At 39.7% G+C, this 288,358-nt stretch overlaps 12 protein-coding genes across 26 annotated transcripts in view; 8 read left to right on the top strand and 4 right to left on the bottom strand.

The window, feature by feature from the left end:
- Positions 1-45,274, top strand: part of LOC109032760 (tubulin glycylase 3A) — an 83,340-nt gene extending 38,066 nt beyond the window's left edge. For 3 of the 6 annotated variants that reach the window (XM_072302993.1, XM_019045042.2, XM_019045041.2), the window contains 11 exons: positions 5,561-5,678; positions 17,725-17,951; positions 18,427-18,639; positions 19,796-19,987; positions 20,472-20,685; positions 21,745-21,835; positions 22,245-22,412; positions 23,272-23,525; positions 25,618-26,124; positions 40,167-40,360; positions 42,641-45,274. In XM_072302993.1, the coding sequence (XP_072159094.1) occupies positions 5,561-5,678; positions 17,725-17,951; positions 18,427-18,639; positions 19,796-19,987; positions 20,472-20,685; positions 21,745-21,835; positions 22,245-22,412; positions 23,272-23,525; positions 25,618-26,124; positions 40,167-40,360; positions 42,641-43,072 (2,610 nt within the window). In that variant the 3' untranslated portion in view covers positions 43,073-45,274. Of the gene's footprint in view, positions 1-5,560; positions 5,679-6,063; positions 6,183-12,277; positions 12,443-17,724; positions 17,952-18,426; positions 18,640-19,795; positions 19,988-20,471; positions 20,686-21,744; positions 21,836-22,244; positions 22,413-23,271; positions 23,526-25,617; positions 26,125-40,166; positions 40,361-42,640 lie in introns of those variants that run through there. The other 3 variants (XM_072302996.1, XM_072302995.1, XM_072302994.1) reach the window with 3 other exon arrangements.
- Positions 31,591-37,938, bottom strand: LOC140224973 (flap endonuclease 1-like). Its single transcript, XM_072302154.1, has 2 exons — positions 33,037-37,938; positions 31,591-31,796 (listed from the first exon to the last, which is right to left on the bottom strand). Exon 1 carries the CDS (start codon positions 34,315-34,317, stop codon positions 33,169-33,171), a length of 1,149 nt encoding a protein of 382 aa, XP_072158255.1. The 5' UTR covers positions 34,318-37,938; the 3' UTR covers positions 31,591-31,796; positions 33,037-33,168.
- A 111-nt stretch (positions 45,275-45,385) lies between the features above and the next one.
- Positions 45,386-62,942, top strand: LOC109032734 (peptide transporter family 1). Of its 4 annotated transcripts, XM_072302999.1 has the most exons (7): positions 45,386-46,293; positions 48,230-48,371; positions 48,727-48,810; positions 51,564-51,837; positions 52,650-52,732; positions 59,825-59,876; positions 60,890-62,942. In XM_072302999.1, the coding sequence occupies exons 4-5, from the start codon at positions 51,592-51,594 to the stop codon at positions 52,719-52,721; spliced, it is 318 nt and encodes a 105-aa protein (XP_072159100.1). In that variant the 5' UTR covers positions 45,386-46,293; positions 48,230-48,371; positions 48,727-48,810; positions 51,564-51,591; the 3' UTR covers positions 52,722-52,732; positions 59,825-59,876; positions 60,890-62,942. The 4 variants fall into 4 exon arrangements, with proteins under 4 accessions (XP_072159100.1, XP_072159102.1, XP_018900554.2 ...); XM_072303001.1 differs by lacking the exon at positions 48,230-48,371; XM_072303000.1 differs by lacking the exons at positions 45,386-46,293; positions 48,230-48,371 and adding an exon at positions 46,331-47,326.
- A 1,659-nt stretch (positions 62,943-64,601) lies between these two features.
- Positions 64,602-79,211, top strand: LOC140225167 (uncharacterized). Its single transcript, XM_072302998.1, has 3 exons — positions 64,602-65,178; positions 65,925-66,149; positions 77,136-79,211. The coding sequence occupies exons 2-3, from the start codon at positions 66,044-66,046 to the stop codon at positions 77,465-77,467; spliced, it is 438 nt and encodes a 145-aa protein (XP_072159099.1). The 5' UTR covers positions 64,602-65,178; positions 65,925-66,043; the 3' UTR covers positions 77,468-79,211.
- On the top strand, positions 69,803-72,591 carry LOC140225166 (uncharacterized). The gene is made up of 2 exons (XM_072302997.1): positions 69,803-70,855; positions 71,933-72,591. The coding sequence occupies exons 1-2, from the start codon at positions 70,344-70,346 to the stop codon at positions 72,015-72,017; spliced, it is 597 nt and encodes a 198-aa protein (XP_072159098.1). The 5' UTR covers positions 69,803-70,343; the 3' UTR covers positions 72,018-72,591.
- Positions 79,212-90,910: 11,699 nt separating the features above from the next.
- On the top strand, positions 90,911-102,632 carry LOC109032757 (WD repeat domain phosphoinositide-interacting protein 4). Of its 3 annotated transcripts, none has more exons than XM_072302935.1 (8): positions 90,911-91,038; positions 95,482-95,556; positions 96,722-96,914; positions 97,465-97,645; positions 99,054-99,262; positions 99,941-100,042; positions 101,046-101,164; positions 101,804-102,632. In XM_072302935.1, exons 2-8 carry the CDS (start codon positions 95,499-95,501, stop codon positions 101,923-101,925), a joined length of 984 nt encoding a protein of 327 aa, XP_072159036.1. In that variant the 5' UTR covers positions 90,911-91,038; positions 95,482-95,498; the 3' UTR covers positions 101,926-102,632. The 3 variants fall into 3 exon arrangements, with proteins under 3 accessions (XP_072159036.1, XP_018900579.1, XP_072159037.1); XM_019045034.2 differs by lacking the exon at positions 90,911-91,038 and adding an exon at positions 92,868-93,090; XM_072302936.1 differs by lacking the exon at positions 90,911-91,038 and adding an exon at positions 93,315-93,333.
- A 519-nt stretch (positions 102,633-103,151) lies between these two features.
- On the bottom strand, positions 103,152-111,041 carry MetRS-m (Methionyl-tRNA synthetase, mitochondrial). 2 transcript variants are annotated; one of them, XM_019045032.2, is made up of 7 exons: positions 110,771-111,041; positions 110,235-110,515; positions 109,089-109,320; positions 108,327-108,585; positions 105,635-105,846; positions 104,383-104,580; positions 103,152-103,533 (listed from the first exon to the last, which is right to left on the bottom strand). In XM_019045032.2, exons 1-7 carry the CDS (start codon positions 110,871-110,873, stop codon positions 103,172-103,174), a joined length of 1,647 nt encoding a protein of 548 aa, XP_018900577.2. In that variant the 5' UTR covers positions 110,874-111,041; the 3' UTR covers positions 103,152-103,171. The 2 variants fall into 2 exon arrangements, with proteins under 2 accessions (XP_018900577.2, XP_018900578.2); XM_019045033.2 differs by having other exon boundaries at positions 110,357-110,515; positions 110,771-111,040.
- Positions 111,042-111,319: 278 nt separating this feature from the next.
- Positions 111,320-123,799, top strand: LOC109032738 (cellular tumor antigen p53). 4 transcript variants are annotated; one of them, XM_019045012.2, is made up of 8 exons: positions 111,320-111,467; positions 112,325-112,408; positions 113,113-113,200; positions 118,631-118,786; positions 119,703-119,904; positions 120,955-121,201; positions 122,347-122,542; positions 123,348-123,799. In XM_019045012.2, exons 2-8 carry the CDS (start codon positions 112,329-112,331, stop codon positions 123,471-123,473), a joined length of 1,095 nt encoding a protein of 364 aa, XP_018900557.2. In that variant the 5' UTR covers positions 111,320-111,467; positions 112,325-112,328; the 3' UTR covers positions 123,474-123,799. The 4 variants fall into 4 exon arrangements, with proteins under 4 accessions (XP_018900557.2, XP_072159034.1, XP_018900558.2 ...); XM_072302933.1 differs by lacking the exons at positions 111,320-111,467; positions 112,325-112,408 and adding an exon at positions 113,586-113,771 and having other exon boundaries at positions 113,138-113,200; XM_019045013.2 differs by lacking the exons at positions 111,320-111,467; positions 112,325-112,408; positions 113,113-113,200 and adding an exon at positions 113,849-116,686.
- Positions 123,800-128,419: 4,620 nt separating this feature from the next.
- LOC109032739 (UBX domain-containing protein 1) lies at positions 128,420-138,830 on the bottom strand. The gene is made up of 8 exons (XM_072302087.1): positions 138,575-138,830; positions 137,219-137,269; positions 136,304-136,468; positions 135,279-135,530; positions 134,254-134,491; positions 132,785-132,965; positions 130,893-131,741; positions 128,420-130,399 (listed from the first exon to the last, which is right to left on the bottom strand). Exons 1-7 carry the CDS (start codon positions 138,625-138,627, stop codon positions 131,698-131,700), a joined length of 984 nt encoding a protein of 327 aa, XP_072158188.1. The 5' UTR covers positions 138,628-138,830; the 3' UTR covers positions 128,420-130,399; positions 130,893-131,697.
- A 9,959-nt stretch (positions 138,831-148,789) lies between these two features.
- On the top strand, positions 148,790-238,118 carry ex (FERM domain containing expanded). The gene is made up of 15 exons (XM_019045010.2): positions 148,790-149,425; positions 168,992-169,158; positions 173,544-173,643; positions 206,981-207,060; positions 224,079-224,158; positions 224,678-224,873; positions 225,660-225,896; positions 226,189-226,254; positions 226,749-226,926; positions 227,489-227,638; positions 228,063-228,194; positions 228,781-228,917; positions 229,639-229,903; positions 230,277-231,922; positions 232,957-238,118. Exons 2-15 carry the CDS (start codon positions 169,036-169,038, stop codon positions 233,773-233,775), a joined length of 4,209 nt encoding a protein of 1,402 aa, XP_018900555.2. The 5' UTR covers positions 148,790-149,425; positions 168,992-169,035; the 3' UTR covers positions 233,776-238,118.
- Positions 238,119-238,578: 460 nt separating this feature from the next.
- LOC109032736 (NF-kappa-B inhibitor cactus) lies at positions 238,579-277,342 on the bottom strand. Its single transcript, XM_019045011.2, has 6 exons — positions 276,232-277,342; positions 246,536-246,641; positions 243,588-243,837; positions 242,742-242,830; positions 241,433-241,669; positions 238,579-240,699 (listed from the first exon to the last, which is right to left on the bottom strand). Exons 1-6 carry the CDS (start codon positions 276,597-276,599, stop codon positions 240,616-240,618), a joined length of 1,134 nt encoding a protein of 377 aa, XP_018900556.2. The 5' UTR covers positions 276,600-277,342; the 3' UTR covers positions 238,579-240,615.
- A 4,422-nt stretch (positions 277,343-281,764) lies between these two features.
- On the top strand, positions 281,765-287,481 carry LOC109032743 (uncharacterized). The gene is made up of 3 exons (XM_019045019.2): positions 281,765-282,085; positions 282,928-283,110; positions 284,059-287,481. The coding sequence occupies exons 1-3, from the start codon at positions 281,957-281,959 to the stop codon at positions 285,505-285,507; spliced, it is 1,761 nt and encodes a 586-aa protein (XP_018900564.2). The 5' UTR covers positions 281,765-281,956; the 3' UTR covers positions 285,508-287,481.
- The last annotated feature ends 877 nt before the right edge of the window (positions 287,482-288,358 follow it).

The following is a 288,358-nucleotide window of genomic DNA, read 5'->3' as shown; positions in this document are numbered from 1 at the left end:
GGGATCCTTAATAGCTGTTTTTGAGCTCGCCCACTCGGGAGAGCTCTTTGCGATCGATTTCTTTTAGCATTGGTAGTGTCCGTGGCGACAAATGGATGGTTCTTGTTGCCGTCGGAGGAACGGCCAAAATCCCATTGATTTCAAGGTCTAAAAGTTGAATTTTCGCGGGTTACAGTTTTCCTCCGTCGAACATTTCCGTTCCCTCATTCAACTGAGGATTAATTGTTCCTCGTTTGCTACACTAGAGAGCAGCACTTTCCAGTGGCCGAGCATATCATAGCATGTTTCTATGGTTTTATAGCAAATAACCTAATTGTATGTTATCATCCTCTTGGCCGTCAGTTATGACTTACCGCTAGCGTACTCTGCTGGAGATCTCAGAATGCTGAGTTTCTCCCCACTCGTTCTTTTTAGCCAATGATCGTTCCCGTGAGGCTTTTTATCCAACTTCAACCAAATACTGTGTCTGCAGACTGTTGTTATTTCACTCAATAAAAAAAAAAAAAAAAAATCTTTTCAATGCAGTTTTTGTGTGCAGTTGTACTTGCAATTGTTATTATTTCTTAAAATAAAAAACATGGTGACCTCGACGTGATTTAATAATTTGTTCAATTAATTTTAAGGTACTAAGACTAAGATTGAGATTTGCGCATAATTAATGGATAATCCTTATTGGTACCATAGAAGGTTTGCTTGAGAGCTCGGTTGAGACTCGCATTGGGATCCTTTCAGAGTTTGTTTAAACCTCATATTAAGAATGCTTTAGGATTCGTTTGAGCCCCTCGCATTAAGAATGCTTGGGAGTTCGTTTGAGCCTCGCATTAAGAATGCTTAAGAGTTCGTTTGAGCCTCGCATTGAGTTTCTTTAGAGTTCGTTTTAACCTTAAAATACAGATGCATGAAGTGCTCTTTTGAGCTCCGTGCTATTTATAGTGCGCGAGGTGCTCCATTGAGCCACCGCATACCTACAAAGGCGAGATGTGCTCCATTGAGCCACTCGCATACAAAGGCTTGAAGTGGTCTTTCGAGCTCCACGCTAAAATTCAAGTGAATTCCTTTTCAACTCTTAGTGTATACCATAAGTATTGTGTAAGAATTATGGTAGAAACGTTCCTCCGAACCGTGCTCAATTATAGTTTCTTTGAACTCTGTGCCGATAAAAATTGAGAATTTCAGACTGCCAGCTTAACAAAGTATAACCTTTATTCAAGTTGGCGACTTGATTTAAAAAAAAAATTAAAATTAAATCATATGGTTTCATTGTAATGTGAAAAATTTGTCATATGAAATTACGTCATAACATTTTGCATCGGCATGTAACCTCTGATAATTGGGTAAAGATTCATTTAATACATATACAATTTCAGAAAAAATCATTAATAGTTGTTAATAGTTTCCCAAAGGCGAGCTCTCCAACACAGTAGTGTTGGAACCAGCAGCTTGTTTCACGTTACTTTCGGCGAATGGGACCGTAAGCATCTTACATAAATAATAATTTTACAGAACTTGACTCAAGAACATTACTTGAGGAGTGAGGAAGGGCGGCTTTACAGCCCCCTCACCACGAAGGTTGCCATATTTCTTTCGATTTCTGCTAACATCGTTTTTTGTTCATGTTAATTGTTTTCTCGCAATTGCATACTGGCACATATACGGAACATTCTGATAATGTTCATTTTTCTTCTCTTTTCCTCCAGCCAGTCAATAGATGTTTTCATTTTTATGAACTCTCTACTCTTTCAGTTATTCAACAAATATTCATATTTCAAAAAAAAGATCAATATATTGAAGAAATAAAAAAGAGATGTATATACTGTAGCTTCTTTTTATCGAGTCATCCTAGAATATTATTATAGGTACTTATCACCACATAAAAAAAAATTGAATGTGCAGGGAAAAAAAATTATGTCATCTTCCATTATTTCGTTTTGTTCCTCGATGTTTGGAGTGAAGTTTGAAACATATTTATTGAATAAATATTAAAATAGGAGGACAATTGTTTTTCATGCAAGTTCTGATCCCTTGAAGAACCTCTGAGAAGGACTATTGTCTCTTGAAGAAATTTCTTGTATTTCTTCTTTTTCAACCCACAACCAATTTTCACTTTCTCGCTACCCTAGGGTAGAGAAAGTATTGACATCCTCCAAGGGGGGAAAAAAAGTTGAAATTTTATTTGTATGGAGCTCATGAAAGAGTTCTAGGTATGTTGCAGACATTTTGCAAGAAACGGGGCGTGTGAAATATACAATGCGCAAAACATACACCTTAAACTTTATCGCACAGTATAACGCTGATCGAATCAGCTTCAAAGACTAACAGAAGGCTAATGTATCGTCCAAAAATATCAACAAGTAAGCCAAAATCAGTAATCAGTAGAAAAATTATCGAGATTGAAGGATATCGTGTGATGCACGATTTTATTGATGACAATAGAGCAAGATCGGATTCCCAGCAGGCGCGACTTCCTATCATTCAAATGGACCGTTTTCGCAGATTAGCGGATATTAGCGGCTAATTATTACATAATATCATTCCTGATAGTGTACAGGAGGCAACCCAACAAAGGATTTTGCGGACACTTGTGGACATTTTTTTATCGAGCTATTTTAATACTTTTTTGGGCGTTTTTTAAAAGCAAGCTTTGGAGGTGGTTTTGGTCCTCCTAAAAATATGCCAATGCACATTAATGATATACCAAAATGTTCCTTAAAGGGAGGAGAATAAGCATGTTTAATTGAAATTTTGATTTATCTGCCACAGAACTCATGCAAAAGCGAAATAAAACCTTGAGAATTAGACGGCAAATTTGATACCACCTGCAATGTGAGCTTTAGGCAACCCGCATGTCAAAGCGAAAGGGTTCAAAGATCCTAGAATCGTGGATACATTCATTTTGGAAGCTTAACTACTAGAAAACCAAGAAAAAATATTTAAAATCCGACTTTTTTTTTTTGGCCCATGACCGACCTCTACCATTGACTCGATCCACCGTGCGGCGCAGAGATACATCTATTCGTGCTTGATGGATGTCCATATTGCGTTCGCAAAATTGAAGGCGTCATGGGCCATGGCGCGAGGCGTGAACTCGCATTGTTCCGCTTCTGCCAATAAGGTGTCGCTCAAATTCGAGAGAATAGTTTAAAAACAAGGCCTAGGTACGTCTTGCTCACGTAGCCTTTGAAGCACAACCTTAAAAAAACAGACAAACGGAGCCAAAACAACATGGGAATAGAGCGAAGGATAGGACGTGCGTTGCTGACGGCGCAGATATACAAATATTCGTGCTTGATGGATGTCCGTATTGCGTCTACAAAATTGAAGGCGCTTTGGCGCGAGATATCTACTACAATCACTTAGCGTGCCCAACCAACCCATCTGGCACAGGGAAAGTTTCAGAGCTCTCTCAATTTTTTTTTTTTTTTTTTTTTTTTTTTTTTTTTTTTTTTTTTTCTAGATATCGTTCACTTAAAGTCCCAATTCAGTCTTCGCGGGTAAGTATATCAAAGCTTTTGGGGAGCACAGAGACTAAGCTATTCGCAAGATCTGCAGTTATTCCGCTGCATACTTTGACTGAACCAAACATAAATTATTGATATCGTCCACTTAAAAGTGGCTTCAGTATAAGTGCATAGGTAACGGATGCAGGTATTTTGTTCAGGGGATGTTCTTGGCATTCGTTTCTCTGTGTTTTTGTATTTTTGTATGATTTGCTTTGGCAAGATATTCGGGAAGTAAACAGAAATTGTGCATTTTAGAGCTTTAAATAGGATTAATAGGGGCACGGATTAGGAGAACGTATCTTCAAGTTTTGTGATCCAACTTTCAACATCAAACTACAAAAAAAAACTTCCGCCTTGAAAACCGTACGTATGGCTATATAGACTTACCGTTCGTTACATACTCATTGTCAGAGACCGGGAAATTCGGGTGAAGCACCCGTTGCTCCGGCCACCGAACCCGAAAGCTTTCGGTGTCTGAGCCCGGGACGGACAGTATGGCTACGTAGACGTAACTTTTTTCAGTACATCGTAATTACGGCATTTTTTATTGGGCATTTCTTGCATGGGACATTTAAAATGGGACCATTCCGCCTGACTCTCGTATTGCGTTGACAAATGGACTGCACTTTGCAATCGTAGACAGTAATATTTCTAGCTCATCCATGAAAACATTCATGTGCTTAGCCACCTAAGACTCGAATATTTAACAATTTTTTTAGTGCTTCAGTCCTTAAGCCACTTTAACTTCTCGCATTTTTACTTTCCACAACGTCAAAAATCGCAAAGAAATTAAATATCCCCGTTTGCAGTGTAAAATAAAACATTAAAGCTCGTCCATAAGTTATTCAATGGTATCAGTGAAGCGCTCTGACGACTCAAATCAGAACTTGAAATGGAGAGTCGATTTGCTACCAGGTTTCTACCACTTCTAAAATAAAAGGCAAGACGCCTCGTTTTCAGGACTTGGGAGGCTATGAAAACTAATGGTGCATATACGTTGTTCCTGAACTGAGCCAGACATTTTAGTTTTTAATTGATAACATAAAGTACATAGAGTCGTAATGAAAGAGGTAAGGTCGTTATGGAGAGCTGGCGCCACTTTCAAGCATTTTCCAGGTCCCAAATTTTGCGACTCCTATGTCACGCCGGGTCACTTTTTCGATACATAGTCGATTGTTTTCGATTCACGGGGACCCGGCCATCCAACGTAAACAAAGAAGGTAGGAATTACTATATATTCCGTACTGCCATTTTGGATCGAACATGTATCGAAAAAATGACCGAAGCTCGGCGCACAACGGGCTCGGAACTCGTCGACCGGAACATGGCGCCAGCTCTCCCATTTACACATAGAGTACATAGATTCGTAATGCAAGTGAGAGAGCTGGCGCCACTTTTAAGCATTTTCCAGGTCCCGAATTCCGAGACTCCGGGTCACTTTTTCGATACATGATCGATTGTTTGCGATACACGGGTACCCGGCCATCCGATGTAAACAAAGAAGATAGGAATCACCACGTATTCCACACCGCCATTTTGGATCGAACATGTATCGAAAAAGTGACCCGAAGTCGGCGCACACCGGGCTCGGAACTCGTCGAGCCAGTTCTCGGCCAGTTCATGGCGCCAGTTCTCCCATTTACATTACGACTCTATGTACTCTTTGCTCTATGTACTGTATGATTGATAACTGCAGTCTAAATAAAATATTATGCGCAAAAAGAGAGCGGAGGTGGAAACGCAGGGTTACCGGGTGCCTCCGACGATGGTATTGCGTGAGGAGGCGGAAGATGAACAAGATAAGGGATGATGCTCGCGAGGGGTGGGGAACGGGGGTGGAGACCCGCGAAACGGCAGGCGGCGTCGTTTTGCGACCTGTTGCACGGGCAGCTGAGCCCGGTGGAATGCAAATCGATGCGGCAGTGCGTTCTTTGGCGAATGTTTGATCGATATTAAAGCCAGTTAAAAGCCTAATTGTCTCCGCCGCCGCCGGGCGCCGCTCTCGGCCGGGCGCTAAGTCGCTCTAAGTCCTCGCTCATTCGGCTGTTGTTTGTTTCCAGTGGCACAAGACCTTCACTATCTTGGGACCCTTCTCCTCCGTCCGAGAGTCGCTCAAACTTCGCGGCTGGGTCGAGAAGTACGGTGATGGTCAGCTCAGACCTCAGCCTGCCGAGTCCTGTAAGTGCTTTTTTACTATTTTTTTCAAATTGAATCAGTGAGAACGGAAACACACCAACTCGGTAACTCAAAATTCTTCAATTTTCATTAAAGAGAGTCAGTTTTCCTAAAGGTAAGTGAATATAACGCATAGATTCTTTACCTTCGGAGTTGGAACAGCTGTTCCAACTTGGACCTTTAAAGTGTCCTTAAGTCTTTCGGCACCAAAAATATTATTCTTGCACTAACTTCTTCAACTACTGTGCAAGTCAGGGTGTGTCTTAATTATTTTCAGTTTTTCGAGTTTGTGTGTTTTTCGTTCTCACTGATTTAATTATTTTAGTCGTGGAATGAACCACTCAACAGATACATTTATTTTTGTCAATTTTTATTTTATTAGGAAAATGACGATGGAACATCGAGCAGAAAGCCAGTCAAATATATGTGTCGCAGGCAGGTGGTCAAATCAGGCATTTTATCAAATGTCTGGGCAGATAGTCAAATTTTGATAGTTCATGAAATTTTGTAAGTATGGCCGAAAGCTTGCAGGAAGGAGAAAATGACTCATCAAATCTACAAACTCTCCTTCTTTCTGTTCGAATGCTCCTCTTATATTTAAATGTAAACATCTTAAAAATTCTGTGTTTTATGACATACTGTAAATTTCAACATAAATCAACAGAAAGCAATTATGCCATTGAAAACCTTGCTTATACAATAATATTGGATTTTACACAAATTTCCTTTCCATTCTAAAGCATTTTATTCGTAAGTCGTCGAGAAAAATGCAGCACTTCGAGTATATTATCCATTGAACAGGAGACGGAAATTAGGTTAAAGGCAGATACTGGTAGGTTTAAGTGTACTACGAGTAGTAAGCAAAAATTTTGAATGGACACTATACAGGGTCAGAAATCAAACATTTTGATGTATGTTTTCGTAGTAAAATTACACATACAATAGAATACACATTCAAAATTATCAATTTTAACTTTAAGTGAGAAATCAGCGTTTTCCTTAATTCAAACTTCCCTCTACCGTAATGTTAAAATATCGTTCAAAAGAGCCAAAGTTTCAGCATTTACGTTAATCGAAATAAACACAGGACGTAAAAGTGTAGAGCAGAGCAAATATACAAAAACATTCATTTTTAATTCTTTTACTTTTTCAATCTATTTATTGAGGCTGTACCTGTCAATTTTAGGCAGCAATTTTACCTCTCCAAGAGAATTCCGAGGTAATAGGGAAATAATATACGCAGTTTTCAATCCAAGCATACTTTCTTGAACAATATGCCTCACCGTATGGTTCATTTTTTGTATGTGCTGTATTTCACAATACACCTTGTGCTCTTGGCTGTTCCAATTCCACAAAAGCGCGCATGTATTGCTTTGTAGAGTTTATTAATTAGTGCGGGTATAACATTTGAATTTTTTCGCGAAATTGTCTGCGCTTACTACGGATATTATTTTGGAGTAAAACTAAGGACGATTCGTCGTAATCGCACCAAAATTTTTGATTCCTCGAGGTCCCAAATTTAAAACTACCATCTCCGTTTTCTTTAATGTCACTATTCAATTGTTAATTTTATCTCGTAATTATAAATGGACGTAATATTTTGGATCAGCTAATAAAGATTCTTAAATTAGGTAGCTGATTATTTCAGTTCCTCATAAAATATTGATTTCCTCAATCGTTCACAGTTACTAAGAATACGCACAGTGTGTCCAACTCTAACCAAATGGTTGAAAGCCCAAAGCCTAACGAATGATTTTGAGTTCCTGAGGTTCCGAATTTCTTGTTCTCTGGTAATATCTTGTTTTCCAATGATTTGGCAAGTCCCTTGGACGTATTTCTGCCAAAATGTTAACGGAAATCGAAAAGGCTAGCGTGCATGAAGGCTATTTCAATTGTAATCATCCGTCGCATTTCTAAGGCGCAATGATACAACTATTTGAACTCTCCGGAATGCGTGAGGTATCGCGCCGCATTTGAAGGCGTTTTCAAAACAGTAGAGTTTCGATACCCGGATTATCGTTTTGAATAGTTCATATTCTTTTGATTTTATTTCATACCATTTGTTTTTTTTTTTTTTTCAATCATTCTATAAAAACTACTCATTTGCTGAATACACTTCTGGCTGGAGCGCATTTTAGCTATGCAAAAATGTAAAAGGAAACCGATAAAGCCAGCGTGTATAAGGCTATTTCGATTGTAATCTTCCGTCACATTCTTACGGCGCAATGATACAACTATTTGAACTCTCCGGAATGCGTGAGGTATCACGCCGCATTTGAAGGCGTTTTCAAAACAGCCAAGTTCCGATACCCGGATTATCGTTTTGCATAGTTCATATTATTTTGTTTCCATTTCTTATGACTTGTTTAATTATAATCCTCCTATAAAAATCACCCATTTGCTAAATACAATTCTAGCTGGAGCGCACTTCAGCTATGCATTCACCACTGCAAAAATGTCAAAGGAAATCGACAAACACAGCGTGCATAGGTGTGCTCTAAAAAACTGCCTAGGAAACAATGTTGAAGTGGGCGTGTTTCCCTTTGGAGAAATGGAAAAGCTGGATTTTACATCTGTTAAACGAAACCATGTGCCAACTGAAAGCTGTACTCTGGCTGTACTCATGAGCCATGGGCATGTGACAAGAGTACTTGTAAAAGGAGAGTATATTATGTCATCTATGTGCGAGTCGCTGATTGGTTCATCAGTTTTATGGTATCTTGGAATTCCAAAGTTGGCTCAATGTAAACAAACCCAACCCAGAGGAACACGTATTATCGGCTGAGAAATGACCGATGATCACACTCAAAGGTTAATTTTCGGGAAAAATACCCATCATAGTTCGATAATCCAGAAGTTGGATGTAACATTTCTATCACATCCAAAATCACGTCTAGACTTCTGTAGAACTTTGTCACCATCTTGTTTGTTTACAGTGGGCCATGGATTAGCATGAAATTATTTGATATTTCAAGAATCTAATGAAAGATTCCTTTTTAACCAACCAAAAACCGCCAGGATATCGAATTTCATGCAAATCCATCGGTGAAGAGCCGTAAAACTGATTTCCCGCCATTTTTCCGCCGCCATTTTGGAATTTGTCAAAATTTTAGATATCCAATGGAAGATTCGTTCTTCTAGTGCCGAAATACCCCCAGATACCAAGTTACATGCAAATCCAACGATATGCAGCCTAAATATCCACTTCCCGCTCGAGGCCGCCATTTTGACCGCCGCCATTTTGAAAAGGACTGACTTTTCTGGAAAACCAATGCCAGAATCGTTTTTCTTATCTCGAAAAACCCTAGGATTCCGAGTTTTACACCAATCCGTCAATAAACAACGGAGATGCCAAATTTCCGCCATTTTGAACTTTGACCGGCCGCCATTTTGTCAAAAATGAACATATTGACCTGCGGTTTGCGCCAAAAATTTTCTTTTTTTATTATCTTTCGAATGAGGTATCACAAAGGGGGGGTTGCCATTTGAAAAAAAAAAGTTAGCCCCCGCCCCCCTTAAGGGGGGCCGCCCCCCAAAATCTTGGGGGGACCAAAAAGTTGCTACTTTAGACCGAGGAACATTCCCAAAGTTTCAAACTTCTATCTCAATTTGGAAAAAAGTTACAGGGGTGGTCAGTGACTTTTGGATAACCCTGTGTAAGGGAACATGTATCAGAATGATTGATTTCTCACTTTATATGTATAGTGGTCCATTTTATCAGTCCTTGTCAAGATTTGTCAGCCTTTTAATGCAACTAATCGTGCTCAATGAATGTCCGTGTTGCATATACAAAATACTGAAGGCGTCGTGCCTTTTTTTCGCGATAACATTACTTGTCATCATCAATAAACACGAGGACATGTGCATGACAGCGCCTGGATGCAGCTATTCTTACTCAATGATTGTGCATGTTACATATGCAATTACTTAGGCCGTAGTGTCCCTTTTATTTTGGAATATTCAATCTTAGAATTAGGGCTGAAAACAAACCTTAGATTCGTCAAAAATTCCAACCTCTATAACTTAAATTGAAGCAAAATTCTGCAGTAAAGTAGTGAAACTAGAGGAATCAAGGAAGCCAGTCGCATTATTTTCATCGTAAAACTTCGAGAGTTATTTTGTCATAACGTGAGCTCAAAACTTGCCCGACACGCTCTGTCCTCAAGTTCCTTAAGATCGTTTAAAAGATAAGGACTTATAGATGACTTGAACCGGGAACACGCACTTGCTTTGCGACTCCTGCATTTAATTCGTGTATCGCGAAAATCCTCCAACATCATCGGTTAATTGATTTTTTCCTCTTCTTTTATTTTCATTACTTCTGGCGCGGAGAGAGGGAATGGTGTGCGAAGCAAAGGTAGATGAAGAGGAACATGGAGGAGGAGATGAAGAGAAATGAGGAGAAGATAAGAGCAAAAGGAACTTATTTTACTTTTTTCTTACTTTTTCTCCCTCTTCTCGTGTCTTCTCTCCTTCTTCGACTACCAATTTCTAATGGATTGTATTCGATACATCAAACATGTGAAATTGCATCGATATTGATTGGTTCAACACGTAAACGTAGCCTCAAGAGTCAATTGAGTAATCTGATGTAGCGGGTTTTTTTTTTTTTTTTTTTTTTTTTTTTTTTTTTTTTTTTTGTGATAGATTTTTGATACTTATGAGTTCAAGAAGGGCTATAAAGATCGAAATTACTAGGAATTTTCTCAATTTCAGTTTTTCCAACCTAACTCCTAAAATTTTAGTCAGGTTATGTTCTATTCTTTTGAACCAGACGATACACCGAACCACTGTCGAACATGATCTATGCGTAACGGGTCTAGGACACCCGTGTCGGCCACACTATGTTTAACGATAGGAAGAGACCGGGGGCATTTGATTCTCTCCCGAAGCCCATCGCCTGATTTCCCTAAATGATATAATTCACTAACAATATGATCGGTGTCATTATAAACTGTGATGGACAATTTTATCGCGATGTTCATCTGTTGCCCTTATAGCCAGTGCTTCTGTCCTTCGAGGAACTAACTACGAGGATAATACGATAGGCGACGGTAAAATATAATAGTCGTTTCACACGAAAACAGTTTCACCATGAGAGCAGGAGAGTCAGGAATGCAAAAGCGGGCGGCATTACTTTAGTCTTAAACTTTACTCGGGCCTTAGAACTTTCAAGTGGAGTACTTGGGTACCATTAAACAATTTATGACTTTTTAACGCGTTTGCATCATGCACTGAGAAAAAAATGGAGCACAAGGCCGAGTTACGAGAGCGGAGCAGATATATCGAAGTATACTCACGACCTTTTGATTTTTCTTCACTCTCATTAATTATTTTTATCCTTATTTCTAACACTGTTGAAAGTTAGGAAAAAATCGGTCATTTTATTTTCCCCCGATTTACGGCTCTATTTCTATAGTTAGAGTAAAGCCAGTAGCCAGTAAACATTTTATTCACGCGAATGTCTCCCACAGCGTCTAGGACACGTTTCTTTATTGCGTTGAATTGTTGACTTATCTAAATCTATATCGTGCATCGACCTCAATGATTATGTAACTTTTCCTGTTTGTGAATCTTCAATCCTCAATATCGTTTTTGTCAGTTGCGTTGATAACCGCCCCAGCGATGGGCGACGAATAAACCAGTTCGTAAGCAGATCGTAATTTGTCTCCTTTTTCCTCATATTCCAACATGGTAGCGTAGCGTGGTTTAAAAAGTTGAATAAGTTGAAGTGCTTCACGTGGAGATCTAAAAACTGCGTAATATGTGCGTAGCGTGGAAATGCATACAGCGCGAAATAAGTGCGTGACGCGAAAATGTACAAACTGTGAAATATGTGCTTATTTTGAACTTCTTTTTTTTAACTAACGTAATATGGCCAATAACGGCACAAAAATAAAAGTGCCCGTATTTAGTGGGAAGAATTTTTCAAAATGGAAATTTCGCATCACACTTTTACTGGAAATGAACAACTGCAACCAATGTATTGTACGTGATGAAAAACCGGATGGAATAACGGATCAAAACTGGGCCAGCATGAAAATTAAAGCTAAGAATATCATTGTATCAGCCATTGATAATCATCAGTTGGAGCATATTATGAATTTAACGGAGCCCAAAGATATGTTAGAGAAATTAGAACATACTTTTGTAGCAAAAGGCCAATCTAGAAGATTATTAACAAAACAAAAGTTAATTGAACTTAAACTCAAAGAAACTGATAAACCGGAGGAATTTTTCAATAAATTTGAAAAATTAATTAACAACTTAAGTGATACCGGTGAAACCATAAATGAAGAGGATAAACTACAGTATTTACTATTGGCTTTGCCAAAATCTCTCTTCTATATCAATGATCTTCTTGATTCAGTGGACGAGGATAATCGTAACACTGAATACGTTAAAACGAAAATCCAAGCTGCATTTCTGAGGAACGAGCAATGTTCAAGTGTTGATGAAGTGACTCATCAACTAAATTCTTTCTACATCCGAGGAAACAATCAGAGGGGAAGAGCAGGACCCTTCAAACAACACAGTGGCCAGGCAAATTCAAATTGGCAAAATTCAAACTGGAGAGGAAATTCAAACTGGAGAGGAAATTCAAACTGGAGAGGAAATTCAAACTGGAGAGGACGAAACGGAAGCAGGCCTAACAGAAGAGGCAGTAGATGGAGAGGAAATTTTCGCACAAGAGGCAACGGCAATCAAGGGAGAAGAGACTGGTATCAAAATCAAGGACCAAATGTCTACAATACAAACGCACAAAGGTATGAGTACACTAATGAAGATTTTCCTTTTCAGCAAAATCAAAATGTTAACCAGGATTGTAATTATCAACATTTTAGGAACAAGCACTCAAATCCTCTAATTCAAAATTTTGATAATGTAGAACCAAATTGCAGTCAAAACTATTACATGTGTATGTCTCCTATAGTTCAAAATCACACAGCCAGATTTCAAACGAATCAATTTTCGGATAAGATTAATGTGTCATTCTTATTGGACAGTGGCTGTTCACACCATATCATTAACGATGATACGCTATTCTCCGAATACACGTATCTCGAAACACCTACAAAAATAAGAGTTGGAGATGGACATCCACTGGAAACCAATAAAATCGGCAATATTTTGTTTCACACAACTGTCAATGGCAAAATCATTAAAAATAAGTTATGCAACGTATACTACGTCAAAGAAATGCAAGTTAATTTATTGAGTGCCTCGCAGGTTACGAACAGAAACAATAAAATCATTTTTCAGGGAAATATCGCTAAAATAGTAAGTAATGAAACTTTAATGATTGCATTCAAAGAAAACGAGTTATATACAGTACAAGGATATGTATTATCGAATGAAATACATGCAAATATAGCAAAAAAATCAACAATAAGTAATCTATCAAGCTTCGAAAAATGGCATAAAATTTTAGGTCACATTAATTTTAATGATTTATACTTAATGAGCAATTTAAATTTAGCCGATGGACTCCCGAAACTCCAGAAGACCTTCACGAGATGTGAAACTTGCATTAAAGCTAAAATGAATAATCTCAAGTACCGAGATTCAAGATCTAGAGCCAATGATATCCTGGAAATTGTGCATTCTGACTTAATAGGACCATTACCAGCAGGTGTAAGTAATGGCAAGTATATTGTTAGCTTTATTGATGATTTCTCAAAATTTGCTGTTTCATTTTGTATCCCTAGCAAAGATCAAGTAATAAATACCTTCATAGAATATACTAATTTTGTAGAAAATATAACCGGTAAATTCATCAAAGTTCTTCGCTGTGATAACGGAACAGAATATATTAATAAAAACTTCTCGAATTTTGTAAAAAGTAAGGGAATTTATTTACAACCTTGCCCACCGTATTGTCATCAATTAAACGGTGTGGCAGAGAGGTTTAATAGGACTATTATGGATAAAGTAAGATGTCTTTTGTTAGAAGCCAATTTATCAAATTACTTTTGGCCATATTGTGTTAAAACAGCAGTGTATTTACATAACAGGGCATTAGCTAATACGAAATTGTGTAAAACACCGTACGAAATTTTTATGAATAAAAGGCCAAATTTTTCAAATTTAAAGCCCTTTGGAACCAAAGTTTTTGTAAGAATTCCAGATGAAAAACGTCAGAACAAACTATGTAATAAAGCAGAATCAGGTCAATTAATAGGATATGCTGATATGGGATATGTTATAAAGATCTCTAAATCAAACAAAGTGATCGTTTCTAGAAACGTAATCTTCATAGAAGAACCTGAAAAATGTATTAAAGAGACCGAGCACTCTAGTGAAAATTTAACACTCAATGACCAGTACGCAACCTTTAATACCGAAAACCCTCTCATAAATGTTGGTGATAGTATTCACAATAATGATGAAATGTTACAGCAAGAACAATTTCACACGCCGGAACAAATAATTAATCCACCTGAACCTCCCAACCTCAGAAATAGACAGACTCTTACAGCTCCTCGTAGATTAATTGAGGATCCCATTTTTGCTAACACGTGTAGTGTTATAATCCCTGAAAATTTTGAACAAGCTCTTGCGAGTCCCGAAAAACTTAAATGGCAAGTAGCAATTAACGAGGAGTTGACAAATTTAAAGAAAAACAACACTTGGTCTATTGCGAAAAATCAGTCTCAAATTACTGATATTATTGAGACGAAATGGCTATTCAGAATCAAAACAGATGGAACTTACAAAGCGAGATTAGTTGCGAGAGGATTTCAACAAAGCTCCAATGATAACGAGCAGCTTTATTCCCCAGTTGCAAGATTGAGCACTGTTAAGCTACTATTATCTTTAGCAAATCAATTTAACTGGCACCTTCATCAGCTAGATTTCAAATCCGCATTTCTGAATAGTCAAGTAAAATCAAATGTATACATTAAACCCCCTAAGGGTTCAGAAATAAACCAAAATGTAATATTAAAACTAGAAAAGGCATTATATGGGCTCAGAGAATCGCCACGAGACTGGTACGACCATGTTAACACTTTTATGACTAATAATGCTTTCATAAGGTCAAATTACGACTGCTGTCTTTATTATTTAAAGGTAAATAAATCCAAGGTGCTTGTACTGTTCTTTGTTGATGACGTGTTAATTTTAAGTGAAAATTTAACAAGTGTCCAAAATGTTAAGAAATTACTGATGGATAATTTTGATATGACTGATTTAGGAGAGCCCGAAATCTATCTAGGATTACAAATTTTCAGGAACAAGCGGAATAAAACTCTTCCAATTAATCAGAGAAATTTCATTGAAAAGTCTGCCATTAAATTTAATGTCATAGATAGTAAGCCGGTCAGGACTCCTATGGAGGAAAATCTAAAAGTGATTCCTTCTGAATTACCAAATTTTTCTTTAAACTACAGAAATATCATCGGAACTCTCTTATATATTGCAAATGGCTCACGTCCAGATATCTCATTTTGTGTAAATTACTTGTCCCGCTTTCAAAATTGTTGTTCAGAGACTCATTTCAAATATGCGTTACGTGTCTTACGTTACGTGTATGATACTCGTCATTTAAGCCTCACATATAAATATAATCCGAAAGGAATTGTATTTTCAGCCTTTTCGGACTCCGACCATGGGTCAGATATCATTGATCGAAAATCAACAACCGGTTCACTCTTATGCATTAATGAAACGCCTATTTTATGGAAGTCAACCAAACAAAAAGTAGTCTCATTAGCCAGCACGCATGCTGAATTTTATGCCCTGTCTGAAACAGTTACAGAGGTTTTACCCCTTATGGGTCTTTTAAAAGAATTAAACATTGCTTTTCCGATCCCAGTCCAAATTATGGAAGACAACAAGGGCGCAAAAGACATAGCATTAATTGGACGGTTTACGAAACGATCAAAACATATCGATATCCGATTTCATTTTGTCACAGACTATGTAAATAAAAAGGAAATCGAAATCAAGAAAATAAGTGGTAAGGAAAACCCGGCGGACATTTTGACTAAACCACTGGGCAAATTTCAATTTGAAAAATTGAGAGAAAAGTTGTCATTATGTTGAATTCCTCAAATCAGGGAGGCACCTGGCCAGTGTCTCACTCATTTGTTGGAAAATTTGCAAGTCAAAATAAAAGTATATTTTCTCTTTTCTATTTACTTATTCGTGATTTGAGCAATTTTTTTTTTATATGGTTCAGAATCCACTTCCCCAATTATTATTTATGTTGCAGATCTGTAATATTATATGTGTAGGTATAAACCTGGCGCCAGGGAGGGTAGTGTAGATATAAGTAGTATATAAATATTATCGATTAATGTAGGATGTACTTGATATATTTTGTAATGAAATAATTATCTGATTTTTCAGTTCCTAAAAATCAGGGAGGCATGTTGACTTATCTAAATCTATATCGTGCATCGACCTCAATGATTATGTAACTTTTCCTGTTTGTGAATCTTCAATCCTCAATATCGTTTTTGTCAGTTGCGTTGATAACCGCCCCAGCGATGGGCGACGAATAAACCAGTTCGTAAGCAGATCGTAATTTGTCTCCTTTTTCCTCATATTCCAACATGAATAATAGTTTAGTATAATTTTTGGAATCTATGAGATTTTGACCGTCCTAGAACATGCCCTTGAAGTCAGCGACTCCATTTCAAACATTTCAAACCAGGGCCGGATTAAGGAGGTGGCCACATGGGCCGCGGCCCATGGCGACAAATTTAGGGAGCGGCAAATTTTGCAATTTTTTAAACGTAGCTATAAAGAAAAATCGGATTCAGAAAAAAAAAATTACGAACGAGAAAAGGTGAAAAATTCTCTTATTTCCTAAGAGTATATCTCTAACTTTGTCGTCCTTCTGTGATACAATAGACAGCCCCTTTAATTAGTCGAGTTAAGACTGGGACAGAAACCGAACACGGAATTTGGCCTGGAAGGGCGCGGCGCAGAGAGCAATGATGACGAGAACGTGAGATGAAAAGGAGAAACCCTCGGCGCGGCGGTCGGCATGTAACAAATAATAGCGCCTACAAGACTGCATGAATACCTCACGCATCGCGCCAAAAACAATGCGGTCGCTGCGGTCAGCAGCGGACAGCGTGAAACGCATAGTGCCTACAAGACTGCATGGATACTTCACGCATTGCGTCAAACACAGTGCGTGCAGCAGCGGTCGGCCCAAAACGCATAGCGCATGTAAGACTGTAGGAATACTTCACGCATTGCGCCAAACACAGTGCGGTCAGCGCGGGGCGGCGGCGGAAGTTAAAATTACTAAACCACATTCATGTTTGTTCTTTCGTTCGATGCATCGCCTGTCCAAAAAAAAAAAAAATTCTCTTGAAAACCCAGAGGGGTCATTGGCTGTAGCACCCCTACTTTGTCCGATTAAGCTCAAATTGGTCTTGAACGATGGAGAATCAACGCCTGTCTTTGCTCATCTCATTGTTCTCGTTTCTGACCCCTGAATTTCCCTCTCTTCCAGAGTGGTTGGCGGTATTTTGGGGCATCTAAAAGGCAGCACTCCCATTTTTTCCAATCACGCTCGAAAATCGGTCTTAAACGATGCAGAATCATTCGCTCACCTTTCGCAACTTTTCGTCTTTATTATATACCCCGATGTAGTCCGATGTACAGCGATGTACCTCAATGTACCCCGATGTACCTCGATGTACCCCGATGTGCCCCGATGTACCCCAATGCACCCTGATGTACCCCGATGTACAAATGGACAGCATTTAGCAAAAAGGAACCAGCGCAAATACAGTGTTGTTAAAATGTTGTTTTTTCACAATTACCTATCTAAAAAATTTCCCAAAATAGCAAATAATCTTTACATCCCACCAAAAAATCGATAATTTCAAAAAGAAATAACTGTGTAAATTTTAACACTGTACATATATTTATTATTTTTAAAAGAAAAAACGAATTTGTACGGTTTTGAAAACGCTGTAATCACGCTGACTCCTTTTTGTTAAATGCGATCCAAATATTGACAGAAGAAATCACCGGATTAATGTTGAACACGAGGACTGAGATGATGTTGTTGTGAATGATGCAGGCAAAACAGGGAGCGGAAGTGGGTCAAGTGGGAGCTCGTGTTCACCGGGCGGATCCCTGCATCCGAACCTAACCCCGGAGCAGAGGGAGGCATTGCTGGTCACTCGGCTTCTCAGGGACGCCTCGGTGGACTTACTATGGACCATGCACAACCACATCATCGACTGGAAGCAGCTCGATAAGTCCACCATCGTCAGCCGCTTCCCACGAGCATACTTCACAACGAAGGTAAATCCAAACCCGTTCTTCATACATACCTCACCTTAAGTGGATTACATTTTGCAATAAGGAACCACTATCTCTGGCCCATTTTAGAAACAACATACATGCCATTGGTTTCACTATTCAGATATATGAAGAAAAGGGAGGAATAGCTTGAGAATGTATCTTTTCCCGTTTATTCCTTCTCCTTCTTCGTCTTAGTCCTTTCTCTATTCCCCTTCTTCTTACTCTTCATATTTTTCTGCTTCCTTCTCTTGCTCTCCTCCCTTCTTTTCTTCTTCCTATGTCTTAAGTATCCATATCTCAAATATGTTAGGAATTTGAAGCAATCCCAACAACTTACCCATGTAAGGGCCGATAAGACCAAATCTGTCAAACTGGGGTTAATAGATCTGAGAAAAAAATGAATAAACATATCTTCGCAGAAAGAGTAGAGTCTCTGTTTGCAAGTTATGAATGTTGACATACTATGTTTTGGTAGGTTGGATTGTGTGATAACCTGCAGCAAATCCAATGGTTCTGCGAGAGTGGCGTGGCGAATATCCTCTTCCCGCGGTGCTACAACATCACGAGCACGGATGAGCTGAACGCTTTCATCCACGATTTCCGACTCACGGCCTGCCACAGCCTCCTCCGTTTCGTCGTTCAGTCCATCGACGACGAAAGGCCTGACTTCTTCACCGATGAAGGCAAAGTAAGTGGCCAATCTACATATGTATTCCTACTAGACCCCTATGAAGAATCTACATATGTAGAAAGCGTCTGAATGGATCTCATGCATGTGTCAGGAATTTGCGATCTACGAGGAGGGACCCCAAAAAACTGGGATTTTGCTTTAACTCGACAACGCTGGAAAATATTCGGGCTCTACCGCCAGGAGGTGACACTAGGAGCTATGAAGAGTCACTAGGCCTTTCAACGTTGTGACACATTTTCTTTCATTTCGGCGAGACTTGAACTAAGAAGTTGTTTAGTGAGTTCGTTGTTTTTTAAGATGGGTCAATTTCAGTAACAACACTTAGCGCTCAAGTTTTCCTCTCTTATTCGATGCTACGTGGCTTTCTCTGTTAAACTTTTGAAGTGCTGCTTCTGAAGGACAAGCCTCATCAAAAACTTCAATGCAAGTATGGTTTTTCGCTTTAGAAACGGTGCTCTACCTCCCGAAACCCCTGTGCGGCTCGAAACCACCATTGCTTTCGGCTAGTGCCGATGAAAACATGAATCACATAAAAACACTATTCAACCACGCAGGAGAATGCATTGCCTATCCACAAAATTGATGGAAAACTGATACGGCGTTAACGTGACGTCTTCCAATTTATGTTTTGAGTGTCCTTTAAGTGACCATGCCATTTCACAACGATACCACTGTTCAACCATGTAGGAGCTCGTGTTGCCTATGCACTGAAATTGAAGACAAACTGGCATGACGTTAATCCAGGGTGGCAAAACTCCATGAAAAATAAAATTTTGAAATTTCACGTGAAATATTGCATGAAATTTCAGAAATTTATGAAAGATATCGAAAAATATTGGATCCGTTTCATGTTTCGCAAAATGTAAAAATTGTGACTTTCTTCTATTTTTGTGTCTTTGAGTGCGGGTTGCATACCTACCCTAGCTCCTGAAAAATATGAAATATTTCCCAGCCTCGTGGAATTTCATGAAATATTTCACTGAAATTTCCAATGTTTCATTTCTCTCTTACGTTTCATGCGACCCTGCATTACTCGAATCTTTCCCGTTTCATAAAAAAAAAACTTTCTTTTATGTGTCACGATGACGTGTCCTCTTTAATAGTCCATTTGTGACGACTCCATCTATAATTGATGATAATTGTATGTGCCAAGGTACCATTGTGCGCGGTGGAGTTCGCTGCACGACGATGCGCGGAGCTGATTTGTGTGCGACAACATGAGGACATAGACCAGCGGGATCATGCCAAAGTTTGGGACCACCAATGGGACCAATTCCTCACTTGGTACTACCTTCTCGTTCATGACAACGTGCCTTTTGTTTCAGCAACTGTCAATCAAATCAATGTGAGTATTTTTCAGTCGTCGTCTAAAAAACTGTGACGTAAAGTTTCCACGAAACACGGACAAAACGACCCTAATACTGGACCCTAGAATGGCGCCACTTGGGTTTTTAATACTGCTGTACTGAGGAAGAACGCCTCATGAGCTTTTAGACGTTGCCAGATTTCCTTTAGTAAAAACCTAATCTAACTATACGTGACCTAAACCTCTCCTGTACACTAAATTTTCTAATTGTACTCATAAGGAAGATATTTTTCTGTTTGTTGACACCATGATCGTTGACACATTGCTCAGGACCCATTTTTGCGTTTTACTGCCTGAGCAAGACGTTAACAATCGTTGACTCCATGATCAGATTTTGGGTTTGTTGACACCATAATCGTTGACACCATGCAACGTTACCAAAATACACACAAGCATACAAATAAGAGATACATTTGAAGGGCGTGTTAATTGATAACGTATAATTCTTTGTTTTCATGTGCAGGCAATTTACACTTGTAGTAAACACACGGTTGAATCCATTCAGCCTTTCTGGCCGCAATGGCACCTGGACGGTGTCCACAATATTTGGATCGTGAAACCTGCCGCCAAATCCCGAGGACGAGGCATTCAAGTCACGCCAAAATTGGAGGACATACTTGCCAGAATTAGTAACATCAATTCTAAAGATCCCCGATATGTTGTTCAAAAATATATAGGTTTGTATTTGAAATATGTATTCCTATCATCACATTATACAGGATTATTCAAAAGTCACGCACCACTGGTCACTAGAAGGGTAGCCATTTGAAATTTTTGAGTGCCCCCCCCCCCCTTGGGGATCAAAAACTGGAAAGTACTTTAAAAAAGTTTCCCCCTCGATAGGAGGAAGTCATATTGCAAAGCCTTCCGCTAGTTGATATCATAATTAGAACTAAAGTTATGGCCAGTGGTGCGTGACTTTTGAATAACCCTGTATAATTCCGTAATCCCGATCCTTCGGGTCAAATTTCAGCGGGGACCGGCAGGCCGATACGGGCGCGGGTGGTACCGATTTGACCTCCCGGTCCCCCGATGGCCGAAAAATAGAGGGATCGCGCGGCGGGTCCCGCGCCGCTTGTTCTCTTTGAAAGATCGATTATCCCGTTCGTCCCGTCGGGAGATGAGCGATTTTTCATTATTTCCGGGCGCTTTTTTTCCCGATCCGCTGGTGATTTGACTGTCCGCGGCAATGAGTGCCCGAGTGCTTTTTGTACTTTGTTTAATGATAAATTCAATATAAAAAAGCGAGCATACAGAACTTTCCTAACTTTTCTTAGAGAAAATAATTTCTCGGGAGAAACGAGGCAACTTTGGAGTGCTCATACGGCGATATGGGCCTTTTAGAACCCATTGTTCGATGCCGCGATTATCCTAACGCAAATTCGAATGATCGCGCCAAACACGGTGCGATCGGCGTCGAACTCATATCAGCGCCTGCAAGGCTGCAGGAATACTACATGCGTTGCGCCCAATGGTGCGGTCCGGTCGGCGTCACACGCATGTTAGCGCCTACAAGACTACTTGAATACTTCTTGCATTGCACCAAAAGCAATGCGGAACTCGATCGTCGACCAAAGCATGGCGCCAGCTCTCCCATTTGCATTACGACTCTATGTACTCTCTGATTAATATCCAGTATTGACGAAACAATTGTTTCATTGTGTGAGTTTTGCTTCATCATGTAGCATTAAAGCACTTTATTTTATTTGACTCTTAATTTTCTTCCTTTCTTTCAGAAAAGCCACTTTTAATTTACAACACAAAATTTGATATTCGGCAGTGGTTTCTTGTAACAAATATTTATCCATTGACCATTTGGATGTACAAGTAAGTGCTTCATCTTATCATTTATTTCTCTAATTTTTAATCTCTCGGTGTTTTTTCTCGCATTCTGCTGATGGAAACTATAACCGCAAGAAAACGTATCAGAATAGCTTATTGCCTAAGATAAAGCAAAGAATGTTAGAATATGTATCATATAAGTGTCTTCCAGCAATGTGTGATAATTATTTAGCAGCGCTTATTGCTTAAATATCTCTGTTGATATGAATTATACGAAACATATTCATGAATTCGTAAGATCTGAGGTGTTATCAGTCTTGGACTTAAAATAAAGTTGGACTGATTTTGAAATTTAACAACCTTTATTTATTGTAAATTTTTCTCCTCCTTCAAACTTTTTTAATCATTCAAATCCATTATTTTTCATTAATTTGTTCTTAAATGAATGTTTCAGAGAGAGTTACCTGCGATTTTGTTCACAATCATTTTCCCTGAAAAATATGCACGAGTCGATACATTTAAGTAACAATGCAGTTCAATGCAAGTATAAAAATGGCGAAAGAGACAAAAATTTACCGGACGAGAATATGTGGGACTGCTACACATTCCAGACTTATTTAAGGTATTTTACTTGCTTTCACATACTTTATTTACCCCGTACTTCCTTCATAACACAAGTCCGGTAGAATTTCTACAGTGACGAATTTTTAGCCAAAGGTGCAAAGGTGGTAGAATGAAGTCAATTTCCAGGCTTCTTCCAGGTCCATTTCTCACGATATCTAAATTTTCGACACGTTTAATTTTCTCGTTAAAAAATTAAAAAAATAAAAATGAATGTAGTGATTAGTTTCAGAGATAACACATGCTGCAAATTAACGTCCCTTTGAATGTCCTGTTATATTAGTTTGATCTCTACTTATATCAATTTGCCTGAAACGAGTACGACCCTAATGGTATTAATAGCTTTTTTAATCGTATCAGTAGATATTTAAGTGATATCATTAGATCATTTCCAATAGATATTTTATATACCATACTGCAGTGCTAAGGAAAAACGCCGTATGAACCTCCAGGCGTTGTCAAATTTTCTTTCATAAAACAAGAATTCCCTGGTAATCTTATGAATATTTTTTTTCAATTTTTCAGAGAATTTTCCTCGTATGTTGTTCTAAAGTTCCAGAAAATTTCGAGGAAAAATATGCACAACCTTCCTCAAAAATAAACATTTTATAAAAGGAAATTTGGCAACTCTTTAATGTTCATACGGCGTTCTTCCTTAGCACGGCAGGATACACCTGTTCCCACTCGTTATTATCAGCACTCAGCAGGGTAGTGATTAAAAGTCGTTGGTGATTGCTACGAGTTGTTCGCCTAAATCTTGGTAACAAATGTTGGTAACCACCGCAAGTTCAGTGCAAATTATTTGGAGGAGAAATATTCTCCAAATAACCCCAGTGCTAAATTAAGTGTGATAATTGCAGGACGATAGGACAAGCAGGGCTGTGGGAGACTGTGATATACCCGGGAATGCGGGAAGGGATCGTCGGAACACTGCTTGCGTCGCAAGATCAGATGGATCAGCGGAAAAACTGCTTCGAACTTTTCGGAGCTGATTTTATGCTCGCTAACGATTTCTTCCCTTGGCTCATCGAAATCAACTCAAGTCCTTGCATGGCCGCCAGCACCAGCGTCACAGCACGGATGTGCGCGCAAGTCTTAGAGGATGTCGTCAAAGGTTAGATTTATTCATTGCATGTACTGCGTTTTAACAATACATATAATGCTTAATGTTGCAATTGCAACATTGGAGGAACTCATATTGCATAACCGATATCTTGCAGGGGTTTCAAATAATTGCTCAAAATTTCACACATTTCAGCCGTTCGACAGTCGAATTACATCTTAGTCGGGGAAAACCTGCTAGTGTATTCAACTCAATCTCTTCAACCACAATATTCTTTCTAGGGAAAACGCAGAAAATCGATAAAAGTCAGTAGATATAGTCTGCAGCGTTAAGAACACGATTAATGTATTTTATTGAGTATGACATATATGTTGTGTTCTTTCAAAACGAAAAAGATTAAAGGGACGAAGGAAAAGGCGAAAATAAGGGCGAATATATTACTGCTGAAAAATTGAACAATGCAAACTTTATTGCTTTGAGAAAAAATGGAATTATTTGTTGGAAAAAAATGAAAAAAAAATCCTTCCTCAAACAAGCATTTTCGGTCGGTAATCCAGGATAGAGCGAAAGTTCTAATAAAATATATGAAGATTACGCGAAAAAGGCACAAGCAGGATTGCACGAGAGAAGCACAAGGATCACGCGAATAGAAACCTTAACATCTGATACAGGAATGCGCCAGTTGAAAATAAAGTTAATTTAAGGTAGAAGTTTGGCAAAACAGGAAACAGTTGGAAAATAAACGCATTTTATATTAACGCTAGTATACGTTAGTTTGTTGACAAGTCATCGATGATAAATGAAGAGAACAGATTGAATAATAGTCGTGGGTATAAAGCATTTTCCTAACTTTTCTCGGAACAAAATATTTAAGCGGGAGAAACGAGGCAACGTTGGAATGTTTATACGGCGTCGAGACGCAACATGGGCCTTTTATGCTTTATTATTTGATGTCGTAATAATTCTAAAGCGAGTTCGAATAATCGCGCCAAACACAGTGCGGCCGCCGCGCCGTTACACGTATATATTAGCGCCTGCAAGACTGCATGAATACTTCTCGCATTGCGCCAAACGTAGTGCAGTCACCAGTCAGTCAGGCAGTCTGGCTGTTGGCGCGCGCCAACTGCCAGACCGCGCCGTGGACACGCATATTAGCGCCTAAAAGACTGTAGGAATGCTGTAAGACTGCATGTCATCATTCTTGACTTTCTGCTCCATTTTTTACCATAATTAAAGGGGAAATATGTATCCTCATTGCAACTATTCAGAAACTCGGATGATATATAATTTTTTTTTGGCCACATTAAAAGGAAATAGAACGAATGTAAATATCGTGTCAAAATTTTCAACCCTTTTATTTTATATCTTCTTCTTCTTCTTCTTATTTTATATCATTAAGGTAAATTCGCGGAAACTTTTCAGGAAAAACTGTGTGTAGCTTTTTAACATTTATTGAAAATAAAACATAAAAGTGGTGCATTACGTTGCAATTAGAGATAAATATACGCTTGCTTTCGGGTGCATCCGTCGGGTTTGGAATCCATTCGCATTCATCTCTTAAAAAACTTGAACATGGTTGTTCTACGATTGCAAGCAGCCACAGGCCCCTAGTTTACTTTTTAAATGTCTATGAAAGCTCTCTGGGCCATTCGTGCTGTGAGGGGTATCCATCGAAGAGAGACATGCCTGTAAATGCGAGGAGGGAATGAACAGTCTTCCGCGATGTAGTTATCTACCACAAATTATCAAGGTTGCCAGATTAACGCTTCCTCGTTGAATATTGAATATTTGCCCAAACATGTCAGTTTTTGGTACCGGAAAAATTTGCGCAATCCCAACCATCTCTAAAAAGGTAAAAAAGGGAGCATTTCCACAATCCTATCGCAGCCCTTTCAGCCTGTTTGCCTTCAGGAAAGCTTATGTCATCCTTGGCTTGACCCCTTCTCCTCTTAATTCTCCGACATTCACCATCATCCACCACTAGACCCTCCCCCCACCCCCTACTTGGGTGACGTAATTTATGGACGGCTTCTTAACAGTGCATTTACTTTTTTTTTTTTTTTTTTTTTTTTTTTTTTTTTTTTTTTTTTAACATTAGTGTGTTTAACTGATCGAATGTAACACTTACCTTTCTCTTTGACAGTGGTGATCGACCGGCGCGAAGACAAGTACGCCGACACAGGGATGTTCGAGCTGGCGTTCAAGCAACATACCTCGCCGACGCAGCCGTACATGGGTCAGAACCTGACCGTGCGCGGCGTCAAGATCCAGGACAGCCCGAAGGCCAAGCGGAAGAAGAGGGCGCCGCCCCCTCCGATCAACTGCCGCCCGCTACCCTCGCCACGGGTCATCGACTTCCTGGACGATCTCAAGACCCACCTCAAGGAGTCGCCGGCCAACTCCGCAGCCGCCACCGTCGACAGCGACGCCTCCAGCGAGGACGATCTCGACATCGTCTGCATCACGCCCCGGGCGGCGCCGGAGGCCAAGAGTCCGCCGATCAGGGTGGGGGTTCAGGTTCCCGAGGTCAGGAAGGAGCCTGAGGAACGGCCGATGTCTGAAGCCGATAAGAAGGACAGCAAGGATAATGGCAATAGTGGGGCCACTACCATCACAGAGGTTAAAGTGACGATCTCGCCTGAGACGGAAGGTAAGAACGAACAATACTGCCGTGCTAAGGAAGAACACACTGAGAAAAAAAGTTCGGTAAATCCGAACTAGTTTGGTTCATATGGAACCAAGATTTTGTTCGGTACACACGACCGAATTATTTGGTCTGCTCAGCCGAACTTTTCGGTCCACTGAACCGAACTGTAATTGTTCGGTTGCACAAACCGAACAATTCGGTTGAACAGACCGAATAATTCGGTTGTGTGTACCGAACAAAATCGTGGTTCCATATGATCCAAACTAGTTCGGATTTACCGAACTTTTTTTCTCAGTGCACCGTATGAGTCTTCAGACGTTGCCAAGTTTCCTCCGATAAAAACCGAATTTACTAGGAAAATTGCTAATATTATCTTCAAAAATTTTCAGACAATCGTTTACGGAAGTTAATCTGAAATATCTGAAATTTTCAAGGAAAAATATGCATGAGTTTTATCTAAATACATATGTTTTATCAAGGGAAATTTGGCAACTCTCGAATTTTCATACGGCGTTCTTCCTTAGCATAACAGAGAAGAGTACAAAAATGCCACACAAAGGAAAAACGCCGTACAAACCTGCACGCATCGTCAAATTTCCTTCGATTAACCACGGATTTCCGGGTAAACTTAAGAATATTTTTATTCCGATTTTTTCAAATAATTTCGTTCGCAATTTCACCTAAAGTACCTGCAAATTTCAAGGAAAAACATTCACAGCTTCTCTCAAAAATAAGGATTTATTCGAAGGAAATTTGGCAACTCTCAGATGCTTACATGGCGTGCTCCCATAGCGCGATAGAACAGAATCGCGATGTACTGGAGTGCCGATGAAGTTTTTTAGCCTCTCGTTCACTGAAAGTGTGAAGCGAGAGTGAACGAAATGACGCAGTTTTTAACACGGCGACTTAAGGGAGAAACGAGGACTGCGAGTGGTTTTCGACATTAATAAGTTCAATCGATAATTATTTTCGCGAATCTTGGCAAATCATGTTGATCGAAATCATAACAAATCGTACGAAATTCCCGGTTTTTATGAAATACATTTTAGACCTATATTTTCTGAGCGAAGGCCGGATATCTGAGCCCGCGCACACGGCATCGCGAGTCGCCGCATATTAGTCTCAGGACTCGGGAGTACTGCTTTTTTTTCGATCCGCTGGTGATTTGACTGCCCACAGCAATGAGTGCCCGAGTGCTTAAATTCTTACTTTGTTTAATGGTCAATTCAATCTAAAAAGCGGATGTATAGAGGTTCCCTAACTTTTTTCAGAGAAAATATTTTCTCGGGAGAAACGAGGCAACGTTGGAATGCTCATACGGCGTCAGAACACAACATGGGCCTTTTAAGCCCCATTGTTCGATGCCGCGATTATCCGAACGCGAATTTGAATAATCGCGCCAAACACGGTGCGGTCGGCGTCAAACTCATATCAGCGCCTGCAAGACTACTTGAATACTTCTCGCATTGCACCAAATGCAATGCGAGAGTTATTAGCGATAGAGGTGTCGTCAGCTAAGTTGACGGGTGTTTACTTTCGGTTTGCAGGCGTTTTCGCGTCCCTTCTATCCACATAAAAATATCCGACTCTCGCAGAAGTAAGAACACAAGCTTCGATAAGTTTTTTAATACTTTCAAACCTTGTAACACTTTAATTTGTAGCCACGCAAAAATCACAATCACATAAAAGTCGCGAATTATAACTGATAAGTAGTTCCTATGATAAGTAGGAAGTAAACGCTTGAAATCATACGTCAGACGAAGTTTGAAAGATTGTTTCATTATTTAGGTATCAGGTTTCATTACGTCTCTTACAGGGCAAACATGTTCACCAACGACTAATCGTAACAGTGGCGTGGCGTACTTTGCGATGTATCGATTGATCTGTAATTTAAACCTGTGGAAAAGGATCGATAAACATGGTGTTCGCAAAAAGCATCTTAAAAATCGATTCTTCAGCATAGATTGAAATGGGGAAATGTCGATAATCGAGCATCCACGCCTTGCCACTGCAATAGTTGTGAGAAAAACTGCCCGCGGACGCGAGAAATTTTCTAAAGCGTGTGACAAATTAGGTACGCATTTTCGCAAAGAAGAGTGGACAGAGGCGGATCCAGAAATTCGGCAACACCGGGATGCCTCCATTTAAACTTATGCTAAATAATCGATTCTTGTCGGAGCACCTGGCCCCTCTAAGAATCGATACATTTCCATAGGTTTAAATGGAAACAAGTTGGTTTTTGCAATCGCTAGCGATAGCAATATTCGTCATGGGAACTTTTGCTTCTGGGATATGAAAATTTTAGGGTACAGTTCGTTTGTAGTATCTTCAGAATTGAAGGGGCTATGTAATTTTGTGTCGACATCTCTTTTTTAACATTTTTAATTTTTTTTCTTTGCATACAAGAAAGCTGTTATTTACCAATTTATTTATTTTCGTTGGATTATGTATGGTTTTTGGAAGTTAACGCATTTAACTTTCAGTTTCGTTTTTTCGGCGTAAAGTATGATATTTTTACTCTACGCATATGCCCGAATACGCATCATAACGACGGTGAAACTACCAAACCACGTATCTCGTTTGCGGTGTTTAAAAATCTCCGCTCACATTTTATTTTTTTGGAGTGGACCAAATCAATATCATTCCTTGAAATTTTCACATAATTTTCTCCGCACGAAGAGGAAAAATCACGGAAATTTTCAAGACTGGACGTTAAGTAGCTTTTCATTTAAAAAATAACGTGGTTTGGTAGTTTCACCGTCGATAAGTGACCTATGTGCTTCCTGAGTTGCCATTTTTTTCATTCAAATAGATGTAACCGAAATGTTAGATGTGTACTACCTATACTACTTTCATGTTATTGCTTTATTTATTTATTTACTTTTTGCGTAGGTATAAATTGTTATTTTTTGCTGAATTTTGGAGAAAATATTGCTTTAAGAACGTGGAATGTAAATTAATTTTATTGAAAAAAGAAAATACCATCATGAATTTGGGCGAGCAGAGAAAATATACATCAATATTTGGGTCAACATCTTCCTGATTATATAAAGGATGAATATATTAGTATTTCTGTATCAAAAAACTTAGCTTTTGTCTTCAGAGATACGATGATTCTAGTCCCAGTCAATTTGTTTTATTGAAAAAACAAAAAAACAAAAAATAAATAATAAAAAAAAACAACTGAAATGTTAGACATACTATTTTCATGTCTTTTTATTTGTATCAATAGGTACTTTTTGCTTAACTTACGAACGTTGAATGCAAATTAACTTTATTGAAAAAAGAAAATAATGCCATTAATTTGGGGGAACATGTGGCTGATTATATGAAGAAGGTATATTCCAGTATTTTTGTTTAACATATTAACTCACGAGAAAATGTTCGTACATTTATCATCTACTATTAATTATTTTTTGATGATTAGTCTAAAACATTCAATACAACCATTAAAAAGTAGTTCCCCTCGTCGGGTATCGAACTCCTAATCGCCGGGTGCCCGCACCGAATCAAAAATACGAGGCGGTTTAGTCAACTAGGCTATAATGGATCCACGTGGGTGAGAGTAAAAATAGCATACAAAAGACTCGGGCAATGGGCGGGACTTATCACAAGAGACCTTGACTGCTTTTGGGATGATATGAAGCGCATTGCTGTTTTGCTGTAGGAGCCATGGTTCGCACTGTTTTAATGCGTCTCGAGGTTCATGCCAGCACGCATTCCGATCGCGGCAGTTGAGCTAAGGCAATATTTGCGTATCCATGAATTAAATCAATCAATCGAGCTCTGATTTTGACTTCTTTATCCGTAACGAGTCCTCCAGAACAATTTTCCACCTTGTACGATGGTTATTATTTCTTTACTTCTATTTTTCAAATTTGAGGTGGGATAATGGCGGCTTCTCAAGAACACCGAGGTAGGCGATCTTTTGCACCAACGAACAGAAAACTGATGGCGAAAAATAACCAATCAGAACCTCCCAAAAAAAAGAATTTGCCTAAAAACGGAACTTCGTGGTTCTGCGCAGATTTACCAGTCAGACACGACATCTCGAGGTGGAAAAAAACTCGCTGAAAGCGAATTTTAGCAATCAACACAACTTGACATAGAGACATGATTGGCTAAAAAATACAACGGTTTTTGATACATCGGAAAATCAACCAAAAATCGGAGACTGGGCGAAACGCTCAAGGTCGCAGAGGTATAGGGAATCCCATAGCGAAAGCAACGGAACGATTGTAATATCATGGGGAACTCCGTTCCCATGACAAAAAGACAATGTTGCCAATTTGGTAGATCCGCCAATGAGAGTGGAATTCAAAATATTTCGATATGTAAACCGTGATTTTCATGAGAACGTACCTGGGAAGACTAGTCACTAGCCTGTACCTCCTGCAAGAAACCTACTGCCACCGTGGTGCTGGTAACTATTACCCCCTTAGAAAAAATGCTCAAAATTACAGGTTTCACGCGTAAAAGGAGTTCCTTGATTTTACAACTTCCAAATCAACATGAGAAGTCAAGTTGATGAATTGATGCGTGATGAACAACTCTGTCACAGGTATCGAAATACCAGTAACTTGTTCTTTTCTTCAACTTATAAATTTTCAATGCATATTCAGTTCACTCATTAGGGATGGCTGGATTTCATACACTTTCCTCTTTTTCAGTCCTATCTCCCAGCCATCTCCTAAAATTACCCATTACTTTTATTACTCAACTTGCAGCTGATAGCTCCACTGATTATAGCCAGCCAATAGCGTTTAGACTTGTTGTCTCACCACCTGTGACGTCACCAAGTCTATAAAAGCTTGAGCTGGCCATTTCTCATGGTCCTTTACCATCTGACCCGTACATGTACGACGTGCCCTCTCTAGCCCTTCTGGCACAAGTGTGACTATTCTTTTGTAAATCTGTAATTCTAAATTCTTTCATTTAATACAACTTTCGGTCCTTTAAACATTTTCGTTCAATTCTTGCTCTCCCACAACTCCGTTAACTTTCCCGCCACGGTTAGGATTATTTTAGATGTTTCAGTCCGTCTAAAGCTCAACTTAATCCATAACCGCGACATGTTTTTTTTTTTTTTTTTTTTTTTTTTTTTTTTTTTTTTTTTTTTTTGATTGTGAATAATTTATGTATTGAAAATAAATATGTCATAATCATGAAATAACATAACAGGAATGAAACTGATAACCATATTAGTAAATGCATGTTTCTTCCCTGCTGCAGAGCATTGCAGAGGTATATATATGACAAAAATTACAAAATTTCCCTGGAGATTTTAGGCAGATTTTTCTCTATTTTCCTGAGGTACTTTCACCATAATACACGAGCCCTGATTTTGTAGGAAAGTACCTTTTACCGATAAAAAATGTTACTAATCACCTTAGACTCTAGTAGTTATTTAAAAAATGTGATAAAAAAAATTATAAATAGAAGGAAATGAGTGCAATATTGTTCTAAAAATTAAGTTTAAGAAAGGAACATTTTTGGATCAGAGCAGACTTTCGTCCGTAAGGACTCGATTTTCTGGCATAGAGACACTACATCAAAAATTTGATGAAACAACTTTAAATTACTATGATTAGTATGAGACACACACATGACCAATAAGCAGCTTCAAATTCGATCACCGGGCTAACCAGTTATTTAACAATCAAAAGAGAAAATACCTTATTTATTTATTTATTTATTTATTTATTTATTTATTAAAACTTTGTACATGGGAGCCCCATTATTAGGGCTATGGCACAGGTCAAGAAACACTATACAATAATTAAAAATATAAATTACAACTGTACATTAGTTGGAGGTTAGAACGTTATTCAACAGATGAGTTTAGAAACTCGTTCAAATTATAAAAAGCCTTGCTCAAAAGAAGATCGCGAAGTAAATTGAAAAACTTCCGGATATCACCGTCACGGAGTTGTTTTTTGATATTCCAGGGTAGAGCATTTATAATTTGGATAGCCGAAAATTTGCAATCTTGCTCAGATAGTTTCAATCGGACTTTTACGTTTTTGATATCTCTATGTCTGCTGTTGTAATTATGAGACGGTAGAAGATCAGAGGGAGATACCAATCCATTTGAGATTGCAAACTTTAGGCTATCCAAGATATAAAGGGAGGTCAGGGTGAACAATCTATGCTCTATGAAGATTGGGCGGCAGTGGGCATTCCAGGGCATATTAAACATAATTCACTCATAAATCACTCATAAAAAAATCTGAGAATAATAAACAACATTAGTAGATAAATTATTATAAATATATTTATTATATTAAACATTTTAAAACAAAACACAAATGGGAGAATCATCATTAATTCAACATCAAAGATAAGAAAAATAATTGATACAAAATAGAAGTGTAATGAAAAGGGGAGCCGCAAAGAAGTTATTAAATCTATTCCACACTCAAACGTAGAAAACTTGTTCCGTCTATTAACAAATTTATTAACAATTATTAAGTAAACTATGTTGATGAAGACTACAATTATGCAAGATACTAAAATATAAATAGCTGTTATAAACATTTATTTTATTTAATTTATATTCCTTTTAATTGGAAGTTAAAAATACTTTTATATACTAATAAAATTAAAAAATGTTTTAATTAACATTACCAGTTATATGCCTCACCAATAAACAGTTAGATGAAGACATAGCCAGATAATATCAACAAAATGTCAATATCAAATAGAGTATTCAAATCCGTTCAGATTTATTAATCTAAATTTTTTTTCAATCAGTTGAACTATCATTACGATTAAAAAGATCAGACCAATTATTACATGCAATCCGTGGAATCCAGTTAAAATAAAAAAAGAATTTCCAAATACCTTTATTACCTTATACCTTTATACCTATATACCTTTATACCTATATACCTACCTTATACCTTTACCTTATACCTTATTTCTAATCCGCTGAGAAACGAACTTCTGGTTACAAAGGATGAGAGAAAAGACACAAAACGGATAGGAATCCAAACTAATTGTTGCAGATGCATAAAATAGAATAAAACATAGTTAAAGTCGGCGCGATTACTTTGGTTTGCCTCGGTATGGTGTGCCTCCCTTTTTCGCGACTTTTTTGGCAGGGCCTTTTTTATTATCTTCGCTCTTTCTTTTCTGTGTGTTGTTTTCACTTGGGATAACTTTGAAGAATGAGTCCAGCCTTCCTTGCGTTGTAGTTGACCTAGCTTTTAATAATTTTTTTGCCCCACTTCGGACACGGTCTTCACTGAACGCTTTATCTCCGCATAAGTATTTAACTAGGCCTTCTTCATCAGGATCTGTCCATTTCAACTCAAGTGTAGTTGGGTCTGCAACTTCAGGATTCACGAAAAGTTGGCGGGCCTCCTTGTATAACCAGTTTTCAGGAACAGCGTATTTTTCGGTGTCAATGTTTTTGAGGATTGTTTCAATGTTGCGATGCTGTTTGATGAGATCAATGGCTCTTTTGGGACCAATTCCACGAACACTATCACAGTAATCACAACCAAGAAGAATGCATAGGTCAATGAACTCTTCTCGATTCAATTCAAGTCCATCAAGAACTTTTTGGAAGTGAAATTCTTGGACAGGCATTTTCCGTGCTTCACTGAATGTTAAATGCTTGAGAAGAACTGTTGAGCCAAAAGTTAGCGCATCCATATCCTCTGTTGCTGTAGCATATACTTTGCCATCCTTCACCAAGGCAGCACACTGGGCCTCTGCTTCACAGGGGGCAGTGATAAAAGGAATCCCCATCAACTTTAGTAGCTCCTTGCATTCTTGGTTGTGGGTTGATGTTACCTTCACAAGTCTTCGGTTGAACTTGTCAATCTGCTCCAAATCACCTGCATCTTCAGCTACTTTCAGAGCTTTTTCTGCTTCTTCTCTTCTTTCCTTCCTCTTGTCTAACTCTCCTGACTTCAGTGTTGGTGGTTTACCATCAAAAACGTAAACAGGTTTGATACCTGCTTCCACCAACCTGATTGTGCGGTAGAATGTTCCCATCAAATGACTGGTTGTTTCGCCATCAATAGACGTCAATTGTGCTCCTTCACTGCGCACTGCAATTAAAAATTGGTAAAGGCTCATTGAGGCATCAATTGCCACCTTCCGTCCAAAATGCATTTTAATTTCACTTTCTTTAACTGCACCCGGAGCGACATCCTGAATCAGTTTCGATAAACCCTGAATACCCATAGTGACTACGGGAATCGGAAACGGAAAATCACAAATTCACTGAGGTTCTTCTTATCCTGAAATATCTGGTCATTCAGTTTCAGAGGAATATATGACTAAAAATCAATTAAAACGAGTATTTCACAGATAATTCGCACTTCGCACACCACGAGGACAAAGCATAAGCGAAGTGATGTTGTTCTGTCTTTTTCAAGGAATAAAATGTAATATCGAACGAGACAAAACAAGATCAAAAATCAACAAGAGGGAGTAACTAGATGGAACATTGTTTCGACTAGGGGTTAAAGATTTGATACAATATTGAAAAGATTGTACATGAGAGATGTTAAGATTAACGATAGTAGACTTCACTTTTTGATTGAGATGAGGCTATAGAGCGAGCGCCTTTTTTAAAGATATTGACTATGGAAAGTCAAAAGGAGCCGTTTTAAATGCTGCGGTAGCAAGTTTTTACTGGCTGGAACCAGAAGGAACACTAGGAGAGAGAGAGGGAGGAATGTTTGAATCAAATCACGAAAAAATGCTCGGAAAAAAAGAAAAATTTTGACAAAAAAAGAAAATGTACTATTTCATGGTTGTAGACAAGAAAACCAACTGACAGTCTCAGAGAGTACCAATGCAAATCTAGTGCTAGAGGTGAGAAAGAGTCCGTCAGAAAGCAAACCGATCCACAAAATATGACAAAAAGAAAGCATGAGAGTACTGAAATTACAGGGGTTTAAAGAAAATTAAGTGAAAAAAAATTTATAAAAAGAATTTAAAAAGAATATTCGATAAATGCAGTCTACTGGAGCTCAGGGTGAGGAAACTTGGCACTACGAGATGCTTTTTCAAGTATCAGAAGAACTACCAAATAAAAAGCAAAAATCAAATAAAAAGATAGCAAAAATTACAGAAAAAGAAATTAAACGAGCAAAAAAAAATTCAAGAAAAGGCAGTAAAAAGATTTAAACATTGAAAAGAAATTGTCCACTAAATCGCAGCCAGCTTATCTAGAAGCATACACGTTGATTATAGAGGAACCTGCAAACCTTTCTAGAGGATTTTGCAGTGCAGGAATGTCCTTTCGAGAGGAATTATTCCAGGGGTGTACTAAACCTTTGGCCTAAGGAAAGTGCAGGGGTCGATGTGGAAATCGACGGTGTCGATAGGAATCGACTCTAGTGTCCTGAAAAACGTACGTTTTACAAGGTGACGTTTGCTACGTGTCACTTGACTCGAGATTTTGAGAGGAAGTCGGAGCGGAATCCAACTGAAGGGAAAACATCTCAAGTGAAGAATACTATGAGTCTAGGTAAACAATGCAGAGTTACCAAAAAAGAAAGGAAAGAAAGTGTGTTGGTAAGACTCAGGAGACTTTGGGAGTTAGATACCGTTGAGATTGAATGAAAATAGAGCGAAAAATCAAATATGAGGATAGAGAGGGTTGACTGTTGGGAATGGCAAGAAAAACAAGAGCAGGGTGGGCTCAATTGAAATTTCTTGACATAGACAAAAGACAACGGGAAAGTTATATCACAGTTGCGTATCTCGCGCTACGGAACTGAAATAAGACTTAAAATAAAGAAAAGAGAAAGAAATCAAAAACAAAGATGAATAAAGAGTAAATTGAAAGATAAGGGAGACAAAATGTAAATAGTAAATTCTCAAAGAACGGAAAGAAAAACTAAGGTAAAATATTTCTATGACAAATTTGTAATCCCTTTCCACTGTCCAGAGAAGTGTCAATCGCACTAGGCGTTAGAGACAGGTGAGGACGTGTAATCGCAAGAACAAATAAAATCACTCGAAATAATTACATCAGAAAATTTAAGAGAAAATACGGAAATAAATTTCGAAAAGTTAAAAAAAAAGAAAATAGGGTCAGGGAGTCTAACCAAGCACAAAACAATTTAGATAAAGCAGGTCAAATCAAGAAAATGAAGTACACGAAAAATTGCAAAGAAAATTAGAAAAATAAGAATGAAAAGTGCTGGACAAACCTTGAGCGGAGAACTCACAAGTGTCTTTGAAAACTGAAACTAAAATTAATACAAAAGAAAAGCAAGAAAAGGTGAAAATTTGATCGAAAAAAAAAGAAAAAAAAATAAAATTTACTAGATTGAATGAGAATCAGAAAACTATTGCAAAATTACGAAGGAAAAATTTACTTTGAAAAATTTAGAAAAATACTGATTGATGGATTGCAAAATTTCATAGTTACGAAAAACTAATGTTACACTCAAAAAGAAAAGGTAGAAAAGATAAAAATTTAGAAAATACTGTTTGTCGGCATGAAGTAACTAAGATTGAAATGACTAGGAATGCCGTGAAAAACAAAACAGTTACTAGAGTGAAAAATTGAAATTTTAAAAATTTACGACTAGAAAAGAGAAATGACCTGAAAAAAAGAATAATTAGACATGACAGTAAATAAAAATAAAAATTTAGGGTGGTGGGAGGGGGAGAAAGAAAATAAGTACACTTGACCAACCTTAATCACTACAGTAACACTTAAGCACTAAACACAATAATCCAGGTGGGCGGAAAGTCTTTTAAGCACAGTTCAGAAAATATCACAGAAAAGGCGAGAAGTCGAAGAAAAGAGGCAGAAACGGCTGGAGTCTTGAGACCAGAGAGAAGGATAGAGCCAGAGAGCACAGAGAGTCCAAGTCCGGATGGTGGTATACGTCTTTTTTTTCACTTTGCAATGCACGAGGGAAAGGGTAACCCCGTAAAAACTGCTCATCTGTCCCGGTTGGAACAGGAACTTCTCTTCTTTTCTGTTGAAAAGGAACTTCAAAAAAATTGCGGAGTGCCAAGTGTAAAACAGGTGGGTGGAAGTTACACTGGCAGTTGCACGTGAGTGGAAGATTGAACGTTTGAAACTGATCCGAACTAAGCTGGAAAGTTAGTTAGAGGGTGATCGGCACCATGTCGCGGTTATGGATTTAGTTGAGCTTTAGACGGACTGAAACATCTAAAATAATCCTAACCGTGGCGGAAAAGTTAACGGAGTTGTGGGAGAGCAAGAATTGAACGAAAATGTTTAAAGGACCGAAAGTTGTATTAAATGAAAGAATTTAGAATTACAGATTTACAAAAGAATAGTCACACTTGTGCCAGAAGGGCTAGAGAGGGCACGTCGTACATGTACGGGTCAGATGGTAAAGGACCATGAGAAATGGCCAGCTCAAGCTTTTATAGACTTGGTGACGTCACAGGTGGTGAGACAACAAGTCTAAACGCTATTGGCTGGCTATAATCAGTGGAGCTATCAGCTGCAAGTTGAGTAATAAAAGTAATGGGTAATTTTAGGAGATGGCTGGGAGATAGGACTGAAAAAGAGGAAAGTGTATGAAATCCAGCCATCCCTAATGAGTGAACTGAATATGCATTGAAAATTTATAAGTTGAAGAAAAGAACAAGTTACTGGTATTTCGATACCTGTGACAAACTCCCATTCAATGAAGCTTGAAATTTTGTTGCGTATATAATCAGTCAACGGATTCTGGAGAAAACTCATTTTACTAAGACCTCCTACTGTCGTCACGGAGCTACATCCCGGTTCATTAATGGATTACATGGAAGTTTCTAAAAAAAAAAAATTCCTCGAAATGGAAACACTTTTGGGAGCAAAAAATTCGACATTTCCCCATGCTTTTAGCGTCATTGTAGGTATTGATCTGGCCTTTGTAATCAATTATAATCACGGATGAGTCAGATTTTTTGCGGAAATTTGTGTTACCTGCAGCCTGATTGTTGAAATTTTTTGTTCGTCGCGACGAGCGATAAGACTTAGCCGACTCATCACTCTCCGCCTTTTAACCTATGTCACCTATGTCGTTCCGACAAACAAAAAATTTCAACAATCAGGCTGCAGAGAGCACTACCTTTAAACGCGATGCCAGATCGCACACAGTGAAATTTTGTCCCTCTTTGTCTTTGTATAATTACATCGCTCCAAAATGAAAACAGAATTATTTTCAGCATCTTTTTATCGTCCTCCGCTAAAAACAACATTATGGCATATTTTTCGATCTGAACGTGCGTCAAAAGGTAAAAACGCGCTAATGAAGTAACCGCGATCTTTGTAAAAAATGATTATGATTTTCTTACCAATTGGTAATCAGAAATATCAAGAAAGTACACTACATTTAAGCTATGATATCTAAGCCAGAATATTAAAATTAAAATGAATGCACCTTTTTTTACTTTCAGCATTTTAATTTTGAGAGAACAACTGGAAAATTTTGGGTTCAATCCACTAGTGGACATTGAGGCAGTGGCTATTCTTGAAAGTTGGCACCACTGTTTTCCTTCCATTTAAATGTATGTAAAACAATTGATTTTTGATGAGGCAGCTTGCCTCACACAGGATCGATATTTTTAATGGATTTCAATGGGGGAAACCAGTGTTGCCAACTCGCAAAATCGTCACTACTGTGACGTGGGCTCACGACGACGATAGGAGGTCTCATTAAAATTGAGTTGCGTTGCGAAATCTCATGGACTTGTCTTTAAGGTCATAATATGCCTAATCGTAAAATTTAAATAAAATGTACGTACCACTTATGTAAACAAATGCTCAAAATGGTTTTTATATAATGTTTACACAAAAAAGGGAAATTTTGTCACATAAAAAATATATAAGAAAACCAGTGGCGCAGGGTGTTTTGGGATACATCGATTGATCCGCCGTTTAAACCTGTAGGAAAGGATCGATGAACTGGATGTTCGCAACGAATTCCTTAATAATCGATTCTTTACCATGGCCTCAAAAGGGGGAATATCGATAATCAATCGTTCACGCCTCGCCCTTGAAGAAAACCTCTGCTACTAGGGAAGTTGGTGAGAATGGATCGTATTCGATAGCGGTTTGATGTATCGCTTGATTCAAAACAATTAGAACATAACTTCAAAGAAAAATTTTAGAATTTAAATTGAAAAAGCTGAAAATTAGAAAATTCCCAACAATTTCACTCTTCATTGCCATTTTGTACTCATAAGTATCAAAAATCCATCACAAAAAACCCGTTCTCCAAGATTACTCAATTGAATTTTGAGGCTACGTTTACATGTTGAACCAACCCGGTTGGTCCAACCGATATCGATACAATCTCACCTATTGAATGTATCGAATACGATATTTTGCTCGTGCCGGCGAGTAGAGATTTGGATCTGTGGCGAGGCGTGAAAAATCGATTATCGATAATTCCCCATTTGAAAATATGGTAAAGAATCGATGTTTACGGTATTCGTTGCGAAAACTCTGTTTATCGATCCTTTTTCATTGGTTTAAGTGGCAGAATAATCGAGATATCGCAAAGAACGCCACGCCCCTGACTAGGATTTACAGTGCTTGAATAATGTGCAGATCACTGAAAAAAAATTCTCGGCGTTTTTACCAAGGTCCGTTGGTACCTTTACCATCTCACTTTTTTTTACCAATTATTGGTAATTTTACCAAGACAGACTGGTAAGCTTACCTAAAAACGGGTATTTTTACTGTTTTTTTCAGGCAAGAATACCACTTTTATTGGTAATCAATTCCCGGTAACTTTGCCATTTTATCTCGGTAACTATACCATAGTCGATAAAAAATGTTGGCGTTTTTACTAAGGTCCAGAAAAATTACCGAGAAAGTTCAATAATTTTACCGAGATTTCTTGGTAAAATAACCAATTCCATAAATGGTAATTTTACCAAGAGAAAACTGGGATCAAATAGAACCCTGAATTCTTGGTAATTTTACCCTTTTCTTAGTAAATACACCGAGATTTTTTTTTTCAGTGGAGGGCCGATCGCTTTGTATTTGATAGTGTTATTCCATCTGTTTTATTTTTTTTATCTTTTATTTTTGTTTCAAGATGTCATCCGGAACGATAATGAAGTTGAAGAGAGTGTGGAGTCGCTGACAGAGTCAACGGGGGTCTCGCCTCGCTCCCCTCGTTCGCCACGAAACAAGAACAAAGTCTGGAACAGCAAGGACATCGCCGACCAGATCGAGATGCTCTCAAAGTGGAAGCAGAAGATGCGGGAGACCCGCGTCAATTGCGAAGAGGTCAGTTTCCTCCCTTAATTTCTACTGAAAACCAATTCCTATCAAACACTCCTGGCCACTATTTGAAAGGCTTGGAGGACAAGGCGCACAAGTGCAGTTTTTGAAAAATTGAGGAAATAACGATTTCAAGGAAAACTAGGGAACATTCCTGGCCACTATTTGAGGGGCTTGGAGGACAAGGCGCATAAGTGCGCAGTTTTTGAAAAATTTGAGGAAATAACGATTTCAAGGAAAACTAGTGAAAGCTAGGAAAACTAGGAAACATTCCTGGCCACTATTTGAAGGGCTTGGAGGACAAGGCGCATAAGTGCGCAGTTTTTGAAAAATTTGAGGAAGTAACGATTTCAAGGAAAACTAGGAAACTTAATGCATATTCTGTAAAAAATTTGCTCCCAAATTCCAATTTTTAAGCATCAAAAAGTCAGTATTGACTTTTTTCCGCCATAAGGATCAATATAATTTCGAAACTTCAAACACGTATTTCTTGAAATAGCAAAAACTGCACTTATGCGCCTTGTCCTCCAAAGCCCCTGATTTGAGGTTATCTGGTCAAATCTGCGGAGAGTATACGGAATCATAGAGGGTGGATTTAAAATAACTGACTTTTTTGCTTAAGGAAGCAAATTTATTCCGGGTTTGGCATTTTTAGTTGAATTCCTGGGCAAGTTTGATCGAATGAAATAAATTGGTACGACAGAATACCGTTTTATAATAGGGTAAAAATTATTTAATGTATGCCAGTATAGAGAATGATTCCCTCCGCAGATTAGCTGTTGCCAGATGGTGCTGAGAAATCAGATTTCTTCATTTAAACCCGTGTACAATATCTATTTTTTATTCTATAATCTGGCAACCTTGCCGCAACTATTACTAACTCATGATTACTCGAATGACTAGGAATGCTAAATAGGAATTTTAAAAACACGAAACTCATCCGGTCAGCACTGACATGAAGGATATTTCCACAATCCAAGGCGGATCACTGAAAATGACGAAAAAAATTCACATTGCATGCAACTTACGCACTTAGTGGGTGCCCTTGTTGCATACGCAAAAACTTTAGGCGTTTCGTATTAGCTGCTACAAGATTAGGACGTTTGTCGACGACGGCACCTTCATGCAACTATTCGTGCTCGATGGATGCCCGTGTTAGATATGCAAAAAAATGAAGGCGCTCTGACTTTCTTCGCTATAAATGAACACGGGACGGGGGAGAATTAAGTACAATAAGGCATGTTTGGTTATTGCATTTCACGCAAAACACGTTAAATATCGTATCTACTTCTAAAATCAAGATTTAAAAGCAAAATTTGCATTTGTACTTTACATTCGTGTCGGTAGATTTAAATTGTCCGCTTGCGAGAGAAACCAAAATCAACGGAAGCGAAATCTGAAATTTTCTTCCATGATTTCCAGACTTCTTCTGTGTGATTTGTTTTCCCCGTGAAATTTTTACTTTAATTCATACCTTGTCAAGAGGCCCATTTTTATGTGGCTAGGACCACTTCTGTTATGCGACTATAGAGTACATAGAGTCGTAATGTAAATGGGAGAGCTGGCGCCATGTTCTGCTCGACGAAATCTGAGCCCGGTGTGCGCCGAACTTCGGTCACTTTTTCGATACACGTTCGATCAAAAATGGCGATATGAGGAATACGTGGTAGTTCCTATCCTCTCTGTTTACATCGGCCGGGCACCCGTGTATCGCAAACAATCGATCATGTATCGAAAATGTGACCCAGCGTCACACAGGAGTCTCGGAATGGAGATTTTGCATGTGTAAGGAATTTGCGATTTGACTATTGATTCTTATGTAAAAGTTCTCGAGGAACACGATGGTGCCACTGGTTTACCCTGAAATCAACTCCCAAGCTCAAAAAACTCTCAAGTTGAGGCCAAAATGGAGGGGATATCCCACGCTATGCTGAGAGTCCACGTCTTAATGTATTTGCTCCCTATCTTCACATGGAGAGTTTGTCTTGATGTAGAGGTGGACTCTCAGGATAGCGTGGGATGTCCCCTCCATTTTGGCCTCAACTTGAGAGCGTTTTTTGAGCTTGGGAGTTGATTCCGATTCCGAAGAAAACCAGTGGCACCATCGCGTTTTTCGCGAACTTTTACAAAGTCATCAATAGTCAAATCGCAAATTTCTCACACATGCAACATCTCCATTCGGGACGTGGAAAATGCTTAAAAGTGGCGCCAGCTCTCCCACTTACATCACGACTCTATGTATCCTATGTACGAGGCAGAGCATAGCACCAACCCCTACTGTTCCAGGTGATAACGAACCTGCACCACATAACGAACCACTCGCCGCGGCACGGGCAGAGGCAGGAGCAGGACGCCGGGAGGGTGCAGACGCAAACTCGAGACACGGCGACAGAGAAGCCGGCCTCGCGGAAGAGACTCCTGGAAAAGCTCCCGACGGTGCGGCGGGGGACGGTGGCCCGGCGTCACGGACACCGGGAGTGCGCCAAACTCCCGGCGACGGCGCCGACCATGAAGAGCGGGCAGCGGAAGCACACGCTTCCGAGGATCGCCCGCAAGCGGCCCGAGCCCCAGTCGGAGAGCGACGACGTCAACAACAACCTCTACGCCGTCGGCATGAGCCTCAAGTCCCTGAAGATCGTCACCAAGGACCAGATCGTCCTTCCGCCCAGCTACGAGTTCGCCAACCACCTCACCGTCCCCGAGATACTCCAGAACTAAGCCGTGCGCCGTGCGCGCTCTATGATTTCTGGCTCATTTCAAAAACAGCGTATGGTCAATTTCAGGCCAAAGTATCACAAGCGCCTTGTATGCGCCCAATACGTTCCCTCGTCCAGGAAACGACGATTTGTTGGATATGCCCGCTCGACGATTACACAATTTCAGGAATCGGCCCGCAGGTCACTCGAGAACTTTATGAGCGCTAATGGAGATGTTGCATGTGTGAGGAATTTGTGATTTGACTGTTGATTCATATGTAAAAGTTCATAATTCATATGTAAAGTCAGAAACACAATGGCGCCACTGGTTTTCTCTGAAATCAACTCCCAAGCTCAAAAAAAGCTCTCAAGTTGAGGCCAAAATGGCGGGGATATTCCACCCTACCCTGAGAGTCCACCTCTACATCAAGACAAACTCTCCATGCAATGATAGGGAGCAAATACATTGACAGGGCTGCCACTTCATTTGGGGACTCTAAAACTGAAAACATGGCATCACTACTAATGTATTTGTTCCCTATCTTTGCGTGGAGAGTTTGATGTAGAGGTGGACTCTCAGGATAGCGTGAGATATCCCCTCCATTTTGGCCTCAACTTGAGAGCTTTTTTTGAGCTTGGGAGTTAATTTTAGAGAAAACCAGAGGCACCATCGTGTTTCTCGCGAACTGTTACATAAAAATCAACATTCAAATCGCAAATTCCTCACACATGCAACATCTCCATTCCGAACAGATGTGAAATAGCGTAGTGTGATTGGTCGGCTATGTCTTATCGCTGCTTTGTTGTGTCAATGTCGGGTGGGATTAACGACATGCCACTCGGAACTATAGAAGTGCGCCTTTATTGGCTTGTCGTCAATATTACCCGACAGAGGTACCACAAAGCAACGATAAGACATAGCCGATCAATCACACTATGTCATTTCACATTTGTCAGTTGAATTATAGAACGTCTCGTATCTGTAAGTTCGGAGTCGGGCGGACGAGGGCTAGCCTAGGATAAAATTTTGGAGAATCAAAATCGTTATCTCTAGGATCAACTCCCAAGCTCATAGAATGCTTTAAAGTTGAAGGTGTACCAATATTTTAAAAGAGAGTCTTCCTTTTAATTGAGTAAAAATTCTTCTTCTGGAGCCGCCAGGAAAGGTTGAATATATAGAGGCAATGTTGTCACACTGTGAGACCAAGTTCTCCAAGTTTTACGGTAGTGGACTCTAGCTCCCCCCCCCCCCTTTCATTGTCGTGACAGACCTGCTAGTATGTTACACCCCATTCTGCATGGAGCAGCACTCCCGTGACTGGGAGAGCTTTCTTGAGCTTAAAAGCTGATTAAATTAGAGAAGAAAAAAGTCACCACCTATCGAAGTTTCAAGTAGGAATAGATACATACATCGTATAATCCCACCGCATGCCAAAACCCCACCGTGTTTTGATTACTACGGCAGAGTTGGAGGAAGGGGGGGTGGGAGAGATCTCGGATCATCCCTCATCAGTGGCGTGGCGTGTTGTGCGATATATCGATTGATCTGCCATTCAACCCAATGGGAAAGGATCGATGAACAGTGTGTTCACACCGAACACCTTAAAAATCGATTCTTTACCGCAGATTCAATTGGGGAAATATCGATAATCGATCATTCATGCCACGTCATTGCTCCTCATTTTGCGTCAGAAATGATGAGAAGGTAGAGAAGGGAGGGAGAAAGTGTAGAACCCTAATTATTTGACAAGAAGTCTCGTTCATCCCCCCACGGGTGAATGGATATGCCCTTTGTTTTGATGCGGGAACAAAAATTACTCGCAATGACAATGGTAAACCCTCAATAATCTGAAACAAGCTGGCCCGCATCTGACTGAATCAGACTGTTTCTTGAGACAAACCACTTTGACGTCAGTTTCACATAACACTGCCATTGTTTTCGTATTAAGAAAATATGACGTTTGTGACATGCAGCATTTTTAAATAAGCAATTACCATATACAATGTATATTTAAATGAACTTAAAGATTTAAAAACTAAATGCTGCCAAATTTCAACAATTTTACCTATTTTTTTTTAAAATTTGTGAGCAATCAAAAGATAAGGCAAATATGGGACAAACGAGGACGATCATCAATTACCTTTACTGTCCCTTTATGCCTAAACATTGTAAAGTAAATGTAAAGATTTATCGATGTAAATTATATTATCGTTTAATACTGTTTATTGCGTTTCATTATTGTTCATTCCATAATCAGCCTTAGATGAAGGCGAAAACTACAGTGGTTAGCTTAAGAAACCAATGACAACGTCTTGGAAATTAAGAAAAAAAGGTCAACCATCTGAATATCAAACATCTTTTAGGAGCCATCTACTATTTTTTAGGAGCCTTAAATTTTTGCATACGGACCACGGCGATGCTGCGAACGGTGCGTATAGAGAGCGCTTCGTCGCTATACCGCTGCTTCCCGATTGCGAGTTCAATCTGCCAAATTTTTTAGGCGCCACGATGGCCCAGCCCCCTCAATTTTTAGGCGCCAAGACTCGATTTTTAGGCGCACTTGGCGCGTGGGACCTGGAAACTGGAAAGGTAGAACACTGGACTTCCGTCCATGGTCGGAAATTGCCGACGCACTCTTTTTTTTCAAAAGTTTTTCGAATATAATCGCGTTGATAACGATTTATTCCCTCCATATAGGTCAGTAGTTTATTCACGTGTCGGCTTTTGAAGCACTTTATCAATTTTAACAAACGCCTTTTTATCATCTTTTCGCCGCGTATCAACGAGTGTCTGCCCCCGACATTGATTTAGGAAGCATCTACGATCTTGTCAATCGTGTTCACCGGTTTGCAATAAGTTTTAAAGAGAAGAAGTGAATGAGCACTCAATCAATTTTGTGTCAAAACAAATCTTTTCTATGTTTATTTCATTAGATCTCTTACTCTTTACCCCTCGCTTCTAACTTGAGGAGAGCTTCCGTTATTTTTTAACTATTTTCTATCACTTTATCGCATTCTTGGACCCTCATCGATAGATCGTTTTCTGATTACTGCAGTATGCACAGTATCTTCCCACAGTATCTCCTCACAGTATCTTCCCATTTGCGGTTGACAGTCATCTATTCTAGTGATTAGTTTTTTATTTAAGTATGTTCATGTGCTGCTAACTTGGGAAGTTTTGATGACTGTGATTTTAACTTCAGTATGAACGTAGAATACGCGCAAGTGGAAACAAAATCTGAGGTATTGAAAATTATTTTCCGATCTATATTTCTCCCTATTTTTGTTTCGAAGTTTATTCGTAATAAATCATCAAGAATAATCTACTGTTCCTGAAGGTAAAAGTTACACGAGAAAATATAGTAGTTTTAATAGTTAGGTAGAAAGTTATAATAGTTTTAATAACGACATTTTATTCCATTTTTTTAAAATTGTATTTTTATTCGGAGTACAGTTCCAGATTTTGATTTTTCATTTGGAATTGTCATGAATCAAAATGGAGAATTCGAAGGTGTCTGAAATTGTGTGAATTTCATGTTTAAAATGGAGCTAATATGAGCACTGAGCACGAGAATACCTTTGATTTCTGTATGGAACAATTATTTGAGGAAAATTGATAAAATAACCTAATCTGCAAAAAAATCATGTCAACATCAACAGATGACATCATAGGGCCGCACATTTGTTCACTTTAAAAGTATTTTTCTACAATTTCTCCGTGTGGGTAAAAAATTATGGAAAATCACACTTGTTCACACACTTGTGCACATTTGTTCACTTTTAAAAGTATTTTTCTACAATTTCTCCATGTCGGTAAAGAATTATGAAAAATACTGCGAACTCAGCTCACTAAGCACTCTCAGATAACGCAATGATGAGAGTTTTTGTGTGCAAATTCTCCGTTACATATGTTATTTTATCAGAAAAGGGAGTAAGTATATCCTTGTTTTTGAAAAATCATAAAGTTTAGGCAATGCATGAGGCAAGTGCATACAGCAAAATTCAGTTTTTTATGCGTTTTAATGTGAATATTTCAAAATATCTTCAGTGAATAAGTTACATGCCCATCGCAAATATTACAATCCAGCAGAAAACCGCCGAATCCGCCATACGTAATTTTGTACTAAAGCCATCGTTAAACCTTATTTCAATATCAACTAACTTATTCTCTCTCCTTCGAATTTCGGCAGAAACAACTCCGTTATCCAAAGTCAGTAGGTATTTTTCATCATTGGGAATGAATTCTGTGAGAGATACTCAGCATACACAGTGGGAGGTAAGGAATCACTCATTCACATGTTTCACGAGGTACTCACAATCAGACAATGGGTCAGTTGCGCTGCTGCTGGTCACAGAATCGTGTTTTGATGCTAGACTCTTGCAGATCAGCTGAAAATAATGAGATCCGTCCAAACAGCAACTTTCTACGATCATCATTAACCGGAATATCGTGCTTTGAAAAATTCGGTTTATGACGTCATCCATCGCGGTTATACATCCCCTGCCTGATTTCTTTCAACTTGTATCCATCAACCCGTGATACACTCATTTGCACTGGTGGCTCAACGTAAAACTCGGATGAAAGCAAGGTGGAAGAAACCAAGGGTGTCATTGTCGCTGTGGATGACGTCATAAATCGAATTTATCGAAGCGCCGCCTACGGACAATTTACTACCGTGCTAGGGAAAAACGCTGTAAGAGCCTTCAGACGTTCCTAGATTTCCTTGAATAAAAAACTAGGATATTAAGGAAGCTCTGAATATTTTAACTAAGAATTTTCAGGAAATTTTGTTCGCAATTGGATCAAAAATATCTGAAAATTTCATGGAAGTATATATGAATAACTTTCCTCAAAAATACATGTTTTATCCGGGAAAATTTGGCAACTCTTGAATGTTCATACGACGTTTCTCCTCAACACACCGGAATACGTGAACCCATTTGCAGATATCGTCCACTTAGATCCGCCTCCAATGTCACCACATAGGCAACATACATGTCGGAGAGCGCGAATAGTTATCCATACGTAAACTGCACCTTTGTATCGATCCATTACACCCATTTTTCGACTTTAGCCATCAGTAAACATTTTTAGTTGTTAGCCGTCGTTTAATGCGGGTGTTGATTTGATTCATTTCGAGTTGAACGATTGATTTGGTGTCATTAAATTTGTTCACAGCAATTCTGGTCCTGTACCTTCGGGACGCTTTACAATACACAGAAGATGAGGCCAAGCTCATTTACCATGCTCTCCTCTTTTTTTGTTACTTTTTTCCGATTTTCGGTGCCATCTTGGCAGATTCTTACATCGGTAAATTCAAGTAAGCTATCTCAACTGATGTTCTTCCATTTAACTACATTTATAGCTAAAGAGGAAATAAATTGCAGCTCTCAGGATAAAAAACGGGATAATGTATAAGAAATGCTCCCCATTTATCCTAAATTTGATATTTTGAAAAAATCTGCAGCCTATCATTATTGGAATGTATAGATAAAGCAATAGATAAGGGGCGGGAGGGAAGATGGAGCGATCCTATTGGCTGAGATGAGTGCGGTTAATACAGAATATTTCGAGAAAAATGATGATTCATCTGTTTAATAAAGTGTAGCTTTTAAAAATCTATATTGTTTCTAGGAGGTTCATGGCTTTCATTAAATGAAAAAAATTGATTTCAGGACTCTCCTTTACGTGTCTGCAGTTCACGCAGTGGGTAACATAACAATTGCGTTGTCGGCGATTGGATGGCTTTTTAATCCTAGGTACGTAACCAATCAGATAATCCTCACGGGAAAAAAAGTGTGAGGGGTTATCCCCTAAAATTGTGGTAATACCCCAATTTGTTGGATGATATGGGCATTTCTAATTAATTTCGATAGTATCGCAACTCAAGTTGGGGTAGTACTGCGACATTTGGGTTAGTAACCTAATTTATTGGGGTACTACCACAATTAATCGGGGTATTACCACAATTAATTGGAAATGTCCATATCATCCAACAGTTGGGACTTAACCCCTACCTCTTTTTTTCCGTGCTAAAATTATCTCTTCGCATGGTTTCAGGACATTTTGTCAACGATTTTTTGTCCGCGCACCTTTTTTGTCCAGTAGTTTACGCCCACACGTGAAATAAGCAACAGTGACTTGATCCAATCGTTATATTTTAGTCGGTATGTAAAATTATATTGACAATATGGAAATGAGAAATTGAGAGTAGGATGTGTTGTTATGGTTGCTCATTTTCTAAATGAAATGTTTTCACTTTCTCCTCTTGAATCATCTTTTTAAACTGTCATTGGTGAATATTTGGTTTTACTTCTATCCTTAAAATATTCGATGTACAATATACCTTATATATGTATAGGTACTTTTTTTATTTTTTTAATTTTTTCTTTACGAAATTATTACTTCATTTTGAAAAAAATTATATTTTTAAAACGTGACAAATATTTGTAAAACCTTTTCTAAGCGACATTAATCTCAATGAGCCGCAGTTGTGCCGACAGAAACTGCAAAAATGAATAAGAGAGGGAAAAAAACTAGGAAGCACGCAATCTTTAGTTTTAACCCATTTGTACATCGATCTTTCAGAGTTAAATACGTCAAATTTTGAGCGTTTGGTTGCGCGTACACCTCGCTGCACTATAACAAAAGCACAAAATGTAAAAGAAAAAATTAAAGTGCTTCATTGGAAATCATTAAATTTGACACGTAACCACAAATATTTAAAAAACACACATTATATTATTATTCTCCTTTGATAAATTGATACATATTTTTTCCCATCAATTTAAATGAGAATAATCAATGCAGAGTGTGCAAACATTTCAAAATCATGAGTTAAAAAACGCTGACTATGCGAGTATAAATATTAAAGCCTAACAGAGCGGAGCGGCGTGCTGCCAGCGCGAGAGGCTCACTGGCGCCTACGAACCTAAGTGGACACTTCACGCATTGCACAATGCTTGAAGTATCCACTTAGGTTTGTAGGCGCCAATGCGCGTTTCGCGCTGGCCGCCCGCTCGCCGCGCCGTGCGGCAGCGCCTGAAGCAACTATTTCACAACAGAGGTGTTGCACAGTATTATACTAAATTGAACGTATTAAGAATGACAGGCATCTTTTAAAAGTACAGATCTTTCCTCGCAAAATAAATCAAGATACTTATCGTACACAGGAAAAATCTAAGAGCATTTAGCTGAGGCAAATATAGAGGTTTATCCGGTTCAGGTATAACAAGGTGGGGATTTCTTAAAAGGTAATTAAGTCCTATTACACCAGAGAGGTGTAGAGAGTGTTAGTGAATTTTGTCTCATGGAATTGACGCTCCCCCATTTTTACCAAAACTCTCAACTGTATATTATTCTCCGTTGGACCAAACAGACAAAACAAAAAAACAAGCAAACCCTCATTCTTCCAAAACATTATACATTTTCATCCAAAAACGTCGTGAGCAATTGTCGTTTGTATTTACATGTGGGCCAATTAACTTTGGGTCTCAACTGCACGTGGACCAAACCTCCCGTGCCGAAAAAACGAGTGGACGTAAATTACTGGAAAAAATAGGTGCGCGGACAAAAAATCGTTGATGAAATTTCCTTTACCCCCTCGCATTTTGTCTGCTCGATTCAAGAGTAATCTCTATTCCATGGCTAACACAATGATATTTTTGCTCAAGGGGAGCAAATGAGGGGGGCGAGGAACTTCGTCCCTCCGACGTAAGGGCGTATCTCTATTTCCACAAGAGCTCCGGAAAGAATGGAGATATATGGACCAGATAGCTCTCGTGGAAATGGAGATACGTCCTTACGTCAAAGGAACGACGATTTGTCAGATTGTGCAATAAAAAATGGATACCGTATGTACAGTAGACTCTGGATTATCCGGATTAATTGGTGCCGGGCCCGATCCGGATGAAAAAGAAATCCGGATAATAATAGTAAACACAAACACCTCCAACCAACACCACAGTATTCTTATTATGTATACATCATGTACATACCAACACGAATTTAAAAGGTTAACGCCAAACTGAACGACTCAATGGTGATTGTGAATGGTAGCCGACAACGATCAATTACAATACAACGATTAAAGCGCGCAATGCGTGAAGTATTCATGCAGTCTTGTAGCCGCTAATGTGCGTTTTAGGCTAAATAATCGACTGCACTACGTTTAGCGTAATGCGAGAAGTATTTATGCAATCTAGTAGGCGCTAATGCGTTCCACGCCGACCTCACTGTTTGGCGCAATGCGTGAAGCATTCCTTCAGCCTTGCAAGTGCCAATATGCCTTGCGACCGCTTCTCCGCGGATCCGCTCACTTATCGGAATGCGTACGTAGTTACATGGTTGCAAACTCGATCCGGATGATCCAGAGTCCGGATAATACGAAGCCGGATAATCCAGAGTCTACTGTATATGGGTTTGAACGGGGGGATTCTAATTTTTTAGCACCATGATCTGGCAACTGGATCACCCTGTATAGACGTCCTCTGACAATCTCCTCTTTTTACAGAGTACTGTGCCTGACCGGGTTGTTTCTGATGGCCGCCGGGGACGGTGGTATAAAGCCGTGCGTGGCTGCGTTCGGAGGCGATCAGTTCGTGCTGCCGCAGCAAGTGCGGGAACTCAAGCGATTTTTCTCGATTTTCTACTTCACCAATAATGTTGGCGGGGTTGTCGCCGCCTTCTCCAGTCCCATCTTGCGGCAGGACGTCAAATGCTTCGGCCTGTCGACCTGCTATCCAGTCGCATTCGGCATCCTGCTTGCCTCATGCTCGTCGCCCTTGGTAATGAAATCCTTCATGTTAGGTAAAAACTGATATCGATTGCCAAAAAGCGGAACTATTTATCTCTGTTTGCGGCGCTGCAGAGGGTAATATCTTGAAAACTGATTTGATTTGTCCTCTTTGTCAGCAGAATATCTCGTATTTTCATGATATAAAGTTGGCGTGTTCCTCTCCGAAAAAATAAAATAGGAATGGCAATTTTGAAACACCGCGTTGGAGGTCCGTGATCTCACCCTTTGGCCAGCGACATTGGCTGAAAGACGAAGAATGCATAAGTCCTGGCCATGTAAATTTATTTCAATTTATTTCACGGAAAAAAACGATATAGTGTGCTTAGCACTAACAATTTAGATAAAATGGAGCCAGCTAGTATGGCAGTAGTGCTGAGCCCTATACAACATTAGGGTCCTTCTCTACGAACTGTTGGTCTCAGCAGTACTGTCATATCAGTCGGCTCCATTTGATCTAAACAGTTTGTGCCCAGCACTATATCGTTCTTTCCGTGTTATATTTATTTCATCATATTTATTTTAACAACCTCATTCACCTTTTACAAAAGAAATAAACTTTAAAATACAGTAACATCTCTGTAACGAGAACTCAAAGGACCGAACGATTTCCTCGTTACTGAGAGATTCTCGTCACAACGATAGTCGTTACAGAGAGAAAGGACTGTATTCAAGTTTTGCTGAAGAGCCGAGAGACAATTTTCACGGAGCTCCAGACTGTAAAAGTGTGATAAAAAGTAAGCTTTTTGCGCAGAAGCTTTTTTTCAGCCTCAAGAGTTAATGGATGCAATCTGCTTTTTTCAGTCATATTCATTTGCGGGAAACCAATGTATAAAGTACGCAAACCTGAGGGAAATATCCTTGCAGACCCTTTGAAATGCATCTTCGTAAGTACAAATATTTCTCACTCATACACCTTCAGTTTTCGACGAGAAAAAATGCAATAAAAATGTGGCCCGAACTTTATGTGACAAGGAGGTAAAATAGTACTGGGCTCACACTATTTTTTTCGCGGAAAGCAAGGCCAAAAATTTCAATTAGAGTCAAACTTTTTTGAAGTCTAATGAGTATCAGTGATTGACGGATGGGGAAAAGTGTTCAATTTGGGTATTGACGCGTGTGATCTACTAATGAGATCTAAGAAGCTGCAAAAAGTTATAGATCTTTCGACGTAACTTCAGCTTAATATTCCCCATCCCATGCATGCATCTACATAGGCTGTCCCAAAACAACTGGCACTAAGTCTGTCATTCGGGAACTACAATAGATATCGACATGCGGTTTGCGGGAGGTGATAGTTCATACTCTTAGCTCTTAAACGAGCTTAAGTTGAGCTAATTTGGTTAAAAACTCAACGAGTTACATCGATTTTCCCGAGACGTGTAAGAAATACCCCTACGGAATTTTTCGGTAATTTTTCATTCCTTAACTTTGCCTCCGCAAGCTGTGAAATTGGTTCAGACGTTATGAATCAAGTTTCCACCTCTCTGGATGCAAGTTTCCACTTGTCAGTAAGTGTTTCCATCATAGCCGAGAAGTTTTTTTCTGTTTGCAAAGTCAGTTTAGCGAAATTGTCCGGCCTGATAACGCGTTTTTTTGTGTTTCGTCATGAGTTCACCCGCGGAGTTGAAGCAAGAGCAACGATACGCAATTCGATATTGCGTTCGTCGTGAATTATCTGCTTCTGAAACTGTGAATGAAATGACAGTGGCTTAGAAGTGTTTCAGAAGCAGATAATTCACGACGAACGCAATATCGAATTGCGTATCGTTGCTCTTGCTTCAACTCCGCGGGTGAACTCATGACGAAACACAAAAAAACGCGTTATCAGGCCGGACAATTTCACTAAACTGACTTTGCAAACAGAAAAAAACTTCTCGGCTGTGATGGAAACACTAACTGATAAGTGGAAACTTGCATCCAGAGAGGTGGAAACTTGATTCATAACGTCTGAACCAATTTCACAGCTTGCGGAGGCAAAGTTAAGGAATGAAAAATTACCGAAAAATTCCGTAGGGGTATTTCTTACACGTCTCGGGAAAATCGATGTAACTCGTTGAGTTTTTAACCAAATTAGCTCAACTTAAGCTCGTTTAAGAGCTAAGAGTATGAACTATCACCTCCCGCAAACCGCATGTCGATATCTATTGTAGTTCCCGAATGACAGACTTAGTGCCAGTTGTTTTGGGACAGCCTATGTATCAGCGGCGAGGCGTGAATGATCGAATATCGATATTCCCCCAATGGGCCTGTTGCAAACTTTTGCTAGAGCAGAATGAAGAGTTGTTTCCTATAGATAATGCCTCAAAAATCACGATGAGCGCATCGGCAAAGTCTGAAATGCACCCATAAATTCACAATCTGCGAGAGAAATGTATAATCGCCGAGTGATAGGCTCCTGAAAGTATGAAATCTTTGATGACTTCTGTGCTGTATGTAGCCAACGCATTAGGCAACCTGCTTGCTGTCATAATTTCAAATATGAGCTTCTTCCGTGAACTTTCGCAGGTAATTTCGTAGATTTTCATAAATTTTCAGTAGATTATCCTAAACTCGTCCTCGAGAAAAACTAAACAAGATAATTTTCCAAAATTCTATGTAATACGTACTTTTTAAAGAGTGCACTGCCAAGGAAACTTTTTCATACAGCCTTCAGATATAACACCCCCTATAGGTTAAGTAATCTATCACTACTATTCAAATAAATTCAACTAGGGGCTTATGGGGCTGCTTCGCAGCCCCTAATTTTTCCTGTACACTTTTCACTTTCACATGTTTTTTTTTTTTTTTTATTTATTTTCATTTAATTTTCTGTTTTGTCTTTGAATCGGGTCTAATTATTTTTTTGAGAGAATAAATATAACAAATGTTTTCAAAAATTGTAATTTTATTTAGTAAACTTTAAACTAAAATTTTGTTTTAATCTTCATACAAAATTATTTTTTAGGTTTTACATTTGTTTTCAAACTAATTTTAAAGAAGATCTTTTTTTATTTTTTAAATACTTTGCTTTTTTTCGATTAAATTGTTGATTCTTCTTTTGCCATTTCTGTCCTGCTTTTCTTCCTATATTTCCTACAACTTTGCTCTTCTTCTTTCCTCCTTTTATCTTTTCTTTTTTTGCTTCTTCTTTTTCTTCTTCAGTAGCTGTTCCTTCTGGTTCTTCTTCTTTTTCTGCTCCTGTTTTAACTTCATCTAATTTTTCCGCTTTTTCTTCTTCGTTTTTTCCATGTTCAGTCTGCTTTCTGGTTCCGGTAATAAACTTACCTATATATGGATCCTTGAACTTTAAAGCAATAAGGTCCATCACCCGGAATATCAATTCGATTTGCAGAGAAAGAGGCAAAAGCAACAGCACTATTATAATTTCTGATATGCTTTATGAAATTTTGAGAATATAAAAATAATGATTTCAAATCGGTATTTGTCCGAATACTCGGTAAAGAAATTAAGCCATTTTGGCAGCAGTTATTAAAATGACCATTGGACATTTCACCCTGAAAATGGCGAGCATCACAATGATGACAAATTATATTCATTGAACCGACTGAAAATTTGGTAACAAAATTTTCATCAAAGTTCTGATCATCAATTTTATACTTCCGAAATGAAGAAATGAAACTTTGATTTTCTATACTAATAACAGAGTTAAGTTCTTGCTTCACTAAACGAACATGCGAAGAATTCTGGAAAACGCGACCACGTTTTGGAGGACGACCGCCTCGGTCATTGAAAATTTCACTCATAACAACTGTTAAATTTAAAATTAAAATTAGTAAAAATTATTATTATTTTAACAAAATCATAACTGAAAAGTTCAATTTTTAAATTAAAAAAAAAATAAATCAGAAGAAAAAGGATGAAATGAAAATGGAAATTAATAATAAACATATTTATACACATTGAAAAGAAACAGCGTGAAAGAGAAAAAAAACTTGGAGGTTATTGACTTAATGAGGAAAAATTGGCAATAGGAAAAAGATGGAACCAATCATGAAAAACCGTAAAAAAAAAAAAAAAAAAAAAAAAAAAAAAACGCGGGAAAAGAAAAATGTAAGTTGATGGCAGTTGAGTGTTGGAAGTAACCTCACTTAATGATGATTGTTGAATGAAAACAGCTGATAAAAAGACAGCAAACAGTGAAGTAAGATGCGTAGCAACAAAACTTTTCCGAAAAACAAAAAACAAAAAACCCCCACTTCCCCTCATCCAATTTATGAGTTTTTAGGGATTTAAAAATCGGGGACGAACCCCAGAAAATAATTTATAGTTTTCCCGAAGCATTGAGAACAACACCTTTCAAATGAACCAACGCCCCTCGCAATTAGTACAGTGGTTGATTCACAATTTCATTCTATTTTTCAAATTAAATATTAAGATATGTACTAAGAATTTACAAGTTAGCACCACAATTGAAATAATTTTTTCCATGAAAATAACGTAATTCGGGTGGAAAATTATTATTTAGTAAATCTGATTTGAACAAATCACGCCAAGATAACGTTATATGTATCCTTAATATATCCACACATTTTCAACATTTATTAATTGTTTTACTTTAATAAATAACATATTAATTGAATCGGCTCGTGCGAAAACCGCTAATGTCCATTTTCTCTAATTTTGAGAGAACCGCAAAAAACTGTAGGAGCCTTCAAAATACGGACTTAAAAAATGTTCAGTAGTTAATTATTACAGGAGAAGATTGTAGAAAAGGATCCCTAACAGTTTCCAGCTCCTCCTCTGTCTGGGACGGAATAATTAGAAAGAAAAGACTCTGGACATTAGCGGTTTTCGCATGATTCGTGAAAATCTCCGAGTTTTGGAGCCGTTTGATACTTTCAAAATTCAATCTAAAGATATTAAAACGGTATATTATCATTCAAATAAAGTTGTAAAACTGAAATTCTTGACAATTGCGGCACTTAAAGCAAGTTTCATCACGAAACTACCAGCAATAAACTGGACATTAGCGGTTTTCGCATGATTCGTGCATGGTCGGTTCTAAATAATCGAAAACGCATATTTTTCAGTCTGCCTTTCGAGTAAATAAGGTTAGCCCCTACGTATTTTGAGGCGCTGAATCCGAATATGACCTCCGTTTTTTTCCATCACCCTCCAATTTTCCGGAAAAGCCGATTTTACTAGGAAAAATGACCATTTTTGGGCATTTTCAGTGTTTTTCCGACTGTTAGCCCCTACAGAATGTAGATAAATTTTTCGTAGCTACGAGATTCAACTATCCCGATGTCTTTTTAACTGATGAGTCCGGAAATGACCTTAATTTTTCCCGTTCACCTCTCAGTTTTCCGGGAAAGCAACCTTTTCCCGGGAAAATGAGCAAATCCAACGCATATTTGTCGTGAATGCATTTTATTTTTATACATTTTCCTGGACCCGTGGTAGTCTGTTACTTATGTATTTTGGGCTGCTAAATCCGAATATGACCTCGATTTTTTTCTATCACACTTCAGATTTCCGGTAAAGCCGAGTTTTCCGAGCCTAAAATTGTGTATTGTAAAAGCTATGCGGGATTGAAGTGTATTCAAAATTCATTGTATAAATGTCTCCAATATGTGATACATCGATTCCTTTGTATTTTGATCTGTTGAATTCAAATATGATCTCAGAGTTTTCCGATCACCCATTATTTTTCCGGAAAAGTCGATTTTCCTAGGAAAACGCTCTTTTCAGATATTTCTGCGATGATTTTTCTGCTCCAAGGACTTTCAGAAATTTTCCGAGATCCTCTTTTGGTCTCTCTTGCTGTATTAAGAGGCACTGAACTCGAATTTGACCTTCACTCATCTTTGACACCCCCTCCCGTTTTCTAGAAGGTCCGATTTTGCCGGGCCAAAAGCTTTTCCGGACTGTTCCCACTTTCAGGGAAATTCAAAACATTATTCGCATGTGTGATACATCGATTCTCATGTAATTTGAGCTAAAAACCCCGAATATGACCTTAGAAATTCATTATCACCCACCGGAGAATTTCTGAAAGACCGTCGAGCAGAAAAATCACCGCAAAAATATCTGAAAAGAGCGTTTTCCTAGGAAAATCGACTTTTCCGGAAAAATAATGGGTGATCGGAAAAATCTGAGATCATATTTGAATTCAACAGATCAAAATACAAAGGAATCGATGTATCACATATTGGAGACATTTATACAATGAATTTTGAATACACTTCAATCCCGCATAGCTTTTACAATACACAATTTTAGGCTCGGAAAACTCGGCTTTACCGGAAATCTGAAGTGTGATAGAAAAAAATCGAGGTCATATTCGGATTTAGCAGCCCAAAATACATAAGTAACAGACTACCACGGGTCCAGGAAAATGTATAAAAATAAAATGCATTCACGACAAATATGCGTTGGATTTGCTCATTTTCCCGGGAAAAGGTTGCTTTCCCGGAAAACTGAGAGGTGAACGGGAAAAATTAAGGTCATTTCCGGACTCATCAGTTAAAAAGACATCGGGATAGTTGAATCTCGTAGCTACGAAAAATTTATCTACATTCTGTAGGGGTACTACATTCTGTAAAAGCTATGCGGGATTGAAGTGTATTCAAAATTCATTGTATAAATGTCTCCAATATGTGATACATCGATTCCTTTGTATTTTGATCTGTTGAATTCAAATATGATCTCAGATTTTTCCGATCACCCATTATTTTTCCGGAAAAGTCGATTTTCCTAGGAAAACGCTCTTTTCAGATATTTTTGCGGTGATTTTTCTGCTCGACGGTCTTTCAGAAATTCTCCGGTGGGTGATAATGAATTTCTAAGGTCATATTCGGGGTTTTTAGCTCAAATTACATGAGAATCGATGTATCACACATGCGAATAATGTTTTGAATTTCCCTGAAAGTGGGAACAGTCCGGAAAAGCTTTTGGCCCGGCAAAATCGGACCTTCTAGAAAACGGGAGGGGGTGTCAAAGATGAGTGAAGGTCAAATTCGAGTTCAGTGCCTCTTAATACAGCAAGAGAGACCAAAAGAGGATCTCGGAAAATTTCTGAAAGTCCTTGGAGCAGAAAAATCATCGCAGAAATATCTGAAAAGAGCGTTTTCCTAGGAAAATCGACTTTTCCGGAAAAATAATGGGTGATCGGAAAACTCTGAGATCATATTTGAATTCAACAGATCAAAATACAAAGGAATCGATGTATCACATATTGGAGACATTTATACAATGAATTTTGAATACACTTCAATCCCGCATAGCTTTTACAATACACAATTTTAGGCTCGGAAAACTCGGCTTTACCGGAAATCTGAAGTGTGATAGAAAAAAATCGAGGTCATATTCGGATTTAGCAGCCCAAAATACATAAGTAACAGACTACCACGGGTCCAGGAAAATGTATAAAAATAAAATGCATTCACGACAAATATGCGTTGGATTTGCTCATTTTCCCGGGAAAAGGTTGCTTTCCCGGAAAACTGAGAGGTGAACGGGAAAAATTAAGGTCATTTCCGGACTCATCAGTTAAAAAGACATCGGGATAGTTGAATCTCGTAGCTACGAAAAATTTATCTACATTCTGTAGGGGCTAACAGTCGGAAAAAACACTGAAAATGCCCAAAAATGGTCATTTTTCCTAGTAAAATCGGCTTTTCCGGAAAATTGGAGGGTGATGGAAAAAAACGGAGGTCATATTCGGATTCAGCGCCTTAAAATGCATAAAGATCACCTAATGTCGTCCAGAAGACGTTTTTTATTTTGGATTGTTGTACAGTATAATGAGGCACATAACGAAAGATGGACATTAGCGGTTTTCGCATGATTCGGACCACGGCCCCCCCTGAAAAGGGCTTCAAATCTAAGGAACAAACACTTTTCACCACATTACTGAGTGTGTCTGACCTCCGAGAGTATTTTAATCCAAAAATCTCAAAATTGAAAAAAATGGACATTAGCGGTTTTCGCACGAGCCGATTCAATTGCAAAATAGATATTTATGCATTTTTCAGACCCAAAAGTTCTTATTCCTCGCCAGACTGATGGTTATGAATATCGTCATTACAGGGTGATCCAAAAGTCCCTTCCACCCCCTCTAACTTTTTACCTAATTGAGGTAAAGATTTGAAACTTGGGGGATGTTCCTAGGTCAAAGGGAGCTACTTTTTGGCCCCCCTAAAATTTTCAGGGGGGCCCCCCTTGGGGGGGCAATGGACCCCAACTTTTAATTTTCAAATGGGAAGACCCCCTTTGTGATAGCTCGTTCGAAAGAGCATAAAAGTTTTCGCGCGAAAGAGCATAAAGTTTTCGCGCAAACCCGAAGTCAATATCTCAAACCGTTCCAAAATGGCGGCCGGTTTAAGTTCAAAATGGCTAAAAATTCACACCGGTTATTTGTCGATGGATTTGCGCGAAAATCGGTATGTAGGGGTATTTTGACACGAGAAAAACTAATTGAACGTTAGATTTTCAAAAAACCGAAATTTCCAAAATGGCCGCCGGTTAAAGTTCAAAATGACCGAAAATTGTCACCTCGGTTTTTTGCTAATAGATTTGCCTAAAACTTGGAATTTGAGAATATTTTGGCATTAGATAAACACATTTGAACTTAGATTTCCAAAATAATCAATTTTTGGCCATTTTGAACTTTAACCGGCGGCCATTTTGGAAATTTCGGTTTTTTGAAAATCTAACGTTCAATTCGTTTTTCTCGTGTCAAAATACCCCTACATACCGATTTTCGCGCAAATCCATCGACAAATAACCGGTGTGAATTTTTAGCCATTTTGAACTTGAACCGGCCGCCATTTTGGAACAGTTTGAGATATTGACTTCGGGTTTGCGCGAAAACTTTTCTTTTTTTATGCTCTTTCGAACGAGCTATCACAAAGGGGGTCTTCCTATTTGAAAATTAAAAGTTGGGGTCCATTGCCCCCCCGAGGGGGGCCCCCCTGAAAATTTTAGGGGGGCCAAAAAGTAGCTCCCTTTGACCTAGGAACATCCCCCAAGTTTCAAATCTTTACCTCAATTAGGTAAAAAGTTAGAGGGGGTGGAAGGGACTTTTGGATCACCCTGTATAATTTATCTAGCGATACCCTACAAGTACAAAAAGTACAAATCCGTTGAAAAATTTGACGATTACGCATTGGTGGACAAGAGAAGAAGGAATCTTGATGGAGGATTGGAAACAATCGACTCAACATCTAAATGAAACAACTCAAAACGACCGACTGGAGGCATAATCTAGAGATTGAAAGTTCGACAGCGACAATTTCGACAATTACAGATGAAACTCGCATAAGGATTTGAGTGGCGAGAACGGTGGTTCAACCGTTGGGAGAGCAGGTGGTTCGTTAGGTCAAGGAAATCACTGGAAAATTCATGGCAATCTCCTAAATCAGTGGCGTGGCGAAAATTATCGATTATCGATACTTCCCCATTTGAAGCTATGGTAAAGAATCGATTATTAAGGCGTTCGCTGCGAACACCCTGTTTATCCTTTTCCATTGGTTTAAATAGCAGATTAATCGATATATCGCAGAGCACGCCACGCCACTGGCCTAAATTCGGACGCTGAATTGCGGGTCGAGATTTGTGACCAATTTTTCTTGGACTTGTGAAGAATCAGAACGGAGAATTGAGGGAAAAAATCCTAAAAATATATCTACAACTCGAAAATGCCAAACAATTTTTTGTCTTCTTGTTTTGAAACAGGGCTAAATAACTCTCTAACATTATTTTGCTAATTCTATTTTGAATACAGTAAAAGGTAATTAAAAAGAGGGAGAAAAAATGGTTGAAAAACCAATTTAGTCATGTGTGACTCTGCGCTGAAATTGCTTTTTCTTGTTCATAGATGTCTTCAATTTTTTTTCTGCTAGGATTTATGAGCGATTTTTGTGGCGATTAGGCGTTGTAAAGCGTCAGAGAGCGCTATAAAAGCGACTCATGTGTGCATGTATGTATGTATGTATGTAAGATTTATGATATGAATCAGTGTCACCATCATTGTCTAAAATCATCATTGTCTTGAATTATTAGCGTATAGTGAGACACTCTGAGAGCCTCACTCAGATTGATTTCGTTGTGATAAAAAATATAGTTCGTTATTTCGATCAAACTGTTTCGATAATATTTGTATATTCAACCTTTAACGCAATGTAACATTTTGACTAACGGTTTTTGCATTGTATTGTTCACCTAAAAACCTTGATTTTATTTACCTAAAGGATTCACGGTCGATTTTGTAAAGATGAGGATTTGCTCGGAATGCGTACTTAACTGACGACGCTCCGTTAAAGCATTGCCGCAAAATTATATTTCCCGCATATGACATCCTAAAAATATTGCCCACTTGGCGGGAACATACTCTACTTAACAAAAACATTGCTCACCCGTCTGGATTTAAACAAAAACCATTTGGACCACGTTTTACAATAAGGAACCACTATTTCTTGCTCATTTTAGAAACAAAATGCATGCCATTGGATTCCGTATGCAGAAAGGTGCTTTTATAAAAGAGCCTGAGATAGAGGCGATCGACCCAGCTGCAGCTAGTGCGCAGGGTGTCAAAACGCCTTCAATTTTTTGGACGCAATATACGGACATCCGTCGAGGTTGAATAGTTGCATCGATAAGGAGCTGTCGTCGACACGTCTTCGTGTTTATTGCCACGGACGAATACAAATGGTGTGACTGCGAAGAGAGTAAAAATGAGAAAATGCCTTCAGTTATGTACATATCGATGGCTAAAGTGAGAAACCGCGTACCTCGGATTGCGATGTTGCAGACTTCCTGTCGAGCATTATTTTCTCTTCAGACGACTAGTCAACGTAAAACATCCGCGACTTTTCCTCTCTAATAGCAAATAATTCGGTATAGATTTCAAGCCATTTTATTCGGCTCGTTTCACTCAGAAAAAATAAAATAGGAGCAGACATTTTGAAACACCGCAATGAGGATACGTGATTTTGCACTTTGGCCATTGGTATGCGATACGGACGATCTCTCTGTTTCTCTTGGGAAAATAAAATAGGAGCGGAAATTCTGAAAGAACCGCGATTACTCCACTTTTCCTCTCCTCTTCGTCAATCGCTTTGTCTCTCAGTTTTAATGGAGAAGTTGCATGTGAGAGGAATTTGCAATTTGACTGTTGATTCTTATGTAAAAGTTCGCGAGAAACACGATGGTGCCACTGGTTTTCTCTGAAATTAACTCCCAAGCTCAAAAAAAGCTCTCACGTTGAGATCAAAATGGAGGGGATATCCCACGCTATCCTGAGAGTCCATCTCATCATCAAGACAAACTCTCTACGCAAAGGGAGCAAATGCATTAGCAGGGTTGCCGTGTTTTCAGTTTTAGAGTTCCCAAATAAAGTGGCAGCCCTGTCAATATATTTACTCCCTATCTTTGCATGGAGAGTTTGTCTTGAAGTAGAGGTGGACTCTCAGGATAGCGTGGGATATTCCCTCCATTTTGGCCTCAACTTGAGAGATTTTGTTGAGCTTGGGAGTTGATTACAGAGAAGACCGGTGGCACCATCGTGTTTTTCGCAAACTTCTACATAAGAATCAACAGTCATATTGCAAATTCATCACACATGCAACATCTCCAGTATCAGCTTGCTGGCTACGTGTCTGCATGACGATTAGCCAACACCCTCATTCTCTCGTCTGGCTCCGTCTTATTTGCAACATTTTATTTCCTTCCCACCTCCGCGACATGAAGTACGTTAGTAGACGGGTTTTTTATTATTTTCCCAACGACATGACGTGCGTCAGCAGACAGGTACGCATTTGGATATTGAAGAGCACCTTCACCTTTCAACAGTGCATCATTGTACGTAGAGATCAATTATACACTTCATCCAAGAACGTTCGGTTGGGGCTAAAAGGGGAAAAAAAAGCAAATTGACTGTGAAACTTTTAAACTACGTATCTCGTATGCGGTGTTTAAAAGTCTACGAGCCGTCTTTACTTTTTTTGAAGAGAAAATATCAACATCATTCCTTGTGGTTTTAACAGAACTTTCTTCGCACAGGAGAGACAAATCACAGAAGTTTATAAGATTTGACGTTGATTAGTTTCCGATTGATAAAATAAAGCACTAAAGGAAGTCTGTAACGTTGCAGACTGAGATACGAGGATTGGAAGTTTCAACGCCAAAATCGAAAAAAATTAGGTTCTCGGCAGTTCGTTTTAAAATTGTATTCAGGCCGAACGGAGCATGGGGAAAAACGGTGGATTTTCCATTAAACGCGAGATGAATTCAATTATGACGTCAACGAATACCATTGATGTGGTGTGCTTTGGGATAAATCGAGTGATCTACCATTTGAACCTACGGAAAAGGATTGATAATAATCGATTTTTTACCATAGCTGCAAATGGGTAAATGTCGATAATCGATCATTCATGCCTTCGGAAGCTACTATGGCCCATTGGCCCATGCTGGCCACGATGAAAATTGCAGAGGTTTGCAGAAGATGGGTACATCCAATCAACCAATACAGATCAACTCCCTCCTAATCTCATCTTCATTCAAAATAATTACTGAATAAGAAATAATGTATAACACTCTAAACATTTACGTACAACATTAATTAAACATTTAAAGGAGCCTGAAGCACAGAGTCATTTGTTCCACCACAATGCAGAAGTCCGTCGCACTCAGCGCGTCCAGTATCGTTAGATCTTTCCTACACATCGATTACCTACTTTGTTTTTCGTTAAATTTTATCTCAATTCTTCTCTAGACTTTTGCATTATTCTTTTTTCACTGCAGGAACATACAAATCATTTCTTTTAATGAAGCATCAATGTTGTTGACTCTGGCCTATGATCTGTCAGTGACACTACAAATACTGGAGATACTCCTTCCATATTCAAAAATGTTGGACTGTAACTAGTCAAAAACTGTAGAGATGTATATATATAAACACGGAATGTTTTTCTTCCTCTTCTTATTTTTGGAAAAAGGAATTTTAGTGAGGAAATGAACAAGGTGGAATGGAGGGAGACAGGTCTTCCACTCAAAGGCCTGCGATCACAAACTATTATAAGATGGAGCAATAACATTCGAGGGATATTTAAAGGGGTAGAAGTTCAGGCCCTGCCAAATCGTGGATTGATGGAATAAGGCAGGAAATGAAGAGATGCGATCTGCCATAAGAGCTCTGGCAAGATCGCTGTTAGTGGCCGTTGGGTGTCGCAGAGTGCACAGAAGCGCTTTAAGAGCGACTTATTAGTAGTTAGAAGTACAGGAACGGATTGGTGCGAATGGTGCCGGTGTCGCCTTATGAACATATCTTCGGCACTTCGACTGGGTCAACAACGGATACAGCGGATCCTCAAACGGGTAAAAAAAGGTAAATGAAGGTTTTGGACCCTAAAAATGAAGTGTTCCTCACTTTTGTCGAAATCTGTAACTCGCCCAATTCATTACTCGCAGAGTGGGAGAGGGAATCACATTGGCCGATCCAGCATATTGGCAACATATTGTCTTTTCTCCATTTAAACCTATGGAAATGTCTCGATTCCCAGAGGAGCCAGGTGCTCCGACAAGAATCGATTGTTTAGCATAGGTTAAATGGAGGAAATCCGGTGTTGCCAAATTGCTGGATTCACCTCTGGAATCTATCGCCCTTATCAGCCTCTTTTACTCTTCCGATTTTGCAACCTAGTGTAATGTACGTGCTAAATTATCATTTTAGAGTAAAATCAAAGTAGAGGAAGGAGGGCAAGATACTTTTGTACAATTTCACAAGGTGAAATTTTTTACCCTTTACCTTTGCCCTCAAATCGGTTTTTTGGTTTTTCGCTGTAAATGCTCGATTACTGGGGAGATCACAAGCATGCTAACACGCACGCTTCATTCGGTAATCGTTGTTGCGAAAATGGGCATGATTTAGCGGAGCATATCGATGGTGAAACGACTAAGCCACGTACCTCGATTTACGATGTTACAAGTTTTCCAGAACATTTCACTTTTTCAAAGGATAGCTGATCATGCATTCATTGGAAATTATTTCGTGTAATTTTTCTTTGCTCTCTCAAGAATATTCTTCGGGAATCTGATGTGAAATTTCCATTGATCTCCTGTTGAAAAACGTAGATGGAGCGGAAATTTTGAAATCGTGGAAACCTCGAAAGTGAAATTCGTGTCGTCACAATGCCACCGTTTAAAGTCCATCGGGAGGAATTCAAAAACAATGAACAGCGCACTGCGATGCTATGTTACATATGCGTTTCTTCATAACTACTTGCTTACTGCATGTCATTTTGCCTACTGACGTCCAAACGGCAAGTGCTCTATCAGTTTTGAGTTCAATCTCTAACCGTGAGTACTTTTTTACGTAGCATATTTTTTATTGATGGTTTCAGTGCGCATGCAGTACTTTCCTTCCATGAACGCTATTTTTATCACCTGTCAGAACTTGATGGTACCTTTTCCCACCGAGAAGGCATTGACACATGTGTTTGCGTTTTGATCACACTTATCACAAAACCGCCTGCCTGACTTCAATCGCTGCTAAAACACAAATAACACATTTTAACAGAACTTTTTTCCTTCTTCTTTTATCGGTTCGAAGTGAGTTTGTTATCCCTACGAATCCCGCAGCTCAATGATAAAAATTATATAGTATCGTTGTTTCTATATTTTCCGTTGCATGTGTAAAATTAGAGTAATTTTACTGTACAATTTCGAATGTATACGTCATAAGACACCGATCATGATATGAGAAATCCTATTGTTTGTTTCAGGTAATTATTTTATCCTTAAGATTCTAAGCTCAACTTATGAGCGGGTGCTTTTAAAGGGAATATCTCCACCCTTCATGGGGTGAGTTCCCTCGCTCTCCCTGGCTTTCAAACAATACCACTTCCCTTTTTGCTTTTACATTCTTTGAATTTCTAAGGACCGCATTCATGGTTTTTTCACAGCTTCTTCCTTTCAAGAGGCCACATATCGATGGCCGAGATGCGGCACCACGTATCTAAATTGCAATGTTTCAAAATATCCGCTCCTATAGATCGTATTCGATACATCAAACAGGCGAGATTGTATCGATATCGATTGGTTCAAAACATAAACATAGCCTCAAAAGTCAATTTAGAAATCGGAGGGAACGGGTCTTTTGTAACAGATGTTTTATTTTTTTGAGTACCAAATGCCAATGCAAAGTGAAATTGTTGGAAATTTTCTCATTTTCAGCTTTTCCAACTTAAATCCCAATAGTTTGGTTTGAGGTTATTTTGTATTGTTTTGAACTAAACGATATCGCACGATTATCGAATACAGTCTATTTTATTTTCTCGCAGAGAGGGAGCCAACTTTATAGCATAGAATTAAGTAGAATATTTTGCTAACAGAGAGGAAAACTCGATAAAGTGTTCAAGAAATTACGTTGACTAGTGTTTTCGACGGAAAAATAAAGTATGACAGGAAGTCTGCGACGTCACAAACGGAGATACGTGGTTTCGCATTTTGGTCATCGGTACCTCTCGTTGCCGAGCAAAGGAAAAACGTCGTATGCACATCCGGCTGTCGCCAAATTTCCCTTGGTACGATATGTATTTTGAGGCAAGTTTTGAATATTTTCCTTTAAAATTTCCAGATTTTTTCGATAGAGTTGGGACTAATTTCTCGAAGAAATTCGGAGAAAAATATCAACGACAAATAAGATAAAAAGGCAGATATTTTGTGTTAATATGAGAAATATAACACAAATTAACCTAAACGCGCGGTTAATATTTTTGGTTAGTTGTTCTTTTCAGTTACATTGGCCTAGTATTTAGATTAAATTGATGAATTCTTTGGCTTGGAAATTTCTAACCTCAATAAAAATTAGACGCTGGTTGCCAGGATCGAACCTGCGCACAGTGCGGCAGCCTTATGGACGATGCGGACAAAATCGGTAACAGACATTTAATTTAAATAATGAAGAACTAGCACCAACTTAGAAAACCCTTTGGCACTATAAAAATGAACCACTTGAGGAATAAGAAAATGTTATATCTCGGGATTTTTCACGTATCTTTCGAGAAAAGTTCATTTGAAGTTGGCAACCTCGAATTAGTCTTCTGTTAACAATGTAAAAGCAACGTGAAACACCCAAATTTTAAATTCAAATCAAATATTTCTGATAGTCGCGAAAATTTGCATGATCCTTTTGGTAGCATTAAAGTTGGATATCTAAGGATTAAGAAAATGTCAACCCAGAGCATTCTGCGTTACGAGTGAGAAATCTTCATTTGAAATTGACGTCTTTTTCCCGTGTATTTCTAATGGATCAGTGATTCTCGACCCATTATTCGCCAACTTCCTACCCAAATTTGAAGAAGTTTGGAGCGAATAGTTTGGAAATGAACCATCATTGTGAGTCAAAAATATCTTTAAGAAGACAAACTCCAAAAAAAAAAAAAGAAAAAAAAAAATTAAGATGTCGAGTTGTAAATTTTTTTTTTTTTGTCCGCAGAGAGCCGCACTGTGCTACGGCCCGATTATTGAATCTACGTCGACACGACAAGACAAGACATAGTTCTATCTTGATTATACAATACATCGCATTTGATGTCTCGTTGCTCTGCTTTAAATTTTCAACTCGGTCTGCTGGTCCAGATTGGTGATAGTCCAATGCGCTAGCCTCATAAATCACAAACCTCTGCATGACAGAGAGAAACAAGAAAATTAGTTCAGCAGGACACTTACTTTATCCCTACACGTGTCAGAGTGACCGATGGTTCCGGTGGATTTAACCAAAATTTTGGTCCATTAATCAAGTCCCTTTTGCTGATCTGACCGAAAAAAAGTACCTCAAACACGGAAATCTTTAACTATGTAGTTACTCAGGAAATTAATAATTTATAAAAAAAATTGGCAACGTCTAAAGAAACATACGGCATTCTTCTCTGGTACGGTAGTATGTATAAGTCTTTAATATATTATGAAAAGAACAAGTTTGCGAACCGCGAGTAAAATCCAATAGTAAGTATAACGTGGAAAATAAATTTTTGCAGAGAATTTCGACGATTTGCTACTATGAGTAACACAAAAGTACCGGAGGAAAAATATTGAGTAGGTGCGCAGTGCACAGTGCGCATCTACTCTGATGATAGAAACTGATTGCGGTAGACGCACGAGTCGTTTAAATAAAAAATTTGAAATGCAGCTAACGTGCGTTACATTCATCAACTGAAAGTCTCAACACAGAGGGGAAAAAACTCATGCGAGCACAATTTACGAGGGAAATTTTTGAGAAAAATTTTTGCCCCCGATTTTTTCTCCAAATGGCGGAAAACGTGTTGCCAACTTGCAAAATAGCCACTGCCGAAGAGAGAAGCAATATGAAAACTGAGGGTTTGAGAAAATGGATCTAGTCTCGATTCGCGATTTCTTGCTCTCAAACTCTGCAATGTTCTCAGAGAGTTTCTTGCTGGAACTTTGAGTGTTTTTTATTCCAGATAATACAAAATGTCGCAATCAGTACTGCGGCAATCTTCCTGCTTTATTTTTTTATAGTCTCATTTTTGCTTAAGTCTCTAGGTCTTTTAAAAACACTTTACGTCTTGATTCTCTTTTTCTCTGACGGTTGATTATTGAAATTGATAGACGATGCAAAAGACAAAGCGATAGACAAAGAAGACAAAAGGGATACGGAGGGATCCTATTGGTTGAGATGGGTGGCTCCTATAGACTAAGGGATTAAATGATGGACTAACTATAGATTTGCTCGTGGGTTGTCCTTAGTAAGTCTATTACCTACCTTCTTTGTCTACATAGGAAAAACGAGTTCAGGGCTGGTACCTGCGCGGATAAGATCCCAGCCCTAACCGGGTAGGTAAAATTGCTTAACCTCATACTCCATAGGGGCAGGCCCGGCGCGGGTAGAGCCCAAACCTACCTGCTTCAGGGCTCAGCCCTACTTTGTATGGGCTGGACCCTGTCCAGGTAGGCCTGGGCCCTACCCGCGCAGGGCCTGTCCCTGTGGGGTATGAGGTGAAGCAATTCTAGGGCCCAGCCCTAATCTCATTTTTTCCGTGTATTGCAACCGCCCGCTTCCACTGAAAGGATCTCTCCATACCCATTCTGTCTCATTTGTCTACAGCTTTGTCTATCAATTTCAACAATCACCCCGCAGCTCCTTCGTGTATTTTCTGCGCTGATTCTAAAACCTCGGAACTTTATCCCTTTTATGTAGCGTCCTCCTCATGGTCGCCACTCTCGGAATAGCGCCAGACGTCAAGAACAACCCCGTTCTCAAAAGAGGAAGGACCTACAACCATGGGGGAATTGATCATTCCATGTCCGTCAAGAACGTGCCAAGCGGAGACACTCCGCACGACCGGCAGTCCAAGAAATCAGGCGCCCGTTCTCGCCGACGCAGAGCGGAGGATCCGGAGGAGGAATCCGGACCCCCGGATCTAAATGGATCCGGATCACCGGAATCAAATGCAAACTACCGAAGACTAGCATCGGGATACTCCGAGGTATCCAAAGTCGATAGCATGACAACTTACGCATCCGACGCCGATGAACCGACGGGATACAAATTTGTCACTCCTCGACGATCTCCAAGCTCTCCGGGCACACCGGGCGAAGAGGGCCCTCCGGAGCCAAATAAATCCCCACGACGTCCGAGAAAAGTGCCTCCGAAAAAAACTCTCGAAATGGTCGAAAATGAAAAGTACGATTGCAAATAAACTCAACCTTCCCGGCGGACCGCCTGCCGTGACCCAGCTGCAGAAAGCACCGACCCTGCCGAAGAGATCGCCTACGCTCAGAAGCACGAGCAGCGTCGTCTCAGAATCGTTCTTCCTCAAAAGGATTTTGACTAAAAACCCGTCACTCAGGGATCCCGCGAAGGAAGAACCGGAAACCCAGGTCGGAATGGAACCGGCGCCGTTGCCAGACCCGGTGGAGGTACCGGTTTTCGAGTGGTACGACCTGCAGACCATTAGGTACGACGGGGGCGACGTCCTCATCTGCCAACGGTGGGACTTCGAAGTCAGCAGGAGGATTTTCTTTCTTTTCGCCATAAATCGGTGAGTTATATAACCACAGGGTCTTCAAAAAGTCTGCTAACTTTTGAACGGTCGCACCTAGAAATACGAAATTACAGGGATATCTCTGGGGAAAAAAAACATTGGATCTAGAGTCCAGACTCTTGAGAACATTGACAAGAAAAAATATTCTTGATTCAATCAGATATAAGCTTAAATCAAAAGGAAATCCGCTCACATTAAGTGGTTTGGTTCTTGATTTAAGCTTAAATCTGATTGAATCAAGAGTATTTTTTCTTGTCGATGTTTTTAAGAGTCTGCTGGACTCTAGATCCAATGTGTTTTTTTTTCCCCCAGTGATTTCCGGGTAGATGGCTGTCGTGCTAGGCAAGAACACCGAAAATCCATCAAAATTTTCCCTCGTTTTTTGGAACTTAACACTTTATGAAATAATTTAGTTTTCGCGTTTCTGGGATAAGACCGCTCAAAGTTGGTCAAAGCTGGTTTTACGCAATCGGAAACCACTGATAGGACTGCAAGGCGTTCAATTAATCGTGCAGAGGGGCTCTCTTATGATCCATTTATTACAAGGAATAGTCAAACAGCTGAATTAGACAAATTTTTTAGCTCAGGCTTTCGGGTTGCGACGTTGCGACGTTGCCATTATTGAAAGTGAAAAAGCTTTAAAAATTCATAACTCTGCTGCATTTTATCCGAATTCGATGAACTATTTTTTAAAAATTTTACTCTTAAATAGAGGCCTCTAGTGGTGTTAAGATCAATGGGTGTACTCAGCACTGGGCGGCACTTGCGCGGTTTTGACGGTTCATAAGAAAATTCTTGCAAAGAACGTAGTCTCAGGAGCTACTTTACCACGTTAAGCGATCAAAATTAAATGCGTTTGGGCACTGTTGGCCGTTTTTTCACACACCTCTTTAAAAATCTGATACAACGCGTCAGAATGCTGAAAGCGATGACTTTTCAACGCTTTTTAGTTCTATATCTATCTTAGTTTAGGAGGTATTGAACATGTAAACTTACCCTCTAGACGAACCTCGTAATGTCATCCTTTCTACGCGCACGATTTTAACACAGAAATTTTTCTCCTTAAAATTCCAGGTATGAAGTGATATACGTTTACCGACCATCGACGTACCATTCACTAGCTCGAATCGAAGTAGATAGAACGCTGAATCTATATTAGGGGTCCGCGAAGCTTCGCATTGCTTCGCATTTTGCGAAGCGAAGCGAAGCTTCGCTTCGCTTCGCAAAACGGAGCGCGAGGTCGGGAAAAGCGAAGCGAAGCGAAAATTTCGCGGTAATTCAAATTTTCGCGCGCTTTCGCAATTGATGCCGAATGCCGATGATTGATGGATACCGTGAGCCGGTTCTTTGCGCATGCGCTTGCGGCCGTCCCGCATTATTTACGTTATTTAGCGCCGTCTCTCGTCTCCTAACCTCAATTCCATCATATTTTTCCTTATCACAAACGCGGAGTGCAGTTACTTTGTAATCCTATTTTTTATGGTTGTTCGGGTTGTTCCTGAAATCTCCCTCCGATCAGCCACCCGTTTTTGCAACAACCTTTTTCACACTCTGTTATTTACAACTTATTCTAAGTCCTTAGTGTGTTAGTTTGTTTTTCTTGGAGGAAATTTTTTTCTTTGTTCCTTCCAGAAGTTTTTTCCATCTGTTTTCAATATTTCAATTTTTATTAGCTCATTTTTCTTATTATCCTTAAGAAATTGTAGATTTATTTTCTTTCCTCTCAGACGTTCTGTGTTCTTTTATATAAGACTGCGTTCCTACCATGTCACTTAGTGAATGACACTCACTGACTTAAGTAAATCGTTTTTTCATAACATTTGTAACAAATGTTTATCTTATTTGTTCCTACGTCTTATGAGACTTTTTTACTTTGTGTTCTTGTTCTTGAATTGAATATAAATAATAAAATTTCTTAAGAAGTTTAAATCAATGGTTTTTAAATTATATTTACCACAATTTTTTAGGTATTTCTTTGTTTTACATTAAATTAGATAAAAAAAATTAAAAGGAAACTAAAAATAAAAAGTAAAAACAGTTTTTATTTTTTATCATTCCGTGATCATTAAAGCAAAACCGATGACAAATTTAAAAAAAAAAATCTTAGATCTGCTGGCATCTCAATAAAAATTCATTCTTAAAATTTAAGGGAAGAGGGGGCAAATTTAATGAATGTATTTTTCACGTATTTCCCAGTGTTCAATGAAATTTACCACTGCCGCACGCTGAGTCGCGGCTCGCTGGAGTAACCGCTACGAAATTCCGCGGGTTGCATCCAGCGTATTTGAAGGGGTTTTTTTGTCCGCTTCGCTTCGCATTGCTTCGCAAATTGCGAAGCGAAGCGAAGCTTCGCTTCGCTTCGCTTCGCCTTTGAAAATCGCCGCTTCGCGGACCCCTAATCTATATGAAGGATTGGAGCATTATATAGATACTTCAAATTGCAAAAATCTCGGAAATAAAGGTAAGGTCATATAATGCATATGTATAAAATTCGGACATCGGTTTGAAGGCTTGATTACATTGTAGCCGCGCGGTTGTACAAATCGATGGCTAAATGGACTACATTTCGCAATTTGGAACTATAAATTCTAGCCCGATTAAAAAAAAAAACGTATGTGCTATTAGTTTCCCTATGCATATAGGTGTTTTTCCAGATGAGCCAGAATTTATAGTTCCAAATTGCAAAATGCAGTCCAAATGTAACCACGTATCGCCGCCGTTAGCGATTCAAACTTAGGCTATATGACCAAATAATCTCGCAAAATGTCACACATCGTTCTAACGTTTGATTTTCGATCATTTTTTAAGAAGCATTACTTACATATATTTTAAAACAAGGAGCTTATGAGAAAATCAGTGTGCGAGACTTTTTACTTTATCGTTTTTTATTCAGGTTAGATTCTCTTTTGTCACTTTATCCTTCCCCACCCCCTCTCCCACTATTTCTCTGGGGAAACCTATAGATCGTATTCGATACATCAAACAGGTGAGATTGTATCGATATCAATTGGTCCAATATGTAAACATAATCTCACAAGTCAATTTAGAAACCTGATGTAACAGGTCGTTTGTGATCGACTTTTTATTCTTTCGAGTATCAAATAGCAATGAAAAGTGACATTGTTAGGAATTTTTTCATTTTCAGCTTTTCCATATTAAATCCTAAAATTTTTGTTTGAGGTTATGCTCTATTGTTTTGAGCCGAATCACTATCGAATACGATCTATATGCCAGTGACTAAGAGAAAAGACCCCACGATTGAAAATTTGCGCGATACGAAAAACGCATGATCATGGTTTATACATTTCTGCGACGTGCTTAGCGTGGTTTTTGTGCGCTTCTACCATCAGAACGTTCAACATTGAATCATCTCTTGCGCACAACGTACCCATTGTTCATTCCCCGCCGATGGCGTGTTTAAAAAGTACTTTTTTTTAGTTTTTTTTTCCAGACCTTGAAATTCTAGCAGGGTTTGCCCCTTGATTGAAGCTGGAGAGTAGCATAATCGATCCTATTCTGCCGTGCTAAGGAAAAAAGCCGAAAAAAATTTTCGGCTTTTTTCCAAATTTCCATACACAAATCACTAATTTTCAGGAAAATTTGTGGATATTTTTCTTCCGATTTCTAGGCAATTTTGTTTGTAATTTGATCGAAAGCGTCTGAAAATTTGAAGGAAACGTATACATAACTATCCTAAAAGATGAGCATTTTATCGGAGGAAATTTGGCAACCCTCGAATATTCATACGTTGTCCTTCCTTAGCGTGGTAGTGTTCTGTAGGTTTAAAATTACTACCTGCTCGACCCAAAATCAGGACTTTCTATAGAATATGTGCCACGAGGACATCGCAAACGCCAATAATCGCGATTGGTCGCACCCTTAAATTGCATTCTTTGGCAATGCTTGCACGTACGAAGGATAGTAAATAATTGATAGGATACAATTTTCACAAATATTTGAGTCACTTAAATGAGAAAATTCGGAGGCAGGCAAAGAGTGTAATGGAGATGTTGCATGTGTGAGGTATTTGCGAATTGACTGTTGATTCTTATGTGAAAGTTTGCGAGAGACACGATGGTGCCACTGGTTTTCTTTGAAATCAACTCCCAAGCTCAAAAAAAGCTCTCAAGTTGTGGCCAAAACAGAGGGGATATCCCACGCTATCCTGAGAATCCACGTCTACATCAAGACAAACTCTCCATGCAAAGATAGGGAGCAAATACATTAGCAGGGATGCCGTGTTTTCAGTCTTAGAGTCCCCAAATGAAGTGGCAGCCCTGTCAATGTATTTGCTCCCTATATTTACATGGAGAGTTTGTCTTGATGTAAAGGTGGACTTTCAGGATAGCGTGGGATATCCCTCCATTTTGGCCTCAACTTGAGAGCTCTTTTCAGCTTGGAAGTTATTTTCAGAGAAAACCCGTGGCACCATCGTGTTTCTCGCGAACTTTTACATAAGAATCAACAGTTAAATCGCAAATTCCTCACGCAACATCTCCACTGTCGATAAAGTCAGGCGGGTCTAGCAATTTGGCAACACCGGATTCCCTCCGTGTAAACCTATGTTAAATAATCGATTCTTGTTAGACCACCCGGCCCCTCCGAGAATCGATACATTTCCCTAGGTTTAAATGAAGAAAAGCAATGTTGCCCATTTGCTGGATCTGCCAATGAGTAATTCTCGCATCGTATAAGATTATGAATTTACTTATTTTTATTTTTTTTTTTTTCAATTTGATTAAATACTCAAATCGCCCTATCTATAACGTGCAACGAAGACGTATGAATGCAATGCGTCACGCGAACTTCGTTATCACAAGCGAAAAAAATTGAAGGCGCTGCGGCTCTCTCGAATGGCTTTGTCTGGATGCAACTATTCGTGTTCTCAGGATATCCGTGTTGCATACACGAATATTGCAGGCGCTCTGGTTTCCTTAGGCGCGACAAGACGTATGGCTGCGGTTGTCAGTTCTTAAGAGTTTTCTACGCTGCATTTACAATCGTGTTCACCATGAAACCTACGAAATTCGAATGAGCCGTGTTGCGCTTGCGCCACGGCAGCGTTGCAAAATAGGGGATATTTTCTCCCAAAAGCATTCCCAAAGAGGCATCGCGGATGTCAATCCCGCTTACTACCGGTTACATCTCCGCATTTTGCACCATTTTGCAACGCACCCTTGGTGCTTCACGACAGTCTTAAGGATCGTGTTGTTGATTAATGAGCGTGTTACAATAGTAAAAGTGAGGACCCTCCAATTTTAGAAGACTGATAATATATACCCCGTTCCTTATTTTTTATCCGGAAGTTTTGTTTAATTTATAAGTTATATTTATGCCTATACGAATCAAATGATTTGTTATGACCGTCATTCATTTTTATGTGTTAGTGTTGTGTGTTAGTTATATTTATGTTTTTCGAAAAACCATTGAAAACTGGACAATAATTATAATTTTATTAATAGCAATACCAATCTCCCTTACATTAGCTAAGTAGTTCATTTTATGCCTAAAAAAGGTCTCTGTGAAGACAGCGCATGCGTTCTTCCTTTTAAATTATAGTGTCTCATTCAGACGTTGCCACGTTTCCTGCGATAAAAACCAAATTTACTGGGAAAATTGCGAATATTATTTTCCAAAATTTTCTGACGATTTTGTACGCAATATAATCTAAAGTGTTTGAACATTTCAAGGAAAAATATGCATAAATGTCGTCAAAAATGCATGTTTTATCAAGTGAAATTTGGCAACTCTTGAATGTTCATACGGCGTTCTTCCTTAGCTCGGCAGCATTGACATTAAGATATGTTTTAAATTTAAATTTCTAAATCTCACTTTTTTTTTGCTCTATAATGAATGCCTCGACTAGGCCGCATTCGTTGCAAAGACATCGAAATGCACAGATTTGAAAACTTCAAACGCGATTTTCTCAAAACTTAAATACTCAACATCTGTTTATTCATATCGACGGTGAGGCTACGAAACTACGTATTTCGTTTACGATGTCTTAAAAAGTCCGCTCCTATTTTACTTTTATTACTATCATTGTAAATGAGAGCGAATCAACTTTATTCGTACAAATTTCTTCAGAATTCGCTCCGCACGATGAAGGAAAATATCGGAAGCTTTTAAAGATTTGATGTTGAGAAGTTCTCCAATTAAACTAAAAAGTATGACAGGAAGTCTGCTACGTTACAAACGGAGATATGTGATTTGGGAATTAATATACGGTCGCATATGAGATGGCATTGATGATTTTGTTTGTATCTCTTTTTTTCAGGTTCCAACATTGAAAAGACAATAAAGAGGGCGATGCATTGGCGAGAATATTACGTATTCTACGACAGTGATGGGTGTTGGGGCTATCACTGGGTCATGTATTGGGCCACGGGGACCCCGCCAAAGCCACGGATTAAGAATTCTCTTATCGCCGGTTTTGATACGCCCATGCACGAGAATTGTCGCCTGAACACCATCACCAAACGCCCGTACCCCGATCCCAAGAGGGCGCATAGAAGAGATATGAAACTCCATATGAAGAAGACTAAACTATCGTGGAGAAATTACCTCTACGAATGGTACTGGGTTGATGGTCAATCCATTTCACCGTGATTACGGCGTCCTTATTCGAATGGACCACTAGGTAAAGTTTGAGTCCCTTTATAGAGAGAGTTGAGACAACGCGGCTCATGGATGTCACAATGGAGAATTTTTCCGCAATCTTTTTATTGCTTCATCTGAAAGTGCCTATAAAGAGCTGATTGTGCAGTATTTTTCATAATTTTTTTCTGATATGGGAAATAGTCTAAAAATAGATTTAAAAGTGAGAAAATGCGCCGTCTAGTGACGATCTGTCGGCATTTCTCGTTTAATCGCATGTATTTTAGCAGATTAGATCAATTTGTCATATTTCCTCCAATAATTTTTCAATTCATGAACCAAAGGTATCCTCATGTTCAGCTCACTTGGTAGCGTCCATTCAAACACGCAATTCATCAAATTGCAGACACCTGCAAATTCTCCATTGGTAATAAAGGTTACATAGATCAGACGTTTTTTGTAATATTCGATCAACCCATTCCCGAATTCCTGTCTCCGTTCCCTCTCTCATTCCATTTGTTCCTTGCCGTGTCCCGATTCCCCGGTCCATTCCAGTGTATCTTTGCAATTGGTGAAAATGTAATCTTTATTCCCGTTTGTGACACTGTGAAGGCCTAAAATACGGGAACCAACCAGAAATGGATTCCTTTTATCTTCACTCTCACAGTAGGTATAAAGGGACTTTATGTAAAGCTAGTAATCTATGAGGTCATTGGTTAAGTTAGATGAGGTTAGGTTAGGCTATTTTTGGAGCTTCCAATCGAACACTTTCCTTCGGATCATGCTTTAGAGACTTTTCTCTACATTTAAGAAAAAAACTGTGGTCAAAATTACTAGACATGGATATTCCTGGAGTCCCTATAGGACACCCTGCTCATGTTTCTATCTTCCTGGTGTTTTAATAAGCTTCTTATCACGACAACCAGAATCTCGTTATGGCAACGAGACTTCCAGTTTTCTCAAAAAGATGCGGAAAATACATGCATAGGGATGTCTTACGCAGACTCTGGGAAATTTTCCTCCGTCCTTATTAGGTTTATTGATGAATGAGTGATTGGACGCATTTCTGTCAAACGGAACTATGTGCATTAAGACATGAGCCGTGCGTCCCATAAGAATAAATGTATAATAGGGCTCACGTCATGATGCACATAGTTCCGTTTGGCAGAAATGCGTCCAATTGGCAAAATAGTCATTACCAAAAATACCGGGCATTTTTACTAATGAGTGTCAACTTAACTAGCGTAGGGATAAAAATACCATACTATTGATATTTATTCTTTCTCATGTTGACGTTCGTGTCGTTGGTCGTCTCCTGCGAGAGATACTGGAATAACTTTTTCGATCGAATTAGAATTGGGCAATGATGCTGGATTATCGATGTTAGTCAGGCAATGCCGTTGAGCTAACAATACTGGTGGAGACGTGGATATTCTCTACCTACGTACCTCTATGTTTAAAAATTACCCAAGTTCATCCACTATGAAATTTTAATTTGTTTAGCCTTCCTGTAGCTGCTAATTTTGCTTTCCTGAGTTTACTATACCTTCTTTCTCTCTAGATTTAGACGCAGTTATGTTAACTTATACTCTGTTAAGTGATTACGTTAAATCTGTTTTTGTTCACCAATTGCCAAAGTTTGTACTTATTTCTTTCTTTTTTGTAAATAATGGACTCGCCCGAACATTATGGATTAATTTTCATTTCATTTTCACTCATTTAATTAGAGTTAGATTTTCGTTAGATTGAATACCGCCTAGATATAATAAAAAAAAAAGAAATCCTGTTTTCCTTCAAATTTTTCCTCTCCGACTTAAAAAAATGACATTTGCTCAGGTTTTTGTAAACCTAATTATTTGTGAAACAAAAGGATCAGAATAATTTAATAATAAAAATAGCTAACAAACTTATGTAGCTGGCATATCGGAATCAAGCACTGAAAGAGCATAGAGAAATAAACGAGCAAAGGGTTTCATCTGCTCGGCTTTCTCCTTGCACTTCAATATTAATTGAGTTAAAATAATCACATACTTGAGTGACTTTAAATATTTATTTCATTAAACATTCATGGATCATTCCTGCCAGTTATAGAACCGTAGTTTGACGGTACGTCAGGGGTTGGAAGGACAGGCGCATAAGTGCAGTTCTTGATAAAATTGAGTTATTAATGATTTCAAGGAAAACTAGTCTAAATGCATATGCTGTGAAAAATTCGCTCCCAAATTCCAATTTAAAGCATGAAAAAGTCAGTTTGAACTTTCTTTCCGCCGTAAGGATCCATGTAATTTCGAAACTTCAAACAAGTATTTCTCGAAATAGCAAAAACTGCACTTATGCACCTTGCCCAAGTAGCAGTGCGATTAATAGCGATTTTATCGGTTGATTGTCGCGATTATATGGGTGGCAATTTATCGCAATATTATCGAATAAAATATTGCGATTTATAGCGATTAAATCGCCATACATCGCAATTTTTTGTTCAATGAAATCTCGATCAATTTTCGTCGATAAAATCGATATTAAATCGCCATATATCGCGATTTTTGTTGCGATGATGTCGCTATAAATTGCCAGGCGATAAAATCGCGATTTTATTGCAACAAGATCGAGGATAATCGCTCAGATGTTGATGATCGTAGCGATTTTATCGCCGACAAAATCGCAACAAATCGCGATTTTTCCGTTGAAAAATGCTACTTGGGTGTTTTGTCCTCCCATTTTCGTGCGATTTTACGTGTCCGAATTGTACTCGCAATCAGTTCGTCGCTCCTCAGACGTAAAGGCTTATCTCGATTTCCACGTGAGCCCTGTTCTCCGTATAACTCTCTGCTTTTCGGTGCTTATAAGGAAATAGAGATACGCCCATACGTCTACGGCTGTTTCTAATAGTCGTCTTTCAGACAAAGGAACGTATCTCTATTCCAAGGCTGCAAAATCTGCTTATACAATTATTTTTTTCTCACAAAAAAATATCGGCTCGAATTCTGTTCAGCGTAGAGTATCGCTGATTTTTGACGATACATCCTAAAAAAAACATCTGTAAAATTCCCAATAAAAATACTCAATACTCTTCAAGTGAAAATAAAACTTTTGAAAAGAAAATTTCAACGTTGGAATGTAAATCCTTCATCTGAGGCCTATTGCGCGGAATGTGCACCAGACCCATATTTTGATCCCTCTCTCCAATCAACTAATTATCTCCTGTGATCGGTTCTCCAATGTGTCGACGTTGGAAAATCCAAAATAATTATCACAGATGAATAAAAAAATATCAGGATTTGTTTATACATTTCACAAGTTTGTCATGATCACAGAGACAGAGCGACCGGGCCACGGTGTCCACCCATTGTTGAATCATGAAAAAATCACGGCAATAACCGTCTTTACTCGCGAGCACGCACGTTTGAATGGTGGCAAAAAAAGTTGATCAAGGATTGCCTGAAAGGTCTAAGAAAATATATGAGGGTTGCTCGAAGAAGGCTCAAAGAGTGCACGAATAGAAACCGTAACATCTGCTACAAGAATGCGCGAATTTAAAATGAAGTTAATTTAAGGTAGAAGTTTGACTAAACAGGAAACAGTTGGAAAATAAACGCATTTTTTAAACGCTAGTTTAGATTAGTTAGTTGACGAGCCATCGATGTCTTACCTTCTGATGAAAACTAAAGTGAAAAGATTGAATAATGGTCGTGGAAATGAAGAACTTTCCTGACTTTTCTTGGGAAAAAAATTCAATCGGAAGAAACAAGGCAACGTTGGAACACATACGGCATCGGAACACAACATAGGTCTTTTCAGCTCTATTATTCGATGTCGCGATTATCCTAACGCGAGTGAGTTTGTAAAATCGCGCCAAACACAGTGCGGTCGGCTTTAAACGTATATCAGCGCCTGCAAGACTGTAGGAATACTTCACGCATTGCGCCAAATAGTGCGGTCGGCGTAAAGCCCATATTGGTGCCTACAAGACTGCACGAATACTTCTCGCATTGCGCCAAACGCAGTGCAGTCGGTTAGTTGGCGTGGAACGCATATTAGCGCCTAAGAAATGACTCCTCTAACGAAATGTTCACCTGTGCTGTAGAGTCCTTTTTGAAGCGGGAATCTTAAAAAAACGCAAAGTTCTTACGCAGATAGATAGGAGTGCATTTCAGAGTTTTCCGCTCATCGCGATTTTTGAGGCATTATCTGCAATCTGCAATGAACAATTCTCATTTTTGCTCTGGCAAAAGTTCGCAACGGGCCCATTCAGACGACAAGCCAAGGGCTTAAAAGGCCAAGGGCCAAGCCATTAAAGTTTTACCTGACAGAGTTAAGCCCATGACGTATCCAAGGAAGCGTTATTTTCCATCGTGGAAAAATACAATGAGTTACCGGGGGATGGCGGGTTCAAAAATGCATCACTTGTTACTCTAACGCGGATTGTGACACGATCGCACGCAAACGAATCGAATTTTCCCTGAAAGACTTGAAATACCAAGGTTTTCTTAGAAAATCCTGACACGGCGTATGAAAAGTGAAATTTATATGAAGATGAATTTTTTTTTTTTTTTTTTTTTTTTTGATGTGGGGAAAAAAATATGAGGATGAATTAAAAAGATTTTTCATCGCATGTGCGTGTGTTCATCTGAGAGCCTTGCTACGTTCCGGCTGTAGACCCGTGTTACTCGGGACTTAACAAGAAACCTCAATCATTAGAGCGCAATTCTCTGACAAACGCGGCCCGTGGCACAGTGGATCGAGTCAAAAGGAGAGACCGGGCAAAAATTTAGAAACTTTAAACGCTTTAACTCCGTTTATGCAAAACTTTGAGGTTCTAAAAGTGTTTCCACTGGTCTCCTCGTGAAATTTTCCTCTAGAAACATCCCTTAAAGTTTAAAATGTGACGAAATAAACATGAAAATTTTCGGTTTTAGTCAAACATTTTATGTCCGACCTTCCTGATCGATTCGATCTTCTGTGCGTGGCCTGCAAATTTTTTTCCTCCGCACTTGTGTGAAAAATAAATTGCATTTCAGGGGGTAAAACAGGTTGAGTTGCTTTCTAGACATGTGAATCGAAGGTAAGGCTTGAAAAAAATGTCTTCTTTGACGACGCGCTGAAGCCCTTGTCCCATGATCAAATGAACCCATCAAATACTCATTGAATGCAAGATGGCGACTGATTTCGCCCAAGTCCGCTATCAAATGTTGATGAACCCGCCATCTTGCATTTGATCGTTGGACGAGGGCTTGAGGCAGTCACGTCATGAATGGGGTTCTAGACAAGGTACGATAATTAAAACACTACGCAAGGTGTTTTTCCTTCACAATTTTACGACGAGCAGGGGCGGACTGTCCATGGGGGCGGGGAGGCGATCGCCTCCTAACAATTTGCCGCGAGTTTTTTTCGATTCATCGGTTTCTTCCCCGTAATGTTGTAATTTTCCTATATCCTTTTCAGTCACTCAAAAGCCCCAAAATCCTTGGACATTTGTCTCTAAGATACATGAAAGGTCGCCTAAAGCTTATGTAATGAAGGGGCCCCCGAAGAATACTGTAAATGGGTTACTTTGAAGTTTAAGTACTGTAGAATTTGACTACAATGATGCTTGAAATTGCGCTTAAAAAGTGTGAAAATTTCAAAATTTTCGGAGGGAGGGCCCCCGGACCTTCGTAAAGGTGCCCCCGACTAACAGGAGGGACCCCCACATTTAGGTCGCCTCCTAACTTTTCGACCACCAGTCCGCCCCTGGTCACTTCATACAACCATTTGAACTTGATGGATGTCCGTATCGCACCGACTGAAGGGCGAAACCACGTATCTCCATTGCGGTGTTTCAAAATTTCCGTTCTTATTTCATCTCTTCCTTGTGAAACAATCCAAATTTACGACTTTAGATTTTGGAACAAATCTTCCGCTATCGAAAACGAAAAGTCATGGAGAATTTAAGTTTTATGTTGACCAGCTTCTCGAAAGAAAAATAAAATTTCTAAGGAAGTCTGCAACGTCGACAATGGAGAAACGTCGTCCCTCATTTTTCCCAAAAATATGTACGTATAACATTGAAGGCATTATGACTTTACTCTCTCAACTTATATTCGTCTGTAAGAATAAACGATGGGACGCGATTGCTACGGCGCCTTGATACAACTATACAACCTCGACGGATGTCCGTATTGCGTTCAAAAAATTGAAGGCGTTTTGACTCCCTGCTCAGCCTACCTGTAGTTGATTCGATCGACAGGCGCGTTGGTCGGCGGTGACGGGGACTTGATGCAACCGTTTGAACTTGATGGATGTCCGTATCGCACCGACTGAAGGGCGAAACCACGTATCTCCATTGCGGTGTTTCAAAACATCCGTTCTTATTTCATCTTTTCCATGAGAAATAATCCAAATTTACGACTTTAGATTTTGGAACAAATCTTCCGCTATCGAAAACGAAAAGTCATGGAGAATTTTAGTTTTATGTTGACCAGCTTCTCGAAAGAGAAATAAAATTTCTAAGGAAGTCTGCAACGTCGCCAATGGAGAAACGTCGTCTCTCATTTTGCCCGAAAATATGTACGTATAAAATTGAAGGCATTATGACTTTAGTCTCTCAACTTATATTCGTCTGTAACGATAAACAATGGGACGCGATTGCTACGGCGCACACTGTGGTATTTGACCGAAAAACCTGGCCAAAACCTCAATTTTAAATTTTTTTTTTTGGAAAACCAATGTGATATTCGAAATCTACACCGTTTTTTACCCCAGTAACCATGTATGTGCCATTTTTCGAGTGGCTCAATTTCCCGCGAAGAGACCACGAAGTTACCTATTTCTCAGCGATACTTTTGATATGTTTCGACGCGCTACTCGTCGATCAGTTTACTTCAACTGTGCGACCATGGGAGGGAAGTTCGGCGATATGCAACACATTCTTAAGGGTATATTCTACACAACTAACCACAGTATTTTCGAAATTTCCTTTTTTAGTGATTTTCACAGGAGGTTGAAAAGTGATGTAAAAGTAAACGTTTTTTTCGAATTTTACAGTCCGATTAAAAATTTCTCTCAACTGTTCTCAAGCGGTTTCAGGCGGAATGTTTTAGTCCGAAGTGGGTATTTTCAGGATTCAGGGTCGACAGACTGAGGAAAACTGAGGAAATTGAAATTTTTGACTTCAAACATGGACTTTTGAGCGATTTTCACAAACATGAATGGGAAAAATTATGTCGATACTAACGACTGAAATTGTATTTTTCCAACAGCTCTGACCCATTTAGTACCAATTGGGTGATATTCGGTCACGCAACCTGTTTCTTTGGCCCCTACGCCCTCGAAAGAGGTATAAAAAAAATAATTTGAAAGCGGATGGGAGGGTCACTTTAAAGTCTTGCAAAAGTGTTTAATCCGTTATCTAACAATATCTTCGTGCATTATCCTTGAGTATAGACGTATTTATGCCATGATTTACTTTGACAGACAAATTTGAGTCCATGCGGCCCCGGGGATGGGGCTTTAAAAGTGGCCCTCTGGCACCATGAACTTATGCTGTGAGGCACATTTATTTTGAAGCCTCGTAAAAGTGAGATATGTGGTTTTGTTACGAATTTCGTAGTGAAGTGCCTCACTTTGAGATGTGGACCATGGGTTAAGAAGGAACCCATCAAAATAAATCATTTTCACAGGTACTTTCTGTCCGTACAATGGTTCTTATCATGATAGAACTCATTTTCATCTTATAATTTATCCTCAAATCATCATATGGAGGTCCCGGCACTTTCATACTAGCACTAATTTTGATTCAAAACTGTCAAAAATCTAATATCTAGAACGATTCATATTATTTTTTTTGAAAAATGTACAATTACTCCTCAATGTGAGAGATCGGCTGTTTCGTCAAAAATTTTGAAGTGACTTACGCTGTTTTAAAAAAAACCATTAATGAGGTAATAGAAAGTCCTTATTTCGAAAAGTAGACCATAGGTGAAGGAGAAACTCGTCTAAATGCACCGCTTTAGTTAGATACTTTGCGTCCTTTTAAAGGCATTTTGGAGGGCTTCTTGCACCCTCTTTAAACTCTCCGCAAATTGTCATATGATGTGTTAGGTGGTTAAATTGTGCATATTATCACTTAAGAATAAGTACTGATTGTAAAATATTTTTAAAACTCGGCGATATCTGGTGATAAATAGTTTTGGCCAGCTTTTCAGGTCCAATACCACAGTGTGCGGCGCCTTGATACAACTATACAACCTCGACGGATGTCCGTATTGCGTTCAAAAAATTGAAGGCGTTTTGACTCCCTGCTCAGCCTACCTGTAGTTGGGACGTTAATTTCTAGTTCAGACCCGGGTCCAGTGGCTCATTGACGCAAGACCGATGTTCATCGAAACCCTTCAGGGCAACTGCTTTTCACCTGCTGAGAGGAATTTTCAAATAAAAATTTTCGATCGAGATCCTTGCTCGGCAGTTTTACCATCGAAGTGTGCTTATTAGAGTACAAGAAAATAGTTAAGGAGCATTCTAAACTGTCAAAATTCTCCATCAAACCAATCCTCCGCCCCAAATATTAGTGATCGCTACAAGTTGTGATTTAATCGGAGAATGTACGAGTATCACGATTTGATCGACTTCAATGGGTCACTAAACCTTTTTTATTTTATTGAATATTCTGAAAGTACTATGTGGGGAGATAATGAGGTGATTTTTCCGCATTTTCATGGAGCCAAAATCGCGGAGAAAACCGCTTTTGAAAAATCTGAAAGCTGCAAGACATTTCAAACGCACCCGAATGGCGGGAAACTGACGCGGTTGATGTACTGCAGCTGTAGAAATATCGCAATCTTCTCTCATTTTCCTCTGATGTTTGTTAAAATAAAACGTATTTCAATGTGGAGTTGTTGCTTGTTTATTACAGCTAACATATGAATGAGATTCTAGTCTTGAATTCAAAAGATATAATTTCGACTTTAGTATTGTTCTCATATACGAAGAGTAGATACATAGACATTTGGACCGAGTTTAACAGAAAGGAACCAAGCCACATCAGCTATTGCCAAGTTTAACTGCGCAATTAATTTTTTTACGAGGGAACGTTTGTTCGGATTTCTTTGAAAATTTTAAGGAATTTGCTTCGCACCATGGAGAATTTTCACTGAAATTTGCATGAAAATCCGCACAACCGTTTTTATGTAAAAAATTAAATTGCCCAATTAAATTTGGCAATAGCTGATGTGGCTTGGTTCCTTTCTGTTTAACGCGGTCCATTTGACGGACGTCGTGGAAACCCGTGCCCGCCTCTGATAGGTGCCGGATGATATCATTCAGTGCGGCGCGAAACCGGGGCGTTTTAAATTTGCGTATAAGTTGAGCGATTTGAACTGCGTATTTCTCGGTAATTGAGTTACTTGTTCGCGTTTTTAATGTTCGCATCATGTTACACGCGTCATTTTCCTCCAGAAAACTATATTCGCAAGTCAAAATTCGTTCGTGGTTTAGTGACCCATTGTTTGCAATATTAGATATATCCGATGAAAAATTGCGATAAATTGCAATTTCGTCGCATGAATTTGCTTCAGGGTAATTAAATTAAAGCTGAGATATGATAGATGCTCCGCAGCCCGTGACAAGAAATACATAAAAAACAATTTAAAAAGCGTTTTTGTCGACGTGTTATCGAAATTGCTGTCATAACAACATTCTCAATATGAAAGGTACAGTCAGGTACTATTTTAGATTTTTAACCATTTTTATTTTTATTTATCCAACTGAGGGTGGCTGAATTTTTAGCCGAAACGTTTCAGTCTTGTGCGTGAACTTTTAGTCTCGTTACCCGCTTTTTAAATTGTTTTTCATGTTAAATTAGAGCACTTGTATACCGGGCTTAAGAAGACTTAGTCAGTTGAGCTCCGGAGGTAGGGATTTGTCTGTAAATACTGGTCGATTCCTACCATTTTCGGTATGAGAATAACGATGCGTGTGGTAAATTTTCACGACAAATTGTCTCCGCGGAGATAGAACGCCCCCTTCTTAGGGGTCCTCAAAAAAATGTTTGAACCGTTCCGTCCGTTATCGCCATCAACCTTCGAATCTACGCGTCATAGTTTGCGCCTATGGGATTTTACCATTCAAATGAAGAGGGCATATATTGGAAAACTTTCACATTTCCATTTCAATTTCCACTTCATTTCAAATTCCCAGAATATCTTATTTTTCCTCGTGGTTTTTTTTTAGGAAGAGGGCGAATGATTTTATAAAACAGATGATCTGTGCCAGTGGCGTGGCGTGCTTTGCGATATATCGATTGTTATGTAAATTAAACCTTTGGAAAAGGATCGATAATCAGGGTGTTCGCAGCGAACACCTTAATAATCGATTCTTCACCATAGGTTTAAATAGCAGAACAATCGATATATCGCAAAGCATGCCACGCCACTGATCTGTGCCTTTCACAGACTCCCACTCCGGTGCCCCGCGTCATAACCCTCCTCTCCACTAGGATGACATAGGTCTCTTGACGCATGGGTAAAATCCAACTTTAAAAGGCAAGAAAAAAACAATTTTTTTTTTTTTTAACTTGGAAAGAGAAATATTTTTAATCGGTTTTCGAAGAGCTATTAAGATCAGAGTGCAAAAAAGGAATTGGAAAAGGTTAACCTACCGCTGTCAAATCGATGTAACCAATGACATGTGATAATTATGTTGTCTACCATGAAGATTCGATTCGAATGTCATGTTTTTATCGGAAAATCGTCGAGGTGTTAGCAACGCGTCCGTCAATCGACCCGGCTGCAACTCACAATCAGAGACTCGTCTCTGGCTGCAACTAGCTAGTGCGCAGGATGTCAAAACGCCTTCAATTTTTTGGACGCAATACAGACATCCGTCGAGGTTGTATAGTTGCATCAAGGCGTTGTCGCCAGCGCGTCCCAGTGTTCATCACTATGGACGAATATAGGTGGTGTAAAGAAAGTCAAAACGCCTTCAATTTTTTGGACGCAATACGGACATCCGTCGAGGTTGTATAGTTGCATCAAGGCGTTGTCGCCAACGCGTCCTAGTGTTCATCACTATGGACGAATATAGGTGGTGCAAAGAAAGTCAAAAGGCCTTCATTTTTTTACTTTTTACAACTCGATGGGCAGATGGGGAAACCATGAATCTCCGTTTTCGACGTTGCAGGCTCTGTCAAACTTCATCTTTTCTTCGGAAAACGAGTCAACGTAAAACGTAAAACTTCGTGACTTTTCCTCTCTGTTAACAGAAAATTCTGTATAAATTTCAAGCCGCGTCTGTCGATCGTCACATCTTCAGCTAGTGCGCAGGAAGTCAAAACGCCTTCAATTTTTTGGATGCAGTACGGACATCCGTCGAGGTTGTACAGTTGCATTAAGGCATTGTCGCCAGTCCATTGTGTCGCCAGTCCATCCATTGTGTCCCAGTGTTCATCACTACGGTCGAGTACAATTATAAGTATACTGCGGAAAGTCATAAGGCCTTCAATCTCTCGCAAATGTAACACGAACATCTACCGAGCACGATTAGTTTTATTCTCTTCGGAACAAGTGAGATTTCTTTAAGACAGACTTAAGCACGCCTATTCCGGACATTGTCGGACTCAAGGAGGGGGGGGGGGGTACTATCCCCCTCTTTCAGCCAAATACAGAGAGAAGAAAGGAAGAAAGGGAAGAAAGAGGAAAAAAGGAAAATAGACAGAGAGTAAAAGTTCAAACAGGTTACAAAAGTTTTAGTTTGTTTTTGTTACCGTTCGTTAAAATATCTGTGAATATTTTTTCTGATGGCCAACAGATTGATGATTCCGCTTTACAGTTATTTCACTTCATAGAGGGACGATAAGTATAGCTGACCATTAGAGAGGGGTAACACCCTTCTCCCTCCCATCATTGTTATTGGTTCGGTTAAAACTTATGCAGTATAATAAAAATGTGTTTGTTGCCTATTTAGTGAAATTTAAGGCGAACTGGAACTGGACTACATCAGGCAATAGACTTCCAAAGTTATCGGTTCAGTCAGGGCCGGATTAAGGGAGTAGCCACATGGGCCATGGCCCATGGCGGCAAATACAGGGGGCGGCAAAATGCTGTAATTTTTTCAAATTTAGGTATCAAGAAAAAAATCTGATTCAGGAAAAAAAAATTACAACCGAGAAAAGGCGAAAAAATCTCTCATTTCCTGAGAGTCAAAGTATAGTAATTTCTAATTTGTTCGTATTTCGGTGATACAAGAGACAGCGCCTTCCATTAGTCTAGTTGAGAGAGAAACCAAACATGCAATTTGGCCTGGAGCGGCGCGGCGCGGCGCAGAGAGCAATGATGACGAGGATTTGAGATGGAAAGGAGAAGCCCTCGGCGCGCCGGTCAGAGGGAAACACATATTAGCGCCTACAAGACTCTAAGAATACTTCACGCACTGCGTCAAACGTAGTGCGGTCAGCAGCGGTTGGCGTGAAACGCATAGTGCCTACAAGACTGCATGAATACTTCACGCATTGCGCCAAACACATAGCGCGGTGGCGGAAATTAAACTTATTAAACCACATTCATGTTTATTCTTTCATAATTTTTTCGTTCTTTTCTCATAAATGAAAGGTCTCATAAATGAAAGGTCACACAGAGGTAGGTTTACGGAACTTAAGTTTTGCGCAAAGTTCCGCGAACTTTTGCTAGTGTTGACAGGGCTTCACAAAAAATGTGCCCAACACGAGTAAATACCAAAGACATAAAGACGGAGCACTAAAAGCAAAAAATGAAGCTTCTAGAGCTTCTTTTCAATCACCTCTACTATTGGCTAGAGGATTGGCGGCGAAATCGGGACAAGTTTGAATTCAAATGTAGGGCGGGAACTAATAAATAAAATTGCGGAAACAAAATATTTTAGGTTGATTTTTGCCCAAATTCAGGTACACACTCATATTTTTTTAACTTTAGGTTAGTTTCAGTCCGTCGTCGACCGATTAATTTCATTTGGGAGTAACGTTGATCTAGAACTGTAGCGGCCTGTTTGAACCTGCAGAACCACCATGAGCAGAAGAAAAACTAACTTTATGTGAGATTACTGCCTGTTACCGAGCAAAAGTAGGTGTATTATATTAGGACGCAGACCGAACTTTCTTAGTATATTCGTTTTAGGAATTTAAAATACGTTTCAAAGAAGAAATGTGCAAAAATCAAGAGGACAAGTTCAAATCAAATTTCCGTTTGCCGCCATGGATTCCCGCGCTCATTTACACACTCACACAAGCGCGCAGCGCCGAACCTAGCTTCACTTTTTCCCCGTGCTTTTAGATACGAGCGCTCCGTCTTTATGTCTTTGGTAAATACGTCTTATGCACCCCTCCTCCTCCGGCACGTTCACTTGATGGCTTGTATCGATGTTTCAAAACGAATGTGAAGGGGCGGCAAGTAGGTGAATCCGGCCCTGGGTTCAGTTAAAACCTGCGGAAAGTTTTAAATGTGTGTTTCCCGAATGAAAGACATCAACTGTAGAAAATTAATTTGCCATGTAGAAGGTGAATCCGGAGATGCGGGTTCTTTTTTCGTCTCAATTTGTAGTGTAACAAGGCGATATTGACGACAAAAGTGCGGAACCACGTAAGTACCTCCATCGTGGTGTTTCAAAATCTCCAACCCCGTACCTTTTTTTTTTTTTCATTTTTTATTTTTTTTTTTTGTTTTTGAAGTGAAACAGGTCAACTTGATGGCTCAAATTTTTGACAGAATATTTTGCTAACAGAGAAGAAAATTATGATAACGTCTTCAAAAACTTTCGTTGACTAGTTTTCCAAAGAAAAAATCAAGTATGACAGGAAGTCCACAACGTCGCAAACGGAGATACGTGGCTTCGTAGTTTGGCCATCGAACCCAAGTAGCAGTGATCGTGATAAGTTGTAATTTGATCAGAGGATTTTCATCGCATTTTGGAACAAAATCGCGATTTTATCGACGGTGATTTATCGCAATATCATCTGACAAAAATCGTGATAAATTGAGATAAAATTTCGATTCTATTGAACGCGAATTTATTGAGATAAAATCGCGACAAGATTGAGAATAATCGCGCAGATGTTGATGATCCTAGCGATTTTATCGCAAAAAAATCTTAACAAATCGCGGTTTCAAGCCACTCAGATAGGATACAGAAGAGCGCCTTCAACCCACTCCGTAATCTTAATGCAAATTTCTGATACAACTATTCGTGCGTCACGACGATAGTTATGCATACCCGGCTAATTGAAGGCAAATCATTGGCCCAGGCAACAGGGTACAAATTTCAGCAATGTGATATGTAATTTTTAGGGAGCAAAACCTCCGGGGCTGTATCCCCTGGCATCCAAGAAGTAAAATCCCCAGGGGCTGCTCTCCTTGGCATTCAAGAAGTCCAACCCCCCGGGGCTGCCCTCCCTGACACCCAAGCAACCCAACTCTCAAGCCGCCCCCCTTGGCATCCAAGAAGTCCAACCCCCAGGGGCTGCATCCCTTGGCATCGTAGGAGCCCAACCCACTAAGGGCTGCCCCACCTGACATCAAAGAAGTCCAACTCCAAGGGGCTGCCCCCCTTGAAATCCAAGCAAACCAACCCTCGGGGTGCTCCCCCTGGCATCCAAGAAGCCCAACCGCCAAGGGCTGCCCCCCTCGGCATCCAAAGAGCCCGACCCACTGAGGGCTGCTCCACCTGACATTCAAGAAGTCCAACCCCCAAGGGCTGCCGGGCAGGCACCTTCCCCCTCCCCTGGTCCTTTAACAATTACGCCTTTAGCCGATTAAATCTTTAATAATACGACTCGGACGTATGCCTCGTATATTTGGACAGAGTTGCGTAAAAGTGAGATGAAAAATTTGAAAGATTGGAATTTTCCTTGAAATACTTCATGAAATTTCTCTAAGTTGTGACAAATCATGTAAAATATTTTCAGGGGCTGGGTATGCAACACGCCTCAAATACAACCGAGGAACTGAAAACATAATTTTTTGCATTCAGGTTTGAGAAGTATTTTTCATTAACCTCTGAAATTTCATGCTATTTCATCTCCGATCTTAATTTTTTCCCCCTGAAAATTGCAACCCTGTCCACGAGCGAGCGTTACTTCCAATCATCTTTCAACTTCCAATATAATTGACAAAGCAGCAGTTTGGCAGCAGTGGATGTGCAGTGCACACAGCGCTCTCTGTTTGTAGAATAGTATACTATGTTGATACGGCGTTCGCGCAACCGTCAAATCGTCAAAGTAACCAAAACTATGAAGAAATTATCAGTGAAAATCCAAATATTGTGAAAGATAACCGCGACGACTGCATATTTACTTATCAGGACTCAATAAAGAATTGAACTTTTCGAAAATGTGAGAGTTGAATCTTGAAAGCGCACTGCACTCACGTTATTATTAATTTTAATGCTCATTTGACAACTGTGTTCATGAATCATAACACAGCTGATCGGGTGTTGTGTTTACATTCTACAGCGAGATTCTCGAAAACTGTTATCATCGTTTCGTATTTATAAATGGTTTTAATCAGTGTCTTTTCTACGCTGAAAGCTACAAGTTTTTCAGTGTTTGAATGATATTTCACAGCCATACTTAGTCAATTGTACAATGACTTCCAATTCCAGAGGAATCATCAGCGTGCGATTCAACCAAGATCAAGGTAACTCGGTTTCCTTTGTTTCATGAGTTCGAATCGTTGATCCGATCCTCGCTAATGCGCAATTAACTGAAATCTAAATAATCTTGATGTCATCATGCGATTCAAGTTTCAAAATCGTAGAAAATTATCCTCAAATATATCTCCTAACGCATATCTGAAAGCCTTTGATCCAATTCAGCCACTGTTCCTTAGTGGCTCGCGGTAGCAGCTGCCTAATCCTCATATAAATTTACATCTTATGAGGTATTTACCAGCAACATTCTCCTGTATGAAACATGAAATTAGATTTGAATTTGCTCACTGAAAGGAATACAATTGACTGCCCAGATCTGCCGTGCTAAGTAAAAGCGCCATAAATCCATCAATACTTTCCCCCGATTTTTGAAACTTTACACTTTATACAATAAAAACTGTTTTACCTATGCACCTCAAATTTTCATGTTAAATTCTTGATAGTATTGAGAAAGAATTCTGTAAAAATATGGTCCTATAGTACACGTGTTTTTCTGCTATGACACATTGTTTCCAAAAAATTAAAATGGCGTTTACGGTGTTTTTTTGCTGCACGGCAGATATGTATTGTGGGGAAACTTACTCATGAAAACCGTTATGATCAACAGTTACTCTCGTGCAAGTTGATGATTTATCTGATTTTGAATCTGATTTGGTTCAAGACAGTGATATGATAGCAATCAATTTCATAATGATCTTCTAGAAGACCAGAATAATAGACTACTCATCTGAACATATGGGTCTGAACTCCCTCTTGTCTCACCATGTTGAGGTGCACATAATAGACCACTACAGTGGTATGGATGTACCCAGTTATATTTTCTCTTAGGTACTACCCAACCAAAAACGCATTGGATTATTTATTGTTATGGAAGAGTGTACATGAAATAATCTTGTTTATTAAAGACTAAAAAATTACTGTTCATTTTTATTTCTGTAATTGTGCCAAGATTCACTGAGTAAGATGCTATCCAGGCAGTTGCATAAAAGCGATAAATTTCAGAAAAAAAAGAGACATAACAAGATTATAAGTAATGTGCGTTTAGATTTCTTTTTTCCTAATTAAAAGTTCCACAGGTAATAGGTATTTAACAAAAAATAGATCTAACTTGCACCATAGGGACTTAATTTTTTGGCAACTATCCAGGAGAGTTCCCTCAGATCCCCTTTGATGCCCATACTCTTCCGCTGAAACCATCCGGGGGGGAGGGGGGGGGGGGGGGGTGAAATCTCCATGGGGTGGTAAAAAATCCAAATCCGGACACATCTGTAACAATTTTATTTTTCATGTAAGTAACATGTATAATGTAATGCCCAATATTTCCTGAAAAATTAGAACCTTGCGGAGTGATTTTCATGATCTTCTATCTCAGTGTACGTCTATCAGATTCCAGAAATACTTAGATAAATTTCTAACTCGGAATATCTCAATCCTCAACCATTTTTCATCTCTATGTTCCAATAAATGTAGAGTTAGGGGGAATATCACCCAAATCCACCGTAAAAACTCACGAAGTACTTCCCATAAACAACTAAAAAAATTCATAAACTTTTCTAATGATTGTTGTTTTGTTTTGACGCAGTTCTTGGGACAGATCTTGAAAAAAAGAGCCTCCCTTTCAATGCATCAAATTTTCTATTTTTATTACAAAATGTCGGTTGATTTAAGCAGGACATTTTCTCAGACCAGAACCTCTCTCTGTATGAAAGCAAAGGAAAGCCCATTTTTTCTAATATCCTCTTTTAAACCTTTTTGGTGTGGAGATGAAGAAAAGAAAAACCTGCCTTTATTTTTCATTCCAATTACCTTCCTCCCTCCTCTTTTTTTCACCGTGCCATGTACCCTCAATGAATTTCAATTATTTGCTTACTCATTCTTCTGTAAGTGCAAAACAGAGTGTGAAAGGAAGATTTTATTTAATGACAATGCTTATTATAGACACATCTATTTTTAAAACTATTTCTAGAACTTGGGAGTTCAGCAAAAAAATGCTCTTCAGTTAGTGATAAGGAAATTCAAGTAGATAGGGACAATAGTGTTAGGTAAATGTTATTCTAAAGATAAATTTATCATGTGCCTCATTTTATATAATCCCGTTCTTGTCGCTTAGGTTATCAGCATTATTTTTATTGTCAGTTTATTATGCGTCGTAGAAAATCTTCAAAGAGTGTGGAATCATAGTTGTATTCCACTGCCAGATCTCAAAAGAGATTCAAGCTCTCTCATATTCTGACGTCTACTCATAGATGCAGGAACGCCCTAACACCAACTATATTTCTGACTTTCTTCAATAAAGCTTTTCGATGCCTCCTTATGTCCATTTCAAATGATTTATATGTATTTGGAATCAGTCATTTCTAGCCTTGTTTTGTTAACAGGTTGTTTTGTTTGCTGTATGGAAACGGGTTTAAGAATTTATAATGTCGATCCTCTCGTGATGAAAGCAAAGTATGGTAAGGAATGTTAAATCAAACCCTTTTTCCTAACTACAAGATCTGATGGTCCAGTTCACTGCCTGCCATCGTTGAACTCATACAGGACATTATTATTTCTGTCTTGAGAACAAGGAAAACATGAGAAGCAGATGAGGATGGTCAAGGAATTAATTTGCATCATGGCAGTTGAACTGCAAAACTGCACATACCTGTGGCAGTGTTTCAAATCTCTGCTGCTCCTTCATTTTGTAAAAGGAGACCATACCAATATTATGGTTTGAAACTTCCACAGAATATTTTTCACATTGAGGAAAAAAATCAGCAAGGTTTCAAGGAATGATGTTCAGTAGTTTCCGATGTAGAAAATAAAGTATGACAGGAAGTCTGCAACCCTTCAAACTAAGTTACGCATTTCTGCAGTTTGACCATCAATGAGTAATTTAAAAACTTGCAACTTTGTACTTTGTTTGAAAAAATATTGTTCAGATTATATGGATATCACCATTGCAACTGTCCCAAAAATCATCTGAAATGAATCAAAAGAATACGGAATAAACCATTACATTACATGTCTTTCTAAAATGTTATGGTCAGACCATGTTATGTTAAGCTCCATGTGTAAAATGTGAGAAGCAGCTCCTATCCAAGATACTCTAAATCATTTAATTGAAGATGGATGATCTTATTTAGCTGCAATGATTTTACTTGCATACATTGTCGTTGAAAGAGATTGTTTCGAAATTAGGTTGGGATATATGATTCTCCATCATTACTTGTGTGAAATTTTCGAGACCCCAAGAGGCATCATATAAAGTTCTTAATGTTTTAATACTCAGCATTACATTGCATTGTAATGACACTTTATATCATTGTCTTCATATTTTGTTGCCAGCACACATTATTTTCCAAACTCCCAAAAGCACTAAAATGCTCACAGCTTGTAACATATTAGTGTACTTACTTTATTTTTCTCACTTAAAATCATCGGTGGTCCAAAAAAATCGTAAAGCCAATAAAATGACACTCATCTCAGTGAATCAAACTTGTTTCTCTCCATTTGGTTTCATGGAGAATGAACATTTTGATTTTGAAAAGCCACTTCAAAAAAAATTGTTCTTCAGTACAATTTTATTCTTGAAGTGCACTATCTAATTTTCCAGTTATATTTGTGTCCTTTATCCAGATGTCAACACTGTCGGCAGTTTAGCAATTTGTGAAATGCTTCACCGGACCAATCTCTTTGCTGTTGTCGCTGGTGGGAACCAACCAAAATTTACAGACAACTGTGTTTTTATCTATGATGACATTGCCAAAAGTTTTGTTCTTGAAATTGTGGTAGAAACATCAGTTAAGGCAGTTCGATTACGCCGGGATAAGTGAGTACATCTTAGTTTGGTATGAGTAATAACAAATTCTGTAAATTATTATAACTCATCAGAGAAAGATTCAATTCCACTAAAATACATTCTCTGATTTCAATTTTTTTTTGTTTTTACGTAACGTTTTTCATAACTTGTCTACAGCAGTTTACTTTTTGCTCTCTATCCAAAAAAAAAAAAAAAAAAAAAAGCAAACTGAAATGATTCAGAAAGAATTTTAGGATTCTAGCATAAAGCTATAATATTATCTAAATTTGACCCGTTTAGAAGAAAAGAACCAAGCCACATCAGCAATTGCCAAATTCAACTGGGCAATTTAATTTTTTACAAAAGAACGTTTGTGCAGAACCCTTTGAAATTTTTAGGAATTTGCTTCATACTATGCAGAAAATTCACTGAAATTTGCACAAAAATCTGCACAACTGAAAAAAATTAAAAAGCCCAATAAAATTTGGCAATAGCTGATGTGGCTTGGTTCCTTTCCGCTTAACGATGTCCAATTTTTCTTGTCTTAATGTTTCTTTTTTCTCGTTTGTTCTGTTTCTAGGCTAGTGATAGTCACCTTATCTCAAATAAATGTGTTTTCCTTTCCAAATCCAATAGAAAAATTATTCACCTTAGAAACTAGGAAAAATAAACTTGGTCTCTGTGAAATCAGCCCTCTAGTCTCATCTGAGAAACAAATTCTTACTTTTCCGGGACACAAAGTTGGCAGCATTCAATTAGTTGTAAGTATGCACCAATAATTTTTTTCATTATATCAGAAGAGTGAGGAGTTGTCACGTAATTTTACATTGCTATGAAAGGTGATCCAAGTGTCCCGACCATTAGCACCGAGCATCACCCTTGTAACTTTTAATTGAGCAAATTGGGATAGAGATTTGAAATTTTGTAAGTATTCCTAGGTCAAAAGAAACAATTTCGGGAGCCTGCAAGGGACCGCTCTAAAATGAGCAAGAACCTTAGATGTTGCAGGGGTGGCGTAGAACGTATGGACCACCCCATAGGTCAAGAATTTTGAATCAAACTTGTATCCCAAAATGAAACTAGCTTTCGTATAAGTGTACATAGAATGCCATATCGATAAAGAAACTGCAGAAATAAGTATTTCACCTGTGGTGTTTCAGAATCTCTGCTTCTATTTAAAAGAGACCAAAACAACATCATGGTTTGAAATTCACTCAGAAAGATTCTCTTTTAAGATTAAAAAATCACCATAGTCTTCAAGAAATGACGTCTAGTAGTTTACCATGTTGAAAATAAAGTATGACAGGAAGTCTGCAATGCTGCAAACTGAGATACGCATTTTAGTAGTTTCATCATTAGGACGTTATTGTTTCGTATTATGGAGCAGCTCACATAACACTTAATGAAACCAAAATTAAGTAAAAATTATTAGAGAATATCAGAGTGCCTTTTTGCTCCTCCGACTCTGCCTCGCTCTTGGAGTATGAGATGGATTCCGAGCGGAAGAGTATTTGAACCTCAGGCTCATGCTTGAAGTGAGAGAGGGGTAACAGTGGTTTCTCTACTGTACAGTATTTTAAACCCCATTTTTCATTTGTGAGAGACAAAGGAAAATCTTATGTATGGATAGAAATGATATGTATCTGAAATACATATTAAGGTACTTGATTTTTTTCTATTACATTGTTCCATAATATCTTTGTATCTCAAACTGTCATTTTATTTTGAAAGACTCTAAATATATGAAACAAACTCCTGGTCGTTTTTTTTATATTTATATTTTATCAAGAAAAACATAAAAATATCGTGAATACTATAATGATAAAACAAACACAATAAAATGGGCAACCGAGGCTAAAATAATACACAATGCTCGGGACCTCTCTGATTGTTTTTGATTTTTAATCATTCTTGTTTTGTTTGATCGAGAAAGGGGTTGCAACCACCCCCAAAACGTCCCAGGCATTTTTTTGTTTTTCAGCCTTGGTTACCCGTTTTATCGCGCTCGGTTTTTCATTATGTTATCAAGAAAATCCAGAGAAAATAGAACCATTTAACACCAGTATTAGCTAAAGTTCCTGTTTTTGTATCTCTAAATTCAAGTATTTCTATATCTAAAATACCGTTTCCTGCCAACTTTCAATTAAATTTGCTATTTTACTCCAATAGGACCTATCAAACACTGTAGCAAATGCATCAACGGCTCCTGTCACGATAAACGCTCACCAAGGAGACCTTGCTTGCATGGCCATCAATTCTCAAGGAACTCTAGTCGCAACTGCCAGCATGAAAGGCACATTGATTCGTGTCTGGGACACTATCCGTAGATCTTTGTTTGTAGAGCTACGAAGAGGATCAGATCCAGCCACACTTTATTGGTAATCAATTAATGCTCATATACTTCAAGGTTTCAACACATGGGCATGAAAAAGCACTTTGACGTTATATGTGAAAGGAGAACATTAAAAAAAAAGATGCGCCAAAATTACGCACCATTTTTAAAAAGAAATTGGCTTACTCTATCTTCAACCTACAATGTAAATTTGCAAATATGTAACTTATTTCTTCGTTTGAATGAATGTAACTGTCCATGGAAAATGAGACCTTGGTGGCTGTGAGCCAATATTTCTGAAGTATTATCTTTGTGAGTGATTTTGGCAAATTGAGTAGAAAAATTTGACGTTGGAACTCTCCGAAACTAATCCATAAGTGGGACATAAACTTTTGTAGTTTGCATTCTAACCAGTGAATTCCACGCACTAGCTCGCAAAAAAAAAAACGCCGTTTACATTGGCCAAATTAAGCATCAAAATCATCCTATTGGTTCCGTCAGGAAAATAATGAGAGCTTGTTTCACGTATGTTTCTTTCTTTCTCTAGTGCAAGATTTTTTTAGTTTGGGCCATAATAGTCAGTAGCCATGAAAATTCTTTCCATGTAAAATGTACCAAAATTACTTCATAATAAGCATTAATACGTATTATTTAAAAATTAAGACATCTAATTATTGTAAAAAAGAATCAATTAATGAACAAAAGATAAAATGTTTTGTTTCAGCATAAATTTTAGTGCTGATTCCAAGTACCTGTGCTGTTCAAGCGACAAAGGAACTGTGCATGTTTTTGCATTGAAAGATACACATTTAAACAAGCGATCTGCGTGAGTATTTTTTTTTTTTCAAAATATTAGTTAAGGATTAAGGCAACTTATATGTACTCAGTTCGAATCAGATGGTTCCTCAAAGCTAAATTTTTTCACAGAAATGCTCAGCCCAGCAGGGGATTTCATCCATCCTATATTTTAGTTAAATATTTCCTTACTTTGGAAGCAAGGTCCAATTGAAAAATCAAACAAGTGCTCACAAAATTGCAGAGAAAGTAGTTCAGGAAGTAAGCTTTTATATTTTTCTTTTAATGGAGGACAAAATTAACAACTATATTGTCAGATAGTTGGAATTAAAGACATTCATAAATCATTTTATAAAGCCACATCAAGAGCATACGATTTTTCCTAAAAGAAAATTTCAATTCAACTGTGGGCTGTGATAGGTGGAAGCAAGCTGGTCTACATACTGTCGTGCTAAGGAAGTACACTGTATGAACATCCAAGAGATGCCAAATTTCCTCAGATGTTTTAATTTTTAATGAGGATTATGAATATTTTTTCTTGAAATTTTCAGAGACTGCAGACTCAACTTCAAATGAAATTCTGTGAGAAGTTCGGAAAAAACCATCCACCAGTTTTCCAACAAATTTGCATTGTATCAAAGGAAATTCGGTATCGCCTGAAGGCTCTTACAGCGTTTTCTGTAGCACAGCAGATAACAGCTCAAATGGACCATGTTAAATAGAAAGGAACCAAACCACATCAGATATTGCCAAATTTAATTGGACGAATTAATTTTTTACATGAAAACGGTTGGGCGGATTTTGGTGCAAATTTCAGTGAATTCTATCCATAATACGACGCAAATTCCTTAAAATTTCCAAAGGAATCCGCACAAACGTTCTCTCGTAAAAAATTGACTTGCCCAGTTTAATTTGGTAATAGCTGATGTGGCTTGGTTCCTTTCTTTTAAACACGGTCCAAATGTAGCTCAGGAAATTCTTTTCATTGCTCCTTTGAACTGGAATATACAATTGAGTTTTTATTTCATTTGCAGGCTGTCTAAAATAGGATTACGAGGAAATTATGTAGAGTCACAGTGGGCCTTAGCGAATTTCACAGTTCCACCGGAATGTGCATGCATATGTGGTTTTTCATCCAGGAATTCCGTAACTGGTAATTATAAATCTGAATTCATTAAATTCAACCTGAAAATGATCACATTGTTTACCTCCTAGTATTTTCAAGAGAAGCCCCAATTGGCTTTTTCTGCCGCCTGGAAATTAGTCAAACTCTGCCGCCCTCCAAAGGATCTTGGATAAGGAGATCCTTTACAAATAAAACGTTAAGGAGGTCTCTTCCTGGAAAAACATCATATCTCTTTTTCATGCTGCTCTTTTTAGTTTTAGAGCTTGGTCTCTTGATTTTTTGTGTCTGACTTTTTGCCCTTTACTATTTTGATGGCCGAAGTGCCAAACTACGCACACACGGAACATGGAGATATATCTTCATTTGCGACTCTGCGGACTTTCTATTATTATATTCCATATGTAAAATATACTCTATATTTTATTTTCTCAAAGGAAAAAAAGCCAACTTTGTAGCTTGAAATTGATGAAGAATAATCTGCTAACAGAGAAGAAAAAATAAGGAAGTTTTCAAGGCATTAGGTTGACTAGCTTCCTGGGGGAAAAATAAAATAGGACCAGAAATTTTGAAACAGCGCAGTGGAGGTACGCAATTTTGCCTTTTGGCCAATGATTTCTTTTTATTCTTTATTCTTATCCTCTCTAACTCATTCTATTTCAATTTCAGCTGTTTGCGTGGATGGTACTTTTCACAAATATGTTTTTACGAATGACGGAAGCTGCAATAGGGAAGAGTATGATATTTTTGTGGGTCCTGACGTTGATGATGATGAAAGTGATGACTTTTAAAAGGTCATTGTAACATTGGGTGTTACTATTTTCTTCTTACCTGCTTCCAAAAAAACTTATTCTGTTGCTTAAGTTATCTTTCTCATAATTTTTGTATGTGTTGATATGTAGAATTATATATTTTAAAAACAGTGCTGCTGAAGGGCTCAGAGGGAATCTCAAGTTTTGCCTCCCACAATATACAAGCGTATCTGATTATGCAGTTGTGAGAGATAGAGAATAAAAATAATTTAAATTTTTAAGCTATTATAAGCAGCCCCAAATACAGTTGTTGGACGCACAAAAAAGACATTTATTGAGAACTCTATGGATCTACTCTTTAGGAACTGGGCATGAAGTATATGATAATTTAAATGACTTCATATCATTGACAGTTCTAGCAAGTTGACAATATTAGGTCTCTTACAAGGTCTGTTTACTTAAACGCAGATAAAAAAGTCAACAATAGTCAAGAAAGTTTTTCTCTTTCAAAATCGATTATTTATAATGGGTTTAAAGGAGGGAAAAACAGTGTCACAAACTTGCGAGAATTGCCAATGTACTGCATCTATTTTCTACTGTTAAACTGCATTGTCTAGAGGAAAAAAATCCGCTAGGTTTATCTAGAATAAAGATTATTTAATTGTTTTTATCTTTATATTTTATTATTATTGTGATCGACATTGTGATATGATTGTAAATAAATGCCTATACTTACTTGTTTATAATTCTGAGTTCACGACTTGTTTACTTTTTTTGAAAGTACTTAGGGTAATGTTAGCCTCTAATCAGAATGATGGCAGATGATGTTTTAAGAATATCAAAAAAATTACTACAGAAACAAGTAGGAATGTATTTTTTATGTAAATTTGATTTAAAGGTAATAGTAATGTTAAAACGGGGAAAAATGAGAAGAAGAAAAAAGAAAATTGAAGAGATATGCAGTTAATTCCAGTAGCTCAACTCTAGCCCACTTTTCAATGATTCTTTAAAATGAGCAATGTGATACTTTTAATTGTCTACAAAAATGATTCACAATTTGATGAGGCAAAGATGGTAATTTGGACAGAGAAAGTTGTCTGCCACAACATGTGTACATTCACTTCAACTATCCCACTGAACAGAACTAGCTGTGATTTTCTGAGCTTTCAAACTCAAAGTAGCTGTTCAAAGAATTAAATTTGTTGGGGTGAAAGTAAAAAGGTTCAGTTCTACTTTCAACGTTTTGTCAAAAACGAAAAAATGGATTACTGTAAAAAAACACCGACTACTTTATTCGTTGAAATAGTACAACTTTTTCTTTGGATAATGCCAAGTCTTCATCAAAGTCTTTACGTTTCCAACTGGGTACTAAGTTCTTCCAACTTCGTTTATCTTTTGCAACGGACAATTTATCTAGAAGGGTGGAAGATAATACGGGTATGACTGGTGAAAGGGCAATGGCGCAAATCCTCAGTGATTCCATGGTTGCATGTAGAACACATCGTAACTTTTCGCTTTTTGCAGGATCCTTTTTCAAATTCCACGGCTCACAGTGTTCAAAAAATCTGTTGATCACGTGGACTGTCAGGATGGTGTACTCAATTCCTTTATAGAAATTAAATGCCTCATAGTGATGCCTCACTTCATCTGAAAAAATAGACATGAAAGAAGCTGATCTAAGTCAAAATAAAAAATTGAGCAGTATCACAAATACAGAAAGTAAACAAATTTTTGAAGAGAAGTAAGATATAAGTTGTAGCAAGTAGAACTTGTACCAGAGCATACAAGTTCAAAATTAACAAATTTTATACCATTAAACTTATTGTAATGCCAAAGTATTCAATTTAACAGTTCACTTATACCATAAGCTTCTATGTAGCGTTTCAATGGTAAATGTATTTTCATTTTTTCATATCGCCGGTGAAACTGCAGAAACGGGCATCTAGTTTGCGATGTTTCAAAGTCTTTGCTTCATGTTATATCACAGGGGAACAAACTAACGCTATAGCTTGAAATTTGCGCGGAGTATTCTTCAGGGAAGAAATGTCAAAAAAGTTTTCAAGAATTGATGTAGGATATTTAACCATTTAAAAATTAAAATATAACAGGAAGTTAGAAACGTTGCAAAGAGAGATTGCAGTTTCAACAACGCTGTGCCACTTAGCTCTGGTCATCAATAACATCCTTCAACTATGCTTTGATAGATTCTTGAAACTAATTTTGGTTTTCACAATAAATAATTTATGGAAGCATTTCATCATGAATCTTAAGTTTCTCCATTTCCCAAAACGTAGGTAAGAATCTTCATTGTCTTACAAGCACTGTACTTATTCAGGAAACACTGGCGCTTGGATTTAAATCAACAAGTATCATCGGTTAAATTTTTCCCTCAAAAAATAAGAAAAGTAAATTGCAGTAATAGTAAGTATCAACTGTACAGTTGAAAAGACGCCTCAACATTTAACATAAATTACAATTTATGAAGTAAAATCTTACCTTGAAGATTTTCAATTCTGTTCGCTAAATCTGCCAAGTCACTATTGTCCTGCCGTAGTTTGTCAAACTCTGAGGCCGAAAAAGCTGGGAAAGCTTGCATGACATTGATCGCTGAACCTGTACACCGATTTAATAAGTTCCCTAACGAATCCGCTAATTCAGAGTTTAACATTCTGAGAATTTTGGTTTCGCTGTAATCTGAGGGAAAATGAAGGAGAGTATTTTAAAATCAAATTTGAAAAATGAACTAACATGAAGCCACACTCTAAAACACTTGGTAATAATCAGTTTAAATTTGATTCATTGATTTACTTGATTCCTTAATTAATAAATGCTTCATCCTACGGCCCGGCCTTTTCTTCCATTACAGTACACGCGATATAACTATTATGCTTACTTCATGCTTCGAGAATAACTCATTGCCGATCTTAAGATTGAATCTGATGTTTTCTGAAGTTCATCTAATGATATTGATCCATCATAAAGACAAGATTGTAAATAATTTCGAATCCGATCATTTTGAATACAAAAAATGAAAAAGTAAGGGCAATCAAACATTATTTGCCAGCTGGCAAAGGATTTAACAAGAAAATTAATGGTAAGTAATATTGAAAGAAAAAACATCTTCCTACTTGATGATGGGACAGCTCCGGGAATTTCTATTGGCCCTGTCATCAAAGAGAGCCATCAAAGTATATTCCGGGTACATTTTTCAATAGAATACATTTTGGAATTTTCTAATCAATTTAAAGGACCCAAAAATGACATTTTGAAACACTATTCCTAATAAGTTCGGAACAAGATCTTAAATTGTTTTTGAGAGTTTTTTTCCAGATATCCTCTTTCCTTCCTTTTCTTTTAATCTTCTACAAAAATTTTAAATGAGAGTCCAACGTGGTTTGAAAGAAAGTTGAACATTGTATTTTACAATTTATCATTTATTAATTTTTCAGTAATTTCGGTTTTGTTCAATTTTCTATAAAATCTCATTAATTTGCAACACTAATATTGTGGACACTTTGGATTCATTTTTCTCCATAAAAATAAATGAACACCATCAATGAATATAAATATTATAAAGAAGAAGTAGCATATTGATCAAGAGATTTTTAAACTCCAGATTTGCTAGGCTCATGATAGCACTTCACTTATTTTAACACTCTGGAGGACAAAGCAGATTTACATTGAAAAAATAAAATACGAGACCTTAACAATCCATGAAATTTTAGATGGAAAATTATACAATTCTTACTTGCATCGCTATGAGGTGTTCCTTCACGCAACAAGAAATATCGATAACCAGAAACTGAGAATGATTCAATTTTCTCAAAAGGATTGATGACATTTCCTACAGATTTGGACATTTTCTCTCCATCGACAGTCCAATGAGCATGAACTTGAAGTTTCCTGGGAGGCTCAAGGCCAGCAGCAATGAGAAATGCAGGCCAATAAAGACCATGAAATCTGTAATCAGGTTGCCGCATTACTTCAAGGAAAATATGACAAATGAAACATGAAGCTTATTTTCATTGGTTAACAGATATAAAGTTCAAGAACAGATGACGTAATAAGTCAAAAAGCACAAATTTTAATTCATCAATAGTCATTATAGGTGCAGCCTGGCCCTTCCTACTTAGCTCCCAACTTAAATAGTATTTCTAATTAAGGAGGACAATTTTGGATCAAAGAATTTCAAAATTATACAAAAACAATCAGTTGCAAGGCAAAAACTGCTACAAATGATAATGGATAACCTGAAAATATGAGGGTTCTAACAAACACATATGCTCTGTGAATTTTTTTACTTGCCAAACTAATTATCGAGTAACCCTTTTTGTTTTTAAGGACATTCACTTTAGATTGGGTGAAGTCACCAGTTACAGACACCCCAAAAAATAGGACCAGTGATAGACACCTTCACATATACATTAAAAACATAAAAATTTGAAGACAACTAGGAGCTTTTTAATATTTTTAGTAGATTACTGACATTCTGAAGAGCATTTTGATGTACAAAGCAGGGATTTGTTGTGAATTTAAAATTGCAAAAGAATACTTTTAAATTGGCCGTTCTAAAATGTTGCAAAACGACTAATTTCTTAGCAGTTCAGTTAAGAAACTCAGTTTAGAAATGAAGTAAAAATGGATATACATTATTACTTTTGAGGTAACTTTGATACTACTATTTGTTGAGGGAGGTTTATAGAGTGGTTTTTGTGGTTATTTGTCGTTTGGATGTCAGAATATTTTAATTAATGGGGGTGTCTGTAACTGGTGCCAAAAATGAGGTAGCGAGCAGAGACAGACACGCGCGTAGCTTCAAGGATTTGATAATAAATAATTTCCTATAAATCATTTAGTTATGCCAAAATGGTTGTCAATAATTCATTAATCCTTTGTAATTGGTTTATTTTTATATCAGTCCATTTTAAATGCAGCAAAAACCTTAGTCAAAAACGGTGTCTGTCACTCATGCCGAAAAAGTGTAATTCCTAGTTACAGACACTGAAGTTTATAACCTCAAGAGCAGTTGAGATTTTTTAGATAAAAATGGCAAAAAACTACGGTTTAATGAAGTATATCATTCTTGAATCATACCTTCAATGTGTACAAAGTTTTTTTCCCCATAATTTTTCACAAAAATCAGTATTGTATTTAAGGTAATGACATTTTAAGGGAGTGTCTGTTACCGGAGCAGAGACAATGTCTATAGCTGGGACCCAGGGTGTCCATAACTGAGGCAGTCCCTCATTTTGGAATTTATTACTTTTTCCACCTTTTCAACCTAAATGTTTATGAAAATTGAAAGGATAAGATAAAATTTATGTGAAAAAGGGTTTACACTTTCATTTAAGACTAAAAATGTTGAATTCGCAGCTTTGGATTACACATTACAGCCAGTCAAAGATAGAAACTCTCTTAAAGGTGTCTGTAACTGGTGACTTCACCTTAAGGATAAAAAAACTAAATATCAATGGCAAAACAGCAGGGATGCATATCTTGTTTTCAGTGTTTTAAAATCTCTAATCCAATTTTTTTTTATCAAAAGAGATACTGCTTGAAATTTTAATTAAATATTCTTCACACAGAGGAGAAAACTCAGGGAAAATGTCAAGAGATGACTCTGAGTATTTTCCCATCAAAAAATAGAGTATGCCAAGAAGTTTGTGAAGTCGCTGACCCAGATGTGCATTTCTGCAGTTTCACCATCGATATACTTCCTCACACTTGACTAAGTTAAAGCTAGAGCCAGATTTAGAGCAAAGGCATCCGCACTGGGCGGCGAATTTTAGAGAGCAGCAAATCGTCAACTTTTTTTTTAATAATTGATTGGAATTATGAGTATGGTAACTTCACCGAGAAGACCACAACGCAGCTTTCACACTTTTACATGTAATGTATGTCATAGGTTACCCTTGTGAAGCAATATGCACCTATTGAATCATTCGCTTATTTTTTTTTGTGAGGGGGGATCTTCAGCCGAAGACCGGGGGGGGGGGGGGGGCAAAAGAAAATTTTCTGCCCTTGGCGCAAAAACCTGAATCCGGCTCCAGTTATAGCTATTCGAAAGTAACTACACTGTAACATTTCAAATTTCTACAATTTTCTGGGCACTAAAATTTGAATGGAACGAAACAAACGTTACATATCTACATGAAAATTGAATTTGACGGGTGGAATTACAATACTTCTTAACTATTTATCATGTAACTTAAAAATTTTCTGGAAAAAAATTCTGTGTATCTGCTAAATGCCACCATCTTAACTCCTCAAAGCTCAGTTTTTGATTTGCAGGAGGGCTTGATGTATGGCAATATCCAATACGACCAAATTAAAGCCTTCATCCTTAAAATAGATAAATTCTTTAAATGAAGGCTTGATGCAGATATGCCCCATTTGCTTTGTTCCATACATTTATGGAAAAACTGAAACGAGCGACTTACTTCAATATATCTTTACCTAGGACATGTACATCAGGAGGCCACTTGCTTAAATTTTTTGGATACCCAGCAACAGTTAAATAATTTACAAGGGCATCCAGCCACACATAAATTGTTTGTTCCGGATGACCAGGGACTTGAATGCCCCAGTGAACGCGACTTGATGGTCTTGACACCGATAAATCCGTGAAACCTTCATTCTGCAACTCCGTGATCCAATGTAACAGCAAGTCATAGAAAGGTTTAGGTTCCACCGGCTGCTCTACAAAATAAAGGAGGTCAAAACTTTCAGCGAGATATTTTTTCCAGATCATCATTACAGATTTTTTTTACAATTCCTCATGTCATTTTTGCACAGTACAGGAATGCAAAGACAATAATGGCTTTACCAAAAGAAGGCTTAACAAACCATCATTATACCTATATATCTGATGCATTTAACTGAAACTATTTGTTGTAACAGGAGCAAGTCTCAAAAGTTTTTCACACGGTTTTTTCTGGATTTGAATCCATTTAATAGAGGTAACCTGCCTTGATAAATATCGATTGTTTTATTTATTCAGATGGGGAAACCCTGGCATTGTCAACTTGGGAGCATTGCGACTGTGTTTTCATAGAAAAATATGAACCCACATAGATTGGTTAATTTGGCCAAAAAAGTTATTTTAGACGAATTCCACGATGTACTTTCCAAAAAAAGGAGGTTTCCAAGAGGGAAAATCTTAGTTAGAATTAACTAATGTGTGGTTTTTGATGAAAAGTTACCTGTTTTTAACCAGTGAAGTACATCTGGGATGAATTTTCCCAGGTTAAACTTGAAATTACTTTCTTCAGTCCATTCTACAGCACGACCAGATTCAGCACTGACTTTCATTTCAGTATTATCAGCATTTTTCACAGTTTTTAATTGCAAGTCCGTAAGAAAAGCTTCATCTGCTGAACAGTACCAGCCCGAATAGGATCCAGGAGTGATATGCCCACGTTTTTCTAGCTCAATCTAAAATTCAAGGATCAAGGATTAATGATAATTAAAAAATAATTAAAACTTTTGGCAAACACTAAAATAAATTGGCCATTAATAATGCTAAAATGTTTGTTAGTAACGAGTCTCATAAAGGCTGGGGTGCAAAATCTTTCAAGGTTCCACATTTTCAACTGCCAGCACGCCCGCATGCCTGTTTTTCACAAACTGTTCCACCAATTTCAAAAGTGATGACCTTTTCCTTCTTTTGATCTTTGACTACCAACTTTTAACCCTTAACAATTTTCTCCCCTTTCACATTTTTAAAAACCCAAAAGTTTTTACAAAGGTATGGTGAAAAGTATTGAAGATGTGACGCTTGGTAGCAGAGGAAACCGACACAGATATAGGAATTTGTAGAGGAGATCAGGTTCGTATTAAATGATAGAGAGAGTGGTGTCATAAGTTTCAGAACAACTAATCTGGTACGGTCATTTTAGCAGGATGACGGAGGAAATGCTGCCAAAAAATATACTTTATTGGGAGGAGATAGACACCCAGTAAAAGGGTGGCGGTTGTACTGGCGGTGACTGGCTCTAAGATTAGGAGGTCTTGGGTCCACTTCCTGCGCATGCGACTCGAATTTGACAGTCTCAAACAACGATTGCCAAGGGCTGATTGTCAAGTGAGGACTGATGGAGATGGGACTCGAATGTGGCATTTCCTCCTTGGGGAAGAATTTAAGGGAGTACAGACTCTATACTCAAAGATACAGAAAGTGAGAAGAACTCCGTACAAATTTGTGTTTTTGGAGAAAAATAGAGGGGAGGTGATATTTTTTGTGAAATTCGTAAAGGGAATTTTTTGCAAATTAAGTGAAAAAATGTTATCTAGAGTTGATTAGAAACTAGTTCTGTGATGTAAATTTCGAATGGAATGAGAGAACTTACCCAGAAATGTTGCACTGCTTCTTTGTGTGCAGCATCTGAAGTTCTGATAAAGTGAGTGTACTTGATTCCACAAGAATCAAAAAGGGATTGATATCTCTTTGATATTTCTGAGCAATATTTACCAGGGGAGGTATTTGAAGATTCCGCAGCTTTCTGAATTTTGCTTCCATGCTCATCAGTCCCTGTGCTGAATAATGGTGATGCGTCCTCTTTAAGGAGCAATTGAAATCGAACTGCCGCATCTGCAATTAATGCGGTGTAGAGATGTCCCATGTGCGGCTCTGCAAGATAAAACAATTTCTGTACATGGTGCACTCTACACTTATAATGACTCCTTTCCTGTAATAAATGGCAAAAAGTTGAGTTTGGATGCAGGTGCTGAAAACCTTGGCTAGGATGCAGCTGCATGCACAAGGATGATATTGGTCTACTTTGAACGATTTCTCTAGAACGATTAATTCTGATTGATTACTCATTTTAAATTTTTAATGCTTTTGTACTTACAAAAAAGATTGTTGAAAATGTAAGAGCCTTACCAGCATTTACATAGAAAATAGGGGTTGTAATAAAATACGATGAGAAGTGTTGCCGTCTGAAGAGGGTCCGAGGCGGTTTCCACTTAAAAAGATATAACAACATGATTTTAAAATCCACTTGTCGAATGAATCAATACGAAGTTTGAATGTGCAAAATACAAATAAAATATACAATAATAAATATTTCTAGACATGAATATCTTCGGTTAAAGAAATATCTTGAATTAGTCGATGACATGTGTTATCTACGGATAACCTAACCTCACTTGAGATGTAAACAAACAGTGATAACATACCAATGCCAAAAAAATAAACTTCTCTGCGCGCAATTTTTCAAAATACATCAGAGATTTTCGAAGAACTTTTCGAAGAAAGATTTTCATGAATATATTTCACATATAATTTATTAAAAATTTAAAATCGGAAAAAGAAAAATTTACACCACCATTAATTCATTAAGGAGGAAGCAAATTCCATTACTCACAGTGAAGTTCATTTTTTAGGTTGTTGACCTGTGAATCTTTTGAATCGACAAGTTTCAACCTGTCAGAACGAATCCGAACCGAACGCAAACTTGTTTTGAGTGTATGTCCGTGTTACGAACAACGAACTAGAACGTTAGTATAATTTGTGAATTGAAATATTAATATCATATTTATTTTCATTAACTTCACAAGTGTATTGAGTTTTATTTACGGTAAGCGAAACTTACTATCTTCTATTTGTTCTTATTGTTGACTTTCCTCGCCTGCACGTACAATGATGACTGCTCTCATTTTTGTGAGGCAAAACAACCAGATATTTCATCATTTTTCGACCTTAGTACAAAACGTTTCATTGCCCGTTGTTTTGCCACCATCCTGTATGATTCATTTGTATCTTCTTCCCTTTTAAGACACCTGACCTCACAACATTAATTGTGACACAGAATGAAGTTGCGTTTTCATTCTCGCACTTTTTGTAGAGTCTCTCTTTTTAGCTCAGAGATCCTCATCTTTTGAGCGGTTGCCTCTTTCGTCCACAGCAAATAATTGTAGGCCTTGATCCTCTACAATCGTATTTTCTAATTATATTGATGGACAGAGCTGAATTGTAAGGATGAGACGTGGATCAACAGAGCAAGTAGTTGTGACTTCCAGTGGACGACTGCAAATCACATTTGTCCCCTTCCTCTGAAGCTCTAAAACTGAGTCAAAACCAGCATATCTGCTTTAGTCAATGCATTAAATATCCTGCCTACCCTCGATTTGTTGAGAATATACAGGAAGTGGTGGGAAGAGGTGAAACGTACATTTCTAAGTCACAGCAAGCAACTGCAGATGTACCGAGTGAAGCAGTGTCTTTCCCTTGCTGAAACCGCATTTTGAATGGCTGATAGACTGATGGATATATGCATGTCTTATCTGAATCCAAGGTGGCAGCCCTGCCACCACCCTCCGAAATTTCTCCATGTCTTAGAAAGAATGAGATTTTCTTTGGGTCGTATCTTCTTAATTTTTACACAAACTTGTAATTGGAAACCTTCCTTGCCTAATTTTACTTGTTTTGTTTCAGTGTCATGGATTCGCTAGACCCGTTGTCCCAAGATGTGTTGTCTGCCTTTGACACAGGGGGATTATCATTCTCCCAACTTTTCCCGTAAGTCTCACTAGCTCTCATTAAATCGTTTTTCATAACTCAGCTACTATATCACATACGTTATCATCTAAATAAAGCTGTTACACTCTAAACATACAGCCAACTGAGTATTATTTTACAGGAGAAATTGCCATCAAATAAATATCAAGAGTTGGAGATTTCGCGTGCGTGCGTCAAAATTCAGTATTTAACTAACCTTTTTGAACCATAAAAACTCAAATTTTCTCCCACCTAGCGTGCACTGATAAAATATATTTAATTTCACCAGAAAAAAACATTAACAAAGCAGTACAATAAGAACCTCGTATAAAACAAACAAAAAATTCCAAAGTAAGTCTCCAAGTTGTAGTAACATCCGAAGTGAATATCCTTTGCAAGTTGCGACTCGAAGCTCGCTGATGATGGAGAGGAATCTGTTGAAACATATATCTGTTTCAAATATGATAAAAGAATCAATAAGTTTTGAAAATTTTGCGTTTTAATATTTAATTAAGTATAATGGTAACTGGCTCTTTGTCAATACAGCAATGACCTCTGTAGTGTGACAAGCATTTACTTGAATGTTCCAGAGCTGTTCAAGACTATCTTTCAGTTATTCACCAAACTTTAAAGACTGACATTTGTTGTAGCAGTCTTTGGTCACCCATTTGAGGTTAAGCTAACGTTTCATAATTTTTTTAAAATTATTTCCCTCTTTTTTTCAGTAACGAAGGAAGTCAAAGGTTGATGAGCGATTCTGATGTCGCAGATGATCACTCTGTTTTAATTAGAAGTTTGGAACGTAATGGCCGTGTAAGTTTTGTCTACTTTGTTTAATCTCTTTCAAAATTTCATTTGGACTTCCTGTGGCAGGGAACTAAATTTTTTAGATTTACTTACTCAGAAAAATAAGTATTGAATTGAGATTTGATGTTAATTCTAGCAAGCATTTAGAGACAATTCGTCAACCGTACATGAAGAGCTAATCTCATGCAAGCAGAATGGTATTTCTCATGCTTTAGAAGTGACAACAAAGCGTGTCACCACAACACTTATTCAGCAAACTGTCTTCAAAAATGATTTAAGAAGAGATTTTTATACGCCTTCCATTCCTCTTTTAATGTGGAGATGTTATCAAATTCAAGGTGCAGAACGGTTTTGTTTTCCCCAAAATATTCAAAGTGGTCTCTCTCTCTAGTTTTCAGAATGTATAGAAGAAAGAATTCTGCCGAACACATCTTGGTACCTTGAGCTAGATTTTTAAAGGAGATAGTCATACGTAAAGGACAGGAAAAGCAAGAGAGAGATCTTTGAAGTGTACCCATCATCAATCTTGTGCTGCTTTAAGTATCAAAATCCTCTGATGCATGTTCTGCTAGGAAACGTAAGGTTTATTCAAAAAGCCACAACCTCTTTTATCCTCTTGTTTTCCATAATTTTTCCAAGCACAGTCGAGGAAAAAAATATTGCACCCAATGATTTTGCAAGAAAATTCAGCAATTGCCATTTCGTCCTAAAATGTGGTAATGTTGTGTGAGGGTTAGCAATTTTTTATTTGCTTGTGAGGACTTTCAAATCTTTTACTCTCAACTGATTATCTGAAGAGAAGTGTTCTTCATCATACTCAGTAGCACCTCTTGTTCCCGGCACAGAAAGTAATCAAGATTCTATCGTTCCACTAACAAAGGAATGAGCCTCTATACATGCACCTCCATTTTTACTTTCCTAGCAAGAAATCATCCAGAGCAACTTCTGGATGTTTTTTTCGGGTTTCCCTTATTTTGTTTTGGGAGTTGTTCAGCAGCAACGGTAGATGGCGTGAAGATAACACTTTTGTGTCATGCCTCGGGGTCATATCCATGACAGCGTTTTAATGCCGTCTTGAATTTTACGGCATGTCAAATTGGGTTCACTGGCGAGTGTGATCTGCTGATGCAGTCGAAAAAGACGCAAACCAGTATGGATCTCTCGGCGTGACTCCAACTTAATATTCCAATGCAAACTGCCTGAGCTGAACACTCTCTCCCCTCAGGTTTGTACTGGTACTCATTAGAGTAAACAAAAAAGTATTTTTGACTCTAATTATGATTTTTGGAACTTCTTGGCTTTGTTTTCCGCGCGAAATGGTGTGTACCAAGCATTATTTCTCCACCTTGTTACATACAGTATTCGGGCCACTTCTTAGAGTTTTTTTTTCACTTCTGGATGTAATGGTGATAGTAGTTTGAATCAATCTCTAGAGAACTGGGAGGTTTTTCTGGAAAACGAATCTCTGAACCTTACGTTTTTTATTTAATATTCTGAAAGTATTTGGTGCGCGGATTACATGATGATTTATTGCATATTTTTGAAGCCAAAAACCCGAACGAGCCTGCCTTAAAAAAGTCCCAAGACTCGAAGGAATTTCACTCGCGCCGGAGTGGCGGGAAAATAATGAAAGTTATGTACTATGCTGCCGTGCTAAGGAAAAACGCCGTATGAACCTTCAGGCATTGCCATATTTCCTTTGATAAAACGCTAATTTTCTGGAAAACTTATGAATGTGTTCGCTCCGCGCTTGCTTCTGATTGGCACCGAATGACATCATTCGGTTCGGCGCAAAACTGGGGTGTTTTGTTGCAGAAAAGTTGCGCTTTTTGAACTACGTTTTTCTCGGTTTCTGAGTTACCATTTTGCAGTTTTAATGTGCGCATCGTGTTTTACGGGTCTTTTACCTGTGGAAAAATTTATTCGCAAGTCAAAATTTGTTCATGGTTTAGTGACCTATTACTCAGCCTTCTATGTCATAGTGTTACTCATTCGTAACAATGCATGTTTTGGTTTTTTAAGAATTTAAATTTTCCTCTGTGGCATGGTTTTGCAAATTTTCATCTGTGTTTTCTTTTTTGAAAAACTGGTTGCTTAAAATTTGAAGTTCCCTAGAGTCAAAGATTCAAAATTAATTAATGCCTTAGAGAGTTAAATTCCAAAGAGAAAATTTCCTGGAATTAAGGGGAAGTTTACAGATTGGACAGGGTGGCATTTTCATAAAAAGTCAGGGGAAACCTGAACGAATTCCTGAATTCCACTGCAAAATCTTAAAATATGTTCCGCAGGACAAATTTTGCATTACAAATTTTTCTTGTGAAAAGCATTTTCATGATAAAAACATTATAAAGTCAGAGAATGTTATGTTCAAAACCCCTAAAAAGTTGTGGAAAAGTTAGAACACAAGTAAGTACGATTTTGTGCCATTACTTAACTCAAATCTCGACTAAGGTTTTTTTATGAGAGGAAATTTTAAATTCGGCTAAAAGTTACTCTTAATAATTTTTGTCGGGCAAATCTTTGTCTGTGTTAAATTTTGAGAAACCATTTGCTGTATTCTTAAATTTGTACCATGTCCGCTGGTCCATTCATTTGGATTCCCCTTGTTAATAACCACTTTGAAGCTTTAGTAGCCAATGCAGAGTTTAAGCAATAGGCAGGAGGTAAATAGTTTGTCATGGAGCAGATTGAACATCAGGTCAAAAGAAGTTTGAAGGGGAAAAAAACACCTAAGTATCTGTGAGAGTAATCAAAGAGTTTGAGGGAATAGAGTTTTTTAATGGACTGAACGCAGTTTTCTTTAATACCCTAAATAAAATAATTCCTTTCTTATCTTTCCAAATGAGAATCATCTGATTTACATCATGATGGCCCAAGTGCGAAAACCAAGTCCGTTTGCAATGTTACAGACTCCCTGCCATTCCTCATTTTTTCTATGGAAAACTAGTCAACATAATTTCTTGGAAACTCCCTTGATTTTTCTTCTGTGTGGGAAGAATATGCTGTTGAAATTTCAATTTACTAAGTTGGCTTGTTCCTCCTGGAAAAAATAAAATAGGAGCGGAAATTTAGAAACACCTTAATGGAGATACGTGGTTTTGCACACATAAGGATGAATATGTAATCCCCTCCCTCCCCTGTTATATTTGCTTTACTCTGACAGGACTAATGAGTAATCCTCATCTTGATTCAAGATGTATATCAGCTCATCATTCTGTTATCAATTCCTCAGACACCTCATTCATTCCTCCCCTTTCATTGTTCTCCCTGCCCCATCAATGCTCATGCCCTCACAACATAATCCTGTCCAGACCTGTGTGTGCAGTGCAGGTCTAAACCTGTCTGCTTCCCTGCCCGTCTGATTATGACCCAATCCCCCACATTCCATATCCATTTCCGTTACACTTCAGTCACCTGGAGTTGCCTCTCTGGTGCATAGTCTTGCTCCAACCTCCTAACTGCTTCTCTAATTTTTCGATGTTCCAACTCAAGGTACGTTCGTTATATTTCCCCATCAATCTGTGAGAGCAAGCTCAGATCACTTCGTTTTCTGATTTATTTTATTTTTTATGTCCTAAGTAAAATTAACTTCATTACTTTTTTTTTTCTTTTTTTCTTTTTCCTTCCAAAAAAATACTGATCCCGTAGATTTCTGTGTTAACATACTGTAATATTTATTTCTACAGTCTTTTCTTTTTAATTTTTAAAATAATATACCTATTTTTGTTCGTTCAGTCTGGATAGCAGCTCTTTTCGAATCTTTTGTCTCATTGTTTTTTCCAGATGGACTAAGATGTTTTATTTTCTTTACTATTCGTTTTAGGTACCAGAACTCTCCCCCCCCCCCCCCCCCATTTATTTTCCTCATCAAAATAATGTTCTCTTCTTTCCGATTTGTAGTGTTCAATGCTGTATCCCAAGTAGTGCTCTTTTCTATGAATTATTCCCCTGCAACAAGATTTGACCTGCCTCCTTGTCTTTACAGAATTACTTCCCTGCCAGCATTTAATGCATACTGCCCTGCCACAGCTGATTTCCAAAAAAAAAAAAAAAAAAAAACAACCTTGAATACTCCATAGGAAATTTTGACATTGCTTGAATGTATCTTTTTGCAGTTGATTTCAATCTTGTCAAGTTCTGCTGGAAAACAAAATTTTAGAGCAATGGGAAATAATTTAACTGCATTCTGCATCAAGGCATTACTATTTCTCCCTTTTTTAGAAACAACGTATGTGTCTTTTGTTTTCCTATGAAGGTAGGTGTTTTTATGGATGAGCGAGTAATAGTAGTTTCCTGTTACAAAATATAGTTCAGTTTTAAATGTCAATTACAATGCTGATTTAATTTTCAGTGAAAGCTCTATTTCTCCCATATGACGCAAATCAGTAGGTGTCAGTCTTGCTACAAAAATTGTTATCATGTTTTCCCCTATAGCATCACAGTCTAAATTTTAGGACCGAATTCTTTTAAAAGTTTATCATTATGATTTTTTCTTTTATAGTGAGGAGCCATTCATAAAATACGTAACGCTCTGAAAAGGGAAGGGGTGCTAATGAGAGCTTTACACATTTTCGTTTTCATCAGTCAAAGGATAGGGACATTCGGCATAAGAAGGTCTTATGTGAGGGGGGGGGATGAAAAATCCCATAAGCGTCCTGTATCGTATGAAAGGCCTGTGAGTTTCCAAGTTCCAAAAGTTGCACAATAATTGGAAGCTTACTGAGGCAAAACTTTTTCCAATTTTATCAGATTCGAAGGGTTCAGTTGAAGTTACTGTGCCAGTGAGTAGGGTGTTTCTAATTTCTTGCCTAAGGCAGGCCATCAGATTAACTTTTGTTGCAGTTAAACGATGGAATTTCTTGAATCGTGATTTTTCCTCTGCTGTTTTACAGCCTGGAGATGTATACGTGCAAGTATTGCCAAGGTTAGTCAATGATTGTAATACAACTTAACTAATCACATGCAAGGTATGATTTCATCTGAATGATGCAACGATTTTTAGATTGCATAAAATGTCACAATCTTTTTTTCTTTCATCGGTGGTGGTATATTTTTAGGATGATTCATGCAATGGATGAGGATGGGTAAATTCATTCCTCATTTCACGAACGATTTAACAGCAGTGTAGAGCTCCTCTCGTCTCTTCAGAGGAATAAGTACCAAAGGGGCCGTTCATAGAGTACGCAACTCTCTAGGAGGATGGGGGTTGAGGACAGTGTCACACCATTCTGTTTTTATGTGCTGAACGATATAAGCTTACGTCAGCAAAGCACTATAAGGGGGGTTCAAAAAATCCGAAATTTAATTTATGTATTTTATGAACGGCTTCTAACAGCAACATGAAAGTGCTGTCAAATTCTTTGCATTTCAAGGTTTTTTCTCACCACATTGGTCTCTCAGTCAAATTTATTTTCCTGATAATTTTTGGTTTTCCAGCTTCATGAAACGAAAAACTTGCTTCTTCATGCAGCGAAGGATAGTGGACCCCGGCCTACATCGGTGGAGCCTGCAGTATCCGAGTATAATAGTTCCTTGAAGTTTGAAATGCTAGCAGGCACCAAAGCCCAAGAACAAAATGGGCAGAAGTGGGTTGTAAGTATTCTTTTTCAATTATTTCAGTGAGATTTTTTAACCCACTTAGCACTGTAGTATCCAAATTAAATTGACATTTTTCCCAAGTAATGGAGCAGCAGCAAGGGTTTTAGTGTAGTTTTCCTTACGTTAAATTTTTGGAAAACCAAGAAGTCCATTAACAAATTCGAAAAATGTTTGATAATGGGAGGGAAAGCTAATCAAAATCTAATCAATTCAAAGCCTCACAGTCGAGGTGGCATAGCAAGGCAATACCTGAAGCAGAGTTTACACAATCAGCAAATGCCGTTTCTCTCACAGGGTTACCACACCAGAGCCAGCAAAAATGGGGTTTCTTTGCCATTTAGGTAGTGTTAAAAAAAATCTGAAGAATTCTTAGGAGCTTTGTTCAGTCTGTTCTTTTGGAAAATGAATTTTTGAAAAATGGGCATCACTGACCCAAAAAAAAAAGATTTTCAGGAGTCTTTTATAGCATGTCTGCCGAAAAGACTTCAATCAGTGTAATAGTTCAAATAAGATTTCACCATTCATTTTGACTAAAGCACAATTTGCTCTATGAATAATTGTTAGTTGTGTTAAAAAAAATTGCAAGATAAGGTTTAAATAACTTAAAACATCGGTTTTTAGTTTAGAGAATTTGAAACTGCTTCCTCTGAAATAACATTTTAGAACATTCATAGTAACTGCCTTAAGTGTTAGTGGGAAAGTTGAGTGTCATTGGCATGATTACAACTTTTCCGACCTAGAGAGTGAGAAAAAAAGTAATGATTTTGAAAAATTGTGGGAAGGACAGGTTTTTAAAGTGGGAAGGCCGTTATAAAATAAGAAGTTAAAGAACTCATCATTTCATCCCTGTGTGCATAGTTTATTTTGTATGTGGCATTTAATGAATGTTGTATTTGATCTCATGTTTCAGTGCTCAATTTTACTGTCAAAAATTTTTGTCGAGATAAATCACACAGTGTCTCTACAATTTTCATGGCAGCCAACGTCAGCTACAAATATGCCATGTATGTTATTTATCCGTGCCACACCTATTTACACCTCCCCGGACTTCACTAAAGTACCTGTGAAAAGATGTCCAACTCACAGTGTACCAAATCATCCTCTCAATACCGGTTTGTTTCAACAATTGTCTCCTTATTTTTTCAGAAATACAACAAAAACTGTGCAATAGCCAAAACATCAAAACTGTTGAAAAGATATATCATGCTTTCAGAGGGACTGCGGTTTCCTTGTTTTTGAACGTGCAGTCTTTTGCTGCATGTGGAGAGCGCACAAATTGAAGGAGCTCTGTGACCTGCCAAATTTTTTGTGATGATGTGCGACTTGCACATTCAGGGAGAGATGAGTGACCTTGCCTCTTCCTTTGCTGATGTTATGTAGCAGAAATCATCATTGGCGGTCATTGGTGCTACCCGTTTCATTAATGCAATTATTGAGGAGTTTGGCAGTTAGTTTTTTCTTACCATTAAAAATTCCCTTGATTCAGGGTAAATGTTGAAAACAATTTATCTAAAAATGTTAAGTAAATTCTAATTATCAGAGTTTTCTTAAATTATATGTCTGATAAAGCTGACTGTTTAGTAACTTTTAATCTTAAAAATGGACCAAAAATAAATTTTAGGTTGTCTTTTCTCGGTTCTTCTCTAGTATGTAAAATAGTTTTAGTAATCGTGAGAGGCAATCGCATAGTGAATCTGCAAGGTGTTGCTATTGCCAATGGTACGTTGTACTGAATAGAGCAGAATACAAGGTGGAGTATAGTCAGTGATTTTTAGTGAACTCATTTCCCCATCGGATGGGAAATTTCAGCTACTTATCAATGATACTGGAATAAAAATTTTATGAACATATTTTTCCTAGCAGTGTACTCAATTGCCTCTTTGGATATCTAAGTGAATCATATCCCCCTGATAATCCTGCTTTCTAGTAAGAATGGTTAAAACCAAGTAGTTCCACAGTTTAAAGATAAAGCAGACTTAAACTTAATAAATCACCCCTGAACTGTGTGGTACCATCATACATTTTAAATTTTAAGTGAGAACATATTAATTTTGACTCAAATGTTTTTAGTCAAATATTTTCATTTTGAATGTGCTTGTCTTAATCTTATAGTATAATTCCTGCGTTGTGGAATTCAAGTTTTCTCTTATGATTTATTTCAGGTCTAGATGAAGAAATGATTGAGCATGTTCTGCGATGCCCACGAGATGATGCCATTTATGAAAAAGATCCTGTCAGTGGCCGATGTAGCGTGAAAATACCAATTCAAGTCAACGATCCTGACTTTTATAATATGGTCGCAGGGCAAGGGGAAACTCAGATTGACTACAAATTTGTCTGTCAAACCAGTTGCGCAAAGGGTATGGAGAGGAGAGCCATTCACGTGATTTTTACCTTAGAAAATGGACAGTAAGTTGAAACCTCTTTTTCTCATTTAGAACCTTGCATCTTTAGGACTTCAGGACTACGCATAGAGTATCAAGAAATTCAGCGTCAGCTTCATTTCTATATTTTTTTACATAATATACATAACATAATTACATTAATTACCTAATGTTCCTGTCGGCCTCCTGATATCTATGAGCATATAAATTCAAACATTCTATGTGCCCATCTCAAGAAAAGCGGACAGAAAATGGAATTTTTCAGCATTTCCACAAGCAAGATCTAGTCTAAATGTTGCAGCTTTTTTTTTTGGTGATCGGTGGAATAATTTATTACCTTGCAGGCCAGAAAAAGAATGTAGGCGAAAATATTCAAATTTCTCCGAATTATCAAAGTGCGCAGTGCAGCATCCACACACTCATAAGTCGTCTTTTTTTATGCTGTCGGTCGCTTACCGATGGCATCGCTGTGATTGCAACTGAGAGTCACGGACAACAGAAGCCGACAATCGCTCGCAATCACTCCATCGACATACTCCGGACTCAGATGCTGAGTGATTGCGGCTGATGGCATCAAAGCGTCACGTGACTGATGGTCTAGCTCAGTTTCACAAACTAAGCTCCGCCCATTGCTGATGGCATCAACAAAACAAAACACAAATGATTGCGCAGTGACGGCGTCTCATGTCATAAAAAAAGACGACTATTGCAACAGTTTCACTTCTCCATCAGAATACGAGTGTTAGAGGAAGGCGCCAATGTCTCTGACCATCCCTGATTTTGAAAGGGTGTTCCCAATATCTCCAAAAGTCTCTAATTATCTTGTTCAGGTCCCCGTATAATGACAAAAATCGTCTTAAGCACTGGCATTTTCATTTTCCCACAAGCCGCGGTGTCGCGGTATAATCAGGAATAAAAAACTGAAGTGTTGCTTGGTTTTTTGTATGTTTTCATCGGTGCAACATGACTCGTAAAAGAAGTCGTATAAAATACGCCTTTTAATGCTCTCACTAGCTCCCTTTCCCTTACTTTTCCGGGGGGAAAAGTCCCCCTTTTACTTGAAAAAACACTCCTAAAAGCTCCCGAAAGTCCCCAATTATGGTTGTTTGTAATTGGTAGACACCCTGATAAAGTTGTTCAGCTCTAACTTCTCTTGTTTTCTGTTTTCAGAGGAGATGTGTATGGAAGGCGAACATGGGGATTCAAAATTTGTGCATGCATAAAACGAGATATGAGACGGGAGGAGCTTGACGCCAAAGAGTGCTCCAGCTCTCAAGACTCCGGTAAAACAAAGCTTCTTAAGAAAGAGGAGCAAATGAGGCTTGAGTCTCCTGAAGAAGCGATTGATAGATGTTTCTTTGACCTCGTAAGTTTATTTTTTTAAATACTCTGAACACATGTCTAGCAACAGTATTTTGCAGTATTTAATCATTTTGAGGAGAAGAATTAAGAATAAAATGTGAAATGATTTCTCCAAGAACAGCTTCATCAATCGTTTGTAACATGATGATGCTTGCAATCATACATTTATTCAGTTTGCCACTTACGGGCCATTTTCATATTTTATTAGTTGTCACCAGAAATTATTTCATGTGTCCTCAGAAACAAAACGACATGTCAAACAGAATTAACCGTCACTAATGAATCAGTACGTTACCAGTAATAAGTGCATTCCAATTCCATCTTGCTTGCTGAACGTTAATCGTCCATCAATAAAGTGTCTATAATTAATATTAATGTCTTATTTAAATTTAGTCAAAAATTATCACGGCAAGAAAACTTAAGCCCACTCTTGGGGAGGCTATTTATTTGTCGAAGGTTGAACTGCGAAAATGTACGTCTTGGTCTGGGAGGCTGCAGACTTCGTGTCATAATTTATTTTTTAATATGAAGAATACTTAATGTCATCCCTTGAGAACTTCATTAATTATTCACCTCTGTGAGAAGAATATTCCGTGAAAATTTCTAGCAGTGGTGTTGGCTAGTTCTCTGAGGACAAAATAAAATAGTAGCAGGGGAGATACTGAAACATAACGATTAAGATACGCGTTTTGCAGTTTCACCATCAATTGATCATTAATTTTCTGTTTTTGTCTCGGATAACTGTATAGCTAACGAAAAATGAGTATTGTGTAATTTTCCTGTTCATTTTCCTGTTTTTTCTTATCTAGCTGAACTATCTTCCGGCACCACGGCTCGTAGAAGTAAGGAGGTTACTAGCTGGTCGTTTTCATAAGTGGGAAACTAACGACGATGAAAAAGTTAGAGCTCTCTACAAAAAACTCCTGAAGAAATAATGGTCATCCAGGATGTTGATTCACGATTCTGAGTCTCTATTTTCTTTTGTTTATTGTTTAAATTTTCTGTATTCTACAGACCCATGTCTTTCAGTTGATTTATTTTTTATATAATTTAATAATTTGTGAATTCTAGTTTTTAATTAGGAAATGTGTTAATGTATTTAAGCGCAGCATCTTTCAAGCGTCATGTTACATAATTCAGAATGATCAAAGCATAAGATGGCAGAAGAGAGGTCAATTTTTTTGTTCTGTATCCTTTGACTGTTTCTCTTCAACTCACATCTTGTCAGTCACGAGTGGTTATATTCAGTGCATTCATGAAATGCAAAAAAAAGCTAACTTTTTGTAACCTCTCTAATTTATCATAGGTAATTAAATGAACTGATTGACATAGTGATCAGTAGTGATCATAGTCATCTGCATCCCCCTGGCATCAATAGCCTAGTTTAGGTGGACTGATTAGTCTATAAGTTTCTTTTATATTTTTTTCTCTTTCCCTACTTGAGGTCGTAACCTTAATAACATGGTGCTAAAATTTCCTTTTGACTCTGAACACACTGTCAGCAGGGGTTTTTCCTTTTTTTTTAAGACACAGGGCAGGCACATCGTCAGTAGTTCCAGAGCAACTACCTGTTCTTTTTCAACTGGGACCAGAAATTATGTGAATGTTTTAATTGGCACTGGACTAAGACTAAAGGAAACAAATCAAATCGCATCAAGTTGAAAAGGAGAAAACGAGGTTTGCTCTTTCGATACAGATCGTCAAGAATCGACAAACGGCTCAATTGCGTTAGTTTTTTTCGGTCTTGGCAAGAAGTCTGAAACAAAGTTCCAATTCTGCAATATTCCTTTCTTATTGGTCCACTCTTCTGCCTGAGCCAAACTTTTCACCAATGTGATGGAGAGATTTGTCGATTTAAGGTGCTTGATAGGAGAAGAGCATAACTTCGTTTCATTCACCTTAGTTTGAAGTTGTATTCCTTCAGAAGACTCAATGTTAAGGACGAAGGCCTATTTCCATGTTCCTAATTTTTATTCTCGACTTTAAAGGGGTGTATGCAAAATCGACAAAATTTCCCCCCTCATGGATGTTGACCAAATTTCAGTATGTCATTCCTCACTATGGGATACGCCTTTTCCCAAAATTTCAAGGCCTGAAACGAATTTCTCTCCGCGTAGCAGCGTTGCCAAGTTGAAAACCGTTGAGTTGCATATCTTTTGAACGAAAAGAGATATTGAGGTGCGGTTTGCGTTAAAATTCTCAAAAAATTGCGTTCTTTTGAAATATGTACTCAATTTGATCGTTTAGGTAATTTAAGATTGCAATGTTGCCATTTTTCACACTTTCTTAAGGGTCAATTTTTTTTCAACCCTAGTACATCGTCAAATGCCGGATTCTCGATTCGAAAAAAAAACTGTTCATTGTATTATTCGTACTTTTCCATTTCTTTTGATATATTATAGCTCCCAGGGAAACGATTAATAATGGAGATATGAGCAATCTGAGTTTACGCTCCGCGCGCGCCGACTGGAATCCGGGCGCCGCTCGCCGCTCGAAGTCGTTTGCACACTCCCTCCCTTAAGCTTTACGAGGTTATTCTTACGTATTTTTTTGCGAACTTTTCATTTCTGGCCTTTAAAAAGGCCTCCGATGAATTTTTCGGGGCCTCGCGGTCCATTGTTGCCATTTTTGACTCGTATTTAGGGTTTTTTTCCCAATTTTACTCTCAATTCTACCGTAAAACCTAATGTGAACTGAAAAGTGTGCGAGTTGAGGGAAAGAACGTAAAAAAGAATAAACGTTCATTTATAACTTTTTCCTCCGTTGCCAAATTTTCGAGAAAAATCGTACCAAAGAGCCAAATATTGGAAAAATTGGATAAATCGCCACGCCATTGTTTAAGAAAGAGGGGCGCAACTGTAATACTGCCGTACGTAACAGATCTTACCCATCTATACCACATATAAAAAAGCATAGTTGTATCTGGATTCCGAAGATGTGAAAATTGTCCATGATGTCACCTTTTGCAGCCTTTTCTTATGTGTAAGACGGATCTTTTGAATGTTTTTCGACCTTTAGTCATCCTCCGTAGGAATGTATCGTTTGTATTTTTGCTTTGCTTTTCTTTTTGACAGTATAAATTGCTTGTAATGAATTTTAAGGGGCCTTACGATCCATTGTTGCCATTTCTGCCAATTTTAAGAGTTTTTTTTTCAATTTTAGACGTGTCAGACTTAATTCAAAACCGTGTACAACGTGCACTCACATTTTATGAAAGAACGTAAGAAAGTACATCATTCCAACGTTCTTTGTAACTTTTCCTTACGTTGCCAAATTTCGTTCAAGGTTTTAGCAAATGAATAATGACTTTCATGCAGAATTTTGGGACACTCTGATCTTGGGTAAGCGGCCTGTAGCATTAAGTCATGATTATAATTATAATATAAAGTCAAGGTCGTAATTCACTTCCAAGAGACTTCTACGTCATAATAAATCCAATTTGTGTCACTTCAGGACGATTTTTCTTGAAAATTTGGCAACGTAAGAACAAGTCACCGAGAACGTTAATCGTGTACTTTTTTACGTTATTTTCAAAAATGAAAAGTGCAGCAAAAATACAAACGATACATTCCTACGGAGGATGACTAAAGGTTGAAAAACATTCAAAAGATTCATCTTACATATAAGAAAAGGCCGCAAAAGACGTCATCCCGGACAATTTTCACATCTTCGGAATCCAGATGCAACTGGTCTTTTTTAATATGTTGGAACCAAAGAGACTTGTAAAAGCAGCCCAAAACGGAAACGACGATCGAAAACATAGGTAAATGCGGAAACAAGGCTAAAATAAAAAATACAGAGGCAGCTGGACGTTTCTGTCATCCCTGCAGTCTCATTTCAATACCAATCCCACCATGTAACGCCGTTTGTTGGTTTTTATTTTAATTTCTTTTTTATTTTTAATTCTATTTTAGCAGTTGATAATGGTGCCGTAAGGTACCAAAACGTCCTACCTTTGTATTTTAATATGTTGTATAGATGGGTAAGATCTGTTACGTACGGCAGTATTACAGTTGCGCCCCTCTTTCTTAAACAATGGCGTGGCGATTTATCCAATTTTTCCAATATTTGGCTCTTTGGTACGATTTTTCTCGAAAATTTGGCAACGGAGGAAAAAGTTATAAATGAACGTTTATTCTTTTTTACGTTCTTTCCCTCAACTCGCACACTTTTCAGTTCACATTAGGTTTTACGGTAGAATTGAGAGTAAAATTGGGAAAAAAAACCCTAAATACGAGTCAAAAATGGCAACAATGGACCGCGAGGCCCCGAAAAATTCATCGGAGGCCTTTTTAAAGGCCAGAAATGAAAAGTTCGCAAAAAAATACGTAGGAATAACCTCGTAAAGCTTAAGGGAGGGAGTGTGCAAACGACTTCGAGCGGCGAGCGGCGCCCGGATTCCAGTCGGCGCGCGCGGAGCGTAAACTCAGATTGCTCATATCTCCATTATTAATCGTTTCCCTGGGAGCTATAATATATCAAAAGAAATGGAAAAGTACGAATAATACAATGAACAGTTTTTTTTTCGAATCGAGAATCCGGCATTTGACGATGTACTAGGGTTGAAAAAAAATTGACCCTTAAGAAAGTGTGAAAAATGGCAACATTGCAATCTTAAATTACCTAAACGATCAAATTGAGTACATATTTCAAAAGAACGCAATTTTTTGAGAATTTTAACGCAAACCGCACCTCAATATCTCTTTTCGTTCAAAAGATATGCAACTCAACGGTTTTCAACTTGGCAACGCTGCTACGCGGAGAGAAATTCGTTTCAGGCCTTGAAATTTTGGGAAAAGGCGTATCCCATAGTGAGGAATGACATACTGAAATTTGGTCAACATCCATGAGGGGGGAAATTTTGTCGATTTTGCATACACCCCTTTTTGATAGAAAATTTACAACTATTTGACCTCAAAATTGCTGTATTCTCAATATTTTTCTAAAATAGGACCTGCTGCATTTCTGTTAATGTGGGTCCAACGAAAGACATGTTACTAAGACAATTTGTGAAGTTATAAATTTAGATCTTGTAGATCAGTTATTTCATCAGCACATAGTTGATCATTCACCTTTTAGGCATCAGTGCCTTTCGCTGTCCCATAAGAGACCAATGCTGCCGCCAACTTTTCCTATTACTTATACAAAATCAACAAACAGAAGGTCTTAAAATTTTCCTCAGGTTATCTATGCTTATATAAGAGGTATTCTTAAAAATGCTGGTAAATTTTCAATTTTTAAAGTCTTTGTCAAAAGATCTTTCAAAATTGGAAGTGAGTTTTTGATTTCCCATCTTCATCACTGAACAAATAACCATGTAGCGTTGTTGGTTTGAAATATGTGTGTGTAAATCTGTACTATACGAAATTTTCAGTTTGTTAGTTCCTCTTGAATAAATTTTTTTACTTTATTTTTCAGTTTGCTACTCTCTCCTTCTCCCTCACTGTATTTGATTGAGTCTTTGACTGACGGAGGTTTGTCAGGCACAGTATTCGACACCTACATTTGGAAATCAGAGCATCCTCAAGGAGTTGTGGTTGATTCTGAACATTGATGGCTCCGGCCGAAAAATGCATAGCTCACATTGCGACGTTGTAGGTCTCAGCTCATGATTTTCTTTGATTTTTTTCAAGAAAACCAACCAACAGATTTCTCAGATTACACCGACAGATTGCAATTCCCTGTTAATTTACCTTCTTTATTAAACAAAATTGCAAAAATAAATTTTCATTAGTTCTTTCGGAAGAAAATATAACATAAAAGATTTTTAATTAATGCGACTGAGCTAAGACAACGAAATCATTATTGGTATATTCCAGTTTCTTCACTGCAGAGCCTTTTTTTTTTTTTATTCCCAAAATAATCGTAAAAAATGAAATAATGTGTTTTGTATATACTTTTATTATTTCTTAGTACATTCGTGGTAAAAAAGAATTTAATGAGACTATTAAACCCTATTTTGGGGGCTCTATATACATTTGCAAAATTTATTATCCATCAAAATCAAATGGCGGTAGATGACCATGGCCGGATTGGGGAGGGAGAGATTGGCCACAACCCATGGCTGCAGATCCGGAAAGTAATGACCTCTGGTTTTTAAGTTCTTGCTTTTCAAGCCATTGAAGGGACTCATGGAATTTAAAGGCAGCAATCGGTTGTCGACTGAGGGCAGCAAAACTGTACACTGGCCCTGTGGATGACTACTATCAGTGATGATGTGATGAGACTCTCCTCTATATAAGTTGATACACTTCTGGGTTGCTATAGAAAATCCGCTATCTTGATTCTTGCATTTACTTTCAATGCTAGATTTACGGCACATGCTCTTCTATCACATTCTAAAAGTGCATACACTCATTTGGATTACATTATGCAATAAGGAACCACTATTTCTGGTCCATTATAGAAACAACATACATGCCATTGGTTGCCCAATGCAGATATCTGCTTTTATGGGAGAGCCGGAGATAGTGGTTCCTTATTGCAAAATGTTATCCACCTCTCCAGTCTCCACGCAATTCTTTACAGAGATCCAAAAATAATATTGAGTTTTTAATCCCATATTGGAGGTATGCTGAAACATGAATATTAATCCCTGAATCATGTTTTCGAGAGAAATGCATGGGGGTAGCAATTCTGAATTACAAAACAGGACTATTAACTGAACTTCTTTCATTACTGCGAAAGTGAAAGTTGATCAAGTAAGTGCAGTGTTCTAACAACTTTTTGCATACCTATGCATCATAGTCTTAAACGGTGCATTGAGAGCGCGATGTATCAATATTTTCATGCACCATGATGACCTTCCCCCACCTCTCCCTCCGATTTCCAGGCGCATGACACCTGAGGAACGTAGAGCACCGGTGAAGTATTTCATCACTTCATTTCTCACCAGAAGTAAAGCAATAAAGTCTCTTTCATAGACTGGTAGGGGTCGTACACAAATGTGTTGAAAGATGTTGCTTAAATATAGCTTTTCTCACGGTTTCCTCTTACAATAATCTTACCTATTCTTAGCCAAATGATCTTCCCTAACTACTCAAGTATCAAAAAATATATTTACTTTCAGCAAAAAAATTAAGTAAAACCTTCGGAGACTGAGGATGTCAATAATAAACAGAATACAATAGTAAAAATAGTGAGGTGTAGTTGACTTCTAAAGTATTGAGCGAATTCACAAAGACTAAAAGTAACAATAAAAGTGAAAAGGTAGCTTCACATTTATAAAAAAAACTTACAAAATTAGAAAAGAATTGCAGTTTTCCCCTTCCTTTACATTTGCAGCAGTTCCTTGTGTCAACATCAAACGAACTTTCCGAAAGCTTTGTCTTGTTTCTGGGACTCACAGTAGGATCAGTAACAATACACTATTGTGGCCTACCTACTGGAGACTTGCCAAAAAATATATTTTTCTCACCTCAGGTCAATTTGGAAAGAGAGTTTGCTTGACGTCTGATGTATGAATCTAGATCAAGCTATTCTGAAAGTTTAAGAATTGAAACCACATCAAATTCGATCATCACTTTTCTCTTGAAAACTTTTATGTATCAAAATCTTCTTTACAGTACTTAGTGTAATTAAATGACAAAGCTTCAAAAATGCAGATTATTCTAAAAATGATTCCGGTTTAAGAAGGATCTTTTGCCATTGGTAAAATCACACATACATCACAGTGGGGACATCAAGAGAGTCTGAAATCCGCTATTCAGTACAAAATTTACGAAATGTGCTGCAGGCAATTCGTCTTTGTAACCAGGGATCAGATTTGTCCAGAAGATGTTAGAAAGCTTTACTTAATTAAACAAACAACTCCCCAAACTTTTTCTCACGAATGATTTCAAACATTTTCAAATGTTTCTTCCTTCTTCATTTCTTGTTGTTGTTGTTGTTGTTGTTGTTGTTGTTGTAGGTTGATTGGCCTAATTCCGCTTTGCAGATAAACAGCCACTTACAAAAGTTCGGGATCACACACTAGATGATCATTTCCCTAGAGAATAAACAAAGTTTAATGTCTTGGTCAATGGGTGGTTCGATAATAATCTACTAAAATTTTGTTCCGGGATGGATGATCTTCGAAAAATAATTGATCACGTCCCTTTAAGGTTAAGCATTGCCATCACTGTCCAGATCATTTGACGGTTAGTGGAGACCGCAGATATGCCCAGGAGGAAAAGACGGTTGAAGGAAGGATGAAGAGCGCAGAAGTCGGGAAGAGAAGCAGGGTTGCAAAATAGGAAGACGAAGAACTGAAATTAGTGAAAGGAAAAAGTAAAGGATTTAGGCCTATCAAAAATGGCTCCACCACTATGAGCCTGCAGCGAAGCGACCGCCTCCGACAGAGGTTCGCCCCAGACTCTCTTCATTTCTTTATTTACAAAAATAAAGCTTCAAATCAGCTGAGATCATACATAAGAGTTTGTGACAATTTGCAAGGTTGTTTGTTGTTTAGTTGGGTTAGGTTTTCTTACACCTCTTTCTGAACAAACGTGGTCGCCGGTGACTAGGAAAAAAAATTCTTGCGGATGTGGAAATTCGAAAAAGCGAGTTACAAACTACCCAAATAGTAAGCTAAATGGTAGATTTAAAACTTCTTGGATTTGCCCATTGTGATTATTGTTTGATTCTAACTCTCAAATGTCAATTCTCAATTCACTTGACTGCATCTCTTGCGTGCTACACACCCATTAGATAACATCCAACTATATGGACTTAATTGCTTTAAATGCATTTTGATTTCCTTACAGGATTCTCTTCATACAAAACCTAGAGATTATTAATTTTGATAATTTAACAGACCTCTGAAAATTATCGAAACAAACAAAGCAACTTTAGCCAAACTCAGGAGAGTCAGCAAGGAAGTTACTGCTCATCGAGGTACACCCAGTAACTTCTTCCTTCTATTTTTTTTTAATTTTATGATTTTGTACAATAATAGGATTTCATCAGCTACTTATGATAGATGCTACTCTCATTGGTTACATCTGCTGGTGCTCCAGATGAATAACCTATCTTCAATCAAACCAACTAAAGTCTTAAGTAAGTATTTGTTCTCAATATCAACAAGGCTCCTAACTTTAGTGGTAACCTATACACAAGAATATATGATCACACTTCATTCATAACTGGGCAGATCAGATGTTGAGAGAATTATGCCAAAATTTAAACTGCTTTGGTCACAATTACAACAGCAGATGGAACAAGCCCTGAAAAAAACCAAATGCAAAAGGAGTTAGTCTTGTAAAAAACTTAAAGTCTCATTTGGACATATGTATTTCTGCTAAGAGGAACTAAGTTGCGAGCAAACCCTTTGCTCATAGCTCGTTTCAGCATAAATATATCCATTTGATGTAAAGTCGCAAACTATAGTGAGAGGAGTAATGATGCTAAAAGGAACTATTTGAAAATAAATAAAAATCAAAAGGAACTATGTTCATAGGATTTGCATCTTACAAAATTTCTTTTGATTTCATTCATTTATAAATATGTAGTTTCATTCAGCAATCTGTACAGTTGCTTGCAACAACGCACTGAATGACTGAAAATTCAAAGCTGCAGTTGAAGAAATTAGGATTGCAAAGTACCGGAAATGGAACGGACTCCTCTTATAAAAAGTATAAATAATAAGTTTCTATAAAAGTAAGAATTAATAGTACACAAGAAAAATTCTTGAGAAAAAGAGAACCACAATAAAGCATAGAACCAAAATTTAAGGATGTCGGTTTATGGGTGTTCCGGTTGTCGTAAACAGAAGAGTAAAATGCGACTCCTTTCCTCTTCACAATGCGAATGACAATACTGAACATTTTTCGAATGAAAGAGTCTAATCACTGCTGACTGCCATTGTTGGCTCTAAAACTGAAATTCAAGTCCTCAAAATGATTCATAAGAATGGAGCCTGGCGATCAAATTGCATCTCAAGACTTTAGCTTGAATTCGAACACAAACACAAAAATGTTTGGCACTTTATTGCTAGACAAGCTAAGAATTGAATCTGTGAGACCATAAGCACACACTCTTAGGTTTTCCTCCATTTCAATTTCTTAACAGCTTAGCATTTCTCCGGGAACATTTGAAAATTAAGTCTTAGAAACTACACGTATTGTGTACCAAGAGGTAGATTTCAGACTTTTATGATATGTGCAACATTATTTTCATGACAGTTTAAACATAGAAAGTCTAATCAATTTGCTGCACATCTTGCATGCAACCGATCCAGTCAATCATGCAGAGGTTCTTTCAAACTTACCGAGCACTTCTAATGGTTTCTGATAATCCTCGTCCGTAAATTTCTTCTTTGGGAAATTAGTCATGAGAGAGAATGGACCTTGCCCATCTGTACGGTGAAGCTCAACATACAGTCTTACTGCTGATAGCTGCTCTTTGCAACTGAATGTCTGAGTTAAGGCTTGTCCATTGGTTAATCGAATCTACAAAACGGACATAAGTATGAAAATTCATTACTAAGTTCAAACATTTCACTAAAGAGGTGTATTCAGCTTTGAACGTCAGAGCCAGATTTAGGTTTTTGCTGCCCGGTAAAAAAGTAATGTCAGCACTCCCCTATATCTGGCGCTAGTGAACATATAAATCTCATGAAAAAGATTCACTTTCTGAGTTTGAATGAGAAAATTTGAAGGAATTGCAGGTGTATAGTAGTACATGAGAAAAATTATGATTAATCACTTCTTTCATACATTAATGAAAATGAATTGTGGCTAACGTCTCTCCGAAATGTAGGTTTTGTTTGGCTTCAACAGATATTGACAGTAATAACCATGCAAAAGATTACAATGGCGAAGGAAATTGAAGAGAATTTTTAAGATCTGGAGAAATGTTGACACCAAAATAGAGATTTTAACAAATTCAGTCAGTTATTGAAAAGCTTTCCGGAAAAATGTATTTTTGTGCCCTACGGAATATGTATGCAAAATTTCAGACCAATCTGCCTACTTTTGAAGCCAAATAATTTTTCTGTTTAGTAGTTAAATTTGGTTCATATTCCCAAACACTAATGAGTTTGATAACTTTCTTGTGTTTGTCCAATTTACATCTTGGAATTTTTTTTTTTTAAAAAAAAAATAATAAAAGTAATGACAGCATATGTGTAAAGACATGGTAGTATTTTATAAGTGCCTGAATATGGCCTCCCTTGAAATGATCATGGCATGAAAAGAAAAAACAGAATACATCCGGTAGAACAAGCGGAAAAATCGTCAAAAATTCAAGAATAGTCCTCAGTTGAGGAAATCACCACTCAAGACCATTTTCCTAATGACATGATCACAGATTTCGATGTGTTCCCGGAAAAGAGGCTCTCACGCCTACGGAGTAACTAGACATTTCTTACCTTTAACTCCTCTCTGACTGTTTGCAAAGTAAAAATTGGGAATTTTAGAAGCAGATTCAGTTTCTATACCTGAAAACACACCTCACTGTATATCTTAGACTCTAGAGACGTTAACATGGAAAAATTCGGGAATTCTAGTCACAGAGTCAGGTCTTCAGGATTTACTCTTGACTACCCAGGTAATTTATGAGAAAATGGCATTCAGCCAAGGGCTGTATTTGATAAGGTTGTGATAGCGAGCCTTCGGTAACATTTTGAAAGGAATAATAAAAACTTTAAATGCGTTTCTCTCGATACATAATTTTTCAGTAAAAACCCTTCTTGCAGAAATCTTTGAAGTTAGAGCTAAAAAATATGAAAAAGAATACCTGAATTTTCGTCTCAGTATAATCTTTCTTAACTGCCGGAGCTGAAGAAACAGGTGCAGGTGCAGGAGGTGGTGATGTTACTGCTGCTGCATTCTGAGAATCTGGAGTACTGTACTTCAATTTTCTGGCGAGTTTGTCGGCTTCTATTTGTTTTCGTACTCTTTCTCGGGCTACTCTCTCTTCTTCCTTTTCTCTCCTGCGAAGTTCCGCCATTTTCTTTATTTCATCTTCCTCTAGTCTAAAATTTTAAAAGAGTAAAGTGAAAGTTGTGCAAACACTAGTAAAAATGGGATTGCTGATAGCACCTTGCTAAACAATGTATTGGCACAGCAAGATGTACAACAAAAATTGCTGAAAAGCAATGTCTTTTAGTGTTAATTCAGCAAAATCGTCCTTTAGATAAATCTGCTTCACATTCAAGTGGATCTGCATATCATTTTGCAATTTTATCAAATGTTTAGTTACAGCAGTTAAACATTTTGCAGGTCTATGAAAAAGTTAGGAGAGATAGTAAAATGTATAGCAAACTTATCCAACAAAGATAGCAGGAGATCAGCCTTCTAACAGATGGCTGATTCAGCATTGCAGTATACTTTCACTGCCTGCCATTATCTTTTTTGCTAAGTTATTTAAGCATGTAGGAGAACCAGTATTAATTTTTCTTTTGAAGGCACCTTTGGAGATATGAATTCAACTATATTTCTTGTTTTTTGTCATAATTTCAAGGTTTCCATAATTTTTTCATTTTCTGATTTCCCAACTTTCTTTCCCTGCTCTTTTCGCTTTTCCTTGGCTACATTTCTGAATTCACAGACTTTTCCTTTTGATCAAAACCTTAAAGTACGTAGATTTTTTTTCTTTAGATTACATTGACTTTTGCAAAACTATGAACAAAATCTCTACTTCAAGGGATTCAAATTAAAGAAATAGGCACTCTGCAATTGTTGCCTAACAATCAGGTAGAACGGAGCATAATTTTAAAGTTTTTGTTGCAGTGCACTGTAAAGAATATTGAAGATACACACTTTTTTTTAGCGGCAATCATTTCTTTTCCAGACTTGATCCTAATTCTTTCTCTCTCCAGGGCATCCCTCTTCTCTTGTTCTGCTCTCTCAGCACGTTTCTGCTTCAACAGCTCTTCAACTTTCCGCAACTGCTCTTGCTTTTCTTCTTCCGTTAATGGTTTCTTCTCCTCCGTTGATTCTGAGAATGCACTGTGCCCAGATTTACCAGCATGAAATTCAACTTCTAACTGAGTCCTGAATAATTTTCCACACCTGTAAGTCAACATTTAAGAACAATACATTAATCTGTGCAGAATAAAAAATCATAAAAGAAATAAAAATCTGTGCAGGATAATTAAAGTAATGGCAATACTTAACCTGTCAAGGTGATTTGTCCCAGGCTCTTGGCAAGGCTACACTGGCATACGACATGTTGCTTCCATTACGTTATGAATCTAGGCAAATTTTGACTTTTTAGTCAGAGAGGACGATAGCCTCTGCACAAGAGCCTAAAAAATCATCCTAAACCAAGAAAAGCAGGATTCTGGAGTAAAACGTTGCATTCAATCTAATTTGTTTTTTTCCAAGGAGAACCCTGCCTTCATTTCTCTGAATTTGACAATTTTTAGGTCAGGAATTATCTTTCGCCTCATTTGCAGGGGTTCTTGTCCTATTTTCAGCTTAAAAGTAAAAAACTGCTAAGAATTTGGCTTAATTCAGACGCAATACATAGCATGTCAGTTCGACCATGCCAAAAACTCCTGAGCTTTATGAACCACTTCAATGAAAAATAATCTTTCACTTGTGTGAACACAAGTTTAAAGTGAAAATGATAAAACAGGTCATGACAAATAAAAAAAACAAGATTGTGTCCGAGTTTAAGACTGCAAAGATACAGGCTTCCTTGCTGTCATTTTCTTCATGAAAGATAGTGATCCGATGGATTAGCAGCATGAGATTTCAACTGAATAAAAGCTGCTTATAACTAGACAATGTATTGCTTTTGAGCTAGCACTCCAATTTAAAGAGAAAATAAATTCACTTACTCATCACACTTAATTGACTTTGCAGAGGCATCAGCAGCTGCGTTTTCAGAACTGTTCTCCGAACTCTGTCCATTGCTGGTTGATTCAGAGGCAGGTGCAGGAGCAGCTTCTGTTTCAGCTGCTTTGCTGCCAGATGGTGTCATCTCAGTTTGATGAGCCAAAATCCTACGAAAGAAAAAAATAAGTTAGCCAGTTTTACATCTGCGCCACTCCTATCGTTTATGGTGGTAGCCAGAAGCTTAATTTGCACTGTTAGCGAAGTTTTAAAGCTTGTACAAACAAGATCATTTAGAAACTTCAGATTGCTTCCAATGATTAATTATCAATGATGGCTACGAATTAAATGGTTATATTTAAGCTTTCTGTCGTTTTTTGGAAACATCATAACGTATCATTATGAATGATAAAATTCTCACTAGGTCAATCAGAATGATGATTACTTAATTCGACATTGAAAAAATAAAAACCAAATTTTTCCATAATAAAAGAGAAGAAGTTTTACTTCTTCATTATTACCAGCAGGTCTTAAGGAATTCCTTAAAGCATTACCTTTTGGTCGACGTATCACAAACGCCATTTGTGCTTCAGCACTACCAAAGCTGCACAACTTCTCAAACTTGGCCAATATACTATGGAAAAATCAAGGGAAAGAATCACTGGGAAATTTCAACTAATATTTCATTATTTATCATAAAGATTAATCCCTGAAATTTGATGGGAGGACATGCAAAAGTTTTAAAAAAAAATTAAAACAATATTAAGATATCCTGCAACATAACATATAATCATAAATGGCGATTGTGATACTTTGGCCAGAAGGTGACAAAATCACTTTCTATTCTGAAGAAATTAGGGCTTTTGAAAAAATCTAAAATGACATCGTTAATATTAATATGGGATGAAGAATATACAAACCACTCAAGGGCAGGTTCAACTCCTCCGGTTGTATTTTGTAATCCCTTCTCACTAAACAAAACAGAAAAAAGGAAATACTTATTAGCGCCATAAAATCATCCCTAGAGCAGCAATACTAACAGACGCTTGAGCAATGACACAATGCTTGACTGATTGGTAGCAACTGAGATTTCATATTACCCCTGGCAGAGGACCACAATAAAAAATTTGCACACAAATTTCTTACTGCTTCATCTGGGAGTGCTTGAGGGGCTGAACTTGCAATATTTTTCATAATTTTTTTGGGGTATGGGAAACAGTACATAAAAATAGATTTAAAAGTTAAAAAATGCACCTCCTGGTGTCGACATTTCCCATTTAAATACAAGTATTTTAGCAGATCAGGTTGTTATCCTATATACTTTAATAATTGTTCAATTTATGAACTAAGAGTATCCATGTGTTCAGTCCACTCAGTAGTTTCCACTTACTTGAACATGAAATTCATCAAATTTCAGACACCTGCAAATTCTTCATCGCACTTGTGAAGAAAAAACTTCAAGTAAAGCCAACTATATAGAACAGAAATTAGATAACAGATCCACCTGAAGTTGATGTTGATATCGAGCAAGAGATGCGTTCGTGATAGACAACGGGCCTCAGCAGAAATTACCCAGTGAGGGCCTAGCGAGTTTGATGATCGCTCTTGAACCTCCGTTGAGGCAACACCTTACACCCAGTGACTGTCGTGGTGGTTCAATGCTCACCTCAACGGCTCAGTACCTTTTGAAGCTGGGGAATGGAGCATTGAGCCTTGAAGTGGTAAACGAAGTAACATGACAATACCTAGACCTTCGTTGGACAACATGTAACTCCGCAAGGAATTCACCAAAATAACCCCCGTTATCTATGACTAACGCACTTACGCAGATTATCCGTTGACTTCTTTTGAGGGCAAAATAGGGTAGATACCTCATTTTTTTCATAAATCATAGAAAAGAAAAAAAGACCGTCTCGGACTACGAAGTTTTATGTTGTTACACAAATGAGGTTATGATTTCAGACAATTGTCGGTAGTACATCTACATCCGTGAGACTAAGCCCATCCATACAGCTCTACAGCCAAAGAGTAACTATTCACGATCTTACACTCGAATGTTAAAAAGAAATAACATCGCTTGAATATGTCTGCATATCTGTACGTAGCAAGGATGCACTGTCATTCTACCCTTGTCATTTACTGGTTGAAAAATATGACATCAAAAATAAGGGAAGCAAAAAAGGCGAGACACACGAGAAAAAAGGATCTTGAAAAGGTTGTAAGAATTCTCCGGAAAGCGGAAATTAATTGATAAGAAGTTATTTAGGCAGACTTACGCGAGCTCCTTTGAAAACCCCATATCAATCAACATTTGAACTTCACCAGACATTCTGACAACTCGTATTAAACTGAGCACACAACACACAAAAGAATCAATTGCTTATTAGTCCCCGCGTCAGTTTCGAATTACACTTCGAAGGAAAGCGTGAAAATTACGTAAGGCATGAAAGTTTTATCACAAAAGCGCTGAATTTTAGGAAAAGCTCAAAAACTAGCCGGACGGGGAAATTTGAGGTTAGAAGTGTTCAGCTGTTCAGCGCCCAGTCACCATTGTTGCCGTTTGTTGCATCAACGCTCAACAATCGCTGATGACGTAATCCTTTGCCCCATTTGACCGTTTGATGGGTTGGCGGTTTTTGTTTTGACCGTTTTGTTTTGCACTGTTCCACTGCGGTCAGGGTCGATGTGGCTCTCTGGGATCGATGCGATTTCGAGGCCCCTTCACTTGGTTGAGACTTGAGACTAAGTTGAGGCCCCCCTAACTAATTTATGGGGGAGGGGGGGGGGGGGGGGGGTTCCGGAGTTTCTTTCCCTCAAGCTGTTAAATAAAAATTTACATCCTTAAAACCATTGATAGGTCGGTATCATTGCGAAAATACAAGCGTTTTTATTAGAAATATTACTTATTTAATGACTCAGGCCTGCATCGAAGAAAAATTAGAAAAGAAAACAAAAAACTCCCTCTAAGCATGAAAAAATGGCCCTGGCGTAATTTTCAACGCTGACGGTGAGTTCGAAATACCTATAAATTTTATCCTTATACCCACCAAATTTGCGGAAATTCGAGATTTTCCGAAAAGTTGGAGCGTGGAAGAGGAAAATCAGGATCATTTTCAGATTTTAGCAGCAAAAAAAGACACGGAAATTTATAGCTCTGACAGGGTCGGACTGACGCACCTCTAAGGGCGCAAACCCTTAGCCGTCGAAGGGGGCGCAATGTGATATTTTGCTGAGGAGTGTGCGGGAACACCCCCCCCCTCTCTCTCTCTCTCGGAAACGCCGAAATTTTTTAAAAATCAAACTCTACTAAGTAGAATTTTGACGATATTTTCAGGTTCAAAATCGATTAATCTTACAAAGGAAAATTCTGACATTGAACATAATAATAAAAGTAACGGAAGAATTGTGAGATGAGAGATGTAAAATCGATTAATCAAAGAAAAGCTATTCGAGGCATCCAAGCACCATTATCTCTGGAAAAAACAAGCGAGAGCTCAAGAGATCCAAAATCATGCTTTTGAAAACTGAAAGTTGGAAAATGAGGGTCACAAGAAAACAAGAAATACTTCAGACCCTGTATATTGTATAAATAACTAATACAATACATTTTAAATTTAAATTTTTAAATGTTTAACAAAGTGGGAACAATGAATATCAGGGCCGGATTAAGGGGGTGGCCACATGGGCCGCGGCCCATGGCGGCAAATTTAGGGGGCGGCAAATTTTGGAATTTTTTTAAATGTAGGTATAAAAATAGTGTATTTTCTTCGAGAAAATACATTGAAAATGGGATTCAGAAAAAAATTACCAATGAGAAAAGGGGACCAAATCTCCCTTTCCTGAGAGCATAGTAATTTCTAATTTTGTTGTTTTTCGGTGATACAAGAGGCAGCATCTTTAATTAGTCGAGTCAAGAGAGGGACTAAACACGCAATTTGGACTGGTGCTCAGCGCAGAGAGGAATGATGACGAGAACTTGAGATGAAAAGGAGAAGCCCTCGGCGGTCGGCACGTAACACATATTAGCGCCTACAAGATTGCATGAATACTTCACGCATTGCGTCAGACACAGTGCGGTCAGTAGCGGTCGGCGTGAAACGCATACCGCCTACAAGACTGTGGGAATACTTCCCGCATCGCGCCAAATACAGTGCGGTCAGCGCGGAGCTGCGGCGGAAGTTAAAATTATTAAACCTCATTTATGTTTGTTCTTTCTTAATTTTTTCGTTCAATGCTTATAAATGGAAGGCCTTGTCCACACAGAGATAGGTTTACGGGACTTAACTTTCGCGCAAAGTTCTGTGAACTTTCGCTAGTAGTGTTGACATGGCTTTCGTAAAAAATGTGTCTAACACGAGTAAACGCGTTTTATGCACCCCGCTACCTCCGGCACGTTCACTTGACGGTTTTATTGATGTTTCAAAACGAATGAGAAGGGGGCGGCAAAATGCAGATGGCCCATGGGCGGCCAGTAGGTAAATCCGGCCCTGATGAATATACATACTACATAGCTGAAGAAAAGAAAAATGAGAGAAGGGGACAAAATACAGAATACACTTTCCTCTATAACTCCTATTCAAGCTTTACGTATAATTTTTAGGCATTTTTTTCCTTTACTTATTTTCTTTTCTCCTTGCTTTTTATTTATTATTCTTTTCTTTTTTCTCTTCTTCTTTTTTCCTTTTTCCTTTTTTTCTTTTTTTCTTTTTTTCTTTTCTTTCTTTTCTTCTTTTCTTCATTTTCTTCATTATCATTCTAGCAGCCGGAAGAGGGGCGCATCTGCCAATGGCAGATTGGCCTTATGGTCAGTCCGACCCTGGCTCTGAAGCCTGAATAATTTTCCTAGCTGTGTCTAATAACGAGAGGTCTTTCTGGTCAAATAGCAGAATTCTCCGAAATACCCTAATGTTCGGGCGATTACGATTAATAACAGAACAGATTGAATGATTGTGATAAATCGAGAGAAAATACAACGCATCAATCGCAAACTTACAATTCTCTAAGGACTATACACTTCTCTAACATTTACCCATCAGGTCTCGTCGATAATAAGAAGATGAAAACCAGAGGATTTTTGACAATTTTCAAATATTTTAAAGAAAGATTAGTGCCGATGACCCCCACATTATAACTCCCCAGCGATTAAATTGCATGATATCAAAAATCGTACGCACGATGAAATTAAGGAACTTCAATTGAATATGGGCACTAATATTATTAAGGGCACGGATGCGCCGGAGATAGAAGTTTGCACCTTGCACGGACTTCGAGCAACTATTTCAACTCTCCGGAGAGTAAATTGCATATACGAAGAAATGAAGGAACTTTGTACGGCTCCCGTTGTCTGCAACTTTGGAATTTGATGAGACCTTCGCATGGTCCTATATGCAGGGCCGGAGTAAAGGGGGTGGCCACACGGGCCGCGGCCCATGGCGGCAAAATGTAGGGGGCGGCAAATTTTGCAATTGTTTTGAATGTAGGTATCAAAAAAGAGAGGAAAAAATTGGATTCTAAATAAATTACAAACGAGAAAAGACGACAAAATCTCTCATTTCCTGAGAGTGAAAGTACATTAATTTCTAATTTTGTCGTCTTTCGGTGATACGAGAGACAACACCTTCAATTAGTCGAGTTAAGAGAGAAACCAAACACGCAATTTGACCTGGAACGGAGCGGCGCGGCGGTCAGCATGAAACGCATAGCGCCTACAAAACTGCAGGAATACTTCACGCATTGCGTCAAAAAAACTGCGGTCAGCAGCAGTCGGCTGGAAACGCATAGCGCCTACAAGACTGCATGAATACTTCACGCATTGCGTCAACACAGTGCGGTCGGCGCGGCGCGGCGGTAGAAGTTAGAATTTTCAACCACATTTATGTTTGTTCTTTCATAATTTTTTGGTTCGTTTTTTATAAATGAAAGGCTTGTCCAAACAGGGATAGGTTTACGGAACTGAACTTTTGTTAGTGTTGACAGGGCTTTCACAAAAAATGTACCCAACAAGAGGAAACGCGTCTCATACCCCCCTCCCCCACCGGCACGTTTACTTGATGGTTTTTATATATCGTAATCGACGGATCACACGGGTGAGATTTCTTGATATCGATTGGTTCAATGTGTAACCACAGCGCCAAAAGTCAATTTAGAAATCTGAGGTAACGGGTCTTATGTGATTGAATTTTTACTCTCTGGCAATGAAAAGTGAAATTGTTAGGAATTTTCTCATTTTCAGCTTTTAATCATCGTACAGTCAGTGAACTTTCTTTCTGTCATGAGGACCCTTGCCATTTCGAAACTTCAAACACGTATTTCTCGAAATAGCAAGAACTGCACTTAGGCGTCTTGTCTTTCAAGCCTCTCATTTTAGACGCATTATGGGAAGTCTGCCGTGCGACGCAGAGACGCCGTAAACGCCATTTTACATTTTTTGGAAACAATGTATCATAGCAAAAAAAAAAACTTGTGTATCTTAGGACAATGATGTTTTTACAGAATTCTTTTGCAAACAGGTACTATCAAGAACTTAACTTGAAAATTTGAGGTGCATTTCAGTAAAACACTTTTTATTTTATAAAGTGTCAAGTTCCAAAACAACGAGGGAAAATCTTGATGGATTTACGGCGTTCTTGCTTAGCACGGCAGAAGTCATGAACCTAGTTAAGCCGACCGGAAAGAGGTGCACGGATAAAAGCTTCCGTTTTTGTGGGGAAATGAACTGACAAGATGTTTCTGAAACAAACTAAAAAGCTTCATTTATTTCTGTTGTACGCGGTGCTTGAAGATCTTATCCACAGGTGTTGTAATTGCACTGATCAGAAATCGCCGAGTGACATCCGGAGCGTACCTATTTCATTCAGCCCAGCTTTCATGTACCCATTTTGCCCCTGATGACCGGAGTGACGTGAGTGCGGCTAACAAAATTTCAAGCCAATGCGGACCGAATGTGAGACCAGGACCGGATTAAGGGGTGGCCACATGGGCCGCGGTCTATGGCGGCAAATTTTGCAATTCTTTTAAACACTAGGGGGCTGCGCCCCCTGGCCGCTCCGCGGTCCAACTCTCAGAGGCGCTTCGCGCTTCTAATAAGCAGATATCCTGAGATCGTTAAAAGATCATTAAGAGTTAGAGAAAACCCGGTTAGGAGACGGAGGGAAGCATGTGAGCGTGCGCGGCGGCGGCGGGAGGGGAGCGGAGAGTGGAGGAGAAACCGGTTTGTGACATGATTAGCGTTATACCCTCAGCGTGACACCCTCAGCGTGACACGGCACCCTTATGATTTTATACTATAGAGTAAGATAGGTATAAAAAAAAATCGGATTCAGAAAAAAAATTACAAACGAGAAAAGCGTCTTTCGGTGACACAAGAGATGACCTTTAATTAGTCGAGTGAAGAGAGAAACCGAACACACAATTTGGTATGGAGCGACGCGGCGCAGAGAGCAATGATGATGAATAGGACTTGATGATGAAATAGGACTTGAGATGAAAGGGAGAATCCCTCAGCGCGGTGGTCGGCATGTAACGCACATATTAGCACCTGCAAGACTGCATGAATACTTCACGCATTGCGTCAAAAACAGCGCGGTCAGCGTGAAAAGCATAGCGCCTACTAGACTTCATGAATACTTCACGCATTGCGTCGAACACAGTGCGTTCAGCAGCGGTCGCTCGGCGTGAAACGCATAGCGCCTACAAGACTGTGGGAATACTTCACGCATTGCGTCAAAAACAGTGTGGTCAGCGCGGCGCGGCGGCGGAGGTTAAAATTATTAAACCACATTTATGTTTGTTCTTGCATAATTTTTACGTTCATTTCTTACAAATGGGAGGTCTTGTTCACACGCAGAGATATGTTTACGGAACTTAACTTCTGCGCAAAGTTCCGTGAACTTTTGCTAATAGTGTTGACAGAGTTTCCGCAAATAATGTTTCCAACACGAGAGAACGCGTCTTATGCACCCCTCCCCTCCCCCTCCGGTACTTCACTTGATGGTTTTTATCAATGTTTCAAAACGAATGAGAAGGGAGCGGCAAAATACAGGTGGCCCATGGGCGGCAAGTAGGTAAATCTGGCCCTGTGTGAGACACTCTTCAGTCTCCTGTTTACGAACACAGTTCAAAACGGCTGCATTATTTTGTGAATACACACAGACAACAACTGACTTGGATCAGTTGAGTCCAGACGTATTTATGTCACCTCTCGCCAGTGTTCGAAACTCACAGGCGTCATCGCGCCAAATGCGCCTAAGAAATCGATTATGGCGCCTAAAAAATGGAGGCTCTGCGCCATCGTGGCCCCTAAAAATTGCCTTCTCCCCCCCCCCCCCCCAAAAAAAAAGTATAGTTTTCCTGATTGGTGATTTTTCGAAATTTCCCCCAAGTAACACCTAGAGTCCCTTTATACCTAGAGTCCCTTTATACCCAGAGTTAAGACAACTCACTTTTGGTTGGGCTGAAAGTGGCCTAAAAAAAAATCCAATTCTGATTGGTTCTCGCTCATGGAGGCCGAAACGAGTGCACCAAGATGGCGGTACCTCGAATGTGAACAAGAATAATGAAAATATTACCTAATTGTGGTTTATCAAGAGTAAATTGTTATTTCCATTGGTCCAAAATGAAAATAGATTAAGAAATTATTCACAAACCAATCTCATTTTCTTTTTGATTGATCAATTTGTTGATGTTGTTGTTTTAGTGTGACATGTGTGACAGACATCGCAGGATTCCTGATCCTTTTCCCTCAATATCGTTCGTTCGGGTGCACTCGTTTCGGCCTCCATGGCCAGCCAAGGCCGGCTGCCAGTCAGCTGATAATCGAGTTGTCTTAACTCTGGGTATAAAGGGACTCTATTTATACCCAGAGTTACGACAACTCGATTATCAGCTGACTGACAGCCGGCCTTGGCTGGCCATGGAGGCCGAAACGAGTGCACCCAAACGAACGATATTGGGGGATAAGGATCAGGAATCCTGCGATGTCTGTCACACAGAAACAACAACATCAACAAATTGATCAATTAAAAAGAAAATGAGATTGGTTTGTGAATAATTTCTTAATCTATTTTCATTTTGGACCGATGGCAATAGCAATTTACTCTTGATAAACCACAATGGGCCTGTTGCATGCAAGAGATACAGCCGCGCGAATAGACTTTGTAGAGGTTAAATGACACGAAAATTACGATGGTCACATTAAAAAAGTCTGAAATACACTCCTTACTGCGCAATTTGCGTTGTTAGGAGCGCGCTTTTTCAAATTTCCCGCGTCTGGGGGCAGTTTTCTAACCACCGGAAACGAGCAAACGGCGGGCTTGGTGATTTCCGGAAGATACCGAGTCGTTGTTGTTGTTATTTTTTCCTTCAGTTTGTTCACAAACTCAACGTGATCTCTTATAGTGGTCCATATACGCTTTATGCGGTCACCAAATCAATCAACTTTTAAATATCCAACGCAATCCTTCTACATTTCATTTCACGATATCACGAGCTCCGATTTTTAGGTTATGTTGTCAGTTTTAGTTGACCGGAAATAGCCGCGAGTTGCCGTTAATTGTTTCCGTAAGAAAACTGCCCCCCGACACGGGAAATTTGAAAAAGCGCGCTTCTAACAACGCAAATTGCGCAGTAAGGAGTGTATTTCAGACTTTTTCAATGTGACCATCGTAATTTTCATGTCATTTAACCTCTAAAACGTCTATTCGCACGGCTGTATCTCTTGCATGCAACAGGCCCATTAGGTAATATTTTCATTATTCTTGTTCACATACGAGGTACCGCCATCTTGGTGCACTCGTTTCGGCCTCCATGAGCGAGAACCAATCAGAATTGGATTTTTTTTTAGGCCACTTTCAGCCCAACCCTGGCCCAACCAAAAGTGAGTTGTCGTAACTCTGGGTATAAAGGGACTCTAACACCTACTAGTTTTGTAACTAAAACATCTTGCGTCTAACTTGTCACTAAATGCGCCGCGATAAGTCAAAAAGTCAATTTGGCCCCTAAAAAATCTTCAATGGCCCCTAAAAATCGAGCTTGATGCGCCATATGGCACCTAAAACTCCAAGGTGAGTTTCGTACACTGCATCTCGCTCATCGTGCCACGCCACGCCGCGCCCGTACGTGTTCAAAACGCCTTCATTTTTTGCAAACGCACCACAGACAACAGTCAAGTTAGAATAAGGTGCGTGCAGGTCCAGGCGTTGTTACCGATATTTCGCTGCGTGTATTCGTGAATTATCGCAGTTGGGGACTTGTGTAGTGTCCAGTTTCAAATTGTGTCTCTCTTTCCTGAGAGATTCTTACCATAATCAGCCGCTTTTACACAGCAGAAGAGGAAGAGGCCTGTTTACACAAGGGAGGTGTAACGGATAGACTTCCGCTGAACGGATACGCCAAATTCAACTCAAGTGCGTGCGCCTCAATCACTCTTCTCTTCTTTTACTTTTAACTCTACGGCAAATCGGTGGTATGGGGGTTGTATGAGTCAGTAACAAATACCTATTTGACCAAGTTGTTAAAATATTTGATATTGCTTGACGTATTTTGAAAAGTGTAGATTCGGTTTGGAAAACTTAAGAAGCGGGCTGCCCAAGATTACAAATTCACGAGTTTCTCCGTCTGTGGATCCTTTCAATTATTCTTAAATTTGTTCCTCTTTGGTGTGAATCGCCAGTGTAACAAGGGCATAGGTCCAACTAAAATTATTGTGCTACTGCTGCTTCTACTACTCGTTTTTTTTGTTTTTTGTTTTTTGTTTGTTTTTTTTTTGGTTTTTTTTTTGAGCTGGAAATATTCTCGCACTGCAACGATAAGAATGACAAGAGGTATTAGTACATGTTTCTTTAGCGTAGTATTTCGTAGTTGCTTCGGTATCGATATGATCGGGTTCACTTCCTATACCTATCCGAACAGTTTTTTCGCACCTATTTTTATTTTGCTATCAGTGCGGCGTGGGGTGCATTGCGATGTATCGATTGATCTGCTATCAAAACCTATGGAAAAGGATCGATAAACGGGTCGTTCGAAACGAACAACTTAATAATCGACTCTTTATCATAGCTCCAAAATAGGAAATATCGAAAATCGAGTATTCATGCCTTGCCGCACTGTTTGCTATTATAACAGAGAACGAGAAACAATTGGACGATTTATTACCTTGTTAAATAATAAGAGAAAAGAAGGATACCTACGCATCAAAATACCTCCGTGTCGTAAGAAATCTAAAAGGAGAGGGGCCAAAATTTGAAAATTAACGGTGATTATGCTCCTGTCTCTGTGTATAATTGCGGGCAGAAAAGAACTTTGTTAATAACGTTCTTATAATCCTTTATTCCGATAAACGGGAACAGATACCGCTCCTTAGCGCCCATTGCACTGTTCGATTTAAATTTCGGGGCAGATCAGAAAAATTTCGAAGGAAACGCGAGGCGTAGAGAAATCGTGACAGCTCGGATGGATTCAAGTTTTTTTTTTTATTTTTGACATTTTTATTTTTTTAATTTCGTAGGCTGTTTTTTCATTTCTTTGTTTTTTTATGGACCTACGCCTACGTCCCTGCTTCAGTCGTTTAAATATAAAATTTTTTAAATTTTTCCTCCTCCCTTTGGACGTCTCAAAAAAACGCCTTTGGGAGAGAAACTTAAATCAGAAAAATTTTGAATGAAACCCGAGGCTTTGCGCAATCGTGACAGCTCTGATGGACTCAAATTTGTTTTTCTTTTCTTTTACGCCATTTTTATTTCCCTCCTTAATTTCGTGAACTCTTTTTTTTTTTTTTCATTCCTTTATTCTTTCACGTACCTAAGCTCCGGCCTCAGTCGTCGATTTAAATTTAAATTTTTTCAAAATGTCTCACACATTTCTTTTAACGTCTCAAAAAACGTTCCCCTGAGAGAAACTTGAGTCAGAAAAATTCCAAATGAAACACGAGGCTTTGCGCAATCGTGACAGCTCTGATGGACTCATTTTTTTTTTTTTTTTTTCCCCGCCATTTTTATTTCCTGAAGTTTGTGAACTCTTTTTTTTCCATTGCTTTATTCTTAAACGCACCTACGCTCCTCTTTCAGTCGTCGATTTAAATTTAATTTTTTTTAAAATTTCTTACACACTTCTTTGAACGTCTCAGAAAAAGCGTCCTGGAAGCGTTTGATCTACTATTTACCCTTTTCCCGCTAACCCTGTTGACTATGTGACCTTTAGGGCTCGGCTTATCGAACGCGGAAGGATCAGATAGCAGAGACTTGAGCGAAAGGCGAAGGGAGGGAGAGCACCTATAAGATTTGGCACCCTCCGTGATTTTCTCGCGGGCGCACGACTGTGATGGACCATTGGCGATGAGGGGCGCGCGAGCGTCGGGCGGAGGGGGGGGGGGGGGGGGCGAAGAGGAATTTTGAAAATTCCGAGATAGGGGTTAGAGCTTTCCTGATCAGGTGGGAGCCGAAGAATGCAATGCAGTGGCGAGAGTGGAATTTTATATAGATAATAATATCTACTAGCCTGTGAGAGAGAGTATGTTAGATCCGAAGGTTATGGAATGTGATTCGGAATGTAGCCTCCTTTGCAGGCATCTTGCTCAGGAATGCGGTTCTCCCCACCTTTCCTCAACTTGTTTCAACTCAACATAACTCGGCGACCACGGAGCGAGGACGGTCTCAAATATTTCAGACTTGTAGTATTTCCACCCGGGCCGCGACGAGCAGCGCGTCTCCACCGCGATCAGCTTTTCCCATAGCCTCACGCTGCGTGCCTTACGCCTTTTTCGACTCCGAATCAGTTTCGAATTCGTGAACCTTTGTGTTTCCCGCGTCGAAATTCACCTCTCGCGACCGTCGCCGCCAGCCTTCGCCATGGTTCGCCGATCGACATTCTTTTAGGTTATGGTAAAGCTAAGTGTGTCATGTACTTATTGAAGTCAACAGGTTGTTGTGTTTTCGTCGCCCCCATATGTGCTTTTGTCCCTCGTGTTCGTGAGTAATTTCGTGCGATTTGTGTTCGTTTCTGTGCGCCCCCGTTTGTGCCCGTCGTTTATGTTGGTTTGTTTTGGTTTATGTGTTATCACCGCCTCTGTGTGATGGATTATTTTAATCGTTGGAGTATCTCTCTTCGAGGAATGGATAATCCAAAATTGAAAGGTCAGTCGTGTACTTCATCATTACTATCTTGGTTAATCTCAGTAATATCTGGCATGTTTGCTTGCTAATGTACTGTTATCATCATTAGCTGAGGGGTTAGACACAACAGAGAGCCAAGCAATTCTTCGAGTTGACAGCTGGGAGGTCTAAGGGAATGCTCACTTACAGATTCCACCACGGTTTTGTGGTTTATGATGGTTTGCGCCCTAATTTATCGCTGTACCAAGTCCAGCAAACACTTCATCTGTTTCTGAAGATGTTGGAAGAAAGGTTAAAAAGAGGTTGTAAGAGGCTCTCCAAGATTTCCCCAAAAGCGCTAGATGGGGCCCTTACAAGGCCATTTTGTTGAAAGTTTAGGAGGCGATCGCCCTTTAGCCCCTTGGGCCACTTCGCTCTTGAACACATCTTTGCATCTGAAAGTTTGTACATTCAGTAATATGAAAGATAAAGAAGTCATGCCTGTAAAAATATTGGGGGTTAGTGTAAGAGTTTTCTCAAGGGACTGTACGCATGTCCTCTGCATCATCGTACCAAGAAAATTTGTGTGTGACATCTTGCCTTTTTTTGTCAGTTGATCAACACTGTACTACTGTACAGTAATGTAACATGAGCTGAGCTCAGACCTGTCTCAGTGTATGATCAGAACACCTTTCTGTCAGGGGCGGACTGGAACTTAAATAGTAACGGAGAATACGGGCCCATCATTGCTTGAACCGGCCCAAAGTATGTGTTTTTCCGCCAAGCACTGGTTCAAGATCCTTCTATTTTGCAATGAGCCCATTGAGAGTTTTCCTTGTGTTCCAGCCTGCCTGTCCCCTGTTTGCCCCTGGCTCTTATCATGTTTGCTTCCCATTCAACTGATAATATTTCTACCAAATAGGATGAAAGATTTTTTTAATATTTATGGCAATTTTGATCTGAATGCCTTTGATCAACCAGATTCCAAGCGGACACCAAGAGCGTAACTATCAGAACTCCGGAGTACTCAGTCATATGGTATCATGCTCAAATGAAGGAAAATCTCAGCTTTTAGCCTGTCTCAAATTACCGACATTTCTGAATATACCCATAGGTATTATGCTCGCATCTTTGAATGTGGAAATCACTGGAACTTCGGAGTACCTAGGTATTTGGTATCACGTTAAAATGAAGGCTAATGAGGCTTTTCCCTTGACTCAAATCACTGACGTTTATGAATGCTCCGATATTCATGGGAAAATGAGAATTTGCTCACGTCTTTTGAAAACCGCTGGAATAATCGCGCACTTGTTGCGATATTGAGGTGAATTCTTTGTGTTTACATAACCGCTGGAAAAATCGCGTATTTGCCGCGATACTGCCAATCACCGATGTACGTAGAATGAATTTTTATTTAATTTTTTCTACTCAAAATCTCAAATGAAGTAAGATCTCAAGATATAAATATGTGGTAGTGGCCTCGTGGGAAGAATTTTGCCGAAAATGTATTGCTAAATTTTAACTACCTTAAAGCATTCTCTGGATTTACAAGAATTCTTGGTTGCCCCCTCATGAATGACTAGCTATTCTCAGTAACAAAACGTGGACCCAAGTAGAGAGAGATGTCTTTTTTGAACCTGAATCTAAAGAGATCGTGCTCCACTTGCACCACCACAGAAAATAGCGAAGAAATCTTGAAAAATTAACATTTGAGTTGTATTCTTCTTTCAACGAATACGATTATGTGCGCGGGTCAGATACAGTGGCATGAAACCGCCGTCAAGTCGAATAGGCTAGAGGAGTTTGCCCAAAGAACCGGTAAGGATGTACCAACTATTGAGAAAAACTTTATTAAAACAACGATCAGGCAGCAACGCAGCCGAATGTTTACCGAACAGGCGTGTCTCGCTCCCAGGAAGCGAATTCCAGCGTAAAATCAACCAGTTGATAAAAAGATTACTCATTGTCAGTTATTCGTTCATTCATGGTAGATTGGCAGAACGTGCACCGCGAATTTTTAGATAACGTCCCGCCAGGAAGAGCAGAGAACCTTTTAGTAGGTTTGTAGCTGAAGATCATGATAGAAAAACGGGGCAACTAACTATTGTTCGGAAAACTTCGATCCTCATTTTGTAAATCAACTTCAGTCAAGAATCTGACTTGAAATTTTCGGGAAGGATTGTGGAAGTTTTCGGCTGAAGGTCGGTAATTTTTTCGAAAGGGGCCCCTGCAAATCCCTCTCATATTCTCCGACCTTCAAATGTATATATATCTTAAAACAGCTCCCGTCAGTTTAAAACGTTTCTAACTGCACTTTTTGCAAACTCCCTAGCGGAAATAAATATTAATGTTTTGAGATGAGACCTCGAATTTTTTCTGAGGCAACGAGGAAACGACTTCACCTTATTCGTAATGTTTAGATCAGTGAAGTTAGGAACCGCAGCTCACACAATTTAGGATGGTACCGTTGTTATTTATTTAGACGATCGAAGCATTAATCGGAAAATTGACATTACCGCAAAAAAAATCAGTTCTAGTTTACATGACCGGATTTACCTACTTGCCGCCCATGGGCCGCCTGTATTTTGCCGCCCTCTTCTCACTCATTTTGAAACATCCATAATAACCATCAAGTGAACGTGCCGGAGGGAGAAGGTTGCATAAGACGCGTTCACTTGTGTTGGACACATTTTTTGCGTAAGCCCTGTCAACACTACTAGCAAAAGTTCACGGAACTTCGCGCGAAAGTTCAGTTCCGTAAACCTATCTCTGTAGGGACAAGGCCTTTCATTTGTAAGAAATGAACTAAAAAATTAAGAAAGAACAAACATAAATGTGGTTTAATAATTTTAACTTCCGCCGCCGTGCCGCGCTGACCAAATTGTATTTGGCGTAATGCGTGAAGTATTCATGTAGTCTTGTAGGCACTGTGCGTTTCACGCCGCGCCGACCGCTGTTGACCGTACTGTGTTTGACGCAATGCGTGAAGTATTCATGCAGTCTCGTAGGCACTAATATGTGTTACATGCCGACCCCGACCGCCGCGTCGAGGGCTTCTCCTTTTCATCTCAAGTCCTCGTCATCATTTTTCTTTGCGCCGCGCCGCTCCAGGCCAAATTACGTGTTTGGTTTCTCTCTTAACTCAACTAATTAAAGGTGCGCAGTCTTTTGTATCACCGAAATACAACAAAATTAGAAATTAATGAACCCTCCGGAAATGAGAGATTTTTGTCACCTTTTCTTGTTTGTAATTTTTTTCTGAATCCGATTTTTTGTACCTACATTTAAAAAAATTGCAAAATTTGCCGCCCCCTAATTTTGCCGCCATGGGCCGCGGCCCATGTGGCCACCCCCTTAATCCGGCCCTGATAGTTTATCTCATCGGCATAACAGGCGACGATGGAATCGGGTCGCGGCGTAAAAGAAACAAGCAAAGCGCCCTTGGTTTGTGTCAATCGCGGCGAACACTCATTTTAACTCCTAGATGCGACTATTCGAGCTTCACGGATGTCCGTGTTTCATACGCACGGAGTTGAAGGCGTTTTGACTCACCAAACCTTGAATGTTTGCACACTTCGTCCGACTCATTGACACGATGACACATCGACTCCCTTCACTGAGTGCCGCTAGTGAAGCGGTTAGTGTTTCATGTCAAAACACCTTCACTTTCATGCGTATGCAACACGGATATCCATAAAGCCCGAATAGTTGTATCCAGGCTTTATAGTGAAATTCGTTTAGTATCTGTCGCTATTGTGACACCTATTGAAACTTCTATTGTTTCTCTTACATCTTAACTTAATTCCAGCGTTGCCTTTTGTGCCGATGAAGTAAACCACCACGCTTTTTATCGCTACCTCTACAATTTTCCGAGCAATAAATTATTTAAAAATTTAAATAAAAGTATCACAACGTTACGGGCCCTAAAAATCGCTCAAAACGGGTATCTGAGAATGATGTGTAGAGTTCCCTTTTACTAACTTCAATGAAGCTTCCTTCTTAGGATTTTTTTTTGTTTTCCTTCTTTAGGAAGACGTTTTTTAGAACAAAGTAGGCTGTCGTTCGTACGGCTCCTTTTCCTCAAACAAGGTAAAACTGGTAGCAAGAGTCACGGCAACAGAGGCAAATAGTAACAGTTGGACCGTGGGAGAAAGTGTCTCGAGATGACCGTAACCATTCATCAAGACCATCACGGCCAATGATCTACATGTATCTCATATTTTAGGTTTCTCCTCAATTAAGAAGGCAGCACCTGGCTATGAGTGGCCGTGGAATGTGTGTTTTTCCAAATGGACCGCGTTAAACAGGAAGGAACCAAGCCACATCAGCCATTGCCCAATGGGCCTGTTGCAAACTTTTGCTAGAGCAAAAATAACAGTTGTTTCTCATGGAAAGTGTCTCAAAAATCACGATGAGCGCATCGGCAAAGTCTGAAGTGCACTCCTTGCTTCACAATTTGCATAAGAAATTTGCGTTTTTTTGAGCTTCCCGCTTCAACAACGATACCACGGCACAGGTGAACATCTCGTTAGAGGAGTTTAGAGTACCTTTATAGACAGAGTATGGCCATTCGTATCTTTTTACTACAGGAAAACTGTTCCGCTTTTTGATTGGTCAACGAGTTTTTAGGCTTCATGATGCTCTTAGGGCCGTAAATAAACAAACAAGATGGCGGCTCACCGTAACATCGATGAGAAGCTAAATTTGACAAAAATTTCAATTATGCGGCAGTAACAATTTAAACGAGCATATCTACGAATAGCACACGAAAAACTCATAAAAAAATTGTTAAATTGCCTTTCAACTTTAACACAGGAGGATGTAAGATGTGCATAACCTCAATCTTGCTTGCTGATAACGGCCATCTTGTTTGTTTATTTACGGCCCTAAGAGCATCGTGTCAGCCTATTCGCTCGCGACCAATGAAAAACCGGAACAGAAATGGCCATACTCTGTCTATAAAGGTACTCTAGAGGAGTTATTCCACCCAACCTGGATTCGGATTCTGAATGGATCTAGGTTCTTTGTTCAATTTGCCACTGGACTGATTTTGCATTAATCGATAGTCGAAGTGCAAAAACTCGTAGCTCCATTTGCGACGTTGCAGACTTCCCGTCATAATTTATTTTATCTCTGGAAAACACGCAGTATCTTCAGTCAGCGCAATTTCTTAAACACTTCCTGGACTTTTTTCTCTATAATTAGAATATTCCGTACAAATTCTACGACATACAGTTGGCTTGTTTTTCCTCGAAAAATCAAAGTGAAGCGGAAATTTTGTAACAACGCAATGGCGGTACGTAATTTCGCAAGTTAGCCATCAAAATGTATCAAATTGAGGGTTTGGTCCGAGACGTAATCCCGTCGTTTTCAGTGACGTGTTCGATTGCCTCCAAATACTGATGGATCGTATGCGATAGTGGTTCGATGTATCGTTCAGTTCAAATTAATAGAACATAACCTCGAACAAAAATTTTAGCGATCAAGTTGGAGAAGCTGAAAATGAGAAAATTTCTAACAACTTCACTTTTCATTGCCATCTTTAACTCATAAGAATCAAAAATCTATCACAAATAACCCGTTCCCTCAGATTACTCAATTGACTTTTGAAGCTATATTTTTAGGTACATGTTGAACCAATCGATATCGATAGAATCTCGCTTGTTCGATGTATCGAATACGATCATTGGTTACAACCACCTGTTTTTCGCAGTTCTTTTATTCGTTTTTCGAGACGAGACGAGGTTCAAAGGAGTTCAAAAATTGAACGAAGCTAGCGTTCACTCTTTCAACCGCTAGCTTTAAGCTCGCTGGCTTATCCGGGGAGCATTCCTGACGGGCCATTAAAAGTTCCTTCAACCCCGCATCGAACAACAGCATACTTGCGTCTACAGTATCGGTAACGCACTGAAATTCCGTGTCCCTTTGTCCCCGACGATAGATGTCAATGCTGCCGTGCTAAGGAAAAACGCCGTATGAACCTTCAGGCGTTGCCAAATTTCATTTGATAAAACGCTAATATTCTGGAAAACTTAAGAATATTTTCGCTCAAATTTTTCAGATAATTCTGTCCGCAATTTCACCTAAGTTCCTGAAAATTTCAAGGAAAAATATTCGTAACTTTTTTCAAAAATAAACATTTTATTGATGGAAATTTGGCAACTCTCGAATGTTCATACGGCGTTCTTCCTTAGCACGGCAGAATGGATCGCCTATAAAACTTCAAAGCTGTGTTGCCGAGGTTTATCATGGACACCGATTGATTTTGTCGCTGGGTCATTCTTGCGATACTCAAGTCAAATGTTCCACAATTTTAACAACCAAAAGTCTGAATTCTACCTTGAGTATTTAGAGTATTAGTTAATTACGAATTTACACAAACTGATTGCGGTGGATTGCAGTGTCGCACCAAACAGCATATCTCTTTGAGGGAAAACTGTGCTCGAATGAGCTTTTTCCCTATGTATTGGGATTTTCAGCTTTATGCTGAATTTTTAATGCACGTTGGCAAAAAACTCCAACATATACTGAATTACGAATTTGTCAGTATTGAATCATAACTTATTCGATGACCTACCAAATACGAGATTCAATTGGAAGATACTTGGACGTGTTTGACCACTCCACCCGCCGTTCACATCGTTATTACTGCGCCGTGCTAAGGAAAAACGCCGTATGAACATTTGAGGGTTGCCAAATTTCCTCCGGTAAAATGTTTATTTTAAGAAAAGTTATGAACTGCTTTCCTTGAAATTTTCAGGAGCGTCAGAGGAAATTGCGATTTAAATTATCTGAAAATTTGGAAGGAAAACAATCATAAGTTTACCGAAAAAATCTTGTTTTAATGGAGGGAATTTGACTACGTCCGAAGGTCCATACGGCGTTCTTCCTTAGCACGGCAGGATACGACGAGGTTACGTTTCTGTTTCGATTTGAACTGGCTAAATTCTATTAATTGATAACGCACGTAGCCACAAAATCAGTTTATGAGCTCGTGAAGTTTAGTACCTTCTGCGTCAAGTTATGTACGTGGGATTCGTGAACCCTTGTCAGGTACTTGATTCTCCTCGAATTTTAGGGATAATCTTGCCCCGAGTTGTATTATAAAGCGTTTCCGCTTAATTTGACACCTCTCGTAAGTTTATTTACAGCCCCTTGGGAGATATGCCTTTATAGTTTCCCTTTCTTTCGCTGTGGAAAATCTTTAGCTGCAACGTTGTACGTACACTCATTCTCAACTCGATAAATTACTTTTTTTTTCTCGTTCGAGACAATTTCTTTTGCTTGGAACTTTTTTGCTCCTGTAAAATTCTACCAAGCACCTGTGATAACCAGCGAAACTTGATCACGCAACAAGGAAACTTCAGCTGTCATGGCTAGACGTGTCACTGTTGACGAGAAAAAGTTTCTATAGAGTACCCATTCTCCTACCCATGAACCATCTGGTTGAAAATCTCAACGATCCGTGTTAGGGCTTTGAAAGTTGTAAACTCCCTAATTGGTGTGGATTTTTATACCAAGGATCTCCAGACGCTGGTAAGGCTCATCTAACCTTCAGTATCCAGGTTTCTCTACCTGAATAAAATTGCTGATCCGGTTGACAGACTGAGAAAAATGATCGATGTAAAACTGACGGAGTCAACATAGAATCCACGCCAAGTAAGTTTATGCACTTTTAGAGTCGGACAAAAATTCTACCGTTCTCTTGTTAGCTTCGAAGAATAAATGCTAGAATCGGCGTGGCGGATCTACTGGCTCACTCTATAAGTGCGTAAAAGTTTATTTGATTACTAGGGGGCTACGCCCCCTGGCCGCTACGCGGCCCAACCCCCTGAAGGCGCTCCGCGCCATCAATGGGCCGCTTCGCGGCCTTATTTTTACCCTCCTATCAGTGTTAGTTTTATTTTTCCCCTAAAAAAATACGATATGAGGTATACTTTAATTTTAAACTTTACTTAAAATTACTTTAAAATTAAAAGGACGCGTTTTGGAATGACTGCTTGATGAAATATTGCAGTAAAACAATGAACAATGATAGTCAGGTAATAATTAAGAGTTCATAAGTCGGGGATCGAACACACACTGTGATCAAAGCGGACACATTTGACGTCTTAGACGACTCGGCCACCGCTCGACTTGAGGTCATAGGTGCAAATCTTGTGTAGATAAGTGTAGAGCTGATGCGCAGGCTACCCAGCTACTGCGCAACCTCCTCGACCACTGCGCATCCTCCCGCGCATAGCGGCAGCAGTCCCGGAGCATTCTGTAAAGTTACTCACTTTTATAACGTGATTTTGAAAAAACCTGGGTCCTATTTCCAAAATCTAATTAGAGCGGGCACATCTAGGGCCAATTACCTGACGATCTACGCAAAAATCATGGAAATCGGCCCGGTAGAACGCTCAAACGAACTATGACAAAAAGTATAAATTTACATTGTTCTTATGAGAGAATTCGCAACTTTACCACGTAATATAAAAAAACCTGGGCCATATTTTGAAAATCTGAAAAGAGTTGGCTAATCTAGTGACAATTGCCCGTCGATTGCCGCAAAAATCATGAAAATCGGCCAGGTAGAACGCTGGAACTAAGCGTCACCAGTTTCGTAAAATTAGGAGGTCTCGGAGCTTATAGTATAGATAGATAGATATTTTTTTGCTGGCTAATTGGCTTCTGTTCCGTTAGGAACATACAGCCATCTGTAGAGTTCGTAAACATCAGGGCGATAGGGACATCCATGTCCTCAATTCTCAGCATATCTCTAAAATACGGGAGTCTATCAGAAATTCATCCCACACGTCTTGACTTTACCCTGTGTCACACCATCATAATGTCAAGGTCAAGTGCTGTGATTGGTCCAAGTCATCGAATAAGTCAATCACAATACCTGACCTTGATATTTTGATGGCTAGTTTTGACAGTGTGACACAGGCCTCTCAGCATAAAGGGACACTCTTTGGGACAGCTCTGAAACGTCGCAGCGAAGTTACAGCACTCCTGCTCGCTATGGGCGATTCGCTGAATGCTGAACTGTCCGACGGGACAGCCGCGTATGGCATTCAAAGAATTTTTGCCGCCGCAAATGCGTCGCCTGCTGGCCCCTCTAATCCACTGTTGCCGTTGTTTGAAATTGGCGCATTTTTCTCTATGCTCGTGGAGAGATGAATTCGATATTCCGCTGCTCGGCAACATCGCATTAAACCCCCGCGACCATCGCTTACTTACCCACGCATCATTGCTTCGTCGCGATTCGCGATCTGATGATCTCGCTTCGTTGCCAGATTTCTGCGGATTTCTCATCATTTGAGTAGTGATCGTTCATGGCGCCTTGAAAATTTCTCAAATCTGACGGATAGGCACACACACACACAAAAAAAGCGTTCCGATGATTTCGACACAGCTGATAAATCTCTCGCTCCCCTTGCAGGTAGAAGGAGTATTGTTATTGTAAAAAAGAAATACGTAATTTTGTCTTTTTTAGTGAAGTTGGTGCCACGCTCGAACCATTTCTGGCCGTACCCCAACTTTACAACTGATAGTGCAGCAATTTATTAGTTTGAGCGCAACCCATTAAGTTTGAAGTTTGCTGTGCAGTATCCTGCCCAATGGACCTGATGCACAAGCACAACACCAGTTAGTTTGCGTGCAGCATTAATTTGGGTTGTCTGTGACAAAATCAGTCATCAGTCCGTTTTAGCGCAGGCAAAATGTGCCCTAAGGTGGAAGGGTGGGGGGCTTGCATATTTTGTCGCAAAGAAACGAATACATTCTAAAACTTAACCATCTGACTAAAAGAGAAACCGAACACGGAATTTGGCCTGGAACGGCGCGGCATAGAAAGCAATGATGACGAGAACGTGAGATGAACGCCCGCGGCGCGGCGGTCGGCACGTAACAAATAATAGCGCCTACAAGACTGCATGAATACTTCACACATTGCGCCAAAGACAGTGCGGTCAGCAGTGGGCAGCGTGAAACGCATAGCGCCTACAAGACTAAATGAATACTTCACGCATTGCGTCAAACACAGTACGGTCATTGCGGTCAGCGTGAAACGGATAGCGCCTACAAGAATGCATGAATACTTCACGCATTGCGCCAAATACAGTGCGGTCAGCGCGGCACGGCGGCGGAAGCAGTGGCGTGGCGTGAATTGCGATATATCGATTGTTATGCCATATAAACCTATGGAAAAGGATCGATAAACAGGGTGTTCGCAGCGAACACCTTAATGATCGATTCTTTACCATAGCTTCAAATGGCGAGATATCGAAAATCGATCATTCACGCCACGCCACTGGGCGGAAGTTAAAATTATTAAACCACATTTAGATTGCATTTTGCAAAAAGGAACCACTAGCATTGTAATGTTGCTAAGATTGTGCAACTTCTTTTGTGTTGGAGGAAAAACCCGATTATCCATTAATAGTTTCTATTTTACTCGCTAAAAACTGTAAATTTAAGACAGAAATTACCCTATAAATTTCATAGTTTTTCACGATTTCCGCCATTTTATTGCAAAAGATAAAGTTGCACAATCTTAGCATCATTGCAATGCTAGTGGTTCCTTTTTGCAAAATGCAATCCATTTATGTTTGTTCTTTCTTAATTTTTTAGTTCATTTCTTACAAATGGATTACATTTTGCAATAAGGAACCACTATCTCTGGCTCTCCCATAAAAGCACATATCTTTATAGGGAAATCAATGGCACGTATTATGTTGTTTCTAAAATGAGCCAGAAATAGTGGTTCCTTATTGCAAAATGTAATCCAAATGAAAGACCTTGTCCCCACAGAGATAGATTTACGGAACTGAACTTTCGCGCGAAGTTCCGTGAATTTTTGCTAGTAGTGTTGACAGGGCTTAGCGCAAAAAATGTATCCAACGAGAGTGAACGCGTCTTATACGCCTCTCCCCCTCCGGCTCGTTCTTTTGATGGTTTTTATTGACGCTTCAAAAGGAATGAGAAGGGGGCGGCAAAATACAGGCGGCCCATGGGCGGCAAAATACAGGCGGCCCATGGGTGGCAAGTAAGTAAAGCCGGTCCGGTTCTGTACCAAGTTCCTTATAGAAATGATATTTGACAAAACAGCTTATTTGAAGCAAAATTTACTTACTTTTAACCAATATTACACTTTCGTCTATTCTTTCAATAGATTATTTTAAAGTCCATCTACCGGGCTCGATTGCTTAGTTTTGGATTTTATCCGCGAATTTCGCTCGTCCGCGGTAGCTCCGGTCTCAATCCCTGCATTGGCGATTTTGTACCTTGGTTGTTTTTCCACCTTTAAATCCAGTAAAAATATCAATTACTTTACATACTTTAAATGGAGGATACAGTGATGCCAAATTTCTAGAATTGCCACTGTCGCGGATAGTCGAGACTCTATTAGGGTCAGTGGACCCCCTATGGACACGGGAAGACACGGGACCCCCTATGGACTCTTAGTAGTTTCAGGTTAAAAAACAAGGTGACAACATAACCAAACAACCTGAAAATCGCGTCAGCTGTTCTCTGGGATCAGCTGAATGATGAGAAAATTTTCATTTCATGATTGGTTACGTTGTCACCTTGTTTTTTAACTACTAAGGGTCCATAGGGGGTCCCGTGTCCATAGGGGGTCCACTGACCCTATATAATGTCTATCATAGAGATCTTAAGACTCGCCAATTAGTTGGAGAGCGCTGCATTTGCCTCGTCACACAAGGATTGAGAAGGCAACATTCTCCCTGCAAACAGCCGTGCTAAGGAAGAACGCCATATCATCCTTCAGGCGTTGCCGTTTTTCTTTCAAGAAACTGAATGTATCGAAAAAATTGTGAATACCTATTTTTCTTTAAATTTTTTAGACAATTTTGTCCACGATTTAATCTCGAATATCTGACAAATTTCAAGGAATAATATGCGTAACTTTCCGCAAAAATACACGTTTTATTCGGGGAAATTTGACAACTCTCGAAATTCGAATGTTCGTACGGCGTTTTTCCTTAACACGGCAGTGTAGGTCCTTTAATGGCAATGGCGTGATGGAGAAGTTCCAGTGTTCCTGGCATGAGAGCCTAGAGTCCCTTTATAGAGAGAGTTGAGACAACGCGGCGTATGGATGTCACAAACGGGAATGAAGATTTCACCAACCGGACGTTATTTGTAATCTTTGATCAACCCATTCCCGAATTCCTGTCTATGTTCCCTCTCTCATTCCATTTGTTCCTTGCTGCACCCCCTATTCCCCGGTCCGTTCCAGTTTATAATCTTTGCAATTGAGAATTTGCATGGACATTTTTATTGCTTCATCTAGAAGTGTTTAAAGAGCACATTACCCAGTATTTTTTGTAATTTTTTTCTGAAATGGGAAGTAGTATAAAGACTGATTTAAATGTGAGAAAATGCACCGCCTAGTGACCTCATCTGGCGGCATTTCCCCTTTAAACACACGTATTTTAGCAGATTAGATCATTTTGTCATATCTTCCCGTTTGTGACACTGTGAAGGCCTAAAATACGGGAACCAATCAGAAATGGATTCACATTATCTTGACTCTCAGTATAAAGGGACTCTAGGTACTCTATGAGAGCCTAGTGCGGCGGATATCTGGAACGGGGATGCAAATTGGCAACAGGGCGATGCAGCGAGGCCTCGTCGCGAAGTCTGGTGGAATGGATGCACCGGCACCGGCCGTGACGCGGTGTGGAGGAACTGTTGCAGATTCAAGGAAAAGAGTAACAATAGCCACTGTTCAAAACTGGTCGGCACGTGGCCGCTTTTGTGTTTGGTGTGTGTTGTGCTGTTGTGTGCGCAAGGCAAGGATGAGGATGTCCTTGCCCCTTGCACCTCGTGTCGTGCCTGTGCCGGTGCCGACTCAATCTAGAATCCAGGCTCGCGACAAGTGGGACCCTCCATGTCAACCCTCGCACCTGAGTCAGCCTCCCCTCCGGCCTACTCCATTCTATGTAGATCCCGTGATTTATCGCTTCCAAGTCCAGCGGTCGTCCGTGCAGAAACAGTGTTCCGCGCTCTCCCTGGGTCCGACTGGTCTAATGGAGTGCCCTTATACGCTAGTGTAATCCACTGCTGATTGGCTCAGCTATCGTTGACTTTATGAAGGTGAGGTGTGTACTATTCCGGAATTTCTGGAAAGTCTGGAAATAGTACCGATTTTTAAGGGCGGTCCGGAAGTATTGAAAAAATGCGGAAATTCCGCAAGAAGGTCCGACATTTTTCCTCTCACACCACCCGTGAGTTCTTTTACACGGAGAGTATGACCACTAGAGAATCCACCGTTGATTTTACCAAGGTGAGGTGTCTATTAGTCTGGAATTTCCGGAAAGTCCGGAAATGGCACTGATTTTTAATGGCGCCCTGGTAAAAATTAGCAGCAGAATCTGTGTTCCAAAATACCATAGACCTACAGCCGGCTGTAAGATTTCCGATAGTTTATATAGCCGGCTACACAATTTCTTATAGCCTTTTATAGCCGATGGCGATTAAGCAACAGCCAGGCGATAAAGTGTATGCTAAACGTCACTAATTACGGATGCTAGGACTTAGTGAGTTCTTGGAACACTGCTCTCTTTTTGGGCCGTAGTATCTTGATTTATTTTGCGAGGAAAGCTCCGTACTTTTGAAGGATGCCTGCCATTACTAATATATTAGAGCGCCTTCAGTTTCGTATGATACTGTGCAATACCTCTGGTGTGAAGTAGTTGCTTCAAGCGCCGTGGCAGGCGGGCAGCCAGCGCGAAACACGCATTGGCGCCTACAAACCTAACAGGGATACTTCACGCGTTGCGCAACGCGTGAAGTATCCCTGTTAGGTTTGTAGGCGCCAGTGCGTCGCCGCTCCGCTTTGTGTTAGCTCTGATATTTAAACTGGCGGAGTCAGCGTTATTCAACTCATGATTTTGAAATATTTGCACATCCTGTATGGATTATTCTCATTTTAATTGATGAAAAAAAAAATTGTATTAAAAGAAAATATAATGTGTGTTTTGAAAATATTAAGGTGGTTCCGTATCAAACTTGATGATTTCCAAAGCACACGAATTTCTACACAATTTCTTACTTATAGCCTTTTATAATCGATGGCGAAAAAGCAACAGCCAGGCGATAAAGTGTAAAGCCCGGCGATAAAGTGTAAAGCCCGGGCGATAGGAACTACAGCCCGGCTGCTAATTTTTTATCGCTTCGTATAGCCCGGCCGTGTGATTTTCTCCGCATTCTACAGCCAGCCATATGATTTTCTGTAGCCTTCTTTAGCCGGCTATAAGAATTCCTATGGTATTTTGAAACGCAGCTCTTATCGCCAATTTTTACCAGGGTGGTCCGGAAGTTTTGAAAAAATGCGGAAATTCCGCAAGAAGGTCCGGAATTTTGTCCCTTTTCACCACTCGTGTTCTCTAACAAAGCCTGGAAAGTATACAATCCCTTGCACGTTGATTCTTATTGCTAGAGTCGTATTTTTGCCTGCAAGATAGCTTTTATGCAGTCAGTTAATCTTCAAGATCTAATTTCGTGTCGACGGCATTTTTGTCGCAATTCGAGCGAGAATTTCAAATTTTTGAAATTTTTCGAATTTCATCATGGAGGCCAAATGGAGGTATTTTATAAGTATTGAATTTCTCGGAAATGTACAAAAAAAAGTATCGTAAAAGAACTTATTTTTGGGCAGCCTGTTATAGTAGACACCCTGCTTTATGGAGCTCAGGGCAGCCTGTTTTAGTAGACACCCTGCTTTATGGAGCTCAGAGACCATATACATTTTAGAGACCTTGAAGTAACAATCAGAGCTTTTGATCGGGTTGGACGAAAGTTTGATTCAGATGTCAACGCTATTTTTCGCCTGGAAATATTTAACGTAATGCCATATCTACTACGTATCTCGAGGAAGAATTGCGTCGAGTGAACAATATCATGCGTGTTCGCCTCGTCATTTAACCACTTGAACGCTGCCTCGCAATTTCCGATTTTGAATTTCCTTGTTGAAGCAGCCCTGGCTCCGAACGAGATTTCCGCCTTGTTTCCCAAGCTCCGTCGCTTGACAGCATGTCCTCTTCGCGCCACGTTATCACAGATTTGAAACACTTAAAATATTTCTAAAATGAGTCAGCATAGATAAACACTTAATGTGCCTCGCTTATCTTCGGTTCTAATAGAGAAGCAGCGACGAATAGTTAGACCAAAGCATCGTTAGAATTTGTCGTTTCCTACACGAAGGAACGTTACTCCATTCTATGGCTGTAAAACTCGTCGTTTTCTAGACGGAGGTTTGAATTCCATTCCAATGTTGGATTGACTCAATCAATTCAATTTCTTACAACAGGATGAGTGCATAATGTCTTCCCAAAATTTTATAGATTTCCGCATGCAATGAGATGAAAACTTAGTGAAATTTTGTGTCAGGAATTTTCACAATGGAGATGTTGCATGTGTGAGGAATTTGCGATCTGATTGTTAATTCTTTTGTAAAAGTTCGCGAGAAACACGATGGTGCCACTGATTTTCTCTGAAATCATCACCCAAGCTCAAAAAAAGCTCTCAAGTTAAGGCCAAAATGGATGGGTATCCCACGCTATCCTGAGAGTCCCCCTCTACATCAAGACAAACTCTCCACGCAAACCCTGGTAAAACTTGGCAGTAGAATGTGTGTTCCAAAATACTATAGACCTAAAGTCGGCTGTAAGATTTCCTATAGCTACTGTAGCCGGCTGTACAATTTCTTATAGCCTTTCATAGCCGATGGCGATTAAGCAACAGCCAGACGATAAAGTTTATGCTAAACGTTACTAAATACGGATAGTAGGACTTAGTTAGTCTTTGGACTACCGCTCTCTTTTTGTGCCGTAGTATCTTGATTTATTTTGCGAGGAAAGCTCCGTACTTTTGAAGGATGCCTGTCATTCTTAATATGTTGCAGCGCCTTCAATTTCTTATGATATTGTGCAATACCTCTGGTGTGAAATAGTTGCTTCAGACGCCGTGGCACGTTGCGGCGCAGCGGGCGGGCAGAGAGCGCGAAACGCGCATTAACGCCTACAAACCTAACAGGGATACTTCACGCATTGCGCAATGCGTGAAGTATCCCTGTTAGGTTTGTAGGCGTCAATGCGCGTTCGCGCAATGCGTGAAGTATCCCTAGTAGGTTTGTAGGCGCCAGTGCGTCGCCGCTCCGCTTGTGTTCGGCTCTAATATTTAATCTCGCGTTTTTCAACTCATGATTTTGCAATGTTTGCACACTCTGTTTGGATTTTTCTCATTTTAATTGATGACAAAAAATATGTTTTAAAGGAAAATATAATGTGTGTTGTAAATATTAAGGTAGTTCCGTATTGAACTTAATGATTTCCAAAGCACACGAATTTCCACACAATTTCCAATAGCCTTTTATAGCCAATGGTGATAAAGTGTAAAGACCGGCGATAGGAACTATAGCCCGACTGTATACTTTTTTATAGTTTCGTATAGCCCGGCTATATGATTTGCTCCGCTTTCTACAGCCAGCTGTACGATTTTCAATAGCCTTCTTTAGTCGGCTATAAGAACTCCTATGGTATTTTGAAACGCAGCTCCTATCGCCAATTTTTACCAGGGAAGATAGGGAGCAAATACATTAGCAGTGATGCCGTGTTTTCAGTTTTAGAGTCCCCAAATAAAGTGGCAGCCCTGTCAATGTATTTGCTCCCTATCTTTGTACGGAGAGCTCGTCTTGGTGTAGAGGTGGACTCTCAGGATAGCGTGGGACATCCCCTCCATTTTGGCCTCAACTTGAGAGCTTCTTCTGAGCTTGGGAGTTGATTTCAGAAAAAACCAGTGGCACCATCGTGTCTCTCCCAAACTTTTACATAAGAATGAATAGTCAAATCGCAAATTCCTCGCACATGCAACAACTCCATTGAATTTGTGACGAAATAAACAAATACATTTGGAACTTTAGTCGAAAATTTCATGTTGGACCTCTTCTGTTAGTCGGTTCGACTGTGCGCCGGCGCGGATTCCTCCGCATAATTTCACCGTAAGGATCGACGTGAAACGGGCGAATTTTTCTCAACGGCTCGACGCGAACGCAAGGCACAACCGGTTGCGCTCGGTGCGATGCGATGCTTTCGATCAGCTCTTTCCGCCCGAGTCCACGCCAGCGAGGACCCCGCGACTCGAGTCAAGAGCGAATCCCGCGTCCAATAAAAATGATAACCGGTTGTCGACCGGCCCGGCCGCGCCGCGGGTAATCGCCTCTATGCCATCATTGACGAGCGATCTGGCAACTTTGTGAGCCTACTCCCGTCACAAGCCATACTACAGCATGTGGAGGATCCACAAAGTGAGAAAAGTGACCGATACAGACGCATTCAGTGATGACGTCACGGAGCGATATTGTTGGTTCGATATCTCGAAAGTCGAAATGTGCCCCAACAAACAAACATAACCTCCAAAATGAACAATTGACGATATTATGCTAAAACTAGCCCGAAACTAAACAATTGATCCATGGGACTTTAAAATTATGAAAGCTAGTCATTTACAAAAACGTTCGAGATCACAATTACCTTGATTTGATCGCACGGATGAGGACAACACAGGGTGTCAACAATTCTGGAAATAGTACTGATTTTTAAGGGCGGTCCGGAAGCACTGAAGAAGTGCGGAAATTCCGCCAGTAGGTCCGGAATTTGGGACATTTTTGTCGCAATTTGAGCGAGAAATTCAAATTTTTGAAATTTTTAGAATTTCGTCAAATGAAGGTACTGCAAAAGAACTGAATTTTTCTGTTGAGGAGGTACTGAATTTCTTGGGAATGTACTGAAAAAGTACTGTAAAAGTACTGATTTTTGGCCTGCCTATTCAAGTAGACATAGACACCCTGGTGACCGATTGAAGCACTTAAGATACACACATCCTACGACTGTGTGCAACTTTCATGTCTAAGAGATGCCTTTGTACTCGTAGTGTAAACTAGGAATTGAGGACGCTCTGTCTTTTTGGATCCTCGCAATACTGCCTGCTATCGCGAGTGAACTGGCGAGTGCTCGGAAAGTCAAAACGCCTTCAACTCCGTACGTGTGCAACACGGACATCCGTCAAGCTCGAATAGTTGCATCCAGGCGTCAAGTTCAGTTTGACTCCGTCGCGTGGGACACGATCTTATGGCTCTTTCTCGTTCTTCTCAAATCTTAACTTAAATCCAGCGCTGTCTATTTTGCCGGTGCGGTAAACTCTTACTAATATTTTTCGCGAAATTTTCCATTTTCCGAAAAATGCATCGTTTGGATTTTCTTACTTCATTTCTTTTGGCAATAAACTTCAAACATCTAAGCGTGAACGCGAATACGGCAGAGTCGTTTCATGTACCTACATTTCAGGAACATTTTTGAAAGTGCATCGCAACTTATTCGTCTTCGCGGAGGAGAAAAACTATAATCGAAGCGAGAAAGTAATAAGTCCAGTCAGAAACATACTTGAACCTGCGGTCAGTTCAGGACTCGGTGAGGCGGGGCTCAAAGTTGGTGAAAAAAATATCTTACGTCACTGATTGCTTCAGAATTATGGAATTGGAGCACCAGCCGACCACGTTGAGAAAAAACGAATCAATGGCGAAGTACACATTTTAAAGGAACCAGCAGGCCCGCCACATCCCATCTCGGGCCCTGGTACCAATTTTCTGGCCCGGGCCCCTAGCACAGGGGGGGGGGGGGGGGGTCCGGGGGGCCTCCTCCGGGAAATTTTTGAAATTTTAAATCTATTTGGACGCATTATGAAGCTCTTATGATGGAGATTTTCCATCAATTTCTGCAGAATAATTACGCCTTTTTGTTTACTTTCAGCACCAAAAACTTTCGAATTGTTGCATTCAAAACATCTATAAATTTTTTTTTGAGGGGGCAGATGATAATTTTCAATTCTATGGGGAGCCGGGCCCCCTGGACTCCCCTTTCGTACGTCTATGGCAAGGGAGTTAAGCCATTGAAGTCGAGGATGCCCAGAAAGGAGCCTCTTAGCATCCGACAACGGAGGAAAATGAAACACAGTTACTAAAAATATCATTCTACATATACTCAAAATCTTGAAAATCTCTAAAAAAGTGAGAAAAATTTTATAGTGCCCTAGCGTGTTTTTGAAACTTTATTCACCTTTTGCGGAATTTATAGGGTAATTTTTTCACTTTTCCCTACGAGAAAAGGGTTACACATGAATTCGTGGTGGTTTGTCACCTGCGTCACGGGCCCCTCCAGGGCCCGGGCCCCGGTACCAAGGACCCTGTATCCCCCCCCTTGTGGCGGGCCTGGGAACCAGGGCTGAAGTTCCTCGCATAAAATCCTCGATAGGGCGTCGTCGGTAAAAATCGTTTACGTGTTTCCTCTTAAGTTTTCCTTTACCCTCATTTACGCTTTAAACAACACTTGCTCAAACATATTCACTAAATTGTAGAAATCGTTCGTCTTTCGGAGGAGACTGTTCAAGATTGTGTTTTTAAGAGTCTGGACTCCAGGTACAATGTGTTTTTTTTCCAGTTAGTATTTATCTGTATATTTTAGGATATTGCTAAGCGTTACATTGAATGATGTTGGATTTGAGTCGGTAGTGATGCTTTGAATTTGTGTTGACATGTTGCAGGGGCAGCGTAGGGGAGAGTAGCCGGTATGTAGTTGAGATGCGTCATGCGTAGTGGCACTGTCTGTGCTCGTGTAGAATCTTGCTTGCCCTCGTCACTGACAGCGCCCAGTCAAAGATTCGCATCAGTACAGCTTCTCAACAGCCATACGCTTTATTTCGCCGTCGAGGTAAGTTCTTCTTTTTCCTTTTACCCCCCCCCCCCACCCCCCTCATCTGCTCCTCTTGTGCATTCATACATCAATGCATTCTACTAATTTTACCGAAATTCTGGTTTCACCATACATTTTTGGCAAAAAACGGATGCCGCACGACGGACTAAATTTTGAAACTTAAAAGCGCATAACTCCGTTTATGCAAAACTTTGAGGTTTTAAAAGTGGTTCCATGAGTTTCCTTGTGGGATTTCCTATTCGGAGCACCCCTTAAAATTTAAAATGTGACAGAATAGACATCAAAATGTGCAGTTTTAGTAAAGAATATCATGTCCGACCTCTCTAATTAACTCGATCCACTATGGTCCATAAGCCTTGAAGCACCATTTTTAGCCGAAAATGCATAGCCACATTTCGACTGCGCCTAGCAGAAAGGAACCAAGTCACATCCGCTGTTGCCAAATTGAAGCACCATTTTTAGCCGAAAATGCATAGCCACATTTCGACTGCGCCTAGCAGAAAGGAACCAAGTCACATCCGCTGTTGCCAAATTTAACCGAAAAATTTAATTTTTTACAATAGGTTTGTCCCGATTTTTGTGAAAATTTTAAGGATTTGCTTCGTACTGTGTAAAAAATTCAGTCAAATTTGCAAAAAAAAAAAAAAAAAAAAAAAAAATAATCCGCTCAAACGTTCTATTGTAAAAAATTCAGTTGCCCAACTTTTGGCGGTAGCTGATGTAGCTTGGTTCCCCTCTGCTTAGCGCGGTCCATTTCATCGTCGCAGAATTCCAACTCGCAAATTGTGTTTTTGCTAGAAATGTGTTTGACTTTTCCACGCGCGTACAATTCAGTAAAATTTTAGACGGAAATTTCAGTCATAATCGTACAATAAATTGAATTGTTTAGTTTTGTAACCTTAGAGTTCAGCTACGTCCCTACTGACGATTTTAGCAAGTTTGCACCACTGCCAATACTCCATTCTAATCCATTGAATATATCGATTCTAAATAAGACGGGCTGCCTAACCCAAAATCGATTGTTTAATATATATTTAAGTGGAGGATAAACAGTGTTGCCAGCTTTCAAGAATCGCCACTCAGCGTTCCTTCGTCTGGGAAACGACGACTACTCGTATTGAACGAAAATGAAGACAATAGGGAATTCGCCAGTTCTGTAGTGCCAAGGTAAAACGCCGTATGAGCCTTCAGACGTTGCCAAGCTTCCTGCGATGCAAAACAAATTTACTGGGAAAATTGCGAACATCATTTTCCTAAATTTTCGGACGATTTTGTACTCAATTTAATCTAAAGTATCTGAAAACTTCAAGGAAAAATATGCATAAACGTTGTCAAAAATGCATGTTTTATTAAGGGAAATTTGGCAACTCTTGAAAGTTCATACGGCGTTCTTCCTCAGCACGGCAGAGTTATCGGTGATTTTTGGCGAGCGGTTCGGCAACCCTGGCGGAAGATTGGACGGACCTGCCACGGGCGGACATGCCGAGCATTCCTGGTCCTGGATCCGACGATGTTACGCTGGATGTCAGGACTGGATTTTTTTGTCGAAAATCGAGCAGTAATGAGCGCTCTTTTCTTTCGTCTCCGAATTCCTCCTCTAAGGGGCGACGTTGCCGCTTCCTCTCTCAGGAAATCGGTTCTTTCCTACGCGCTTTCAAGGAAAGAAATAAAGGTGAAGATTTTATTTATATAGTCGCTCCTTTCGTCCTGAAGACCTCGTATGATTTACATTTTTATTTGATGAAGATTTTATAAAAATTCAGGGTGTCTATCTTCAGTAAAAACCCGTAAAATCAGGAAATGTGATGGCACCGGGAAAAATCATAAAATATCACGGAAATCGGTCATGGGCTAGGAAATTCTGTGTGCTTCGAGCACATTTCAAACATTTAATTTAATTTCTCAAAAATATTAGTTTGTGAAATCAAACCGTTGTCAATGTATTCGCGCGAAAAATCAGGAAATTTCATCGAAACCATCAGGGAGAAGGATTAATATCCAAAATGCGCTGGTAGGCACCCAGATGGCCCATTTCTTGCCTGTTCGAGGGTCCATTTCACGACCTTCACCGATCCATTCGCAGCCTCGTTTGAAAACTACAATCCAGGGATGGGGTGCCGTGATCATAGGTATACGCCGGGGTATCCTTGGTGTGGTGGGGGTGGTGGCAGGTACGCGGGCAGGGGGGGGGGGGGGGGGGGTGAAAAGAAATTACGAGTTGCAATGGGAGTAGGCCCGAACCGAACCCACGGAGCCGGGCCCGGCTGGACCCGGGATGCTGGAGGATCTACAATGGGAGGAATGGCGCACAATGGTTCGAGTCAACAGGATAAGTCGGACAAAATTCAGAAACTTTAAACGCTTATAACTCTATTTATACAAAACTTTGAGGTTCTGAAAGTGGTTTCATTGGTTTCCTCGTGAAATTTTCTATCGGAAGTACCTCTTGAAATGTAAAATATGATGAAATAAATACCAAAATTTGCAGTTTTGGTCGAACATTTCATGTCCGACCTCTCCTGTTGACTCGATATCACTGTGTGGCGCAGGCGCAGGCCTAATTGGTAGCCGAGCGGGAGGCAGGAGGCACGGAGGCAAGGTCTGCCCTACCTGTTTGCCACATCGGGCCTAAAAACTCGGATTAACCACTGCCGCACAGTGGGTCAAGTCAATAGGAGAGGTCGGACAAAATTTGGAAACTTCAAACGCTTATATCTTCATTGATATAAAATGTTGATATTTTAAAAGTAGTCTCGTCAGTTTTCTTGTAAAATTTGCTATTAGAAAATTAAAATTGTGACGAGATAAATGTAAAATTTTATAATTTTTGTCGACAATTTCATGTTTTACTTCTTCCAAAGACTCGTTCTACTGTGCGCCGTTGGTTGAGGGATTGATCGAGAGGACCGCTGGTCCCGGCCGAAACGCAAGTTGGAGATAGGGATGGCGACTTTTTCGAATGAATCGATTTGATTTTCCCTGAAAAAATCGATTCGATTTTAAAACCGGATGGAAAAATCAATTTTCAAATCGGATGGAAAAAATCGATTGTAAAACACTTACAAATCCAAGTTTAGAGTCCCTTTATACCCAGAGTTAAGACATCTCGATTATCAGCTGGCCTGGGCTGGCCATGGAGGCACAAAAGAGTGCACTCGAACGATATTGAGGGATAAAGATAAGAAATCTTGCGATGTCTGTCATCCAAAAACAACAAAACCAACAAAACTGATCAAAATCTAACCAAAGGAATTGCAATAAAATAAAATTAGATTGATCAGTGGATAATTTCATAATCTATTTTCATTTTGGTGCGATGAAAATGACAATTCACCTTTGATAAATCACAAATTAGTTATATTTTCATTAATTTTGTTCACATTCGAGATACCGCCATCTTGGTGCACTCATTTGTGACTCCATGAGCTAGAACCAATCAGAATTGGATTTTTTTTCAGGCCACTTTCAGCCCAACCAAAAGTGAGTTGTCGTAACTCTGGGTCTAAAGGGACTCTATCCAAGTTCGGCGCTGAAGCAAGGGATTCAGACTGCAGCTCGAATGAGAGAAAATGAAATCATACCTCGAGCATTGCAGCATTGGGATGAGGCTCAAAGTACGAAAATTCGGCTCGCCAGAAACTTGGAGTCATTGTGGAACGGTATTGTTTTACACAAGTTCCGCCGAGTCGACAAACGAGTGTCGTCAGTCTGGCCTTGCTGACTAGCCTGGAAAAATTTAAAAGATGTGCCTGTCGGACCATCGTTGCCATCTCTTGGCAGATCGCTCGGATTATTTAACTCAGTCGCGGAAACTGAATAAATGTGACACTGGGACTCTTGCGCGTGCAGGAATTTGCGGTTGAAGCACTGATCCTTATGTTAAATTTTGCAAGAAACACGATCGTTCCACTGGTTTTATCTGAAACAAACTCCAAGGCTCAAAAAACTCTCAAAGTTGAGGCCGAAAGGGGTGGGGGGGATATCCTGAGAGTCCACCATAGAGTACCTGTATATGAGAAGTATTGCCATCTCTGTGTCGCTCTTTAATTGGTTCATCAGTTTTAGGCTATCATGGAGCTCCAAAGTTGGCCCAATGTAAACAGACCCGACCCAGAGGAACACGTATTATTGGCTGAGAAATGAATAATAATCACACTCAAAGGTTAATTTTCGGCAAAAATATTCATCAAAGTTCGACCCGATGAAAAAATTTGCCGCAAATTTGTAATTACAATTCTTTCAGTTTTGAAAGATTCCTGATAAGGACAAATGTGACACGCATTCTCCCTATTTTTTCATGGCTGTAGGGTCAGAATACTAGACTTGGTATCCGGCTTGCAATCGAACAAATCTCAACGTATGTTCTTTTTTTCTCTTTCCAGCCAAAGTCAAAAACAAAGGATTTATACCAACAAACATGTGCCTACCTCTGTGCGCAAGGAATGCTCGACACACAGCTCTTTGGCTTGGCCATCGAGTTAGGTGAGTGATCCAACTTTTTCTATGTAGATACAGCATCTTACTCCTTTGTCTATCAATCGGACGGATTCAACCGGAATCAACCTTTTTGCATTCACGTTCTCCAATTTTCGCTCATGTTTATTTCATTCTTCAACAGAGTACACTACATAACATATTTCAATTCTTCGTGAATTTATCTTACATTATGAACAATTATTACTAAATTCCAAGTTTCAGTGATGCTCAATAATTATCTGTTGAAAAAATAAAATATCAGGCAATACAATTCGCAACGTCTGATTTAATTAAGCCGATTCCGTTTAAATTTGTCCAGTTTGTCAAAGTGCGTTTTTTTTTAAACGATTTTCTTGCATATTTGTTTTTCTTTCGCATTTGCGGATCAAACTCTTAGATGCCATGAATTCTCAGTGCTCTGTAAAAATTAATTGGAACAGAGCACTGACTTGTGTCTTTTTTTGGGGCGTTCCGAAGAAGAATGTCTGATTTTAGTCGCATCGAACACCCCAAAAAATCCTGTCAGAATACCAAAATCTCTACAATCTTCATTTTTATGACAACATTGTGGAATGAGGGGGATATTAATGCAGCTGGTTATTCTTTGCCAGATAAATTATTAAACAGCTTGAGATTGAAATCGTTGTGGTCAAACATAAACGTGTTTTTTGATTGATTTAACGCAGTTATCGAAACGTTGCTCTTTTACTCTCTGTTTCATCTCTCTCCGATATTCTTTTTCTTTTTGAATCCGATCTTATAAAGTACTTTCAGTGCAAATTTTTATTAAACTTCGTTATTTACTTTTCTTCAAATTTGGCCCAATGGCCGCTGGCCGCGCCAACTAATTTCGCGCGAAGAACACCCAGAAGTACGTTTTTCATGGCTCAACGAGCCAGGCTCACAATTCAAACACAAACAAAAATACGGAAGAAACAAATTTGCTGGTTCTGAACATTTCTGCCAGAGAACAAGGTGGTATAATAGTGCTGGATCCACATTATTTTTCGGAGAAAACGAGGCCAAAAACTTCAATCAGAGTCAAAAATTTGAATTTGAACTTTGAACTTTTTGCATTGTTTTCCCCACAAGAAAAGTGTGGACCCAGCACAATTTGCCCACCTTGTTTTCATTCAATTCGGGACACGTTTCTTAGTGATTATTCTTTTAGAGCGAAAAGAAGAGTTGTCTCTTACAGTCTCTCTTCACTATTTCTCTCTCTTCTCTTTAAAACATCACAATGAACACAATCTCCACCTCGGGAAAGTCTGAAGCACATCCATAACTGAACAATTTGCGTAAGGTATATGCGTTTTTTTAAGCTTCCCGCTCTAAAGACGATACTGCGGCACAGGTGAACATTTTGAAGGAGGAGTCGTTTCGGCTACCCCTTGCGCACCAGGATGCTACGCAATATTCAACATGGCCGACGCCAACCCGCCAAAACAGTGAACAGTGTACCTTCTCTCGGATTTTGAATTAGTACCACTGGATAATACGAGTTCATAGGTTGGCTGCCTTTTTGGGCCCCAAGTGCTACCTGACCTGATCACACCTAACCTCCAAATTTTCGAGTTGTCCATACTCTCTCTATAAAGGCACACTACCTCAAAGTTGGTCGAATACGATGCAGAATCTCAGGTACACCCGATGACGCTGAGGACGCGCCGGATTCCCACCGTTCAAGGGCGAATTCCTGCGACTCCTCAAGGCGGATACCCACCGTTTCTTCCTCTCTCGGGGGGATCTCGGGCTCGGCCCCAGAGACCGGTGGAGGGGGGGGGGGGGGGGGGGGGGCATCGGAACCTCGCCGCGCCGAGGCGAGTCGCGCGCCTCTGAGCCAGATCGGAGAATCTTGAGTAAGACGAGTAGCCGCGGAGAAAAGACGGGGCACGGGGGTACACGTGGCCGGGGCAGGGAGAACTCGCGGGGAGGGGGGGGGCTGGGGAGAGGTAAAAGTGTTGTGCCCGGCCGGTATGTATGTGTGTGTGAGTGCGTTCATGTATTCCTCGAGACGTCTTGCGGGGGGTAGGCAGGGGGGGAGGAGATTATTTTAAATTATTATCCAGTCTTCTTTTGCTTAGTAAGCTACCATTTTATCCGCGCGGAGCGGCCGCGGCGGGGCCGGCGCGCGCCATCCGCACCCCTTGTTGCCCGATCTCCCGCGTGTACGTTATATATATATAAGCTCATAGCTAGCTATATACATATACATATATATATATATCGAGGTGTGGAATGGGAGGGGGCTCTGCGGCCGTGCCCCGCGCACCGTTTCTGTCTCTGCGTATCGAGGGTGCCAGAATGTGCGATAAAATGTGGGTACTTGCCACGGGGTCAACCAGGGAAGTGATGATATTTCAAGAGTGTATGGCCACACAGCTGCGTGTCCGTTTCTCCGCTTCCTCTCCCGGTGCTCGGCTCTACCTTCTCCGGCTTTTCATTTACATTCTTTCCTCCACACAATATTTCAGCTTGGGGCAGCATATTTTTCTCGGAATTCCTCTTCGGCCTCTCATGACGTTTTGACGTACATACCTGGACGGCGTTGCCACGTCCGGATCCTTCGGAAGGCCGAGGGGTAGGGCGAGGGGGCGCCCGGGGAAATCCACGGCGGCTGCGCTGATAACAGGCGCGGATCCGGAAACACTCGAAGGGGGAGGAAAAGTCGACAAGAGAGGACCCCTGCATGCCTTCCATTCGTGCCTCCCATGGAGTTATTGGAATTGTTTCCGGAAGCCTGTGAAATCCCTTGATTTTGTCGTTTGAAAATCTTTGAAAAGTGCTGGAAGTCCTCCATCTTGTCTTGCAAAAGCTGCCACGAACCCTGATGAAGAGCCTCTCGAAAAGACGCCTCCTCTTTTTCGGATCTCGGATCGAGATCCGAAGACTCGAGGTCCTCGATCTGACGTATTTATGAAACTGAGGATAGCCAAAACGCGCACATGAATCAAATCAAAAGGAACTTTTTGCATAGGATCAGCGCGTTTTTGAATACCTTTTGATTTCATTTATTTGCACATAGTTCCTTTTAACCTACATACGTAATTGAAATTGATGTATTTGGCTTGAAACCTCGCGATCAGGAAAGCCTCTTTCCTAATTTTCAGCTCGAGGTAAAAGCAGGCTCTGGCGTTAAAGCAATGCTAAGTTTACACTTTTGGCACATTCACGAGCACTTTTTATGCTGAATAGAGAAATTTTGTATCCGTATCAACAAAACCAACTTCAAGCCATAACTTTACCAGAGGGTCGTCTCCATGTTTTCCTTTCTGTCCCGTATCGATGAAAGTCTTCAGGAAGAGGGTCCAATGAGAGGCCTTTTCTTTTAAAGGCTCTCTCCTCTTCCGAGCACTCAGAATTTCAGATTTGGCATCCAGGCTCGAATACACCCTATCCGCGGCAGCAACATCCTGTCTCGATGCCCGCTTTTCTTCAGGGCGCAAAAAAGCAAAGAAAAAAAACATAATCATAAATGCGAAAAAAGAAGAATGAAACGAGGAAAAAAGTCGAAAGCATGGAATGGATGTAGATTCATTATTCTTGCCTCTGCGATTTGAATCTATTAATTGATTCAATGCTCTCCGGGAGCCGGGATGAGCGAGACCTAATGCTCGGGGGGGGGGGGGGGGAGGATGCGTATGTGAGGGGGAATGGGGGACACCGCGTGTGTGTGTGTGTGTACGGAGGGGGGGGGACACCGCGCCGGTAACTTGAATTTCGAAGGAGTAAGACCAGGAGCTCTTTTGAATCTCATCCGAGCTAATTGCACTGCAAGGGCAACCAGTTACCTTGCGCTCTCGCATTGTTCCCTGTTCGAGTCCTCCCCTTTCCCCATCCCCCCTCGGTGCCCTCATACCTGCTTCTCTCTCTTTTTCTTTCCCTCTCTCTCTCATCTTCGCTTTCGTATTTTTTTTCTCTCCACTGTGGCGCGCGCTGGCTCGGTGCAAATTCAAATCTTTACACTGGGCTATGCTGATCTGGTTATTTATTCATTGCTAGAGTTTGCACCTGCCACTTGCTCCCCCCTTCCCTCTCCCGGAAGTGTGGTATGGGGGATCGGGGGTCACGAAGTGTGTCTCGACTGTAATCTCGTCTTAAATCCTCCTTATCTGTTCTCTCGCCCTTCTTGGTTTATCTTCTGTTGTCAGATTTTTTATCCCTTCAGCGGGCTGATTATTGAAATGTATTTATTTTATTTATTTTTATACTCAACGAGCGAACCCAATTACAATTGATAGACAAAGCCATAGACAAAGAAGGAAAAACATGTATGGATGGATCCTATTGGTGGAAGCAGGTGGTTGCAATGGACAAAGGTGGCAGGTAATAGACTAACTAACGGCAACCCACGAGAGACCCGATAGTTAGTCCATCATTTTCTCCATTAGTCTTTAGGAACCACCCATTTCAACTAATAGGACAGCTCCATACTCACTATGGCTTCTTTGTCTATCGCTTTGTCCATCAATTTCAACAATCAGCCCGCTGTCAATCTAGGAAAAAATTAAACAGGAGCGGAAATTTTGAAACACCGCGATGTAGGTACGTATGGTCTCGCGCTTTGGCCATGCATACAGGGTGGCCGAGGATTAAGTACGAATATTGATGGAACGATTCTTTGGGTTAAAAGAAGACTTTTTTGTGGCCATAACTTTTTTTCGAAAAACGCTTTCCGTGGGAGCCCCATTATCCCCTTATTATCAGCTCCTATTATTCCCTATTATCTCGAAAACGATGAGTTATAGCGAAAAAACGCAGGAGACATTTTCTCAATATTTTTCAACGCTAAATCTTGGGGTGCCGTCAAAAATCAATTTTTATCACTAGAAACATTAATTTTGGCCACTTTTAGATTCGGTCCCCCCCCGAAACCCCCCTCAACATGAGTTTTACCTTTTATGGAGGTCAAAAATGAAAAGAACGCTACAAATTACTCCCAGTTACCAATTTTCATTAATATTGGTTGATAAACATTGCCGCAGTGTTAAAAAGACGATTTTTCCCTCCAATTTTGGGGAGTCGTGGCGCCCAGCACTGGAAAAAACCACATTGGATCTAGAGTCCAGACTCTTAAAAACATTGTCAAGAAAATGGACTCTTGATTCAATCAGATTTAAGCTTAAATCAAAAGGAAATCCACTCAAATTAAGAGGCTTGGTTCTTGATTTAAGCTTAAATGTGATTGAATCAATGGTATTTTTTCTTGTCGGTGTTTTTAAGAATCTGGACTCTAGATCCAGTGTGTTTTTTTCCAGTGAGGGAAAGCGTATTTAGGGGAAAAAATTTATACCACAAGAATATCTGTTTTTGACCCAAAGAATCGGCTCTTTCAATATTCGTATTCAATCCTGGGACACCCTGTATAGGTTCTGGAAGCACGGGAGCGGGAGCGTTGTGAAAGTCTCTGGACGGGAAGGCGAACTCCGGACTCCGGAGCGAGCTAGGGCGAGGCTGAGGCAGTGACGCGACGTCTGATAATGGGCGGGAAACGCGGACTCTTAATTTTCCAATCAGGTTCTTGATCGCGTCGGCGGGAAAAAAGCGGGAAAGCCTGTCTGATAGGTTCCTGCTCTCGTGACGAGGTTCCAGTCGAGGAAACCGGGAATGCAGTCGCCGTCGACCGCCGCGCCGCGCCGCGCGTCGCCTCTGCTCCCGCCAAAGATAATAATGCCCACCCTTGCCAGACCGATCCACCGCTCGGCCAATCCCATCAGCCTCGCTCTCAACTTCGGTTTTTCGCCCTCGTCGCTGGGTCTCATCCAGAGAAAACACATTAGAGATCCCGCATTAATAATCTTTCAGAGTTCAGGGTGTCTGCAAGTCCGGAATTTTCCGAAAGTCCGGAAATAGTACTGATTTTTTAAGGGCGGTCCGGAAGTACTGAAAAAGTGCGGAAATTCCGCAAGAACACCGGAAAAAAAACGCATTGGATCTAGAGTCCAGACTCTTGAAAACATTGACAAGAAAAAGGACTCTTGATTCAAGCAGATTTAAGCTTAAATCAAAAGGAAATCCGCTCAAATTAAGAGGCTTTGGTTCTTGATTTAAACTTAAATCTGATTGAATCAAAAGTATTTTTTCATGTCGATGTTTTTAAGAGTCTGGACTCTAGATACAATGTGTTATTTTTCCAGTGAAAGGTCCGGATTTTTTTTCAATTTTGTCGCAATTTGAGCGAGAAATTCAAATTTATTAAACTTTTCGAATTTCATCAATCGGAGGTACTGAAAAAGTACTTCATTTTCCCGCTGAGGAGGCACTGAATTTTTCACGAATGTGTACTGAAAAAGTACTGTAAAAGTACTGATCTTTGGCCAGCCTGTTTCAGTAGACACCCCGGATTTACGCCCGGGAGTCAACGATACTTGGACCGAGTTCATCAGAAAGGAATCAGCCCACATTAAGTTGAAACTGAGAAACAGAGGTTTGAAGTTTTATTTCCGCATAAGGCTCAATGCAGAAAATAAACTTCAACTCCTGGTCATAATGGCCAAATATGGACCGGACGAATAGGGAGTTGTTGCATTTATGAAATAGTTTACTTTGCTACCCTTGCGTTTAACACGGAGAAAAATGAGACCGGGTTGAGGCACAGCGGCTGTGCCTCAGCACAGTCGCCCGGATGACGATTTTAAACATGCCTACCTGTCCGTGCATGGGCACTGCCGCGAGACTGTCCTCAGCACGTTCCGCACGGATGTCGCTGGGCATAGTACTGAATGTCGCCAGGCACAATGCTGCATGTCGCCGGGCACATTTTGGACTGTTATCAGCACAGTCCGCACTGACGCTGGCACTGACTCGATTTTCGACCTCCCCCGCGGGCCCAGGCGTTCCTGGGCCCGCGGGGGAGGCTCCCCAGAGAAGGGGGATGCAGGAGCCTTCCCCCCTCCCCTCCGGCGAAATTTAACCCGGTTCAGACGCAGTTTCTAGGTAACAAAGTCGAATCTAGGTAAGTACTTGTTAATTTGACCCACCTTTAGTCACACTTATCTCAAAAATGATTTGAGCTACAGACTTAAGATTTGACGGATGCACATAAGCTACATTAGAGATAAGCTGGAATTACAAAAATAAATGTTTAATATAATTTTGTCAATTATAAAATGAAATGTATAAAAATTGTTGGTGGAAAAATAACTTTAAAAATTGCTACTTTTTTCATTACTTTTGGAGCTTTCAAAATAACTTTTAATCAGATGGTACGCTTAATTCTAACTCCAAAGGCATAACTTGAGTTACTAAACAAGTCGAAAACAATTTTTGAGGATAGTTCTCTACATTCTTGAGGTAAGTTTGACAAAAGTTGAATGGAAAATAATTTTTTGGAAATACAGATGAAAAAGAGAATTTCTAGATAAAGTTCATCTTATTAGAGGTTAAAATTCCTAAAGAATAAATGATCCCCAGGCTTTATAGGTTTCACTATAATATTTGCATCTTACATCCTTTTTTTGGTTGATTTTTGTCAGGCTGTCATCTTTGTAGTCTATACTTAAAATACCTACAGAAATTTTCATAATGATTTCGTCATCCACATTGATATGAAGGGCAGAGGTGCAAATTGTTCTCGACCGCGCGGTCGGGCCCAAATTGTGGAGGTGCCCTAAAAATTGTGGAAGCTGAGAATTTTTCAATTTTTTTTTTTTATATCTTTTTTTTTTTTTTGGAGGGTCTTTAGATTTTCAACTCTTGTGGAATAATGCAACTTTAGCACACATCCTAAAATCCAAATAATTAAAAAAATTTTGGTGATCGCACAGTGTTGACCTTTTTGCAAAAACCCAGTGCGTTGCAGAAAATTTCAGAGGCCTAGAACAATTTGCACCCCTGATAAAGCGCATCGATAAAAACAAATCTAATGAGAATTAATCAATTACTAATTCTTCATGTATTTAATTGTTTCACTAAACGGAAAAGTTTAGTTTTGCAAACAGGCAAATGTGCACAATATCATGATAAACGTTTTTTTTTAGAATAAACTTTCTTTCATTGTGATCATTTTTTTCAGAATTTGGTTGTAATAATTATTTCACTTATCATTGTTTATTTGAGCCTTTTAAATTTACATATACTTTAAATTTTCTTGATGCACTGTGATACGGTGTTGAGGATATTAAAGGCCTTGATACTCCCAGGGTTTCCTGAATAAAATGAGAACAGTTTTCTGGCTTTTTTTCGCCATCAAACAGCTACTGACACACTTGGAAAAGGAGTACTATCTAACGTTAATCTTTGAAAGCCACTGGAAAAAAAGTAGCCTGAAACAAATCAAAATCAGCTTGAAATAAGCTGGAAAAAATCTTAAATTTGCCCCCAAGAAACGTATGGCTTGAAATAAGCATGCTGCTTAAAATTAGCTACCCGGCTGAATCTTGGTGTAAGCAGTCATGGATGGCTTGACTAAAGATTTTTCAACCTGGTTTAAGCACCACAGAAGACTTGAACCAAGTTATCTATCTTCTCAGGCTGAGCAAGTAACATGCTTATTTTAAGAACTCTCTTTCCTTGAATCAAGAAATTTTGCTATCTTCATCTAAGATGCTACGAGTCTGCCAACAGTGTAGCATAAAATTTTCTTGCTCGTACACTACCTGATATTCAATTTAACCCATGAATAAGACAAGAGTGTAAAGGAATGCAGTGCACTTCAACTTTTTCCCTAGTCTTACTCATATGAAGTCAAATGAATATTAGGTTGCTTTCGAGCCAAAAAATTTCATGCATGATGAAACTGCAAAAATGAAAGATGCAACCAGTGGAAGAGGTGGTTTTATGGCATTTTAGTAATATCCTTTTTGAAATATACTTTAGCCCCCACCTCTCTTCACAAGTAATTAAGTTAAGAAAGGTAGCAAAGAAACAAATGAAACAAAATTGTAACACACATTAAAATAAGTAAAATATAAGCCCACGTACCTTCAAATATAAACTGTTGAAGAATCAGGATCAACACCCTAAATGCTCTTAATGCTGAATAACGGAGAGGGAAAAAAAACTTTGACGGTCAGAATTCATTGACCAGCATTGAGTTCAGATTCAAAATGAGAAACTGATCATATGTTACACATGCTGGTGATTTGAATTCTCAAACATCAAAAGCTACATGAAGCGAAGGGTTCTGCAGTATTCAAAACTAAATGCCATTGCTACATCTGTTTGGAGCAAATATACCTTTGAGTATTAATTTAATGTCCTAATTGGACAGAGTTCATCAGAAAGGAACCAACCCACATTATGTTGAAACTGAGAAAAAGAGGTTTGAAGTTGAATTCCTGCATAAGGCTCAATGTGAAAAAAGAACTTCAACCCCTCTTTTCACAAATTAATTTCTGTTTTTCAACTTTCAATTTTTGACAGGAAAATATACGGCTGGAAAATATATAAACATTCTTAACTCAATTTTTTAAAAACTGTGGGTTGGTTCCTTTCTGATAAACTCGGTCCAATTAATGGTTGCTTAGGCCTCTGAAACTGATCATTTCATTCATGCAAGAATTTGAGAACCCTTAACTTGGTTCTTGCTGTTCAGCGGAAACATCTAAGAGCCATGAACTTTTGAGCTGCGGTGAATTTCCTTCATGACTTAATTGTGTGCAATTATCAATAGAAAACTGTTATGTTCAAGTCTAGATTTTATGAAAGGGCAAGAAAAACTTTATAGAGACTAAGAGACAGCTGAGTCTGAGAGCTCTACTAAGAGATAGCTGAGTTTAGAAAAATTCCCAAAATGATGTTATCGCTTATCGCTTAACCTGAAAAATGATGGGTAATCCTTGAAATTGGTGTGCCGTGAGCCAGGCAGATAAGCAGACTATGGGCAGGTATAATGAGTGTTATCTTAGTGAATACTGCTCTGATTCAGAGTAATAAGGCATGAATCTTATCGTTGCAAAACTATTTTCACTCATTAGCCCCTTGTAAACAAATGTTGATCTTGAGGGGAATTGCCGATTTAAATTGCAACAGCATATACCAAAACATTAAGGATCAAATTAAATTATCATGTTCCTGCTCTCCTAAACCGTAAAAGTAGAGCAGTATTCTTCAAGAATAACACAAAGATCTTGCTAAGTAAGTGATAACGGAGTGAAGAAAAATTCAAAAAGTTATTTAATCGCTTAACCTGAAAAGGAATGGGCAATCCTTGAGTTCGGTGTGCCGGACCAAGCACATGTTGAGCAGACACAATTGGGGGATATAACAAGTGTTAATCTTAGAGAATACTGTTCTCATGTTACAGTTTTAATTCATGAATCTTATCGTAGCAAAAATATATTCACTCATGGCCCCTAGACAGATTTTGACCCTCCGAAGAGATATCGCTTCACATCCTTAAAGCACATCACAACATTTAGGATCACAGCGGGGTATTTTAAATCATATTGTTCCTGCTCATATTAAACGGTTCAAATAGAAGAACAGCTGAGTAGAAATGATGCATGAATGAGACTCTAATAAATTTCAAAGGCTAAGTACCTGTTATATTCTAGGGATGAGTACATGGGTGAATGTAAATTCAACGATACGGAGCCGAAATTCTAGCGCACGGAGTAAGAACTGACAGAAATGGCACTGATTGTAGTGTTTAGAATGTATCTCACAGTCGCACATTACACTTTTCACTTCAAAACTTTGACGATTAAACGTCCCGCAGGATGACGATTGCATTTTTGCAAACAATGTGTTTACTTTACCTAACCTACAAGCTTGCGCTCACCGATGACGGAGGTATTCAAGCTGCACCATTCAACAAACCGGAAACCAAATATCACTCCCGCGAAATATAAATTGCACGCGATGAATTTTTTCCAGTCATTTACTTGTAACTCTCAGACATTTCCTACAATGCTACATATTGGCAGTCGCTTGGAACAAAATGGAACCGCCGTTGCGCGTGGGTAGGTAAAAATTGGCCGTCTGCGCATGCGCCCCAGCGAGGAGAAACGAGAGTTGCAGCATTTTTTTCGGCAGGCGCATCTTGTCCTCACCTCATTCGCCTGACCGTGCTGAAAACAAGTGAGAATTTTTTTATCTCGTCTGGACGACAGTCGCTCCTAGTCTTAGAGCCCTCCTTGCTGTGCGTCAGCACCAACGCAGTTAAAACATTCTAAAAACGTGCTCAACCCGGTCTCTTTTTTTTCCGTGAAGTCTCCGAGCTTTCCTTCGTCTTCCAAGGTGTTGGAGAAGGAAATGTTTATCATCATAGCTGTCATTGCCAACTGGACTCGGCGAACAGGCAGTTATTGCAAGTATGGAATGGTTTACTTTTCTACCCTTGCGTTCAAGTCTCCAAGCTCTCCTTTGTCTGTCAAGGTGTTGGAGAAGGAATTGTTTTTCACTATGGCTATCATTGCCAACTGGACCGGACGAACAAGCAGTTATCGTACGTCATGAAATGGTTTAATTTTCTACCCTTGCGTTTAAGTCTCCAAGCTTTCCTTCGTCTCTCAAGGTGTTGGAGAAGGACATTTTTTTTATACCATAGCCATCATTGCCAACTGGACTGGGCGAATAGGCAATTATCGCACGTCATGAAATGGTTTACTTTTCTACCCTTGCGTTTAAGTCCCCAAGCTTTCCTTTGTATTTGCCAACTCTATATTACGTTGATCTTTATCTCGTACAGGAGTTAACTTTCAACATTCCCATTATGTGCGAATCGTTTTCTACGTAAAAATCCAAAGAGGAAGCTTGTAAATTTTTCTGCCGTTCGACTTTTGTCTGGTGTCTTCTTTTTCATGCCGATGATCGTTAGCCTGATTGTCAAAACCTGAGTCAGCACGACCAGGCATCGAAAATAGATTTATCCCATGGTACAATTAAGGCTATGCACCGTTTCTCTTGTTACCTTTGCCAACAAAGCCCGAAATGGTTTCAACGAACAGACTGCTGAAGTCACGACTTAGCCGTAAAATAGAGTATCTGTACAGGGAGAATATAGACACGTCGAAACATGGAGTCCTCAGGGCCCAAAAGTGCAGTCAATCATCTAACAAAAAAAATGTCACACTGGAAAAAAAAAAAAAAAAACACATTGGATCTAGAGTCCAGACTCTTAAAGAAACATCGACAAGGAAAAAAAACTCTTGATTCAATCAGATTTAAGCTTAAATCAAGAACCAAGCCTCCTAATTTGAGCGGATTTCCTTTTGATTTAAGCCTAAATTTGATTGAATCAAGAGTCCATTTTCTTGTCAATGTTTTCAAGAGTCTGGACTCTAGATCCAAGGCGTTTTTTTTTTCAGTTTACGTTTCTAAATCTGCGTTTAAGTCTCCAAGCGTGTTCCCAGCTACTCATTAAAGGTGCATGTTGAAGAGGGAAATGTTTTCCACCATATAGCTACCAAGGTCAGCTGGACTGAACGATAGGAAATTGTCAGGTTACGGAATGGTTTTCTTTTCTAAACCTGCGTTTGAGTCTCCAAGCGTGTTCCCAGTTACTCATTAAAGGTGCATGATGAAGAGGGAAATGTTTTCCACCATATAGCTACCAAGGTCAGCTGGACTGGACGATAGGAAATAGTCAGGTTACGGAATGGTTTTCTAGAGTCCAGACTCCTGAAAACATTGATAAGAAAATGGACTCTCGATTCAATCAGATTTAAGCTTAAATCAAAAGGAAATCCGCTCAAATTAAGAGGCTTGGTTCTTGATCTAAGCTATAATCTGCTTGGATCAAGAGTCCTTTTTCTTGTCAATATTTTCAGGAGTCTGGACTCGAGACACAATGTGTTTTTTTTCTAGTGCACCTCCAATTCCAACAATTCCATTTCCTTTTAATTAAATTTTCCGGTCAGAGGTTTCTGAGCCCGCACTGGGAAAAAAAACACATCGGATCTTGAGTTCAGACTCTTGAAAACATTGACAAGAAAAAGTACTCTTGATTCAATCGGATTTTTGCTTGAATCAAAACGAAATCCGCCTTAATTAAGAGGCTTGGTTCTTGATTTAAGCTAGATTCTGATTGAATCAAGAGTACTTTTTCTTGTCGATGTTTTTAAGAGTCTGGACTATAGATCCAATGTGTTTTTTTCCAGTGCGTTTTCTGAAAACTTCATTTTTGCACTTACCGCTCTCTCCGCCATCGCGGCAGCACGAGACAGAGCCGAGTGCCGGTTCCGGATGGGGGGCGACCCGGCAACGCCGGTCGGGAATAAAGGGAGCGGAGCAGAATTTCGAATTTTATTGATGCGGCGCGCGGCCAGGCCTCGGCTCGGGCTCGGGGCCAGACGAAACGCTGAATGGAATGTGGAATGTGGATGCTGGATCGCCGGATGCTCCAGCCGAAACTTAATAGTAGCTTATTCCGACGCCCTCCGCCACCACTGCCACCATCCTCACAATCAGCTTTTCGGACCCTCCTTTTTTCCTATTTCTCCCACTCCCCCCCCCCCCACTTGCCCGACCCCGAGAATTTTCCATCCCGCAAGCCTCCTCGCAATGTCCTTGGATATCCCCTCGAAAGTGGATCGTCACATCGTCCTGAAAATTTCACTGACTTTTTTTTTCTTTTTGTTTATTTGCCATCCAACAACGTTATTACAGAATTGAAATTACATCGAAGGAGAACAGAAATATCACTACACTGGAAAAGAAAACACATTTGATCTAGAGTACAGACTCTTGAAAACATTGACAAGAAAAAGGACTCTTGATTCAATCAAATTTAAGCTTAAATCAAGAACTAAGCCTCTTAAATTGAGCGGATTTCCTTTTGATTTAAGCTTAAATCTGATCGAATCAAGAGTATTTTTACTTGTCAATGTTTTCAAGAGTCTCGACTCCAGCGAAAATTAACCTCAGCACGGGATATTAACGAATTTTTTACCGAGTCGAGAAACATACGTATTGGTGAGCTTGGAGACTTAAACGCAGGTTTAGAAAAGAAAACCATTCCGTAACCTGACAATTTCCTATCGTCCAGTCCAGTTGACCTCGATGGCTATACATATGGTGAAAGACATTTCCCTCTTCAACATGCACCTTTAATGAGTATCTGGAAGCACGCTTGGAGACTTAAACGCAGATTTAGAAACGTAAATCATTTCATAACCTAACAACTTCCGATTCGGTGACTAACGAATCGCAACTTTGGTGCATGATTTTGCCACCACCTCGCCAGGTGGTTTTAAAAAAGGTTCGACCTACCGGATAACCAACGGATCCGATTGGTCGAATCGAGTAAAAACGGTGTCCATTGGTGTTGGTGATTGATGGTGAAAAGAAAACCATTCCGTAACCTGACAATTTCCTATCGTCCAGTCCAGTTGACCTTGGTAGCTATATGGTGAAAGACATTTCCCTCTTCAATATGCACCTTTAATGAGTATCTGGAAACACGCTTGGAGACTTAAACGCAGATTTAGAAACGTAAACCATTTCATAACCTAACAACTTCCGATTCGGTGACTTAAACACGCTTGGAGACTTAGACGCAGATTTAGAAACGTAAACCATTTCATAACCTATACTAGGGCCCACGAACGATGATCCCTGAGCCGCGGGTATTTCTTGCAAACACTGGCAACAGCGACACCCCGGCCCGAACCGATTCTCGAGTTCGGGGACAATGCCGAGCCGAGCCGAGCCACAATCGAACCCTAATTACTTACGCGTAATTTACAATTTCACCCTCCCGCTAGAAAAAACCAAAATTTGTTGAAAGTTGTGTAACATTTTTTTAGCAAGTGTTTCGTTACTCTCCTTTAAAACACGAGTAAAAAGAGGCCTCGTTTATAAAAATCGGTCAAATAGCAGCAAAGTTACAGTTCGAGATACGATGTTATAAATAAAAATTGGACTTCGCTTCAAAAAGGAAAAAGAAGGAAAAAATAAAAATTGTATATAACAATTATGTATGATTTAGCTCAGAATTTTACGAGCAATCCAACCATGTAATGGACGAAGAGATTGGGGCAAAATTACAAGAAATTGATCTTTTACGAAAGGGCTTCCTATGAAGAATTTTGACCTGAAGATAGGGGTAGAATAGCAGCAGTCCGCATACAATAGCTTTTCGCGTTCACAATACCCGGTCTCGTCGATGTGCGTGCTCGACCCTGTAGCGTTGTCATTTACATGGTCCATGCGTTTATTCGCCCGATTTTTCAGGGATCATCGTTCGTGGGCCCTAGTATAACAACTTCCGATTCGGTGACTAACGAACTTCCGTGGCAGAACTTCCCAAAGAGGTTCGGAACTTCAAATAAAATTTGCGTGTTGATGGTTGCTTAGTGCTTACTCCCGCTACACTGCTACAGACCCAGCAAGAACACCCCTGGTTTCCTTCTCAAGGTCCTCTGGGCAGCGCGCGGACGCGTGCTCGCCGGTGGGTTCGAACGGGACGGTCACCGGTCAGCGATGCGGACGATGCGCGCGGCCCCGCAGAGGCCGGCCGGAGCATCAGGAGCAGAAAACAGAATCGTACAAAAGAGGAGAAGCCCAATTACTGTTACATGAATATAGGACGGTGTAATTACATCGGTGCACCCTGCATCAGCCGAGGACAGAGAAATGAGCATAAACTAACTCTAATTGACGCTCGCAACTTCCATCCCGCGGCCCCCCCTCCCTCCCTCTCCCCGTTCGTCCTTGCTGCCAGATTCCCCGCCTAGGCCTCTGCCCCCCCCCCCCCCCCTCCGTGTGAAGTTCACCGTTTTCTCGCTCTTTCATGTTTGGATATAATTTTGAACTCTGCGAGCTGATTGTTCAAATTGATGGACAAAGCTATAGACAAAGAAGACATAATGAATGGATTTTTTAATAAAACCTGCAACCTTGAGATATTATTTAATTGGGTTGACAGCAGAAAAAAAAAACTCCGACTGCGGAAGCCGTACTCACTATAATATTCTGGGCTCAGAGGCCGAAAGTTCCGGGTGCAGCATCTGGAGCAATCGACGCTACGGTTCGAGCGGGCTGATTGTTAAAATTGATAGACAAAGAAGACATAATGAATATGAAGCGATCCTATCGGTAAATTTGGGTGGTTCTCATAGACCAAGGGAGATAGTTATGGACTAATCAAAGGGTCTCTCGTGAGGAGTCGTAAAGGGTCTCTTCAGAGACTTGAGACCCCGCAGCCCTCTACCAACAATCCGAACAGTGTAAGCGAGCGAGGAAAAAGTTAAGGTCACCGCTATTGTGATAATTGATGAGGAACTTGTTAAGCATAACATTCGTCAAATGTTGACGGATGCATTTCAACGTGAGCATTTTGGTAGGCGAGTTCTCACAAAGACCAGGAAGCCAAACCAACTGTTCAACTCTTTGGTCGTCGGTTTTTAGGTGAATTTTGAGTGTTGACTTCCGGAAGTAAATTTTACACTATTGAGCATGTAGCAAGGCACAGGGTTGCTACAGTCAGGGAATGCCAGGAAAACCGGGAGATGTCAGGGAATTTCATAAACTCAGGGAAAACGACGAGAATGTCAAGGCAAAATCGTCAAGTCACCTTTAGGGAATTAATTTTCCAAATTCTGTGGCAACCCTGAGGCGGGGTTTCTGAAAACCTAGAGTCTTAATACCATTGCTCTGTCTTTTCTCAGGGTGTCTGCAAAGCTGGAATTTCCGGAAAGTCCAGAAATAGTACTGATTTTTTAAAGGCCTGTCCAGAAGTATTGAAGAAGTGCGAAAATTCCGCAAGAAGGTCCGGAATTTTCGTCATTTTCGTCGCAATTTGCACGAGAAATTCAAATTTTTGAAATTTTTCGAATTTCGTCTAAATGAAGGTACTGAAAAAGTACTTATTTCTTCTGTTGATGAGATACTGAATTTCTTGGGAATGTACTGAAAAAGTACTGTACAAGTACTGATTTTTGCCCAGCCTGTTTTAGTAGACACCCTGTTTTAACAATCTGGCATTTGTTCAATCGTCAGGGAATTTCACCACAATTCGTCAGGGAAATCAGGGAACTGTCCGGAAATTAAATTTCCAAATTCTGTGACAACCCTGAGGCGGTGTTTCTGAAAATCTTGAGTCTTAGAACTGTTGCTCTGTCTTTCCTTTTTTTTCTGGGTTCTCGGTGCCCGTGATAGGTTCCATTCAATGCATCGGGGATTCTCGCGGGGAGCCCGGCGAGGCGAGGAGACAGCGAAACGGCAGCGGTTGGGTTCCTGGATGGCGGCCGTTGGACGTTCGTTTGCGTTCGTGTGTGCGCGCGCAAACGCGGTCTCTGCCGTTACGCGTACGAGTATGCAAATACTCGGTGGATTCCCGATGAACCAAGTCTCGTCCACATTCCACACGCCGCTGCCGCTTCGCCGCAAACCCGAAAGCCCACTCTGGAATCCTGCCGTACAAACATTCCCACGTCGCCAAGTTTCTTCCGCTATCATAGTTATTTTCGAGGAAAGTTGTGGATATTGCAGGGTTGCCGGCGGTCTGGAAAACCGGGAAAGTCAGGGAATATCGGACACATCTATTACTTACTAAAACCAGGGTTGCCCCGCGGAGGAAAAAACCTCGTGCGAGGGACCCGAAGTTTAGGTCATATGGATCTCTGAAGTTTTCAGATTCAGCATCCGAACACTTAAGGTCTAGCTGTCGAGGTTCGGATCACACATCTGAAACTTCAGTTCTTACATCTGAAGTACTTCGGTTTTCACATCCGAAAAACTTCGGTTCTCGCATCTGAAGTACTTCAGATGTAAGAACCGAAGTTTCAGATGTCAGACCTGAACTTCGGCAGCTAGACCTTAAGTGTTCAGATGCTCAATCCGAAAACTTCAGAGATCCATATGACCTAAACCTCGGGTCCCACGCACGAAGTTTTTTTCTCCGTGCACAGTCATGGATTATACCGGGTAAACGGGGAAATGGCAGGGCCTTTTAAAGAGCCAAGGAAAACCTGGAATTGTCAGGGAAAATGACGAAATTGTTGAAAATGTCAGGGAAAACTTGTCAAGCCACCTTTATTTGCTTTCTAGACTAGGTTTGACGTTTCAAGCTTAAGATTTTGAGTGAAAACTATTTGAAATTAGTTTTTTTTAAACCATTTAGCATATCTTCAATTCTCAGAGAATTTAACCAAAATGTGACAGGGAAATCAGGGAAATTTCAAGGAATTTCAATTTTTTCATTCTGTAGTAACGCTCTTAAACACTCTGCGATCTCAAAATTCGAAAAAAATTACGAGTTGGGGCAAAAATTGAACCAATCGATGCGATTTATCGCATGTCGAAATATGGCGCCCATAGAATCACCTTTACCTAAATCGCAAAATCCTGACGTATACAAGAGTTCCATCGGCGGAACAACAGGTATTCGCAGGTTTTCCCAAAAATCCAGATTTTATCGGAGTTCGGCAACGTCTGAAAGCTCATACGGCGTTCTTCTCGAGCGCAGCAGAATCCGAAGAGGAAACGAGGTTTAATCTCGCTCGATCCCAAACATACGAGCGCCGTTGTCACATCGCGCGAGAAATCTCGGCGCTCCTCCGATGTAAGCGCCTATCCGTATTTCCACATGAGCCATGGAAAGCATAGTGGTAAACGGAGAACAGGGCTCACGTTGAAATCGAGGTACCCTTTTACGTCAGAGGAGCGACCATCCGTGGAGATGGACGCGACGAGCGGGAGCAAAGCGAGGCATCTAACCATATAAGTCATCGATGCGGAGTTGTCGGACTTGGGTTCTGGCCAGTGAATGGTCGATTTTCGATTTTTGGCGTGGTTTTGCGATATATCGATTGATCTTTCATTTAAACCTATGGAGAAGGATCGTTTAAAAGGGTGTTCGGAACGAACACCTTAATAATCGATTCCTTACCATACCTTCAATTGGAGAAATATCGATAATCGATCATTCAGGCTTCGCCACTGTTATCGATAGCCTCCCGTGTGAAGCTATGGTGTAAGGTCGATTATTAAGGTACTCCTTACGTACAATCTGTTCATCGATCCTTTTCCATGGGTTTATATGGCAGATCAATCGATTTATCGCAAAGTACAGGCACGCCAGGGGCTCTGGTTGTTGGATGAGTTTTGTACGAGGCTTGATATTCTTGCCGGCCTCTGGGTTATACGGCCGTGTCACCAAAGTTTCCGACAGCGAATTTTCTTTAAAAATTTCACGATAATTTTCGAACGATTTCTAAGAGCGTTCGGAGGGACTGAAGACTTTTATCTTGCCCAAAAGCTGTCAATCCCCTCAAATAAATGTTTGAAACCCAAACGGCCACTCCAAACTCGAAGCGTTCGTAATGTTTTTTGTTCAACATGCATCTTTGATGAGTCTGGAGACGGAAACGCTTGGAGACTTAAACGCAGGTTTATGAAAGTAATCCAAAGTTGCCTCGCGCGGAGGATATATGCCTGTATCAGTGAAGTGGCGTGCTGTGCGATACATCGATTGATTTGCCGTATAAACGTATGGAAAAGGATCGATTAACAGGGTGTTTGCCACGAACACCTTATTAATCGATTCTTTACCACAGCTGCAAATGGGGAAATATCGATAATTGAGCATTCACGCCTCTTCACTGGGCTGTATCAACCTACCAAATTTCCTCGCCGGCATGGCGCATCAGTAGATGACGTCTCTCCACATGGAAAATCCCACCAATCTATAGTGTTCGACAACCTTGATTCGACAAAAATATTACGCAAATATCACTAAAGCAAGATTCTTAAATGCATCGGCTCAATATCGACACAGCGCTAATAGTTCAACCGCGGGTGCAGAAACCGAACCTTCAACCAACCGTTCATCAATTTTCAAAATGTGTTATGGTGTGGCAAGCTCGCTTGGAAAGTCATTAAAAACCTGGACGAGTTGGGAAATTTCGCTCAACCTTGAAAAGTCGGAGAATTTCGCTAAACCTTGAAATCGCCTTAAAGCTCTTAAACTCAGTATTTGTTTTCAATTTCAAGAGACTTCGCGGTAAAAACTTTACGTGTATAGCTCTGAGGAATGCTGAAAAAACAATAATTAAAAAAAATCAAAAAGTCAGGGAACTCCCAAATCCAAGAAAACTTGTCACCCTGTACTACGGCGGGGAATCTGCAGTGTTCAGTGGCGTGGCGTGAATTGCGATAAATCGATTGTTATTACGTTTAAACCTATGGAAAAGGATCGATGAACAGGGCGTCCGCAGCGGACACCTTAATAATCGATTCTTTACCATAGCTTCAAATGGGAAAATATCGATATATATCGAATCACGCCACGCCACTGGCAGTGTTGCAAAGCGAGGCATACGATTTTGTGCAGTTTAGACCGTTGTTGAAGTGTCGAGTTCTAACGTCGGCACGCTCCCATTTACGTCGTGAAATTTCGCCGTCTTTTGGTAGAAAGTTTTTACGACGTCGAAAGTATCTTTTTAGGCGAAATAAAATTCACTCCTCTTCGATCCGACGAATCTCCGAGATTGAAGCTATGAGGAATTGGAAGGAGTGTGACGCTATCCGAACGTATTCAATCTCGAAGGTCGAGCGCTGTATCGTATATCGTATCGACGGCGCCATAAATCGCCGATTAGTCTAATATGCACATCTGGATTGTTGAAAAGCTGTTGAGTACGACACCACGGCGACCAGCTCAGCTCAGCTGCGTCCGTCGTTAACCTTTAAGGTCACATTCCTGATTTTATGAGCCGGCTGATTTCAACCCTCGCCCTCGGCCCTGATGCCCTGATGCCGAGCCGTTGGTCCGCGTGCCCCCTCCGCCCGCGCTTCCGATGACCCGCGGCAAAGCAGTGGCGTGGCGTGCTTTGCGATACATCGATTGATCTGCCATTTAAACCTATGGAAAAGGATCGATAAAGAGGGTGTTCGCAACGGACACCTTAAAAATCGATATTTTACCATAGCTTCAAGTACGGAAATATCGATAATCGATCATTCACGCCTCGCCCCTGCGGCAGAGCTTTGCGATGTATCGATTGGTCTGCCACCTGAACCTCTGAAAAAGGAACGATAAACAGGATGTTCGTAACGAACACCTCATAATCGACCTTTTACCATTGCCTCAAATGGGGTTATGTCGAAATCAATCATTTACCAGGATGTCAAGCATCCAGATTTTCCCGATTTTCCCGCAATTCTATGAGGGTTTGAGATCCATCAGGATTTGAGAAAAAATCGGTCATAAAATCAGGATTTGAGAAAAGTCGGCCGTCCGATCGGATTTTTTTATCGGGTCATTACATTTACAAATTTTAATTTTTCTCCGCAAAAAATCAGGATTTGATTAGGATTTGGAAAAATCATCAAATCAGGATTTAGCAGAAAAAAATCAGGAAAAATCAGGAAAAAGCAGGATTTCATCAGGATTTGTCAAAATAAAAAAAAATAAAACAGACACCCTTCTTTCGGCGACGAAATTGTTTTAGGGAAATAATAGACTCGTTTGAAGATGGAACTGCCCTTAGTTTTTTCCAGTTCAGGGACGAGCTTCCCTAGAATTTCTGTTCAGTATTGAAATCCTTATTTTTTATCCTCGTAATTTTTGTTCGATTTTTTTAGTTTCTACGTTCAATTTGTGTTCTAGGTTTTCCGAAAAATTGGAATCAATTTCTTAGTTTTACAAAAAATTGATTTTTAATGTCTTCGTTTTTACGAAAAGTTCGTATTTTTAGTTTTCACGAATAATTGGTAATTAAATTTTTAGGTTGAAAATTTGGGTTCTCTTTTAAAAAAAAAAAATTAGCACATCTCAATTTCTTTAGTTTTTACAAAAAATTAGCATTCCAGTTCTACCAAGAGTTGGTCATCGAAATTATCGTTTTATGAAAAATTGGTATGAAATCTGTTTTTAAAATGTTTTCTTTTTAAGGAAGACGTTTATTTTCCTTATGGCAGCGAAGAACCCGCCCTCTCATTCCAACTTCTACTCTCCTCCTGAAGTATACAAGTAGTACTCTTCTCTTCGTCCTTTCTGCTTTCTTTCATCATTAGCATTAGCCTCTGAACAAAGCTTTGGCGATCTTATCTCGGAGGCATGATTTTCCCGAAAAAGCTTTCACGAGGACGACTCGTGCAAATATTTTCAGTTTCCTCACCGACCGAACCTAAGTTCCTATACGTTCAACTCCGCACTCCGATCCCCCCGTCGCGTCGCGTCGGGAATGAAGGAGAGGGGGGGGGGGGGGGGAAGAGAAAAAAAAACAATAATAATGAGTAGCTGCAGCTTCCTTCAGACGAAGGGGGTTTCGTATCTTGGAAGAGGGAATGGAAATGGAATGGTGCGATCTCGTAGCCCCTCCCCTCCCCCGACCTGTTTCTCAATCTCCACCGAGCGCCTTTTTCTTCGCTCGATCGAAACCTCTGGACTCTCACTCCCTTCCTCCCTCGCACAGTGTGATCGAGTCAATCAAAGAAGTCGGCCACGAAATTGTTAACTAAAACTGCATTTTGATGCTCAATTCGTCACAATTTCAATTTTAAGGGGTGCCCTCTTATGAAAATTTTACGAGGAAACCAATGGTAACACTTTGAAAACCTCATAGCTTTGTATGGCCGGAGCACTGGAGCAGTGGCGTGGCGTGAATTGCGATAAATCGATTGTTATGCCATTTAAACCTATGGTAAAGAATCGATTATCAAGGTGTTCGCATGCGAACACCCTATTTATCGATCCTTTTCCACAGGTTTAAATGGCATAACAATCGATACATCGTAATTCACGCCATGCCACCGGGCCGGAGTTATGACAGCGTGTCTACCGGTCCCCAGAAGTCCCCTATGTCCCCGATTTTGGAAGGGTGTCCTCGATATCCCCGAAAGTCCCCAATTTTCTTGTTCAGGTCCCCATAAAATGACAATTATCGTCATAAACATCGGCATTTTCAAAGTTTCGGCGGCGCGGTGTAACTAGGAATAAAAAAAACTGAAGCGTTGCTTGGTTTTTCGTATGTTTTCATCGGTTCAAAGTGACTTGTAAAATTAGTCGTGTAGAATACGCCTTTTAACGCTCTAACTAGCTTACTTTCTCTTACTATTTAGGGGGAAAAGGTCCCCGATTTTCTTGATAAAACACCCTTAAAAGTCCCCAATTTTGGTTTTTTATAACTGGTAGACACCCAGTAAATGAGCTTTTTTAAAGTTTCCAAATTTTGTCCGACCTCCCCCGCTGACTCGATCCATTGTGCCTCGCTCGGAAAGCTTCCTCCTTTTTTACTTGGTTTTTTTACCTGCGTCTGCGCGCCCGCGCTGGAAACACCTGTCGGCTCCAGGAGTCCAGGCTCCGGGCTCAGCATCCCGAACCTGGTTGCCGCCCCGGCCGATAGAGAATCAGTGATTTTCCCAGCTACCGCAACTCATCCACCTGAGCCCCTCCTCCCCTCCCTCCTATCACTACGTGGAGAAACATTTTCTGTCGCATCCAAAGAATGGAGAATTTGCACGCAAATTTTTGTTTCTATGCTTCATCTGAAAGTGCCCGAAGAGTTGATTTTGCAGTATTTTTATACTTTTTTCTGCTATGGGAAATAGTATAAAAATGGATTTAAAAGTGAGAAAATGCACAGCTTTGTGACGTCATCTGGCGGCATTTATTATTTAAACACATGTGTTTTACCTGTGCTGCAAAACAGTGCTACTTTATCTAACAACCTCAAATTTCAACCTGTGTCACTTAAGTCATTTGAGAACCGGGTAAAAATTGCTTTAAATTTTTTCCCTTGCCCGGGCCTTCTAATCTATCCACATATCGACTTTTAAGACCAGGACCTCCTTCGAATTCGAAAATTTAAAAAATGAGAAACACCCTACCGTCCGTGTATGTATAGAATAAAAATAATTGTTCGAGTTCAATGTGGCAACATCGAGACTCAGCGCTATTGCCGCGTCTGGTACCGTGATTTCGGCCGAGATTTGAGATTCCGCGGGAATCGCCCTCGCTGCTTGCTGGTTGATGTTGCCATGTGGTGCTGAAAAACCAGTCTTTCCCTCCTTTAACATCATGTAAAATACCCGCATTTTACCGCTAACCTGGCACCAATGCCGCCAGGACCCAGCCCGCAGCTGCGTCGCAAGTTGCCTCCCCGGGGTCCTGAGCTACACCTCGACCGCCAAAATCACCTGTTCGAGACGTCATAGGGAACATTTTTCAGATTCCTCTCGGCTATTATTCCCGTCAATGTTGCCGCGCAGAAGGGATGTTCTCCGCAGCGCCAAAACGTCGGAGCAGTGGCGAGGCGTCGATCTACTATTGATATTTCTCCATTTGAAGCTGTGGTACAAAATCGATTATTAAGGCGTTCGTTGCGAACAACCTGTTCATCGATCTTTTACCATTGGTTTTAAAGGCAGATCAATCGTTATATCGCAATGCACGCCACGCCACTGTCCACCCAAAATAAATCGATTATTTTAGTATCGATCGCTTTGCCGCGCTTTTTAAGGGTGGCGCGCTTTAATCAGCTTTAATGGCGATGTATCGGATAGTGATGTAGCCACTAAATCAGTCTATTTCGTCACGTATCTCAGTGAGCTTCTGTTCTCATCGCACGTTTGACTCTTTCGCGAGATAAGGGAAAGAGGAACACATTATTTCAAAGTCGTCGTTACAAGCAATCTTACCACCTACAGATTGATAGAAAAATGCTCAGGGGTTCCTTTGCGTCTTCCTCATGAATATTAGTTGCAAGGTTGGTCGTGACACAAAAGCTTACTCCAGTTCAAACCATGAAAGGATCTCAGCGAGTTTCCCATCTTCTTAGCCGCGCGTTCAAGTCTCTCGAGTCACAGAGGCACATACCATTGAGAGGATCCTAGCGAGTTTCCTATCTTCCTACCCGGCGTTCAATTCACTCGTGTCAGAAAAGCTCATACGATTGATCGGGTCTCAGCGAGTCCCCTATCTTCCTATCCGTGCGTTCAAGTCTCTCGTGACACAAGAGCTCACCCCCTTGAGAGGACTTCAGCGAATGTCCCATCTCCTCATCCGCGAGTTCAAGTCTCCTCTAAGGCAAAATTTGACTAAAGTTTGCCACAAGGAACTACTATTTTTAGCTCAATTTAGAGACAATCTATACCTTCTATGATTTTCCCTGTGCTCTGTGCAGGTTTACACGTTCGATGATTGAGCCCGAATTATCAGTTCCTTACTGCAAATGCAAAATGTCCGATTACTTTAATTTCCTGTCAAGACTTCCCGTTAGACCTTAGTACGTGTATACGGGAGAGTATTGTCATCTCAATCCTTTTACCACAGAAAAAGTGTGCCGCTCTCTGATTGATCATGGAGCCACAAAGCTGGCCCAATGTAAACAAACCCCAGCCCCTCCGCTCCAGTTTGGCCCAATGTAAACAAACATGACGGCGACACAGTTCTACACATTTCTAGAGTCCCTTTATACTGAGAGTCAAGACAATTTGAATCCATTTCTGATTGGTTCCCGTATTTTAGGCCTCCACAGTGTCACAAACGGGAATAAAGATTACATTTTCACCAATTGCAAAGATTATAATCTGGAATGGACCAGGGAATTACGGGTTCGGCAAGGAACAAACGGAACGAGAGGAGGAACGGAGAAAGGCATTTGAGAATGGGCCGATCAAAGATTACGAAAAACGTTCAATTTCTGTAATCTTTATTCCCGTTTGTGACATCCATGAGCTGAATTGTCTTGACTCTCAGTATAAAGGGACTCTACACATTTCTAGATGTGATTGTCGATGCGATAGAAATTTATTTATAATCAACTTCTGAATCGAGTTCGGATCGAACTTTGATGGATGTTTTTGCCAAAAATTAACGTTTGAGTGTAATTATCACTCATTTCTTAGCCGATAATACGTGTCCCTTTGGGTCGGGTTTGTTTACATTGGGCCAACTTTGGAGCTTCATGATGGCCTGAAAACTGATAAGCCAATCACAGAGCGGCACAGAGATGGCAATACTCTCTCGTATATAGGTACACTAGATAATACTTTTTTTTTCTATTTCTTGTTTTCCCGAAATTCTCTCTTCAGCTATACTCCTAATATTCAGTTCCATTAAGTAACAGGCAGGGGCGGATCCAGCAATTCGGCAACAACGGATTCCCTCCATTTAAACCTATGTTAAATAATCGATTCTTGTCGAGGCACCTGGTCCCTCCAAGAATCGATACATTTCCATAGGTTTAAATGGAGGAAAACAGTGTTGCCAATTTGTTGGATTCGCCAATGGTAACAGGAACCGGGGCTCTAAAAATCCCCAGTCTCATCACGTTTGGGGAAACGTTCTCCCACATCGTAATCTAGCTAAAAGCTCACAGCGTTCGGTTCGCGAACGGAAAGCTCTCGGCGAGTCTCGGAAAGGAGACGCGAAGAGTCATGCGGCGGAGCTCCTTAACGGGGGTTTCGGCCGAAAGCTCGAGCTTTTTCGAGTTGGGATAGCCGAGCTCGAGCTGGCGCTCGTGTGCCGCGCCGGGCCGCACCGCGCGAAGCGGCGTGGAGATTTCGAAAGCCGGAGAGGCTCCAGCCACATCCACGTTGCGGGGTTGCCAAGTGGCCACCGAGGCCGAGCGACTCCCGGGGGAGTTCCGGGGAATTCGGCCCGGGCGGCAACCCCGCTCTTCGACGTCACTCCCGATCCGAGAGCCGGCCTCTGTCGAGCAAAGTTGTCACGTGGATCAGGGATATCACTGATTTCTCAGAGCTCCCAGCCTCGAAAATAGATCGTATTCGATACATCAAAATAGTGAGATTGTATCGATATCGTTTGATTAAAAACGTAAACATCAGAAGTCAATTCACGAAGAAAAGACGGTCGGTCATATGAACCGTGAGTACGGTGTTGCATATCAGCCCTACCATTCGGTTAACCTAACCGTACTCTTGATTCTAGGAATCATTTTTTGGGTTCTCGGTTCATGCAACCGAGCTTTGGCCTCCCACTAAATCCATCTTTGCCATGAGAAATCATATTTATCTCCAGAGGTTAGTGCATAAATACTCTTAGATAATTCTTTAGTGCCAAGTCCATACGGTTTGTCATAATTAAAAAACAAATCTGTCTCAGAGCGGAAAGACCGGAGATTTCTATCAGATCTGTAACGATCTCTAGAAAAGAATTCTCTGATTTTCAGGAGAGGTTTTCGCTCCCTGATGATTTCGGTGTTTCCTACCTTCCAGAACGAACCTTGCTTTAATTGTGCCAAAAGAACGTCGATTTTTAGGCTTTCTATTTACTTCAAGAATCAGTCCCTAATTTTGCAGTGAAAATCTGGAGTTAATTAGGAAATGAGATATTTCAATAACTTTGGGCCCTGTAGTTTGATTAAATCAAAGTGATGAAATAAAAAAAATATAACAAGACATGAATTGTATTTAGTTTAATTTATTATAGAAGAATCCTTGAATCCATGCTGCAGCAAATTCATGTACTTACTGTGTTTCCTCACTTTTGCTCTGCATGTGGAAATACATGTGTGTACTCTTCTTTCTGGAAAAATTTAAAGAGGATTCAGAAAGCAAGGAGAAGAAATATAGAGAGGAAAAAAAATAGTGGAAATAAAATAATTTATTTTTCTCCACTTCTTTGTCTTTCTTCTCTACATCTCTTCCTTCTTCTCCATCCTCTTCTCCCGAAAAGGAAGACATGAGCTGGCTCAAGCTCTTCCCTCTCTACTGGACGTGCTGTTTTGAAGCCTCACGGAGTTGATCCGAGAGTAAACCAGCGGTTATCTGGCATTTCCCGCGAAATTTTACGTCCCGCGTATCGGCTCCCCGGAAAATCCCTCCGCACGCAAGGGCAGGATCATCGTTTCGCAGTGGCGAGGTGTTTTTGATCGACTATCGAAATTTCCCCTTTTGAAGCCATAGCGAAAGATCGATTATGAAGGTGCCAGTTGCAAACATCCTGCTTATCGATCCTTCTTCATAGGTTTAAAAGCAGGGTGTCTACAGGTCCCGAAAGTTCCGAAAGTCCTGAAAAAGTCCGAAATTTGCATGACCGGTTCCGAAGTCACGAAGAAGTCCGGAAATGTAACTCGAGGTCCCGAAAAATTTAAAAATTCATGGTTTTCTCGAGTCTAAATGTAGTTGTCACGTAGAAAAAAGTCCCCGATTATACATGCATATCATGGATTCCTTTAGTCATCAGCAATTTTCATGAGGACGGACTCAATCTCTATTAAAATTAGCAGTAAGTGTAGACCCTGCCTTGGCAAAAATACTCCGAGGGTCCTAAAATAGTCCTGAAAAAGTCCTGAAATTGGTTTTCAAAAACCTGTAGACACCCTGTAAAAGCCAGATCAATCGATATATCGCCTAGCACGGGGCGGTAATGATAGACTATCGAAATTTCCCCATTTGAAGCTATGACGAAAGATCGATTGTGAAGGTGCCAGTCGCCAACACCCTGCTTATCGATCCCCTCCCCCATAGGTCAAATGACCTTGCGATCAATCGCTGTATCGTCGAGCACGCCTATGGTGTAAGAAGTGTTGCCTAGGATTCGGCACGAAAGGAGCGGAGATGCAGAGCCGAAGCGAGCGACCAAGAGACGAGGACGCTGGCCGTGGCACGAAGCGCGACGTCAGGAAGGGGGTCCGCGTGGCGGTCGGGGGGGCGAGGGGCGAGTGACCGGCTGGTCTATAGGCGGAATGTGGGACCCCTGCGGGTACCGCACGCATTCCTTCACGCTCCTTCCCCCGTCTGCCCCCCCCCCCCCCCCCCGTCAATCGTAGAGGCAGGGTTGCCGAGTCGCACTAGCACCAGTGGCTGGCTTCGCGCGCTCTCTAGCGGCTGTTTCGGTGCCTCTCTCTGTGCATACTGCTTTGCTGATTGTGAGTCCGTCGACAGGATTAAACAGGGTGCAAAAGCAGGGGGAAGAAGAAAAAGAAAAAAAAGAAAGGGGTTCTAGCCTTGTTCCCACTGTTTCCTTGTTTTGCTATTACACGGAGAAAAAAACTTCGTGCATGGGACCCGAAGTTGAAGTCGTATGGGTCTCTGAAGTTTTCGGATCACGCATCCAAAAACTTGAGGTCCAGCTGTCGAAGTTCGGATGAAACATCCGAATTACTTCGGTAAGCACCGGAGTACTCAGACGTGTGACCCGATCCCTTCCGTATGTACCTAGGTACTTCAGATGTCTGACCCGAACTTCGGCAGCTAGACCTCAAGTTTTCGGATGTGAGATCCGAAAACTTCAGAGATCCATGTCCCATGCAGGAAGTTTTTTTCTCCGTGTACTATTTCCGTTTTGGGCTGCCGGTGCACCTTCGTCTTTGTTCTTTCAACAGGGTGTCTGGCATCAGGACTTTCCCGATTCTATCAGGATGTGAAGTCAATTAGGATTTAATCCGGATTTCATCAGGATTTGAGGAAAAATTGGTCGTACAATATCAGGATTTGAGAAAAGTTGATCGTCCGTTCGGATTCCTTTCGCATGCGCTGATTCAAGATTTTTAATTTTTCTCCGCAAAAAATCAGAGTTTTAAACTATGAAATCAGGATTTAGCAGTCAAAAATCAGGATTTCCCTAAATGAAAAAATCCTAATTCTCCTTCTTCCTACCTTTTTTTTTTTTTTTTTTTTTTTTTTTTTTTTTTTTTTTTTTTGTCCTTGCAGGTTGAAAATGCAGGTGTGATCCCTGCGAAACGTCCCGGATTTGTACTTTTATTTTATGTGTTCTTTTTATTATTTGCGGCCTTAGTCCCGATTTAAGTTGTTGCTTTGAAAATGAAAAAAATAGACAGCCTGTTAAAAAATTTAGGATATAACGCAAATTTAGTATGCAGGGTAATCCAAAAGTCCTGCACTACCACTTTAACCCCTAGTGATTTTGCCTCATTTTAGGATGATCCCTCTAACATTTTTGGGGGTTCCAAAAGTCGCTTCCTCTGACCTTGGAGGAGCACTTTTAAAATTTCGAGTCTCTTTAACAATTCGTTCAGAAGTTACGCGGGAGATGCCCATTGCGGGTGGTATGAGAATTTTGGATCACCCTGTGTGATATACGTTCGAATGGAGAGGTCGCAACTTTACCGGTGCGCAAATGTTGTTTTGGTTTTTAAGTAAAGTGTATCTAATTACCATTCGTCCCCATGACCGTAAACTTAGGTTACCTGAACCGGAAATCTTTGATGTTCAATATGAACCAGAGTTCAGTCCTTACAACGGGAATCTTTTTCTCTATGTATTCAGCGTACCAATTTTAAGGTTAGAAATTTATAGAAATGGGTACAATTTACTCAAAACAGCTGAGAGTAAAAGTAAAGTGCTCTGGAGGAATCGTGTGGACGTACCGTTGTTTTGTCTGAAATGACATAGATTTTCACGCATTGACTCTCTCTCATTACTCTCGTTTTGGGCGTCATGGGCCGCGGCCTATGGCGGCAAATTTAGGGGGCGGCAAATATTGTAATTTTTTGAATGTAGGTATCAAGAACAAAATCTGATTCAGAAAAAAAATCACAAATGAGGAAAGGCGAAAAAATCTCTCATATCCTAAGAGTTAAAGTACAGTAATTTCTAATTTGTTCGTCTTTCGGTGATACAAGAGACAGCGCCTTTCATAAGTCTAGTTGAGAGAGAAACCAAACACGCAATTTGGCCTGGAGCGGCACGGCGCAGAGAGCAATGATGGCGAGAACTTGCCGATTAGCATGAGACACATATTAGCGCCTACAAGACTCCATGAATACTTCACGCATTGCGTCAAATGTAGTGCGATCAGCAGCGGTTGGCGTGAAACTCATAGTGCCTACAAGACTGCATGAATACTTCACGCATTGCGTCAAAAATAGTGCGGTCACTTGGTCAGCAGCGGTCAGCGCGAAACGCATAGCGCCTACAAGACTGTAGGGATACTTCACGCATTGCGCCAAACACAGTGCGGTTGGTGCGGTGGCGGAAATTAAGATCATTAGACCACATCCATGTTTATTCTTATTCATAATTTTTTCGTTCTTTTCTTACAAATGAAAGGCATCGTCCACACAGAGATAGGTCTACGGAACTTGATTTTCGAGCAAAGTTCCGTGAACTTTTGCTAGTGTTGACAGGGCTTTCACAAAAAGTGTGCCAAACGCAAATAAACGCGTCTTATGTACCTCTCCTCCTTCGGCACGTTCACTTGATGGTTTCTATGGATGTTTCAAAACGAATGAGATGGTGCGGCAAGGAGGTAAATCCAGCCCTGTGAAGGAGCACTTTTTTTCACTCCCTCTTCCCCCCCCCCCTTTTCCATCTTTCTCCTTTCCATCTTTCGCTCATTTTGGGTGAGGGGGGGGGGGGGGGGGGTTGCCACCATGCAACTCCCTTGGATCCGCCTCCGATGTGGGGTTGGGGGTGGTCACTTAACCGGGCGAGTTTTTCCGAATCTAGGTTTGGATTCCTGGATCGATCGATCAACTCTTCGGTCATCAGTCGTCATCATCAGGCCAATCTGAGCTTCGACCTGCGAACTCGCGCGACGCAAAGCGGCAAACCCGCAGGTCGCCCGTGCAAGGTCCCCGCGAACTTTTCAAAGTGCCACAGCGGGCCGATGATTGAAATTGATAAACAAAGCTATAGACAAAGAAGACATAGGGGGTATAAAGCAGTCCAATTGGTTGAAATAGGTGGTTCTCATAGACTAAGGGGGAAAATGATAGACTAACTGTCGGGTCTCTCGTGGGTTGCCGTTAGTTAGTCTGTAACCTACCCCCTTTGTCCATTGCAACCACCCGCTTCTACCAATAGGATCCCTCCAAATCCTTTGTGTCTTCTTTGTCTATTGATTTGTCTATCAATTTCAATAATCAGCCCGCAGCCGAAATGTAAGACTCGGCTACTCCGACTCCGACTTCGCACCGTTGTCGCGCGGCTGATAAACATCAAGCGAACCGGTTCCGAGAGCCGCGCCGAACCGGACCGCAACGCGACAACCGGCAATGCCCTCCTTGGAGTCGTGTAGTTTTCGCGTGAAAACTCGCCTATTTTGCATGGACTCCCGCTACCGCGGCGGAGCCCGGGAAATTCCGCCAGAACCGGCAACGCTGCTTCCCGCATTCTAGCATTCCGTGCCCCGCCCACTCCCGTCCCCCGTCATTTTCAGTTCCTACATTACTGTCATACAGCGGTGCCGTTCCGTCGAGTCGAGCAGGAATGCGGAACTTAAAAGAGTTGAGTCGTGTCTGCCGCCCCATCGAATCTGCCGTGATAGCCAAGAGAGCAGTAACAGGGTGTCGACAAGTCCGGAATTTCTAGAAAGTCCGGATATAGCACTGATTTTTTAAGGGTGGTCCGGAAGTACTGAAAAAGTGCGGAATTTCGCGAGGAGGTCCGGAATTTTTGTCATTTTTGTCGCAATGCGAGCGAGAAATTCAAATTTTTGAAAATTTTCAAATTTCGTCAATTTTAGAAAATGGAGTTCTTGCACGCGTGAGGGATTTGCGACTTAGATACTACATTTACTCGCGTAAAATTTCGCGAGAAACAAGATGCTGCCACCGGTTTTCTCTGAAATCAACTTCAAAGCCCAAAAATGCGATCAAAGTTGAAGCCGTAATCGAAGAACGAGGGGAGGGGACATTCCGCGCCACCGTGAGAGTCCACCTCGTGAGAGTCCATCTACTCAAATTCTCTGTGCAAAGGTAGGGAGCAAATACATTAGCAAGGTTGCCGTGTTTTCAGTTTTGGAGTCCCCAAATAAAGTGACAACCCTGTTAATGTTTTTACTCCCTATCATTGCATAGAGTTTGTGTTGATATAGAGGTGGACTCTCAGAGTAGCTTGGGATGCCTCCTCCATTACAGCCTCAACTTCAAGAGCTTTTTTTGAGCTTTGGAGTCGATTTTAGAGGAAACCAGTGTGAAACCCATCGTGTTTCTCGCGATGTTTTACCTGCAAATCATTTTTTAAATCGCAAATTTAAAGCTCCATTGAGCTTGTATCGCCCCAGCGGATTTCACTGAACGATTCCTGCATGCCTATAAAAGTTGAGACGTACTTTGTAGAAACGACAAGTAAGCAGTTAGGCATATCATTTCGTAGTGCTTCTCATATTTTGCAACCTCGAATATGATTCGTGGTACACTCAACGGTATGTAAATTGTAGATTGGTGGTGGCCTACGAAAAAACGTCAAACACATGGGATGGTCGTTCGACATACGGGCGGGGAGGGGAAACTGTCCAATTACTATTCTCGTCATTACCTCAATAACATGGAATCTTACGGGAGCAAATATGTAACAAAGAACAATTGGCATGAGAGAGAATGAAGCAGAATAGTTTCAAAACATTCAAATTGATTTTCCAAACCGTGCCTGATACCTACGATCATGGCTTTGCCCTAAAGAGAAAGTTCCTGGTCCTACAGTCTGACTATGAGTTTCTAATTTACCTTTTTTCCAGCTTTTTAACAGCAATTATCTCGAATTTAATCGGCCAAAACTTCATAAATTATTGTATCTGTTTCAGATGGCGAGTTTCTGTTTGTTGACCCCGACTACAAACTATCCAAGTATGCACCGAAAAGTTGGAGGTCCTCTTCTACCCACGTAAGTCGTTAACTTTACCGCAGACATTCCATCGACATTCTGCTGTGCTACGGAAGAACGCCGTATGGACATTCGAGAGTTGCCAAATTTCCCTTGATAAAACATGAAGTTTTGACAACATTAATGCATATTTGTCCTCGATATTTTCAGATATTTTAGATAAAAGTGCGTGAAAAATTGTCTGAAATTTTGGGAAAACTATATTCACATTTTTCCCAGTAAATTCGGTTTTTATCGGAGGAAACTTGGCAACGTCTGAAGGCTCATACGGCGTTCTTCCTTAGCACGGCAGCATTCCTCAGAGGGAAAACCTCTTTTCAATGCTCAAGCGTTGTGAAATTTCTTCTGATTTACTCTGAATTATACCTTAATGTTTTATGCATTTTCTCTCTTTTCATTATTCACAAAAATGTATTCTTGATTTTATCGAAATTGCCTGTAAATCTTAAGGCAAAAAGCTAATCTTTGCTTTTTCATAAATATTTTGTCGCATAGCTCCGATTTGGGGTGTGCCTGAAAAGAAACCTGACAAAGCCTTATTTGTTACCAACGAAATATAACCCTACAGTCTGATGGTTTAACCATGGATTATCCTGTACTTGGAAAATTAGAGTAGCACTAAAAACTATCGGAAAGACAAAAATTGCGATCGCGTGAATATTTTCAACAAATAGGTCGAATCTCATTTGAGGGAGTGGAAGGTGAAAGTTAACCCTCTCTTACTGTCAGCTACACTTATTCTCCCTATATGAAGCTCAATAACTGTAAAGCGGGATCACCAGTCTGTTTATATTTGCCATCAAAATATATATTTTCGGAGACTTTAACGAACGGCCACAAAAACAAACTAAAATTTTTGTGAACCGTTAGAATTTGTATTCTCTTTCTTTTCTCTTTTCTCCGTTTTCTTTCCTTCCTTCTCTTTCTTCACTCTGCTTGGCTGAAAGGGAAGTGGTAGCATACCATCAACCCCCCCCCCCCCTCCCCCCACGGCACGCTAACCAGTGAAAGACCATTTTTCATGATACGCGTGCAATCTGTGAATGATAGTTTATCCTCAATCTACCACGTTTCAACCAGCGTTGTCATTTTTAGCAGGGAGTTTTTGAAACCGTCTTTAACCCAAGCAGAGTTGATACGCCTCTACGCTCTTCTTCTTTTCTGGGGTTCCGATTTGAACGACAAAAATTCGGGACTAGTACACCCGACCATGCACGACTGAGACTGTTAGACTCAAATTTATGTATAAAATTCAAAGGAAAATAACTTTAAATTTCCCCAAAAAATGAATTTCTTTTTGGAAGAAAATGCGGCAACATTTGAATGCTCATACGGCGGTTTTCCTTAGCACGGCAGCACGTATCGCGGGCGTTTGAGAGAACGTTTAGCGGTGAGCAATCGGTGAAGCCGCTCACGTGGCGTTGCGGTGAACCGCACTTTCACCCCCACCCCATTCGTCCCTTTCCAGCGGCAAGTTGGCAACACTGTTCATTCTCCATTTGAATCCATCATAAAAATTTAATCTAGACGAGGCACGTTGCCTCACCTAAAATCGATTGTTTTACATACGTTTAAATAGAGGAAACTAGAGTTGCCAACTCGAAAGAATCGCCCCTCATCGAGCTTTGAACGCCTATCTGAAGAGACATGTCATCGTTTTTTCCCCTTTTTTTCTTCTTTTCCTTTTTTCTTTTTTTCTTATTTTTCTTCTCTTTTCCTTTTTTTCTTCTTTTTCTTTTTTTCTTATTATTCTTCTTTTCCTAATTTTTCTTCTTTTTTTAATTTTAATTTTCTTTTTCTTCTTTTTTTATTTTTATTTTTTTTCTCTTTTTACAAATATTTTGTTTCATCTTTTCTCTTTTCTCTTTTTTCTGTTTTTCTTCCCCCCCTTTTTTTTGCCTGACGACTCGAAATACGAAGCCCTTGCCGTGCGAATGAAGTAAGACGGTAGCCGTTTAACCGAGGATCCTTGACGTCAATACTGCCGTGCAAAGGAAGAACGCCGTATGAGCATTTGAGATTTGCCTAATTTCTTCCAGTAAAATGTTAGTTTTTCAGGACAGTTACAAGTATTTTCCCATGAAATTTTCAGATAATCTAGATCAAATTGCGAATTAAATCGGCTGAAAAATTTGGGAAAAAATATTTACAATTTTCCCGGTAAATTCGGTTTTAATTGAAGGAAATGTAGCAACGTCTGAAGGCTGATACGGCGTTTTTCCCTAGCGGGGCAGAATAGAACATGGAAAGAAGTCAATTCCTTTAGCATCATCCAGAAATTCCTCCGGGGCCACATTCCGCGCGCCGACGAAACGAGCGCGTTTTCCTCATACTCGGGCGCGGCGTGGCGTGCAGGTCAGCGGGCCAAAAATTCGAAGTTCCAAGCCTCGGCGCACAGCGGATCGAGTCAACGGGAGAGGTTGGACAAAATGTGGAAACTTTAAAAGCTCATAACTTCGTTCATACCAAATTTTGAGGCTTCAAAAGTGATTCCATTGGTTTCCTTGTGAAATTTCCTTCTAGAAGCACTTCTTTAAATTTAAAATGTGACGGATTAAACATCAAAATGTGCAGTTTTTGTAAATATTCTCATGTCCGGCCTGTCCAGTTAACTTGATCCATTGTGCGGCGTACGAGTTTTCGGCTCCGCGATTCGATAAATCATGACGCGTGGCAGTCGTCGCACCGTGGTCGTGAATTCAAACCCAAAATCTTATTTGTAACGGAAGGGAATGGATCAAACCAAGTAGAACAAACCAAATTTATGGCTTGAAATTTGCACAGAATTTTCTGCTAACGGAGGAAAAATCAGGAAAGTTTTACGTTATTCCTCTACTGGGTTGCAGAAGCAGAAATGAAATTTGCTGAAAGTTCGCAACGTCGCAAACAAAGATGCGTGGTCTCTCACTTTGGCCAGCATGGTGTTGTAACATAGGGACACGTTGACGATGGCGCCTTGATACGACTATTCAACCTCGGCGGATGTCCGTATGGTATCCAAAAAATTTAAGGCGTTTTGACTTCCTACGCACTAACTGCAGCTGGCTCGATCGACGGCCGCGTTGGTGGCAGCGTCTTGACGCAACTATTCAACCCCGACGGATGTATGTCCGTCCGTGTCGCAAACCAATGGCCAAGTGCGGAATCACGTATCTTCATTGCGATGTTCCAAAACCTCTTATTCTATTTTTTTTTCCAAAAGAAACATTCCGAATTTATGATTTTAAACTACCGAATTTCTGCTAACCGACAGGAAAAATCACGGAAATTCTACGTTTTACGTCTGCACTTCTCTGAAGAAAAAATGAAGTTTGACAGAAAATCCTCAACGTTGGAATCGGAGATAAGTGGCTCCTCACTTTGGCCATCGATGTGCAAAATGACCTTTTTCTCACTACCTGTGTTAGTCCGTAGCGATGGACATTGGGACATGTTGACGACGGCGCCTTGATACAATTATTCAACCTCGACGGATGTCCGTATTGTATCCAAAAAATTGAAGGCGTTTTGACCTCCTGCCAATCGACAGACGCGAAGGGGACAGCGCCCAGATGTAACTATCCCTGCCCGACGGATATCCGTTTTGCATATGCAAGCACCCGAAGTGTTTCCACGCATTCAACTTCGGAAATGTCTTTCGCAGCTCGTGAAGTTGGGAGTGAATTGCTGACTGTCAGATGCGTTCATCGTGATTTTTCTACCGATTCGATCGACAAATTGACGAGAAATCGGTGTCGATTCAATCGACAAGAATCGGTCGACAAATAGAAACGTGATTCGATCGACAATCCAGTGAATCGATCGACAATCCAGTGAATCGATCGACGAAACTGTGAATCAGTCGAAAAATCCGTGAGTCGATCGAATCGAGGTCGATCAGATCACGTTTTTATTTTTCGATCGATTCGCAACGATCGAATCGACACCGGTTTTTTTAATAATTCGTCGATCGAATCGGTGTCCATCGGTTCACATTTGTATTTCTCGATTGATTCTTCTCGCTAGAATCGAGGAGGGTATGAGTGTTGGGCAGGAATAGTTGCATTAAAGCGCTGTCACCAACACGGCCGTCAATCGAGCCAGCTGCAGATGGTGCGCAGGAAGTCAAAACGCCTTCAATTTTTTGGATACCATACGGACATCCGTCGTGGTTGAATAGTTGTATCAAGGCGCCGTCATCAACGCGTCCCAATGTTCATCGCTACGGACGGATACGTTTTTATTTTCCAAACTATTCAAGTCGATTGAATCCTTGTACTGCCGTGCTAAGGAAGAACGCCGTATGAACATTCGAGAGTTGCCAAATTTTCTCCGATAAAATGTTTATTTTTAAGGAATTTTGTCGATATTTTTCCTTGAAATTTTCAAACTTCTTAGATCCAATTAGTAGCAAAATTACCTGAAAAAGTAGAATAAACATATTCACAAATTTTCTTGAAAATGAGTGATTTCTCAAAGGAAATTTGGTAATGTTTCACCGGAAAAAAATACACATTGGATCTAGAGTCCAGACTCTTGAAAACATTGACAAGAAAAAGGACCCTTAATTCAATCAGATTTAAGCTTAAATCAAAAGGAAACCCGCCCAAATTAAGAAGCTTGGTTCTTGATTTGGATTACATTTTGCAATAAGGAACCACTATTTCTAGTTCATTTTAGAAACAACATATGTACCATTGGTTTCCCGATGCAGATATGCGTTTTTATGGAAGAGCCGTAGATAGTGGTTCCTTATTGCAAATTGTAATCCATTTAAGCTTAAATCTGATTGAATCAAGAGTATTTTTTCTTGTCGATGTTTTTATGAGTCTGGACTCTAGATCCAATGTGTTTTTTTTTCCAGTGAAGTTCTGTCCCGGTTTGTCTCATCAATCACCAACACCAGTGGACACCGTTTTTACTCGATTCGACCAATCGGATCCGTTGGTTTTCAGTAGGCCGAACTTTTTTTAGAACCACCTCGCGAGGTGGTGGCAAAATCACGCACCAACGTTGCGATTCGTCAGTCACCGAATCGGAAGTTGTTAGGTTATGAAATGGTTTACGTTTCTAAATCTGCGTTTAAGTCTCCAAGCGCGCTTCCAGATACTCATTCAAGGTGCATGTTGAAGAGGGAAATGTCTTTCACCATATAGCTACTAAGGTCAACTGGACTGGACGATAGGAAATCGTCAGGTTACGGAATGGTTTTATTTTCTAAACCTGCGTTTAAGTCTCCAAGCTCACCAATACATATGTTTCTCGACTCGGTAAAAAATTCGTTAATATCCCGTGCTGGGGTACGTTTCTAAATCTGCGTTTAAGTCTCTACCTAGTAGCTACCATGGTCAACTTTAGATCCAATGTGTTTTTTTTTCCAGTGCTGAAGGTTCATACGGCGTTTTTCCCCAGCACCGGAGTGGTGCCTCGGATTTTCGAGGCTCTCTCGGCAGATTCGAAGCCGGGCGAGCGGGAATGCGGGCGACTGTGAGTCGGAGCATTTCTCCTTGCTTTCTCGGGCGCGGCCGGGCCGCGCGTGCGTGCCTCCGCGGCGCGGCGCGGCGGCCGGAGCATGGGAGCAATTTGCGTTGCCCGTATTTGGCGAAATTGTAGGAATGTTGTTTCGTTGATATTATATTATTCAACTCGTCTCATTGTTCCGACGGCCCGATGGTCACTCGTCGCTTCAAAGCTCGGCTCTCCCGCCTGCCCCTCCCGGGGGGGGGCCTCTCGAATCACGATGGAACAATGTTGTCACGCCGAGGGACCCCGTTCCGCCCTCGAACATGCCCATTTTCATGGCAAAACTCGGAAAAGTTGAAGTGGATCTTCAGATCCACATAATATAATAACTACATTTATGAATAAAATTATAATTTAAAAACTTATGCGATATCTTTGGTTCTACGTATGAATATTTTTATAATCTAGTTAGCTTTAAATAATTATTATATCCGGGTTATTAGAAATTGAAACTGTTGGAATAATCATTCCGCCCTCAAACACGCCCATTTTCATGGCAGAACTCGGAAAAGTTGAAGTGGATCCTCAGATCCATATAAAATAATAACTACATTTATGAATAAAATTATAATTTAAAAACTTATGGAAGTTATCTTTTATTTCACATATTAATATTTTTATAATCTAGTTAGCTTTAAATAATTATTATATCTGGGTTATCAGAAATTGAAACTGTAGGAATAATGTATATCAATAAAAACGGACGGGGTATGTATGTCCGACATCTTCTCTTCGGCCAATTTGTCTATTGCTTCGAAATTTTACCAGAATATACTACGAAGGTCAGGGATCAGCACTGCGGGGGTCATAAGTCTCCATCTCAAAAATCCCTGGAGTATTCCTTTAATGAACGTCCCTCCCGTAAGGAAAAGGATCGATGAGCAGGGTGTTCGTAGCGAACAGTGTTCGCTGCGAACACCTTAATAATCGAGTCTTTACCATAGATTCAAATGAAGATATATCAATGATCGATCATTCACGCCTCGCCACTGCAAGGCATGTTCGCTATACCATGACGCACGCATATCCTAGTCATCGCAGTTAATTCAGATTGTATGAATTTCAGGCAAAGCCACCTCTCTCAGCAATAAAAGTTGAACAATTATACATTAAAAAATCACAGTATTTAAAAGAACATTTCCTCTGTTACCACGAAGTTACTCGCTTGAAATCAGCGGCTTTGTTTTGAGTAATGCCGACTATTTGTTTATTTATTTATCGATCGGAAAAACTTTTCAGTTTTTGATCGATAAACACTGCACTACAGTTGGTGCGCAGTGATTCAAAACTCCTTAAGTTTTTTGCATATGCAATACGGACATCCGTAGAGGTTGAATAGTTGCATTAAGGCGCTGTCGTCAACGCTTCCTACAGTTCAGCGCTGAAGATGATATCTTAAAAATTATTGCGTAGAAAGTGCGACACCTTTTCTAACTGAAAATGTCATCAATCTATCTTCCGATCACGAAAATCAGAATTTTTTTGGATTGATCTCGTGTAGTCATGCCCTCGTAAAGAACTGAATTATTTTAATCAGTCTGCAATCTGGAAATGGTTTTAGGTTCCTCTCTCTCAGGACCGAAGTTTTGTGATAGATTAGTAGTTTTTACACCACCACGCCCAAGTTTTTATTCATTCGCATTTTTGTCCTAAACAATTTTTTCTCTTAAATTAGTTTCATTTGACGCACCGATTGATCAGTTAATTCAATTCATGCGCCTGAACTATTAAATCTAACTGTAAAAGTCGCCGTGTAGTATTCGTAGTAGGAATCCACCCGTCCTTTTATGCGTATTTTGCCAAGTTTTTTCGATCCCACAATATTCGCAGTTTCGCAAAGGTCTATAGCGAGAAAAAGCGACGGATTCCGCAGAACCTGACAGCCATGTAAATGTTTGTCCGTGCGCGGCCTCAGTTTGTTGCCCGCTCATGGTTGCCCAATGGTGATAAAAAATCATCACTTTTTCTCGTAGTGCCAATTATAAAAAATTCCCATTTTATCATAAACCTTGGCGACCATGTGTCCACTGCCCGCTGAATGTAGCGCATGGTTGTCAAATTTGCCTTACCTCGTTCATGATTTATTGACACACTGACTTTAATGTGTAAAGACATTTGGACGGGTTTTTACTGATAGGAGCATTCCAGGGTAAGAGAGTCGTATGGTGGTTTACGTTTATTTGTGGAGAACGCGTATTCTGAACGTTTACGATGTGACCAATCCAAAAAAGAATAGTTTGAATGCGCATCGAAAGTAAAGTAAAAAAAAGCAAGGGAAGAAGTAAGCGTTAAAAACCTTCTGTGGCAAAAATTAGAGTACCTGTATAGCGAGAGTATGGACAGATCGCTTCATGGAGGTCTTTAGGGCCCAAAAGTGCAGCCATCACTCTAACCAACTTCTACCACACAAATTGCACTGTCAATCTGCAGAGTCTGCAAATTCCAATTATAAGTAAGATGGCCAGGGATGTACAGAAATGAGCGTTCTTCCGCAAAAATGAGTAAAATGCTAAAACTGAGTCAAATACGTGCTTTATAAACGACGGTTCGTAACAATAGTAGTAGTAAATCGTTCTAGATAATTGAAATTCATAGGTTGGCTGCATTTCTGGGCCCTAACTTTATTCGCAGAAGCATCGGTAAAGGGCTGATGGATTTTCGGAGTTCCACATCTGTCCACACTCTCGCCCTACATGTCCTCTAGCGAATGTCTGCTGGTATAAGAGCGTGAAGATTCTAAATATATATTTGCCCTTCCTTATTATTATATCCTGCAGATGCATGTAAATCTGAAGGAAATATCTGAATTTAGGTTTTTAAATTTTTAAAGAATAATCAAAAGCCACGGAAGCACGGTTTTTCGCCTTCAATTCCTGATGCAGGCAAAAGCAGATACATCGGAGCATCCTTAGATGTATCAAAACCAGCCGTGAATCGTAGTTAGGGAACACCCCTCATCAAGGAGAATCACCCCGGTGGTATCTCATCAAAGGCATGGGTGGGTCCTAAGAGGGGTTCGGGACTCCGGGGGCTTCCCCGAGAACATTTTCGAAATTTTATACCGTCTAACATGCAGTTCGAGTCAATTTCTTCCACTATCAAAAACGATCTATGTTCGTTGGATTTTCTTCACAAAAAGGAAATATGAGGGGAGATTTTGAAACGCTGCGATCGAGTTACGTGTTTCCTGAATTTCGCCATCGTCAGTTCGCTGCAAAGAACAGTCCTGTAATCGAAGCCCGGTTCCTGGATCACCACGTACGCACCGCGATTCAGTGATTCTCGGTGGCTCATTCAAAATTCTCCCGGTCGCGCTGCGTCGCGTCGAGTAGGATTTTATGAATGAAAAACCTCGCTTATTTTCCTGGTCTCGGAGCGCGGGCGCGGAGCCTCCCTCTCCCCTTCCGGAGCCCCCCCTCCCCCCCCCCCTTCAGACGCAGCACAGTGGGTCGAGTCAATGGGAAGGGTCGGACACAATTTGGAAACTTCAAAAACTCCGTTTTTACTAAATATCGAGGTCTTAAAAATGGTTCCATTTGGATTTTTCGTGAAATTTTCCTCAAGAATCACCCTTCTAAATCGGGAATTTGACAAACTGAACATCTAAGTTTGCGGTTTTAGTGAAAAAATGCATGTCCCACCTCCTTCATCGATTCGGTCCCTTGTGCGGAGGTGGGTTTTTTCCTGCTTTTCGATGTGTGGTGCTACTGCTTCTGGAATCGAGATTCGAGATTCGTCTGCGAGACGAGACGCGCCGTTTTTTCTCGCTGGTTTCTCTCCTTTTTTTCATCGGCTCGTCTCCGGGGGGGGGGGGGGGGGGGGGCAGAAGCCGACGGCCGTGCCACTCCTCACAGTAGGATCCTTGCAGGGACAAACGGAGACCCTCCGCCGGTATCCCGTCAATGGGAGAAATTCTTACTCGAGGGAATTCGACATCATCGAGGTATAGCGTTAATCCTAGTCTGCGACTCGGGTCTGCTAGGGAGCATAAAACGCAGAAGAAATGGAAATTTCGAAGGAAGAGAAAAGTAGGGTAATACTAACCAGCATCTCTGTGCAAGGAGAGTGTATTTATGTGTGGCATACTTAAGAATACGTGGACTTTTCACAGGATGCCTGATACCACTTAACGAACTTTAGTGTTGTGAAATTGTATCACGGCTAAATGAAGGCGTTTTTACTGACACGCGCATCTCCCTTGCAGCCGCTCAGCGTAGTGTCCCTTCCAAATGGGACTCTCAATTTCTCACAGAAATTTATATATATTTTGATATCCTAAAGGATAATTCTGTCGTTTATTCTGAAGACAGTGACAATATTTAGGTCAATGTTTTGTTGTTAAAATTGGATATTATTATTAGCATGCAATTATATGTAGATGGGCCATTCAAGCCTCACGAAAGCGAGTGTGTCTTCAATTTTTACTTTCTGGCTTCCCTAGTTTTGTACTCAGGGTTGCCACGATCAGGGAAAACCGGGAAGTGTCAGGGAAATTTATAAAATCAGAGAAAATAACGAAAGTGTGAGGGAAATTGTTTTAATTGATACCTTTATCAGCTTTCCAGAGTGGATTTGAGACGTATAGAACAACATTGCCTGAAAACCATTTTCAATTGTGTCTTCTTAACCATCCGCATATCTTCAATATTGTCAGGGAATTTCACCAAAATGTGTCAAGGAAATCAGGGAAATGTCAGAGAATTTCATTTTCCAAATTCTGCGGCAATCCTGAAAAAAAAATCCGGGAAATTCTTGCTCCCGTCACTCTGAGCGTTGCTCCCGAGTCCAGTCCACATAATTCTAGAATTTCGTTTCCTGTGCCAATCCCGGGAATCAAGGATCGTGTTCGGACTGTCAGTTGAACATATTTATGCCAAAAGGAACTATGTCTCACGGCAACCCTATGCACATAGTCCCTTTTAGCATAAACACGTCCAGTTGAATTTAAATCCCCCCCTCACCTTCCCGCCCCTCGACTCACTTTCATGGGTTGGGTTCAGACCTTGAAAGTAAAGTAATGTCGACTCGACACGTTTTAATCACCGCGTGAAGTAGGGCTGGAATACCAGGAGCTCTTTGGCGACGTTGTCGAGTGGTGCGAGAAAATTGGCGATATTTCCCGGCTTTCCAGAGGAAAATCTCGCAGTCGGCAACACCGTTAGTCCAGTCTCCCTCCTTTGTATTCCCGGCAGAACTTGAGACTTTGGTTGTTCTGCGCAGAGCTGGAAATACCTTTAAAGCGGTTTCCGCGCCATTTTTAACCTTCTGTTGTTCTCCTAGCTTTCCTTTCAGTCGCATGTCTCTAGCTCTTCAGTTCGATCCAAGGCGTGTTATCTACTCGGTGGCGGTGGCGTGGCGTGAATGATCGATATTTCCTCATTTGTAGCTATGTTAAAGAATCGATTGTTAAGGTGTTCGCTGCAAACACCCTATTTATCGACCTTTTTCGATAGGTTTAGATGGCAGATCGATCGATACATCGCAAAATACGCCACGCCACTGTTTGGTGGAATCTGCGCACATTTTCACTACTTCGTTTATGTCGTCTCTACTTACCTACGCCGAGAGTATCTGCAGGGCCAGAAAAATCAGAGAGAAAATGTTACCCAGTAAGTTCTCTCGAAAACAAAAACAAAAATTTGGTGGGGGGGGGGGGGGGGCAATGAAAAAGACTTTGCTTTTTCCCGCCGTTCACTTTGGTCTTTGTACAAAGCAGGGTATCCGGCGGCCTTAGAATCGGGATGGTCGGAAAAATAAGGAAATTCACCGCGACTCAGAAAAGTCGGAAAATTTCACTGGTAGTCCTTCTTAGCAGCCTCAGCCTCCAAAGTTTCGTAACTTTTGAAAAACCACCGAAGTCTTGAAGACTTAGGTTGCCGAACCTACGGACTAGATGGGAAATTCTCTGACTTTTCCCGCGACCCCTTTGACTTTTCCGGATTTCCGCGAACTTCTTGTCTTTCCCTACTTTTCCCCGATTTTCAGGCTGCCGGATGCCTCCGGTTTTCACTAAAACACACGAGGAAAGTATTCTTTTTTTTTTAAGTTGTTTTAGGTTTCTTACCCTGATGGGGCACTGGAACCTTGTATGGGAGTTGTGGAGTAAAATTTTCTCTCTGATTTTTCTAATCCTGCAGATACCATAGGTGTATGTCGAGATGGCATCAATGGAGTGGTGAAAATTTGCATGGATTCCCAGGGTGTCTACAAGTCCAGAATTTGTGGAAAGTTCGGAAATAGTGCTGTTTCTTTAAGGGCGGTCCAGAAATACTGAAAAAGTGCCGAATTATCCTTAAGAAGGTCCCGAGTTTTTTTTTTTTAATTTTTTGTCATATTTGTTGCAATTTGAGCGAGAAATTCAAATTGTTGAAATTTTTCGAATGTCGTCCATTGGAGGCACAAGTACCGAATTTTTCTCCTGAGGAGGTACTGAATTTCTTGGGAATGTACAGAAAAAGTACTTTAATAGTACTGATTTTTGGTCAGCCTGTTTTGGTAGACACCCCGACTCCGCCGAAAATTGTATGATTGTCCATTGCAGTGGCGTGGCGTGAATTGCGATGTATCGATTGTAATGCCATTTAAACCTATGGTAAAGAATCGATCATTAAGGTGTTCGCTGCGAACACCCTGTCTATCGATCCTTTTCCATAGGTATAAATGGCATAACAATCGATACATCGCAATTCACGGTCCATTGAGTTTCTCGAGCGTCGATCGAGCTCCATGAGTGATAGAGCTAGTCTTCCTCCGGTTTGGGGGATTTGGAAACGAGATTATGGCGAGGGCGCTGCAGAGGGCGGAGTGTGGAAGTGGATTCCGGAATCTGGAGGCATTCCGGCATTTCCTGGCGGCGGACCCGGAGGAATCGGCTCGTGTCGGCGTCGCCATCGACAACCGGGACGAGGACGAGGACCGTCGTGAGCGCGGGAATCCGAAAAATGTCCCGCGATGCCGCGCGCCGCACAGTGGATCCAGTCAATGGAGATGCTGCATGTGTGAGGAATTTGCGATTTAACCGTTGATTCTTTTGTAAAAGTTTGCGAGAAACACGATGGTCCCACTGGTTTTCTCTGAAATCATCTCCCAACCTCAAAAAAGCTCTCAAAGTGAGGCCAAAATGGAACTAAAGGATATCCCACCCTGCCCTGAGAGTCAACCTCTACATCAAAACAAACTCTCCATTCAAAAATAGGGAGCAAATACAGCAGCAATGTTTTCGTGTTTTCAGTCTTGGAGTCCCCAAATAAAGTGGCAACCCTGCTAATGGATTTGCTCCCTATCTATGTATGGAGAGTTTGTCTTGATGTAGAGGTGGACTCTCAGGGTGGGGTGGGATATCCCCTCCATTTTGGCCTCACTTTGAGAGCTTTTTTTGAGCTTGGGAGATGATTTCAGAGAAAACCAGTGGCACCATCGTGTTTCTCGCGAACTTTTACATAAGAATCAATGGTCAAATCGCAAATTCCTCACACATGCAACATCTCCATTTGCGATTTGACTGTTGATTCTTATGTAAAAGTTCGCGAGAAACACGATGTGGCCACTGGTTTTCTCTGAAATCAACTCCCAAGCTCGAAAAAGCTCTCAATTTGAGGCCAAAATGGAGGGGATATCCCACACGCTATCCTGAGAGTCCACCTCTACATCAAGACAAACTCTCCATGCAAAGATAGGGAGCAAATTCATTGGCAGTGATGCCGTGTTTTTAGTTTTAAAGTCCCCAAATAAAGTGGCAGCCCTGTCAATGTGTTTGCTCCTATCTTTGCATGGAGACTTTCTTTTGATGTAGAGGTGGACTCTCAGAATAGCGTGGGATATCCCCTTCATTTTGGCCTCAACTTGAGAGCTTCTTTTGAGCTTGGGAGATGATTTCAGAGAAAACCAGTGGTACCATCGTGTTTCTCGCCAACTTTTACATAAGAATCAACAGTCACATCGCAAATTCCTCACACATGCAACATCTCCATTAGAGAGCTCGCACATGAACTTTTTGACTCCAACTGCAAATTTTGATTCACATTTTAAATTTCAAAGGGTGTCTTTCAAAGGAAATGTAACGAGGAAACGAATGGAACCACTTCTAGAACCTCAAAATTTTGTATAATCGGAGTTAAAAGTGTTGAAAGTTTCCAAACTTTGTCCGAGCTCTCCTATTGACGCGATCCATTGTGCGGCGTCCGGGCCCGGGGTCGCCGAGAAATCGGTGACGGTGACTCGGCTTTTAATTATGTGGCGCGACTCCCTTGCGTTGCGTCGCGTTTGCGTCGCGTTTGCGTCGCGTTTGCGTCGCGTCGGAAGTTTGTGGAATTCCACGCGCACCCCCGCGCCCCGCGCTTGTTTCCAAACTGCCCCTCTACACTGCCGTGCTAAGGGAAAACGCCGTATGAGCCTTCAGGCGTTGCCAAATTCAGGGCCGGATTAAGGGGGTGGCCATATGGGCCGCGTGGAGCGGGCTCATCTTGGGACTATCCTGCGTGTTAAGGAAGAACGCCGTATGAACATTCTAGAGTTGCCAAATTTTCTCCGCTAAAATTTTCATTTTTGGGGGAGGATTATTCTTATTTTCTTTTGGAATTTTCAGATAATTTAGATCTGATTGCGGATAAAATTCTTTGAAACATTGGAGGGAAAATATCCACTGAAAATTTTGATTTTATTCAAGAAAATTTGCCAACGTCTGAAGGCTCATACGGCGTCCTTCCTTAGCTCAGCAGGGCCGGATTAAGGGGGTGGCCATACGGGCCGCGGCCCATGGCGGCAAATCTATAGGGGGCGGCAAATTTTGGAATTTTTTTAAATGTAGGTACAAACAAAATCGGATTTATAAAAACAAAATTACAAACGAGAAAAGGCGACAAAATCTCTCATTTCCTGAGAGTATAGTAATTTATAATTTTGTCGTCTCTTAGTGATACAAGAGACAGCACCTTCAATAAAAGTCGAGTTAAGAGAGAGACCAAACACGCAATTTGGCCTGGAACGGCGCGACTTAGAGAGAAATAATAACGAGGACTTGAAATGAAAAGGAGAAGCCCTCGGCGCGGCGATCGGCATGTAATACATATTAGCGCCTACAAGACTGCACGAATACTTCACGCATTGCATCAAACACAGTGCGGTCATTGCGGTCAGCGTGAAACGGATAGCGCCTACAAGAATGCATGAATACTTCACGCGTTGCGCCAAACACAGTGCGGTCAGCGTGAAACGCATAGCGCCTACAAGACTGCGTGAATACTTCACGCATTGCGTCCAACACGGTGCGGTCTGTGCGGCGCGGCGGCGGAAGTTAAACTCATTGAACCACATTTATGTTTGTTCTTTCGTAATTTTTTCGTTCATTTCTTATGAATGGGAAGCCTTGTCCGCACAGAGATAGGTTTACGGAACTTAACTTTCGCGCAAAGTTTCGTGAACTTTTGCTAGTAGTGTTGACAGGGCTTTCCCAAAAAATGTATTCAACACGAGTAAATGCATCTTATGCACCCCTCCCCCGCTGGCACGTTCATTTGATGGTTGCGAGAGTGATGGTCTAATCCAACGAGTGTCAATTGATCAGCGCACAAAATCAGGAAAATCCAAAATGAAATTGAGCGCATTTAGCAGATGAAACCAAGTCTCATATTGCCAAAAACTAAGTAATTTCATTTTTACAAGACAACTTTTGTTCAAATTCCGTTGAAAATTTTAAGGAAACCGCCTCGCGTTCTATGCAGAGAATTTTCCGACATTTTTTCCTCTTCCTTCTCTCTTTTGTCCTCTTTTCTCTTCCTTCGTCCTCTTCTTCCTCTGCTAGCCTTGCCTCCGATTTCTGCTGCATCCTCATCTGACATTTGTCAGGAGTCGTAATCAACTGTTTAAATCTATGGGGAAGGATGGATAAACAGGGTGTTTCAACAAAAACCTTAGTAATCGATTCTTTATCATAGTTTCAAGTGGGGAAGGATCGATAAACAGGGTGTTTCAACGAAAACCTTAATAATCGATTCTTTATCATAACTTCAATTGGGGAAGGATCGATAAAAGGGTGTTTCAACGAAAACCTTAATAATCGATTCTTTATCATAACTTCAAGTGGGGAAGGATCGATAAACGATAACTGGTGAACGGTGGACGGGAGTTGGACGCGCAAGTGGAAGTGGGCATGTAAATAACTACCCGGTGCGTTACTATTCTGCCGTGCTAAGGAAAAACGCCGTATGAACATTCGAGAGTTGCCAAGTTTCTTTCGATGAAATGTCTATTTTTGAGGGAAGCTGTCAATATTTTTCCTTGAAATATTTAGGAACTTTAGGGGAAATAGCGAACAAAATTATCTGAAAAATTGGAGGAAAAATATCCACAAATTTCCCCAAAACTTCGTGTTTTATCAAAGGAATTTTGGCAACACCTGAAGGTTCATACGGCGTTTTTTCTTAGCACGATCGTATTGCTTCTCGCCGAACATGTACGACGCGCATGCGCAGTCGTAATTTATTTATGCACGTAATTAATGTGACGTCGCTGTCGCCGTGTCGAGTTTCGCGAGGTTGCCGAGTCTCGGCGGATTTTCCGAATCTTCAAAAGTAACCCTCCGAAATCGTTCGTCGGGTTCGGAACTTCGGAAGTGCCAGTAGCGGATCCAGAGAGGGAGAGAGAAGAAAGAGAAGGAATTAAAGGAAGAGGAAGGAAGAGGAAGATGGAGAAAGATAGAGGAAGATAGAGGAAGGAAGGAAAAAAAGAAAAAAAGACAGGAAGGAATTCAAACAGGTTAAAAAATATTTTGTTTGTTTTTGTTGCCGTTCGTTAAAGTCTCTGGAAATACCAATTTCTATGGCCAGCATACTGATAATTCCGCTTCTCAGTTATCGAGCTCCATACTGCCGTGCTAAGGAAAAACGCTGTATGAACATTCGAGAGTTGCCAAATTTTCCCGAAAAAACGTGTATTTTTGAGGAAAGTTATGCATATTTTTCCTCGAAATTTTCAGATATTTTAAATTAAATCGTGAACAGAATTGACTAAAAAATTTGAGAAAAATTATTCCCCGTTTTCTCAGTAAATTCGGGTTTTCTTGAAGGAAATATGACAACGTCCGAAGGCTCATGCGGCGTTCTTCCTTAGCACGGCAGCACAGAGGGTCGATGAGCGATGATTGTGAGAGAGGGGTTGACACCTTTCCCTTCCCTCCCCCTCCAACAAATGATATTCGACTCATTGGTTAAAGTTGCTAACGCAAGTCTCCACGATAGTTAGACCTGGCAAACCTCTGTTGGAGAGGGGAGGAAAACGGAAAAGGAGCATACCTTAAAATGTATTACAATAATTTTAAGACCAAGCTGTGCTACTACCCTCAATTTTTGTTATTTTTTTTCAAATATTCTACAAGAGTCAAAAAAAAGCACGTTCCCTCTCGCCCACCGCGGTTGTCAAAGTTCAGACGATCTGCTCCGAAAAGTGACACCCCTCTTGGTAACTAATCTCTTGATATTTGATTCTCTTATCTGATGACGTGATTTGTTTTCTTGTTGCAGGGATTGGACAGCAATGGAAAACCTCTTCTTACTTTCCAACTCCGAGTTCAGTTCTATGTTGAAAGTCCTCTTTTACTCAGGTATTTTTGGTTCAAGTATAAATGTCTTATTTTTTCCTTCTTTTTTCAAAGATCATGTGAGAATAAACCGAAGGAATACTACATTTTAGCATAAGCCCTCGTTTTTTAAAAGCTCACCATTATTAAAGTTCGTGCGATTGATTCAGAATTTTCTGATATTATGGATTAGTGAGTCTACTATTTTTCTGAAGTATCCAGAGCCGTCCAGTTTTTTCCAGAGAACCGTCAAAGAATGATTTTGTACAAATTGAATGTAATGACAATCATTGAGCACTCGAAAAATTGCATAACTATCATCTCAAGCTTTGAGGTGACAAGGATCACACTCACACAACAAAAATATCAATACGTCAAAGTTCATCAATTTTTATAAACTGGTGACGCAGCTACGAACGTCTCATCTTGTTTCATAACGCAGCAGAAATTAGTCTTCTCTTTTTTAAGAGCAAATTAAAATCCTACGACTTTTTTTTTTTTTTTTTGGGAAGAAAATTGTTAACCGTGTTTTTTTGCTTGTAGGGATGAATATTCAAGACACCTCTATTACCTTCAACTTCGGAAAAATGTCATTTCAAGAGGCACACTCCATGCAAGCGCTAGTGAGGAGATCATCTTTCTCCTCACTGGTCTTGCTCTCCAAGCAGATTTCGGGGATTTCAGTGAAATTCAACATACTGGACAGTATTTTCAACTCTCGGACTATTTTCCACCCCATGTAAGTATCGTATTTTATCGTTTACTTATTTTGCTGTATCAACTAGTTATGAAATTACTTCTTCCCCCAGCATTTCCTCGGAAACAGAAGTCTCTCTTTTTTATGAGTTTCTGTTGCGTTTTCAATCAGTGGAATTCAAGCACTAGGTGGGCAGAAAAGGCATTTCTCAATTGCGGTGTCCAAGAATCCCCGTTAACTTTTTATCCACTTAAATTGAAGCAAATGTATGGAACTCGTTGGAACTTCTGCTGAATTTTCTTCATGATATTACGATGCTGAAAACGAAAAAAATCAGAAAATTCACTGAATAGTTTCCTCTATAAAATATAAATTAGCAGTGAAAATTTTGAGACACCGCAACCATGAAATGGCCTTTCTGCACCCAACTCCTCAATTGGCGTTTGTTCTTCACACTTTCTGCTTTTCATTAACAATAACCAGAAAGTTGCCTTCTTCAACTGAACTAATTAGTACCAGGAGGTCATAAAGTTGTATTATCTGCCCTTGTCAAAGTATCGTAAAGAGACTGAATTGTTGTTGCGGCAAGAAATGAAAGAAATACTAATTACTGTTTGTGAAGAGTATAATTTTTTATCAACGTTTGGCCATGGTTTTCCGCTTTATATCTCCACTCAAAATATTCTATACCTTTTAGTTATATGTGCTGACAGCCAGCAGTACGAATTTTACTTTTTGTCCTACAACTTCTGCTATCTTAAACAAGTAACTATTTTGTATCCTCTCTGAAAAATTAATTGAAAGTCATGGAATTTTTTTTTTTTACAGATGCTCAGCAATGGGAGTGAACCGAGATTATTTCAAACTGCTACAAACTTACATAGGCATAATTGTAGTTTATCTAAGGAAAGCGCTGAGAACGAATTCATCCGTGAGGCATCCTCAGCGAGTAACTGCCCTCTCACCCACAACTCCCACCTCTATCACCTTAAACAGAAGAAAAATGACCCCAACCCAGGGACTGTTTCGCTGGCCATTTCTACCACTGGTATCAAACTCTATGAGGTAAGCTTCTTCCCATCTCATTCTTTTGTATGATCTGATTTCTAGCCACAGATTTTAATTTAGTTTACAAAGGAGAGGATTACTGATCCGATTTTTTTTTTCGATTTTATTAAGCAAATTTTAATATTTTTTCTATCAATTTATTTTCTTTTACTGCCTACAAATTCTCTCTGCACTCAGAAACATTTTCGCTGTTGCACACATCTGTCAAAGTAAATACTTATAATTTCAACAAAAGGATTTTAAATTATCTGCTTATCGTCTAATGCACTTTTTTATTTTATCTTTTCAGGATAGCCCGACCAAACCTGTTAGCGGTAACTTTTTGTGGGGCAATATCGGAAAGCTGGGTTTCGATGTAAGTTAAAAGCATTGCCACTAGCTAACTCTCTCTGTAATATTCTAGCATCTATTGATAATTCTACATGGACAACATGTCTGTACTTTTATCATGCTTTTTGCATTTTCTAAACTTAAATGATTTTTTTTAAATCAATATTTGCATTAAGTATCACTGGATGGATCATATCAAATTCTAAATCATTCTAAACAAAATATTTCTGTAGAGGTTGCATTGATGAGTGTTAAATAAGCATTCCACATTGGAAACAATATTGTTCACTTCAAAAATAAAACTGAACACCAGTGGAGATTAAAGAAAAAAATCGAGTCCTTTTTCATTATGATATCCATCCTCCATTTTTGTTTCTACCGAAGATTCTACACGTTTACCATCCACAGCCCTCCCTTTTCTTAGTTAATTACTGAAGAAGGTACAATTTGTTCTCTTTTCAAATAAGTATTTTTGCAAGTAGCATCATTATACAACTTTTCAATTATTGTCTGTTTCAGAGGAAAAAATTCGAAATTCGAGGTTCCAATCCAGGGCCCTCGGCTGGTGAAAAATTAGTGTATTATACTAGTAGCGATGAAAAGAGCAAACATTTGTTAATGCTTTGTAAAGTAACGCATCAATTCTTAATGGCAATTCAACCAAGGCTTACAGAAATCCAACAAAAAGAGGAAGAAGGTAAGTGAGCAGCAAAATTGAACTTCATAATTGAAGTTCATAACAATATGAAACCTTTAACCAATAGCTATCAAAATTTCTGATGTATTAAAAAAAAAAATAAATAAAACACTAAATAAATAAAAAAAAAATAATAATAAACGGACCGAAGTAGGGACCTCGGTAGACACATTGAAGTTAAAAATTCCTACAGGAGCATGGCTGAGTTTCTTGCAAAAAACAAAACAAAGCTTTCTGAGAACACAGGACTATAATTCATGAAATACTTTTAGTCAATTTCCTTGTCTTTGTTCAATATCTACGATTGTAAACAATCACGATGGTAACTGGGGTAACTGAATAAAGTTTAAAAAGTAAATTCTGAAAAATTAGCACACCTCTTGCCCTCAATTAATATACCCCTTAAGAGGGATAAACAAAAATCTATCTTGATTTGACACCTATCAGATTGTTTGATTTTCAAATGGAAGTCAGCAAAGTTAGATCAGAATAATTCTTCCCCTTTTGTTTAATTTCTCATTCATAAAATTTTTTAATTATCAACATGGGTAATTTTTTCCAGAACGGAAGAAGAGTCAAGATTGGAATACCATGGGTAAACGGGATACATGCGAACGGAGCGACCAGCGGATCTCTGTCATTTCGAGCACCTCAAGCAATACTACATCTGGAATAGTTTCTGACCGAGTCCATAGTTTAGACGAAAGTGAAGGTATGTAATAATTGCCCTGAATTTTTTATCTTCCCTTTAATTTTGGATGGACTCCAACAATCCCAGTTTGAATTTTGTTTAAATAGATTACGGTTATTGATCAGGTAAAAGGTCGTTACCAATTGTTCCTGCACCAACTTGAAATAAAAGAAAATATAAAAAAGTTGCCTGATACATGTTCATATTATTAATAAGTAAAAAATGATCATTTAAGTATACACAGAAAACCAATTGTTCCTGCACCAACTTGAAATAAAAGAAAATATAAAAAAGTTGCCTGATACATGTTCATATTATTAATAAGTAAAAAATGATCATATAAGTATACACAGAAAACTGAATTGTCAGTCCCTTGTTTGCTAATAATTTTCATAGTTCTGATTCCACTCCATTCTAGTTTTTAACTTAGGTTGTTTTATTTCAGATGACCTTGAACTAGAAATAATGATTAACACACCGCCAGTAGCATCAGTAGAAAGTTTAGCGCTCGCTCATTTACGGGATAATTTAAATAGTTGTGAAAGTTCTCCTTCTCCCTGTTTGGCCTCTACTCAAGGTAAGTTTTAAGATTTTTTTTGTTGGAACTCTTCTTGTTTCATGTTGTCTCAAAATCAATTTCAATTTTTGGAGAAATTGATCTAAAAGGTATGCGCCTCATGCGGAACAAAACACCTGCAAAATCAATATCACTCTCACAAAATATACCTTTCTAATGAGAAAGACTACAAAATATAAGGGCCTCCCCCCCCCCCAAAAAAAAAAAAAAAATCTTCACTATTTTCTTACTTTTACTTCAGTCAACCAAGGCTTCCTTCTCTTTGTACTGGAGCTCAAAGGACTAGAGGACTCATCCAGTATAGAGAGAGATCCGGTAGTCAGAGAGGAAAATACACGTAGATTCATTTGGTACAGAGATTTTTCTGCTATGGGGGTGGAGCACTGTATTACATTTTTATGGAAAATCAAAGTTGTGACCGAGCCCTTTTGATCACAGAATGTCACCTAACCACTAACTGGCGAAGATAATTAGAAAGAAATGTTGTCAATAAAGGTTTTGTTTTTTCAAAGACTAGATGTTTTTTCAGGTCACCCTCATCATTTTTACGAACTGTACCCATTTTATTTAATGATTTTTCTTTCAGATACTGTCAGTGATGAGGTTTCAGAGCCACCATTTAGTAATACCAAACACTTCACTCCAACGTCTTCTGCTTTAACAGATGGAAGCCAGTGCTCTAGTTCATGTTCCACCGTTGTTGTTGCCAGTCCTGTTTCTATGGTAAGATCAAGTGCTGACCTCTTTGTTTTTTACTTTTTTTATCTGCAGCCTGTAATTTTATGAATAATATTTTCACTTTTTTCTCATGGTTTGTGCATTAAAACTACATAAGGTGCACATAGAAGTTTTTCTCAACCAATTTAGGTACTCATAAATTTCCCAATTTAAAGCTTGTGTTTCTTATAAAAATGTAGGTTCTAAAGATATGGAGGATAAAACTTAATAGGTCAGCTTTGCCTATTTTTATAAACTCATTTTCTTAAAGTAATGAGCGAGTTGAACCCCAAGTAATTTTTTCGGATTTTTTTATTCAAAACGACAGAAACAAATCGATTTTAAAGTCGTTAATATCTGAACCCATTCAAAACAATATTTTTGGCAGGCTATTGTGACGTAGGCAGACAAAGAAATACGCATTAGCTGATTGACAGAATCCCAGCCGAAGACATGGCGTAGTTGCATCTTCTTAACTATTGGCCTCTGGTTGGTTGGATTTTAATCAGCATTTCCTTTTCTTAAAAGTGCTTTTTTATACCTTTTACCGAACTTCTTAGTTTTTTCATGAAATTTTACTCTGAATGAGGCTAACAGATACTATGCAAAAGTGTTATGCCACTAACCTATTAAAAAACAAAAACGAGTGAATTTTTCTCATGATTTAAAGATTTGATTTTATCTGTTCACCATACGTTTTCTAATCCTTTACTTGTCTTTTCTTTAGAGAGAAGATTTACCAACTCCGAATCGACGGCGCCCAAGCACAAGTTCAAGTTTAGAGTTGGGTTTTAGTCACACGGCTGAAAATTCTGTGGTCTCTGATTTTACAAGCTGCATGGAATTAGATTATTCTGTTCAAAGTGCCCATACCTCCAGTGGCATCTACACCTTGCGTTCAAGCTGTGAAACCAACACTGTTGCCAACACAACGATTGCTTGCTCATCAGAAACTAGTGGAATTTGTCATACAAGTGTCGGCGATTCTGAAGGTATTTTACCCACTCATTGTATTGCCCATTTATTCTTATTCAATTTTAACTTGATCTCCTATGTATTAATGAGGTCATTGCACTAAGAAATATTCTTTATGCTTTTTGAGCAAAAAAAAGCTACATAAGGAGATGGGTTGCACTTTTTTTCTCCTCCATATAGCACTGAAATAAAAATTGCAAGAAGACCGCCCATTGGATACCATGGTTTTTACATGTTACATGTCAATCACATGATCTCTTTTTCTTTTTCAAAATTTTGTATTTTGCATTGAGAGCATAAATGAAGGAGTAAAACAGGGAGAACTTACACTCCGAACTTGCCTCTATCAACTTTTTAACTCTCTGAACTTTTCATTTTTTTTTGTTCCAGGCCAGAGATCAAGAAGTGGATCGATTGTGTCTGCCTCTGGTAGTTTCCACGGTGATGGAAGTGACCCGTCAGATGCAGGGCGGGGCGCGTTACTCTCTGCCGAAGAACTTTCGGACCTTATCGTCGGAAGAAGCCCCAAACCACGGAGGGGCGTGTATCCTTCTCGTGCCACTGTCAGCTCAACACTAGATTCCGATTCGGATTATGTAACTCTTCCTCCTCCCCCACTCCCTCCACCGAGGTCTGATTCCATCAACGCAATGGACTATTCGCTCCGATCACGCTGCCTATCTTCTCCGAGCAACACGATGCTAACATACCATAGCGATCGCATTGAGGGCTCACTCTCACAACTGTCTCTGTGCTCCTCTAACCGAAAAGTGAATGGATTCGATGAGCCAGTCTTTCCTGGGCATACAATGCATGTACCTCAACAGCCAATTGCCACGCCCCAGTCTCCGTCTTACCAGAAAACTGCCCCTTCGTACTTATTGCCAAACCCAACCTCGATAGCCCCACCACTAGTCCAAAGACCCCATTACCTCCCCGTCACCAGCAACAGTCAAGTATCATCTTATCCTGGTACTCCGCTTACCCTCTCTCAAGAGTTCTCCCATTCGCAGCCGTCCATGGACCAAAATCATTTTGTACCCAAGTATTGGCAGCAGTATTCTCCCCTGAGCTCAATACCCTCCCCGCCAGAAAGCACCAGTGCTAGATTCATCACGAGTAAACCTCATATCAATTTACTGGCAGCGCACACAATGGTGTCAACGAATCCATCTTCAAATTACACTGTATCCCCAACGTATCACCCAGTTTCTAGTCCCGGTGACAGAATCAGTCAGCAGCAGCGAAATATTCCTATTGATGCTGCATCTCGAATGAAAATCAAACATGATGCTTTCCACTCTAACTTGATCCCGATCGTCGGAAGTAACAACTACCTCGACGTGCGAGGAAGTGGTGCCGCCTACCTACAGCAAATTCATCAGGCAAACCCCCCTCCTCCTCCTCCCCCCAGATCATCCCTTGCGACAGTCTACACGAGTCAAGTAACGCGAAGTCAAATTGAGCAGTTCAAGCAGCAGCTATACTCTGATGTTGATTATGTTATCTATCCGATGCAGGACCCGGCCATCAGTAAACAGGAATACATCGACTCAAAGCTTCTTCGTCACTACAACCAAATGTATGCACCGCCGCCATATCCATCCTACCGCTCATATTCTGGTAAATCGCGTGTCATCTACCGCAGCACACCCAATGTTGCCGTTGCCAGTAGCTACATTCCAGTTTCATTTAGCAATTCAATTGTTGGACCTGGACAGAAATTTGCGTCGAACCAGAATCTAGTAGAATATGGTTACCCCGGTTCCACGTATTCGTATCTGTCGAGTCATCCGTCGTCTACTTCGCCACTTTACTCTGCAGCTGCATCGTACTCATCTTCCTCACAAAGTCTCTGCTATGATCCTTTGTCGTACCATTTGAGCGTTCCCAAAGTCCCTGTTTTACCGGCAGGTTTCAACAGAACCCGGTCAGATGACAATATCCTAAACTGCGTTTATGAAGAAAGTTTGTTACCAACACCAGAGAAGCCAAGGATTCGGCGGCCACCGCCTCCTCCGCCTTATGATATTCAAGTAAGTTGTGTTTCTTGTATTAGTTTTAATGAATCAAAATGTTTCCATAATATTGAGAACTTTATGTAGGTAAAGGAATATTACAACTAATTTAACATCAATTTTTGATGAGTACCAAATATGGATATTCAGAATTATTAGGGAGCAAATAGGGCCGAGAGCTTTCTTTTTCTTCTGAAAAACATTCAATTTCTCCAAATTTTGAGTCCCAATCAGAAACTGAAAATTTTTAGGAAACGAAAGTACCAAGTTTAGATCTATGGGAAGTTTCCTCCAAATAAGTAAATTATAGAAGGAAAATTTTGGAAGCATTATTTCTCCTTTTGAAGCATGACATTTATCTTTTTCCATGATTAGCGATTCTAAAAATCAGTTTTCTATTTCTTGAAATACATTGACAACAATAAACAAACAACCTCTGCAGTCATTGCCACCAACATAATTTACTCGTCGTAATTTATCTAGATTTTTGACGGTATTTGTCTTTATCTTCTGGGAGACAGTTATCCTCAACTCTTTTATGGAGCAAGAAAATTCAGAAATTTTTCTCTAAGTTTGATCCTAATATCTCAAAAACTGAAAGAGATACTAGTCCTGAAGCTCCAAGATAAAAGTTCCTAGTTTGTAGAAAAATTTGGTTAAATGTCAGCAAAAAGGCACTGGAAATTTTCTCCCGAAAAATGAGGTCTGTTTCTGCAGATTCGGTCTCATTTGTTCAATTCATCGAACAATAGACCCAAAACTGAAACCAGCCACTTTTCTTTTCCAAGGATAGTTCAGACCATCCATGAAAGTTAAACTAATGATATCTGATTTTAAAACATTATCCTTTTATTCTCTTTCTCTTAATAATTCATTTTCCGTATGAGGAAGAGCACATCGTCGAAAAATAAATTGTAAAATGTGTCACGACTGAATCAGTCATAGCTATTCAATAACCCTCTACATCATCTTTTTCGCAATTTTTTCATTTTTTTACAATTTTCTGTAAGGTAATTATAAAATTATTCATTGTTCTCTCTCTCTCTTTTCAGGTGAACAGTTCAACTGAGCTACCAGCATCGAAATCTTTCGCTGTTAGTGCTCCACCTCCTGTTGCAAACCAGAAACCAATCAACAATCCAATCTCTCCCGGGTCTTCAGTGGTTTCGACGCTTCTGAAAACTGCGGCTGAAGAAACAAACAAGGTGAATCCTAGCGTCAGTTCAAACCTAGGGAATAGTGCAGATGAACTAACCACCATAAATGGGAGGCGAAAAGAATCCGGGAACGGTATGCTTGACATCCGTACTCTTCGTGAGAAGAGCCGCAACCTGGACCTCCCATTAATATCAGCCTTATGCAATGATAAGTCTCTGTTAAAACAGACAAACGCTTTTGTGCTGCCAAAACATCCGAGCAAAAAACTGAAAAAAAATGACAAACGACCGGTGTCATGGCATGTAGATTCTAATGGGGACAAGTCTACAGCACCTGTCATCGATAAGAGCGGGGAAATTTCCCCGAGCAAAAAGAATTCTCTGTTTGCATCGTTTTTGTCCGGTAAATCAATGAGCAACGGGTCCACATCTAACTCTCCGTCCTTGAAACATTCCCTCTCGCATTCGGGTATGTCCAACAGCAAGTTAAAGTACCCTGTGTCGGGCTTATCGACCAACCAGATCTTCAAGCCTAGTAAAAAAGCTGGTGCAAGCAGGCACACGCATCCAGCGGACAAATCAACCTCTGGTGAATCTGTCAAAACTACTTCAATAGTGAGTAAGAGTGCGAAAATAAGCCACAGCAAAAGTGCCACCAATATTTCGACGAACGGAATCAAAAAAGAGAAATCTCAGGAAACCATTGTAACATAGACACCTTTGTGGAAATTTCTCTTCCTCTCAAAACTTTACGCTCCGTGAGCGTATTTCTTTGACAGTCCTTCAGTAGATAAATGTTTATTCTGTTGCTGTTTTGCCATTAGTTTTAACCTCCTACTGTATTCATAGGCCAATTTTTTGGTTAGAATTGTAGGAATATTAGGAAGAAAATTGTGAGTTAATAATAAACTAATCCTTAACTACTGTGCCATTGCACCGAAGAAATATTTGTTTGATCTTGCTTTCTTTAAGCTTAAATGATCAATGATGTTGATCAGGTTTTCACAATTGTCAGATAACCTACAGTAGGGAAGTCTTGATTCCTTCTGGCAATGCCAAATCGATTCTCTATAATTCCAAGGAGGATTAATTTATAAACAAGGAATATTGTTTATACTAAGTTTAAAGCCCCATCATTTTTAAAAACTCTTGAATTCTTCCACCTTTTGTCATTAATTTTCGGACTAATGTATCGATGGGCAGTAGCTCGTCGAAACATACGCTCAAACTTTAGTAACAAGAGGTAAAGCAATTTAAGAGTTTTTAAAAAATCAAGCAGTTTTATACCTAGCTATTCTCCACGTTGGCCCAATATTTTCTCACAATTTAATAGTTGTTTTTCTGAAGCAATGGAATCTATGTTTGCCCTACAAGCTTATCCATTTTATGCCGCAATAAGTAGGAATTTAAATTTTTCACGGGACAAGAATTTCATATGTGCCATTCGTAAGTTGTTTTAAACAACACCCGTCTCAAGCCTCATGTTTTGGAGTTGTCTCGTTCCAAGGGTAAAAAAGTTATTTTGATACTAAATTTTTTATCAAAATTATGCAACATAAGTTGCAGCAGTTTCTAAGTAATACATTTAGCAGTCAGATAGGTCACAAATTGCTAAATTTGTGGATCAAGCTCCGTAAATTTATTACTTATTATGTACATGAAACATTACTAGGCACAGTCTGTCTTAGTCAGTTTCTTAGTTTCTATTTTTTATTTTTGTAAGTATTGTAATTAGTAAGATTGTAGATACTGCTTGATGAAAAGTGTAATTTTTTGCTGTACATATTTTCTGTAAAGAATCTGATTTAAATTGAAAACGAACAAAAAAAAATTAAAAAATTGGGAAAAAAGAAAAAAATTAACTTTCTTCAATTAATGTTGTGCAATTTTTAAATATTTATTAGGTAATTTGTGTTTTGACTAAATTTGCTCAATTTTTTTAATCTGTCTTACCTGTTTTATCTTTTAATCTGATAGGTAACGAATTTTATTAGAGACCAAAAACCAACCTTATCCCAAAAATCTACAACAATTCGTTGTCAAAGAATCAAAGCAAAGTTATACTGAATAGCTATATTTAGTCCCTCGACGTTGTTTTTAGAACATTTCTTAGGCTTTAAGATAGCCACTTTTGATTCCTTGATGTTGTTTTTAAAACTTTTTGTAAGCTCCAAGAATGTGTTAAGTCATGCCTAAGATCATTATTTATCAGACACTTTTAAGTGTATGTCAGTGTATTTTCACCCTCACAATGATGATGAATTCATAAAATACATATTCATTCTTTTAACTTCAAAGATGTAATCTTGATGGGCCGATCACACATTTCAAACTGCCATAACATTGTATCAGTCTTTTGTCGTTTAAGACCTTACAAACTTTGGAAGTGTGAAATCAAAGAGAAAATCAATCTGTTTGCAACTCTTGTCCTTTTTAAAATTTTAGACTTATCTGAGACTTTTTTAGCATCTTCAAAAATATGGTTTTTTTCTCAAGGCAGTAATGTCTGACTGTCCGAAGATTTGTGTTGAGAGCTGCAACACCTATCTTAAAAGTGCCGTTATGAAACCACCAAAAAAAAACTGGAAAAAAGCCATTCTTGGCTCTGTTTGTAACCTAAAAGCAAAAGCTTGGCCAATTCTCTATCGAATTTGTAAAATGTAAGTCATTCAATTGAGTAAAAAACACGAAAAACCGGTATGGATTTTCAATTTTTGTGCAGTACACAGGTTTTCATTGTTTCGACCATTCTGGACCAAAAACTCAATTTTGACTCCGTCCAATAGCTGGAGCATCAAATAATCAGGGCAGTATCTCCTTCAATAATTGTCCTTGACACCTGTGCTTTGAATGGACTTATTGTTTTTGTTTCTCTAAAAGATTCAAAAATCAAAACATGATTTTACAATTAGTGTAATTGATCTATGTATTATTGGAGATGCAAACAAGAAAAAGAATGTACATGCTCAAAAATTTGCAATGAAGTTACCCAGAAGTTGAGGAAATTACTCAAAATGTAGCACAGTAAATTCTAGATCAGTGGTAAAAGGGTCCTGTTCCCTTGTGGTTTACTTAAAAAACTGTTTTTAGATGAGCCGAGGTCTTCGTGGAACTGCAACAGATCACAGTTTCCTTTCATAGGATGAATGCAAAGTGAATCGCTTTAAATTTACTTCCTGCATAGTTGATATGTAATTTTTGATGTGTCTCTGCTGGTGCCATTTTAAAATTTTTCAGTACACTTGTCATAAACACGATCAAAAGTGGGGTTTAGAGTGAGTGGTCAAGCTTAGGTTTGATGAGGAAAGCCTAAATGTGCCGTTTTTCATCCAAGGCAGGGATTCTTTTGGACGTCCTACTCCTTTCTTTGCCTCAAAGCAAGGTATGCACACATTAAAATTACAAAAACCGATGATTTTTATTTTGACTAAAATGTTTAAGGTCAACCACTTATTGTGGAAGTGAGTTCTCTCAATTTCAGAGTGTCTCAAACATTACTTTCATTTTATCTCAAATCGGAAAAATCACTGTACGGACTATTTCTCATTTTTACATTATAAGCAGAAATTGTAACTGTAGTTTTTTTTTTTTTTTTTTTTTTTAGCACAGTCTAACATACGAAGCTATTCTTGGTTGACAGACAAACTGAAAATGTGTTCTATTTGCTAGCATTGGTCATTTTGCTCATAAAATACATACAACTTAACTTCCCTTCCGTAGATTTTAAGAGCCTTAAGTTAGCTGTTTTCAGAATAAAATGGACTAATATTTTGCCAAGTGCCTTAAAAGAGTTACCAAGGTGTAGGTTCATTTTTATTTTTTGATCCATCATGTCCTTAATCTGACCTAGCTTTGTAGTTGTCATACAATAATACCAGTAATACACGCACACACTAATCAGTATGAAAAGCTATTACACATTATGAAAATTTATTTAAACATATTCTTCTGGTCTAAATATCATTTCTTTGATTCCAAGTTTTATTATGAGATGTGATCAGATCCCTGTGCTTCTTCTTTCCGGTGTTGTGTCTGCGATGGAAAACCTGCAAGGACACGAAGGGAAGTTTCTAAATCCCCAATAGCTTGATTATATTTCAGCATGTTCCTTAAACCTTCTTAACTTATGTACTTTCCCTTGGTGTTGAGGGGGTTGCATTTTGCCATAAAATTATAAGGAGGATAGGGAAATGATGAATTTCCTTTTTTCGAGATCGCTCTTAGATTTCTTGATAGTAATAACTCTCGATTATGGTAGATGAGTGCACAGCATTCGAAGTTCAATTCAAAATTTTTGAGTCCATTTAATTTCTTATTCAGCCAGGTTTAAATTTTCATAATGAAATGGACATTATGTTGGATATAAAGATTTGAAAAATCTATCGTAGCTTGAAGAAGGGATTGGCTCTAATAATTTTCCCCACCGGCATGCAAGAAAGAAAGTTTTGTTTTATGTTAATGTCCAATCTTTGAAAAATTTGAGAAATTTGTTCTGAAGTGGAGTACAGAGGCATGAAAATATAACACTTCCGGCTATTTTTTTTAACTTTTTGTTTAAATGAGCAAAATTAACACCTAAACTCTCTTTACTCAACAGTTTTCTCAAAGTTTCCAAAGCCTGATAATATTTTAAAATGTTGTGTAGGTATTTGTACAAATAGCCACTTAGTTAAATTATTTGTGAATTTTTTTATTTTTTTTTAAAAAATTTTTGTTATACCTAAATACTATATTTTATACCAGTGCTCAATTGAAGCTGCGGATTAAAACTGCAGTTTCATGCCGCTGCAGTGGGTATCACACTGTTTGGCGGTATTCTATTTTGTTGATTTTATAATTTATATTTGTTAGGTTTTTATTGTTAGTTTTATCCATCAAAATCAGTGTGAAGAAACACTGAGTTAAATTTTCAAAACAAACCGTAGAATTTTGTACGTAAAGAAGCAAACATCTGTGCCAATTGCATACAAATTCCTTAACAATTGTACTTTATCATATTTCTACTTATTTATTTATTATTTTTTATCTGTCGATTATTAAATCAATCGAAAAACTGATTTTTTGGCTTCTCATTTCATACCTCTGAATCCTCCATTCTTTTGCAACAGAAAACAACTTGATAATGTATTTAATGTAGCAATGATCAAGTTACATTAATTATTTAAATTCAATTTATTGCTCTAAAAACTTCACAATTCATTTCACGTAATATTTTATCATAAGAACTCAGTTTAAGAGAAATGTCATAAATCTTATTTTTGAGAAGTTGAGGGAAAATATTTTCAATGTGAAAACAGTCGTTAAACTTGGTCCTTAACATTGAGTCTCATGGATAAAACTGTTAAAATCTTTTTCTCGGCTCAAACTTGCTTGGTGCGTTTCTGCTAAACTTGGTCCATGAGATCAAGGTTCTTAAAGCTATATTATTAAAAAACGTCACTAGAGGATGGATTTAAATTTTTCTGATAAAGACTCAGAAAGGGAAGAGAGTTAAAAATATTCAGAAAAGAGAACATATAACATATTGTACATCATTTTTATTAGATTTTTAACAATTTTGCCGTAGCAAAAACTGCAGCACCTTTCTTTTAACATCAGATAATACATACTAAATCTTAAATTACGATGAGTGGAATACAAATTATACAAAATAAGCTGAAAGCTTAATAACTCATCATCTCTTCCTGTTAATGCCTCCCTCATTTGTACTTATTTCTAGAACAATATCAAACAGCACTTTCTATGAGAAACCAAGCAAAATTGTAAAAAGGAACCATTATCATTCCAATCACTGACCTGTCCTAATGATACATTTACACTTTCCGATTCCTTTCACTTTATGAGGACTAGAGATAACTTTTCAAACACTCCACTCCGTACAGCATTGTCCATTTCACAAATATGTGATGCATTGTTAAAGTCTTGACAGTTGCACAGCACTGAGTAATCAATTGTTGCTGAGCTCTGCAGAGGTGCTGTTAAACTCCTGCTAGAGTTATCAAATGACCAGCCATTTTGTTGGCGAAATCAGTCAGCAAGGATTTGAGGTTTGCTGCATCACTGATCTACCTTGCTTATTATCAAATCTATGTTGTCACTAAGCGAATAAATAAAAAAAGGTGGACTGATGTAATTTTGCTACCTTCAATGTCTTACTTTAACAATGCATCTCTGGTCTCATAACAAATTAAAATAAGATTAAAATCACAAAAGTTTTTCCTTCATCTATCTGAGTTACACAAACCTCCATCTGAAAGGTAAGGCACATTACCAATGGTTAAATTGAAAAATTTTACCCCTGAAAAAACTAACCCCACCTCTAAAGATGATCAAAGAATCGACAAAATCTTTCCTTTACTTGGATAATAATATCAAAAGGGCAAACACTAATTCTTCCTGTTTATTATTTGTCTTGGGGCATTAATTGATTGCGGGTAAGAATCTTCGATTGAGAACACTAAAATATGGATTTGCTACCCTCCCTTAATTAAAAAAAAGATTACATTCATAGCTCTATCTGAGGCGAGATTTACTTTACATTCTCAGATGAACTTGAAGACTCTCTCTAAAAATTTCAAAATGACTGACAAATTTTTTGCAAGAAACAAAAAACCGCAAGCAAGAAATTTTGTAAATAAATTACTCTAAAAAGTTACGGCTAATGAAAAACAATAAATTAGACATTTGAAAAGGCTGACACAAAGTAATGCCCAGCAAAATGATTCTCCAGTGATTACAGCTACTTGCCTTTTTAGAGTAGAATATCTAATAAAACACGGTACAATCATGGGGCTACCAATACTCAGAGGAGAGGATTACTAATATATTATAGGAGGGATTAAAACAGAAAATATCATCTTCTGTGACAAGTAACTGGGCACTTCTTGTCAAAACCATTCATAAACATAAACTAAAATATCTTACAAGAAATTGAAACCTTTTTTACACATTAAACTGATTCACTAAAATACTCAATTGACCAATAGTACAAATTGCAATCGCAAATATTAAAAGGAATAAAAATTGAAAACAATCCATCTTTTAAAAGAAGAATAGTTTTCGTTCACAAAGAATAATAAAAAATTATGGATAAAAAAAATAAATAAATAGATAGAAACCAAGCAAGTTTCCTGCCAATTTGTGCCTTACATATTTAAGATTTTAGAGAAGACATCCTCTTAAAGGGATTATCATATAACCAATGAAAGTATATCTGATGAAATAGTTGAGAATTTCTGTTTGCATGAAATTTGAAAATTCATACAATTATGGTAAACTTTTCTGGGTATCTTTAGCTGCATAAAAACTGATAGTATCAGATGAGAAGGTATGCTGTGATCCATTTCCGGTATGCTTCACATAAAGCCAAGATAGCTTTTTTTATTGCCGGTAAGGAAGAAATCAATTTGATTGGGATGAATTTTACGGCTGAAAATGGCTGGTAAGAAACTTGGAGATTTACGAAGATCAATTCACTACACTGGCTGAGTAATTAAGCTACAATGGAACACTTTTAGTTTATGAACATCTCGCCTCTACCAGGTCCATAGAAAATCAAGGTACACAGGTCGACTGCGTTGATGCAAAGCTATTTCCATGCATGTGAAATCGGTGAAGCTTTGACGATAAACTCGATACCTGTGAAGAAAAAAAGCAGAAATTAGAAATGAGTATTCCCAGTAAACAGCAGCTATTCATTGCACGATAATCTTAAGTTTTGTGCTCATGCTCCACATCAGCGCAGCGTTGGTTAACAAAAAATTCTGGACAGAATTTTATCACTTGTTTTTCAAATCAAGATTTCCATAATTTTTTCATTTTCTCATTCCCTGACTTTTTTTTGGTTTCCTCTGACTGCAAAATGTCCCTGACTTTCTCTGACTCTCAATTAATAACTCCACTTAGATTTATTTTTTTACATCACACTGACTCTTGTCAAACTATTTGTAAAATCTCTGCCTATTAGATTCAAATTGAGAAAAAAAGACACCCTAAAGTTGTTCGCACCACTTTAAATGGCATCAGCTAAAGTTTCTGAGCTGATGCACTGCTCGCAAAATTCCCAGATGTATTCTAGGAATTCCCTGACTATGCCTAATTTTTCCAGCTTGTTGCAAATTCTTCGACTTTCCAGATTTTCTAGACCACTGGAAACCCTGCAGAAGGACATTGTCTTTTCCTACAGTTTCCAATACAGCCAAATATGTTTCATAATAGGTATTTTTAGCATTCGAGTAATTTCAAGAACAGGGAAAACCCCGTGGAGCTGAGTGAGTACACCAAAGTATTTTTAAATACCTGCAAAAACCATGCTGCAGTTAATTACATTAACAACACTGAAGTTTCCGCATAACAGTGAACTGAGACTCACCTCGCCATCTTCATCATCATCTTCGTCGTCTTCAGAATCGCTCAACGGCACTTTGTCTGCATCATTCTCGAGCAGTAGACTTGTGATAGTATCATCGTAACTAAGTTGATAAGCTGTGCGCCCCCCATAATTCTCTTCTTCTATGTCACACTTTGTTTCGGTAAGGATGTACTTGGCCATTTCATAGTCTCGCCTGAGTACTGCTATGTGCAGCGGTGTGTAACCACATTTGTACTCCTGGAAGAAGAGAAGAGAAACAATATTTTGTTAGGACAATGATCATTGATGAATTTTTTCTACACATCTACTAAACATTCGTTAATATTTTAAAAATGAATTCTCAAGCATGAATTTTAAGTACTGAAATAATAATTAAAGTATGAAGTAAGTAAGTCTCAGTGATTTTAATGGAGAATTTGCACGCAATTTTTTTATTGCTTCATCTGAAAGTGCCTAATGAGCTGAGTTCGCAATATTTTTCATAATTTTTTTCTGACATGGGAAATTGGAGAAAAATTGATTTAAAAGTGAGAAAATGTGCCGCCTTGTGACGTCATCTGGCGGCATTTCCCATTTAAACACATGTATTTTAGCAGAATCGGTTATTTTGTCATATCTCCTCTAATAATTGCTCAATTTATGAATCAAGGGTATCTTCGTGTTCAGTTCACTCAGAGGATTCCACTTAAACAGGAAATTCATCAAATTTCAGACCCTTGCAAATTCTCCATTGAGACGTCCACAAACTTTTTTTTTTACCGAACAATTGTGATTTTTTTAGAGCATGAAGTCACTTTGCTACTTTTTAGGAGTGACAGAGGAATGCGTTTTCCACTGGATACTTGAATTCTCGCTCTGTAATTCATTTTGCAGAGAAATTTTTTTATTTGAAAGAAAAATTCGTACATTTAAGTATGGCTCAAGACTTTTTTTCAGAAAAAGAATGAAGCAGTCAGTAGTCAGTTGGATTTCAAGAACGAAACCAGACAAAAATTTCAAGCCTTAAAGTTTCAAATGTAGAACGCTGACTGGAGATATTTAGTAATACCTCTGACATGTTTGCATATTAACAGATAATCTGACTTCATTATTTTGAGAATTGAAAAACATAAGTGCATTCAAAGATTTACTGCTAGGAATTTGCTGAACATTTGCTGCAAAATAAAAATAAGCTTCCTTCACTGTACAAGGGTCAAATTCTTTATAGGTAGAAGTTGACCAAAAATAGCAAGAATCAGAACAATAAAATGAAATGTTGAGTAATTCTTGAGTAGCTTAGCAGTTGCAACTTTTAAAATTTTGAAATTACCTTAGAATCAATATTCGCCCCAAGCCACAGAAGCCGTTTCATGATGGCAATATCTCCATTTAATGCAGCTAAATGAACACAATATTGACCTGAAAGAAGAAAAAAATAACTATGTAGATCTAAGATAATGGGATCAAAATGAGAAAAAAGTTACTTGGAAGCACTGGAGAATTTTAAAGAAAAAGTAAAAATAATCACTTCGGATTGAAAATTGTCATCACTATTATATTATGCAATATAACTGCACATGGAGTAAGGGACCTCATCTTAAATAAATTGTTAAAACTTAAGATTAGCCTGAAAATTTTGGGCACTTGTGACTCAAAACGCTTGTGGAACACTCGTCTAAACTTCGGTGAGAATGATTAAAATTTAAGTTTTCGTGGACTTAGGACATCCCTTTTCCTATCGGCAGTCACATTTCGCTACTTACAATTAGTTTACGTGCGCTACAGCTTCATCTAAAGTTTCTCCATATGTAAAGAAGATATAAAGGGCAAAATTCAGCAATAAAACTGCTTTGAGATACGACAAAAACCTTTTGAACTCGTTACGTAGCGTTTCACTTTAGACCCCCTGACCCCTGTAACGCCGCGCAACGCTGGATAAGACCCCCCTTGGAGCATTACTTAATTTGGGGACCAGACGGCAGAGGCGGATCCAGCAATTCGGCAACACCCAATTTCCTCCTTTTAAAGCTATTCTAATTAATCGATTCTTGTCGGAGCACCTGGCCCCTCCAACAATCGATGCAATTCCATAGGTTTAAATGGAGAAAATACAGTGTTGCCAATTTGCTGGAACCACCAATGCCAGACGGACGGCGCCTAATATCCGTGGACTCACCTTCGTAGTTGACATAGTCGATATTGAGGGAGACTTTTTTGAAGGCAGGGTATTTGAGATGAAGGGCGGAGATCTCGTAGTTGCTGACGGGGTTGGTGAGGGCCTCGATGCAGTCCAAGTTCTGGTTGTCGACGGCCAGGTGGAGCGCGGTGTTGCCGAACCGGTCGCGCAGGTTCGTTCGCGCCCCGCACAGGACGAGCAACCGCGTCAACTGCGGCTGGTTACACAGCACCGAGAGGTGCAAAGCAGTCTGGAAACAAACAGAAAACACACACATAATTAGACAAACCATGGAGACACGTTCGAGCAAAGTGAAACTTCGGGGACTTTTTTTCTTGCAAGAAAATAGGTACATTCAGGAAAAGACCTGTACATTTTTCGGAAAAATAGAATCAGTAAAATAGGCAACGCTGGAAATAATGTAAAGTGTCAGGAGAAACAAGCTAGAGGTGCAGAAAGTGCTCGACCGATCGCAGACAGAACGCGGAGCAAATTGCAGGCACACGCAAGGGGGTAGAAAAATTATGGAAGCACCTTAAAAAGGGGAAAAATTGTGAAGACACCAGGCATAAACCACCTAAATGCATAGCTTTTGGCGTAGGAGACTGTGTAACGGCGCTCTCTCATACGAGGACAATAATTAAGGACGCTCTTTTATACAAAAAGAATAGTGAAGTGCGTTCTTTAAGACAAAGGAAACAGTGAAGCGCGCAAGTCTTGTATGGACAGAAATATGAAGGCGAAGAACTTTCTGCACCCCTGAAACAAATATAGCGTCCTCCGTTGGTATTGAGAATCACAAAAATCGAACGAATTTCATTATAACGCCTGGATGCAACTATTCGAACTCCACGAATGTCCTTGTTGCATACGTACGAAGTTGGCGTTTTGACTGTTCAGACACTCACCGCAGTAATGATACGCGGGGCGCGGTGCTCAGCTGCAGCAGGGTGTACTGATGTACTTTGTTCCAAAATAACAGAGCGCCTTCAACTTTTCGTGCCGCAGAGATGTCTTGGTACTATACACGAAGATTTGAGGGTGCTCTGTTATTTTGGACCCAAGTATACCCTGCTGCAGCTTGGCGCCGCGCCCCGCGGATCATGGGGCGCGCGGCGAGTGTCTGGACAGTCAAAACGCCTTCAACTCCGTGCATATGCAACAAGGACATTCGTGGAGTTCGAATAGTTGCATCCAGGCGTTATAATGAAATTCGAACAATGTTCGTGATTCTCGATACCAACTGAGAGGTACTGAGGAGGAGGAGGAGGATCGATATACTCCCTATGTCTTCCTTGTCTATAATTTTCAATAATCAACCCGTAGCGCACTTACTTTCTCTCAAGAGAATCATGCTGTTTGGTGCAACAAAATCACCTAAAAGCACAAGGTGACAAAATCATCAACACTCTAAAGGACACGTGCGTCGAATCGCAATCAGTTCGTAGTCAGCATTTTAGCCACATGACGATGAAGTTTCTAAGTTCCCGGAAAAGGAGCCTAAAATACTCTCTCTTGGACTCATTGAAAAGTCATTGCCGAGAAGGCTCAAATGCAATGTTTCTCTGAGAGTACTGATTCCCGTCCGCGAGAAAAGACATGCTAAGACGGTCAGTGTAACATTGGTATCATATCTATGTCCACGTTTTGGAACAATATCCGAAGTCCACGTGTGCCGATTCAAATTCAAGCGGAAAAAGAGCCGACATATTGGGTTTCCCAGTGGAAAAATGAACATGGAGGCAGCAGGAAAACACTAGATAACTTAGTAGATAAACACATTGTCCCCGTTTCTGATTGGGCGCGAGTTGGATGATAGGAGAATGCAAGCTGCTAATTTTAGAGATGACATTTCATATGTATAGCTCCTCTATTTGGAGGCAAATATTGACAAAAAAAGGGAGAAGAAAAATATCTAAAAGTTCTGAGGAAACTGACAAAGTTGCGCTGATCACACGGAAATTTTGACGAGTACAGGGAAAAGCTCTGGGATATTGAGGAAAACGTGCTACGGAAGACATAGCAAAGGCTGAAGGTTTTCGCAAAGATTCAAAGTATGTTTTGGGGGAAGAATAGACGAAAAACGTAACCCTCCAAGGGGTAGAGGTTTGAAAAGATCGTTACCCCAATTTGTTTTCATGAGTTAAAGGATAGTAACTTACGTCACAAAAGCGTTACCGGGGAGGGGGGGCGGACAGGGGTTGCAAAACTCAAAATTGAGCGTTACGTATTTTACAAAGGGCCCCTAAGCCCCTCGAGAAAAATTCAACGCACAAAGAAAATGATTTCGTCGTATGATGTACAGATGTTGATGTACCTAGTGCTTGATTCGACTCGAGTGGACATACGTTTTTTTATGAGCGAAAACTTTGAATTTTTTATTGATAAATTAATAAGTCTTATATTTAAAATTGTTTTACGTGTAAATCGCAAATTCTACTCAAAATTTTTGAGAGGAAACGTTCCTTTAGGTGCTTAATTCGTGGATTCTTGAACGAGGGAACGTAACTCCATTCCAAGAATGTAAAATTGACACAAACAATTTTTTTCTACAAGGATGAGCTTGTGTTGTACTGTCACAAATTTTTCTGATTTTGGCACAAAATCAAAGGAAAAATTGGTGAAATTTTCAGTTTTAGATGCTCAAGGTTCTCCTCCTAAAAATACAATTTGCAAGGGAAAATTTGGCAATGTAAAAAGTAGATAATTACGTTCTTTCGTCAGAGTAACGATACATTTCGTGGAAGCGTAAGAGAGAATAAAAGACAATAAGTTACGAGCGGAGTGATAATCATTGTATTGTCGAACGTTACTCTGTAAATTTGGTGCAATTCGTATAGTTGTGGTTTTAAATCATGTGGATAGATGCGAAGAAATACTTGTAGTAGTTACGTTATACTGACATAAAATTCCTTCAAAAAAAAAAAATAGGAGTGGGGTTGAATTACCTGACAGAAATCATTCCGAATATCGAGATATCTGGATTCGGGGATCATATGAACTAAATTTTGCACCACCTCGGTGTAGCCGCTAACTATGGCCAAATGCAGCTGCCTGAAAACAAAGAAACAAACGAGGGTAACATTATAGAATAGAATATTGACGGTAAAACACAATCGAGTAAAAAAAATGTAACTAAATCAAACGCATGGCGGACAGCAAATATTATAGTGTGGAAATTTCCACTCGTGAGTTGTAAGAAGGCGTTTTCTCGGTCGAAAACATCGAGGTATGCAACCTGAGACAAATATCCTGAGGATCTGCCACGTGCCGGCTTCAGAGGACGCGTTGTAACTCATTCTGAGGAACTGACATTTCAGTTTAATTCACTGGTTCCTAAAGGTGGCACACATCTGGACAGCGCTTTTTGATTCGCATTAATCGTTGGTGCTTTCGGACGTTCCTATCCGGCCAGGGTTGCCGCCGAATCTCGAAATGAAATTCCCTGACATTTCCCAGATTTCCCGAATAAATTTTAGTAAAATTCCCTGGCAATGGAAGATATTTCAGATGATAAAAATACATAAGAGAGAGTTTTTCGGCAGAATTTGTTGTTCGGAACGCACGGTTCGTTTGAGTAAAAGTTATATGAAATTTTCTATCACTCAAAAAGTCTTTTCGGATTCGAAAAGTAGAGTGAAAATGGAGTCTTTCTAGCTAAAAATGAAAATAGGTCGTTCGAGCTCCTGGAGAAATATATCGTTTTTTACATTTTTTAGGGCTTATTAGAGGCTGATACGAAAATTGACTGAAAATTACTCAATGTTTCTGTTTTAATTTCTAAACTAAGATAGCTATTAAAATGATCTTGGTTTCATTTTAAAGCTGGTGTAATTTGCCGTCGATTGAGTGGTCTGCAAGCTAATTTTGTCAAAAATTGACAAAGTTATGATAGCTTGAATAAAGGGTATCCAAAATAAGCTTACTTGTTTTCCTTACCAAGTAAGGCTCTATTTTTTCTTTTTTCCCCTTCAAGACTAAAAACTTTAGAGTCAATCTGTAAAAATTACAGCATTTGTAGTACTCTCAGGTCTGTAACGAGCGTCAGATTTTTAAATTTGAGCCATTGGTTCCAGAGAAAATCAATTTTTGGTCGTTTTCTGTTCCGTTCTGCTTACAATCAGCTATTGACATACGGCGCAAGACGCGCCACTGACGAGGAGACCAAGTACAGAAAATCAATTTTATCCACTTTAACAATCGATCAAATTTAACATGTAAAACTCGTTAGAAAGTTTAAAATACGATAAAGAACATTTTACTCTTTGCGTTTTTTCCCTAAGCCCCCATTTTTTGGAGTTATGGGGCATTTTCGGGGCAATTTTCAATTCGATGCTGTAAGTGGCCAAATTATTCGCATTTCAAAATCTAAAAGTCTCCTGAGAGGAGAGGTCAATACTTTTTTTTGATGTGCCATATGACCCCTGCTGATCGCAAATTTTGGGGGCCACGACCTCTCAAAAATTTTGGGGCTTTGGAGGGCCATAAGTCACAAAAATTTCAAATAGCAAGGGTATGTTTCGACCTCAGACATGGATTCTACGCGAAAAATTACGTAGAATCGATATGGCGCACGGCCTGTTTGCTCCAAATTACTAAAAAAACTCCATTTCTCCATAAAAGGCCGTGTATTTTTGGAGAAAATAAGGAGCAAAAAAAAATCTGAATCCAACAGGCCGTGCGCCATATCGATTCTACGTAATTTTTCGCGTAGAATCCATGTCTGAGGTCGAAACATACCCTTGCTATTTGAAATTTTTGTGACTTATGGCCCTCCAAAGCCCCAAAATTTTTGAGAGGTCGTGGCCCCCAAAATTTGCGATCAGCAGGGGTCATATGGCACATCAAAAAAAAGTATTGACCTCTCCTCTCAGGAGACTTTTAGATTTTGAAATGCGAATAATTTGGCCACTTACAGCATCGAATTGAAAATTGCCCCGAAAATGCCCCATAACTCCAAAAAATGGGGGCTTAGGGAAAAAACGCAAAGAGTAAAATGTTCTTTATCGTATTTTAAACTTTCTAACGAGTTTTACATGTTAAATTTGATCGATTGTTAAAGTGGATAAAATTGATTTTCTGTACTTGGTCTCCTCGTCAGTGGCGCGTCTTGCGCCGTATGTCAATAGCTGATTGTAAGCAGAACGGAACAGAAACGACCAAAAATTGATTTTCTCTGGAACCAATGGGTCAAATTTAAAAATCTGACGCTCGTTACAGACCTGAGAGTACTACAAATGCTGTAATTTTTACAGATTGACTCTAAAGTTTTTAGTCTTGAAGGGGAAAAAAGAAAAAATAGAGCCTTACTTGGTAAGGAAAACAAGTAAGCTTATTTTGGATACCCTTTATTCAAGCTATCATAACTTTGTCAATTTTTGACAAAATTAGCTTGCAGACCACTCAATCGACGGCAAATTACACCAGCTTTAAAATGAAACCAAGATCATTTTAATAGCTATCTTAGTTTAGAAATTAAAACAGAAACATTGAGTAATTTTCAGTCAATTTTCGTATCAGCCTCTAATAAGCCCTAAAAAATGTAAAAAACGATATATTTCTCCAGGAGCTCGAACGACCTATTTTCATTTTTAGCTAGAAAGACTCCATTTTCACTCTACTTTTCGAATCCGAAAAGACTTTTTGAGTGATAGAAAATTTCATATAACTTTTACTCAAACGAACCGTGAACGTTAAACGAATTCTAGAAAACAAATAAAGGTGACTTAACAATTTTTCCTGACTTTCCCTGGTAAAAATTGGCGATAGGAGCTGCGTTTCAAAATACCATAGGAGTTCTTATAGCCGACTGAAGAAGGCGATAGAAAATCATATAGCTGGCTGTAGAAAGTGGAAAAAATTACACGGCCTGGCTACACGAAGCGATAAAAAATTATACAGTCGGGCTATAGTTCCTATCGCCGGGCTTTACACTTTATCGCCTTTATCGCTGTTGCTTTTTCGCCATCGGTTATAAAAGGCTATAAGAAATTGTGTAGAAATTCGTGTGCTTTGTAAATCCTTAAGTTTGTACGGAATCACCTCAATATTTACAAAACGAACATTATATTTTCCTTTACTACATATTTTTTTTCATCAATTGAAATGAGAATAATCCATATAGAGTGTGCAAACATTTCAAAGTCATGAGTTGAAAAACGCTGACTCCACGAGATTAAATATTTGAGCCTAACACAAAGCGGAGCGGCGGAGCACTGGTGCCTTCAAACCTAACAGGGATACTTCACGCATTGCGCAATGCGTGAAGTATCCCTGTTAGGTTTGAAGGCGCCAATGTGCGTTTCGCGCTGGCTGCCCGCCCGCCGCGCCGCAGCGTACCGCGACCGCGGTGCTTGAAGCAACTATTTCACACCAGAGGTATTGCATAGTATCATACAAAATTGCAGGCGATCCAACATGTTAGGAATGGCAGGTCTCCTTCAAAAGTACGGAGCTTTCCTCGCAAAATAAATCAAGATACTGCGGCCCAAAAAGAGAGCGGCAGTCCAAAAACTCACTAAGTCCTAGCTGGCATCCGTAATTAGTAACGTTTAGCATACACTTTATCGCCAGGCTGTTGCTTAGTCGCCATCGGCTATAAAAGGCTACAAGAAATTGTGTTGCCGGCTATAGAAGCTATTGAAAATCTTGCAGCCGGCTGTAGGTCTATGGTATTTTGGAACACAGATTCTACTGCCAATTTTTACCAGGGTTTACGGGTTATTTTCCTGACTTTTTGAAACTCCCTAACATTTCCCGGTATTCCCTGACTGTAGCAACCCTGTCCGGAGTATGCATGTTCAGAAAATACATTTAAGAGGCCTCTCACTGCTATCTTCAAGCTAATAGAAGTGCCTTAACAATTTTCTCTGACATTTCCCGGTATTCCCTGACTGTGGCAACCCCGCTGGTCACAAAATGTAGCCCAATTTTTCTGAGACATGTTCCCTCTTTTACTCCAAACAAGATACGCCTGAAATAGGGTTTGCAGGTCAACCGCGACGATCTTTTCCTTGAAACTTGCAAAAACGGTGAATCGACCACAGACGGACGGTTGCCCGGCGCTAGACACCGTTCGTTTCACGACGCGGCGCGGCGTCGCGTCGCTTCGTCGCGGTGCGCTGAGCCGTTTTCCTCCTTCCTATGAAAGTACCCGTCATTCGCACTTCCCTTGACTTCCACCATAATTTTTTCTCTCTCTCTTTTTTTTTTTCCTTTTTGCACTCCGCACTCCACGACAAGAATCCGCCCGGCAGCACTCCCGACTGCGGGGTCTGGCATTGGCCGTTGAACTTGCGGCCCGGGTAAACCCCAGCCTCTCCCCCTTCTCCCCACTTTCTCTCGAGCTTGACAAAGCCCTGTGCAGCTCGAATCCACGGGCAGTCCGATATCGTTCGAGGAGACAGGTTGTAAGTGCACTCTCGATGTACTCCAGTAAAATGACAAGTTCCTGTGAATTTTTGGAATTCTTCATTTTTTCCTGAGTTTTTGAAAATGTTGGCAGGGTGTCTATACTACAACAGGCTGGCCAAAAATCAGTGGCTTCAGCACATTCCCGAGAAATTCAGTAACTCCTCGATAGAAAAATTCAGCACTTGACGGAATTCGAAACATTTCAAAAATTTGAATTTCTCCCTCAAATTGCGACAAAAATGACAAAAAATGAAAAAAATCCGGCTCTCGGGTGGAATTTCCGCACTCTTTCAATACTTCAGGACCGCTCTAGAAAAATCAGTACTATTTCCGGATTTGTAGACACCCTGTACAGGATAGAGACCTACGCTGCCGCGCTAAGAAAAAACGCCGTATGATCATTCAGACGTTGCCATAATTTCATTAATAAAAAACAAATTTTCTCGGAAAATTCTGAATATTTTTCCTCTAATTTTTCGGACAATTTCGTTCGCAATTTAATTCTAAACATCTGAAAATTCCAAGGAAAAACAGGCACAACTTTCTTCAAAAATACATTTTTTAATCGGGGAGATTTGGTAACTCTCAAAATGTTCACACGGCGTTCTTCCTTAGAACGGCAGTACGTCACAAAAACGTTACGAGGGGGAGAGTGGGGGTTGAAAACCCCGAAATTTAACGTTACGCATTTTACGGACAGCCCCTCTGCCCCTACGAACGGCCCCTTGACCAGACTGTCTGCCTTGGATGATGAGAAGACAATCCCGCGGCTAGCCGAGGAACGCTGCTCGCTCGAACAATGAGAATTGCGTAGCAGGACGCTGAAGAAGGGGGGCGGGGGATTGGATTGTTTTCTTATGGAAAACTCTGGGAGCGCGACGACACGAGCGACGACGCGCGGAGTTGCGCGGGCATGACGGGGATTCCCGCGCGAGCTGCCATCAGGAAGAGGTTTCTCGCCGTAGCGCGGTTCAGGGCCCGAGCATCGCGCCTCGCACCGCGCAACCGCCGACGGAGCACACAGGAAGCCAGCTGCCAGCGTGATTATGCAAGCCCAGCCTCGACCCGACCGTCATCCGACGACTCCCAACTTTCGGTTCCACCGCTCCGAGCTCGCTTCGAGAGGGCACACTCGCCCCGCGGAGACTCACAATCAGTAGGACCCGAAAATGTTGAGTACTTTCATACACTCAAAAAAAGGTATGACTCTGAGAATGTTGAGTACTTTCATACACTCAAAAAAAGGTATGACTCTGAGACCCATAAAAAATGGCTCGGAGATCCATAATTTCTAACCAAAGTGACTTACCGTCTACAGTATGGCTTTCTGAGCCATACTTTATTGGTCGTGAACCTGTAAGCATGGCTCCACGAACTATATTCTATGGCTCCATGATCCATAACTCGGCCGGTAAGTCACTCTTCCCATACTTGTTTTTTGAGTGTAGGGAGAGTATACTGCCGTGCTTTAAGGAAGAACGCTGTATGAGCCTTCAGACGTTGCCGAGTTTCCTGCGATAAAAACCGAATTTACTAGGGAAATGGAGATGTTGCAGTGTGAGGAATTTGCGATTTGACAATTGATTGTTATGTAAAAGTTGGCGAGAAACATGATGGTGCCACTGGTTTTCTCTGAAATCAACTCCCAAGCTCAAAAAAAGCTCTCAAGTTGAGGCCAAAATGGAGGGGATATCCCACGCTATCCTGAGAGTCCACTACATCAAGACAAACTCTCCATGCAAAGATAGGGAGCAAATACATTGACAGGGCTGCCGTGATTTCAGTTTTAGAGTCCCCAAATATGGTGGCAGCCCTGTCAATGTACTTGTTCCCTATCTTTGCATGGAGAGTTTGTCTTGATGTAAAGGTGGACTCTCAGGACAGCGTGGGATATCCCCTCCATTTTGGCCTCAACTTGAGAGCTTTTTTGGAGCTTGGGAGTTGATTTCAGAGAAAACCAGTGGCACCATCATGTGTCTCGCCAACTTTTACATAATAATCAATAGTCAAATCGCAAATTCCTCACACATGCAACATCTCCATTGCGAATATTATTTTCCAAAATTTTCAGACGATTTTGTACGCAATTTAATCTAAAATATCTGAAAATTTCAAGGAAAAATTTTCATGAATGTTGTCAAAAATACATATTTTATCAAGGGAAATTTGGCAACTCTCGAATGTTCTTCAAATCCTGATAGGATCGGAAAAATCCTGATGCTAGACACCCTGCTAACCTTAGGCGGGGGTCCATTTTCACGGAGTTCCCTCGCTGTGAGTCAAGATTTCCCCGCAAATTTTCCCGGTTTTTGAGGTTTTCCAGCTCCGCGAACACTCCGAGCGCAACGTAGCCAGGCGTTGAAAAGAAAATTCAAGATGCCATCTTCACGGCGTCGTTCGAACTCGAATTGATATCGCCGAGTTTTCGCGCAGAACTGCAACAACCGCACTAGCGCCGGGGAAACCCCGCCACTCGCCACATATCTGTATTCCGGCTAATCGTGGACCGTTAAAGCACGTTTAGAAGGGTCAACAGTCGCTCGCCAGACGGTGGGCGCTCGTTAGGAGCCATTATTGCCCAATTATCCGAGCGAGGAGCCGACCCGAGGAAGTGGACGAAAAAACGAGAGCGAATATCGCTCGGTTCGTAACGCCGGCGCTGATGAGAGTGAGATCACGAGACAAAAATTACATTCAGCGCATTCTTTCGCGGCGATTAGAGGTTAGAGTTAATCGCGGGAAAAATCCCGGCCTCGAGAGCTCTGCTCGCGAAAAAGGATGTCGGGAAATTTTAACGAGCTCCGGGGTAAACATTTTCTTCAGACGTTGATTACGCTTCGTTCGTTTCTGGGAACTGCGAGGAATTGCGAGCGGGAAAAGCTCTTGTAACGATGGAAAACTTGAAAATAGAGCACCATGACACAGTGCAATTGGGAGACCTAACTTTAACAATCTTAGCGCAACAGGCGCTCCTAGGGGGTTGTACCAGGGTGGCAAAATTTCATGAAAAATAAAATCTTGAAATTTCACGTGAAATATTTCATGAAAATCCAGAAATTTATGAAAGATATTGAAAAATGCCAGTTCCTTTCTATGTTTAGTAAAATGTAGAAATTGTAAATTTCTTCAATATTTGTGTGTTTGAGTGCGGGTTGCATACTCTAGCCCCTAAAAAATATGAAATATTTCACAGCCTCGTGAAAGTTCATGAAATATTTCACTGAAAGTTCCAATCTTTCATTTCCTTCTTACGTTTCATGCCTCCTGGGCTGTACCCCCCAAAAAATGAAAAGATTTTCATACCTGACTCTAATTTGTCCGATCTCCCTCTGGCCGAGAGGGATTGGACCAATAAGAATTGAATGAAAAAATCGGCATTTATTTCAAACTTCACACCAAGACAGAGACGAAACGGAACGGAACGGAGGTTGTTTTTCGAAACTGCCGTTAGCTGGAAAGAGAATATGCTTAAGTATGTAACTTTTTTCACTTTTTGACCCCCTTTTCCTTGTATCGCGGATACGTAGTATGGTGTCGACAAACTATTCCCGACATAACCCTACGTCAACGATCTTTCACGCCGTGATAGAATTTGGGATTCGTCAAAACTGTGATCATCATTGACACATGCTACGTTACATCTAACGCGACGTAACGCAGTCTTGGTCCCACATAATGCTTGACGTTACATAGAGTGACCCCTCCCCCATTATTCGAGAAAAAACAGAAACAATTCAGATGAGAGTTAGATAAAATGTAGGGTGATTTGTTTTATATCTCAATGAAATACTGCAGAGAATGAGGTTATAAGAAAGATGAGATGATTTAATTCAATCATAGTATTGATTTGCATGTGTAGTTTTGAGGAGATTGGAAATGTTACGTAACGCAGAGCTCCACGGGGGGTTTAGCACAGCGGGGTGCATTGAATATTTTGGCACTAGCTCGTAATTTGGCGGGAACCTACAGCCAATCAGAAACCGCTTTCAAAGTAGAGGGCGCCACGGGCCACGCAGCTCGTCATTCAAATGGATTACATCTCGCAATAAGGAACCACTATTAATTTCCGGCTCATTTTGGAAACAACAGATGTATCATCGGTTTCCCTATGCAGAAAGGAGCTTTTATGGAAAAGTCAGAGATTGTGGTTCCTTATTGCAAAATATAATCCAAATGATCGTCCTTGCTTTCTCTTTCCTCGCAATGTTAACCAAAAACACAATCCCAAGTCCGATTTGCATGTTTGGTCTCAATCGTGCTTAAACATTACACATTTTTCTAGCATAAATCACCAATCTTTTAATGACTCATGAAGCACGAGAGATTTCAACTGCGGGAACGCTTCACACGCCCGTGAAAACGATGACGAGCTTGTGTTTTTGTTTACGAAGGATAGGAATCAGCAATGATTAATTGAATGACGTACTTCCACTGAATTAGTCAATAAGTTGCGATTCTCTGTTTCAATAATTTCGAATTATCGATAAATCGAAATCGGCCCAACGGCGTCGGAAGGTTTGCCTCCAAACGAATCATGAAATACGAAAACGGCAGTAAGGGGCATCCTAGTTCAAGAATACATTTCTTCGAATTTGTGTTTTTTGTCTTCTCCTCTTTGCTCCCCGGAATCATGATCTAAATGCGCATAAGATTAATGCTGCCGTGCTAAGAAAAAACGACGTATGAGCCTTCAGGAGTTGCCAAATTTCACTTGATAAAACACCCATTTCCTGGTACACTTATGAATATTTTCCTTCTAATTTTTCAGATAATTTTGATCGCAATTTCACCTGAAGTTCCTGAAAATTTCAAGGAAAAATATTGATAATTTTCTTCGAAAATAAACATTTTATTGAACGAAATTTGGCAAATCTCGGATGTTCATACGGCGTTCTTCCTCAGCACGGCAGAATGCTGCAAATTTGCTCCCCGGAATCATGATCTAAATGCGCATAAGATTAATACTGCCGTGCTAAGAAAAAACGTCGTATGTACCTTCAGGAGTTGCCAAATTTCACTTGATAAAACACCGATTTCCTGGTACACGTATGAATATTTTCCCTCTAATTTTTCAGATGATTTTGATCGCAATTTCACCTAAAGTTCCTGCAAATTTCAAGGAAAAATATTGATAGTTTTATTCAAAAATAAACATTTTAGTGAAAGAAATTTGGCAACTCTCGAATGTTCATACGGCGTTCTTCCTTAGCACGGCGGAATGGCAGACCATTCTTGGCCGTCCGTCCTGGTCGGGCCTTCGCGGGGTTGAATGATTTCTCGCCAGGAGTGCGTAAGTTGTTGGCTCGCACGCGAGTCCCCACGCCAGTTTCATTCTCATTTAAATACTTCTTTTCTATTAATTCAGCTCATTTTCTTCCATTGAGCTCATGACATATTCATTCAGCTCATCACACGCTCGATCTTAATGATCCTGTGCGGAAATGTTTACGTTTTCTCGCTTGATTTTCCCCCCTTTTTTCTCCGGGTTATTTTTGTGCCCGGAGTTTGCCGACTGCTGGCGTGTGCTGTGCCCATGCACAGCAGTGGCAATTTTTCAAGTTGGCAACACTGTATTTTTCCATTTAAATCCATTGAAAATATCGATTTAGTGCACAGCAGAGGCAATTTTGCAAGACGGCAACACTGTATTTTTTCCTTTAAATTAAATCCTTTGAAAATATCAATTTAAGGTGAGGCAGTTAACGGCGGTTTCGGAAAACAACCAGTCGCATATTGTGCGCTGGCCTCTTTTACTTTTTACCAGGAGGATCTTGAACATTTCTATCCGAAAATTTCTCTGATTTTTCCTCTGATCTCATGCAAAAATTAGAAATATTTTAAATAACAAAGTGCACGGGTACATTTTTGTGATAAATTGGATTGTTAGAGTCAATTTCACAACCTTGCAATAAAATTACATTCCTCCGTCCGAGAAACGATGCATTGTGCGCTGGCCTCTAATTATTTTTACCAGGAGGATCTTGAACATTTCTATCCAAAAATTTCCCTGATTTTTACTCTGATCTGATGCAAAAATCAGAAACATTTTGAATAACAAGTTGCACGGGTACATTTTTGTGGTAAATTGGATTGCTTGAGTCAATTTTGCAAACTTGCAATAAAATTACGTTCCTTGGTCCGAGAAACGACGCATTGTGCGCTGGCTTCTGGGCCGCATCGCCGAATTAGGCGAACAGCTTCCTCAAGACCTTCATTTCCTGTTCGCTCGCTGCATTACTTAAACTCTAAGTCCCCGCTGCGACCGGCAAAATTATTCGTATCATGACTTGAAGTCCACGCGAAAAATTGCAACACAGCTAGCGGTCTTAATCACACGTTGCGTGCGCGGGTGGTACGGAATTTCCACGTATAGCGCAGCATGGGCATATAAATTATTTAAAATTGGTCCAACTCAAAAACCCAACAAAACCACCTCTCACTGAACCCTACGCTCTGTAATGATACGCTCATTTCAGGACGTCATCGGACGACAGACATGTGCGGTTTTAAAATCGACCCATTGATTTAAAAGATGCTCTGCGGGAAATTCGAGGTGAATTTGACGGACGATTTAATGAGACACAGGGGAATAATTACAGGACACCGATTGGAAATACCACCACCAATTTTCGTCGCCTTTCTAACGTAAGAACGTATCTTCTTTTGCACATGAGCCCTAGAAAGCATTGAGTTGTACGTAGGAAAGGGCTCAAGTTGAGACCGAGATACGCCCTTGCGTCAGAGAAGCGACGATTTTTCTGACGTGAGTACGTACCTCCATTTCCACGCGAGGCGCGGAAAGCAAGAAGTGTTTTGGACATACTGCCGTGCTAAAGAAAAACGCCGAAAACTTTGTGATCGTTACTGACCGCCCCGGGGTCAATGATCATACTGCGTTACGTTACAATATCATCGAAAAAAAGGGAGCTGGAAAAAATAGGTAGGGAAAAAGATGCAGAAAGGTTGATCTTATTACAGCGTCGGGAATATTCAAACAAATACATTGAAAGATATACGCCCAGTTCACAGAGAGGTACGTATTTGCATAATATATTCGCGATTTATTTAAATAATGTATGGGAGCAGTCGATTATTTTCCCAGGTTTTCATATTTCTACTGCTCCCAGAACAAGAAGGGAAAGCATCTCACGTTGTCCAATGGTTGCGTCAAGAGGCGTGTTTAACTTTAGATTTAAAGGTAACGAAAAAAAAGAGGGTAACATTCGCTGGTGAGATTTGTCGACAAAAATACAAAACTTTTTTTATGGGTTAAACAAGTTTCCTTGGGAGGTTGAAGTTCCCGATACTTCTATGCTTTTCCCCACGTTTTCTGACCGTATTAAACATCCACCAAAAAGCTGAATTTTGGCGCAACGAACACTGCCAACCTCCAGAAAAAGAATGGATGGAGGGAACAAATAGAGCAGATAGAAAAGAGAAAAATGTTGCATGAAGGCGTGTTTAATCATAAGTTTTCATTTTAGTCATGAGGCGATAAAATGCTCAAGTTCTCAGAAAGGTGTGGGGGGGGGGCCTTTCTTGAGAGAGCTTTCTACTGGAGAAACATGTTTCCCGATGCTTTGATTCAAACCTGTCCAATGACCCATTACGAAATCCCACCAACGTGTACCCATCAACGCCATCAACGCGTGTTACGTGCAGTTTTGATGAAGAAACGTGTCTTGACTAGTCCATTGCTGAAACTAGGAAAATTCCACGCACTTTGCAGCATGGATCGAGACTAAGAATTCCATGTTTTCCAGTGAAAGTTGGCAACACAGAATTTGGGACACCTATACCTGAGGTCGCTTCGAACGAGCAGCCGGTGAGCAAGCTGGACACAAGTACAAGCATAGAACTCATTTAATTCGAGCAGGCGAACTTCCTCGTCCGATGAAAGCTCCAACACCCGTTGCCGAATTTACGAATAAATCGGGGTTAAATAATGATTACGTCACGGCTGGACGGCCTGAAGAATCGGCCTGAGCTTAGATTGATCAACACGTCTACATATCTTTTTATGCGTCTTCATCCGTCTGTAATGCTTGTCCTACTTTAAATTTTTATGGTTGTGTCTAGATGAATGTATATAATGTGACGTTTATGTATTTAAATTTTCTAGCTGTGATCAAGAAAACACATTTGTGAATTTGGAATGGACGCGGTTTTTTCCCCCTCCCAATAGGACAGCTTTAAAATCACGTAGACATTGGTTTTTTAACTCTTTGGTTTTGGAACGTTCCGCCGAGATTTTCTGTTCCGCGCGGACGAAGCAGCCATAACATAAAAGCAGTGCCCATGCAGCAGAATGCAACGGAGAAAGGGGAAATTTTGTTTGTACTGAAGCTGCCACACTTCATTGGAGGCTTCAAATGATACACATGAAAAAACTTTGAAATTCATGGCTTCACACGGAGAAAAAAACTTCGTGCATCGGACCTGAGGTTGAGGTCATACGGATCTCTGAAGTTTTCGGATCACACATCCGAGAACTTGAGGTCCAACTGCCAAAGTTCGGGTAAGACATCTGAAGTACTTAGGTATGTATTGGAGCACTTCAGATAGATGACTCGAACCCTCCGGTACATACCGAAGTACTTCAGATGTCTGACCCGAACTTTGGCGGCTGGACCTCAAGTTTTCGGATGCGTGATCCGAAAACTTTAGAGATCCATATGACTTCAACTTCAAGTTCTGAAATGAGATCTAACCACCCAACCATGAATGAAAATGTCACATATTATATTCGTGCTGCTCCGATGTGGGCAGCTGAATTGCTAAAAGAACGGCACACTTCCAAAAGAGGTTTAAATTCTTTACTTTCAGATTCCTGACAAATCGGATAATCTAGAACAAAAATTCGAGATTAACGAGAGGGGGAGAGGCATAGAAATACGCGTACAGGGGATGTTCCTGCTTCCGGGCAGTTAAAACATAAAAGAAAATCTGATGATGTTAACTCAGAGCTGGAAGACACACAATGTGGCAACATTGGGTCAACAATGTAGCAATATGAGCATTTTCTGTCAGGTTCTGAGACGGATGCTATCTTATGGGTTTCAGGGGTCACCAGAAAACGTACATTAGCACCGATTTGCGTCCCGTCCAGACGAATAGCCATCCTGGTTGGCAACAATGGAGAACTTTATGTCACCCAGGAAAGTCGTGCTAAAACTTCATCGTTCAGCGGCCGCAGCCAATATCACTTTTCACGGTATCGATAAAATCTGCATTATTTCGATGTATCGATATATCGATGGTCAAAGTGCGAAACCACGTTTCTCCGTTTGTGACGTTGCAGACTTCCATTCATACTTCATTTTGTCTTTGGAAAACTAGTCATTGTAATTTCTTGAAAACTTCCTTAGTTATTCTTCTGGGTTGGAAAATATTCTGTAAAAATCACAGGGTAAAACATTCGCTTGTTTCTCTTCGGGAAAAAAATAGGAGCGGACACTATACCGCAATGAAGAAACCTGATTTCACACTTTTGCTATCAATATATGATGACATATTAGTACTTGCGACACTCGTAAATGTGTGGCAGGCAACGCTGAAGTCACATTTCAACTTTCTTCGAAAAATTCTTCTGAAAAAGTTGGTAAATCTTGCGAGACACTGATCGGTGAACTTGACAAACTTAATTAACTTAGGCAGGGTGTCTACTAAAATAGACTGGCCAAAAATCAGTGCTTTTGCAGTACTTTTTCAGTACGTTCCCAAGAAATTCATTACCTTCTTAGCAGAAAAATTCAGTGCTTATTCAGTACCTCCAATTGACGAAATTCGAAGGATTTCAAAGATTTGAATTTCTCGCTTAAAATGCGACAAAAGTGACAAAAAATGAAAAAAATTCCGGACCTTCTTGCGGAATTTTCGCACTTTTTCAGTACTTCCGGACCGCCCTTAAAAAATCAGTACTATTTCCTGACTTTTCGAAAATTCCGGACTTGTAGACACCCTGTTAGCGAACTGAGACTCGTGGTTTTACGATCGTTATTTTTTGCGCCGTTCGAAAGTTCACAAAACTTGGTACAGCTGTACCAATCCAACAGACGGCTGAGTACACGTGGACATGCTACGACGATCTCGATGCTCGATGCTCATCTAAAAATAGGATGGTCAGGTGGAGCGACGGTTGGGCAGCCGTTCACCCGTGGGGTTAAAACTGTGGCTTCAGACGCAACATGCTAATTGCGAAATGTTCCTCTCGCAATCTACCGCGGAAAATCCCGAGCGCTGTCGCGGTTCGATCCGGCTATACATATGAATTTGAAAAAAAAAAATATTATAAAATAAAGAAGAAGCGACGGGAGAAAAGAAGGGTTAGCCACCTTTGAACTATTGAAACGTTCAACGGCTCTAAAAACGCGATGAAAATAAAATCTTCTTAATAAAATTCAGAATGCTAAGTGGTGCGTGATGGGTATATTTTATTCCTTTCTTTCGTCTCGTGGAGATAAAAATCTGCACATAGATGCTGAACCTTAGCCAGTTTCCGGGAATTCCAATTCCTCGCAAGCTCCCTGAATGAAACTAAAGCCCTTCAGCTCTGCGAATTGTGATGATAGATCCCTGATAGTTCCTTGAATTTTCCGAGACTTAATTAAATATTTTTTTAAATACGAAAATCATAAAATTCCCTGGCGTTTCAATGACTTTCAATGTTTCTTTACGGCATCATTTCTGATAAAATTGCTTTTCAAATAAGATATTAAGCGAGAGATCACTTGAAATTGAAAAAATTTAAATTTCGAGAATTTAAGGCCAGAAATTTTTACGATTTTCGTCGTATAGGTGCACTAGAAAATGATGAAATTTTTCCCCCAGAGAAATGAATTTCGAGGCTCCTCTGCAAAATTCCCTGACTTTTCAGAGTTGGCTAAAAACCCCTGGCTTTTCTAGGTTTTCGATGACTTCTCAAGAACTTGCCACCCTGTTAGTAATTTCAACCCTAAATTTATTGGCTCATGCAAGAGCTTTTCCCGGATTTCTCGCGAATTTATCCGATCTCCTCGACGGCGGCAACCCTGGTCCCGTTCGGGGATTCACGCTAATAACGGAACTACGTTAATAGCGAGCCGCGAACGCTCGCGGATGGAGCGAGCGCACACATTCATTTGCGCGACGAGCACCTAGAGGATTCCCCGGTCGTCCGGCTCAACAAGGCGTCTCGATTTAGCGTCTCGACGCCTCGAAAGAAACCGAGACGCGACCGAATCGGAGCGCCGCGCCGCGCTTTCTCCCCGGGTTTTCCGCGGTGAAAGTTCCCCGTGGGGAGCCCTAGTCAAGATCAACAACGTGAGCTTATTCATAGAGGAAAAAAATGAACTAGCACTTGTGGGATCGACAAGAATGGCATTACGCAAAAAGAAGCCCTCACGCTCCCGGTACCAAAAATATCAAGTAGAAACGACTTACGATACTGAGTGGGCGTTGTAATGACCCGGCAATTTTCAAAAGTTCAAAGTATTCAACTTACCTGAAACAAACAGAAATAAAGAGAACTATTAAGTTATAAAGAATAAAATTATATTATTATAGTTTATATATTAGTTATTAAGATTAGTTATAAAGAATTATTATGAGTTATAAAGAATAAAAGAGTTAGTTATAAAGAATTATTAGTTATAAAGAATAAAAGAGAACAATTAATAAAATCAACTGAGAATTAGAGGCAAAAATTTATGTTATTTTCACTGGAAAAAAAACCACATTGGATCTAGAGTCCGGACTCTTAAAAAAATCGGCAAGAAAAAATACTCTTGATTCAATCAGATTTAGGCTTAAATCAAGGACCCAGCCCCTTAATTTGAGCGGATTTCCTTTTGATTGAAGCTTAAATCTGATTGAATCAAGAGTCCTTTTTCTTGTCAATGTTTTCAAGAGTCTGGACTCTAGATCCAATGTGTTTTTTTTTCCTGTGTTTTGTGACGGCGTACTGATATCTTACGAGATATCTCTATTAAGGACAAAACATATGTTTTGTAAAATACTTTATTCAGATTTCTTCGTTGTTCCAGTATTTGAAGTGTATAATGGTGCGAAAGGAATGCCCGCACTTTTTCACCGATACTGAAAAAAATGGACCAACTTAGGGAGCTTTAATTTTTTGCCCTAGATTTGCGTATTCTGTACGATCATCCTGCATTTTAGAGGAACAGGGGCGAAAGTGATCCTACGCATTGACCTAATTTTGCTTTACACGGAATCCTCGAAAAGAGAAAGTACTCTCATCCTCACCAACCTACAAGCATAATAGGGTGAAGGTTTGAGGTAACCGTGAACCTGGACCTTGCTCTCTCTTGGACGTCACATCTATTTCTCATGAGCATGCATCAAAATGAGAAGACTAGGTATTCACTTCTTAAAACCTCCCAACCTATTCTAACGGAATACTTTACGTCATTCTTTTTCGACGGCTCAAGTGAAATTAAGGAACTTTTCCTAATATCCCCTAACTTTTCAAAGACTTGCACTTCTAAAGTTGGACGTATTATTATGGAAAGAACTACAGAGAAATCTTTTAAAGAAATATTTGAATTCAATCGTTATCAAGGGGCTCATTATTGACGTGATCTTCATTAAAAAATTAAAAACAACGGTAAAACAGCAGACACGACGAAACAATCCGAGGAAAATCTTGCCTCCTTCGGTCCGGTAAGCGAGCACTTGAGTATAAAAAGTAATGCAATGAACCGCGCGCAGATATAAAGGCGGGTTTCCCCGCGATTTCAGATTTTTTTTTCTCAACTGCCAGGCTGGAATCATACTTAAAAGACCATTTTACTCGCATTTGCCTTTTCTATTTTCGTCAATAATTCAATGCAACGCTGATCTTCCCTCCTTACAGAAAAAAAGTTTCTCCACCCAGTCTCGAGGCTAATAAAGCTTCAGAATATTTAATCCATGGGCATGAAAAACGATCCCGGAAACTTAAGGGGCGAGTACCTACATAAGGAATGCTATCGTCCGCGAATCATAGGAAGGAATGACTATTTTTAGTTGAAGAGTGGGTGCTAGGTCAAAATGTCCAAAAACAAGTGTCCAGAGTAAAAAAATGTCCAATTTAAAAAAAGTCCACGAGTAAAAAATGTCTAAGTATCTGAAAGGTCCAGAAGGAATAACATCGCCAAAATTAAAAATGCCCAAAAGTCCGGTGTCCTCCTTATGTTGCTACTTAATCAAAGTAGGTATTTCACATTTGGGTATTTTTGTTTTTGGCCGCTGATTGGACGTTCCACGTATTCGGACTTGTTTCAGATATGGACTTTTTTGACTTTGGACATTTTTTCCTATTACCGAAAAGTGAGAATTCATAACTTTCTATTCATATCAGTGGACGTTGTTGAGATAATACGTCCCGTTTCTTAGTGTAAAAGAGCGAAAATACATGTGCTACATGAACTTTTCATCGTATAATTTTCCCATAATTTTGATCTGAACGTCAGGAAAATAGTAATTATGACCGGACCCCTGAATCCCCGCGACAGGATGAAAAATCTCCTGAGTTTCTTCTGAAACCTCAAAGTTTTTGACGAACACATTTTAGACTTGCCCCTGTCTTTCCACGGATCTTGGACATGAAATTACTTTTTAAGAGACACATTAGGGAAAAGTTCAAATTCCGTCGGAAAGTCAAAAATTTATGCATGGCTGCAGTCATGCCGAATCATTATAAAGTTCCGGTTTCTAAAGGTTTGAGAAAGAAATCTTCTGACTGTCCAGGTTTCCCCGGACTTTTTAAAGACTTGCCACCTTGTTGCGGAATATACATTTTGAAAGAAGGAATCTCTTTTACTTGTTTATTATAGAAACGACGAAAGTGCCATTACTTTCCCTACATTCAGTTAGGTGCTTTAATGCCTGGGTCAGAAATACTGGTTCCTGAGTGCACATGTAATCCAAATGAGATAAGTCTTTGCACTATCTGAGCAACACCTGATCACGTTTTTGAATTTGTACTCTTCATCTTGTGGGAGGTTTCGAGCATATCTTAGATCGAAGCCTTAAAAAGTTCACGATTTCCATTATGCATGACGGCTTTCTTCGAACTACAGAGGCTTTAGCGCGGTGTTCTTTCACTCATAAAGGTCAGACTTGTAGCCCTTTCGACTCGTGTTTTTCAGGAGGCCCCTGAGAACGAGTGATACGTAAGTGCTTGAGATGCTATCAGGCGGAGACATCGCAGGCAATCTCTTGCGGAATCCGACGGAAATGAAATCTCGTAATTTAATCTCGAATACCTCCAAAGCCGACTAGGTGCGGGTATTCCCCCAGGAAAGCAACTTAGGGCAGCCATTTAGGATTTTTTACTAGTCTGCGACGATTTCCTTCAGGATTCCCACATTGGGGGGCGAGAGATCCCCACCGGTTTTTCAAACCCCCATCTGTTCGGATCAAATAGTTTTTCTTCTCTCTTTTCTCCTCTATCCTCCTATTTCTTTCTTTTTCTTTAACGAAAAAAGGAGAATGAAAAATAAAAATAAGAAATAAATAGCGAATTTCGTAAAGTTAATAATAAATTAAACGATACAATGGATAGCGATTCCATTGATCCGGAATCCATATGATTAAGATCTGGCTGCGAACGAAATTATCTGAAAAAGTGGGGGAAAAATATTCATAACATTTCTCTGTAAATTCGTATTTTATCAAGGGAAATTTGGCAACGCCTGAAGGTTCATACAGCGTTTTTCCTAGGCACGGCAGAATTAGAGAAACACTCGACTCAAGTTGGACGACCGTAACGAGTAACGTAAGCGCTTCCTTTAACGGCAGCCCCCGACTGAAACTGAAGACTAATCCTGTTTTTATCCAACGGCGGCTTGGTACAAAGTTACGTCAGATATGGAAAATAAATTTTCCTGATTACTTACAATGGACAGAAAATGAGTCACGGAAAAACGAGGACGTAACGATCAACACAAACAAAAGTCAGAGGGGAAGGCTCATACAAGTTCGGTTTTGAAAAATAATTTTTCCCGGGGAATTTAGCCCCACGTCGAGCTTGCTTTTACCAGCTGTGCGCGACGTATGTGAGCACTGCGTGACGCAAGTTCCTCAGCTGAAATCTTCCCGGCGAACGAAAACACAACCGGTAGAAAACAACTGATTCCGGGAGGATTTATCACCAGCCTCGTATTCGGGTGATGTATGTGTATGTATGACCTGTCGGATCACCCGGACAGAGTGACTTTATAACCGGATAAAACAATAAAAATTCCGCGAGACCGACGATGCGATGCGTGATAAAGAAATAACAAATTTCTTAGACTTCCGACACAAAATCAATAACCACCGCACCGCCAGCAACATGTAGGTAGGCCAACAGCCGAAAAAAGAGTGATGACTGTTGCTCCCTTATAATTGCTGTTGAATCCCCGAAAGTAAAAGCTTCCACCTGTCGCCAAAAGGCCAGTGGAGGGTCTCTTGTCTCTGAGCTCAATCCAGACAGGCAAATAACTCGAATTTTCTGCGAAGCTCATCATCCACCATGTAGATAGGTCAATAGCCGAGAAAAGAGTGATGACTGATGCTCCCGTCATTTTAAGGAACTGTCGAACAGGGTGTCTAGGTCTACTAAAACAGGCTGGCCAAGAATCAGTACTTTAACAGTGCTGTTTCAGTACTTTCCCTGAAATTCAGTACCTCCTCAACGGAAAAATTCAGTACTTTTTCAGTACATTCAACTGACGAAATTCAAAAAATTTCAAAAGTTTGAATTTCCCGCTTAAATTGCGACAAAAATGAAAAAATTCTGGATAGTCTTGCAAAATTTCCGCACTTTTTCAGTACTTCCGGACCGCCCATGAAAAATCAGTACTATTTCCGGACTTGTAGACACCCTGCTTGAATCCCGGAAAGTAAAAGCTTCCACCTGTCGCCAAGAGGCCACTGGAGGGTCTCTTGTCTCGGAGCTCAACCCAGACGCGCAAACAACTCGAATTTTCCGCGAAGCTCATCATCCACCATGTAGATAGGTCAAAAGCCGAAAAAAGGGTGATGACAGATGCCACCTTATAATTGTTCATAAGGAACCGTCGAACAGGGTGTCTACTGAAACATGCTGACCAAAAATCAGTACTTTTACGGTACTTTTTTAGTATACTAGCCCAGGAAATTCAGTACCTCCTCAACAGAAAATTTCAGTACCTCATAAACAGAAAATTTGAATTTCCCGCTCAAATTGCGACAAAAATGAAAAAATTCCGGATTTTCTTGCAAAATTTCCGTTCTCTTTCAGTACTTCCGGACCGCCCTTGAAAAATCAGTACTATTTCCGGATATTCCGGACTTATAGACACCCTGGTCGAATTCCCGAGAGTAAAAGCTCCCACCTGTCGCCAAGAGGCCAGTAGTGGAGGGTCTCTGAGCTCGGTCCTGACGGGCGAGTAACTCGAATTTTCCGCGAAAATCTGGCCTGACCGCTGGGATGACGCGGACGCGGCGTCGAAGGGTCGCTGCGTCATGTTGCTCGGAGAAGCGAGCGGCGCTGCTATTGTTGCTCTGCGAGCGTCATAATTATTATCCGCTTGTTTTGAAATCACCCGAGGGGAAAGGGCACTGGGGGTTCCCGGTCTGAGCTACGGTGCGACGTCGACCTACTCGCGGTTGTTTTGGCACCTTCCGAAAATCCGCAGAGGATGTTCCGCTAAAAAATCCGCGGGTGGCCGGTCCGCTGCCTCCGGTCGGGGAGTTTCGGGATGACGGCGCCGGCCCTCGCCGCACAGTGGGTCGAGTCAATAGGAAAGGTCGGACAAAATTTGGAAACTTTAAACGCTAAAAACTCCGTTTATAAAAAATTTTGGGGTTCTTTAAGTTGCTCCATTGGTTTTTTCGTGAAATTGTCTCTTTAAAGCACCCATTGAAATTTAAAATACGACGAAATAAACATTAAAATTCGCAGTTTTTGTCAAAACTTTAATGTCCGACCTCTCTAATTTATTCGATCCACTGTGCGCCGCGGCTTGGATTATCCGCATGGTCATACGGCCGCACAGTGCATCGAGTCAATGGGAGAGGTAGGACAAAATTTGGAAACTTTAAACGCTTCTAACTCCGTTCACACAAAATTGTGAGGTTCCGAAAGGGGGTTTCCTCGTAACATTTTCTTCTATTATCACCCTTTGAAATTTAAACTGTGACGAAATTAACATTAAAATTTGCAGTATCGTCGTTATCGAAAAAAAATTCATGTCCGCACTCTCTTATTGACTCGATTCACTGTGCGTGGCCGTGTGATGCGGCCGTGCTAATAAAACAGCAAAACTCATCTCGTTTGAAAAACCGAAATTCACGAGAAAAAATTAAAAGCGCAAAAGTTTACATCATGCATGGCTTATCTTCCAGCGTTCATTTGATGAGAAATTGGAGGCTCAAATTGAGACGACAGAAATAAATATGAACCAAAAAAGGCCGTTGGTTTTTACTCCACGTAATTAGATGCGCTGTAATTATTTATCAATGCAACGACTGATCCTCTTTTGAGAATTGAGGATTCTTATTGATAAATAAATCAGACACCCAGGCGGAATTTTCTGAAAAACCGGGATCTCTGAAAGAAAGAATCGTCGGGATTTCAGCATCGGTCATTCATAAAACTGGAAGGAGCAGTATTGCAAGCAACGCACTTGTTGTGCTTTCAATGAGGTCAAAAGCTTATATCTCGGCTTAAATTTTCATGAGCGCAACGGCGCAACAGGCAACCGAAACCGAAACCAGTTGCACAGATGCAACTGATTGCGATGCAGAGATGCGTCTTAATTTGAATAACCTACTACATATTAACTCTTCGTTTAAGGTGCGCGGCCTGGAGATTTAAACGGGAAAATTTCCGAAATGCAAGTATATGACCGGGTCCGTGTAAGAATCGCAGTTTCCCAGCTTGCCCAGGTTTTTCGTGACACTGAGGGAAAGCCCTGCATTCCGATGGATTTTCCATTTCACATGATAACAGGAGATTATGTCTAGCTATTTCGACTGCAACTATAAACGGACTGCACTTTGCAATGAGGAACTACTAGTTTGGTTCACCCAAAAAAGTACCTACTCGCATAAAGGACGACTAATAGCAGCGTAAACGTTGTTACTAAAATGAGCGAGAATCAGAAGATTTTTGTAAAACGTGCTCAAAGTGGCAGGTCGCATTTAGAGTTAGTGCATAAGTGTTGAGTGTTTTCCATTTGCCACTTGTAGCATACTGCCCAATTTTCCCAACACTTCATCGGCACTATGAACACTTGGCCCTTCAAATGATCATCGTGCATAAAGAATAAAGTCATTTAAGTATAATCGGTTTTTGTAAAAATATTAATTTGTATCGAAAAGTTTTTAATTTGTCACCATTTACGGGATTAAGGACTTTGAGGGAAATTTTAGAGAGTAGAGCGATTTTTCAACGAGCAAAATCCTACTTCACAATTAGTGGACTTACGGCAACAGGTGGATTTACTCTGCCATGCTAAGGAAAAACGCCGTATGAACATTCGAGAGTTGCCAAAGGTCTCCGGATAAAACATGTATTTTTGAGGAAAGTTATGTTTATTTTTCCTTGAATCTTTCAGATATTTAAGATGAAATTGAGAACATAATTCTCTGAAATTTTAAAAACAAATGATGCAAACTTTCCCCAGTAATTTTATTTTTTTTAAAAGGAAAAATGGCGACGCCTGAAGGCTCTTACGTCGTTCTTCCTTAGCACGGCCGGCAGTACTGCTCTCTGGCTTACATCGGCAGTACATTGATTTTGAGTGCGTTTGAACCAACATGCAGTCGCCAAAGTTCACCAAAAATAACACTCTTCTTGCATCACCATGGATGATAATTTGTTCATCGAGAATAATCCCAACTTTATTCAACCAGACGCTCTACAAATATGGACCGGGAGAAATTGAAAAAACAGCGAATTCAAAATGCAAGTGGAACTGATGAAGGAGAGGCGCATTCAAATCGGCATTGGAACTGAGTCATACCCGGATTTTTCGAAATTCTCGTTATATGTTACGCGCCTGGGAACTCGCTGAGTTTCGAGATCTACGTTCCAACTTGGCCCGGTTTTCCTTAATTGGACGCATTTATGATAAAAGGAACTATGTTACACGAAAACCCTATGCACATAGTTCCTTTTAGCATAAATACGTCCGATTCTGGCCAGGTATGGATCCGATTGATGTCATCGTATAGGGATTCTCCGTCAAGTTGAACCGAACCCAAACAATAACAATAACACGTCAACTTCTGCCAGTGCTACCGATGAGAATAAATCAAAATCCACGGGATTTCTCCGGCGTGAACGCGGTGCGTGGGCAGCCACGTATGCGTGTCACTCGATTAGAACTCGCCGCTAATTCAATGTCACGAAATTCGATCCCTTCCGTATGGTCTCGTGCGCTGTCACGCTTGGCAGAAAGGCCCGGAAAAGCTGCCGTTCTCTCGCGGAAAACGGCAGCGTCGTGTTCAAGGTCGCCAGATTGCATGCTAAATAGTGGATTTTTTTCGTGGGTGTAAGTGGAAAACTGCTGATTTTCAGCACAATCTGGCAGTGTAGCGTTGCACATTACGATGAGCAGATTCACTCGGCTCTCCCACTCACGTCCGGCGCACGGTGGATCGACTCAACGAGAGAAGTCGGACACAATTTGGAAACTTTAAACGCTTATAACTCCGTTTATACGAAACTTTGAGGTTCTAAAAGTGGTTCCATTGGTTTCCTCGTGAAATTTTCTTCTTAGAGCACCCCTTGGAATTTAAATGTTGACGAAATAAACATCAAAATATGCAGTTTCAGTAAAAAATTTCATGTCCAACCTATCTAATTGATTCGATCCACTGTGCAGTGCAATACTCGACGTTAAAGCTTTAAACCATGCCGGTCGAGTCTTCCGAGTTGGGCGCTTCATGGTTAGGTATTTACGTTGGATACGATTGGATTTAATCCACCGCGGCTTAGGCCCCGTTCCCACAGACGGCGCGCGACGCCAAGTTTCCCGCGCCGCCGCTGAAAGTGATAGTTCGCAACCATAATCCGTTTCGCCCGAAGCTATCCGTCGAGGACTGATTATTGAAATCGATAGACAAAGAGGACGTGCGGAACATGGAGCGATCCTATTGCAATCAGCTGAAACGGGTGATTATTATTAGACTAAGGACGAAAATGATGGACTAACTATACAGGGTTACTACAGAATGAAGAAATTGAAATTCCCTGACATTTCCCGGTATCCCCTGACTGTGGCAACCCTGACGATGGGGTCTCTCGCGACTAGAGTACTTGTATACGGGAGAGTATTCCCATCTCTGTGCCGCTCTCTGACTGGTTCGTCAGTTTTAGGCTATCGTGGAGCTCCAAAGTTGAACCAATGTAAACAAACCCGGCCCCGAGGGACACGTAAGTATATTCTCGGCTGCGACATGAATGAAAATCATACTTAAAGGTTAAATTTTGGCATAAATATAAATCAAAGTTCAATCCGAACTCAATTTAGAAATTGGATACTAAAAAATTTCCATCCCATCTAAAATCACGTATACAACTTCGTCGAACTTTGTCGCCATATTGTTTGTTTACATTGGGCCAAACTAGGAGCGGAGGGGCTCGGGTTTGTTTACATTGGTCCAACTTAGGTGCTCCATGATAGCCGACCGATCAGAGAGCGGCACACTTTTCCTGTAGTGAAAGGATCGAGATGGTAATACTTAACCGTACACAGGTGCTCTACTCGCAGCCTGCCATTAGCTGGGCATTTAGCAAAAACTCGATCAAACTTGCCTCGTTAGAGTAAAATCTCAAATTCAGGACATAGGGAGGGGAAGGGGAAGAAAAATGACGGCCTTTGCGCGGAAAATTTTTGGCGGATACTCGAACCCGCAAACGAGGAAAATGGCGATTCGAGTGCGTTCGTAGGCGGACGTCTTTCGGGTGATGATGGAGCGGTCACTGAATCAGGTGAGTCAGCGTGACATCACTGCGTCTGCCGGCAGCCTACCAGCTGACAGATCGCCGGCGTTAGACCGCTCCGATGAGCTCATTTTACGACAAAAGTTAGGGTTGGGGATTTTTTAAACTCGAGGCCTCGCAAACAAGAGCTTATTTTATTGCAGGATTTCTTGCAATTTGAGGCCAAGCAAACTTGAAGTCGAGCCTAACGATTCAAAACCACTTCTTGCGCTATAAACAGCCGCTTTGTGATGGTAAAAATTACAAGTTACAACTCGAAAACCTGCCGATTTTCTCCAACCAAACAACAAGACTTCCTTGCACTTGTCCACAACAATGAAAAAGAGGTTCATATCTTTTCCGCTGGCTCAGAGATTTTAACGCTGAGTAGAAAAGTTGCATGGGGCGAAACGCTTGATACAACTATTTCGACTTCCAAGTGGATTAAATTGCATATCCACGAAATGAAGGAGAACAAGAGCTCTTCGGCTAACTCGGAAACTTTAACGCAGGAGTAGAAAAGTTGGATGGGACAAAACACGTGATGAAACTATTTTGACTTCTAGGAAGAAACAAATTGCAGATCCACGAAATGAAGGGGGACGCAAACCCTTTTCGGTTGATTCAGAGACTTTAACGCAGGGGTAAAAAAGTTAGATGGGACGAACACGTGATGCAACTTTTTTAACTTCCAAGAGGATAACATTGCATATTCACGAAATGAATGAGAAAGCGGTGTTCTATATCATCGCAACTATTCAGTTTGTCAAACCTGACTTTCAGTTCGTGTAACTGGACGTTCGGGTTCGGTTCGTATAACCGAACTTAGAGGGTTAAAACTACTAATGAAAGGAGTTCGGTTACATGAACCGAACGTTTGATTACACTAATACAAAGAAATAGATTTTATCTAAAGAGTGAGCGCTCAACCCTTTGTTTTTATGGTTAATTTTTACACGAATTAGAGATAAGTAAAGATGATTGTCACTGAGTAGTGCTTTCTCATTTCTTTCTCACAGTAATGCTAAGCTTACTCCTTTCTTCATTGGAAGACAAGGCGCATAACTGAAGTTTTTGAAAAAATTGAGACATAAATGGTTTCAACAAAAACTACTCTAAATACAAATGCTGTTAAAAAGTTGCTCCCAAATTCAGATTCTTAGGCACCAAAAAGTAAGTTTGAACTTTCTCTCCGCTGTAAGGATCCATATAATCTTGAAACTTCCAACAAGTATTTCTCGAAAAAGCAAAAAACACTTATGAGCCTTGTCCTCAAGCCCCTCATTCCGTCGTTTCCTCGACGAAAGAATGTAACTCCATTCCAAGGTTGCAAAATTGACTCAAACACTTCGATTTCTTGCAAAAACGTACCTATCGAGCTACTATCGAAAATTTTCCTGAATTTTGCGTAAAATCAGAGGAAAAGTCAGTGAGATTTACAGATAGAGATACCAAACATTTTCCCGGTAAAAATGCGAGTTGCTGGGGGAAATTTGGCATGACTGAAAAGTGGTAACGTTCTTTCGTGAGTGGAACGACGAGTTTACCTCTGTTGTGCCGTACTAAGGAAGAACGCCGTATGAACGTTCGAGAGTTGCCTAATTTCTCTTGGTAATACATATATTTTTGACGACATCCGTGCATATTTTTCCTTGAAATTTTCAGATATTTTAGATTGAATTTTGTACCCAATGGAGAATTTGCACGCAATTTTTTTATTGCTTCAACTGAAAGTGCCTAATGAGCTGAGTTCGCAACATTTTTCATAATTTTTTTCTGACATGGGAAATTGGAGAAAAATTGATTTAAAAGTGAGAAAATGCGCCGCCTTGTGACGTCATCTGGCGGCATTTCCCATTTAAACGCATGTATTTTAGCAGAATCGGTTATTTTGTCATATCTCCTCTAATAATTGCTCAATTTATGAATCAAGGGTATCTTCGTGTTCGGTTCACTCAGAGGATTCCACTTAAACAGGAAATTCATCAAATTTCAGACCCTTGCAAATTCTCCATTGTCTGATTTAGGGGTAAAATATTCACAATTTTCCCAACAAATTCGGTTTTTCATCAAAAGAAAGTTGGCAACGTCTGGAGGCTCTTACGGCGTTCTACCTTACTGCCATGCTAAGGAAGAACGCCGTATGTGCCTTCAGACGTTGCCGAGTTTCCTTCAATAAAAACAGAATTTTCTAGGAAAATTGTGAATATTCTTTTCCAAAATTCTTAGACTATTTTGTACGCAATTTAATGTAAAATATCTGAAGATTTCAAAGAAAAATGTGCGTAAATGTCGTAAAAAATTCATGTTTTATCGAGGGATACTTGGCAACTCTCGAATGTTCATACGGCGTTCTTCCTTAGCACGGCAGTGTTCTGGTACCCCATAACCAATAACCATGCACGTGCAGGTTTTACTGTTCCCCGAAAAGAATGATGAATCAGTCTTACTCTGTGGCGAGGCAGAACGGTGGATGACACATAGCTCTGGAAAACGCGCGAATGAACTTACGACTAACACCGACACTGTAAATGATTTTTGTGGTTTCATCTAGGACTCTTTGGTCAGCCGTCGCCGTGTCGATCCGTGCCGTCCATTAGATTCGGACTTTCCCGCGTAACGGACCTACTGTGATTCCCCGTTGTCGTGGCCAAAGAGCTCTTTTCCCCAGCGAAAACTCGCCAAGATTTGGCAACGCATTCCTGAAAACACTGATATTATCACCGGGGAATCCTGTTGTAGTCACGCCGCAGGTACCGAGAAAATTGGCATTATTCAGAATTGGCGTATGACGACGTGATAAAGAATTGTAACGAGGGACAAATTAAGGAAGGTCATTACTCGTTAAGGTCACGGTTTCGCGAATCACCCGCAGCGCGGGAAAATCGAGGTCAGGTCATGGACCGTCTTATCTTGTGTGTCATGGGATGGTGACATGGAATACAGTCGGAAAATTACCTTCTTGGATGGGCAGGGTGATCAAAATGGTTAAATCTTTGCGAGGCGGCTAAGGACAACTCACCGATTGAGTTTTCTGGCTAAGCTCGAAGTTTCGAAAAATCACGTATGACATCTCATTACTTTCTTTAGGTGAATGATGAAAGAGGTTTGGCTTAGCCAGAGGACAAGATTTTCACCGATAACAAGATGATTTCAAGGGGCAGAATGTTTTTCTTTTCTCAGAATGTTTCTCTGGCAGTGTGAGAATTAAGTAACTCTGAGATTTAAAATCACTGAATAATGATTGAGAACATTTTAAATGATCTGAAAATCAAGTTATGCTCAACATTTGAAAAAATGAGGGGAAAGGGCAAGTTAGTAGCTATCATGATCGGGAATTGCAGGGGTGCAGAAAATGCCCGATCACGCGCCTGCCTTGGCGTGTGATAATGTGGAACAGCCCCCAAAATGTGGGGAGAGGGAAAATTTTGAAGGGTCATCAGTCAATAGTTAAAGGAAAAACATGGGAAAAGGTCATCTTTTTTAAAGTGGTGGGAAATTCTGTGGAAAACCGATGAACAAAAAGTGGAAAGCCCGCGGGCAGACACATGAAAATGTGGAAGCCTGGAGGATTTTACACCCCCGGGGAATTATGTCTCTTGACAGAGAATAGAAACGCAATAAAAGTCAGCAACAGAAATTTTATCATCAGAGCAGCAAAATTTAAACGAGTGGTTGCAGAAGACCTGAGGCGGAGCAGGGGTACAGAGACCTCGCAAATAAGTCAAAGCCTGGTCGAGAGAGATGGGAGAACCCCCCCAGAGAACAAGAAAAATTGAGGGATCCCCCATAAAAATGCCACAAAAGGGGGGCCCGTATATAGAATACTCCGTTTCAGAGGTGAAAATTTCTAATTTTTTTGGGGGTGTTTGGAAGAAAAGGGGGAAGGCTTGGAGCGTTTGCCCACCATTAAACTGATGCTAGCTCATGGTAGTCATCATCATGGACATTCAAGTCTTGCTTGTGGCACTGTCCATCAATGGTATCATCTAAATGGTACCATAATGGTATTCACCTGTTGATTCATGTGAATTCGTAAGTAACTGGGGGTTGATCAGCGTTTCAACATATCATGGATAAACTCCGAGGTGTCATCAATATTTTTCACACCCTATCATATGTTGAATACTGTGAACTTGTTAAAACAGTTCGGAGGATACTGCCAATATAATCAATTTCCTCTTACAAAGATAGATTGAGTAGCTGGGTCAAAAGCAGACAGCGAGGATGATGCAAGAACAGACTACCAGCATACTAACAGATCGCAATAATGGAAAGCAGAAAACTACTTACGTATTTCCATCATCATCTTGTTCAAAGAACTGAAGCCAGGGATAGAGCTGCTGGGACCTCTGTGAGTAATCCTCAATTGCTTCACTAACGTCTGTTGATGATTCGATGAAGCCACTCAATTGTGAACTTAGGTCGACACCGCTATCTAGAGCTGAATCCAGCCGCGATTTGTCACTATCTTGATGACTTGGTTCTGTCCTGTCTGATTTCATTTGTGTGGACCTACTAGACGAACTTTCTTCATCATCTATTATCTCGGAAGTAAGATTTGAACTGGAAATTAGACCCGATATGAAGCCGGAATCAATTCGACCCGAATCGTAATCCGAATCTAAGTAATCTTTGGAATTTTTGTCTGGTGATGACATGGTTAAACTGAATTTTGATGAGCTTTCAATCAGCGACTTACTTTCAACTGTAATATGATAGATTATGACACAATCAGCACATAGTAATCTGAACAAATGGCGTTTATTACACAGATTGGAGGTAATCAGTGATTACTTGACGAAAAGCAAACATCACGAAAATACAAAACCGGCATTGTGACACTGATAGCGCGGGCTTAGATTCCGAAAGAGTTAAAAACGGCACACTAATTTACAATCCTGATCTCTTCGAAACTGATAAGACAGACAAAAAACACGGAATTGCAGTTAACACACTTTAGAGGTTATCTGTGATGATGAAGGATTTCTTATCAGGCCCAAAGTCGTAAAATGCCTTCCAATTACTCGAGTGGCAATGTGTAAATGATTCACGGTTACACGCGGAAGAAGGAGGACGAAAAAGCTAAATATTTATTCGGAAAATTCAAAAGAAACACAGGAAGTGAAACGGACTAGATACTCGAGGTTAAAATCTTGCAAGGTGATGGCACAGCGCAACCGATTTCCACAACTAATTCGGGGCGAACACAACACGAATGAGATTTAAATTCGACTGCGTACAATTTCGGTGGATCATAAAACACTCACGATCAAGCACAATTGATAAAAAAGGAACAGGATCAAAACATTTGCACCAGCAACGTCCGAAAATGCGTTCGCGCAATGCAACAGGAATCGTCACTTGGTCGCTCTTTCTTACTCATTCTGATCACATCACAGTTCTCTCTCTTCGACCCGAACAGCTCTCCGAGCTACCCCCACGCCTCTCTTCCGACGGAAGATCGTCCAATTACAGTGCGATCATGAGCAAACGCAGCGCTCCGATTGGTCGAGCGACGGTGGTTTTTTTCTTTTCTCTTTTTTCTAGCAGCGCGATCCCGCGCGCCGCGGAATTCAATCGCGAAACCAGGGAATCCCCCACCGCCGGGGATTCCCTCCTAAAGAGAAACCGTAATCTCGTCAATGTCAAATTTTGTGGCCATGATGTCACAAGACAGACATTAGACCAGAGATTATGCATGTGCTTTGAGCGTCTGGCCGTGTTCGCCGGTGACGCGACATCTGAAATTTATTCTTCCGTTATTGGGCACGCGACCCGCATATTGCTTCCGGGCACCCGGAGTCATGCCGGAGTAATCGAAGTTTTAAGAGCAAGTCTCACCAGATCTACTGGTAGCCGTTAATTGGTGGTATATCATGGGCATAACTAGGAACTTTTCGCGGTGGAGGGACAGAGGGACACCTCAACAAGGGGATATGGCCGATATGGGACTGATGGGAGCACGAGAAGACAGGAAGACACCCCAGTAAGGGCAGCGCTCCGCTTCCATGTCCGTCAAGGATTCCGGGATTCGGAAATTTTTTATTCCCATTTCTCCCACTCCATGACCGTTAAAAGTTCCGGGATTCTTTTCAGATTTTTTCAAAAGATCCGGAACGTTTCGAGAATTTCAAAAGTTCCGGGGAAAATTCAGGAAAATCTCAAAAGTTCCGAAATTCGGCACTAGCTCTGGGAAATGGGAGCACAGGAAAGATCAAGAGATTTTCCTCATCTGGAGGGGAGTTCAGAGGGCCACTCTCGAAAAATTTTGACAAATTTATTCGTCTGAAGAACAATCTTGCGCTTTTATCACCGAAAAATTGCGCTCATGTCTCTTTGAGAGTGGCCAAGTGGATGTCTGGAACCAGGCCCTTCTCTCCCGAATTAACTCCCGTGGTGAGTATGAAAGTGAATGGGTTCATATCGACGGTGTAAGTCGGCAATCACATAAATCGTTTGCGGTGTCTGAAAATCTCCGCCTCTATGTCATTTTTTTAAAGGATATCAAATTGACATCATTCTTTGAAGGTTTTGCTGAATTTTCTTCGCACCGAGAGGAAAAATCACGGCAGTTTTAAAAAGTTGCCGTCGAGTAGTTTTCCGTTAAAAAAATAAGGTATTACAGGAAGTCTGCGACGTCGCAAACCGAGTTATGTGATTGCCGACTTACACCGTCGATATGTTTCTAAAAGTTCTCATCCGCTATCCCTTCATGGACAGAGCTGGGAACTTTCGAGGGAGGGGACAAAGGGGCGACATGAGATGGACTAAGCCCCTTTAAATACATAGAGTACCCCATTTAATGAAGAAAATACCTACAGACTACAAATATGTACTAGAAATCCGGACGATTGATAGAGAGACCGTTACACATATGTTACAGAGAAAGATCAGCCTTCCTTGAAAAAACACAAATTTCTTAATTATGGGCAAATCCCTCACCCCATAAAAAGTCGGAATGTAGAATTTAGGTACGAAAAAACCCGAAATCACTTATTGCCGAAACGTCAAACGGCCGGTCCCACTCTCCGAATCGAAATAAAAATCGCTAAAAATTCTATGTAGTCGGCGATCACATAAACTAGGTTTGCGACCTCGCAGACTTTCTGTCATACTTCATTTTTTAAACGGAAAACTACTCAACGGCAATTCTTTGAAACTGCCGTGATATTTTTTCTCTATGTGAAGAAAATTCGGCCTTAACTTTAAGGAATGATGCTAATTTCTTCTCCTTTAAAAAAATAACACAGAGGCGGAGATTTTCAGACGTCGCAAACAAGGTATGTGATTGCGGACTTGCGCCGTGGGATTTTAAAGTGTTGAAAATGTTATACATCCGGCATTTTCGGAAAATTAGGCCTCCGGTAGGTACTTCGAAGTTGAGAGAATGTCTCCATATTTTCTCTAGACGAAGAAACAAATTGAACACCTAAGCGGCGTTTATAGAAAAAATAAACTAAGTTCATACTTAGTGCATAATTAAATTCACACCAACACCCATCCGTTTAAGAAAATCATCATCATTCAAGTAGTTGCTGTATCAGAAGAAAGTCTTATCCACGAGCTCAAACGCTCACAGATCACGTATATAATGACTGATTTGAGCGGTAAAAGCGCCTGGCGCAATTACGCATGCAACTAAACTAACGCGAAAGTATCCGATTGCATTTTCTTTTTTTGAAGGCACTTTTAAAGGCGAAATCTTCCTCTGAGCTACTTTCTTTGAGATTATTAAAGCACTTGCTCACTTTACTTCGGAGCGAATAAAAGTATTTATACACGATTTTCAATTTGGATAAATATTTTGTTGATGTAAGCCTTATCAAAGGCGATATGATGAAGGAACCCATAATCAGTGCGACTGTGTTCAACAACCACGCATCTCCATTCAGGTGTTTTTTTACTCCTGGTTTTTCAATATATCGTCACCTTCCAGGCAAAGTATCACAAGCGCCATGCGACGTTTAAAAATTTCCGCCGCCGTTATATTTTTTTACAGAGAAATTGTTCAACGAAGCTGTCCGAAAATTTCACTGAATATTTTTTGTGCTGCCGATAAAATTTAGTGAAATTTCCAAACAGATTCAACCAACAATTTCTCGGTAAAGAAATAAAATGGCGGCGGAAATTTTTAAACGTCGCATGGCGCCTGTGATACTTTGCCTGGAAGGTGACGATATGGTGTGCAATTCCCGCTCCTTTTTAAAACCCTCCATGGTATGGTTTACTTATTCATGATATTGCATTTTAGGTTTTTTCAAGGTCGAATTACTCTGCGTGCCACGGTGCTAGGAATCTTGATCAGTTTTTGGGTTTTTTAAAAAAAAAAAAAAAATATTGTTACCAAAATTTTGAAATTATAAGGAATTTTGGGACTCTATTTTTTTTTCACGGAGACTACGATTTAGTGTAGTGTACCTACCTATACCTTTGCACGGTGCCATACCATATGTTTCCTTTTCATATCTATCTCTATTCATTAGCCTAGCGCATGTCTCACCTTTTCATCTTTTCCTTTTAGCATCTTCTCACCTTTCCTGCCGTGCTAAGGAAATACGCCGTATGAACATCCGAAGGTTTCCAAGTTTCCCATCCGAAAATATTAATTTTTGAGACAAATAATGAATATTTCCACTTGAAATCTTCCGGTACTTCAGATCAAATCGCGATGAAAATTATCTGAAAAATTGGACGGAAAAACACAAGTTTTCCAGAAAATTCGTATTTTACCGAAAGAAATGTGGCAACGCACAAAGGTTCATAAAGCGTTTTTCCTTAGCACGGCAGTTTTCAACCCCGCGCCAGGGGAAACCCTTGTTCGCGACCCCGCGAACTACCGTTAGCCTGGCACGGATTGTTCCCAACCTTCTTCTTCGCATTCTTTCCCTACCTTTTTTCTTCGTCATCTTTCTCCTCATGATGATCATCCCCTTGGCATGAGCAACCAGCACACTCTGATTTCGGTTCGGCCATCGCTCGGGCCACCACGCCAGGTTCGCGACGCCCTCACATAGTGGTTAGATTTAGTGCTACACTGTACATTTACCTACTTGTATACATTTGTTTGTTCACACGAGATCCGTTGTTTTTGTCACATCCGTATACGGTGCCACTACGATACACCAACATTCGATTCGTGTCTCCAGAATTCAAGATCCGTAAGTAACTACTTCATGCCATGGAAGGATAGTTTTTCGAAAGTAAATGAAACAACTATAGCATGCTCAAAATTTCTTCAGAATACCTACAAAATTTGTTAATAAATAAGACATTTCGATGGTGTAAGTCGGCAATCACATCTAGTTGTGTATGAAAATCTCCGCCTCTATGTTATTTTTTTTAAACGAGAACAAAGTGACCTCGTTCCTTGGAGTTTGTGTAGAATTTTTTTCGCACAGAGAAGAAAAATCCCGGCAGTTTTAAAGAATTGCCGTTGAGTAGTTTGCCGTTAAAAAAATAAAGTATGACAGGAAGTCTGCGACGTCGCAAACCGAGTTTTGTGATTGCCGACTTACACCGTCGATATGTTAAATAATCCAGCGGGATTTGTTTCCCTCAATCATGTTGGCTTCACTTACGATATGAATAAGCAGCGCTACGGTCTCTCTAAAATTGCCTTCATTTTGATTCTACGCAATATCAGTTACAGATGTGATCTCTAAATCAGGGGGAAACTTAACGATACGGAGTGCTATCTATGGGCGTTTGTGTTTACTAAAAAACCGATTGGGCTTGCAAATGCAAATTCCACCTAGATCTCGTTAGCGTCGTTAAGGGATTTTCCCCTTTCAAAGGGATTTAGGGGATTATCAGGCTGATAAGAAGCCAAACGGGAATTCTCAGATCCAATCAGTGAACAAACTGTGTTGTTTTTGTCCGGTTTATTGATAAGCTCCTCCAAGAAAATGTTCGAAATTTCGGATAATTCTTGGATTTTTTACACTATTTATCTTCAGTGTAATCATTTTTAAAGTTTACTCATGTATTCCTCTTGTAATATCGCATTTATCTTATCATGAACATGAATTCGAAATCTTTAATGGATCTCTGTCGTCTCTGCCTTGTGGACAGCAAGGCACTCTTGCCCATTTTTGAACACAATAAAATTACCAGCCATAAGATATCCACTTGTTTGCCTATCAATGTGAGTCCATATCAGTATCCTTACTCTTCCTAGTGTGTGAATTTTCATGCCTTTATTTTGGAGGGAATCTGAGCGTCAGAATTTGAAGACTTCACGAAACCTCTCGTGTCTGTCCAAGTACTTCACTTGTGCTGCGTCTAAATTATTGTCTTTTTTCTCTGTAATCTTAGTTCAGGAACAAATGTCCTTGTTGAATTAGATGAAGCTCCTGTTACTCTCTGAAAATAATAACTACTTGATACTTATGACCACATGCCTGAACTGATTTCTTCTTTACTTCCAAGTTAAAACTAGGAACCACAAGCTCATTGATTATGCGAAGTAGCATTACATATCAGTAATGTTGCAACCAATAATTTCTGCCTCTATTCACGAAGGTGAAATCACGCAGTAGTGATTTACGAGGATGGCTAAATTCAGATGGTCCAACTTTCTATCTGACAAGAGCGGAAGAATAGTTTTTAGAAATCCTGTCACTCAGCTTTTTATTTTAAGAATGAAGTTTATTCAGAAGTCTGCAATGCTATAAACCAAAATATGCATCCTGCAGTAACAAAATTAACAGTACCCCAGCCAGGACACTTCCTTCAGATAGGAAATAGCTTATGGTCAGTCTCATCGGAAAAGCTTCTCAGTCCAAGTACTTTCAGGATACCCTATGGAAATGCATGACATTCAAAACTCACACAATTTATAAAGATCTATTTTCATAGTATTTTCTGCCTTAATTTTTGAGATTTCAAGACTGTGAGGAGACTCATCAATCACGCCTTGTTAATATATGTAGAATTAAATTTTTTTCCAACCCTGCTGTTTATTTAAGCTTTGATTAATCTTTTCAGTTTGCCGAAAATGATAATCTCCCACAGAAAATCTGCGAGGAGTGCTCAAGTAAAGTTGACTTTGTGTATGAATTTTGGAATCTGACGTCGCTTGCAGACCAACAACTACATGCCTGGCTTGCTGGACAATCCGATGGAATACAGTTCAACTTCGTCAAGGAAACCAAGGCTGATTCCAGTGACGTAAGTATGCTGATCTCTATGGTTTAGTTGTTCGAGATCAGTGTGGGACAGGATTGAGAAAGTTCCAAAACCTGGATCGTTTCTGGTGATTTGGAGTTTCTGCCTCACAGCCAAATTTACAATTTGCTTTAGGGAAAAATTTCATGGCTAAATGCCTGTCTTTACACCAAAACATGCAACTTGAACCACTTTTAAGTGGTGAGAGGGAACAGCAGGAGAATAAAGATCCTTTTTTAAGAGGCGAGAGGGAACAGAAAGAGAAGAAAGATTTTTTTATTATCACCTCACCACCAAAAATTTGGCGCATGTCTGTTGTTGATTGTGAGCCCAATCGTTTTTTGAATCCTTGTAGCGGTATTTTTTCAATGGTGTCATTTAACAAACATTTTTTGAAATAAATTTTGCAACACTTGTAAACCTCGTCCAATGATAAAATCAGGGCATGAAATTGACAGTATTACACAGGCGTAGCTTTTAAAATATATTGTCTCTAAATTACTTCAGTTCAGTCTAATGTGCTCTTAGTGCACATGTCATTCCTTTCTGCTTTAGCTGCCTGCAGAAATTGGATGGAATGGAGCCAATAAATTAATTATTTATTATTATTAATTAATTATCTATTATTATTTATTAAATTTATTTATTAATCATTGGAATCAATTATCTTTGATGTAAATGATGGGCCAACAAAATTAAGTTACAGGGGTAAAAAAAAATATATATTTTTCCTCTTTGCTAAGACTTCTAACACAATGTAACTCAGATTTTTTACTTTCAAAATCTGACAGACTTTGACCTCAAGGCTTCAAAGTGCAGAAATGACCAATTCGGAGCTAATATGAAGCCAAAGTTCTTTTTTATCAAATAATTCTTCCAGACTTCTAGGACAACCTACATTTCAGCTTTAACTGTATTGAATTCTTAAAAATTGTTTTATTGTTTGCGCAGGTTGTGAGCTCGGCCAACTTTGAATCTCTTCAAAACGGAACATCAACCAGCAATCATACTAGCGACTCAAAAGAACATTCATTAGAAAATGATGTGACAGCATTCACTAATGATGCAAGCGATGACAGTGGTGCTGATGGGAATGATATAGACTTCGAAGCGTCATGCTCATCGCCATCTCCTGATGCCATTCCTGGTCCTTCCAGTAAATCAGAGCAGAAGAAAAAATTCAAGGTGACAAAGAAACAGGATTTTGAGCGGAAGAAAAATGTTAAAGCTGCCAAAGTATCAAAAAGCCCAACAAAAAATTACATAAAGAGTATCAATCAAAAGGAAAAAGACGGAAAAGGGAACAGAAAATCAATTGATAAACCTCAAAATCTGCCTGTCATTAGGTGTACCAGCTGTTTTACGGATTGTCAATTAGATGATGTCCGTATAAATTCTGTGAATAAACTAGTGTGTAAAAATTGTGTTGATGCGAACTTTGAGTGTCCGAAGTTGATCGGCACTGGCACTGAAAAGAATAATTATACCTGTAACGTCTGCTTTAAGGAGTTTAAATCAAAGAAGGTTATTTTGCGGCACTTATATGTGCACCAAGAAGACAAACCACATGTCTGTGACGTTTGCTTCAAGTCATTTAAGCGTCCAGAAAGTATGAACGCTCACAAAAAGATCCACGACAAAGACCACCCAATGTACACCTGTGACTCATGTGGTTTTACCACTGCTCATAAAAAGTCACTGGAGATGCATTGTAAACGACACGTACTTGATTACACTGTAAAATGCGAGATTTGTGGCAAAGGATATTACTCAAATAATGAACTCTCCGATCATATGAATATCCACACCGGTGCCAAGCCCTACATGTGTGCAATTTGTGGTAAGGCATATCCTTACAAAGTCAACCTCCTTGCCCACATGAAATATGCTCATAATCCAACTCCGAAAGAACCACAAATCAATCAGTGCGAAACATGCGGAAAAGTTTACTCCTTCAAGCGATCTCTGGTCTTGCATAAACGCACCCATACGGGTGATAACTGGTATGTTTGTGATATTTGCGGCAAAGTCTTGTCAAGTAAGGAACACTTGAAATTCCACCGCAGAATTCACACCGGTGAGAAACCAAATAAGTGCTCCTTTTGTGGCAAGGGCTTTGCCAAAAGTGGCAATCTGACACTGCATGAAAGAGTTCACACTGGTGAAAAGCCTTACACTTGTGAAATCTGTGGGAAATGCTTTTCTCAACGGTCAACGTTGACTATTCACCGCCGGTACCACACTGGACAAAGACCGTACGTTTGTGATATTTGTAACCGAGGCTTTGTTTGCCGTGCTCTCTTAACAAACCATCAGAAATCTCCATGTGCTATTGAAAGGAGACCAGTCACTCAGTTAGCATCCTTAACACAATTCGTTGAAGTTATTCAACCCCTTTAAAAATACGGAGAGCTGAAAAATTTCAGGGAGAGACTGGCTGTTTAGCTGAGGCAAGTCCTGAGAGGATCTGGCTAAAAATTAGAGTTTAGAAGAAGATTTTTTTACTTTCACAACAGCTGTATAAAAATATTTGGAAGCCCCTTAGAATCTTTTCACCAAGCAATGTCAATTTTTTTCCCGAAAGGTTACATATTAATTTCTCTCAAGGATTGAGCGAGCTTAGACCAGATTATTTTTATAAAGTCCATGATTTACTTCTATTCTCTCTACTACTTTATTCTTTAAAATGAACAGAAATTCAATTATGAGCGGAAGTTGTTTTGAGGTGTAACAGAGTTGTCAATAGGTACATTTTTTAATGTAAATTGAATTCTGCACATACTTTTGTATGTGTTGAAATGACGGCTTTAAATCTATACCTTTAGATAAAATTAATTTTTAAGATGTTTCTTGTTAAATTAGTAATTTGAGGTTGCCGTAAGATCAAGTTGAATTTTTATTTGCACTATCTCAAAAATTAAACAGCTCAGTAGGGCAATCATTTGATGGAAGAAAAAGTCCTTTGGCTTTATTCAGGGAGACATTGGGTATCAAAGTTAGAATGGTACGTAAAATATGCCTTTTAAAAGTTCTGTTTTGCATGAGGTTATATCTTTTCAGATGTACTGTTTAAAATGAGGATAATCGATATGAAGGTATGCTCTTCTGATTCAGACCAACTGAAATGGACTGAGCGCCAGTCGTGTTGTCTTTTTTTCAGTCTTGGCAGGAAGTCTATGGAAGCTCCAATTTTACATTATTCAATTCTAATTGGTCTGATCTGTTGGTTGGGCGGAACTCCCCACCAAGACTGAGATGGAACCGACGCAACTAAGCGTTTTGTTGATTTTGGATGCTTGAATGAGGGAAGATCATACCTTCGTTTCACTTACCTTGGTTTGAGTGTTATTTAATAAGGCCGTAATGCTGTATCTTCAAGAGCGTTTAAAATTTTTGTGCAATTCGTAATCTTGTCTACCATTTACTTGCATAAAAGATAAAATGAATAGTTTTGGCAAGAAAAAAGGTCCTCTCCCTCTCCCTCTTACAAGGTTCTCTTTTTTGTGCTCTCAAATCATAGGTCTGTGCTGAGGTAAAGTAAAGTTTGATAAGACAGAAGTTATGTGTTAATCAGAAGAGATTTTAATTTTTGACCAATTAGAGATCAGTTCTATTGTAAAATTACTACAATGTTACTGCAGGAATCTAAGTTAATCTTGCATTTTTAGCCAACAAACCGTGCATATAAGATATCATCCTCCCAGTATGTCAATTGTACCCCTATTGTCACCAAAGAAATAACATTGCCTAAATGAAATTTTGAAAAGTATCACACTGGAATAGGGGAACACCTTCTTAGACACTTTCATTAATGAACATGTGACATGAAATCTACCGATCGGTACCAGAGTTCTCTCTTATGGAATTTCTTCTCATAGAAAAACAGTTTTGCTGTCTGTTTCATAATACAGGCCACTATCGTTTTAAGTTGTGTCCCCTAAAAATGTCAATTAGGGGGTGTTATTTCTTTGATGATGTTGTGCTGCTTCTTTGACTTTCGAGAAGGTTTGTAAATTGATTTTTTCTATTTCCTGCTGCTTTTGAAATTTGGTCTGTGATCGTTTGAATTTATCTCTGTGCCGAAATTTCTCAAAACTGAGGATTGTTTTCGAAATGTATGAATGAAGAAATGTAATGAAGTAATGAAGTGATGTAATAACATCCAGCACCTCATTGTACTAATTTTACTTAGCATGAGATTCTATGAACGTCACCCATAGGATGAAATTCGCGACTCCTTTTACGCGGTTAAAATTTGATCCCTGTGCAAAATTGCTACTTAAACTGTGTTATTTTAGTGATACAGTTTTGTATATTTATATCAATTCTAGCAATAGGAGAACATGTTTTTTGAATAAAATGAATGTAAATTGATCCCAACATAACTTTTCATTGATGTTGATTCGTCGAGTTCTCTTTGATACTCTGATCTAAGAATTCGGGATTACTTTATCCTTTACCGATTAACTGAAAATCAAACAATCGACATATGGGTGGACTTCAGCTCAAGAATTTGAGTTATGATCTTTTCTATTCGATGTTTGGTTTTTTAGGTAGAGGTAGGTCACACCAACCACGAAATTTCACACGATTTGTACATTGGGGTTCCATATTACATGACTTGTCATCAGTCATGTGACGTCACCAGTATGACATCGTACGTCACCAGAATGACACGTCTTTAGTATGTTATTGTTTAATAGTTCCTGATTTAATGAAATGTGTGCTTGAATACTTAAGATTTAGTTTAAAGTATGAGAGCTCTTACCCAGTGACTCATGTTTATGACTGCATGTCATTCTGGTGATGTCAGTTGGGTGACCCCCACTTTTTAACCAATTTTTCGATAAAATATAAGCCCATTTTAAAACTTTGGATCACTTTTATACATAGTTCTCTCAACAAATAATAGTTTCAAAACAGCATGCATCTGATTTCATGACACACAGAGAGAAATAATGTAAGTCCTTCTTGCAATTAAGTAATAAATTTGGCTTTCTGACTCTTTAATTTTTGTTTTATCGAACGACGTTTTAATTTTTTTGGTTCTTTTAAGTAGCTACAGCTACAGCTGATTGCTTTCAATCAGTATTCAGGAAGATCACAGCTCAGCTGCACTAATGGTTTCAACTCCAAAACAGTAAGCGTCACCAGACTGACATTAATGGTAGTTTTTTTTACTTCAAAGTCTCATTTCTATCCATGATCGTAAAGATATTCCGATGCACGACAATGTGTCCTATGATATGGT

This window comes from Bemisia tabaci, chromosome 7, assembly GCF_918797505.1.
Source record: "Bemisia tabaci chromosome 7, PGI_BMITA_v3".
Classification (NCBI taxonomy): Eukaryota; Metazoa; Arthropoda; class Insecta; order Hemiptera; family Aleyrodidae; genus Bemisia; species Bemisia tabaci.
The sequence above is the reverse complement of the archived record's forward strand: the minus strand, read 5'-3'. Positions and strand labels throughout refer to the sequence as shown.

Bases quoted from the DNA above. Each gene is read 5' to 3' on its own strand.
- MetRS-m (XM_019045032.2), bottom strand. From the start codon at position 110,873: ATGTTGTTATATCTTTTTAAGTGGAAACCGCCTCGGACCCTCTTCAGA. The intron at 105,847-108,326 runs GTAAGTCGCTCG...ACCTGATTACAG, and splicing joins CTAGGTAAAGATATATTGAA to ATTTCATGGTCTTTATTGGC. The intron at 104,581-105,634 runs GTAAGAATTGTA...ATTTTCCCTCAG, and splicing joins AACACCTCATAGCGATGCAA to ATTACAGCGAAACCAAAATT.
- LOC109032736 (XM_019045011.2), bottom strand. From the start codon at position 276,599: ATGTCATCACCAGACAAAAATTCCAAAGATTACTTAGATTCGGATTAC. The intron at 246,642-276,231 runs GTAAGTAGTTTT...CTTTGTTTTCAG, and splicing joins CAAGATGATGATGGAAATAC to GCAGCTGCATTTGGCCATAG. The intron at 240,700-241,432 runs GTGAGTCTCAGT...TTTTCTTCACAG, and splicing joins ATGATGATGAAGATGGCGAG to GTATCGAGTTTATCGTCAAA.
- LOC140224973 (XM_072302154.1), bottom strand. From the start codon at position 34,317: ATGGGTATTCAGGGTTTATCGAAACTGATTCAGGATGTCGCTCCGGGT.
- LOC109032734 (XM_072303001.1), top strand. From the start codon at position 51,592: ATGGCCGCCGGGGACGGTGGTATAAAGCCGTGCGTGGCTGCGTTCGGA. The intron at 51,838-52,649 runs GTAATGAAATCC...TGCTTTTTTCAG, and splicing joins CCTCATGCTCGTCGCCCTTG to TCATATTCATTTGCGGGAAA.
- LOC109032743 (XM_019045019.2), top strand. From the start codon at position 281,957: ATGAACATGAATTCGAAATCTTTAATGGATCTCTGTCGTCTCTGCCTT. The intron at 282,086-282,927 runs GTGAGTCCATAT...TAATCTTTTCAG, and splicing joins CCACTTGTTTGCCTATCAAT to TTTGCCGAAAATGATAATCT. The intron at 283,111-284,058 runs GTAAGTATGCTG...TTGTTTGCGCAG, and splicing joins CCAAGGCTGATTCCAGTGAC to GTTGTGAGCTCGGCCAACTT.
- LOC109032757 (XM_019045034.2), top strand. From the start codon at position 93,039: ATGACTTCCAATTCCAGAGGAATCATCAGCGTGCGATTCAACCAAGAT. The intron at 93,091-95,481 runs GTAACTCGGTTT...TTTTGTTAACAG, and splicing joins GCGATTCAACCAAGATCAAG to GTTGTTTTGTTTGCTGTATG. The intron at 99,263-99,940 runs GTAATCAATTAA...GTTTTGTTTCAG, and splicing joins GATCCAGCCACACTTTATTG to CATAAATTTTAGTGCTGATT.
- LOC109032738 (XM_019045012.2), top strand. From the start codon at position 112,329: ATGGATTCGCTAGACCCGTTGTCCCAAGATGTGTTGTCTGCCTTTGAC. The intron at 112,409-113,112 runs GTAAGTCTCACT...TCTTTTTTTCAG, and splicing joins TCATTCTCCCAACTTTTCCC to TAACGAAGGAAGTCAAAGGT. The intron at 121,202-122,346 runs GTAAGTTGAAAC...TTCTGTTTTCAG, and splicing joins TTTACCTTAGAAAATGGACA to AGGAGATGTGTATGGAAGGC.
- LOC140225167 (XM_072302998.1), top strand. From the start codon at position 66,044: ATGTTACATATGCGTTTCTTCATAACTACTTGCTTACTGCATGTCATT. The intron at 66,150-77,135 runs GTGAGTACTTTT...TCTTTTTTTCAG, and splicing joins TTTGAGTTCAATCTCTAACC to GTTCCAACATTGAAAAGACA.
- LOC140225166 (XM_072302997.1), top strand. From the start codon at position 70,344: ATGAACCGACGGGATACAAATTTGTCACTCCTCGACGATCTCCAAGCT. The intron at 70,856-71,932 runs GTGAGTTATATA...TTAAAATTCCAG, and splicing joins TTTCTTTTCGCCATAAATCG to GTATGAAGTGATATACGTTT.
- ex (XM_019045010.2), top strand. From the start codon at position 169,036: ATGCGTAGTGGCACTGTCTGTGCTCGTGTAGAATCTTGCTTGCCCTCG. The intron at 224,874-225,659 runs GTAAGTATCGTA...TTTTTTTTACAG, and splicing joins CGGACTATTTTCCACCCCAT to ATGCTCAGCAATGGGAGTGA. The intron at 226,927-227,488 runs GTAAGTGAGCAG...AATTTTTTCCAG, and splicing joins CCAACAAAAAGAGGAAGAAG to AACGGAAGAAGAGTCAAGAT.
- LOC109032739 (XM_072302087.1), bottom strand. From the start codon at position 138,627: ATGTCTGGTGAAGTTCAAATGTTGATTGATATGGGGTTTTCAAAGGAG. The intron at 137,270-138,574 runs GTAAGTCTGCCT...TGTTTTGTTTAG, and splicing joins GGGTTTTCAAAGGAGCTCGC to TGAGAAGGGATTACAAAATA. The intron at 134,492-135,278 runs GTGTGTATCTTC...TTAAAATTTTAG, and splicing joins ATGATTGCCGCTAAAAAAAA to ACTAGAGGAAGATGAAATAA.